General features: G+C 43.1%; 3 protein-coding genes and 1 pseudogene across 3 annotated transcripts; 1 reads left to right on the top strand and 3 right to left on the bottom strand.

Annotated features, from left to right (window-relative positions):
- Window positions 1-14,239: 14,239 nt before the first annotated feature.
- Window positions 14,240-23,388, bottom strand: AKAP4 (A-kinase anchoring protein 4). The gene is made up of 6 exons (XM_008158255.3): window positions 23,267-23,388; window positions 22,384-22,479; window positions 21,325-21,375; window positions 20,691-20,792; window positions 15,170-17,302; window positions 14,240-14,611 (listed from the first exon to the last, which is right to left on the bottom strand). The coding sequence occupies exons 2-6, from the start codon at window positions 22,477-22,479 to the stop codon at window positions 14,456-14,458; spliced, it is 2,538 nt and encodes an 845-aa protein (XP_008156477.1). The 5' UTR covers window positions 23,267-23,388; the 3' UTR covers window positions 14,240-14,455.
- Window positions 23,389-35,189: 11,801 nt separating this feature from the next.
- CCNB3 (cyclin B3) lies at window positions 35,190-106,385 on the top strand. The gene is made up of 12 exons (XM_054720024.1): window positions 35,190-35,285; window positions 36,512-36,598; window positions 70,596-70,723; window positions 78,556-82,006; window positions 82,067-83,053; window positions 84,147-84,242; window positions 85,453-85,545; window positions 100,005-100,142; window positions 101,621-101,776; window positions 102,574-102,723; window positions 105,849-105,982; window positions 106,205-106,385. The coding sequence occupies exons 1-12, from the start codon at window positions 35,196-35,198 to the stop codon at window positions 106,275-106,277; spliced, it is 5,583 nt and encodes a 1,860-aa protein (XP_054575999.1). The 5' UTR covers window positions 35,190-35,195; the 3' UTR covers window positions 106,278-106,385.
- Window positions 106,386-122,740: 16,355 nt separating this feature from the next.
- Window positions 122,741-261,067, bottom strand: DGKK (diacylglycerol kinase kappa). The gene is made up of 29 exons (XM_054718529.1): window positions 260,840-261,067; window positions 260,198-260,650; window positions 210,219-210,329; window positions 208,420-208,500; window positions 206,161-206,265; window positions 191,267-191,402; window positions 190,453-190,559; window positions 190,007-190,132; window positions 168,248-168,350; window positions 164,971-165,154; window positions 164,119-164,227; window positions 162,979-163,118; window positions 161,995-162,076; window positions 159,255-159,346; window positions 146,374-146,473; window positions 144,795-145,014; window positions 143,181-143,285; window positions 142,624-142,720; window positions 140,760-140,867; window positions 136,730-136,826; window positions 136,381-136,488; window positions 135,614-135,727; window positions 135,136-135,270; window positions 133,810-133,970; window positions 133,106-133,247; window positions 131,801-131,887; window positions 127,276-127,386; window positions 124,469-124,592; window positions 122,741-122,875 (listed from the first exon to the last, which is right to left on the bottom strand). The coding sequence occupies exons 1-29, from the start codon at window positions 261,065-261,067 to the stop codon at window positions 122,796-122,798; spliced, it is 3,846 nt and encodes a 1,281-aa protein (XP_054574504.1). The 3' UTR covers window positions 122,741-122,795.
- On the bottom strand, window positions 169,233-170,440 carry LOC103304866 (homeobox protein PKNOX1-like; annotated as a pseudogene).
- Window positions 261,068-279,350: the final 18,283 nt, after the last annotated feature.

Below are 279,350 nucleotides of genomic sequence, written 5' to 3'. Positions count from 1 at the left end.
ATTGTGAGAGGGATATCTGACTGCCTGCCTAAACAGGCAGTCAGATATCCCTCGAGGGGTCCCAGATTGGAGAGGGTACAGGCTGGGCTGAGGGACACTCCGCTCTGTGCACGAATTTCGTGTACCAGGCCTCTAGTGTGTATGTGTGTGTGTGTGTGTGTGTGTGTGTGTGTGTGTGTATCTCCATCCTATCTAATAAAAGAGTAATATGCAAATTAACCATCACTGCACTACACCCACAAGCCACGCCCACAAGGCAATCAGGATCGCATATGCAAATTAACCCAACCAAGATGGCTGTGGCCATAGACAGCAGGGGGGAGGCTTGGTTTTCCCCAGTGATGGAGGAAGCCAAGCTTTCTGCACACCTTGGTGGGCCCAGGCCTCCACTCAATGCTACAAAGTTTCAATTATAGAAGGTAAATAAATCCCAACAGAAATGGCGGCAGCCACAGAGCTAGAAGAGCAGGAGGCTAGGGTTGCCCCGGCGATGGAGGAAGCCAAGTTTCTGTAGCCCTGGCCTGCCTTGGTCTCCACTCAAGGCTACAAAGTTTCAATTATAGAAGATAAATAAATTCCAACAGAAATGGCTGCAGCCATGGAGCGAGCAAGAGGCTTGGCTCCACTCCAGGCTACAAAGTTTCAATTATAGAAGATAAATAAACCCCAGATACCAGGGTCTCCACTTGGGTCGTCTGGCGGGGCATGGCCAGCCTGAAAACCACCACAGGCCCCTTGCTCAGGCCGCCCCACGCCCCAAGGGAACCCCCAGCCTGATCTGGGACACCCAGCTGGGCAAACCAGCTGGCCCCCACCCATGCACCAGGCCTCTATCCTATCTAATAAAAGAGTAATATGCAGATTGACCATCACTCCAACACACAAGATGGCTACCCCCATGTGGTCAAAGATCCTGCCCCCATGTGGGCACAAGATGGCCACCACAAGATGGCCAGCAGGGAAGGGCAGTTGGGAGGGACCAGGCCTGCAAGGGAGGGCAGTTGGGGGCAATCAAGCCTGCAGGGGAGGGCAGTTAGGGGTGACCAGGTCGGCAGAGGAGGGAAGTTGGGGGCAAACAGGCTGGCAGGGGAGCAGTTAGACATCAATCAGGCTGGCAGGGGAGTGGTTAGGGGGTGATCAGGCTGGCAGGCAGAAGCGGTTAGGGGCAATCAGGAAGGCAGGCAGGTGAGCAGTTGGGAGCCAGCAGTCCTGGATTGTGAGAGGGATGTCCGACTCCCTGTTTAGGCCCAATGGGCCTAAATGGGCAGTCGGACATCCCTTGAGGGGTCCCAGATTGGAGAGGGTGCAGGCTGGGCTGAGGGACACCCCCCACCCCTGTGCATGAATTTAGTGCACTGGCCCCTCTAGTATGTGTGTGTGTGTGTGTGTGTGTGTGTGTGTGTGTGTGTGTGTGTAGCAATAAACACTCAGGAAAGAAAACAGTATTTTTTTAAAATATATTTTATTGATTTTTTTACAGAGAGCAAGGGAGAGGGATAGAGAGTTAGAAACATCGATAAGAGAGAAACACTGATCAGCTGCCTCCTGCACACCCCCCACTGGGGATGTGCCTGCAACCAAGGCACATGCCCTTGACCAGAATCGAACCCGGGACCCTTCAGTCCGCAGGTCGACGCTCTATCCACTGAGCCCAACCGGTTTCGGCAGTATTTTTATATATTGTTATAAAGATGTGTTCATCTCATTGATTGGAAGCTAATGTTTTTCTCCTGCAAACTAATGGTGAACAATGAAAACTCAGGCCTCAGATCTAGTAAGTGGTTGTTATGATGAGAATTCCCATCCCTAACAGGGAAGTCTTATGACTCATGTGGGCATAGGGCTGTTTTCTTTCATAATCTAACACAGAAGCCAGAATAACCTTTTTAAACACAAATCAGATTACATCACTTGTCTGATTTTAAACCCTTTGGTGATTTCCCATTATATCTAAAGTAAAATCAAACCTCTTACCCTCGTCTCTGAGGCCTTTAATGAGCTTCATCTGGTGTATCTTACTAACCTTAGGTTATGTGTTCAATTGTGTCCACTTAAAGTTCATATATTAAAATCATAATCGTCAGTACCTCAAAATGTGACCTTATTTGGAAATAGGGTCATTGCAGATGAGATTAGTTAAGTTAGGATGAGGTTGTACTAGAGTAGGGTGGGCCCTAATTCAATATGACTGATGTCCTTATAAGATGGAAAAATTTGGAAACAAGCACATGCACAGGGAGAACACCATGTGAAGATGAAGGTGTAGATCAGTGTAATGCTTCCATAAGCCATAAAATACCAGAGATTGCCAGAACACTATTAGAAGTTAGAAGAGAGGCACAAATAGATTCCCCTTCATAGACCTTAGAATGAGCCAACCATGCTGATATCTTGATCTTGGACTTCTAGCCTTCAGAACTGAGACAATACATTTCTGTTGTTTAAGCCATCTGGTTTGTGGTGCTTTGTTATGGCAGCCCTTGCAAACTAATTAATACATCTTATTTCAGCACTCACTCCCTTCTTTCACATGCTCCCATCACACTTTTTTTTTTCAGTTCCTCACACACCCAGTTTATTCCTGCCTCAGAATCTTAGACTAGATGTTTCATTCTATTTTTCACTTGAATTAACCATTTTATTTTAATTGCGATATTAGAGTCACATCAGGAATTTGAGGAGGGCTTGGTTGGGCAGTCTTCATCTGCAAACTTTGTGTGGTTGCTATTAGATCTCCACTTGAGGTTATTATAATAATCTGAAAATTCCATGAGCTTGGCATCCAATCTGGCTCCCTCACATGGCTGGCAGGTGATGTTGGTTACAGACTGAGAGCTCAGCTCAACCACCAGAGCCTCTGTCATCTTAAACATGGAGGCCTCAGGGTTGTTACATTTCTAACATGGCAGCTGAATTACCCCAGCACTAGCATGCCCAGGGAACCATTGGGAAGTTCCTTGTTTCCTGAACCAGCCTCTAAAGCAGTGATGGCGAACCTATGACATGCGTGTCAGCACTGACACGTGTAGCCATTTTTGATGACATGCGGCCGCTGAGGCGGCCCCATGCCGAGGATGAAACATTTGCGAAATAATGTTTTTTCCTCAAAGTGACACACTACCCAAGTTATGCTCAGTTTTTTGGCGAAGTTTGACACACCAAGCTCAAAAGGTTGCCCATCACTGCTCTAAAGTAATGCAACATCACTTTTGCTACATCTTATTATTAAACACACACACACACACACACACACACACACACACACACACACACAGACACACACACACACAACTCTATTGTTGAGAGTGTTACAAATATTTCTCCCTTTCCCCCCATTGCTGCCTCCACCCAGACCCTGCCTAGGCCTTCACCACCCTGTTCTCTGCATCCAGGGGTTATGCCTATATTCATACAAGTTCTTTGGTTAATTTCTTCCTGCCTCTCCCCCATCTCTGAGATTCATCAGTCTCTTACATGTTTCCATGTCTCTGGTTCTATTTTATTCATCAGTTTATTTTGTTCATTGAATTCATTGTTTATTTATTTTGATGTTTAGATTCAATTGTTTATAGATATGTATTTACTACCATTTTATTGTTCATATTTTAATCTTTTTTTTTCTTATTCTTCTTAAACAAGACCTTTTAACATTTCATATAATACTGGTTTGGCGGTGATGAACTCCTTTAGCTTTTTCGTGTCTGTGAAGCTCTTTCTCTTACCTTCAATTCTAAATGATATCTTTGCTGGGGAGAGTAATCTAGCTTGTAGGTCCTTGCTTTTCATCACTTTGAATATATTTTTTGTTGTTAATTCTCATGAGACAATATTTTTTCCATTGATTTTTTTTTTAGAGAAGGTGGAAGGGAGAGAGAGAGAAACATCAATGTGAGAGAGACACATTAATTGGTTGCCTCTGGCACACACCCCACCAGGAGCTGGGGATTGAGCCTGCAACTGAGGTATGCACCCTTGACTGGAATCCAACCTGCTACCCTTCAGTTCAAGGGCCAATGCTCTAACCATTGAGCAAACCGGCCAGTACCACTTTGAATATTTCTTGCCACTTCCTTCTGGCCTGCAAAGTTTCTGTTGAGAAATCATCTAGTAGTCCTTTTTTTTTTTTTTAATGTCTAGTATTACTACCTTTATTGTTGCTATTATCAGATTCTTAAAATCAGCTAATAGTCTTTTGAGCGCTCTTTTGTAGGTAACTCTCTTTGTAATTTTAATTATAACTAGAGGGGCCCAGTGCACGAAATTCATGCACGGAGGGGGGGTTGTCCCTCAGCCCAGCCTGCACCCTCTCCAATCTGGGACCCCTCAAGGGATGTCCGACTGCCCGGTGGGATTGGGCCTAAACGGGTGATCAGACAACCCTCTCACAATCCAGGACTGCTGGCTCCCGACTGCTCACCTGCCTGCCTTCCTGATTGCCCCTAACCGCTTCTGCCTGCCAGCCTGATCACCCCCTAATCACTCCCATGCCAGCCTGATTGATGTCTAACTGCTCCCCTGCCAGCCTGTTTGCCCCCAACTTCCCTCCTCTGCCGGCCTGGTCATCCCTAACTGCCCTCCTCTGCAGGCTTGATTGCCCCCAACTGCCCTCCCTTGCAAGCCTGGTCCCTCCCAACTGCCCTCCCCTGCTGGCCATATTGTGGTGGCCATCTTTTGTCCACATGGGGGCAGGATCTTTGACCACATGGGGGCAGCCATCTTGTGTGTTGGAGTGATGGTCAATCTGCATATTACTCTTTTATTAGATAGGATAGAGGCCTGGTGCATGGGTGGGGGCCAGCTGGTTTGCCCAGCTGGGTGTCCCAGATCAGGGTGGGGGTTCCCTTGGGGCGTGGGGCGGCCTGAGCAAGGGGCCTGTGGTGGTTTTCAGGCTGGCCATGTCCTCCCCAGATGACCCAAGTGGAGACCCTGGTATCTGGGGTTTATTTATCTTCTATAATTGAAACTTTGTAGCCTGGAGCGGAACCAAGCCTCCTGCTTGCTCCATGGCTGCAGCTATTTCTGTTGGAATTTATTTATCTTCTATAATTGAAACTTTGTAGCCTTGAGTGGAGACCAAGGCAGGCCAGGGCTGCAGAAACTTGGCTTCCTCCATTGCCGGGGGCAACCCTAGCCTCCTGCTCTTCTAGCTCCGTGGCTGCCGCCATTTCTGTTGGGATTTATTTACCTTCTATAATTGAAACTTTGTAGCATTGAGTGAAGGCCTGGGCCAGCCAGGGTGTGCAGAAAGCTTGGCTTCCTCCATCACTGGGGAAACCCAAGCCTCCCTCCTGCTCTCTGTGGCTGTAGCCATCTTGGTTGGGTTAATTTGCATATGCAATCCTCATTGGCTTGTGGGCATGGCTTGTGCATGTAGCGGAGTGATGGTTAATTTGCATATTACTCTTTTATTAGATAGGATGTGTCTTGGTGTGAGCCTCTTGTGGTTCATCTTGTTTGGGACTCTCTGATCTTCCTGGACTTGTATGTCTATTTCTTTCACCAGGTAAGGGAAGTTTTCATTATTTTTTTCAAATAGGTTTTCAGTTTCTTGCTTTCTCTCTTCTCCTTCCAGCACCTCCATGATGCAAACGTTCCCCATCTTCTGGCAGAATTCCCTCTTATTTGGGGAAGGTCAGTCTTTTTGTTCTATTCAGGACTTCAAATGATTGGATGAAATCCACCCACATTATAGAGATCAGTTTGCTTTACTCAAAGTCCATCAATTTAAATGTTAATATCATTCAAAACTACCCTTATAGGAATGTCCATAATAATGTTCTGCCAAATACCTGGGCATTTTGGCCTGGCCAAGTTGACACATAAAATTAACTATTACACTGTTAATTATGGGCCTATCCAATATGACCATTTGCTCTCTTCAAAGCCAGCAAGGAAGCAAGTCCCCTAGCAGGAGATCCCTTGGAAGATTATGTAACATAATCACAGAAGTGCTATCTTGCCACTATTGCCATATTGTTACTTAGTAAAAAGTCACCAGTCCTGTCCATACTCAAGGGGATGAAGATCACACAACAGTATGGATTCTAGGAGTTGGAGATCCTGGGGGCCATGTTAAAGTCTTCCTGCTGCTGTCTACACATTGACTTCTATGATTCACATCCTTCCCACATTCAAAATGTATTTACACTTGATCTTAGCCAAAAGGCCGAGAAGTGATTCAAAATCACTTACTCCCTTCCAACATTCTCAGAAGTTTCATTCCATTACATTATCCGCTCAAAGTCTGGAATCTCATAATTTAAATCAGTTCCATGTGTGGATATAGTCCTTTAGGTATACCTCTCAATCTACTGACCTATAAAACTAAAGCAACAAGTATTCTTTTCCTCATACAACCAACATAAAATAGTGAGGAGGCATAGGAAAGCCAACATAGATATTTCCATTTGAAAAGAGAGTGGGAGAAGACAGTGTGCATGGGAGGTATCAAAGAGTCCATAGCTATTCTGATATCCAGCTGGGCAAATGTTAATACTCCTTGATTAGTTACAAGGATTTTTCAGAAAGCCTTTCTGGTCCCTTGGTTTTGCCCTCTGAATCATTGTTCCTTTTTCATGAAAGGTAGCACATGTTTGCAGCTGAAAACTTTTATCAGCCTGCTTCCTGTTCATTGAATTTGGGGGATCCAAAGCCTTCTTTAGTTTTGTATTCTCTGTCCAGCTAACATTGTTCAGTCCAAGCTGGCATTGTTTCTGCCTAAATAACTTTCTCAAAATTGTAATGAGTCTTCAGTGGATTTAACTGGGGTTCTCTCTATTAGAAAAAAGACACTCAAACATCTCTGTTTTAGATAAGCCCTTCTTTACCTTGAACTCCTGAGTTGGCTAGGTTTGCAACTCTTAAGATTCCTAGAGGCCCTATTATTTGAGAGTTACCATGAGGCACCCCCTTAATCTCTTGAAAGGGCCCTTTGTGTGATTGAATACCACTCTGATCCTTTGATCTTTCTGAGATTTTTACAAAAGGTTGTATAGTCACTCTCTTGGCCTTTTCTGTACACCATGCTTTCTTAACAGTGCTATGAAGCTATTTCTTAATTTTATCATCTTCTGCCATCTGGAAAGGCTGAGAATCATAAAGTACTGATTTCTTTCTGTTTTAATAGTTCCTCCCTTAATTTATCTCTCTACTCTCACATTTTACTATAAGCAGCAAGAAAAAAAAACCCCAAAAACAGGCCATACCTTTAACACTTTGCTTAGAAGTCTTCTTAATTAAATAAGTAAGTTCATTATTTACATGCTCTACTTTCCACTTAACTTCATGTAACAATTTCAATAAGCTTTCTTCCACTACTTAACAAGGACCCCCTGTAGTCTTGTGTCTGCCACATGGTAAATGCTTAATAAATTTTACTATTGAGCCCAACCAGCATGGCTCAGTGGTTGAGCATCAACCTATGAACCAGGAGGTAATGGTTTGATTCCTGGTCCTGGCACATGCCCAGGTTGCGGTCTCGATCCCCAGTGGGGCCATGCAGGAGGCAGCTGATTAATGATTATCTCTCATCATTGATATTTCTATTTCTCTCTCCCTCTCCCTTCCTATCTGAAATCAATAAAAATAGATTAAAAAAAGAAAAAAATACTATTGGTATTACTATATATACAATAGGAAAAATAACACCTATCTTATAAGGTTGTCAGAATTTCATGAGATTATGTGTGAAACTGGCATAAAGAAGATATGTAGATCCTTCCCTTTATTTCTTTTAGGGATGGAATGTTTGTATCCCCCTAAAATTCATATACTGAAGCCCTAACCCCCAGTGTAGCTATAATTGGAGTAAGGAAGTAATTAAGGTTAAATGAGGTTATAAGGGTGGAGCGCTGATCTAATAAGATTAGTGTCTCTTTATGAAGAGACAACAAAAAGCTCATCCTCTCCCTCTGAACAAAACTCACTGAGGAAAGACCATTCATGTTATTGGCATCAACTTTATTGGCACTGCGATCTCATACTTCTAGCCTCCAGAACTGTGAAAAAATAAATTTTGATTCTTTAAGCCACCTGCTCTATGGTATTTTGTTATGATGGCCTGAACAGACTAATATATCTTCCTTAGGCAAAGCAATCAGAATCCAGAGATCAGAACTCCCTCTGAATTCCCAACTACTCAACAGATGACATTGGTACACATGAAAAGCAACAATGGTCTTTTAAAAAACTCTAATGTTAATATTTCTATTATTATGAAATATAGGATCATTGTAAAAAAATAAAATATGGGAAATCATAGTGAAGAAAGTAAAATTACCTATAACTCCTTCACTCAGTCATATTACTAAGGTTTTGATGAATTTAATTTTTAATTTATGTACAGTTGGTATACAATCTTTTATTGATTATACTAGAGGCCCGGTGCACGAAATTCGTGCACAGAGGGGGTTGTCCCTCAGCCCAGCCTGTACCCTCTTCAATCTGGGACCCCTCGAGGGATTGTGAGAGGGCTGTCTGACTGCCCGTTTAGGCCCAATCCCAGTGGGACACTCCCCCCCCCCCCCCCCCGTGCATGAATTTTGTGCACTGGGCCTCTAGTAATAATATAAAGGACATATCAATTAGTGTGATGAAAATAAAACAGGGTGATAAAATAAAGATTAACTATGAGAGATCAGGTGGTGAAGGAAGGCTTTTCTGAGAAGATGGCTTTCATGACAAGAAGATTTGAGCTGGAAACCTTCTCATCTTGGATATGTGGCCGGGATCTGGGAGAGAAGTTATCATAAAGAGAAGCTTCCAAGATCTGATCCACACAGAAAAGTGGAAGGAGTAGGAGGGAGGGCTTCAAGTTAAGGGTGGCTCAGGGCCCAATGTCAGAGTAGAGATTTTCTGGAGAGGCAGAAGAGCAAAGAAACTTGCAAATAAAGGACAGGGATTTTTAAATAGGTATTTATTACGTTTATGTTTAAAAAGGAACTTTATTGAGATATAATTTAGATAGAATAGCTTTAAGATGGACTAACATTCACTAATTTTAAGTGTATAGGTAAGTCTTGTGAAATGTATACATAAACCTGTGTTAAACATACCTCCCCTATTATCAAGGTACATAGTTGATGTTTCCATAATACTAAAATGTTCCCTTGCGACTCTTTGAAGTCATTCTGATCAGGTATTTCGTAGAATGTTGTTTTGTTTTATTTATATTTGAATCTCAAATCTCCCACTTACTGGTCATATAACCTTGAAAAAGGCCTTTAAACTCGAGCCTCTAGTTTCTCATATGTAAAAATAGCTAATAACAAACCATACCATGAGGTTTTTGAAAGAATTAAAGCACTTACTAGTGTCTGGCGCTAAGTGCTCTCTAAATGTCATTTCATGCCTTCCTTAATACTCAAGTGTTTAATATTATTGTCACTATGGTAATTAGACTCTCTTCTTTCTGGCTAGGTGCCTCTAGGATATAGAAACTCAATATATTTTTCGATGATTTTCATGTTCTGACACCACAAGACTTTAGTGTAGGGATACTGCTGAACTTTTGCATGTTTCTGAGACACTGGGGAGAAAGAAACTGGAATTGTTTTAGTTGATGGCAAATTCTTACATCTCACTAGTATCTTCTATACCTTTGCAAAATTCATTTATTACCTCTGGAATTTGGGGATTTGATTTTCATGATGTACAAATATATCATTTGCAAAAGTAGCATTTTTCTTTCTTTTTTCAATATTAGAACTACATAAAGTAGAATTTTAGCAGGGGCAATCTTGTGTTGTTCCTGTTTTTATACAGAATTAATCTAATATGAGCTTTGTTGGAATGATGTACTCTGTTAAACAAGAGAAAAAACACTGCAACAACCCTCTTCTTAGCCATGATATTTGTAAGGTTTAAGTGAAACTGCTGTTTTTCTCCCTTGCTTCAAATTTTATTTCCCCTTTTCTAAACTTGTTTGATTTGTTCCCTAAATTCTTTGAGGGACTTAATTCATTGTTGATTTTTTTGTACTGATATAAACTTTCAAGAAAAGACATTCTCTAAATACTGCCTTGGCAATCTTCCATAAAATGTTACTTGCTACCTAATAAAAGGGTAATATGCAAATAACCATCACTCCTCTATGCCCACGATTGGGCAGGCAGGAGGCTGGGGGGCGGGACTCAGGGTAGCCTATCCGTCTGTTGAGAGGTGCGGAGGGCGGGCCTATCCGGCCGTTGAGAGGTGCCGGAGGCTTTTGGCCTGGTCCATGAGTGGACGTCCAGCTCCCCTGCCATGGAAAGTGAGGAGCTGGGTGTCCGCTCTGGCACCAGGCCAAAAGCCCCCGTGGAGGCTTTTGGCCTGGTGCACCAGCGGACCCCCTGCCATCGATTGCAGGGATCTGGGGGTTTCTTCGGCCTGGTACACCAGCGGACCCCCTGCGATTGATCACCTGGGCAGGGAGCTGGGGGTCTGCTTTCAGCCTGGGCAGGAGCGGACCCCCTGCCATTGATTGTAGGGATCTGGAGGTCCGCTCCTGCCCAAGAGGCTTTTGGTCTTGGCAGGCTTGGGCAGGGGCTGAGCCGGTGATCAGAGGGAGCTGGAGAGGCCTGCCCAGGCCTAAAGCTTCAGCCAAAGGCTTTAGGCCTGGGCAGGGCCCAGCCCTCCATTGGTGTGAACTATAGAGGAAACACCTATTCTGACTGCACATTGGCTAAGCTCCCTGTATGCCACTGGTAATATTCTTAGTAACTTGGGTAATAAGAATCCAAAAAGGTGATCTAGGGTTTTTCCACCACACTTCTGGATAAAAAAAATGAAGGTCCGCAGCTGGAAGGCTAAGAAATGTCATATCCTGCCCTAGCCGGTTTGACTCAGTGGATAATGCCTCAGCCTGCAGACAGCAGGGTCTGGGTTTGATTCTGATCAAAGGCATGTACCTAGGTTGCAGGCTCCTCCCTGGCCGGGGCCCAGATCAGGGCTCATGCAGGAGGCAACCAATCAAAGTGTTTCTCTCTGTCTTTCCCTTTCTCTTCCACATTCTCTAAAAGTCAATGGAAACATACCCTCAGGTGAGGATAAAAAAATAAAAAAATCCATATCCTATGAAAGACACATCTTGAAAATGCCTAAAGAAAGTTGTCATTTTTTCTTGGTGAAGGGACTGGAGATGGTGTCGATGAAAACACCTTGGTGGCTGTGGTGACTGGCAGTGGCTCCAGCAGCGAGGTGATGGGGCTGGTGCCTTCCCCTGACCAGCCTGGTTGCCTCCCACAAAGGGAGGCCAGACTGCGGCTTAGGTACGCTCCCTGTGGGGTGCGGGCCTAAGCCGTCAGTAGGACATCCCCTGAGGGCTCCCAGTATGTGAGAAGGGGCAGGTTGGGCTGAGGGACCCCTGACCTGCAGTGCACAAATTTCGTGCACCGGGCCCCTAGTTTATATATAATGTCTTACCAATCTTTCCTTTTGCCTCAAGTTTCATTATGGTTTTGCAGAGCACTGCTACTGATCCTCTGTATTACAATCATGGAAATTTTTTTGCATTAATTTTTAAAAAATATTTTTTGTTGATTTCAGAGAGGAAGGGAGAGGGAGAGAGAGATAGAAACATCAATGATGGGAGAGAATCATTGATTGGCTGCCTCCTGAATGTCCCCTACTGGGGATTGAGCCCGCAACCCGGGCACGTGCCCTGACCGGGAATTGAACCATGACCTCTTGGTTCATAGGTGAATGCTTAACCACTGAGCCATGCTGGCCAGGCTGTATTAATTTCTAATTGAATTTATTGGGGTGACATTGGTTAATAAAATTATACCAGTTTTAGGTGTACAATTTTATAATACATCAGCTGTATATTGTATTGTATGTTCACCACCTCAAGTCAAGTCTCCTTCCATCACCATTTATTCCCCCTATACTCTCTTCTACCACTGCCTTTCCCTCTGGTAATCACGATGGTGTTGTCTGTGTCTATGAGTGTTTTTTTTTTTATTAATCCCTTCACCTTTTTCACTCAGCCCCCAACACCTGTCAGTCTGTTCTCTATCTATGATTCTGTTTCTATTTTGTTTGTTAGTTTATTTTATTCATTAGATTCCACATATGAGTGAAATCATATGGTACTTGTCTTTTCTTATTGGCATTAATTTTGATTTTTAAAAATAGTGCATGAAAATTTTATCTTGATTAGTAAGTTTTTTTGGTCCCCCCTGAAAATTTGCCCCTGAGGAAAGTGGCTCTGTCATCTCACCTCAGCTTAGTCCTGATCTGGAAGTATCTCCCTAGTTGAGTTCTGCTCACAACTTTTTTTTTATAATGGAGGCCTGATGTTCAGAAGCACTAAAATTTTCAGAGATATCAAACCAATTACACCACCTGCAGGAGGTAATCATGAGTTCCTTCTTCTGCTCCTGTCTTCCCATTTGTATGACAAGTTGGGCTTTCAGTTCAGCAGAAGTTCTTGTCAATTTCCAACTGCTGGCATTGAGCAAGGCCACATTGCTAATAGGGTATATGGGAGCACTTCTCCATTTTAGAGAGGTGAAAGGCCAGGGTCTCACCCTCCAGGGATAAGCCCCAAGGACTGTTGAGTTGTTCCAGACCCTTGTCAGGGCCCTTTGTGGCCCAAAGCATTCCTTTCTCTGCTGGAGTCTGTCAGTTAGCTCTGGAAAAAATCAAGTTTCCTCACCCTGATCTTACCTCACCTACACAGGTTTCTCTGAGAAATTATGAAAATTCTTAGAATCCTGAAATGTCAGAACTGGAAGGGCCCTTAGAGACCATTTTGCCCAACCCCTTTCATTTAACGGTACATGTAACTTCCGGTGCTGTATTTCCATATTCCCAGGAATCCCCAACGCTGCCTCATAATAAAAATCAGGAGCAAGTCAAGAGTTAAGTTAATCAAGGAAGTAAACTACAGTGGGCCCCAGCTGTGCTCATGAAGGATTAAGTCATCAGAAATTCAGCCCTGGTCCTAGGATTTGTTTATTCAGGATTTTCTTCAAGGACAAAGAGAAGGATCTGTGGTGGCTCAACTCCAGAGCTTTTCATGGGGTGGGGTGTGTCTGGAAAAGGTTCGATTAGCTTTAATTCGGGCTGGGGAGTTTTAAAGGTCCTACTTTGAAGGGGCTTGCCTTTCCTCCTGACTGGTCCAGGCGTTGTTGAGAAATTGGCAAAGTTTACCTCTAAAAGCATCAGAGTGCCTCTTTGGGTTATATTGTCAGAGAATCTTGCTTTCCGTTTGAAAATGTCTCAAGAACACTTGCAAATGTGTTAGGATGGGCTTTAAGAGTACAGCTTCTTTTACATTTCTACATCTGTAACAAGATTCACCTTGTGTAAAGCATTACATCAATTTCTCCAGTTTAATCTCTAAACAGTGAGGTTAATTTTGGGCTACAATTCACAGGCAAAGAAACAGGCTCAGAGTCTAGGTGACTGGACAGCCATGCAGCTAGTAAGAGGCAAAAAGCTCTCTTTGGCTTTTGAATCCAGAAGGATGCCACATCCTGTACTTGTTCTACAAAGTCACAAGCACCTCAGAGGTGCCAAGATATGCCACAACAAACTAGCTAACAGAGGACCACAGGGTTGAAACGAGTCTTGATCTGATTTGCAATGAATCCTAGCATTGTGATTGACTTCTGAGAAGCATACAAATCTAATAATTCAGTGCTAGTCTAAAAGGAGACATTGGGATTCACATAGGGTGGCTATGAGGAATTTACCATTCTGTAGCTTTCTTTTCAGAAAAATTTTCTTGCAGAATGATGGAAGACAAAGAAATTTCATCAGGTGAAGGAGATGACTTATATTTATTCACACATGGGGGAGGATCCAATCCCATTGTAGTTCTGGATAGTAAATACTAAATAGCCATGTAAAGTAAACAGTGAGGGAGTGTGTGTGTGGTAAGGTAGGGAGAGGGGGGTGGCACAATGTCCATGAGTAATATACTTACATCAGTTTGCTTTTTGTCTAAGCTAGCCCATTTTAAAACTCTTAACAGAGACCAAGAAAGCCTTATCTTTGGGATTAGAAGGTGGATTATCAAGTTGTATGTGCAATGGTGGCAGAAACAGGGAGTCCACAGATGGAAAACCTCTAGATTTGTGAACAGATTATTTGGACAAACCAGATTACTTAGGGACTTGGACATGAGTTATATCTTTATATCTTGGGTTCTCAGAAAAAAATCAGGGTGAGATTTGGACCCAAGTCTAACACTGTATCACCAATATTTGGAATTGGACCCATTCCCCTCTTGCCTAAGATATACCTGATCAAGAAAATGATCACATATTTTTTTAAATTTTTTATTGATGCTGTTACCTAGCTTATTGAACACTTTATACTTGTACAGTCCAACTGCTCAGATGTATTGGGAAGTACAATCATGAAGTATGTTGTTCAACGGCCTAATGGACGGGGTGCCCAGCTGGCATGGAATGCTGCTGGGCGGAGGGAGGAGAGTAACTAGAGTGATGTTGAAGGCGTTGTTAGCTCACAGGTTAGTGAGCAGCCAGTCCAGCAGTTGTTTTCTAGCCATGTTGCCCACAGCTTCATCCAGTTGTCGTTCCTTGGCAAACTTCATGACTTCTTGAAGGAGATCTCCTACACTATAGCCTTTCTCTGCTGCCTTAGCTGAAACTTCAGGAAGCTGTGGAAAGAGCAGAGATAGCATGAGTCATGATATTTTTGGAGAAGAGACCCAGATGGATAAAGTGAACTAACCCCTTCACCCACCTTTCCACTCACAATTCTAAGATTAGAGTAAAAGCGGCCACAGATCCAAGACTGGCTTTCCTCTCTTTTTCCCTTGACCCTCCTCTAATGGCATACATCAAAATGAAAAAAACAAAACAAAAACCCAACAAACTTTTTCTCTCTGCAGTATTTTGAGGGCCTTCAAATTCAAAACATAAGACTTAAAATTGCTCCTCAATGTTTTACCAAATACTTCGTTTAAAGGATCATTGATAAAACAAAGCTAATCTTACTCTTCTCTTAGCTGAAATGTGCAGACCCTGAGATGTTAGAGCCTCACTTAATGGTTCACACTTTTGTGTCTTTTTATGAAGTGAAAGTAATTCATAAAGCAAATGGTAAAGAGCGGACTTGAAAAAAATTGGACTGCTCTTGAACTCTAAGTACAATGTTGCCTCCATGCCCCTCCCCATTCCAACCCTCTTTCTTCTTGTGCTTTGTCATTGCTTACCTTCTCCAGTTGTCCATCATCATCTCCCATGAAATAGAGCATAGGCACATTAAATTGGGAGGCTGCAATCCACTGCAGGACAGCTTGGAGTTGCTTCTGCAAGCTACTTGTTGAGCACTGATTATTGACGATGACTTCTGGCCCAGGAAAATCGTCATAGTTCATTGGACCATCATGACTACATCTGGGGCCACCAGCCTGGTAATGAGAGTTGTTTGACATGGCTGCTTGTTCTTCCAACTCAGCAAGGGCTTCCCCGTTGTTGCTATACTTAGCCATGATAAGGCACAGCTTCATCACAGATTCTACCAGTTGATCAATGAATTGCCGGTTCATTTGCTTCATCCCAGTGAAGTCAAGATCTGGATTTTCCTGGCATTGTTCTTCCCCTCTTTTGGACATGGAAGTTGCTTTGTTTGCCCTGAGCTCAGTAGGTTTGTTCTCACCTTCAGATAGCTCATCACAGTTGAAGGTGTTCTCACTGAGCAGTTTCTGAATCAGTGATAGAACAATGTTTGACACATCCAACTTCTGGCAGTCTACATGTTGAGCCTCCTTTAGACAGGTAGATGGCCCAGGAGCTCCACGTGACTCTAGATGTTTCATTGAAAGAGCTTTGGCACTTTGGCCAGATGAATTTTTTTCGTATTGGGCACTCTGAGTCATATAGCTCGTTGTTGAAGGACAGTCGTCTTCTACTGAATCTTTGCCCTTGGCCTGCTGGGTTAGGTGGTACTGAATCAGCTTAAGAGCAGAGACAATCAAGTCCTTTGCCAGCGAATCTGTGGAAGAGCTGATCTTTTCTCTTTTTTCTTCCCTACTGGTGCATGCTTTGCTAGTCATTTTGCCTTGGCTTCCTCCTTGTTTTTGGTTCCATATGTTCAGGCTCTCCTTGAGGATGTGTTCACCGACTCTTTCAGCACTGGTCAATGACTTGCATTGATCTGGTTTAATTTTGCCTTTGTCCTTCCCCTTCATCTCAGCTTTCATGGTCGAGAATTCAAGACTTTGGTTCTTACCTTGGTTCTTGTTTTTGAGATCATGGGACCCAGCTTTCAAAGATGCATACAACAGACTCTGCGATTTAGAGTCCTTCTTCTCTCCAAGCAGAGCACTAACCAGGCGCTTCAGCATGGCCTCCATGATATCTGTAGCATTTTGTCTTCCATGGTTGAACAGATTCCTCTTGACAGCTGAGACAAAGTCAGAGTCAGTCATCAGGACTCCAGTGATATTATGCAAGTTCTTCAAGCAGGAGTCAATCAAATCGGACACAATTTCTTTGGTGTGTTTTAACAATACCTTCTTCAGGACAACACAGGCAGGAATTGGCTTCCCAGAGGTATGAACTTTCAAGGTCTTCATAATAGAAAGCATCATGTCAGATGCCACTTGATTTGCATAAACCATGAGCCCTTTACTGATGGAATCTGCAAATTCTTTGCTGTCTTTTTGGCATAGCTGTTTGTCTCCCCCCTTGTTCTTGTTGGATAATTCACTATATAGAAACGTTTTCCGACCACCTTCCCTGCACTCTTCTCCAGTGCCCCGCATTTCTGCAGAGGTCATTTCCACAGCATCATGGACCATTTCAGAAGCAATCTTGCTCACAGCACTGCGAGGGCTGTTTTTCCCTTTGTCCCCAGAGGTTGGATAGATTGAATGATGAAAACATTTGCTTCCATTTTCCAACTTCTCTTTGATTTCCTTATGGGCCATTTGGACTACCAGATTAGATAGTCGGTTGACATAGAAGGAAAGGTCATCCATTGAACATTCTCCCTCAGGAGACATTACTGCCCTCTGAGTGCTAGGAGATTTTGCTGGTGGGGTGGAAGGACTCTGGTTATTGTTGGTATTTTTGGCTGCAGTCATTTCTAGACGTAGGTTTTGAGGTCTGTTGGCCATATAATCGACGTTCACTTGATCGGCATAAACGCTGTAGCAGTTTTCATGGGGGTATCTGTGATAGTCATTCTCTGTGTCTCCTATTTTATGTTTACAGCTAGAAGCTGAGGGACTTAGTGCATGTTGGAAACCCAAGGCATACTTCTGGAGATCATTGAGAAGCCAATTTAGAACACTTATAGGATCAGAGGGAGCTTGTTTGAAAAGGCATATAGATCCCTCCGTCTAAAAAAAGAAGAACACCTAAGAATTTGGGGAGAGTACTTCCCCCACCCCTTATTTTATTTTGAATATATATCTTTCTAAACCACACATATTAGGGATTCGGGAAACAAAATATACAATTATATCCATTAACACACATCCAAGCACAAGTCCTACCAACAAAAGCTCAGAGTGTATACGTTTGTACACTTATCTATATGCAAGTGCTATCAATATGTTTGTCAATTTCACCTGAATATGTTGTGCTTATCTCAATATGTGTAAAAATGTGTCTACGTGTGTGTATGAATAACAATATAGCAATTCATGTGTAAACATCTAAGAAGATGTGAGAATGTCAATCTGTGTTGTTAGTGTGTGGAAATGTATCAGTGTGTGTGTGTTCATGTGTGCATTTTAGTGCACCTGTATGACTGACTATATGAAAGCACGTGTAATAATGTGTTGACATCAATACATATTCTATAGGTCTGCTATAGGGGCCAACATGTGCATATTAGTGTGCATATATTGTAAATGTAAAAATATGTGTGTATTTCAGTGTGTCTCTGAATATGTAAATGAGCAAGTCAATTTGAGTGATCTGCATATATGTTTATGATATAAATCCAATGGCATGTATAATGAAGCTATAAATATATTTTATGTTAAAGCATAAATTCACATATCAACATATATACTCATGAATATATTAATGTGTACATTAATAAATGTGTTAAAATATGCATGTGTTAATAGGTGATTGTATAATGACTGTGTATGTCAATAATTTAGGTACAGTTTATGTTATATTTATATGCTACTAGAGGCCTGGTGCATGAAAATTCATGCACTGGAGGGGAGCTCCCTCAGCCTGGCCTGCCCCCTCTCACAGTCTGGGAGCCCTCAGCAACCCAGTGATCAGGGGAAGGTGATGTGTCATCATACCTCTGCTGCTGCCACTGCTGGCAGCTCAAGCCTCAGCTGGCTCTGGTTACCTGAGCCTCAGGTGACCCTGGGTGCCTGGGGGGCTGAAGGTACTGGGGAATTCCGGAGGCAGGCGCGCGGAATGGCTGGGCCCGCCCCCAGGCCTGCCGCCCCGGCGGGGCTGAGGGGACTGGGTGCCACCATCTTGTGGCTGTGGGCATTGCCATCTTTGAGGGCGTGGCAGTCAATTAGCATATTCCCTTCTTATTGGCTGTGGGCACTGCCATCTTTGTGACTGCATGATGGACAATTAGCATATTCCCTCTTTATTAGATAGAATGCTACTGATTGAGAATGTGTGTCAGTGTTGCACACATCCTGAATATTGGACTATGTGTATAAACACATGAGTAGGGATGTTATTGTTTTGTGTCAATGTGTGTATCAATGCATACAAATGTGTGTTAGTGAATATGTATCACTTTAAGTTGGTATGTATTTGTATCAACATGAGGTATATTTATAGGTGGGGCAAAGTAGGTTTATAGTTGTTCCAATGGAAAATAATATAATAATTAATAATAAATCAAGAATAAACTCTGTTTTGTGTACTTATTGCTGTAAACCTACTTTTGCCCCATCCTGTGTAAGAGTTTATGCTTATACCTGAATCTGTATGGTCACTGTGTTTTGATCAAGGCTGTGTGTGTTAACATTGTGTGCATGGATGTGAATATGGATGTTTATATGTTTGCTGGAGCAATGCTTGTATGTGTTTACCATTATCACATGTGTGTCATTGCTTGTACAAATGATTTTTTGTTGATGTATATAAATATGTGTGTGTACATGTATACACACACATATAGTTGTTGTTGTTGTTGTTGTTAATCCTCACCCAAGGATATTTTTCCATTGATTTTTAGAGAGAGTGGAAGGAAGAGGAGAGACAGAGAGAAACATCAATGTGAGAGAGACACATAGATTAGTTGCCTCCCATATGAACCTTGACCTGAGGCCGGGGATCAAGCCTGCAACCAAGGCATTTGCCCTTGATCAAAATCTAACCCGAGACCCTTCAGTCTGCGGGTCAGCGCTCTAATGGCTGAACCGAACCATCTAGGGCTATAAATGTATATATCGATATGTGTTGCTTTGTGCCACTTTGTGTAAATTTATGTGTACATGTATTGTATACATCTTCTACTCAATGCTAAGTACCATTGCCCTCTTTGCCCCTTCCATTGCTTCATCTCCTTTCTTTTCACTGAATTCCTAGAAATGTGAGGTCATGATAAGTTGAACATTTTGAAAATAGGCTTAGGTTATAATCAAGGAGATCTGTACTTTTAAAAATAAACATTAGATATAATTTATCCCTTTCTTAAGACTCCAAAATAGAGCCTTCCCAACTGAACCCAAAACCCTTTAAAGAATATTTTGTAAATGTTTTTTTTTTCTTCCTTAAGGGCCACTCTTACCACTCCAAATGTGTCTGAGGTCAGAAATGTTGTTTATGGTTATAACATGAGCATAGGGACACAGAACAGGAAATATTTGACTCCTTTGAGCTAAAACCAAATATCTTGTTTCAGTATCAGCTACTCTGGGCTTGCAGGACTGTGAAGGTGACTTGCCATGAGCTCTAATGCCCACCCCAAACCAGGAGTCAAACAGACATAATTTAGGGTAGTTACATAAAAAACAAGAAGATTCTGTATGTGTCAGTGGTGTGCAAGTCTAATTGCTACTAACTTTATGCTACCTAACAGCCTGGGTAATCTCTTAGACAACAGGGTTGGGGACTATTGGCAGGACAATACACATAACAACTACAGTTCTTGGTTGTTATGGAGTCTCTCTGTTTAATATATCCTTGGGTATCCTTGGGAACCAGACAACTACAGTTTTGGTTGTCATGGAGTCTCTCTGTTCCATATATCCTTGGGTATCCCTGGTAACCAGACAACTGCAGTTCTTGGTCGTCATGGAGTCTCTCTGCTCCATATGTCCCTAGGGACCAAGTAACTACAATTCTTGGTTGTTGTGGAGTCTCTCTGCTCCATATATCCTTATTGTTGTTGTTTTGTTGGACACTGGGCAATGTGGGTCACACAAGCCCATTACATGGCAACAAAAAGAGCAAAGGATCTTTCTAATAAACCCATATCTTTGTTAGGATAAGGATAGCGATATGATCTTTCTTATAAACCCATATCTTTGTTAGGATAAGAATAGCAAGATTCTGTTTTGAGTAGTTGCCTGAAATCAGAAAAGGGCATACTGAGCGTGCCATGTTTAGATACCTGGGCATTGAACTTACCGTGACTCTGAACTTAGGCTTGTGTTCTCTAGAATGTCATGGTAGTCAAATTTATGGGCCTGTTTGACAATATTTCTCTTACCATCTCTGAACCAGAGTCCTCAGACTCAGCACTGGGCTCTGAGAATTAGAAAGTGTAGACTCAGAGGCTAAGCATACCTTGGACTGGTCTTTCTTCTCAACATCCTTGATAACAATAATTTCTTTATCTTCCAGCTGCTCCAGGGTTAAGTCACCTCCTGAACTGGAACCACCAGCATCCTATTGAATTAAGGGATGCGATTCTCATGAATAGTTGCCTTTTGAAACTTCTCTAGGCTTCCCTCTCTGCCTACTGCCCTTCAAAACATGAATGACATATCTTTCTAACTTTTGAAGGAGGAGAAGTAGACTTGTAGTGATAACTAGTCTTTGAAGAATGATATACTTTTCTCTCCACAAATTACTACCCTTCCCCAGAGGAATTCACAAAGCAATCAATCTCAGGAACCACATTTCATTAATTACCGACCTTTTGGACATTTTTTCACTGTTTTGACATGATATCTTCCATGCTTTAGTTCTTCCAGCCCTACCAGCAATGTAAGTGCTTTCTAAAATGAGATTTGGTATCAAGAGTGACAGTAAATTCTCAACCAGAGATCCTGTGCTCACAAGAATGATGGCTTCTCACCTGAATCTCCTCCACCTTTTCACCCACAGCCACAGCCTTTCCCTTTTATTATGTCATCACCGACAATCCTTTCCGAAGTTTCCTACCCATTCCAACTTTGAGGGGAGCAGGAATACCTACCTTGGAACCTTTATCTTCCACATTCAGGGTGGCCACATCAACAAAACATATCTGCATCAAATTAAGAGGATGCATTTAGAAAAATTCTAGAGAAAAGACTGTAGTTTCTCTTTGAGATGATAAAGCACCTACCGTATAGGGTTCTTGGGAAGATTGATTGAGATAGTGCATGTAAAGAAAGCTTTTAGCAGAGTACTTGTACATAGTAAATACTCAATAAGTGTTATTAGGCAGACAGAATCTTGTCATTACTATATTTCCTAGATGAGAAAACTTACCTATCAGAGAGGCCCCAAATATCCACATTTATTGAGAAAAGTAAGAAGAGAGGTGGCTTGCCTAACTGACACAAACTCAAAGGTGGAACTTAGATCTCAATTCCCCTAGCTCCCAGCTTAGAGCACTTTCAACTATACTAGTGTTCCCCAAAAGTGGTATTTTTACTATTGAGGCTATAGAAAACTTTAGGTGGTACATGGTTAAACACTTCCGCGTTTAATAAGTGTATTTTTTATTGTTTAGTAGGAAAAGTACATACTAGATCAAACCTGGATACCATTGTTAGGGTGATGGTAATTTTTAAATGTAAGTCAATTTTAAAAACATTGTAGAAACACATATTAAATAAGTAATAGTGTGAGTGGTACTTGAGCATGATAAAAGTGAAATACTACACAAATAACTCAAAGTTTGGGAAATAGCATGAAGTATTTTGCCCTCCTTAGGGAGTCCCACTTTAGTACAACTTATGGTAGCTAGTGATATTATGACTTCAGAGGTTAGGTAATAGAGGCTGGTAACTAAGCAACCACCACTCCTCCCTCTCCTAAGTCTCTCCCTAGCCCTCCCTCCCCAGCTCCTTCACCGCTCTTCATTTTGCCCTTCCCTTGATTTGTCCCTTTGCAATGTATAAGCATATTGGTCCCCCACAGACTTTATTGAGCTTGCTTGCTTGAAAACGACACTATCACCCTTCATTAATCTATCCTGGGTTCCAGTATATCTGTATCCATATGCTAATCCTTTCCACACTTTGGTAGGAGTAATTTTGTATCTCACCACTTTGCGTTCTTGTTCTTTCCGTTCTGTTGGGCTATAGAGATCGACCTTGCACACGCCCCTGGAGCTGTGTAGCCAGTCAATAGGATCACACATCTGAAAAGACAAAGAAAATTAATCTGAAAGGTTTATATATGGTTTTTAGGAACTGGCTCAGTTTAGAAAAGACCCTGAAACCCATCTGCATTTCATATTGCTTTAAACTAGAAACTGGTGGGGTGAGCAGTGGGGGAAAGGACACTCTGAAATCATCAGGATCATTTTAGCATAATTCATAGTTTCTCTCTCTCCCCATCCCCGCTCTCCCTATACTTAGGGTCTCCCCCCCCCCACTTCTCTTTCTCATACACAGCTTCCTCTCTATACCCTCCCTTCTTTTGCTGTCTCTCATACCCAGTTTCTCCCTCTCTGTCTCACATCCAGCTTCTCTCTCTCATACCCAGCTTCTCCCTCACTCCCTCCCCCCTCTCTCTCATACCCATCTTCTCTCTCTCTCCCTCATACTCAGCTTCTCTCTCTCTCTCTCTCTCTCTCTCTCTCTCTCTCTCTCTCTCTCATACCCAATTTCTCCCTCTCTCTCTCATACCCAGCTTCTCTCTCTTGCTCTCACTTTCTCTCTTTCTCTCTCTCTTATACCCAGCTATCATTTCACATAATAACACTACATCCATACCCTTTATCCCGACTCCCACCCCTGCCTCACATGAACATCTTTTAGGGCTCTCCCAAAGATTTAGAAAAAGGCTTCAGACACCCTCAAAAGGGGTAGTTTCTTTTTTCAAGAGCTAGAGATCACTAGCCTAGAAAGAGAGGGAGGCATAGAAGTCCCTCCTGTACAGATTCTAAAGAACTGTTAAAAAAAAGAAATTTATAAGCTCATTACCTTGATAATGAAGTTGGTTTTCTTCTTTTCGCTGAAAACGTGCCACCGAGAAGGGAGATATGCCCCTTTAGATGGATCTGGGCAGTGCCAAGTTCTTGGGCACCCACAGCTGGCTGCCACCCCCGTCAGATGTTGGACAAGACTGATGGGCCAAGGCTTTTCTCTGCTGCTTATGACCCTGGGGTATGACACCATACTTTGTTAGGTCACAATGCCTGAAACTATAGCAACCGTAGTAAAGGTGTAGCAGGCTGGCAAACTCAGTACCCCTTCAAATCAAAACTACCTCAGGCTGTCTGCTGTATGACAACCTTTTTCTATTCTTTCTAGGAAGGTACATATAATTCTTTCACATTTTATCCAGATCACAACACCTTGAAACCTCCTTTCTCTTTCTTCTTCTTGCTGGACTTCCAGAACAATCCAATCCTATTAGTTACCAGTTTGGTCTGTATTTTTCACATACAGAATTACCGCCAGTCTGTATGAACAAAACAGTATTAGTTTTCACATCTTAACTTATTTTTCTATCCTAGTGTTTGTTTAAGTCTCATTATATATGGAGTGGGTGAAATTCTTTGTGCTGAAAGTTGAAATTTTTATAGGCCAAGATTGAGGCCTAGTTGAAAAGAGGTTTCAAGAGGAGCCTGGCTATATCAAATCATCATATTGTAGATCTTAAATACATGTAATGTTTATTAAAACATTAATTTTGGGCCCTAACCGGTTTGGCTCAGTGGATAGAGCATCGGCCTGTGGACTTAAGGGTCCCAGGTTCGATTCCGGTCGAGGGCATGTACCTTGGTTGTGGGCACATCCCCAGCAGGGAGTGTGCAGGAGGCAGCTGATCGATGTTTCTAACTCTCTATCCCTCTCCCTTCCTCTCTGTAAAAACTCAATAAAATATATTAAAAAAAAACAACAAAACATTAATTTTGGTTGAGGAGGGAGTCTTTGTCAATGGTGACGAGCTAAAATCCACAATATAGGACTTGTTTTTCTTTTATCACCCCTTTGTCAAGGGGAACTTTTGATATTTAAGTTGGAGCTCCTGTGTCTGGCTCATGTCTATGGAATGATAAGTAAAGAAAGAAAATGTTTATTTATTCTCCATGTACAATAATATATATTCCTAAGATTAAAAACAAACAAACAAACAAACAAACAAGCAAACAAAAAACACCTCTCTATGTCTCCCAGCCTAGAAGGAAAAAACTGTCATCTGGGCCTGGAAAATGTCATACCAAATCCTCTAAATGACATAGAACTATTATGGATGATTAGAGCCCTAACCCATGGCACCCCAATACTGTCATCCTGGAGGCTAACCAGGAGCAAACAAGAGCAGCATTTGGGTGGGAAACCAATAATGAAAATGTAAGGAGGCTCAGTCATAGGTTACAGTATATTTACTGCCTCTTCTTTTCTCTTAAGCTGCTGAGGCTCTCAGAGTGTTCTGTACTGAACAGAGGTAGGGACAGATGGAGAAGAAGGGATGTTCAAAGTGTCAGAAGAAGGAATATGCTACATTAGAATGTCAATATATGCCACGTATCATACACTTAGGTTAGCCTTTAAGAGCCAAATATAGGGATGTTAAACACAGAAGCTTTGTCATTTTTCCCCTAAACATTATCATCCATTTTCTAACCTAATTTATTATCAAACATCTTCTCTTTCATACAAACTTGTGAGTAATCATACAAATTACATTTTAAATATGCTTTCAGCTTCCATTTAGTTTGAAAGAGCTATTAAGATAATAAAAAATGGAACCTGTGTTTGTAATTATTATGAATAATGGCAAAATGAAATTTAAGTGAACTGAACTATCAGTCTTCATGAAATTACTGTATGCCTGTTAGTTCCACTAAGTACCTTTCAGCCTCAGATTTAGCCTACCTAATTTAGTTTATGTGATGACACTGACTGTTTGGAAAATGGGAAGTGATGCCAATGATTATCAGACATTATTTATTATGGACCAGTGCAAATGGGAACTCCATATCTTTTTCTCCTAAATTGTTTCCCAGCCATGAGAATGCCCAATGTCATTTAAATCAGCTCCCCACAACCATACTAAAGTGAAAAATTAGATAGCCATTATTTTTAAATTTTATTAAATTTATTTGGGTGATGTTGGTTATTAAAATTATATAGGCTTTGAGTGTACAATTCTACAGCACATCATCTATATATTATATTGTACCACTCAAAGTCAAGTCTCCTTCAATCACCATTTATCCCCCCTTTACCCACTCTACCCCCCTATTCCCTTCCCCTCTTGTAATCACCATACTGTTTTCTGTGTCTATGAGTTTTTGTTTGTTTGTCTTTGTTCATTTGTTGCTTTCAGTATAATATCCTACATATGAGTGAAATCATATGGTTCTTGACTTTTTCCATCTGATTTATTTTGCTTAGTATGATATTCTCAGGATCCAACCATGTTGTCATAAATGGCAGTATTTTGTCTTCTCCTATGGATGATTAGTATACCATTGTATATATATATACACCACATTTTCTTTATTCAATCATCTGTACTTCCATCAAGTATTTATGTTATGTCTGCATACCCATCTGTCCTTTCCTATGAGTGGTTGAAACAGTGGAGGGAGAAAATAAAGGACTTTTAAAAACTATAAACGTTCTAATTATTTTTATTTAAGAGGCAGCTGTTAAAGGAAAGCGGGCTCTCAGATATGTTGGGGTTTCCTTTGAGGCAGGGATTTAATTAGGCTGCTAAAGTCTGTTATATTGCCTTGTTGTAGAAATTACAGCTATTTGGTGTGTGTGTGTGAGGGGGGGATAGGGGTGGCTTGGCACTGGTCTTTGTGACCAGGCTCATCCCTCTTATAATTGTAAAATCTCCCTCCTCTGATTTCCTAGAACATTTGCTTATTGTCCGTATAATTCATTTGACATTTACTAGATCTGGCCTTGTAGATTTAATTAACTTTTCCTATTCCTGAATCACCTACACTGAAGCCCCGGGGCAGGTTCTCTGTCTCTTTCTCATTGTATCCACCATGATACTGGCCATACAGTTGGGGTCAAGAAACAAATGATGGTTTTGGAAGTTCAGGCAGAAGTAATGGAATCTGAAATAATGACAAATATCTTGGTTAGCTATTTGAGTGAGCAGCCTTCCTCATTGAGCAACAATTCTTACACATTAGACGTGACTTAGGATCACCTGAAGTGCTTATTAAACTATAGTTGGACCCCATCCCAGAGTATCTAATTCTTCAGGTCTGAATATTTGCCTGGTGTTGTGTTTTACATGCACTCTCTCATTTAATTCTCAAACAGACTTATGATACGGGTACTATTTTATTATTAATGGCTCACGGGAGCCCAGAGAGGGCATTTGATTGAAGGTGCAGCCAGTTCTGGCACTAGCCACTTCCATCATCCTGGAGGAGGGGTGTTATGTGTGTGCGTTCAGAGATTAGCATGCGTTTTCTTTCTTCTAGGGTTCTAAGATGCAGAAAAGAAATTTCTTGAGGGGAAAAAAATGTATAAAGGGTACCTAGTATGATCTTTTGGCCCCATCTAGCGGTTTCAATTCTGACTAAAAAGGGTCAATCCGTTATCTCCCCCTTCTGGCTAGAATGGTACAGTCGGCGCGCCTCCTCTGTGCGCATGCTTGCTGGAGGCTGTTAGCGAGTGGCGGTTGGTAGCCATTAGTCTGAAGCCGTTGGTCTGAGGCGGTTGGTCTGAGGCGGTTGGTCTGAGGCGGTTGGTCTGAGGCGGTTGGTCTGAGGTGGTAATTCTAAGGCGGTAATTCTGTAAGGCGATAATTCTGAGGCCTTTAGTTCCCTCTCCCTCTGCCCCTCATCTATTTTTGTTTTGTTTCTGTTTCTGACTGGCGGGAAACTCCTTTCCCATGCGTAGTTTTAGTTCCAATCCCATTTATAGGTTGTTAAAGGTTCTTTTGTCTGACTATTTTATGTCAGAGCTGGAGATATGACTGAGGAAAATAAGGTGTTAATCGGAATATTTTTTCCTGTCAGACAAATTTGTCTCGAACATCTGACAGAAAAGTACTTAAATATAGTATTAATTGGTGATAGTTTTTCTCCTTTCCTCCAGATAATATCTTTATTTGTGAATAAATGTTTTAAACAAAGACTACAGAGGAGAGGAAGGGGTTCTGAAATTATGAACCTCTTCAGGTTCCCTCATAGCACTTATAGGCATCCTCCCCCTCTATACACACACTTAAGGATCCCCCTAGTTTTAGGGGCATTAAAATGGGATGAAGACTGGCTTAGTCTTCAACTTTGTCAGGTAGTTGCCCTGCGCGGGGATGGGGATGTCAGTTAGGCTTAGCCCTTCTGTGCGGGTTGCTCTCAAAGTTAGATGGTAAATGGGGGTAATGAGTTCATGTGGCCACTAGGAGGTCGCAGCTGCTTAGAAAACGTTTCCAGACAGTGAACGATCACCCCATACAAAAATCCATTTTGCCAAGTATTTCTCAAAAGGGAATTTGGTGATTCCCTCCCCCCTCATATAATCACTCTCCATCCTAAATGCATTTTTATGTTTGTTATATTTATTGACTTAATATATTTATAATACAGATAATATACATATAATATTAATGCAATATTTCCTTAATTGTCTCATCATGAAGGTATGTTAGGTTCAAAGGAAGAAGTGTCTGTCTAACTCTGTATAGACCCTAACAGTGGCACATGTACCTAAGACACTCACTAATCACTATTGGTGATGCTGGTGTATGACATCAGTGACTGGGTTGGCAATAATGATGTGCTGAACAACATGTGTCTTCTGAAATCTTTTCAAAAAAATTTCTTTATTGATTAAGGTGTTACATATGTGTCCTTATTCCCCCATTACCCCCCTACCCCCCCACTCATGCCCTCACCCCCCTGTTGTCTATGTCCATTGGTTAGGCTTATATAAGCCTCTGAAATCTTTAGAAGTTATATTTTCACCTTGTTTTGGCACTTATCGCGCTGAATTAATGTCAGCTACTACTATTAGTAGCTCTGTGCACTTTCAGGACTTACCCATAAAATAGGGGCAATAATTTCTACCCTGCTTCACATCACAAGGCCACTTGTGAAGCCAGCAGGAGTTAATGTTTGATTCTACAAAGAATTCTTAACTGGTCTGAACCTAAATTGTACAGCCGCTCTCCCCTTCCTCCAGCAGGGTTATTTAAAGGAAAATGCCTCTTTAAAGAGACCCAGTACTCCCGCCTGTCAAACCAGCATATTCCTACCAATTGTATGGGACACCAAGCCCCAATGTAGTCAATTTGACCCGGAGTTCAATCAATTCCTCCCCTAGCCCCGCCCCTCCTTGCTGGGCGAGCCCACGTCGCAACTCTGCACGCAGATTGGTCCTTGTTGGCCAATCACCACTGCAGTTTCTTTAGGACTGTAATTTAAAAAATTCACTGCTGGCGGATGGATTGGGGGGAACACAGGCCAGGCTGAGACCCACACCGGTCGCTGCGACTTGGTGCTCCATTAATTTATCGGGGCTACTCCTGGTTTAGGAGTGTGTCCGTGGTCTTTCCTGTTATGCCCCCAATTTCTATGTGAGGTAGGAGCCTTTGGTTTTGTACTGCCCGCTCTAATGTCCGGTATTAGCCATGGAGTGTCCCTTGTTACACGCTGTCTTCTCTTGCCAGGGTGCGCGGCGTCCCTGTCCTGAAACCTTTAATTTGTTCTCCTGCCAGTCAGCAGTCTGTGAAGTGAGCCCCATACGAGGTTGGACAGGGAGTGTGTATTAGAGGTTGAACTGACAAAGTAAATGGGACTAGGTCCCATCATTTAGATGGAGCATCCAGTACACATGCCTGAATCAGAGTACATTTACAAAATTCTTTTCACAAGTGAAAGTATGCAGGATCAATTTCAGCCACAAGATGACGCATTTAAGTCAGAGAATGCTATTTGAGGGATGTGTGTTGAACTACAGGTTAATGGAAATGTGTCCTTTCCCCCTTGTTAAACTTCTAACATCTCCATTCTTCTGTCTCTGCCTCCAACTCTTCAACCCTGGCTTGCCCACTGCTCTCTGCTATGTGATTAGACTCCTGGAAGGCCAGATGTCGAAGGTACCTTAGAACCGTGCTTCTTAAACTTTAAAGTGCCAGAGACAGAGAAGCATCGATCAGAGAAGCATCCATCAGACCGTCAAACCTCAGAGGGAAGGTAGGGGAGGGTGGGGGTAAGGGGGAGAGATCAGCCAAAGGACCTGTATGCATGCATATAAGCCTAACCAATGGACACAGACAACAAGGGGATGAGGGCATGAATGGGAGGTGGGCGGTAATGGGGGAATAAGGACACATATGTAATACCTTAATCAATAAAGAATTTAAAACAAAATAAAGTGCATACAAATCACCTGGGGATATTAACTTGCCTGTACCTATTTAGTAAGGCCTAGCTTGGGGCCTGAGATTTTAAATTGCTAAAAGTTCACACGTGTTGTTAAAGATGCTGGTCCATTTACCACTGCTTGAATAACATGGAGGCTTTGGTCCCGTCGCCTCATTTTATTAGGTAGAGAAATGAAGCCTACAGAGGGAAAAGGGACTTGCCTAGTGTCACCTCGCCAGCTACCTGCAGTGTTAGAACTAGACCCTAGGCATACTTTCCCGCCCAGTGCTGCTTTCATTGACTGACACCATGCCCCTTACTCTCCCCAATGTCTTGTTGTCTGTAACCTGCCTTTATGTATAAAACGAACTTGCTACTGTTTCCTGTATACTGTCTTGATCTACAGTTTTGGAGTCTGAACAATTGGGCTTTTAAAAGAGCCAAATTGCCCTTGTGTGGGTTTCAGTACTGCTCTGGGATACTCAATGAGGTCTTCAACATGTAGGGGGCATGGAGAGTCTGGGAAGTGGAAAGGATTCTAAGTTTCTTGTCCAAGTAAGGCTCAGCATTTTGTAGGTGGTAGGAGTCTAGAGTGTTTGGCAGAGTGTCCTTTTATGAAAGCATGTTTTTAGTGGAGTCATTCCCCTCTCCTAGTAGCAGGAAAATTAGCTACTTGAGTCAGTGTGTGTGTCTCCCAAAGCAAGTGATTATTGTTCAGGATAGTGAAGGTGGTGCATGACCATCATATGAATAACCTTGTTTTCTCTGAGGTTTAATGGTTTAATGGGATCTATGACACTCAGCTGAAAAATTTTTAGACTTTTTTTTCTTTGCTTCAATCTGATATTTTTTCTTTTTCCCTTGAAAGGTAAATGTTTCAGAACATGAGTCTTTGGTCATCCATAAAAAAATTGTATGTGGTGTGAATGATAATAGTGGGGTAAGTAGTTTTCATAGAGTGCAGTTAGGGGTAGGTGCACCCAATTTAGCTTTATTGCTGCTTGGATGAGTTTTGAGGATGAGATGGAAAATAGTTTTCAATTTTGAGGAAGAGGAGAGTAATACCCACCATTTATTCTGAGTGCCTGCCATGCTTAGGCTTTCATGTAAAAAATTACATTTGCACTACAGGATACTTCTGCAAGTGTATCTTTTTGCAAAAGAGGAAGTTGAGGCTCAAAGATGCTAACTTGGCTGGTTAAGAAGTCCAATTGCTTCTTTTTAAAAAATCCTTTGCTAATTCTACCTCCTCTCTCTACTAAACTAGGACCTTTTGTTTTGGACCATGGACTGTTCTGAAGTGTTTTTTTTTTTTTTTTTTTTTTACTGTGATCAAAGAGATTTTATGTTTTGTTAGAAAGAACCCTGGAAAGAGCTGGGTGATGTATACTGTTTAATAGTTTGTCCTGTGTAGTAAGTCATGTAACTCATTTGGGACTATAAAATGGAAACAGTTTTGTTGTGAGAATCAACTGATGTAGTAACTGTGAAGGCACATACTTTTACTGACTTTTCCTCATCAACAAAATGTGTAATATTTCTCCATCCAAAGCAAAACCCAAATCCTCTCCCCTTTCTTAAATCTTCCCCTCAAGCCGCAGACTTCTCCGTTACCAGCCTACCCCCAGTCTACCTTTCAACCACTTTATAACTCCTCCCCAGCCCATTCTTTATACGTACTTTGAACTCAGACAACCTGGATATACCTGGAACCTTCTGTTCTCTGCATGTTCAAGTCTCTGCCTGGGCTCAGGCTTTCTTTGCCTGGAAAGCCCCCCCATTTTACTTGGGAACGTCCAGATCATATATAACCTCCTCTATATTTCCATTATGTTTCTCTAGTACTTTTAAAAATAATTTGTCACTTTTTTTTTTTTTTGCACAAGAAAGATGTACTTTTTAAAGGAATGAAGACGTATTTTGGCAAAACATCTACTCTCCCAGGTCCTGGGTAAAGAGGGACCTCTACATTTTGAAGCTAATTTAAAAATTATTCCCTTCTCAAGGGCAGTATATACAGCAGCAAACCTTCCAAATCTGTTGTCACAGCCCTCTGCACTCCCGAATCTACTTTACAGGTGGGCAAACTTAGACTTAGAAACAGAAGGTGGCCGAAACCGGTTTGGCTCAGTGGATAGAGCGTCGGCCTGCGGACTCAAGGGTCCCAGGTTCGATTCCGGTCAGGGGCATGTACCTTGGTTGCGGGCACATCCCCAGTAGGGGGTGTGCAGGAGGCAGCTGATCGATGTTTCTCTCTCATTGATGTTTCTAACTCTCTATCCCTCTCTCTTCCTCTCTGTAAAAAGTCAATAAAATATTTAAAAAAAAAAAGAAACAGAAGGTGACCCAGAACAAGGGGACACTGGGGCTGGCTCAAGGTGAGGGCAAACAGAAGGTGTCTCTACTCAGCCAAAGTCAGGGCCTCTGCCTATATGGAGGGGGAAAGGAAAAGCTAGGATGACCAAAACTCCCTCCTTCTTCCAGCCTGGGGAAGCAATGGTTCCACATGTCAGGAAAGAAAGGCAGGTTCCTACACTTAGTAGCAAAGGCCAGGGCAGGGCAGAGTTCCTCCTGAGGCCTCTTCAGTGATGCTCTCTGTGTTTGGGTATTGTGGGTTCACTGCTTCCATAACTCTCTTGTCACCTGCATCTGAGCCTAGGCCTCAAGTCCTTAATTATTTCAAAAAGGCAGGGTGAGGAGATGGTTTAAGAGAATATGAGACACAAAACAATCTTTCCACAGCCTCCCTTTAAGTAGACTGGGTCTTTTTAAAGATCCCCTTCACCCTGTCTCCTAGGGATATTTAAAGGCAGCTTTATGAGATTCTATACTGTCTTTTGTGTTTCTTTCTTTTTTTTTTATCACAGTGAGGAAGAGAGAGAGATAGAGAGCTAGAAACATCGATGAGAGAGAAACATCGACCAGCTGCCTCCTGCACACCCCCTACTGGGGATGTGCCCGCAACCAAGGTACATGCCCTTGACCGGAATCGAACCCGGGACCTTTCAGTCCGCAGGCCGACGCTCTATCCACTGAGCCACACTGGTTTCGGCTGTGTTTCTTTTTTAAAAAAATATATCTTATTAATTTTTTTTTTACAGAGAGGAAGGGAGAAGGATAGAGAGTTAGAGACATCGATGAGAGAGAAACATCGATCAGCTGCCTCCTGCACACCTCTTAACTGGGGATGTGCCTGCAACCAAGGTACATGCCCTTGGCCGGAATGGAACCTGGGCAGGCCAACGCTCTGAGCCAAACCAGTTAGGGCTCTTTTGTGTTTCTTGTTTTGAATATATATATATATATATATATATATATATATATATATATATATATTTAAAGCAATAGTTCTTTGGTCCCTAAACTCTAAGGAATGATATGATTTTGAACTAAGTAAATCTGGGCTTCCCTTGCCAGGAAGCCCTTGGCAATCCCAAGGCCCTATCCTGGTTCCCTTCCATAGTCCATCTTCAGCCAGCCCCAGCTGCCTTGCCAGCCTGAGCTTTATGCCACAGGCATAGAACAACCCACTTGATGAAGACAATCCTTAAAGTGGCCTGAACCCCAGGCACTGGCCTTAGGTCCAGTCCATCTCCATCTCCAGCTGCTTCTTCAAGAAGGTCTGCTTAAGCACTTCTTTTCCTCCCCTTTCTTCTCACTCTTCTGAATCTTTCTGTGGATGGTCACTGAGAGCAGATCAGTAAGGCCTGTTGGCATCCTTGGGCCTCTTTAGCTGTTCCTTGAGCCTCTTCATGGCAATTTGAAAGTCATTCATGGCTTGAATAGCTGTCTGGGCACTGGTTGGATTGTCATAGCTAACAAACCCAAAACACTTGCTCTGGTTGGGGCTTGATCCACAAAGACTTTGGCAGAGACTAGAACTCCAAATGACAGGGGTGCCTGTATGAGTTCTGCATCACCAAACTCCTGAGGAATAGATAAGAGGTTGTAGCCTTCAGGCCTTCTTTTTGCTGCTGGGGCAGGGCTGAAGGCTGCTGGGGAAAAGCTATGTTCACTGGGGCATAGGCTGATGGGTAGGCTGCTGCTGCATAGTGGTGCATCCCAGCTTAGGCCTATTGCAGGGGGTCAACCACACAGGGCTCTGTACTAGGTAAGGGGAGAGCTGGTTATTTTAGAGAGTGTGGGGGCTGGCTGCCATTGGTCTGAGGGGGTCAGGGGGCAGAATCCATTGACTATGATGGGTGCCAGGAGACCCAGAAGTGTGCCCTGGCAGCCACAGGGAGGGGAGTTGGCTGCAGGTGGTGGAGGAGGTGGCAGAGTCAGGCCACATCTCCCTCCTAGCCTCTTCCCGCCTCCCCCCCCCCCACCACCACCGCTCTCCCATTTTTTACATTTTTATGTTACTGTTAGAGTTATGCATGGGAATACGTCTAGGATAAGATCTGTGTTTTATTTGTGTTTGTATCTCTATTGCCTGAAGTATCTGGTACATAGTGGGAACTTTGTTATATTCCCTTTAGGGTCTTTCTTAGGGAAGCCTGTTGTTTGTCAAATGCAGTTGAACTTGGAGATTGAATATGAGTGGGGTTGAAAGGTCAGTTGTATCTGAGTGGGAAGAGTCTCTTGTGTATCCAAAAAATAATTCCTCCTAATAATGTATTTGCTTGTAAGACACATAAGTGTATCCTAACTATTGAGGACTCACAAACTACAAGAACCTTAAGAAATATAGAATGGCCTGGGGGGAGGGAGGGGGACGGGAACAGGCTGGAAGAGGTTAATGGAGGGAAAAGGAGGGCCTACGTAATACTTTCAACAATAAAGATTTTAAAAAAAGAAATATAGAATGGGGTTCCATACTGAGATGAGGTGAAGGTAGGATTCTTCTAAGAGTTCTAATGACTTTAAATTGTTATATCAAATGATTTTCCAATACGTTACTTTCTTCTGCTATTAGCTCATTTTTTTTTTAAAAAAAATGTTCCTATCAGGTGTCTAGAACTGTATTACAATTTCTTCTGCTTGAATGCAACCTTTGAGTACTCTCTGGCCTATTGTGCATATGTGTGTGTGCAGTGCATTCTTGTGTTGTCTTTGTAACATAATTTCCGTGGCCAGGATCCCATGCCTTTTAAAGAACCTTATTCTTACTAACTAGCCTCCATACTCTATGACCTGTCACATTTTTTATTGTCTTCAATGTAAATGACATAAGTTGTTCCCAATGTTCCCAGACCTAAACTTGGGGCTATGCCATAATTTCAGTGCCCACAGAGGATGGCAGGCATTATGCTAAGCTTTTTACATAGAGTATCTAATTTAATTTGAACAGTGTCCTACAGAGGTAGGTATATTTATCTCCATTTTATAGATGAGATATCTGGAGCCCAGGGAGTTTCAGTCACTTACCCAAGGTTAACTGTGGTAGAACCAAGATCTGCCTAACTCTAAGTCTGTTTCCTCCGAGGGATGCTATAGAGAGACTGGGTTTTCTCAAAAGTCTCCAGATAATTCTGTGATGTTTCTGGTGAGTAGTATTTTAAAGAGACCCTTTCTGATTGCAGCCCTGCCTTGGATAAACCCTGCTGAATCTGTAAGAGATGACACCACCACTTGGAAGCGACACACATGAGACTAAGAAATCGCAGTCCAACAAAATTGTGCCCAGTGATGATGGCGAATCTGAAAAGGTTAGAGCAAGCTGTCTCTCCTAATAGTGTCTCAAGCAGCCTCTTCCTTTGTTGGCTTAGTCCCTATCCTCACCCCTAAATCTTTCTGATTATGTGTGGTTTCATTTAAGAAGGAGGGCAAGGAATAAGAGCCCCTGTGGTTGGAGAAGATCAGCAAATTAGAACTTGGGGAGAAAATATGAACTTTTCTTTCCCATAAATGCATGGCTGAAATGAAGGCCACCCTCCCCAATCTTCCAAAGCAAACAATATTCACCTCTTATTAATGATCATATCCATACTCCTACTTTGCCTAAGATGCTCAAAGCACCTTTCCAGGAGGTTGCGTGGTAAATCCTGGGTAGATTATGAAGATAATACAACAAATGTATTACCATGCTTTTTATAACTATTTAATTAGAAGAATGGGTCTATTTTGATTCTGCTGTTTTGATCTTGGGGGTAGTTTGACATAGTCATTCCAGTCCTGAGCTGTTTTGTATTCATTTATCATCATACATATTTTAATAAGAATTTTACTAACACTAATGAGTTGTCATTAAGAGAGTATTTCCTAAAACAAACATCATTAGGCCAATTTATTTTCCTTGATTACTTTCCTTTCAGTACAGATATACATTTTCTAATCATTTTCATTTTAATAAAATGATTTTCATTTAGGGGATTAATATGTTTTCCTTTATAAATTGGCAAGAAATATTTGCTACATTTATCAGATTTTTGTCTGTATTGGATTTTCTGATTAGATTCTACCATTGTAAGTTTTCTTTTGTGGTAGTTATTTTTCCAAATGCAACTTGGGCCAGGGATTGAACCTGCAACCCAAGTACATGCCCTTGACCAGGAATTGAACCTGGGACCCTTTGGTGCATGGACTGACACTCTAACCACTGACCAACACTGGCCAGGGCTGAAGTGAGTCTTTTGTAGACAACATATGTGAGGGCCTTGTTTTGTTATCCATTCATCCACCTAACTCGAAGAGTTACACTGATTGTCATCTTGTCTCATCACAGCCTTGTCCCTATCATCAATGATTACCTCTTTCAGTGATTCTCTAAGCAGCAGTGAATGTCAAAATGTCCTTTTATTGTAGTTTATTGGGGTTTATATCATGCATCTGCAGTTGCTTGGAGATTCTGGAGTTTCCTTCTGAGCCCCAGAGATGACTCTGAAAAAGACTGTTCACAGTTGGGTATAATTATTTACCTCTTTTACTTTTTTAGAGTGAGGAAGAGTACCAAGCAGTGATATCTCCATCTTCACCTCAGGGACTGCTCAAAATGAGATCAGCTTTGGACGATCTCACTAATGTGAGTATGCTAGTCCAATCCTCTGCTGTGATGTTGCATAAGGTTTAGACAACCTCTTCCTTGAGGGACCTTTCCAGTTTACCAGACTCTGACCCTTTCTGGAATGTAGAGAGCTGATTTTATTTGGAATCAATGACCCAATTTCAGAAACTGGAGGGGCTCCTCTGCTGGCACATGCATCTGGATTAATTTGTTGGAGTTCTCTTGAAGTAGTAGATAGAGTGATTATTAGATAAGAAATTGTAGATAAATATGAGAACTGTGGGATCTTACATTTATATAAAGCACAGAAGTTGGTCAACAGGTTGCCTCGGCTTTGGAGGTAAGTACTTTGGTGCATTCATTGTAGTCTAGGGCAATGTTTATCAACTCAAGCACTATTGGGACAGGACATTATTGTTGTTGTTGTGTAGGAATTACCTCAGGCAACATCCCTGGACCCCAGGGTTTAAGTTCCAGTAGCATCCCAGTCATAGTGACAATAAAAAATGCACCCTGATGTATAGAACCATTGGGCACCACAGCTCCATGATCTGATCTTCAACTATGGAACTCAATTTTGACTAGAATTCTTGAGTTCACTTCCAAGTTACTCCCTTCTGGTATTATGTAAGTACCAGCAAAACCCAGAATTAATGGAATGTTCCTAATTGAATATATAATTGGGCTAAAGGTAATCTTTGGCCTTAGATAATAGTAACTGATGCCTACTGAGTGCTTACCATCTGCCAGACACTATTCTAAGCACTTTTTCCGTATCAACTTGATCCTCATATAAGCCTTTGAGGTAGATGCTATCATTATCTCCACTTTACAAATGAGGACTTGTCCAATGTTTGTTTTGAAGTCTGTTTCAGCTATGATACAGAGAACCTGGTGAACTATTCCTGCCATCTATAATAAAGTGCCCTTCTGTGGCTACCTGAATACTTGTCTCTACCAGATAATATTTATCCTCTTGGCCAGGATTGGATAAGCATTGATAAAGTTCTCCCCTTTAGATCTCTGCTCTTTAGATGCTATGTGACCATCTTTGTGCTAATATAGTCTCTGCCCCATTGAGATTACAACATATATGATTAGGTTATAGCTTTCTGCCTAATTTCAGATTTACTATAGAAAGGTTGAAAGAGACCCCTTCCATACAGATCTGTTGGGTTAGGTTTGTTTCCTGAGTTATTTAACCATGGATCTAGAAACTTGGCTGAACTAAGTCACACACATCAGGAGTAGGTGCAGCCCATCTTGGTGTAGCTTCCTTTGGCCTGCAGAGTCTGTGATGAGAGTGCGGTGACAGTGTATGCAAAGCAAGGTCTCACAGTATGTGAGAAAATTGCTTGCTATGTCTCAGTCCTTTCTCATTAAGTTTATATGGCTATTTATAAAGAATAAACACAAATAAACTAATAATAAGTACATGCAGATATCCAGGACCCTCCTGATACTCTAACTGAATTCAACGTCTACTAGGCCACATCCTCATTCAGGGTGGGGATGGGGTTAGAAAGGTATCCCTGAGCTGCATCATTGCCTCTAGCTTTCCAAATTCCAGAAGCCCATTTACATTTTGCATTCAAGTTCTGAGGATTCACTTTGGTCACCAGTGCTTTCCAGAGAACCTTACATTATTACAATGTACTTAAGCCATTCTGAGGGTTGGGCACTTGCAGATGTCTGAGCTAATCTATTTGAGGGTTTAGGGCTCCTTTTTCCATTAATTTTGGGGTTCCCTATATGATTATTTTCTGCTTTCTATCAGCATTAATAGGCTCCCTATATCCATATCTGTTTTCTCCTTAATATTCACAATAGTGAGGTCCTAGCCTGCCAAAAGTTTTGACCTGTTTTAATTGGTTAATCCGCTGTAAGTTTTTTCCCCCTCTCCTTTGTCATTCTGGCATGGGAAGGATTCTGATATGTAAGAGCTGATCTTAAGCCAGTAGACAAGGAGATAGGGTCCATATCCACGTTTACCTAAATGATTTTGTGCCAGTAGGATTTTCAACTCTATTTTCCTATGTCTTTTTTTTTTTTTTAAATTTCTTTATTGATTAAGGTTTCACATATTTGTCCTCATCCCCCCATTCCCATCCCACCCCTCTCCCCCCGCATGCCCCAATCCCCTGTTGAACTTAACCGTTGGATAGGCTTATATGCATGCATACAGGTCCTTTGGTTGAACTCTCCCCCTCCCCCCACCCTCCCCCTACCCTCCCCTATCCTCCCTCTGAGGCCCGATAGTCCGATCGATGCCTCCTTGCTTCTGGTTCTGTTCTTGTTCCTCAGTCTATGTTGTTCACCATTTCCCCTAGATGAGCGAGATCATATGTCACTAGATATATACTGATAAGAACTGAATGTGAGACGAGCAATAATAGTTATGCTGACAGGCAAATGAATCAATCTGTAGCGAGCTTCCCCCTGGACCAACAGTTCTTTTGAGACCCAATTTCAATGTCCAGTAGTTCCTTATGTGTACATGTCAGCACTGACCCCTCAGCTCTGGATGGTGGACAAATGGTGGTAATGGAGGTCCGACTCCCTCTGGTTTGGTCTCGGCCGAACCCAGGAGCACGGCGTCACCCAGACTAAGGGGCACGTGGCCTCACCCCTACCCAAGGGGCGCGTGGTCTCACCCGGGCCTGGGACCCAGCCTCACCCGGATGGATCCAGGGGCGCACGGCCTCACCCGGACCCAGGATCTGGCTTCACCCCTACCCAGGGACGCTTGGCCTCTCCCAGACCCAGGGGCACGTGGCCTCACCCGGGCCTAGGTGCACGAGGCCTCATCCGGATCCTGGGACACATGGTCGCACCCGGACCCAGGGACGCTTGGCCTCTCCCAGACCCAGGGCCACTTGGGCTCACCCGGGCCTAGGTGTACGAGGCCTCACCCGGATCCAGGGACACATGGTCTCACCCGGACCCAGGGACACTTGGCCTCTCCCAGACCCAGGGCCACTTGGGCTCACCCGGGCCTAGGTGCACGAGGCCTCATCCGGATCCAGGGACACATGGTCGCACCCGGACCCAGGGACGCTTGGCCTCTCCCAGACCCAGGGCCACTTGGGCTCACCCGGGCCTAGGTGCACGCGGCCTCACCCGGATCCAGGGACACATGGTCTCACCCGGACCCAGGGACGCTTGGCCTCTCCCAGACCCAGGGCCACTTGGGCTCACCCGGGCCTAGGTGCACGAGGCCTCACCCGGATCCAGGGACACATGGTCTCACCCGGACCGAGGGACGCTTGGCCTCTCCCAGACCCAGGGCCACTTGGGCTCACCCGGGCCTAGGTGCACGAGGCCTCATCCGGATCCAGGGACACATGGTCGCACCCGGACCCAGGGACGCTTGGCCTCTCCCAGACCCAGGGCCACTTGGGCTCACCCGGGCCTAGGTGCACGCGGCCTCACCCGGATCCAGGGACACATGGTCTCACCCGGACCCAGGGACGCTTGGCCTCTCCCAGACCCAGGGCCACTTGGGCTCACCCGGGCCTAGGTGCACGATGCCTCACCCGGATCCAGGGACACATGGTCGCACCCGGACCCAGGGACGCTTGGCCTCTCCCAGACCCAGGGCCACATGGGCTCACCCGGGCCTAGGTGCACGAGGCCTCACCCGGATCCAGGGACACATGGTCTCACCCGGACCGAGGGACACTTGGCCTCTCCCAGACCCAGGGCCACTTGGGCTCACCCGGGCCTAGGTGCACGAGGCCTCATCCGGATCCAGGGACACATGGTCGCACCCGGACCCAGTGACGCTTGGCCTCTCCCAGACCCAGGGCCACTTGGGCTCACCCGGGCCTAGGTGCACGCGGCCTCACCCGGATCCAGGGACACATGGTCTCACCCGGACCCAGGGATGCTTGGCCTCTCCCAGAACCAGGGCCACTTGGGCTCACCCGGGCCTAGGTGCACGAGGCCTCACCCGGATCCAGGGACACACGGTCTCACCCGGACCGAGGGACGCTTGGCCTCTCCCAGACCCAGGGCCACTTGGGCTCACCCGGGCCTAGGTGCACGATGCCTCATCCGGATCCAGGGACACATGGTCGCACCCGGACCCAGGGACGCTTGGCCTCTCCCAGACCCAGGGCCACTTGGGCTCACCCGGGCCTAGGTGCACGCGGCCTCACCCGGATCCAGGGACACATGGTCTCACCCGGACCCAGGGACGCTTGGCCTCTCCCAGACCCAGGGCCACTTGGGCTCACCCGGGCCTAGGTGCACGAGGCCTCACCCGGATCCAGGGACACATGGTCTCACCCGGACCCAGGGACGCTTGGCCTCTTCCAGACCCAGGGCCACTTGGGCTCACCCGGGCCTAGGTGCACGAGGCCTCACCCGGATCCAGGGACACATGGTCTCACCCGGACCCAGGGACGCTTGGCCTCTCCCAGACCCAGGGGCACGTGGCCTCACCCGGGTCTAGGTGCACGCGGCCTCACCCGGATCCAGGGACACATGGTCTCACCCGGACCCAGGGACGCTTGGCCTCTCAGACCCCGGGGCACGTGACCTCACCCATGGCTAGGTGCACGAGGTCTCACCCGGATCCAGGGACACACGGTCTCACCCGGACCCAGGGACGCCTGGCCTCCCCCAGACCCAGGGGCACGTGGCCTCACCCGGGCCTAGGCGCACGAGGCCTCACCCGGATCCAGGGACACACGGTCTCACCCGGACCCAGGGACGCCTGGCCTCCCCCAGACCCAGGGGCACGTGGCCTCACCCGGGCCTAGGCGCACGAGGCCTCACCCGGATCCAGGGACACATGGTCTCACCCGGACCCAGGGATGCCTGGCCTCCCTCAGACCCAGGCGCACGCGGCCCCACCCGGGCCTAGGTGCACGAGGCCCCACCCGGATCCAGGGACACCTGGTCTCGCCCGGACCTAGGGGTGCGTGGCTTCTCTCAGACCCAGGGGCACGTGGCCTCACCTGGACCTAGGTGCACGAAGCCACCCGGACCCAGGGGCGCGTTACCTCTCTCAGACCCCTGGTCGCGTGGTCTCACCCGGATCCAGGGGCTCACGGCCTCACCCGTACTCGGGACCCAGCCTTACCCGGATCCAGGGGCCCACGGCCTCACCCGGACCCAGGGTTCAGATTCGCCCGGACCCAGGGGCACATGGCCTCACCCGAACCCGGAATCCAGCTTCACCTGGACCCAGGGGCGCGTGGCCTCACCCAAACCCAGGGGCGTGAGGCCTCACCTAGACCCAGAGGCGTGTGACCACATCTGAGCCCAGAGGCTCGCAGCCTCGCCTGGACTCGGGTCTCAGCGGGGTTTCGTCTTCTTGATCCCAATTCCTGTTGGTCAATTCCCTCTCAGCAATTCCTTCAGTCATTTTCTCAGAGCTCCAGGGCGGCTGCCGCAGAACTCGTTGGGCGGCGGGCTCGGCAATGCTCCGGTGTGCCCGGTGCCCGGCGGTGGGCTGGTCCGGTGTCGCTGCGTCGGCCCTTGGGTCTGCAACGGTGGCCGGTCGCTGAGCGTGCGCACCTGGCCACTTCGGGGCATTGAGATTCTTGAAGGACTCGGAGGTCAGCAAGCACGGAGTCTCCCACCCCATGTCTCCCAGGGGCTCGTCTGTCCGTGCTCGGCAGCGAGTGGAGCCGTCCCCTCAGCCGGAGACCGCCGGGGGAACTGCGCCGAGCACGTTCCTGGCCACCATTGTGTCGCCTGAGCCATAGTTCTTAAAGTGTGGACTTTGGGTCACCGGCATCAGCATCATCCTGCGTACCCCTCTCTTTTATTCTAGTTGTAGAGCATCTGCTCAGCCAGCCCCCCGGTCTTTCTGGCTGGTGTCTGCTCTGCTCTCCCGTCGTAGTCTCAATATTGTTGTGGTAGGCAACGATCAGGCTGCCGCCCTATGTCTCCATCTTGGTCCTCCTTTGTACAGTTAAGTCTTGATTGTTGTTGGTGTCACTGGGAGGAATTGTCCTCAAGGCCAATTGGCCGTGAGGACCCTCTTTGTCCATATAGGAAGAGTTGCTGTGCAGGAGACATGTTTGTGGGCCGGGTCTTGATGCAGCAATGCCTTGGCGCTCACTGAGTCTGCCTCTAGAATGCCTCCCTTATGCAAGTGATTGAAATCTGGTGTCATCTCCCACCAACCACTAGATGCCCTCGTTTCTGGGTCTCCAATGCAGTGTGGGTCAGCCACTACCTGAGGGACTCAGCAGGAAAAAGCTTCTGCTCAGCTTGGCTGGGGCGGAGCTACAGGGTGGAGCCTACAACCTTGGCTTCCTGTCAGCCCCGCCCTATGAGGCTCCTGTGTCTGTGTCCCTCTGTATTCCTTGCAAACACCTCTGAGAGAAACGCGCCCTGGAGTTTCGCCCACTGCCAAACAGTCCAGTCCCTCCCCTAATGAATCTGGACTCCCAGATTCTCGCCTGGAACTGGGTTTCAGTGCAGTTGGAACTGGGTCTCAGCGCAGTCTGGCGTCCCTGTCTCCTTCCCAGCAGGGCCACCCAGTGGCGCAGGCAAAAGTCCGTCCTCTGCGCACCTTCCAGTGCGCGCATCTGGAGCCGCCGCTTCTCTGTGCCTCCGCCACCACAGCCCAAATTCATTCCCCCAGCGTGCGCCTGGCTTCCCAGGGTTTCGCCCGGAACTGGGGTTCAGTGCAGTCGGAACTGGGGTTCAGCACGGTCCTGAGCTTATGTCTCCTTCCCGCTAGGGCAGTTCAGTGGCGCAGGCAACAGTCCGTCCTTTGCGCCCCTTCCCGTGCGCGCCTCTGGAGCTCTGCCTTCCCCCGCTCCTCTGTGCCTGCGCCCCACAGCCCAGATTCATTCCCCCAGCCTGCGCCTGGCTTCCCAGGGTTTCGCCCGGAACTGGGGTTCAGTGCAGTCGGAACTGGGGTTCAGCACGGTCCTGAGCTTATGTCTCCTTCCCGCTAGGGCAGTTCAGTGGCGCAGGCAACAGTCCGTCCTTTGCGCCCCTTCCCGTGCGCGCCTCTGGAGCTCTGCCTTCCCCCGCTCCTCTGTGCCTGCGCCCCACAGCCCAGATTCATTCCCCCAGCCTGCGCCTGGCTTCCCAGGGTTTCGCCCGGAACTGGCGCTCAGTGCAGTCGGAGCCGGCGCTTAGCGCACTCCGGAGCCTTTATCTCCTTCCTGCCAGTGAACGCCGGCCAGGCCTTCAGCCGCCCCTTCCTCTCTGGCTCCATCCTCCCCGCAGGCGCGCGTGCTCGTGTCTCCGCCAGTTTCTCCATACCTCAGGCTTTTACGGCTCCCCCGATTGTCCCCGTGGCCTTCTCCTTCCCCCCAGCTGTGGGCATTTCAGTCCGCCAGCTCTCCTGTGGTTCTGGACGATGTCCGTTCTGACCTCTAGTTGTGCCTTTGAAATTGTTGTGCCCGGCTGCAGGTTAGGTGTTTCACCTATGCCGCCATCTTGGTTTCTCTATTTTCCTATGTCTTGATGAAAGAATTATGGGGAAGTACAGTTAAAGGTCTCCTTGAGCTTAGATCTGAAAATATTTGTGCTTCGAACCTTTACATTTGGCAAGTACAGAGTTTCACCCTGGGAGTTAGGGTCTCCACCTCTTTCCTGCCAAGAATGTACTTTATTTTTCAATTCTGAATATCAATTGCATATATTAGGAGTTAATAAATCTTCAAGTAAAGTTAAAATGAAAACTGTGCTAAGCTCTTTGAAGAGCAGAGGGGGATGACTTGAGTGCCTAAGAAAGAATTCCCTATTGGATTGTAGTTGCTTATTATGATCTCATGATACAAAGGTGTCACTTTTAAAAATAATTTATTTAGAAATAATTTCAAATATACAAATATGCAAAAATAAAAAACAGTACAAAGAATACACATAAAGTCTTTACCTAAAGTCATGTATTATGTTACTCTTTTATCGCATTTGCTTACACCCATCATGGTCCTTTAGTCCCAAGTACTTTAGTGTATATTTTCTTGGAGAAACCACAGTAGAGATAACAACTTTATAAAATTACATCGATACAATATTTTTATGATATATTGTAATCTATTGTCCATATTCTAATTTTCCAGTTAACTTTATAAGATCAACACTATAAACATTTTTCCTCCTCCAGTAAAGGATTCAGTTTAAGGTCATTTGCTTGTCATTTCTCTAGCTTCTTTTAATTTGGAACATTTCCATAGCCTTTCTTTGTTTTATTTTTTATGACAGTACCCTTTTTGAAGAATACAGTCCCACCCAACTTCCCCTTTTAAAAATAGAACATTCCTCATTTTATGTTTATCTGATGTTTCCATGTGATTAGATTGGTGTTATACATTCTTGGCTAGAGTACTGTGTAGGTGATGTTGTGTCCTTCTTAGGCTATCGCATCTGGAGACACACAATGCCCATCTGTCCCTCATTGATAATGTTAAATTTGATCACTGAGTTAAGCTGTTGTCTGGTTTCTCCAATGTATAATTACTGTTTCTTTTTTTCCTCTTGCAACAAATAGGCAATCTGTGGGACACACTCTTAAGAGCCTGCAAATAACATGCTCTTCATCAAAAATGTCCCCTAGATTTAGCATCCATTGATGATTTTTTTTCCCTAAATCAATCCTTATGATGATTTTTCCAACTCTAGCACTCACTCCCCATTTATTAGACTGACCTGGATATTCTACTACAAGCATGAGCCTTCCCTTCTTCCCTGTTTATTTTATTATGGATATGGACTTATGAACACCTATTTTTCAGTGGTTTATTATTCATTATTGTGCTTAAGTATTATTTTTAATATAAAAATGTACTTTTATTTTATATCATATTTCCAGGTTGAAATCAAAGCAAATAAGAGTATAGTATATTAACAGGGGGAAAGTTAGGGAGAGGCGGGGGAGATAAGAGATCAATCAAAGGACTTGTATGCATGCATATAAGCATAACCAATGGATGCAAAACTCTGGGGGGTGAGGGCATATATGGGAGTGGGGTGGGGGTGGCAATGGTAAGATATGTACACATATAATACCTTAATAAAAAAATTGAAAAAAAAAGAGTATAGTATATTATAATTCATTTAAACAAAATTTAACATAAATTTAAATAGAAATGTAAAGTCATCCTGTCACAGGTATCAAGTTTCTTCTGAATGAAACTTTTTTTAAGAGAAATATTTTCCTTTTATTTCTATTTATTTATTTATTTAAAATATATTTCTTTATTGATTTCAGAGAGGAAGGAACGGGGATAGAGAGATAGAATCATCAATGATGAGAGAGAATCATTGATCGGCTGCCTCCTGCATGCCCCCTACTGGGGATCGAGCCCACAATCCGGGCATGTGCCCTTGGTCGGAATCAAACCTGGGACCCTTCAGTCTGCATGCTGACTCTCTATCCACTGAGCAAAACCAACTAGGGCTCTTTTATCGAGCTAATATTGGTTAATAACATTATGTAATTTTCAGGTACAACATTATAATTTGATATCTGTATACACTATAGTATGCTCACCATCAAAAGTATAGTTTCTATTCATCAGCATATTGACCCTCTTTGCCCACTTTATCTTTATTTTTTATTTATTTTTATTTGTTTAAAGTATTACATATGTCTTCTTTTTCTCCCGTTGACCTCTTCCCAGCCACTCCCATCCCCAAGCACATGCCCTCACGCCCCTAGTGTCTGTGTCCATTGGTTATGCTTATATGCATACATATAAGTCCTTTGGTTGATCTCTTGCCCCACCTCATCTCCCTTGCCTTCCCTCTGATGTTTGACTATTTGATGCTTTTCTATCTCTGGATCTATTTTTGTTCATCAGTTTATATTGTTGATTATATTCCACAAATGAGTGAGATCATGTGATATTTATTTTTCTCGGACTGGCTTATTTCGCTTAGCATAATGCTCTTCATGCCCATCTGTGCCATTGTGAATAGTAGGAGTTCTTTCTTTTTTAAAGCAGCATAGTATTCCATTGTATAGATGTACCACAGTTTTTTTTAAATTTTTTCTTTATTGATTAAGGTGTTACATATGTGTCTTTATTCCCCAATTACACCTCCTGTCCCCGCACTCATGCCCTCACCCCCCTGTTGTCTGTGTCCATTGGTTAGGCCAGTTGTCGGCAAACTCATTAGTCAACAGAGCCAAATATCAACAGTACAATGATTGAAATTTCTTTTGAGAGACAATTTTTTAAACGTAAACTTCTTCTAACGCCACTTCTTCAAAATAGACTCGCCCAGGCCATGGTATTTTGTGGAAGAGCCACACTCAAGGGGCCAAAGAGCCGCATGTGGCTCGAGAGCCGCGGTTTGCCGACCACTGGGTTAGGCTTATATGCATGCATACAAGTCCTTTGGTTGATCTCTCTCCCTTACCCCCACCCTCCCCTACCTTCCCTCTGAGGTTTGATGGTCTGATCAATGTTTCTCTGTCTCTGGATCTATTTTTGTTCATCAGTTTATGTTGTTTATTATATTCTACAAATGAGTGATATCGTGTGATATTTATCTTTCTCTGACGGCTTATTTCACTTAGCATAATGCTCTCCAGGTCCATCCATGCTGTTGCAAATAGTAAGAACTCCTTCTTTTTTACCACAGCATAGTATTCCATTGTGTAGATGTACCATAGTTTTTTAATCCGCTCATCTGCTGATGGGCACTTAGGCTGTTTCCAAATCTTAGCTATGGCGAATTGTGCCTCTATGAACATAGGGGTGCATATATCCTTTCTGATTGGTGTTTCTAGTTTCTTGGTACCACAGTTTTTTAATCCACTCCTAATGGGCACTTAGGCTGTTTCAAAATTTTACCTATTGTAAATTATGCTGCTATGAACATAGGGGTGCCTATATCCTTTCTGATTGGTGTTTCTGATTTCTTGGGTATATTCCTAGAAGTGGGATGACTGGGTCAAATGGGAGTTCCATTTTTAATTTTTTGAGGAAACTCCACATGGTTTTCCACATTGGTTGCACCAGTCTGTATTCCCACCAGCAGTGCAAGAGGGTTCCTTTTTTTCCACATCCTCTCCAGCACTTGTCCTTTGTTGATTTGTTGATGACAGCCATTCTGACAGGTGTGAGATATTACCTCATTGTCATTTTGATTTGCATCTCTCAGATGTTTAGTGACTTTGAGCATATTTTTATATGTCTCTTGGCCTTTTGTATGTCCACTTTTGAAAAGCATCTAGGTATTTTGCCCATTTTTTGATTCAATTGTTTATCTTCCTTTTGTTAAGTTGTATGAGTTCCCTGTAAATTTTAGAGATTAAACACTTATCTGAAATATCATTGGCAAATATGTTTTCACATGCAATGGGATTTCTTGTTATTTGGTTGATGGTTTCTTTTGCTGTGCAGAAGCTGTTTATTTTGAAGCAGTCTCATATGTTTATTATCTCCTTAATTTCCATTACCTTGGGAGCTGTATCGGTAAAGATATTGCTACGACATATGTCTGATATTTTGCTACCTATGGGTTCTTCTAAGATTTTTATGGTTGGGGGTGAGCAAGCCAGAAGGGGAGGGCAGTTGGGAGTGAGCAGTGAGCAGGTTGGGAGGGGGCAGTTGGGGGCAATAAGTCCGGAAGGGGGGCAGTTGGGGGTGAGCAGGCCAGGAGGAGGGCAGTTGGGTGTGACCTGGCCAGAAGGGGGGCAGTTGGGGGCAAGCAGGCAGCATGGAGGGGCAGTTGCGGGTGAGCAGGCCAGGAGGGAGGGCAGTTGGGGGTGAGCAGGCCATCAGGGGAGGGCAATTGGGGGCAAGCAGGCTGGCAGGAGGGCAGTTGGGGGCAAGCAGTCTAGAAGTGATCAGTTGGGGGTGACCAGGCCAGCAGGGGGGCAGTTGGGGGTGAGCAGGCCACCAAGGGGGTAGTTGGGGGTGAGCAGGCCAGAAGAGGGGCAGTAGAGGGCGAGCAGGCCAGCAGGGGGGCAGTTGGAGGTGAGCAGGCCAGCAGGGGGGGCAGTTGGGGGTGAGCAGACTGGGAGGGAGGCAGTTGGGGGTTATCAGGCTGGAAGGTGGGGCAGTTGGGGGCGAGTAGGCCAGCAGGGAGGGGCAGTTGGTGATGAGCAGGCCAGGAGGGGGGCAGTTGGGGTGAGAAAGCCAGGAGGGGGCAGTTGGGCATGATCCGGCCAGAAGGAGGGCAGTTGAGGGCGAGCAGGCCAGCATGGAGGGGCAGTTGGGGGTGAGCAGGCCAGCAGGGGGGACAGTTGGGGGCGAGCAGGCTAGCAGGGGAGCAGTTGGGGGTGAGCAGGCTGGGAGGGGGGCAGTTGGGGGCAAGCAGTCTAGAAGTGGTCAGTTGGGGGTGATCAGGCCAGCAGGGGGGACAGTTGGGGGTGAGCAGGCTGGGAGGGGGGCAGTTAGGGGCGAGCAGGCCAGGCGGGGAGGGCAGTTGGGGGCGAGCAGGCCAGCAGGGGAGGGCAATTGGGGGCAAGCAGGCTGGCAGGAGGGCAGTTGGGGGCAAGCAGTCTAGAAGTGATCAGTTGGGGGTGAGCAGGCCAGCAGGGGGGCAGTTGGGGGTGAGCAGGCCACCAAGGGGGTAGTTGGGAGTGAGCAGGCCAGCAGGGGGGCAGTTGGAGGTGAGCAGGCCAGCAGGGGGGGCAGTTGGGGGTGAGCAGACTGGGAGGGAGGCAGTTGGGGGTTATCAGGCTGGAAGGTGGGGCAGTTGGGGGCGAGCAGGCCAGCAGGGAGGGGCAGTTGGTGATGAGCAGGCCAGGAGGGGGGCAGTTGGGGTGAGAAAGCCAGGAGGGGGGCAGTTGGGCGTGATCCGGCCAGAAGGAGGGCAGTTGAGGGCGAGCAGGCCAGCATGGAGGGGCAGTTGGGGGCGAGCAGGCTAGCAGGGGAGCAGTTGGGGGTGAGCAGGCTGGTAGGGGGGAAGTTGGGGGCAAGCAGTCTAGAAGTGGTCAGTTGGGGGTGATCAGGCCAGCAGGGGGGGCAGTTGGGGGTGAGCAGGCTGGGAGGGGGGCAGTTGGGGGCGAGCAGGCCAGGAGGGGAGGGCAGTTGGGGGCGAGCAGGCCAGCAGGGGAGGGCAATTGGGGGCAAGCAGGCTGGCAGGAGGGCAGTTGGGGGCAAGCAGTCTAGAAGTGATCAGTTGGGGGTGACCAGGCCAGCAGGGGGGCAGTTGGGGGTGAGCAGGCCACCAAGGGGGTAGTTGGGGGTGAGCAGGCCAGCAGGGGGGGCAGTTGAGGGTGAGCAGACTGGGAGGGAGGCAGTTGGGGGTTATCAGGCTGGAAGGTGGGGCAGTTGGGGGCGAGCAGGCCAGCAGGGAGGGGCAGTTGGTGAGGAGCAGGCCAGGAGGGGGGCAGTTGGGGTGAGAAAGCCAGGAGGGGGGCAGTTGGGCGTGATCCGGCCAGAAGGAGGGCAGTTGAGGGCGAGCAGGCCAGCATGGAGGGGCAGTTGGGGGCGAGCAGGCTAGCAGGGGAGCAGTTGGGGGTGAGCAGGCTGGGAGGGGGGCAGTTAGGGGCGAGCAGGCCAGGAGGGGAGGGCAGTTGGGGGCGAGCAGGCCAGCAGGGGAGGGCAATTGGGGGCAAGCAGGCTGGCAGGAGGGCAGTTGGGGGCAAGCAGTCTAGAAGTGGTCAGTTGGGGGTGAGCAGGCCAGCAGGGGGTCAGTTGGGGGTGAGCAGGCCAGCAAGGGGGCAGTTGAGGGTGAGCAGGCCAGCAGGGGAGCAGTTGGGGGTGAGCAGGCCAGCAGGGGAGCAGTTGGGGGTGAGCAGGCTGGTAGGGGGGAAGTTGGGGGCAAGCAGTCTAGAAGTGGTCAGTTGGGGGTGAGCAGGCCAGCAGGGAGGGCAATTGGGGGTGAGCAGGCTGGCAGGGGGGCAGTTAGGGGCGAGCAGGCCAGTAGGGGAGGGCAGTTGGGGGCGAGCAGGCCAGCAGGGGAGGGCAATTGGGGGCAAGCAGGCTGGCAGGAGGGCAGTTGGGGGCAAGCAGTCTAGAAGTGGTCAGTTGGGGGTGAGCAGGCCAGCAGGGGGTCAGTTGGGGGTGAGCAGGCCAGCAAGGGGGCAGTTGAGGGTGAGCAGGCCAGCAGGGGAGCAGTTGGGGGTGAGCAGGCTGGTAGGGGGGAAGTTGGGGGCAAGCAGTCTAGAAGTGGTCAGTTGGGGGTGAGCAGGCCAGCAGGGGGGCAGTTGGGGGCAAGCAGGCCAGCAGGGGGGCAGTTGGGGGTGAGCAGGCTGGCAGGGGGGGCAGTTGGGGGCAAGCAGGCCAGCAGGGGGGCAGTTGGGGGTGAGCAGGCTGGTAGGGGGGAAGTTGGGCGTGATCCGGCTGGAAGGTGGGACAGTTGGGGGTGAGCAGTCTAGAAGTGGTCAGTTGGGGGCGATCAGGCCAGCAGTGGGGGGCAGTTGGGGGTAAGCAGGCTGGGAGGGGGGCAGTTGGGGGTGATCAGGCTGGAAGGCAGGGCAGTTGGGGGCAAGCAGGCCAGCAGGGAGGGGCAGTTGGTGATGAGCAGGCCAGGAGGGGGACAGTTGGGCATGATTAGGCAAGAAGGAGGACAGTTGGGGGCGAGCAGGCCAGCATGGAGGGGCAGTTGGGGGTGAGTAGGCCAGCGGGGGGGGGCACTTGGGGGCGAGCAGGCCAGCAGTGGGACAGTTGGGGGTGAGCATGCCAGCAGGGGGGCAGTTGGGGGTGAGCAGACTGGTAGGGGGGAAGTTGGGCATCATCCAGGTGGAAGGCGGGACAGTTGGGGGTGAGCAGTCTAGAAGTGGTCAGTTGGGGGCGATCAGGCCAGCAGGCGGGGCAGTTGGGGGTGAGCAGGCTGGGAGGGGGGCAGTTGGGGGTTATCAGGCTGGAAGGCGGGGCAGTTGGGGGCGAGCAGGCCAGCAGGGAGCGTCAGTTGGTGATGAGCAGGCCAGGAGGGGGGGGCAGTTGGGGTGAGAAGGCCAGGCGGGGGCAGGTGGTCGTGATCTGGCCAGGAGGAGGGCAGTTGGGGGCAAGCAGGCCAGCAGTGGGGAGAGTTGGGGGTGAGCAGGCCAGCAGGGGGGACAGTTGGGGGTGAGCAGGCCAGCAGGGGAGCAGTTGGGGGTGAGCAGGCTGGTAGGGGGCAAGTTGGGGGCAAGCAGTCTAGAAAGGGTGAATTGGGGGGTGATCAAGCCAGCAGGTGGGCAATTGGGGGTGAGCAGGCCAGAAGGGGGGGCAGTTGGTGGTGAGCAGGCCAGCAAGGAAGGGCAATGGGGGCAAGCAGGCTGGCAGGAGGGCAATGGGGGTGAGCAGGCTGGGAGGGGGCAGTTGGGGGTGAGCAGGCTGGGAGGGGGCAGTTGGGGGTGAGCAGGCCAGCAAGGGAGCAGTTGGCAGTGAGCAGGCCAGGAGGGGAGGGCAGCTGGGGGTGAGCAGGCCAGCAGGGGGGCATTTGGGGCAAGCAGGAGAGTAGGGGGGCAGTTGGTGGTGAGCAGGCCAGCAAGGGGGCAGTTGGGGGTGAGCAGGCCAGGAGCGGGGCAGTTGGGTGTGATCTGGCCAGAAGGGGGGCAGTTGGGGGCGAGCAGGCCAGTAGAGGGGTCAGTTTGTGGTGAGCAGGCCAGCATGGATGGGCAGTTGGGTGTGAGCAGGCCAGGAGGGAGGGCAGTTGGGGGTGAGCAGGCCAGGAGGGAGGGCAGTTGGGGGTGAGCAGGCCAGCAGAGGGGGCAGTTCGTGGCGAGCAGGCCAGCAGTGGGGACAGTTGGGGGTGAGCAGGCCAGCAGGGGGGGACAGGTGGGGGCGAGCAGGCCAGCACGGGCGGGCACTGGGGCAAGCAGGCTGGCAGGAGGGCAGTTGGGGGCAAGCAGTTTAGAAGTGGTCAGTTGGGAATGATCCGGCCAGCAGGGGGGCAATTGGGGATGAGCAGGCCAGTAGGGGGGGCAGTTGGGGGTGAGCAGGCCAGCAAGGGAGCAGTTGGGGGTGAGCCGGCCAGGAGGGGAGGGCAGTTGGGTGTGAGCAGGCCAGGAGGGAGGGCAGTTGGGGGTGAGCAGGCCAGCAGCGGGGGCAGTTCGTGGCCAGCAGGCCAGCAGAGGGGGCAGTTCGTGGCGAGCAGGCCAGCAGTGGGGACAGTTGGGGGCGAGCAGGCCAGCAGTGGGGACAGTTGGGGGCGAGCAGGCCAGCACGGGAGGGCAATGGGGGCAAGCAGGCTGGCAGGAGGGCAGTTGGGGGCAAGCAGTCTAGAAATGGTCAGTTGGGGGTGAGCAGGCCAGGAAGGGAGGGCAGTTGGGGGTGAGCAGGCCAGCAGAGGGGGCAGTTCGTGGCGAGCAGGCCAGCAGTGGGGTCAGTTGGGGGTGATCAGGCCAGCAGGGGGGCAGTTGGGGTGAGCAGGCCAGCAGGGTGGGGCAGTTGGGGGTGAGCAGGCCAGCAAGGGAGCAGTTGGGTGTGATCTGGCCGGAAGCGTGGCAGTTGGGGGCGAGCAGGCCAGCATGGAAGGGCAGTTGGGTGTGAGCAGGCCAGGAGGGAGGGCAGTTGGGGTGAATAGGCCAGCAGAGGGGGCAGTTCGTGGCGAGCAGGCCAGCAGTGGGGACAGTTGGGGGTGAGCAGGCCAGCAGGGGCGGCAGTTGGGGGCGAGCAGGCCAGCAGGGGAGGGCAATGGGGGCAAGCAGGCTGGCAGGAGGGCAGTTGGGGGCAAGCAGTTTAGAAGTGGTCAGTTGGGAATGATCCGGCCAGCAGGGGGGCAATTGGGGATGAGCAGGCCAGTAGGGTGGGGCAGTTGGGGGTGAGCAGGTCAGCAAGGGAGCAGTTGAGTGTGATCTGGCCAGAAGGTGGCAGTTGGGGGCAAGCAGGCCAGCATGGAGGGGCAGTTCGGTGTGAGCAGGCCAGGAGGGAGGGCAGTTGGGGTGAGCAGGCCAGCAGAGGGGGCAGTTCGTGGCGAGCAGGCCAGCAGTGGGGACAGTTGGGGGTGAGCAGGCCAGCAGTGGGGACAGTTGGGGGTGAGCAGGCCAGCAGGGGCGGCAGTTGGGGGCGAGCAGGCCAGCATGGGAGGGCAATGGGGGCAAGCAGGCTGGCAGGAGGGCAGTTGGGGGCAAGCAGTTTAGAAGTGGTCAGTTGGGAATGATCCGGCCAGCAGGGGGGCAATTGGGGGTGAGCAGGCCAGCAGGGTGGGGCAGTTGGGGGTGAGCAGGCCAGCAAGGGAGCAGTTGGGTGTGATCTGGCCAGAAGGGTGGCAGTTGGGGGCAAGCAGGCCAGCATGGAGGGGCAGTTGGGTGTGAGCAGGCCAGGAGGGAGGGCAGTTGGGGTGAGCAGGCCAGCAGAGGGGGCAGTTCGTGGCGAGCAGGCCAGCAGTGGGGACAGTTGGGGGTGAGCAGGCCAGCAGGGGCGGCAGTTGGGGGTGAGCAGGCCAGCAGGGGGGGCAGTTGGGGGCGAGCAGGCCAGCACGGGAGGGCAATGGGGGCAAGCAGGCTGGCAGGAGGGCAGTTGGGGGCAAGCAGTTTAGAAGTGGTCAGTTGGGAATGATCCGGCCAGCAGGGGGGCAATTGGGGGTGAGCAGGCCAGCAGGGTGGGGCAGTTGGGGGTGAGCAGGCCAGCAAGGGAGCAGTTGGGTGTGATCTGGCCAGAAGGGTGGCAGTTGGGGGCGAGCAGGCCAGCATGGAGGGGCAGTTGGGTGTGAGCAGGCCAGGAGGGAGGGCAGTTGGGGTGAGCAGGCCAGCAGAGGGGGCAGTTCGTGGCGAGCAGGCCAGCAGTGGGGACAGTTGGGGACAAGCAGGCCAGCAGGGGGCAGTTGGGGGTGAGCAGCCTGGAAGGGGGGCAGTTGGGGGCAAGCAGGCCAGCAGGGAGGGACAGTTGGTGATGAGCAGGTCAGGAGAGGGGCGGTTGGGGTGAGTAGGCCAGCATGGGGGGCATTTGGGGGCGAGCAGGCCAGGATGGGGGTAGTTGGGCGTGATCCGGCTAGAAGGCAGGGCAGTTGGGGGTGAGCAGGCTGGAATGGGGGCAGTTGGGGGCAAGCAGGCCAGCATGGAGGAGTAGTTGGGGGTGATCAGGCCAGCAGGGGGCATTTGGGGCAAGCAGGACAGTAGGGGAGCAGTTGGGGGTGAGCAGGCTGGCAGGGTGGGACGTTGCGGTGAGCAGGCCAGTGGGGCGGGCAGTTTGGGGTGATCAGGTCGACGGGGGAGGGGCAGTTGGAGGTGAGAAGGCCGGCAGGCAGAGTGGTTAGGGGCAATCAGACAGGCAGGCAGGTGAGCGGTTAGGAACCAGCAGTCCCAGATTGTGAGAGGGATGTGCGACTGCTGGTTTAGGCCCGATCCCACAGGGGTCCCATATTGGAGAGGGTGCAGGCTGGCCTGAGAGACACTCCTTCCCCGCCCCCCATGCATGAATTTCATGCACTGGGCCACTAGTTAGTGTATAAAAAAGCCATAGATTTCTGAGTATCAATTTTGTATCTTGCTACATTGCTGAATTCATTTATTTAGTAGTTTCTTGATGGAGTCTTTGGGGTTTTCTATGTATAATATCTTGTGTCTGTGAATAATGATAGTCTTTTCCAATTTGGATGCTTTTTATTTCATTTTCTTGTCTGATTACTATGGATAGAACTTCCAGTACTATGTTGAACAGGAATGGTGAAACTGGGCATCCCTGACTTGTTCTGTTCTTAGGGGAAATGGTTTTATTTTTTGTCTATTGAGTATGATATTGCTGAATGTGTGTCATATATGGCCTTTATCATGTTGAGATATGCTCCCTCTATTCCCACCTTGCTGAGAATTTTTATAAAAAATGGGTTTTGGATTATGTCAAATGCTTTTTTTGTGTCTATTGATGTGATCATGTAATTTTTGTCTTTCAGTTTGTATATGTGATGTATCATGTTTATTGATTTGTGAATATTGTACCAGCCTTGCATCCCTGGAATAAATCCCACTTGATCATGGTGTATGATCTTTTTAATACATTGCTGGATGCCATTTGCTAATATTTTGTTGAGGATTTTAGCATCTATATTCATCAGGAATATTGGCCTTTAACTCTCTTTCTTTGTAGTGTCTTTATCTGGTTTTGGAATTAGGATAATTCTGGCCTCATAAAAAGAGTTTGGAAGTGTTCTTTCCTCTTGGAATTTTTTGAAATAGTTTGAGGAGTATAGGTGTTAGTCTTTGAATGTTTGGTAAAACTCCCCTGTGAAGCTGTCTGGACTTAGGCTTTTGTTTGGTGGGAGTTTTTTTTTTAATTACTGCTTTTATTTCATCAGTTGTTATTGGCCTATTCAGGGTTTCTGATTCCTCCTGATTCAGTTTTGTGAGATTATATTTTTGTAGTCTATTTCATACACATTGTCCAGCAGTTGGCATATAGTTGTGCATAGTATTTTCTTACAGTCCTTTGTATTTCTGTGGTGTCAGTGGTTACTCCACTTTTGTTTCTGTTTTTAAATTTTTATTTGGGTCCTCTCTCTTTGTTTCTTGATGAGTCTGGCTAATGGTTCATCAATTTTGTTTATCCTTTCCAAGAACCAGCTCTTGTTTTTATTTTCATTCATTTTTTTGTATTGTTTTTAGTCTCTACGTTCTTTATTTCTGCTCTAATTTATTATTTACTTCCTTCTACTTACTCTGGGCTTTTCTTGTTCTCTTTCTAGTTCTTTAAGTTGTAAAGTTGTAGGGTTAAATAGTTTATTGCTGATTTTTTTTTTAGGTATGCATATAGTGTTATGAACTTCCTTCTCAGGACTGCTTTTGCTGTGTCCCAGAGATTTTGCATTGTTGTGTATTCATTTTAATTTGTTTCCATGAACTTTTTTTATTTTGTTCTTGATCTCATTGGTAACCCATTCATTGTTTAGTAATATACTATTTAGCCTCCATGTGTTTGAATGACTTTGGGTGTTTTTACTGTAGTTGATTTCTAATTTCATTCCACTGTGATCTGAGAAGATGCTTGATATGATTTAAATATTCTTGAACTTGTAGAAACTTGTTTTGTGTGCTAACATGTAGTCTATCTTTGTGAATGATCCAAGTGCACTTGAGAAGAATGTATATTCTGCTGTATTGGGGTGAAATGTTCTATATATGTCAATTAAATCCATCTGATCCAGTGTGTCCTTTATAGTCTCTGTTTCCTTGTTAAGTTTTTGTCTGGAAGATCTATCCAGTGAAGTCAGAGGGGTATTGAAGTCCCCTACCATGACTGTATTGTTGTCAATCTCTCCATTAAAGTCCTCTGGAATATTTTAAAAATATATTTAGGTGCTCCTATGTTGGAGATTGTATATATATATCCTACCTAATAAAAGAGTAATATGCTAATTGACTGCACCTTTGCTACACCCACAGCCAATCAGGGGTGCTGTGCAAATTAACCCAGCAAAGATGGCGGGGGGAGGGGGCAGCGCCCGTCACAGCTGTTGGGACTCAAGCCCCGATTGCTGACCAGGGCAGGCGGGGAGTGGGTCAGGGCCCACCACTGCCGGCGGGTGCTGACCCAAGCCCCGATCGCAGACCCAAGCCCCGATCGCGGACCGGGGCATGCGGGGCATGGGTCAGGGCCCGCCGCTGCTGCTGGCGGGCGCTGACCAAAGCCCCAATTGCGGACCCAAGCCCCGATCGCAGACCGGGGCAGGCGGGCGTGGGTCAGGGCCCGCCACTGCCAGCGGGCACTGACCCAAGCCCCGATCGCGGACCCAAGCCCCGATCACTGACCCAAGCCCTGATCACAGACCGGGGCAGGCGGGGCGTGGGTCAGGGCCCGCCTCTGCCGCTGGCAGGCACTGACCCAAGCCCCGATCGCGGACCCAACCAGCACAAGGCCCCAACCGCGGGTCCCGGTCCATTGGGGGTCAGGGGAGGCGGGGTGGGAAGCCCCAGGCCCCACACACAAACTCCCATTCCATAAGGGGGCCCAGGGAGGCGGGGTGAGCAGTGCCAGGGCCCGCCCGCAAAGTCCTGTTTCATCGGGGCCTGGGGAGTAGGGGTGGGCAGCGCCAAGCCCCAACCGTGGGGTCCCAGTCCATTGGGGAGCCAGGGGAGGTGGGGTGGGCAGCTCCAGTCCCCGCCCTGCAAAGTCCTGTTTCATCAGGGGCCCGGGGAGTCAGGTCGGGCAGCACCAGGCCCCAACTGAGGGTCCAGGTTCATCGGAGACCCGGGGAGGCGGGGCAAGCAGCTCCAGTCCCCACCTGCAAAGTCCTGTATCATCAGGAGTCGGAGGAGGTGGGGCGAGCAGTGCCAGTCCCTGCTCGAAAAGTCCTGTTTCATAGGGGGCCTGGGGAGGCGGGGCGGGCAGCTTGAGGCCCCAACCGTGGGGTCCAGGCCCATCGGGGGTCGGGGGAGGCGGGGCGGGCAGCACCAGGCCCCATATGAGGGGTCCAGGTCCATAGGGGGCCCGGGTGGCGGGACAGGCAGTGCCAGGCCCTGCAGGAAAAGTCCCGTTCTATTGGGGGCCCGGGGAGTCCAGGTGGGCAGCACAAGGCTTTTTAGGCTGCTGTAGGGCATGAGGGAAGGCCTACATTTCCTGCTGTTTCTAGCAACACAATTGTCTATTTATTGTGCCTGAATTCTTCTGCCCCTTTACAAGGACTCTAAATTCCCTTGGGGGTTGATTTTCAATGATAGCTGTTCATGGGAATTACTTGAAGAGGATGTGTGTGTGTGTGTGTGTGTGTGTGTGTGTGTGTGTGTGTATAAAATATTCCAAACAACAAGTCTATCCCTTCAGAAATTAGTATTCCAATTCTGTTCAATTTCCATAGATTCTGATTTTGCTGATTTGGAGAGTATCCAGCCAACAGTAAATTTTAAGTGTCCCTGAATGATTCTAACCTGTGGGTTAGAAGCCACTGCTTATGTTTATGCAAACACAAGAACCAAATGCCAGGTAAAATACAGAAATCTCAATTGTACAGCTCAATAAATGTTTACCTATGTCTACACCCAAGTAGCCACCATCCAGAATGTTCTGTTGAATCTTTCTCCATTAGCAATAAAGGCAGAACCAACTATTTATCTTGGAGAGAGGAAAAAGAGAAAACAAAGGAGAATGTGTGGGAATATGTAGTAATACCTCAAAACAGTACCTCCCAATAATTTTATTTATCAGATTATAGGCTCTTACTCATCTGTGTTGTACTTACTGGCCATCAGTCAGACATCCCCAAGGGGTCCCAGATTGGAGAAGGTGCAGGCTGGGCTGAGGGACCCCTCCTCCCGCCATGCACAAATTTTGTGCACTGGGCCACTAGTATGTATGTATATATGTGTGTGTGTTGGGGGGGGATGTTCCCGCCCTGCCTCTGGCTGCTTGTGCACATGCTGGCTCAGAGTGCCTGGGTCCTGGGGATGTTCCTGCCTTCCCCCCGGCTGCTTGGCACCTGTGTGCATAGGCCCAGAGTGGCCTGGGGTCATTCTGGGACCCTGGGTGCTCAGGCCTATGGGCCTACAGGCTCAGAGCAACCTGGGTCCCGAGGATGCCCGTCCCTGGGTCCCAGGCTGCTTGATGCTGGTGCACGTGCAAATGGCTGCCCCACCCCCAGCCGCTCTGCACCTGCGTATGCATATTAACCCATCATTTTTGTCAGGCTAATTTGCATACTCACTCCTAATTGGCTGGTGGGCGATGTGAAGTGATGGTCAATTTGAATCTTTCTCTTTTATTAGTGTAGATTGTTATTTTTAAACTAGAGGCCCAATGCATGACAATTTGTGCAAGAATGGGCCTTTCTTCCCCTGGCTGCCAGCACTGCTTTCACGCTGGCTCGGAGCCGCCTTTCTGCATTTCCATGCTGCCTAGAGGCCCAGAGCTATTGGGGTGGTGCAGAACACCTGCGTCATTGCCATGGCGACAATGCAAGTGTCCCGCCCCGCCCCGCCCCCTGGCTGCTCTGCACCTTCGTATGCAAATTAACCCACCATCTTTGTTGGGTTAATTTGCATAATCACTCCTGATTGGCTGGTGGGCATAGCAAAGGTACAGTCAATTTGCATGTTTCTCTTTCATTAGTGTAGATATATTTTATTGATTTTTTTACAGAGAGGAAGGGATAGAGAAAAACATCAATGAGAGAGAAACATCGATCAGCTGTTTCCTACCCACCCCCTACTGGGGATGTGCATGCAACCAAGGTACATGCCCTTGGCCAGAATCAAACCTGTGACCATTCAGTCCGCAGGCCAATGCTCTATCTACTGAGCCAAACTGGTCAGGGGTAGGGTTATTATTATTATTATTATTTTTAAATATATTTTATTGATTTTTTACAGAGAGGAAGAGAGAGGGATAAAAATTTAGAAACATCGATGATAGAGACATCGATCAGCTGCCTCATGCCCAACCCCTACTGGGGATGTGCCCACAACCAGTCTGCAGGCCGATGCTCTATCCACTGAGCCAAACCAGTTTCAGCAGGGTTATTATTGATAGGTACTTATTTATTGCCATTTTAATTCTGTATGGCTAGGTTTCTCTCTCTGTTTCTTCTTCTTATTACAGCAATCCCTTTAGCATTTCTTACAATGCTGGCTTGGTGGTGATGTACTCCTTTAGCCTTTTTTTTTTTTTTAAATCTGGGAAGCTCTTTATTTGACCATCTATTTTGAATGATAGCCTTGTTGGATATAATAATCTTGGTCTCAGATCCTTGCTTTCCATTACCTTGAGTACTTCATGCCATGCCCTTCTGACCTGTAGAGTTTCAGATGAGAAATCTGGTGTCAGCCTTATGGGCACTCCTTTGTAGGAAACAGTTTTATTGTCTACTGCTGCATTTAAGATTCCTTCTTTGTCTTTAATTTTTGGCATTTTAATTATTATGTGTCTGGGCGTGGGCCTGTTTGGATTCTTCTTGTTTGGGGTTCTCTGTGCATCCTGAACTAGTGTAGCTTTTTCCTTTACCAGGTTAGGGAAGTTTTCTGCCATTATTTCTTTTTTTTCTCTTTTTTTATTAAGGTATTATATGTGTACATATCTTACCATTGCCCCCACCCCCACCCCACTCCCATACATGCCCTCAACCCCCAGAGTTTTTTGTCCATTGGTTATGCTTATATGCTTGCATACAAGTCCTTCGGTTGATCTCTTATCTCCCCCACCTCTCCTTAACCTTCCCGCTGTAATTTGATATTCTGTTTGATGCTTTACTGTCTCTGTATCTATCTTTTTGTTCAACAGCTTATAATTTTCTTTATTATCCATAGATGAGTGAGATCATGTGGTATTTTTCTTTCATGGACTGGCTTATTTCACTTAGCATGATGTTCTCCAATTCCATCCAGGTTGCTGCAAATGGTAGGAATTCCTTCTTTTTTATGGCAGCATAGTATTCCATTGTGTAGATACACCATAGTTTTCTGATCCAGTCATCTGCTGATTGGCACCTAGGCTGTTTCCAAATCTTTGTTATTGTAAATTGTGCTGCTATGAACATAGGGGTGCATATATCCTTTATTATTGGTGTTTCCAGTTTCTTGGGATATATTCCTAGGAGTGGGATTACTGAGTCAAATGGGAGTTCCATTTTCAGTTTTTTGAGGAAACTCCATACTGTTCTCCACAGTGCCTGCACCAGTCTACATTCCCACCAGCAGGGCATGAGTGTTCCTTTTTCTCCGCATCCTCGCCAACACTTGTTGTTTGTTGATTTGTTGATGATAGCCATTCTGGCCGGTGTGAGATGGTATCACATTGTCGTTTTGATTTTCATCTCTCCGATAATTAGTGACTTTGAGCATGTTTTCATGTGTCTCTTGGCCTTCCTTCTGTTTTCTTTTGAAAAGATTCTATTTAGGTCCGTTCCCCATGTTTTTATTGGATCATTTATCTTCCTTTTATTAAGTTGTATAAGCTGCCTGTAGATGTTGGAGATTAAACCTTTATCAGTGATACCATTGGCAAATATGTTCTCCCATGCAGTGGGCTTTCTTGTTGTTTTGTTGATAGTTTCTTTTGCTGTAAAAAAGCTTTTTATTTTGATGTAGTCCCATTTATTTATTTTCTCTTTAGCTTCCATTGCCCTAGGGGCAGTATCGGTGAAGATTTTGGCATATGTCTGAGATTTTGCTGCCTGCGGATTCCTCTAGTATTTTTATGGTTTCCCGTCTTATGTTTAAGTCCTGTATCCATTTTGAGTTTATTTTTGTGTATGGTGAAAGTTGGTGATCTAGTTTCATTTTTTTTGCACGTATCTGTCCAATTTTCCCAAAACCATTTGTTGAAGAGAATATCTTGACTCCATTGTATGTTCATGCCTTCTTTGTCAAATATTAATTGAGCATATTAGTTTGGGTTGATATCTGGATTCTCTATTCTATTCCATTGATCTATATGTCTGTTCTTGTGCCAGTACCAGGCTGTTTTAAGAACAGTGGCTTTGTAATACAGCTTGAAATCTGGTATTGAGATCCCACCTACTTTGTTCTTTCTCAGGATTGCTGCGGCTATTCGGGGTCTTTTTTTATTCCAGATGAATTTTTGGAGAGTTCGTTCTAGGTCTGTGAAATATGCCATTGGTATTTTAATGGGAAGTGCATTGAATTTATAGATTGCTTTGGGTAGTATGGACATTTTGATTATGTTGATTCTACCAATCCATGAACATGGTATGTTCTTCCATCAGTTTATGTCTTCCTCTATCTCTTTTTTCAATGTCCTGTAGTTTTCCGCATATAGGTCTTTCACCTCCTTAGTTAAGTTTATTCCTAGGTACCTTAATTTTTTTTTGGTGCGATGGTAAATGGGATTGTTCTTTTTGTCTCTATTTCTGTAAGTTCACTATTGGTGTCTAGAAATGCCATAGATTTCTTGGCATTAATTTTGTATCCTGCTACAGTGCCAAATTCATTTATTAAGTCTAATAATTTTTTGATGGATTCTTTAGGGTTTTCTATATATAGTATCATGTCATCTGGGAATAAGGACAGTTTTACTTCTTCTTTTCCAATTTGGATGCCTTTTATTTCTTCTTGTTGTCTGATTGCAATGGCTAGTACTTCCAGTACTATGTTGAACAGGAGTGGTGAGAGTGGGCATCCCTGTCTTATTCCTGTTCTTAGGGGAAATGGTTTTAGTTTTTGCCCATTGAGTATGATGTTTGCTGTAGGTTTGTCATATATGGATTTTATTATGTTGAGGTATGATCCTTCTATCCCCACCTTGCTGAGAGTTTTTATCAAGAAAGGGTGTTGGATTTTGTCAAATGCTTTTTTTTGCATCAATTGATATGACTATATGATTTTTATCTCTCAATTTGTTTATGTGATGTATCATGTTTATTGATTTACGTATATTGTACCATCCTTGCATCCCTGGGACAAATCCTAATAGGTCATGGTGTATGATCTTTCTGATGTACTGCTGGATCCGATTTGCTAGAATTTTATTGAGGATTTTGGCATCTATGTTCATGAGGGATATTGGCCTGTAATTCTCTTTCATTGTGTTGTCTTTTCTGGTTTTGGTATTAGGGTGATGCTGGCTTCATAGAAGGAGCTTGGAAGTGTTCCTTCCTCTTGAATTTTTTGGAATAGTCTGAGGAGGATAGGTTTTAGTTCTTCCTTGAATGTTTTGTAAAATTCTTCTGTGAAGCCATCTTGCCCTGGGCTTTTGTTTGCTGGAAGCTTTTTGAAGACTGCTTCAGTTTCTTCCATAGTTATCAGCCTATTGAGATTTTCAGAATCTTCCTGAATACGTTTTGGAAGGTTGTATTTTTCTAGGAATGTGTCCATTTCCTCCAGGTTATCTAGTTTTTTGGAATAGTGTTGTTCATAGTATTTTTTAACGATCTTTTGTATTTCAGTGGGGTCTGTTGTTATTTCATCTCTTTCATTTCTGATTTTGTTTATTTGGGTCCTCTCTCTTTGCTTCTTGGTGAGCCTGGCTAGAGGTTCATCAATCTTGTTTATCCTTTCAAAGAACCAGCTCTTGGTTTTGTTGATCTTTTGTATTGTTGTTGTTTTTTTTGGTCTCTATGTCATTAATTTCTGCTCTGATCTTTATTATTTCCTTTCTTCTGCTCACCGTGGGCTTTTCTTGTTGCTCCCTTTCTAATTCTTTGAGTTGTTGAGTTAGATGATTTATTAACATTTTTTCTTGTTTTTTTGAGGTAGGCCTGTAGAGCTATAAACTTCCCTCTCAGGACTGCTTTCATTGTGTCCCATAGGATTTGCAATGTTGTGTTATTATTGTCATTAGTCTCCAGGATGTTTTTAATTTCTTCTTTGATCTCATTGATAACCCAGTCATTGTTTAGTAGCATGCTATTCAGCCTCCAAGTGTTTTGGTTTTTTGGAATGTTTTTATTGTAGTTTATTTCTCTTTTTTTTTCATCTGTGTACTGTTTAGTTTTTGTTTAAATTTCTTTTTTTAATTTCTTTATTGATTAAGGTGTCACATATTTGTCCTCATCCCCCCATTCCTATCCCACACCCCTCCCCACAGATGCCCCAACCCCCTGTTGAACTTAACCATTGGATAGGCTCATATGCATGCACACAAGTCTTTTGGTTGATCTCTCCCCCTCCCCCCACCCTTCCCTATCCTCCCTCTGAGGCCTGATAGTCCGATCGATGCCTCCTTGTTTCTGGTTCTGTACTTGTTCATCAGTCTATGTTGTTCATCATTTCCCCTAGATGAGCGAGATCATGTGTCACTAGAGATATACTTATAAGAACTGAATGTGAGATGAGCAATAATAGTTATGCTGACAGGCAAATGAATCAGTCTGTAGTGAGTTTCTTTCTGGACCAACAGTTCTTTCGAGACCCAATTTCAATGTCACCAGTTCCTTATGTGTACATGTCAGCACTGACCCCTCAGCTCTGGATGGTGAACAAATGGTGGTAACGGAGGTCCGACTCCCTCTGGTTTGGTCTCGGCCGGACCCAGGGGCACGGCCTCACCCAGACTCAGGGGCACGTGGCCTCACCCAGACCCAGGGGGCGCGTGGCCTCCCCCGGGCCCGGGACCCAGCCTCACCCGGATCCAGGGGCACACGGCCTCACCCGGACCCAGGATCTGGCTTCACCCGTACCCAGGGGCGCAAGGCCTCACTCGGACCCAGGGGCACATGGCCTCTCCCAGACCCAGGGGCGCGTGGCCTCACCCGGACCTAGGTGCGCGTGGCCTCACCCGGACCCGGGATCCGGCTTCACCTGGACCCAGAGGTGTGTGGCCTCACCCGGACCCAGGGGCGTGTGGCCTCACCCGGATCCAGGGGCACACGGCCTCAACCGCACCCAGGGGCACGTGGCGTCACCCGGGCCCGGGGCCCAGCCTCACCCGGATCCAGGGGCACACGGCCTCACACAGACCCGGGATCCAGCTTCACCCGGACCCAGGGGTGCGTGGCCTCCCCCGGACCCAGGGGTGCGTGGCCTCTCCCAGACCCAGGGGCACGTGGCCTCACCTGGACCTAGGTGCGCGCGGCCTCACCCGAACCCGGGACCCAGCCTCACCCAGATCCAGGGGCACATGGCCTCACCCGTGCCCGGGACCCAGCCTCACCCGGATCCAGGGGCACACGGCCTCACCCGGACCCGGGATCCAGCTTCACCCAGACCCAGGGGCGCGTGGCCTCACCCGGACCCAGGGGCGTGTAGCCTCGCCCGGGCCCGGGACCCAGCCTCACCCGGATCCAGGGGCACACGGCCTCACCCGGACCCAGGGGCACGTGGCCTCACCTGGGCCCAGGGACCCAGCCTCACCCGGACCCAGGGGCGCGTGGCCTCACCCGGACCCAGGGGCGCATGGCCTCTCCCAGACCCAGGGGCGCGTGGCCTCACCCGGATCCAGGGACACATGGCCTCACCCGGACCCGGGGGCGTGTGGCCTCTCCCAGACCCAGGGGCACGTGGCCTCACCCGGACCTAGGTGCGCGAGGCCTCACCCGGACCCGGGACCCAGCCTCACCTGGATCCAGGGACACATGGCCTCACCTGGACCTGGGGGCGCATGGCCTCAGCCAGTCCTAGGTGCACGAGGCCTCACCCGGATCCAGGGACACATGGCCTCACCCGGACCCAGGGGCACGTGGCCTCACCCGGACCCGGGACCCAGCCTCACCCAGATCCAGGGACACATGGCCTCACCCAGACCCAGGGGCGTGTGGCCTCACCCGGATCCAGGGGCACACGGCCTCACCCGGACCCAGGGGCATGTGGCCTCACCCAGACCCAGGGGCACATGGCCTCACCCGGGCCCGGGACCCAGCCTCACCCAGATCCAGGGGCACACGGCCTCACCCGAACCCGGGATCTAGCTTCACCTAGACCCAGGGGCACGTGGCCTCACCCGGACCCAGGGGCGCATGACCTCTCCCAGACCCCTGGTCACGTGGCCTCACCCGGATCCAGGGGTGCACGGCCTCACCCGGACCCGGGACCCAGCCTTTCCTGGATCCAGGGGCACACGGCCTCACCCGGACCCAGTATTTCTAATATTATGCCATTGTGGTCTGAAAAAATGCTTGATATGATTTCATTCTTTTTGAATTTGAGAAGACTTTGCTTGTGACCCTATATGTGGTCTATTTTTGAAAATGTCCCATGTGCACTTGAGAAGAATGTATATTCCATGGCTTTGGGGTGAAATGCTCTGAAGATGTCAATTAGGTCCAACTGATATATTGTATCATTTAGAATTTCTGTTTCTTTGCTGATTTTTTGTCTAGAGGATTTATCCAGTGATGTCAGTGGTGTATTAAAGTCCCCTACTATGACTGTATTGTTGTCGATCTCTCCCTTTATATCTTCCAGGAGATTTTTTATGTATTTGGGTGCTCCTGCATTGGGTGCATATATGTTTACCAGAGTTATATCTTCTTGTTGAATTGCTCCCTTTAGTATTGTGTTGTGGCCTTTCTTATCTCTTATTATGGTCTTTACTTTGAGGTCTATTTTATCAGCAATAAGTATCGCAACCCCAGCTTTTTTCTCATTTCCATTTGCCTGAAAAATATTTTTCCATCCCTTCACTCTCAGTCTGTGGGAATCCTTTGCTCTGAGGTGGGTCTCTTGTAGACTGCAAATATATGGGTCATGTTTTCTTATCCATTCAGCTGCCCTATGTCTTTTGATTGGTGCATTTAATCCATTTACGTTTACTGTTATTATTGATAAGTATCTGTTTGTTGTCATATTTTTCCTTAGTGTTTGTGTTTCTTCTTGCCTTTCTTTTTCTTCTTTTTACAACAGTCCCTTTAGCATTTCTTGCATTGCTGGCTTGGTAGTGATAAACTCTTTTAGCCCTTTTTTTTGTCTGTGAAGCTCCTGATTCCACCTTCAATTTTGAATGATAGCCTTGCTGGGTATAGTATTCTTGGATTCAGACCCTCGCTTTGCATCACTTTGTATATTTCATTCCATTCCCTTCTGGCCTGGTGTGTTTCTGTTGAGAAATCAGTTGATATTCTAATAGGAGATCCCTTGTAGGTAACTTTCTGTTTCTCTCTGGCAGCCTTTAAGATTCTTGCTTTGTTGTTGGTGTTCGTCAATTTAATTATGATGTGTCTTGGTGTTGGTCTTTTGGGGTTCAACTTGTTTGGGACTCTGTGTACTTCTTGGACTTGGATAGTTTTTTTCTTGCCAATATCAGGGAAGTTTTCTGTCATTATTTCTTTAAACAGGTTTTCTATTCCTTGCTTCTCTTCCTCTCCTTCTGGTATACCTATTAAGCGAATGTTATTTCATTTTGTGTTGTCCCAAAGCTCCCTTAGGCTCTCCTCTTGCTTTTTAAGTCTTCTTTCCAGTTGCTGCTGTGTTTGTGTGTTTTTTTCTATCTTGTCTTCTACTTCGTTTATGCAGTCCTCAGCCTCTTCTAGTCTAGTTTTTAAGCCTTCCATTGTGTTTTTTTTTTTTTATTGCAGCTATGTCATTCTTCATCTCCTCTTGGTTTTTTTTCATGTTGGTGACATTCTCATTCAGCTCCTTATAGGTCTCACTGAGTTGTGTGCATTTGTCCTCCAGCCGTTTAAACATTCTTATAACCATTACTCTGAATTCTATCTCTGATAAGCTGCTAACTTAGGATTCATTTAACTCCCTTTCTAGAGATTCCTCTTTTTCTTTCCTTCGGGGATTGCTTTTTTGTCTTCCCATGTTTTCCTGTAATGTTTTAGTTGTAGATCCGCTTGCTTTGCTACCCAGGTTTTTTTGGGGATGGTGCTACTGGTGTAATCTCTCAGTTCTCCTGGGCTTGGTAATCTAGTGTAGCTCCCTACTTGAGCTATTTGGGTTCTCTTGATGTAGGCCTGCAAGCTTGAGAGGCACAACTGTGGTGTCTAGAAGTCAGCAGCTATGGAGGAGAGTGTTCCAGTTTTTGCTGTCTTGCACCCTTAGTTGAAATCACGTGTGTCCAGTGGGGACTCACAATGGCACCCAGGAACCGTCTGTTGGGGGAGCTCACAGTGGCTCCCACTAGCGCCCTGTGTGTAGATGGGCTCAGGGTGCCTGCCTATTGGAAATGCGCGTCTGTAGAGGTGTGTTTGCCAGCTCAGAGCTCTGATGTGCTCTGAGGGGTCCTTGCACTGAGGTTGAGCAGCTAGGGTGAATGTGGGAAGTTATTCAGGAGAAAGGAGTTCAGAGTTTCTGCTGTGGGGCAGCGTGTCCTTGCCTGTACAGAATCACACCCAGCAGGGGCTCCAAGCAGCTCCCCAGAGGACCCTGTAGATATATTGGTGCAGGGTGCCTTCCCTTGTCTGTGGCCATGAATTTGCTGGCTCTGGAAGTGTGTGCGTGAACTGGTGGTGCGTTTGCCTGTGCAGAGCTCTGACGCACTCTGAGGGGCCCTGGCACTGAAGTTGCACAGCCGGGGTGTCCGTGGGCAGTTATTTTGCAAGAATCAGTTCAGAATTTGTACTGCAGGGCCCCGCACACTTGTCTGTGCAGAATCACACCCTCGGGGGCTCTTAGTGGTTCCCAAGCACTGCCTGGGTAGTGGAGTGCCTAGGTACCTAGGGGGCTCAGAACGTGGTGAATCCTGAGTTCCGGTGCTTGGGAGGGGGAGGTTGTACTTACTGCTTTCAGTGGCGCACTTTTGGAAGTGAAGGTCCCAGGGTCCATGTGTCTGCAGCTGGGGTGGCAGGTCTTCTATCAGAGTGGCTGTAGTGTCCTGGTTTGCTTCCGAGACCAGACTGGGTGGTGGCAAGGCTAGGATTCTAGTCTCAAGCAGTTCTGTTCTTCAAGATGGCATGGTCTCTGTGCCGCTGGTGTCCTCCCCAGAGTGTTTGCAGTGGCTGCGGGGTTTTGTTGTCTAAGACTGCTCGGATTGGAAGCCCCCTGGAAGAACTGCAGGGTCTAAGTGTCCCTATTTCACTCACACACACACCCACACGTGTCCACACACATCTCTGTCACTCCTTCACTCGATCACACACTCTCCCTCCCTACCTTCCTGCTAGTCGCCATCTTTTTTCCTGCAAACTCTTTAGCAGTTTCTTTCCAGCATAACAGGATGTTCCAGATTCATCTTGTACCTATTTTATCTCAGCTCTGGAATGGTACCAGAGATCAAGATCTCAGTGCTAGGTGTGTTAGTGGGATGTCTCATTTTTCTGACTTTTCAATATACAGAACTAGGAAATATCTGCATGTATACACACATCCATGCATATATGTACATAAAAATACATACACATATATCTATACACACAGATACACACATATTCTATACTAGAGGCCCGATGCATGAAATTCGTGCAAGGGGCATGGCCCCCCCTGTGGCAGCAGGTGCCTTGGCCCCACCTACTGTGGTAGGCGCCTCTGCCTTGGCCTCTGCTGCCGCAGCTTTGTCTGAAAGGTCATCCAGAAAGACATCCAGTCTAATTAGCATATTACCCTTTTATTATTATAGATGTTCAGATGTATATATAGATACCCATATTTAAAAATCATGAGTTCACACAGTCCTCATTCCAATAAACAGGATTCCTTCTTTTATTTTCTGATCCATGCTTTTATGTTTCTTATTCTACAATAAGAATCCTGGTTCCCAAGAACATCAACACATTTACTCAATTCTGTAATATTTCTAAAAGAGTTTCAGAATTACTGTATCTATACCATCATAATAAATAAACCTACTAAAAAGAGGTCCATATTTATTGGCAATATTCCCTGACACTCCACAAATCTACCCTGATTGACGGTGTATATATTGAGGGTATACTGTATAGTCTAATAATGTGTTTACTTAAGCTAATTGTTTCTTATATTTTCTTTTTTCTTTAGTACGGTTATGGTATTTATTTGTAATATCATAGGTTAAATTTATTTCATTTTAAAGGTATAACTTATTAATTTAATTTTACTGACATTATTCGTAGATCCAGGATCTCTCCTACTGTTTAATACAATTAGTCATGATTAGAGTATGGGGTGGATTAAATATCCCTTCAATGAAGTGGAATAAATGTATCACAAGTAGTGTTGTGTTAGAGCTTGACCCTGAAAACCTAGTTTACCTTAGTATACCCAGGCAGCAAAGCCAGTTATATTGCCTCCCCCCCACCCCCGCCTCTGAACATCTTCTGGGGTGAAAGTGGAATGTGATATTAGCAAAACATCTTTTGGAGAATTTGCCAACCGGTATGCCTAACATGGAGATAAGAACTACTTACTATATTTCTTCGAATCATTTATTTATTTATTTATTTATTTATTTATTTATTTATTATTATATTTATTGATTTTTTACAGAGAGGAAGAGAGAGGGATAGAGAGTTAGAAACATCGATGAGAGATAAACATCGATCAGTTGCCTCTTGCACACCCCCTACTGGGGATGTGCCCGCAACCAAGGTACATGCCCTTGACCGGAATCGAACCTGGGACCCTTGAGTCTGCAGGCCGATGCTCTATCCACTGAGCCAAACCAGTTTTGTCTATTTCTTAGAATAATTTAAATAAATGAGGCATGTGCCCTGCTGACCTTGAGTTTGACATGCTTGATTTAGGGATGCTATTTAGCTAATAATTACCAGTTATACTGTTCTGCTAGCTTTCCCTGTGATTAGTCCACACCAGTACTATCCTGGTTGTGAGATATTTTGATTATTCCTGGAACACTCAACCAAAGTGTCTAGGTTGGGGATGTGGATCAGGACTTTCCTAGAAGAGCCACCTGTTGGGTAATTTATTGTTTTCTCAATTTCTTTGCTGCCTTCTCTCCCCTATTTTTTGTAGGCTTCTCAGAGTTCATCTGACCAACCCAAGAAGGAAGCCAATAAGGAGGTTGTTAAAGACATTTCCAAGAAGATAAACAGGAACATACCTGCTCTGGAGTTGGCCAAAAACAATGAGATAAATAAAAAGTAAGAGGTGACACAGATGGCATTGTTTTAGATGGTAAAGGACAGTGTGTAACATCCTTTTGACTTCCTTTTTTTCCACATTGAAAACATGTTTAATAAGCCATGTTGGTGATTACTACATTAACTTTGGTTGCTGAGGTGGGCTCAGCTGTGGTTGCTAAAATGTTACAGGCCTCTTTTCTCCCTCTCTTTTTCCACGGGGTGTTTGCATATTGAAAGAGCTGTTGTCATTGGGGAATTTTCCAAAAGATCTCGTGTTCACCTTTTGTATCTTTTAGTAGTTCAGTCCCTGTTTGAACTATCTGTACCTGAGAGTTTGGGGGCAACTTAAATTTTTAGAGAATTCTTAGCAGCTATTTGATAGCTTGCTAGTCTGCTTGTCCATTAGAAGCTTTAGGGGAGGTTTTCCCCTTGTTATTGGATAGAGATTACTGTTTCCCTGGTCCAAAAACATGTGTTTTCCAGATGTTACAGGGAACTGTTCATAAGTTCTGTAAATACGGTAGATAGAAGTATTCCCATCTAGGATTAGAGAAAGGATTTAACCTTAGGAAAAATTTTATTGGAAGTTAGAGAGTGGAGTGAGATGTTTCTATATCTTCTCATCATTCTAGTGAGAATTACTTCTTCAGGGAAGAATATAATAAGTTAGATAGATAACTATAATGGGGCTAAGCAAGGGTTCCAAGTGTTAAGGGGGAAAGTTGGGGAACTTCAAAAAATTAACATGCCAGGTCCACAGGATACTGTGAATTACCTAACTAAAAGCAATCAAACCAGAAGATTAGCAGTTAGCCCTACTTGATTTATTTTTTAAATGTATTTTTATTGATTTCAGAGAGGAAGGGAGAGGGAGAGAGAGATAGAAACATCAATGATGACAGAGAATCATTGATTGGCTGCCTCCTGCACACCCGCTACTGGGGATCCAGCTCAAAACCCAGGTTTGTGCCCTGACTAGGAATTGAACTGTGACCTCCTGGTTCATAGATCTACGCTCAGCCCCCAAAGAAATCCTGTGCCTTAGCTGTCATATCTCAATTCCACCATCCTTCTGAGCTCTAAGCAACAACTAATCTATTTTCCATCTCTATAGATTTGCCTATTCTAGACATTTCATATAAATGGAATTATATAGCCGAAACCGGTTTGGCTCAGTGGATAGAGCGTCGGCCTGCGGACTCAAGGGTCCCAGGTTCGATTCCGGTCAAGGGCATGTACCTTGGTTGCGGGCACATCCCCAGTGGGGAGTGTGCAAGAGGCAGCTGATCGATGTTTCTCTCTCATCGATGTTTCTAACTCTCTATCCCTCTCTCTTCCTCTCTGTAAAAAATCAATAAAATATATTTTAAAAAAATGGAATTATATAATTTGTGGTCTTATGTGTCTAGCTGCTTTCGTGTAGCATAATGTTGTAGCAGGAATGAGTACTTCATTCCTTTTTATTTCCAAATATTCCATCCCATGGATGGTTATACCATATTTTGTTTATCCATTCATCAGTTGGTGGACATTTGGGTTGTTTCCACCTTTTGGTTATTCTGAATAGTGCTCGTATGAATATTCATATACCAGTTTTTTTTTTGAACACTTATTTTCAACTAGAGGCCCGGTGTGGTGGATGGATTTGTGCATGGGGAGGGAGGTCCCTCAGCCTGGCCTGCTCCCTCATGCAATCTGGGACCCCTCAGGGGATGACTGACTGCTGTTTTAGTCCAATCCCCACAGGCCATGCCAGACAGTCAGACATCCCCCAAGGGATGTAGCAGTGTGCCAAGCAGCAGGTGGCCAGGCAGGAGCCTACCCGAGCTGAGCTGGTGTCATGCTGCTTGTGCTCATCCCAGCCTGCTGCACCTGCTGCCACTGCTCAGTAGCATTGCTGCAGTGTCAGGAGAGGCTCCTGCCGTGGCAGCTGTGAGCCCGGCTTCTAGCTTAGCGGTGATCCTCCTGTGAGAGTGCACAGACCACCAGGGGGCAGCTCCTGCATTAAGCATCTGCCCCCTGGTGGTCAGTGTGCATCATAGCAATTGGTCAACCGGTAGTTCCGGATGTTTGTTCATAACGGTTGCTTAGACTTTTATATATACTAGAAGCCTGGTACATGAAAATTCATGCACTGGAGCGGGGGGTCCCTCAGCCAGGCCTGCCCCCTCTCACAGTCCGGGAGCCCTCAGGAGTGGGAGGCAACCTGGTGATCAGGGGAAGGCAACACCCCCATCACACCTCTGCTGCTGCCTCGGGCTAGCCTTGGGTGGCTGGGGGTTTGAGAGGACTGCGTGCTACCATCTTGTGGCTGTGGGTGCTGTCATCTTTGAGGGCATGGAAGTCAATTAGCATATTCCCTCCTTATTGGCTGTGGGTGCTGCCACCTTTGTGAGGGTGTGATGGTCAATTAGCATATTCCCCTCTTTATTAGATAGGATAGACTAGAGGCCCGGTGCACAAATTCATGCACCAGTGGGGTCCCTCAGCCTGGCCTGTGGGATCGGGCCAAAAATGGCTCTCCAACATCCTCCAAGGGGTTCTGGATTGCAAGAGGGCACAGGCCAGGCTCAGAGACCCCACTGGTGGATGATCAGGGCCAGGCAGGGATGCAGGAGGTTGGCCAGTTGGGGAGGGACCACAGGAGGGCTCCAGGGTGTGTCTGGCCCATCTCGCTCAGTCCTGATCAGCTGGACTCCAGCAGCAAGCTAACCTCGTCAGAGCGTCTTCCCCCTGGTGGTCAGTGCACATTAAAGTGAGTGGTTGAGCAGCCTTAGCATATCAATAGCATATTACACTTTGATTGGTTGAACAGATGACCGGATGACCGGACACTTAGCATATTAGGCTTTTATTATACAGGATTCTTTTTTGTATATTCCTAGGAATGTAATTTCTAGGTCAAATGGCAATTCCATGTTGGACTCTTTGAGGAAGTGCCAAACAATATTCTACAATGGTTGCACTATTTTACAGTCTTACAAGCAATATATGAAGGTTTCTAATTTTCCATATCCCTGTCAACCCTTGCTATCTTTTTTCTTAAAAAAAATTATGGCCATCCTAGGGGGTGTGAAGTAATATCTCCTTTAGATTGTATTTCTCTGACATTCAACATCTTTCATAGGCTTAGTGGCCACTTGCATATCTTCTTTGGAAGAATATCTATTTAGATCCTTTGTCCCCATTTTATAATTTAGTCATTGAGCTTTTCATTATTGAATTTGTAAGAGTTCTTTACATACTCTAGATATAAGTTCCTGATAAGATAAATTATTTGGAAATATTTTTATCCATTCTGTGGGTTGTATTTTCACTTTCCTGTTGGTGTCCTTTGAGGCACAAACATTTTTAATTTTGAGGAATTCAATTTATATTTTTCTTTTGTTGCTTATGTTTTTTGGTGTCATCTTCTCTAATAATAGACAAATATGCAAATTGACCATACCTCCGACACACCCACAAGCCACGCCCACAAGCCACCCCACCATCCAATCAGAGCGAGTATGCAAATTAACCCAAACCAAGATGGCTACAGCCACAGAGAGCAAGGTTTCCTAGGTAACAAAGGAAGCCAAGCTTTCGGCCTGCCCTAGCCAGGCCTAAGCCTCCACTCAAGCTACAAAGTTTCAATTATAGAAGGTAAACAAATTCAAACAAATGGCGGCAGAATGGAGCTTGAGAGAGCAGGCCAAGGTTGCCGCCGGCAACAGGGGAAGCAAAACTTTTCGCACACCCTGGCCGGGCCCACCCGCTTAAAGGCAACAAAGTTTCAATTATAACCCCAACACAAATGGCTGCCGGCCGGCTCGGAGGGAGCCCCAGGCTTGGCTTTGCTCCAGGCTACAAAGTTTCAATTGTAGAAGGAAAATAAATTCCAGATACCATGGCCTCTGCTTGGGTCGCTAGGGGGCGTGGCCAGCCTGCAAACCACCACAGGCCCCTCGCTCAGGCCGCCCCACACCCTAAGGGAAACCCCACCTGATCTGGGACGCCCTTCAGGGCAAACCAGATGGCCCCCACCCCTGTACCAGGCCTCTATCCTATATAATAAAAGAGTAATATGCAGATTGATCATCACTGCAACACACAATATAGCTGCCCCCATGTGGTCAAAGATCCTGCCCCCATGTGGACACAATATGGCCACCATAAGATGGCCAGCAGGAGAGGGCAGTTGTGAGGCACCTGGCCTGCAAGGGAGGGCAGTTGAGAGGGACCGAGCCTGCAAGGGAGGGCAGTTGGAGGTGATCAACCCTGCAGGAGAGGGCAATTAGGGGTGACCAGGCCGGCAGAGGAGGGAAGTTGGGGGCAAACAGGCTGGCAGCAGAGTGGTTTAGGGGGTGATCAGGCTAGCAGGCAGAAGTGGTTAGGGGCAATCAGGAAGGCAGGCAGGCAAGCAGTTGGAAGCCAGCAGTCCTGGATTGTGAGAGGGATGTCCGACTGCCCGTTTAGGCCCGATCCCGGTGAGATCGGGCCTAAACGGGCAGTCGGACATCCCTCAAGGGGTCCCATATTGGAGAGGGTACAGGCTGGGCTGAGGGACAACCCCCTTCCGTGCACGAATTCCGTGCACCGGGCCTCTAGTCCTATATAATAAAAAGGTAATATGTAAATTGACTGTCATGGCCTCCCAAGATAGCTGCCTATGACCAGGCCTACAGGGGGGTTAGTGAGGGACGACCAAACGACTGAACAAGCAGGCTGCATGGGGCAACCAGGCCAGCAGGGGTGTTAGTGAGGGACAACCAAACGACTGAACAGTAGGCTGCATGGGGTGACCAGGCCAGTGGGGGGGGCCGTGAGGGGTGACCAGGTTGGCAGGGGGGCAGTTGTGGGTGACCAGGCTATCAGGGGGGGGGGCAGTAGGAGGAGACTGGGCCAGTGGAGGGGAAGTTAGGGGTGACCAGGCTGGCAGGGGGGGCAGTTAGGGGCAATTGGGCTGGCAGGGGGGTTAGTGAGGGGCAACCTAGGCTGGTGGGGGGCAGTTGGCGGCAACCAGGCCAGCAGGGGCGACAGTAAGGGGTGACTAGGCTGGTGGGAGGGTCAGTTAGGAGCAACCAGGCCAGGAGAGAGGGGGCAGTTGGGGGCGATCAGGCTGGCACACATTGTCAGTGAAGGGCGATCAGGCTGGTGGGGGGGGCAGTTAAGGGCGACCAGGCAGGCAGGCAGGTGAATGATTAGGAGCCAGTGGTCCAGGATTGTGAGGGGGATATTCAACTCCTGGTTTAGGCCCATAGGCAGTCAGATATCCCCCGAAGGGTCCAAGATTGGAGAGGGTGCAGGCTGGGCTGAGGGTACCTCTAGTCCTATCTAATAAAAGAGTAGTATGCAAATTGACCATTACTCCAACACACAAGATGGCTGCCCCCATGTGGACACAAGATGGCAGTGACAAGATGGCCAGCAGGGGAGGGCAGTTGAGGGCGATCAAGCCTGCAGGGAGGGCAGTTAGGAGTGACCATGTCAGCAGAGGAGGGAAGTTGGGGGTGACTGGGGCTGCAGGGAAGGGCAGTTGGGGGGGGACCCAGGCCTGCAGGTGAGGGCAGTTAGGGGTGACCAGGCCTCCAGGGGAGGGCAGTTAGGGGTGATCAGGCTGGCAGGGGAGCAGTTAGGCATCAATCAGGCTGGCAGGCAGAGTGGTTAGGGACAATCAGGAAGGCAAGCAGGTGGGAGCCAGCAGTCCGGGATTGTGACTACCAGCACTGCTTTTCTGCTCCGGCCCCCAGAGCCACCTTTTTCTGCTCTGGCCCTGCCTTCCCACACTGCCCAGAGGCCCTGAGTGGCTAGGGTGGTGCGGAATGCCTGTGTCATTGCCATGGCAATGACGCAAGCGTCCCACCCCCAGCCGCTCGGCACCTGCGTATGCAAATTAACCCGGCATCTTTGTTGGGTTAATTTTCATACTCACTCCTGATTGGCTGGTGGGCATAATGAAGGTATGGTCAATTTGAATATTCTTATTTTATTGGTGTAGATTGTATGTTCACTACCCCAAGTAAATTCTCCTTCCATCACTATTTATCCCCCTTTAATCTCTTCTACCTCCCCCACCCCCCTTTTCCTCTGGTAATCACCATACTATGGTCTATATCCATGATGTGTTTTTTTTACATTGCTTCTTTTTAAGATTTTCTTTTAAGAGTTTTAAAGTTTTAGCTCTTAGGTTTTTTTTTTAAGTTAATTTTTGTTGGTGGTGTATATTAGGGGTTTAAATTAATTGTTTTGCATGTACATATCCAGTTGTTCTAGCACTCTTTTCTTAAATAAACTAATCTTTCTCCACTTAATTGTCTTGACAACCATGTCAAAAATGAATAGACTGTTAAAGGTAAGTGTTTATTTCTGAACTTTTAATTTTATTCCATTGATCTACATGTCTGTCATTATATTTGTACCACAACTATCTTGGTTATTGTTGCTCTGTAAGGCATTTTGAAATTGGGAAGTATGACTCTAACTGTGGTCCTTTTTTTCAAGATTGTTTTGGCTATTCTGGGTTACTTGCAATTCCATATAAATTTTAGAATCAGCTTGTAAATTTCTAATAATACAGCTGGTACTTCCCTTTTAAAAATAATTCATTGGTTGTTTTCTTTTTTGTGTTATATTCATAGAGTTAGTTGTATAGCCATCACATCACCACTATCTAATTTTAGAACTTTTCCAATACTCTGTACCCCCAAAAGAAACTCATACCTATTACCAGTCCCTTCCCTTTTCAGTCTTCCTTTCTACCCTTCCCTTCACAGCCCCCGCCCCTTCTCAGCCCCAGGCAACCACCAATCTACTTTCTGTTATGAATATCTTCTATGGATATGTCTATTCTGGGTGTTTCAGATAAGTGGAATCATATGATGTATAGTTTTTTGGAGGTACTTGCTCTTGTTCAGACTGATGATTGTATTTGTTTTTAATCTTCTTTCTTATTCTGATTTCTAGTCATCCATTGATTTAGTTGCACCAATGATTGGACATGAAATCCTATACAAAACAAAGCTTTGCATCTGACACATGTGAACAATGTTTATTTTGTTTTTATTCATGTCCTCCACTGAGAAAATATCTTGTGAATAGTCTAGGGCAGTGGTCGGCAAACCACGGCTCGCGAGCCACATGCAGCTCTTTCGCCCCTTGAGTGTGGCTCTTCCACAAAATACCACGTGCGGGTGCGCATGTACAGTGCGATTGAAACTTCGTGGCCCATGCGCAGAAGTCGGTTTTTGGCCTGGGCGAGTCTATTTTGAAGAAGTGGCGTTAGAATACTCAAGGGGCCAAAGAGCCGCATGTGGCTTACGAGCCACAGTTTGCTGACCACTGGTCTAGGGTAAAGGGACTATGGTTAGATACCACCAATGTTAAGTGCCCAGCTTTCACTTATAAGCCATCATGAGCCTCTTATATACTTCTCTCTTAAAATCCTCTCATAAGCTTTCAAAAATATTAATTTCAACCTGAATTTTACCAGATGCCTGGTTCTGATAGATAATGACAAATAATTGCAGCTGGTGAGGGAGACTGATATGTGAGCAGATAACTCATACAATGTGGTATTACAATGAAAGCCTTTACATATAAATAAAGGTAATAAATCATATATGCTAAAAGTATAGCATGGATTTCAGGAGAAATTTTTCAGAAAATTGAGGGGATGTAGGCCAAAGAAACTATACACTGTGCTATTTAGTTGATTCACTATGTTACACATTGATTTTTACACTCTAATCTGTCTCCTGGAGTTGAAGGCCTTTTCACTTCCATACCTTCATTAAATAGGGCAACAAAATGAGATGGTAGGTGAAGATTCTAGGAATTACATTCTTCTTACCCAGATATTGTTTTCTTTACAGATATGAATTGGAACCCTCATCAGCAGCAGTTACCACCATGATACTAAACTCTGTGGAGAAACCACTCACTGTGAATATATCTACCATTTCTAAAGCACCCACTACTGAAGAGGCATCTCTTTTAAAAAAGCCATTAGTTTTAAAAGAGAAACCCACTACTAGGGACACAATCTACATGAAGAGGTCATTATCTTTAAAGAAGGATATAAATTGGAATAAGACACCTGAATTTGTGGAGCCACTATCCTTGTTGGAGGAGACTGAGAGTGATTTGGAGTTTGTTTCAGAGCCAGTGACTTTTGGGAATAAGTATGAAACTGAGGAGGCAACTTTCCCTAAGAGCACATTACCATCCACGAAGTTGTATATAAGTCAAGGGAAGCAGTTCTGCTGTGTGAAGGAACTGATCTCACTGGACAATAACATTGAAAATGATTCTTTTATGGAGCCAATGAACTTTAGGAAGAAACCTAAAACTGAGGAGTCTACCACCACCGAGAGGATATTAACTTTAAATAAGTGTACCACTCAGGAGAAGATGTCTTATAAGAGGAAGCCACTAATATTGCAGAAGGCCACCTCCAGAGAGAAGTTGCTCAATGAGGAACCATTTTCTTTTGAGAATAAGTCTACCACTAAGGAGTTATGCTGTGTGAAGGAACTGACCTCACTGGACAATAACATTGAAAAGGATTCTTTTATGGAGCCAATGAACTTTAGAAAGAAACCTAAAACTGAGGAGTCAACCACCACCGAGAGGCTATTAACTTTAAATAAGTGTACCACTCAGGAGAAGGTGTCTTATAAGAGGAAGCCACTAATATTGCAGAAGGCCACCTCCAGAGAGGAGTTGCTCAATGAGGAACCATTTTCTTTTGAGAATAAGTCTACCACTAAGGAGTTATGCTGTGTGAAGGAACTGACCTCACTGGACAATAACATTGAAAATGATTCTTTTATGGAGCCAATGAACTTTAGAAAAAAACCTAAAACTGAGGAGTCAACCACTACTGAGAGGCTATTAACTTTAAATAAGTGTACCACTCAGGAGAAGGTGTCTTATAAGAGGAAGCCACTAATATTGCAGAAGGCCACCTCCAGAGAGAAGTTGCTCAATGAGAAACCATTTTCTTTTGAGAATAAGTCTACCGCTAAGGAGTTATGCTGTGTGAAGGAACTGACCTCACTGGACAATAACATTGAAAAGGATTCTTTTATGGAGCCAATGAACTTTAGAAAGAAACCTAAAACTGAGGAGTCAACCACCACCGAGAGGCTATTAACTTTAAATAAGTGTACCACTCAGGAGAAGGTGTCTTATAAGAGGAAGCCACTAATATTGCAGAAGGCCACCTCCAGAGAGGAGTTGCTCAATGAGGAACCATTTTCTTTTGAGAATAAGTCTACCACTAAGGAGTTATGCTGTGTGAAGGAACTGACCCCACTGGACAATAACATTGAAAAGGATTCTTTTATGGAGCCAATGAACTTTAGAAAGAAACCTAAAACTGAGGAGTCAACCACTACTGAGAGGCTATTAACTTTAAATAAGTGTACCACTCAGGAGAAGGTGTCTTATAAGAGGAAGCCACTAATATTGCAGAAGGCCACCTCCAGAGAGAAGTTGCTCAATGAGGAACCATTTTCTTTTGAGAATAAGTCTACCACTAAGGAGTTATGCTGTGTGAAGGAACTGACCTCACTGGACAATAACATTGAAAATGATTCTTTTATGGAGCCAATGACCTTTAGAAAGAAACCTAAAACTGAGGAGTCAACCACTACCGAGAGGCTATTAACTTTAAATAAGTGTACTACTCAGGAGAAGGTGTCTTATAAGAGGAAGCCACTAATATTGCAGAAGGCCACCTCCAGAGAGAAGTTGCTCAATGAGGAACCATTTTCTTTTGAGAATAAGTCTACCACTAAGGAGTTATGCTGTGTGAAGGAACTGACCTCACTGGACAATAACATTGAAAATGATTCTTTTATGGAGCCAATGACCTTTAGAAAGAAACCTAAAACTGAGGAGTCAACCACCACCGAGAGGCTATTAACTTTAAATAAGTGTACCACTCAGGAGAAGGTGTCTTATAAGAGGAAGCCACTAATATTGCAGAAGGCCACCTCCAGAGAGGAGTTGCTCAATGAGGAACCATTTTCTTTTGAGAATAAGTCTACCACTAAGGAGTTATGCTGTGTGAAGGAACTGACCTCACTGGACAATAACATTGAAAATGATTCTTTTATGGAGCCAATGAACTTTAGAAAGAAACCTAAAACTGAGGAGTCAACCACTACCGAGAGGCTATTAACTTTAAATAAGTGTACCACTCAGGAGAAGGTGTCTTATAAGAGGAAGCCACTAATATTGCAGAAGGCCACCTCCAGAGAGGAGTTGCTCAATGAGGAACCATTTTCTTTTGAGAATAAGTCTACCACTAAGGAGTTATGCTGTGTGAAGGAACTGACCTCACTGGACAATAACATTGAAAAGGATTCTTTTATGGAGCCAATGAACTTTAGAAAGAAACCTAAAACTGAGGAGTCAACCACTACCGAGAGGCTATTAACTTTAAATAAGTGTACCACTCAGGAGAAGGTGTCTTATAAGAGGAAGCCACTAATATTGCAGAAGGCCACATCCAGAGAGAAGTTGCTCAATGAGGAACCATTTTCTTTTGAGAATAAGTCTACCACTAAGGAGTTATGCTGTGTGAAGGAACTGACCTCACTGGACAATAACATTGAAAAGGATTCTTTTATGGAGCCAATGAACTTTAGGAAGAAACCTAAAACTGAGGAGTCAACCACCACCGAGAGGCTATTAACTTTAAATAAGTGTACCACTCAGGAGAAGGTGTCTTATAAGAGGAAGCCACTAATATTGCAGAAGGCCACCTCCAGAGAGGAGTTGCTCAATGAGGAACCATTTTCTTTTGAGAATAAGTCTACTACTAAGGAGTTATGCTGTGTGAAGGAACTGACCTCACTGGACAATAACATTGAAAAGGATTCTTTTATGGAGCCAATGAACTTTAGAAAGAAACCTAAAACTGAGAAGTCAACCACTACCGAGAGGCTATTAACTTTAAATAAGTGTACCACTCAGGAGAAGGTGTCTTATAAGAGGAAGCCACTAATATTGCAGAAGGCCACCTCCAGAGAGAAGTTGCTCAGTGAGGAACCATTTTCTTTTGAGAATAAGTCTACCACTAAGGAGTTCCTTTTCCAAGAGCCATTCCAAGAGAAGCACACCACTGAGGGGGACATTTCTGTCATAAAGAAGCCCTTGACCCTGCAAAAGAATCCAACTGAGGAGTCACTTTTAAAGGAGCCTTTGGTTTTTAAGAAGAAGCATACCATTGAAGAGGCAACCCCCAAGGAGGTGCTAGTGTTTGTAAAGAGACGTACCGCTAAAGATAGGCTATCCTGCTTGAAGAAGCCACTAGTATTGCAGACCATTTCTGAAGAGAAGTCACTCATTAAGGAGCCATTGTCCTTTAAAAAGAAGCCTACCATGGAGGAGGAGTTCCTCTTCAAGGAATCATCTGTGTTGCCAGAGAAGCACACCACGCAGGGGGAAGTAGCCCTCTTGAAGAAGCCTTGGGCATTGCAGGAGAATATTCACAGTAAAGATGAATTTCTTATGGAGCCAGTTTACTTTAGGAAGAAACATACCACAAATGAGGCAATCTCCAGCAAGGAGCCATTATCTTTAAAGAAGAAAAAGCACACCACTCAAATAATGACGTCTATCTGCCAAGAAGTGTTGGACTTGCAGAATATGATTGGCAAAGATAAGGATTCCTTTGTTATGAAGCCAGGGCCATTTAGGAAGAAGTCCTCAACTGAGGAGACAATTGATACCAAGACACTGTTATCTTTAAAAAAGAAGCATATCATTGATACCAAAGAGGACTCCTTGAAGAAGCTATTGACTTTGCAGGAGAAAAGCACAACTGAAGAGGATTCCCTTTATAAGAAACCATCGATTCTGAAGAAGAAACTCTCCACTGAGGCAATAATAAGCACAGATAGTCAATTATCTTTAAAGAAGAAGTCCACTGCTCAAGGGGAGGTGTTCCTCTTGAAGAAGCAATTGTCCTTGCAGCAGAAGCCCAGTATTGAGAAGGAATCCCCCATCATTGAAGAATTAACTTTTCAGAGGAAGCTTGCCATCAATGACTCACTCAATTTAAAGACGGTATCCTTGAATGAGAAATCCACCACTGGGAAGAAGGTGTCCTTTAAGGAGCCATTGGTCTTGCAAGATAATCCCACCCAAAAGGAAGACACTAGTCTTAAAGATGTATCAATCCTCCCAGTTAATATCAGCTCACATGTGTTCAACTCTCCCCCTGAATCCAGAACAGCAATGTCCCTCTCTGACATCCTGTCTATTGTGAGCAAGTATCGTACCTCAAGGAAGCACAGTGCTCGTAAACCCAGTACCAAAAAACGTGTCTCCGATTGGCGCCGTATATCAAAGAAGGAGGTATTCTGCTCTCTTTTTACATTAGATTAAAAGATCTTTGTTGTCCTAGAGGTAGCTGCTAGCAAAGAGATTTTTTTTTTCTTAAACAGCAACTGAGCTATATATTTTAAGCTATAGTAAATCAAGTTGGCCTTGTAGAACTCTTGACTTCCTGATTGGCATAGTGATTCACCTAAGCAATTAGAGAGTATTTATTCTAGGAATACCCACAAGAGCCTGTAATACTGTATATAAATGTATATAGGCTTTGCAGTAGTGTTTACTTCTTGGGAAATTGCCTTTCTTAGTAATTGCGATCTAAATTCAAGTAGGCTTCAGTCAAAGATGGGTAAAGTTTATGGAGGAAGTCAAAGATGGATAAAGTTCATCTCCTAAGGAAGATGCTTTTTAAGTTGTAAATTGAAAGGGTAAAGGGATGAGATTTGGCAAGTAGGAAGAGAAATACCCCTTTTGTAGGCAAAAACAACCTGAATAAAAGTGTAGAATGATGCCAAAACCGGTTTGGCTCAGTGGATAGAGCGTCGGCCTGCGGACTCAAGGGTCCCAGGTTTGATTCCGGTCAAGGGCATGTACCTTGGTTGCGGGCACATCCCCAGTAGGGGGTGTGCAAGAAGCAGCTGATCGATGTTTCTCTCTCATCAATGTTTCTAACTCTCTATCCCTCTCTCTTCCTCTCTGTAAAAAATCAATAAAATATATTAAAAAAAAAAGTGTAGAATGATGGAAAAGGCTGCCAAGAAGATGAATTGGGTCAGATCAAAGCTTTGGGACAAGGAACCTAAGAAGATAGGTGACATAAAATGAAATAGTAAAATAATGGTGTTGTTGAAGAATCTTGAGCTTACCTGTAAAAATGGTTCCAGGTTCTAGGGTAGAGCATACATGTACAAGGAATACTAAGCATTTCTTGGTCACTCAGCAGCATGAGGATTTCAGGGTGCAAGCGTGCTCTGTTATGGTCCAGGATGTATGAAGCTTGAGGAACCTCAGCAAAAGATGACAGTGGGAATAAATAAGTCATTCTTTATGTGCATATGCTAAGCTTTCCTTCGAATATTTCTTCTAATATGACTTTTTGGTGATTTCTAACCAGATAACTATACTGGAGATTATTGATCAGACCCATTATGATCCATTTTTCAACTTATCATACACCCAAGATATCTTCAAATACATGAAGGAGAGAGAGGTATGTAAATGGCTGGTGGGGGGTGGGAATGATTTCTAGTTCTCATTTCCTCATCACTTCATCCTTCAAATATGAGTTGAAAGGGGAGCAACAACTGGCATCTTCTGGTATCTTACTATGAGTTATACATTGTGCTAAGGAATTTATAGACATAATCTTGTTTAATTCTCACATTAATTTCATGATGGTATGTATTATTATCTCCTTTTTATAGATGGGGGAAACTGTCCATAGTCACACTACTAGTATGTGGTAGAGTTGGGATATGAAATAAAGTATTATTACCTAGAAGAACATAAGCCTACACCTCTAATTGCCGAGGAGACAGTCTCAGACACAAAAATAGTCAAGCAGTCTCCTCTGAGTAGCTGCTATTAGAAATCTTTTCCCTTTTCTATGTAAGTTTCTGGCATCATATATAAAATCACACCCATGGTTTTACCTCTCCAATCTGGCAAAATTTTCTTCCTCCTTTGAAATCTGCCAGTCTCCTTTACTACTTACTAATAGTCATCAATTCCAAGTTTTTTTTCCTGTCTCTTTTTAATAGAACAGATGGGACCAAGATTATGTGCCAACTAGAATTTTAGCAGGCCATGCATGAGAGGGAGGATGAATAACTCATATTCTCTCTAGAGGCATAGCTTTTGATTAACTGACTCCAGAGCCTACATTTTTTAGAGGAAGTAAGAGAAAACTTTGCTATGCCAAAAGTGTAGGCCTTAGCTCAGCACTATAGGTTTCACTTGGGATTTTGTTAGAAATGCAGAAACCTAGACCCACCCCAGACCTTCTAAATAGAATGTGAATTTTACATATCCTCAAGTGGTATATATGCATGTTAAAGTTTGAGAAGCATTGCTCTACATAGCATGGTATTATGCTTTTAGTTAAATTTCAAAAAGGAATCAGAACCTTTTTGATATTCATCTATAGTCATAGGTATGTTTCTACCTGTTTTTCCGCTGGATTCCTCAGTATCCACTGTGATACTTGAATATCATATGTGTCCATTTCCCAAAGAACTGGGAAAGCATACTTTGATCTGCCTTTATCAGATACCAGCTGAAAATGAGTTAAATCATGAAAAAGTTAATTATGTTAAGTTATTACTTTTTTTCTGAGATATTAATTGCAAATATTTTTTCCTCAGATACAACTTTTGAACTATAAGAATAGTTTATTAACATTTCTTTCTTATTGTCACCAGGAAAAGTTCAGACTTAAAAATTACATGAGCAGTCAGACTGACATAAACAGTGACACGAGGGCCCTTCTTGTGAACTGGTTGGTGAAAATACAGGTGAGCCTGGCAACCCCTGCTTTAAGGAACTGCTATTCTGTTTATCAATTATTTATTCAGCAGTGCCAGGTTTCAGACTTGGTAAAAATTTACTGGGTCTACAAAGCTGAATAAGCCATGGTTCCTGCCTTTGGAAAGCTTATGATATACTAGAGGCCCATTGCACGAAATTCGTGTACTTGGTTCAGCCTGGCCTGCGTCTTCTTGCAGTCCAGGAGCCCTCAAGGGATGTCTCAGGGAGCAGGCTTAAGCTGTCAGTCAGACATCCTTAGTGCTGCCGTGGAGGTGGGAGAGGCTTCCACCACTGCTGCTGAGCTCACCAGCCCTGAGCCTGGCTTCTGGTTGAACGGTGCTCCCCCTGTGGGAGCACACTGACCACCAGGGGGCAGCTCCTGCATTCAGTGGCCCCTCGTGGCCAGTGCACATCAGAGCGACCAGTCGTTCTGCCATTTGGTCAATTTGCATATTATCCTTTTATTATATTGGATAGGTCAAGGTAAGACATGCAAACAAATAAGTACAATACATAGTAGAATACACCAAGTACATAAGAAAGTTATAAATTAGATACTGGAGAAACAAATGAAAGAAGAGATGATTTCTAAAAAAAAAAAGAGAAAGTGATATGGTAGTTTAATTCTTAAAATTTTGTAAAAGTATATCTAGTGATTTTGATAGGGGTCAGTGACAAAGTCTTTCAAGTTTGGGTGGGATAGATAATAGGAAGGACAGTGTAGCACCAAATGTGGCGGGTAGCTGTTTGTCTAGAGTTGGTTATTGAGGGAATACTACAATGAATATTTAATTATCACTTTACACTAAAGAAAGATAGCCTAGAATAGTACCTGGCACATAGAAGGGTGTCAATAAATATTTGTTGTATGAATGGAATTGAATGGATAACAGAGATAAAATATATCTACCAGCTAGAATGATGAACTGAATCTTTTTTATAACAGCTTTTGTTACTTTTATTGTACAAAACTTCACATTTATTACAGCAGGGTAGGAAATTACAATTACCTATGATCCCACAACCACTGTTAATGTGTGTATTTCTCATCCTCCACTTTTAAAGTAGTGGCAATCCATAGGGATGCATTTTCAGTGTGCAGATCACAGAATCACAGGTGCCCAGGTCCCATCCCAGATTTATCAAATCAGAATTGTGGGGGTGTGGCTCAGGTACACTTATTTTTATAAAGCTCTGCAAGTGATGCTAATGTACATCTTTTTGATAGAGAATCACAGTTGAGTATTTTGGTATGTAGTTCTATGAAATTTTAACATTCGAAATAATGGACTTATAATAAATTGCAAAAGTAGTATAGAGAGGTCCTATGTACCCTTTACCTTTTTCTCAATGATAACATTTTGCATAAATGTAATATAGTGTCACAATCAGGGTTTTATAAGCCTTATTTAAATTTCATCAGTTTTACATGTACTTGTGTGTGTGTATTCTATATAATTTCATCATACATGTGAATTTTGTAAGCACTACCATCACCACAGTTAAGATACAGAATTATTTCATCACTATAAGGATCCCCTTTTATAACCATAGCCATCTCCATCCTCTCACCTTCTTGTCTCTAGAAACTCCTAATTTATTCTCCACCTTTATAACTTTTTAACTTCACGAATATTATATGTTTTTAATTTTGATAAAGCCTAGTTTTTAAAAATGTTTTCTTTTTGGATCATGTCTTTTGTGTTATGTCTAAGAACTCTTTGACTAAACCTAGGTCATGAATATTTTCTCCTATATTTTATTTAACAGTTTTATAGTTTTAACATTAAATCTATAATCCCTTCTGAGTTAATTTTTGTATAAGGTATGAAGATTTTTGAAGTCAAAGTACATTTTTTTTGCATATGTTTGTCTAATTATTCTAACACAATTTGTGGGAAAAAAACTTTCTTCACTAAATTATTTTTGTGCTTTTGCCAAAAATCAATTGGCCTTATTTGTGTGGGTCTAATTTTATACTTATTTCTATACTCTCATATTCCATTATCTCTGTATCTATCCCTTTGCCAATATTACACTGTCTTTATTTCTGCAGTTTTATAGTAATTCTTAAAACTAGGTAGCTTGATTCTTTCAACTCTGTTCTGCCTTTTTCCCCAAAATTGTTTTAGCTATTCTAATTCCTTTGCCTTTCTATAAATTTTAGAATCAGTTTGTTTATATATAAAAAAAATCCTGCTGTGTTTGATTGGAATTGTGTTACATTTTGTCCAGAAAAGAGTTAACATAATGGGCCTAGTACTGCTATCCTTAGAAAGGCCTGTTTGCAATGTTGGCCCTTGGCTGGCATCTGGGAACTTGACTGATAAACAGTTCCCTGTACTGCTATAAAACCCTCCCTTAATGATAACTGTGCTTGAACTCTGTGCAAACAATGTGTTTATTCTGAATACCTGCTTTCCTTCTGGGAGACTGGAATTTTGGTACATGCTAAGCACAGAGTGTTTACGTGACCAGCTCCCAATAAAATCTTAGGCACTGAGTCATTAATGAGTTTCCCTGTAGACAATACTTTACACGTGTTGTCACATCTCATTGCCGGAGGAATTAAGTGCATCCTAAACTACTCTACTGGGACAGGACTCTTAGAAACTTGCTTTTGTTTTTTTTTGTCAAACTTTGCCCATGCTTTTTTCCCATTTGCTAATTTTGCTTGTTACCTTTTGCTATAATAAATCATAGCCATGAATATGACTATATACTGAGTCCCGGGAGTCCTCCTAGGAATGTGGTCTTGAGGATCCCCCAACACATATCTATAGGTGGAGTTAAAAATGATTGATATACTTTCTATGTTGAATCTTTCAACCCATGAATGTATTATGTATCTCATTTTTTTTTTTACCATATAGATCCTGTACTTGTCTTGTTAGGTTTGCACCTTATTTATATTTTATTCTCCTGGAGCTAATGTAAATGGTATTTTTCTAAAATTTAGGTTTCCAGATTTATACTGTTGTTATGAAATACTGATATTTGTGTTTGATATTCGTATTCTGCAACCTTGCTAAAACTCACTTATTGATTCTTAGTTTTTAAAAATAGATTTCTTGATGTTATCTACATAGATAATTGTCATTTGTAAATGAAAACAGTTTTATTTTTTCCAATCTGCATGCATTTAATTTCATGTTTTATTGTGCTGTGTAGGACTTCCATTATGATGTTTAATAGGAGCAGTAAGAGTGCACAACATTGCCTTTCTTCCTAATCTGAGGAAGAAAGCAGTCTTTCACCACTTGTATGATCTTAACTCTAGAGTTTTTGTAGATACCTTGTTCAGGTTGAGAAAGTTACTTGCCATTCCTAGTTTGCTGATGTATATTTATCATAGATGAATGCTATATTTTTTCTTGGATTATTGATAATAATTATTAATATGGTAGATTACATTGACTGATTTTCAATATTAAACCAGCCTCATATTCCTAGGGTAAACACCACTTGGTCCTGTTATATTATTCTTTTTATATACTGCTAGGTTTTATTTGCTAGTATTTTGTTGAGAATTTTTGTATCTATATTTCTGATGGATGTTGGCCTGTAGGTTTGTAGTGTTCTTTACAAAAATTTTTTTTATTGTCTTTGTCTGTTTTTTTTTGATATGAGAATGATACTGGCTTCATACAACAATTTGGGAAACTATCTCCACCCCCCCTCTTCTATTTCGGGAAGAGATGTGTAGAGTTGATGTTATTTATTCTTTACATGTTTATAGAATTTGCAAGTGAAACTATCTGAGTCTGACGTATTTTTCTTTTCACCAAACAACTTTAACTAAAAATATAATTTCTTTAATAGTTATAAGATTATTAAAGTTATCTATATCATTTAGATGAATTTTGGTAGTTTGTAGTTTTCAAATAATTGGTCTGTTTCATCTTAAGTTGTTGCATTTATGTGCATAGAGTTGTTTATAGAATTCCCTGTATTACTTACTCTTTCATTCCTGATACTTGGTGATTTGTTTTTCTATATTTTTGTTAATCAGTCTTGCTAGAAGTTTATCAGTTTTATTGATCTCCCCTCCCTAAAGAATCAGCTTTTGATTTCATTCATTTTCTCTATAGTTTTTGTATTTTCAGTTTTATTGATATCTGCTCTAATTTTTATAGTTTCATTTCTTCTTATTTTATTTTTTAAAAATATATTTTTATTTATTTTAGAGAGGAAGATAGAGAAAGAGAGAGAGAGAGAGAGAGAGAGAGAGAGAGAGAGAGAGAGAGAGAGAGAGAAACATCAATGAGAGAGAATCATTGATTGGCTGCCTCCTGCACACCCCACACTGGGAATTGAGCCCGCAACCTGGGTATGTGCCCTGATCAGAATCAGTGACCTCCTGGTTCACATGTCGATGCTCAACCAGTGAGCCACACAGACTGGATTTTTTCTCATGTCTTAAGATAGAAGCTTAGATTATTGATATCAGACTGTTCTTTTTTCTTAATATAAACATTTACTGCTACAAATTTTTCCATAAGCACTGCTTTAGCTGCATGTTACAAATTTGGGGAGACTTCCTTTTTATTTATTCTTACACTATTTAGAAGTCTGTTGTTTAATTTACAAGTGTTTTGAGTCTTCACCATTATTTTTTTTGTTATCTATTTCTAGCTTAATTCCATTATGATAAAATAAAACACTATGTATGATTTTAATTCATTAAAAATTTTAAAAGGTTTATTACCCAGAATATGGTCTGTCTTTGGGAATATTCTATGAGCTGTTGGATGGAGTGTTCTGTGTCAGTTGGATCCATTTGGTTGATGTTGTTATTAATTTATGCATTATTTTTGCTGATTTTCTGTGTACTAATTATGTTACTAAGAGAGGAGTACTGAAGTTTTCAACTATAATTGTGAACTTGTCTATTTCTCTTTTCAGATTTATCATTTTTTGGCTTTGTGTGTTTTGAAAATCTGTTGTTAGGAACATACACATTTAGGATTGTTATGTCCCCTTTATAGTGTTTTGTGACTTGCCTTTTTTTCTCCTATAACAATGTTCATGTAATTGTGAACATCTTCTAGTCAAATTGACATATTTCTGCATTCGTTTTGTTGACTGTATAGTATTCTGTTCTTCAACTGTCATTATTTACCCAACCTCCTATTAGACATTTAGTTTATTTCCAAAATTTTCTCTTAGAAATATCCCTGTAGTGAACATGCATACACTTGCATTGTTCATAACTGCACTGTTATTTTTCTGGAATAAATTACTAGGAATAGAAGCATTAGATCAAAACAATGCACATTACAAATTTTTGTACATAAAGGCAACTGTCCTTTGGAAGAGTCATGCCTATTTGTGCTTTTACCAGTACTCAACGAAAGTGATTGTTTTCTCATAATCTTACCAACATAGGATAGGGTGTTATATTTTTTTGCCATCTACTAAGTGAAACATTTTAATATGTTATTTTAGGTTTATGTATAGGAGCATTGGCATTTAAGTAGTCAGGTGTATTCTTTCCTTCATGGTTTTAAAATTTCTTTCTTGCCTAGAAAAGTCTTCTCTAGTGATAATTTCTCGTATATAAAGATTTCTTTGAATTTTTTTCTAGAACAGTTATAGCTTTATGTTCACATTTACGTCTTTATCTGGAATTTATTTTGGTTTGATATCAGCATCTATACACCTCAATCCAATTATTATCTAGTTATTCCAATACCATGTATTTGTTTTAGTCATCCAGTGGTTTGAAATGACATCTTTAATCACATATAGGTGGGTTTCTTTATGTTTGTCTAGTCTAACATCAGTAGTATGCTGTTTTTATTGTTACAGCTTTGAAAGACATTTATTGCCACTTTATTTACCTTTTACAAAATATTCATGGCTCTTACACATTAAATTCTTCAAGATGAGCTATAGAATAATTTTTTCAATTCTTCAAAAATAGTCCATTGGGATTAATTCAGGGAGATTTTACAATATTGAACTTTCCAAACTAGTTAGGTTGTGTCTGTTTATTTTTTTATTATCCTATACTAGAGGCCCGGTGCACGAAATTCGTGCACGGAGGAGGGTTGTCCCTCAGCCCAGCCTGTACCCTCTCCAATCTCGGACCCCTCAATAAATCTTTCTGATTTATTTATTTATTTATTTATTTTTAGTGTCTAAAGTTTTACATATGTCTCCTTTTCCCCCAATTGACCCTCCCCCAGCCATTCCCACCCCGGGCAAGCCTCCACAGCCCCAGTATCTGTGCCCATTGGTTATGCTAATATGCATGCATACAAGTCCTTTAGTTGCTCTCTAACCCTCTTCCCCTACCATTTGTCTCTAGATTGATTTTTTTCTTGCTCATCAAATTATGTTGATCAAATGATGTATTCCACATATGAGTGAGATCATGTGATATTTATCTTTCTACAACTGGCTTATTTCGCTTAGCATAATGCTCTCCAGTTTCATCCATGCTGTTGCAAATGGTAAAAGTTTCTTCTTTTTTTTTTTATAGCGGCGTAGTATTCCATTGTGTAGATGTACCACAGTTTTTTAATCCACTCATCTGCTGATGGGCACTTAGACTGTTTCCAAATCTTAGCTATTGTAAATTGTGCTGCTATGAGCATATATCCTTTCTGATTGGTGTTTCTGGTTTCTTGGGATATATTTGCTTCTATATTCACAAATGAGATTCCTTTATAAGTGTGGTAGAGGATATAATTTTTTATTAAATTTAGTACAAGGATTGCTATTAACATAATTAGGGAAAATTTTCTATACTACTAAGTTTATTTTTTTTAGAAGAACTTACCCATGAGCCCATTGATACATGATGCTCTTTGTGTGTGTCATTTTTTTGATAACATTTTCTAATAACATTGATGGTTATTAGCCTACTAAGGTTTTATTCCTAATCTTGAGTCATTTTTGTAGTTTATATTTCCCTTTAAAATCATTCATTTAATGGATATTTCACAGTTATTATCATAGATTGTGTATGGTATTCTGTTATTATCCTTTGTAATTATTTTTCTCATTCAAAATGTTGTATGTACACACTCTCTTTCCTCACAAAAGTTTTGTTCAGTCCTGTGGTCAAAGAACCAGTTCATGGATAAATGTGTATATTTTTCTTTAAAATATTTTAGCCCTGAATAGGGTGGTGAAGGCCTGGGACAGGGGACAGGGCAGGCTAGAAAGGGTCAATGGGTAAAAAAAGGGACATATGTAATACTTTCAACAATAAAGATTTAACTTAATTAATTAATTAATTAATTAAGATATAAAATTTGAAAACATAAAAATAAAAATTTCAGCCCTGGCCACATAGCTCAGTTGGTTAGAGTGTCACCCCCATAGGCCAAGGTTTCGGGTTCAGTCCCTATTCAGGGCACATACAAGAATCAACCAGTGAATGCATAAATAAGTGGAATAGCAAATCTATGTATGTCTCTGTCTCCCTTACTATCTCTCTAAAATCAATAAATTAAAAAGGAAATTCATTAACATCTGTTTTCATCTTTATATTTTATTTAGATTTATTTTGTTGTTTTCCTCTAGCTTCTTGAAATGAATGCATAGTCTATTTTAATTATTTCTTACTTCATAATAAAAGCTCCAAAGCTGTACATTTTCTTCTAAGTAACAGTTCTGACTACACCCCATTAGTTTTGACAGACAGTGTTGTAGCTATCTTATTTTTTCTCAATAAACTGTAATTGCAATTTTACTTCCTCTTTGACTCAGATTTTGTTTTTTTCTTAAAGAAATAGTGCTTACTTCCTCCCCCCCCCAAAAAAAAAATAATGCTTTGTTTTTCATTGGCTTGTTTGGTTTATCTTTTTATTACCAAGTTTTAGATTTATTGCCTTGTGTATCAAGAATGTGATCTGAATGATGAATTTTGCTTTTCTTAAGTTAATGAGGTTTATCACTGATGTTTGAAGAAAATATGTATTCTCTATAGGTACAAAGAATCATTATATCAATTACTTTTGGCTTAATTCTTATATAATGTATATGATAATTTATTGTCTTCTGCTTAAGTTATCAAAAAGTCTGAGAGCAATGTGGGGACCACCCACTATCATTGTTGTTTAGTTAATTTTTTCTGGCAATTCTTCACCCCCTCCATCTCACCTTAACTTCTCTGCCCAATATACTTTTTAAAAAAACTACAAAATGAACATGTTTATAGTATGTATGCATGTATTCATATATATTTGTGTGTGTGTGTGTGTATAAAGTCGACAACTCTTTTCTTCTATTCTTATTCCTCAGAAGTAACAACTATAGTTTAGAGTGTATCCTTTCAAATCTCTTTTTGCATGTCTTATCATTTTTATTAATATTTGACTATCCTTTCTTTAAAGTCTTAAATTATATGAGTAATAAAAGGATGCATCCACATACATGCATATATGCACATATAAAATACAGCTCTTTAATGAGTGGGTTTTATGATATTTTTCTTATATGAATAAGTCATGCTGTACATATTGCACTGCAACTTGCTCTTTTTTCTTAAGAATGAATCCTAATAATCGTTGCTTTTAAATATAGATCTACCTCATTCTTTTAAACTGCTGTATAATATTCTATTATGTGGAGACTAGAGGCCTGGTGCACAAATTCATGCAAGGGTGGGTCCCTCTGGGTGGCGTTCCCTCTGGGTGGCCTGCAGGGATTGGCAGTCCAACACTGCCTGCAGCTCATCCCGGCCCCACTGTGCCTGCCGCAGGCTTGGTCCCAATCAGTCCTGCTTGGGAGAGGCTCCTGCTGCCACAGCAGCACTCGCCAGCATGAGCCCTGCATCTGGCACCCTCCCAAGGGGAGTGGCCTGTGGGATAGGACTGAAACTGACTCTCCAACATCCCCTGAGGGGTCCCAGATTGTGAGAGGGTGCAGGCCAGGCTGAGGGACCCCACAGGTGCATGATTAGGTCAGGAAGGGACCTTGGAGGGCTTCAGGGCATGTCCAGCCCATCTCGCTCAGATCAGCCGGACCCCAGCAGCAAGCTAACCTACCGGTGGGAGCATCTGCACCCTGGTGGTCAGTGCATGTCATAGTGAGCGGTTGAGCAGCTTTAGATATCATTAGCATATTACGCTTTGATTGGTTGTTTGGTTGTTCTGCCATATGGTCTATTTGCATATTACCCTTTTATTATATAGGACTAGAGGCTCGGTGCACGAAATTTGTGCACGGAGGGGGGTTGCCCCTTAGCCCAGCCTGTACCCTCTCCAATCTGGGACCCCTCAAAGGATGTCTGACTGCCCATTTAGGCCCGATCCCTGGGATTGGGCCTAAACGGGCAGTCAGACATCCCTCTCACAATCCAGGACTGCTGACTCCCAACTGCTTGCCTGCCTGCCTTCCTGATTGCCCCTAACCGCTTCTGCCTGCCATCCTGATCACCCCCTAACCACTCTGCTGCCAGCCTGTTTGCCCCCAACTTCCCTCCTCTGCCGGCTTGGTTAGCCCTAACTGCCCCCTCCTGCAGGGTTGATCACCTCCAACTGCCCTCCCTTGCAGGCCTGGTCCTTCTCAACTGCCCTCCCTTGCAGGCCGGGTGCCTCCCAACTGCCCTCCCCTGCTGGCCATCTTGTGGTGGCCATCTTGTGTCCACATGGGGGCAGGATCTTTGACCACATGGGGGCAGCTATATTGTGTGTTGCAGTGATGATCAATCTGCATATTAGTCTTTTATTAGATAGGACAGAGGCCTGGTACAGGGGTGGGGGCCAGCTGGTTTGCCCTGAAGGGGTCCCGGATCAGGTGGGGGTTCCCTTGGGGTGTGGGGCGGCCTGAGTGAGGGGCCTGTGGTGGTTTGCAGGCGGGTCACGCCCCCTGGCAATGCAAGCGGAGGCTCTGGTATCTGGAATTTATTTTCCTTCTACGATTGAAACTTTGTAGCCTGGAGCGCAGCCAAGCCTGGGGCTCCCTCCGAGGCTGGTAGCCATTCGTGTTGGGGTTACAATTGAAACTTTGTTGCCTTAAGCAGGTGGGCCCGGCCAGGGTCTGTGGAAAGCTTTGCTTCCCCTGTTGCCAGCGGCAACCCTGGCCTGCTCTCTCAAGCTCCATTCTGCCGCCATTTATTTGAATTTGTTTACCTTCTATAATTGAAACTTTGTAGCTTGAGTGGAGGCTTAGGCCTGGCAAGGGCAGGTGGAAAGCTTGGCTTCCTCTGTTACCTAGGAAACTGTGCTCTCTGTGGCTGTAGCCATCTTGTTTTGGGTTAATTTGCATACTTTCTCTGATTGGATGGTGGGTGTGGCTTGTGGGTGTGTCTGAGTTATGGTCAATTTGCATATTTGTCTATTGTTAGATAGGATAGACATTATTTAGTTATTTACCCCTTTGATGTATCTGATCTATTAATTGCCCCTCATGTAAGATGTCATCATATACTTTTAATTTATTTCTTCTTTTATTGTTAGTAAAATTTTAGGCTTTTAGATCCAGATTCTTGTTTAATACATTATCTTCCCTATAAATAATTATTTTTTAATTTTCTAGATGTAGACCTGTTTTACTTAATTTTGTTGGTTCATTCAATCTAAAGGTTCAGTCTATCTGTGGCTCAGAGACATTATCTATTATGTCTTTATTATTTCTCTTCTGCCTTTTCTTTCATTTTGATGGTTTGTGTGTGTGAGAGTGTGAGTGTCTTCAGAATCTATTCTCTTTGTATCTCAGGTTTTTCTTTGTGTCTCAAGTTTTCACTCATTACCTCTCAGTTCTGGGAGAATTCCTTTGAAATCATTTATCTGTTTGTTGTCATGATTATGAATATACTGTTCACTGCCTTTATCATATTTTAAAATTAAGTAATTGCTTTTTCACCAGAAACTAGACATTCTGGATCCCAGTGATCTCTTTTCATGGATTCAATATCCTCTCAGATCTTGTTGAGAGTATAATTTTTAAAAGTTTATTTCAGTTTTGTGGAATAAAATGGTGTCATAAGTAGACATTTGCTCTAATCAGAACATTTCTCCTTGAAAAATTACTTGTCATTTTTCATATAGCTGGTTGATTTTCTCTGTTTATTCATCACTTTTGATTTTAGAATTTAAGATGATCTTTTAGTTTTAGAATTTAAGATGAATTTTGTCAGATAGAAGCATGGAACAGAGTGTGTAATCTCAGAGGAAAGGTGAGAGAGGGTAGGTGGGTGGCAGGTAACCAACCAAAGACCTTGTATGCATATATGCATAACCCATGGACACAGACAATAGGGTACTGAAGGCCTGGCGGGAAAGGGGGGGGGCAGGCTGGAGGGGGTCAATGGAGAAAGAGGGGGACATATGTAATACTTTTAACAATAAAGAATTATTTTTAGAAAGTTGAATTTTGTCAGATTTGTCTTCTAGTTCAAGACTAAGATTAATTTTTATATTTTCTATAGTTTTATTTATCACTTCCCTTTTCTTTCTTCTTACCCATCTCCAGATAAGAAGAATAGTCTTTATGAAGAATTTAAAGGGTATGCTAGCCAAATGCAGTTACAAGGAAGAGAACCTTGCTATTGTGCTAAAAGGTTTCTTATCTACATTTGTTGTAGCTGCTTGAGAGAGCACTTCCGCTCTTCTCTAACTGGCACAAAGTTAGGCTCTTCATTTGGATCCTGATGCTGAGGGGACAGAAAACCATATGTGAAGTCAAGCTATTTGGTCTAGAATGGAGATTTATATGAGACATAATAACTGTTTTCTTTTTTTAATTTATTTTTTATTGTTGACATTATCACAGATGCCCCCCTAGTTGAAGGGTTGTCACAAGAAGGATTAGCTTATTTCATGTACAGTAGGTCCTCGGGTTACATTGGAGATCCGTTCCTATGGCGCGATGTAATGTGATTTTCACCATAAGTCGGAACTCACCTACATAAGCACTTACGTCACATACATGGAGCACATACACAGCAGTAATGAAGTGAAATAGTAAAAAAAAAAAATAAAAGAAAGATAACAATTCCTGACCTTTACTTGTGGTAAATAAATAATAAAAAAACATAAAGCACATATGTACATACGTTGACATGACGGAACTTTTTTTTTTTTATAAATAAATGGGAGATGGCGATGTAACCACGAAACGACTTAAGTCAAGTCAGATGTAACCCAAGGACTGTCTGTAGTCCCAAGTAGTAGAATTATATTAGAAGAATTATGTTAGAATGTCTTACAGTCAAGGAAGAAGGATTGCTGTAACTGTCACAGCTGCTGAATTAAATATTTATTGACTCCAAATTTCAACCATTCATTCAGGTATTACCCACACTTTTGGATGTTTCCATTTGATAACCTGCTGCATGGGTGGCCAAGTGCCTTTGTTAAGTACTGGCAGGAGGCTACACAAGCACTGACTTTGTCATTTGTTCACAGAGGCATTATCCTCAGAGAATTGCTGATTTCCATTTCTACTTTTTTGTAATTGACCTAAATTTCTTGATATTTAAAGTGGTAGTCATTAACCTTCATCTGCATGAATTCTCCTCTTTCCTTTCTTAATGACATTTCTTTGGAAGATGTAGTAGACAGTTAAAATGTCCACATCCTAATCCCCAAAGCCTGTGAATACAGGATTGGCCAAAAGTAGGTTTACAGTTGTTCATATGGAAAATAATACAATAATTAATAAACAATAATGTAAGAATAAACTTTGTGTTTTGCATACTCACAAAGGGAAATTAAGTAGACTATGGCATTAGGACTGTAATCAGCTGAATTTAAGATGGTGATTCCCCTTGATTATCCAAATGGGCCCAATGTAATTACAAGAGTCCTTAATTGTGGAACAGGAAGTCAGAAAGTGATGTAGTGTGAGTAAGACTCAGTTGGCCATTGCTGGCTTTAAAGATGGAAGGGACCCCAAACCAAGGAGTGCAGGAATCCTTTAGAAGCTAGACAAAGGATTCTTAATTTAGAACCTCTAGAAAAAAAACATAGCTCTGCTAACACCTTGATTTTTTTTTTAACCCAGTGAGTACTATTTTGACCTTCTGAACTCCAGATCTGTAAGATAATGGATTTGTGTTATTTTCAGCCACTAAGTGTGTAATAATTTATTATAGCAGTAATAGGAAAGGAAGGCAATTTCTGAGAATATCCAAGGCCATATCCTAGGAACAATAGGAATAGCTTTTTTGGTATTTCTGTTATTCAAAAACTCAATATTTCTATTGCTGAATCAATGTATCCAACTATCTTCTGATAATCATTCATGTATACTAATATACATCCACTTCTCCAAAGCTTCTTATTGACCTACTTTGTAGTCAACTAGGCTCTAATCAATAAGAGTAGCCTAAATAAAAGGAATCCCAATGAAGTAGGTGAAACTTACAGGGAGGATTTTTTAAATTCAATATAAGGAAGATTTTTCTGTTAAAACTATTCAAGGAGAGATTGGGCTGTATTTGGAGGTTTTATGGCAGGAACTGAACAACTACTTGGTGGAGACATTAAAGAGAGGGTTCAGCATTGGTTGAGCTGTTGGACTAATATAGATCTTATTGTTTTCAAACCCTAAGGCCCCAAGGGATTGTGAGGAAGAAGCATCATTGAGGATTGGGTAGGACCCCTGTGTACAATGCAAATTGTGGCTATACATTGCCTGTAGTCAAGGCAAAAGCAGGCAATGGAATCCAGCTATATACTCTTGTTTGCCAAGCTGTGCATTCTGGCCGTGGGGATGCTATGCTCTGAGGCAGGGGTACCTTTTGCTAATTTCTATAAAGGTATCGTCTACTTGATAAGATGTATGCTTTCAGGGCTGCATTCACCCAAAGAAGTTATCTTTTCCCTAATTTTTACAAAGATGCTATATAGATGCCAACACTAACTCTGGGACTACTTTTATAAGAGATATTGGGTTTTTTTTTGAATTGGTGAGGGCAGGATAAATAAAAGAGGAGAAGGAGGGTTATACTACTAATTCTTTAACCTCATTCTGGCTTCTTCAGCTTCTCAACTCACTTCCAAATAGTACTATTGGTACTTGCTCCCAATCTATACATTTTAATAGGTAGTAATGGATGAATAAACTAATAAATAAAACAAGTCTCTGTGCCTCAGAGCTAAGTAAACATGATCTCTTCTGGGAATTCATTATATAAGGTGATAGCAAATATGGAAAGCAAGAGTATCAATTATGTATTGGAAATCAAGGAGAGAGGGTCTGTTCACTCAGGGTGTTCCTAGAGAAGGCAGAGTCTCTCTCTGACTTATAAGACTGGTTACCTACCCAAATTTAGGGATAGATAATGCCAGAGTTCTCAGAGTCACAGGATATATTGTCAGACATCTACCTGAACTATTTCCCATAATCATAGTTGAATTTCAGCTGGCCAGGTCTGGTAGCTCTACTGTGCTCAATGCCACAGACCAGGTAGTTAGATTTATCTGAATGTGATTTTGGAGCTGGATAATATGCAGATTTTTGCCCTGTTTGTGTATTCCTCCAGATTAACTGTGATCTGATTCATGAGAGCCTCTACTTGGCGGTGAAGCTGGTGGATCGCTACCTTATGAAGAAAATATGCAAGAAAGAGAATATGCAACTCCTTGGTGCCGCTGCTTCTCTGATTGCAGCAAAACTTGAGGTTGAGTTCATAGGACCTGGAGAGAACTAATCAATCAGATTTCTATCCAAGTCATATATATCCACATGTCTATGTATGTGTGTATATGTATATGTGTACATATATTTGTACCTATGTCTGTATGAAAATAGTATTTCCTACTAATTTTTTATCTATTTTCCCCAGCAGGGAAGCTGGTGTTAACTGGCAATGGTGATGTATTTGTTTTCTGGTATCAATAAGATTCTCCCATTTTCTCTAAGATATATGTATGTGGGAGTGTGCCTCTCTAATGGGTTGTTATTTTTAAAGCTTCATTGTGGCCCAATGATTCTTTGCCCCCCCCCCCACTCTTTTCTTCTTCCCACCAACTCCATCTCTTTCAAGTGGAGTCTTGAACTGTATATTAAGAAAGAGTTTCCAAACCTGGGTGCTGGAGACATTTAAGAGAAAATGGCCTGGTAGTGAGTCTAAGTGAAATAGTTAGTTTTGAAGTGATAGTATAAAAGCAAGTAGCTGGGCTTTCCTTTTTAACCATAATCCACCCAATTTCTCTGATTCTTTCCTCTTCTTTAGATTTTAAATGATCTTGTACAATTCCCATTTTTCCTTTAGATAGGCTAGTTGTATGAAACCTTAGGTTTTGGGAGCAGAAAGGTAGTAGCTACTTTTACTGAGTTCAAAGAGGTTTAGAACTAGGTTGCTTTGTGAACTTGAGCAAGTTACTTCTCTCTGGGCTTCAATTTCCTGTCTGAAAAACCAGAAGGTTAATCCAGTTTGTGATCTGAAACTAGAGAGAGAGAGCAAAGTTTGAATTAAAGGCTGGGGTAGGCAGGTGGATGCTTGTAGAGAAAAAATTCAGTGGTCTTTCTGCCTCCCCAAAATCAAGGTTCAGTCTGCAGAGGGTGGGACGTGGGAAGGTGCTCCCAGACAGGGTTCTTCTCACCCTTGGGCTGGCCTGGATCCCCTGTAGTCCTCAGTTTCAGCTTAGGCTCCCTCTGTGCCTGCCTCTCTCTCACTGCTTATTACTCCAGTGGTGCCTCCTCCCAAATATCCTTATTTATTCCTTAGACTAGCACACACAGTGAGGACTTATCTTCCATCTCTAACTCCCCTTTTTGTGGCCTCTTTTCTTTCCTTCCCCCACAGTAGGACTTAGATTTCCCATTCCTGGCTCTCACCCATTAAAAGAGAGACCACTGCTCCCAGCCCTTGTGCCATATTATGTGCTTCCAGTGCTGTAAGAATCCATCTCCAGAGGCACCATCCTTTCTCTAGTGGTGCAGTTTTGTAGCAGATCTCTCTTGTATTTCTGATTTTGTGTTTCAGATGGACCACTCAAATCAACCAGAAGCTGGCTCTCAGAGCTAACCTGAAGGTTTATTCTAGGAAATGTTATTACCTTCTATCCTTTAGCCCCTTCCCCTCTGCTTTTCATCTCCAAGCAGAGGAGTGGGTTGTCTTGGCCTGGTGTGACTGTTTCTTCTCTCCACCTGTAGGAGACCTACCAACCTAAGTTGGAAAAATTCCTGAAATCCCGTAAAGAGGCTTACCAGCGACATGAGATGCTTGCCATGGAAATGAACATCCTGAGAACCCTCGAATATGAAGTCAACATTCCTGTCGCCTATCATTTTCTGCGCATGTATTCTATGGTAAGAGAGAGAAAGCATATCTCCCTTCTTCCTGCTGGGTTTGTCTCCCCCATACCAAGAGTGACTGCTTGAGTGGTAGGTAAAGGGACTGAGACAATTGGGGACAGGAATTTCTTCTTCAATCCAACACTCCTAGATTAGTAACCTTTATGAAGTGTTAGGAGGAAGAAAATTGGAGGTTTGTATAGTATGCCTGTAAAGTTTTGAGGTGAGGGCAGAGTAGGAGAAGGAGAGAAGATTCTTTTATGAGGAAAGGACATATGAGAACTTTGGGGGAGGTGAATATTGGTTACAGGGGAGGTCACTTCATAATTACTCATTGCATTCTACAAGTGGATGTTGTGTACTTTCTCTCTCTCTGTGTTATAGGTTATAATAATAAAAAAAGATACAAATAAGAAAGGGGAGAGAGTTCTTTTGGAGCATGGAATACATCCTAGGGTGGAACCAGGTGCAAAGTTATAGTTGGAAAGCTTTGGCTCTTCAAAGGATGACTTGTACAGAAAGAGTAGATGGGAAGGTACCACAAGTACATTTGATAATTTGGTTACAAAACATAAAGGTAGTGAATTCTAATGCTGATTTCAGAATTGCCTCCCTTCCCCCTGCTTAAGATTCTGTGATTTCAAGGGTAGAGTGCCTTAGTGTGAACCATGATGGTAGGAGAAGTACATTGTTCAGGCAGAGAGCCATTTAGGCCCTAGGTGAGATAACTGGAGAGAGTAGGTGAAAGGGGTCTTCTGCTTAGTGCTGGTTTTCTGAATTGCTTGCTGAAATGTTCTTTTTGCTCCCTTTAGAATATCCATGTCGACATAAAAACAGTGGTCTTATCCCGATTCATCTGTGAGTTGACCCTGCATGAATATGACTTTATCCAGGAAAAGGGTTCCGAGCTAGCTGCTGCTTCCTTTCTCTTGGCGCTCTACATGACGAAGCTTAAAAGCGTGGTAAACACTGACCAGGGGCACGGGGTGGGGATTCAGAAGCACAGGGTTGGCTGAGAAGGAAGGTGTAAATTAAGGCTGTAGGAGATTCAGTGCCCAAACTGCCATATACCCACAGTTTTGAATTCTTTGACACCTCAACATCTTAGGATCCTGGCTGCCTACAGGGTTTCTATAGCAATTGTTTTGAAGTATTTTGTACCATTTTTCTTAGTCACAGTTCCAAGGAAAGCTTATCTGAAAACGCAATATCACAAAACAAATTAATGTGAAATTATTCTGGTTGCAGCAGGGCTGGGGTGAACCCACTTCCTACCTGACCCCATTTCACCTCTGCCCCTTGTAGTCCCTTCAGCAAGGTTACTCTCTGAGGGAGCTTGTTAGAATGGAATTTGAAGCACTGACCCAGAGAACAGAGTAGTGAAAGCAACTGTCCATGTGTAAAAGGGGACTTATAGGTATATTATAGTGTTTTTCTTTTCTAAAGAGGAAGGCCCCAGAGCCTCCTTCCCAAATATAAATAAAACTCATGTTTGATGTTTTCTAAATTTTATGAAAAATTATGAAAAGCAACTTCAGAGAACTATGAATTTTTACTGATATGTAACATACAATCCAAATAGAAAGAGTATGCTGACAAATTTGCATGCTCTTCCCAACCACCCCTGAGCCCCTCTAACTTAGAGGTCCTAGAGCCACAACTGATGGGAAAGCCTCTGTGTGCTGAGAAAGAACTCTATAAACAGTTGTGTTTATAGAAGTTGAGTGCTTGGTGATCTAAGCACTTTGTATGAACTCATTTAATCTTCACAATAACCCCACAAGATCAGTATTATCCCTATTTTATAGATAAGAAATACATTCACACGTTTTGCTAGGGAGAGGCAGAACTAGGAGTGGTGTACAACCAGTACTGCATAATCAGAATGGGTGTGGCCATAGCTCTGGAGCCATGGTCCTGGAGGACCCATTCTGAGCCAGGCTTTGACCCATGGATCCTGGGGAAATTGAATGGCTCAGGGCAACAAATTTCTTGCCAACCAGTATGGAAATATTTCAATGTTTAAACACATGGCATGCTTGTATCAGTGAGTATCAGCTAAATGTCAACCCTGATCTGAATTCTGGTAGTCTAGATTCCACAATCCTCTATGCTATATATCCTGCTTTTATAGGTAAGAAAGGTTTCACAAAGAAGGTGACTTTTGAATTGGCTCTTGAAAGGAACCCATGAGAGGAGGCATTCTAGGTAGAGGGAACAATAATTGAAAAGACATGAAGGCAACAATTAAAGAGTGTAATGTATAGGGGGCAGAATAAGAATTTCCTGTGGATAGAACAAAGGCTACATTAATAGGGAATGGTGAGAGATGAGACCAGAATGGTAGGATGTGTTCAGATTATGAGACCTTTGATGTTATGTTGAGAGACCCATTTTATACTAAGGTACTGGAAGTTTTTGAGGCAGGGGAATGACATGTTCCTGTTTGTATGTTTTGGAAATAGTACTGGGAGAGTAGTATAGGAGGTATACTAGGTGGTAGAGTGTAAAAGTGCAACATTGGCAAGTCAGCTTTTGTAATAGTCAAGGTGAAGCTTTGGGGACTGAACTGGTGCAGTGACAATGGGGCCACTAATCTTATTTAACACACTAAATAGAATAATGTGTTACTGCATGTTACTCCCCTGTTCCGCATGCTAATGACTACCCTTTGCCTGTGGCAGTGGTTTTCAAACAGTATTCAGTAGAGCCCTGAGATTCCTGCAGAAGTGTCTCAGGGGCCATATAAAGATAAGGGGATTCAAATTAGTGAGATTCTTAGCCTTTGCCTCCAATTCCAGGTAAGATATTTGGGTTTCCAGGTAAGATATTTTTAAAAAGGGGAGTTGGGGAAATAATTTAAGATATTTTTATTTTTTAAAAAATATTTTTATTACTTTCAGAGAGGAAGGGAAAGTGAGAGATAGAAACATGAATGATGAGAGAGAATCATTGATAAGCTGCCTCCAGCATGCCCCACACTGGGGATCAAGCCCTCAACCCAGGCATGTGCCCCAAATGGGAATTGAACTGTGAGCTCCCAGTTCACAGGTTGAGGCTCAACCACTGAGACATGCCAGCCGGGCTAATTTAAGATATTTTTAGAAAACCACTGCATTATAGAATAAATCTTCCTTTCTCTACCTGTGGAGCTCCTACTTGACTTTCTGTACTCATTGTAGATGTTCCCTCTCCTATGAAGCTTTCTGTTACTCTCCTAGCCAAAGTTCATGGGTCTCCAGCGCTCTCATAGCACTTCCCACACATTTTGTAATTCTCTCTGTGCATGCCTGTCTCCTCCACTAGACTATAGATTCCTCAAGGACAGGAGCTTTGGTCATCTTTATATTCCCAGCATCCTATACAGGGCTTGACAATATTATTAATCCTAGCTAGCATTATTTAGGCACTTACTATATGCTAGACTGTTACATGTGCTTTGTATATATTACTTCATTTAATCATGCAATATAATTACTGTAACGACCCCCATTGGTAAAATGAGGCACCAAGAGGTTAAATGACCAATTTAAGGCCATACTATTAGTTAAAATAGAATTTGAACCCCAGTAGTTTGCCTCCAGAACATTTGCTCTTAAATACGTTGCTATATTGCTTCTGCCACATAGTAGGCATCCTTAAAGTTGAATGAGAAAATGAATGCATGTAACGATAGCTGGTAGATCCAGAGAGAAGGAACAGCTTTAAGTTTCTGTTGGCTGTTGAGTTGGGACCTCAAGTTTGTTCTGAGGTTTGCCTGACAATTGGCTCTTGACCTGAAAGTGAGTAAATTACAAAGTCAGTCATGTTCCTTGGATTTTTTGATAGTGGATTTCAGCATACCTGAATATCTATGGCCAGGGCTAATATCCAGCTGGTACATATGAATATAGCCACACCACTAGTTTGTGGCTGAAACCTATTCTCCTATAATAATTGGTTAGTGTTTATGACGTATGAGTCTTTGAAATGTTTCACTCTCTTTCCTTTCTGTACCATGGATAGGAAGTTTGGATTTGGGATAGTAGACACAGAGGAAGGGTCTGCTTCCTGTCATAAAAGTCACTGTTTATGTTGCTTCTTTCAGGCTCATTTACTGGATTATCACTTTGGCTACAAGCCCTCTGATCTTTCCCGCTTGGTCAAAAAGCTTAACAAGCTGCTGACTTTGTATCCTTACAATGATAGGTTCAAGGCTGTGCGTTTCAAGTATTCTCACGAGTAAGTACCAAGCTCCTGATGAGGTTGGGTTTGTGCTCAGTCATGGGGAGGCCCAGACTAGCTTTGCCTAAGGAAAAAGAAAGATTGAGGTACGTTTTACCTTGCTTTCTGCTCCAGGGTTAAAGTAAGATAGGGAACCAAGGGTCCTATATCCCACTTATTCCATGAAACCTGCTTGCTTTGGCCTATTTTATACTGAGCAGATGTCTCTTCCTTTTGCAGGAACTTCTATGAAGTCACCAAAATCCCCCTCTTGGACAAGTTGAAGCTGGAGGAACTTTTGAGTTCCCGCTAATTCTGAAATGAGGGCCTAGAACGCTGACATCATATAACTAGGCTATATTTATTCTGTCCTTGAATTTTTTTGATCACTTTTCTTCATTTTTACTCTTTGTTTGTCTTTTCTAAAACTGAATGTTATAAATGTTTAAGTTTTTTTTATGAAAGAAAAAAAAAGTATTGTAGTATTTATTTAGAAATAAAATAAAAATTAATATTTGTTGCTAAAATGGCTCACCTCTCCTTTTTATGTAAAAAAATTAAAAAATTGAATTGAATTTATTTGGGCGACATTGGTTAATAAAATTCTATAGGTTTCAGGTATACAATTCTACAATACATCATCTGTATATTATATTGTGTATTTCCCACAAGTCAAGTCTCCTTCCATCACCAATTATACCCCTCTACCCTTTTCTACCTCCCCCCATCCTTCCATTTGGCAATCACCATACTGTTGTCTGTGTCCATGAGTCTTTATTTCCTTTGCTTAATCCCTTCACCTTTCTTACCCAGTCCCCAACCCCCTTCCCTCTGACAGCTGTCAGTCTGTTCTCTATATATTATTGCATAGGCCAAGGATTTTTGCCCCCTGCCTTGTCAAGGTTGTGCCTCAGAGTGTAGCTTATCCAATTTCTTTCTCTGTTGGAGTCTTTCACTTCAGGGGTGTAGGAATTGAGTTGATTTCGGTGTGAATTGATGGATGAGTCTGTAGAAGGAGGATCATTGGAGTGAGGCTGCGGTTGGGTGGTAGTGCCCAGTCTAAGGAGGGAGAACTTGGCAGACAGGCCTCAGTGTTCAGATCTGGACCAATACCCTTTGATCCATATCTTACATTGCTTGTTTTCTTTCCTTCTTCCTAGATGATGAAAAGGCAGGGATCAGGATTTTGCAACCCAAGGCAGCCCTAGTTTCATAGTTAGGCAGTTTTGTAGAGTCTAAATAAAATAAAATAAAAAGCTGCTTGGAGTGACATGCTGAAATCTTAGGGCCTTTGTCTTCTGTCAAGAGGAGAAATTTCTGTCCTGGCCAGGTGGCTTGGTTGGTTGGAGCGTTGTCCCATATAACAAAATGTTGTGGGTTGAAACCTGATCGGGGCACATACCTTGGTTATGGATTTGATCCCCGGTCAGGGTGCATATGGGAGGCAACGAATTGATGTTTCTCTCTAAAAATCAATAGAAACATATGCTCGGGTGAGGATTTATCTATCTATCTATCTATCTATCTATCTATCTATCTATCTATCTATCTATCTATCTATCTATCTATCTATCTATCATCTATCTATATCTATCTATCTATCTATCTATCTATCTATCTATCTATCTATCATCTAGTCTTTGGGGTGATGTGTACTGGTACAGCGATCTCATTTGTTCACAGAAGATTTGAACATCCTGTTCCAGTTGATAGAGAAACACTGCCTCTAGGACCTCTGGGTCTGCCCCACAATTTAGCCACTGAAACAAGTAATGTCTGTCACAGCAGAAGACCTCTAGGGCTAATCAGAACAGTTATAATCAAAGGAAATGAAGGTTTACTCCCATGCTTTTGTCTAGTAGTTTTATATGTTTAGCTCTTACATTTAGGCCTTAAATCTATTTTGAATTAATTTTTATATATGGTGTAACATAGGGGTCCAACTTCATTTTCTTGCATGTAGATAGACATCCAGTTGCCCCACCATCATTTGTTGAAAAATCTTAGTGCCCTAATTGAAAATTAATTGACTGTAAATTTGAGAGCTCATTTCTGGACTCTCAATTGTATCCCATTTACCCATATATCTATCCTATGCTAGTAACACACCACTTTGATTACTGTGGCTTTGTAATCAATTTTGAAATCAGGAAATGTGTGTTCTCCAGCTTCCTCCTTTTCAAGATTATTTTGGTTATTCTGGGTCCCTCACATTTTTATGTGATTTTTTTTTTTTAGCATCAGCTAGTTAATTTCTGAAAAGAAAGCTATGATTTTGAAAGAGATTGCATTGGATTTATAGATAAATTTGGAGATCATTGCCATCTTAACCATATTAAATATTCTAATCATGTGTTTTGTACTAGTCTCAGCCTATCAGTAACCAATGTTGTGGCTGGACTGGCCTTTGTGTTTCTTTATTATGATTGAGAGACACTCTCAGCAATAACCAGTAGGAAACTTTGAAAGAGACAAGGTTTATTACTTAGAGGTCCTGGAAGTTACACAGCACATCTGGTTCCAGACTAACCGCTTAGTGTCTCTCTCTCACACACACACACACACACACACACACACACACACACACACACCAGACAGATCTAAATAACACTGCAAAGGCTTTAAAAACTGAACTGACATTGAACCTTCAGCCCACAGAAAGATAGTGAGAACCTGTGGCCTGAAAATCAGATTGACGGTTAAAGTAAAAATATAAATGTTTTCTATACAATTTACGTAAGCAATTTCATAATGTCATATTCAAAACGTCTAGGATATCAACTATATTTACATTTTAAAGAAGAAAGATCACTTATTAATTGATGGAGTAAAAGCATTTGACAAAATTCAGCATTCATCCATGACAAAAATGATCAACAAACTGAAAATAGAGACTTCCTCAACCTGATAAAGGCTGTCACCAAAAATTTTCATGTAACATCATATTTAATGGTGAAAGACTGAATACTTTCCCATAAGATTAGGAACAAAGCAAGGATGTCTACTCTCAACAACCCTATGAACATTATACTAGAAGTTATCCAGTGCAATGAGACAAAAAAAAAAAAAAAATAGAATACAGATTGCAAAGGAGGAAATAAAATTGACTTTTTTTTGCAGATGGTATGATTATATGTGTAGAAAATCTCAAAGAATCCACAAAAAAATCCTCCTAGAACTAATATGTTTGTTAAGCAAGGTCACAGAACACAAGGTCAACACACACATACAAAAAGATCAAGCACATTTCTATATCCTGGCAATGCACAAGGAAATTCAGACAGCCACATAGTATTCCATTGTGTAGATGTACCACAGCTTTTTGTATCCACTCATCTACTGATGAGCACTTGGGCTGTTTTGAGATCTTAACTATTATAAATAACACTGCTATGAAATATGGATGCATATATTCTTTCTGATTGGAGTTTCAGGATTCTTAGGATATATTCCCAGAAATGGGATCGTTGGGTCAAATGGCAGTTCCATTTTTGTGGGGTTTTTTTGAGGAAACTCCATACTGTTTTCCATAGTAGCTGCACCAGTCTGCATTCTCACCAGCAGTGTAGTAGGGTTAACTTTTCTCCACATCCTTGCCAGCACTTGTTGTTTGTTGAATTATTGATGGTAGCCATTCTGGTAGGTGTGAGGTGATATCTCATTGTCATTTTAATTTGCATTTCTCTGATGATTAGTGACATTGAGCATTATTTCATATGTCTCTCAGCCATTTGTATGTCCTCTGCCCATTTTAAAAATTGGATTGCTGGTCTTCCTTTTGTTGAGTTTTATGAGTACTTTATATATTTTATTTTATTTTTATATTTTTAATGTCTTTATTGATTAAGGTATCACATATTTGTCCTTATCCCCCCAATTCCCATCCCAAACACCTCCACACACAGGCCCCCACCCCCCTGTTGTCCATGACCACTGGTTAGGCTCATATGCATGCACACAAGTCCTTTGGTTGATCTCTCCCCCTTATCCCCACCCTCCCCTACCTTCCCTCTGAGGTCCGACAGTCTGATCTATGCTTCCTTGTCTCTGGGTCTGTTCTTGTTCATCAGTCTATGTTGTTCATCATTTCCCCTAGATGAGTGAGATCATGTGCTACTAGAAATACACTTATAAGAACCGAAAATGAGACAAGCAATAATGGTAATGCTGAGAGGCAAATGAATCAGTCTGTAGTGAGTTTATTTCTGGGCTAACAGTTCTTTTGAGTTCCAATTTCAATGTCAAACAGTTCCTTATGTGTACATGTCAGCAATGATATTTCAGTTCTGGATGGTGGACAAATGTTGGTAATGTAGGTCCGACCCTCTCTGTTATGGTCCTGGGCAACCTGCAGCAACGCACAGCTGCTGACTGCTAGTATGGCAAGGCATCGTCAGCGTCTTCCATCTCTGGACTGTTTCTCTTCTGTCTTCATGGCTGGAGTAGTCCTGTCAATTCCTCTCTGTTGCAGGAATCCACATGGTCTCGGAGTTGTTTTCTGAAAATATACAAACATATTCTCGACCAAAAGTTAATAAAGGAATCTTTTCTAAAAATTTGACTTGTGATCCTTTTTCATTTTTTGCCCAAATGATTTTCCTTTGGCTTGTTTTGACACCATGTATGTTTTACATGGGTGTCTTGCTGTTAACATCACACATGAAAGTTAATTTTCTAAAGTAAACTTTTTCTAGATGTAATTCACTTACAGGAAATTTTTCTTTACATGATATTCTTCTACTATCCCCCCTTTTTTGATTTAAATATTTGGAGGCTTTTGGAAATTTTATAATGTAATCTTGATAGCTTTTACATTTTAATTTTTTGTACTAAAATATGACTGCTTTAGGTTCATTACATGTTATGCAATTTTACCATGAGATGACCTACCAATAAAAATTTTAGTTAACACTTTAGGAACAGCTTTTTGTCCAGTACAATTAATTTTTCTAGAATATTTGCTTATTTCAATTAGCCAATTTAAATTAACCTGAAAACTTGACTACTATTTTACTGTCAAATTTAATACTCTAACAACAATCTTATTTTACCCTGTAAATATTAGTGGAAATGGTTATTTGCCTTCTTGAGTAGGCCCTGAGCATTCCTGGTACTAGGTTGGATTTAGGTATCAAAAACCCACTTTCCCACACCATGGGTACAAGACAACTCAAACAAGTCTTGTTGCAGTGAGAGGGCAGCTGCTGTTGGCCAAGTCTCTGTCTGTTACCTGGGTCCCGATTTGAGCTGGGCATGGGAAGCTAAGCAGCCATGGGAGTACTTTATATATTTTATAAGTTAACCCCTTATTAGATGTATCACTGGCAAATATGTTCTTCCACACAGTGGGTTCCATTTTCTTTTTTAAAAAAAATATATTTTATTGATGTTTTACAGAGAGGAAAGGAGAGGGATAGAGAGCTAGAAACATCAATGAGAGAGAAACATTGACCAGCTGTCTCCTGCACACCCCCTACCGGGGATGTGCCCACAACCAATGTACATGCCCTTGACCGGAATCGAACCTGGGACCTTTCAGTCCGCAGACCGACGCTCTATCCACTGAGCCAAACCGGTTTCGGCTCCATTTTCATTTTGATGCTATTTTCTTTTGCTGTGTGGAAGCTTATTATTTTGATGTAGTTCCATTTGTTAATTCTTTCCTTTGTTTCTTTCTATTGCCCTAGGTCAGTGGTCGGCAAACTGCGGCTCGCGAGCCACATGCGGCTCTTTGGCCCATTAAATGTGGCTCTTCCACAAAATACCACGGCCTGGGCGAGTCTATTTTGAAGAAGTGGCATTATAAGAAGTTTAAGTTTAAAAAATTTGGCTCTCAAAAGAAATTTCAATTGTTGTACTGTTGATATTTGGCTCTGTTGACTAATGAGTTTGCCGACCACTGCCCTAGGTGATGTATCAGTGAAAATTCTGCTAGTTGGGATGTCTGATATTCATCTGCCTACACTTTCTTCTATGAATCTTATAGAAGCAGTCTTTTTAATACATGGTGTTGGAACAATCTGTATGCCAAAAAATGAACCTTCATTTAAACCTCACTTATGCCCTAGACAGTTTGGCTCAGTGGATAGAGCTTCGGCCTGCAGACCAAAGGGGGTTTGATTCTGGTCAAGGGCATGTACCTTGGTTGCAGGCTCCTCCCTGGCCTGGGCCATGGTCAAGACACATGTAAGAAGCAACCAATTGATGTATTTCTCTCACATTGATGTTTCTCTCTGTCTTTCCCTCTCTTTTCCACTTTCTCTAAAAGATCAATGGAAAAATAGCCTCGGGTGAGGATATAAATAAAATAAACCTCATTTGTTTTACAAAAACTACTTCAAACTGAGTCAGATTTAAAATCTATAATAATAAAAGCATAATATGCTAATAAGACTGGACAGTCAAATGACCTTCCAGACATCATTCCAGACGTCCTTCCAGATGAAGCTGCAGTGGCAGGGACTGAGGCAGAGGTGGTTAAGAGTGATCAGGCAGGCAGGTGAGCAGTTAGGGGCAATCAGGCAGGCAGGTGAGCAGTTAGGGGTGATCAGGCAGGCAGGTGAGCAGTTAGGGGCAATCAGGCAGGCAGATGAGTGGTTAGGAGTGATGAGGCAGGAAGGCAAGTGGTTAGGGGTGTTCAGGCAGGCAGGCAAGCAGTTAGGGCTGATCAGGCAGGCACACAGGATGGTTAGGAGTGAACAGGCAGGCAGAGTGGTTAGAGGCGATCAGGCAGGCAGGCGAGCAGTTAGGGGTGATCAGGCAGGCAGAGGCGGTTAGGGGTAATCAGGCAAGCAAGTGAGCAGTTAGGGGCAATCAGGCAGGCAGGCAGGGTGGTTAGGGTGATCAGGCAGGCAGGCAGGCAGAGTGGTTAGAGGCAATCAGGTAGGCAGGCAGGCGAACAGTTAGGGGTGATCAGGCAGGCATGTGGGTGGTTAGGGGAAATGAGGCAGCCAGGCAGAGTGGTTAGGGGTGATCAGGCAGGCAGGCAGGTAAGCGGTTAGGAGCCAGTGGTCCCGGATTGTGAGAGGGTACAGGCCAGGCTGAGGGACCGTCCCCTCATGCATGAATTTCGTGCACCAGGCCTCTAGTTAAAACAAAGTATAAAACCTGTAGAAGTCAACATAAGAGAAAATCTTTGTGACCTGGGGTTAAATCAGGGTTTCTGAGCAGCAGCACTATTGACATTTTCAGCCAGACAATTCTTTGTTGTGGGAAATGTCCTGTCATTGTAAGATATTTAGTAGCATCCATTATCTTTACCAATTAGATATCTAGAGCCCTCCCCAAGTTGTGACAACCAAAAATGTATCCAGATATTGCTCAGTGTTCCCAGGGGGCAAAGTCACCCATGGTTAAAAACAATTGAGTTAGAGGAAGAGTTCTTAGATAAGGTACAAAAAGCACACTCCATAAAGTAAAATAAAAAAAGATGACTCGTTCTTTACAAAAGTGTAAAAATTTTCCTCTGAAAGATATTAAGAGAATTAAAAGATAAACTACAGACTTTCAGAAGATATTTGTAAACTATGTATCTGTCAAATAACTTGGATCTAGGATATATAAAGGATTCTGAAAACTCAACAATGTGTAAATGAAAAACACAATTACAAAAAGTGGAAGAGAATTTGAACAGATACTTCACCAAAGAGGATTTAAGTATGACAAGCACATAAATAGAAGTTGAACATTATTTGCTGTTAGGGGATTTCCATGATGAGATGCCATTAAACACCTATTAGAATGGCTAAAATAAAAAAATTAATGGGCCTAGCTGGTTTTGCTCAGTGGATAGAGCATTGGCCTATGGACTGAAGGGTCCTGGGTTCAATTCTGGTCAAGGGCACATGCCTGGGCTGCGGGCTTGATCCCCGGTGGGGGGCGTGCAGGAGGCAGCCTATCAATGATTCTTATCATTGATGTTTCTATCTCTCCCTCTCCCTTCCTCTCTGAAATCAATAAAAAATATATTTAAAAAAATTAATGGATTCTAAGAGCTGATGATGTAGAGCATGTGGAACTCTCATATATTGCTAGTTTGAATACGAAATGGTACAACCACTCTGGAAAACAGTTTGGAAGTTTCTTACCATGTTAAACCTGTGTTTATTACATAACCCAGCAATCCCACTCCTGAGTAATTATCCTAGAGAAGTGAATGCAATAATCTATATATGAATGTTTATAGCAGTTCTATTCATGAAGTTTCTTCAATGGATGAATGAATAAATCAACTGGTGGATCCATAGGATAGAATACTGTTCAGCAATACAAAGGAACATATTATTGATTCGCAGGACAACTTGAAAGAATCTGAAAAAGATAGCCGCATACTCAGTTGCCAGCCCTTTCCATGCTCCTGCGCACCTCCGTACCTCTGCATTTTACTTCCGCAGCTCCTCTGAGTTTCAGTGTGCTTTTCTCTTCCCTACTAGTTGTAGAATTTCCACTCAGCCAGCCTTCCTGTGGTTCTGGATGATGTCTGTTTTGCTTTTTAGTTGTAGTTTTGAAGTGGTTTTGCGAGGCAGCAAGTTCAGGTGTTTACCTATGCTGCCATTCTCTTTTTAATTGTTGACAGTATTACAGATGACTCTCATTTTCTCCCTTTTTGACCCCTTTCACTCAACCCCCACCCCACCCCAGCCCTTCCCATACTATTGTCTGTGTTCATAGGTTATATTTATATGCATATAAGTTCTTTGGTTACTCTCTTCTCATCTCCCCCTTCCCCTTCCCTTCGAGATTTGTCAGTCTGTTCCATGCTTTCATGTCTCTGGGTCTATTTTGTATGTTAGTTAATTTTGTTCATTAGATTCTACACTTAAGTGAGATCATATGATATGTATCTTTCTCTGACTAGCTTATTTTGCTTAGCATAGTCATCTCCAGTTCTCTCCATGCAGTCTCAAAGGGCAAGAGATCCTTCTTTTTTAAAGCTGCATAGTATTTCATTGTGTAAATGTACCACTGCTTTTTTTTATCCACTCATCCACTGATGGGCACTTGGGGCTATTTTCATATCTTTATTATAAATAATGCTGCTATGAACATAGGGGTGCATATATTCTTTCTGATTGGTGTTTTGAGTTTCTTAGGATATACTGGTATTCCTAGAAGTGGGATCACTGGGTCAAATGGCAGTTCCATTTTTAATTTTTTAAGGAACCTGCATACTGTTTTCCACAGTGGCTGCACCAGTCTGCATTCCTATCAACAGTGCACTAGGGTTGTTTGTTGATTTATTGATGACTAGAGGCCCGGTGCATGAAAATTCATGCACTGGAGAGGGCGTCCCTCAGCCCAGCCTGCCCCCTCTCACAGTCCAGGAGCCCTCAGGGGCAGGAGGCGACCTGGTGACCAGGGGAAGGATTTATTAGATAGGATTTTTTTTCTTGATTTCAGAGAGGGAGGGGGAGAAAGAGATAGAAACATTAATAGTGAGAGATAGAAACATCATTGATCAGCTGCCTCCTGCACGCCCCCCACTGGGGATGGAGCCTGCATCCCAGGCATGTGCCCCGACTGGGCATCAAACCATGACCTCCGGGTGCACAGGATGATAACCACTGAGCACACCAGCTGGGCTATGTTTCACTTTTTAAGGAATCACCAGGCTGTTTGCACAGTGGCTTCCCCTCTTTAACTTCCCACCGGAGGTGCAGACGCCGGTTTCTCTGCATCCCACCAGCACTGTTGTTTCAGGGGAGGGGCTTCATCACAGCCAGGGAGTGGGTGCGAGTGGCATCTCATCTCTCGTTTGACTGTGTTTCTCTGCAGGTGAGTGTTGAGCATCTGTTCAGCTGCTCATCGGCCATTTGCATCTTTTCTTTAGAGAAATGTCCTTCCGAGGCCCTTGCCCACGTTCTGGCAGGTTGGTGCTGGGGTTGAGTGAGGGGAGCACTCCCAGGTCCCAGGTGTCGGTCCCTTCACAGAAGGGGGACCTGCAGGCACTTCTGGGGCATTTTCACGCCGTGGACAGTGTCCTCTGATGCACAGACGGTTTTCGTTTTGATGAGCCCAGTGTGTCCTCTCCCCACTGTGGCTGTGCCAGTGGGGTCACACCGACACCTTCCTTAAAGGTCTCTTTCTTCTTCCTGCGCAGGTACCCACAGAGCCAGGCCCTGCTTCCCAGTGCAGACGCCCCCACCCCAGTGCAGCCCCAGCCAGCTTCCTGCAGGTATGTCCGGGCCTCTGGCCTCAGGCGGGAGACATGGGCTCAGCACCCTCCCTGCCAGCCTTCAGGTGATTCTAGTCCTGGGGACCCAGTGAACCGCTGGCCGATTTGTATTTGAATCTTTATAGTTTCTAAAGTTCGTAAGTCTCAAAGGTTACAAATGCACGTGGTGTGAGAGTTACATGTACACAGATACACTCTAACGGTGTCAGCTATGTGCCTGGCATGGGCATGTGCTACAGAGGCCCATTTTTAGAAGTAATTTTTATTATGGGGTCTCTGTTTTTAAAGTGAAAATCAGCCCCTGGTGGCTGCTGGATTTCCTAGTGTGTTTACACACAAAGTCTACAAATATAAGTCACATTTAGAGGCTTACGGCTCCCTTGGTGAACATCGGCTCACACATGGCGGGCTTTCCCTTTCTGAGAAAACGCGTCAGGGCTGCTCAGGGCCCTCAGGTAGCCTCAGGCCTCCGGGGAGTGCGGTGTAGCCCTTGGAGGGCAGCATGCTGGACGCAGAGAGAGCATCCTCTCAGGTCTAGAGCCGAACTCTGAAGTTCCTGAACCACCTCTGGTCCACTTTTCAAATCCCCAGGACCGGCACAGTGGGGGCCACTCATGACCCAGCTTTGCACATCTGGCCCCTTTAGGCCACAGACCTGACTTGGGATGTGCTGGAAGCCCTGAGAGCTGGCGCCCCTGGGGGAGAGTTAGAGGCCTCCCAGTGGTCGCACAAAGACGCAGGGCAGGGACCCACAGCTCAGACTCCTGGGGCCTCAGTCTGGGGTGCGGGAAGAGGGCTGGTGTCCACGGCCAGCTTTGATGCTCAGGGTGCTAGTGGAGAGTGGAGGTGAAGGACAATGTCCCGGCAGGAGGAAGGCTGGGTGCAGCAGCTTGGAAACGGGTGGGTGGGCCACATACATGGAGGGGATGCTCTGAGGGCACAATGGGAGGTGAGGCTGCACATTCCGTTCTGGGTTGGGGCTTGGCCCTAGAACGGGGGATGTGGGAGGAGGGAGGGATCGGCCAAGGCCATGGGGGAAGGTTTGCAGGCTGCGTGCCTGTGGGCTCCGCCCTGCAGTGTCTGCATTGGGTCAGCTTCAGCATCCAGAAGGTCCAGCCCCCAGCCTGGCAGCCCAGTGTTGTGTCCCCTGGGCTGGCGGCGTGTTCCCAGCAGCCATAGCGCGGCTGGGGGCATGCCCCCATCCCAGCCCTCTGGGCCAGAGCAATCAGGGCACTTAGCCATGAAGTCAGGCATCCCGCCCCACCCCCCACTGCTGGGCACCTACTCAGAGTCCTGCCCTGCTGGCTGCTTGGTGGCCAGCACCCTGCCAGGGCCATTCAGCACCTGCTTATGCAAATTAACCCACCATCTTTGGTGGGTTAATTTGCATACTCCTGATTGGCTGGTGAGCATCACGGAGATACAGTCATTTTACATGTTTGTCTATTATTAGGTAAGATTATTAGGTAAGATAGGCATTTGGACAAGAATGAGGTATTATCTCACTTGTAGTTTTAATTTGCATTTCTCTGATGATTAATAATGTTGAGCATGTTTTCATAGGTTTATTGGCCATCTGTATGTTTTCTTTGGAGAAGTATCTATTCAGGTCCTTTGCCCATTTTTTAAAGGATTGTTGGTCTTCATGGTATTGAGTTGCATGAATTCTTTGTATATTTTGGAAATTAAACCCTTATTAGATGGATTATGGGCAAATATGCTTTCCCATACAGTAGGTTCCCTTTTAAATCTATGACATTCTTGCCCTAACTGGTTTGGCTTGGTGGATAGAGCGTCGGCCTGCGGACTGAAAGGTCCCAGGTTCAATTCCAGTCAAGAGCATGTACCTTGGTTGCAGGCACATCCCCAGTAGGGGGTGTTCAGGAGGCAGCTGATCGATGTTTCTCTCTCATTGATGTTTCTAACTCTCTGTCCCTCTCCCTTCCTCTCTGTAAAAAATCAATAAAATATATATAAATCTATGACATTCTTGAAAGAAAAAAAACAACTATTGTGATGGAAAATAGGTCAGTGTTAGAGGTAGAGTTAAGATGTGGCTATAAAGGATGATGTGAAGGAGATTTATGGGGCAGTGAAAACTATTCTGTATCCTGGATAGTGGTGGTGGTTACTAGAATATCTACATGTGTTAAAATTAATTGACTTTTACACCAAAAGAAAAAAGGCAATCTTATTGTACCATGATTTAAAAAGCAGACTTAAATTCAATTCAGATGGTACTTCCCTAGCCTACAGGATGTATTACAAATTTCTTAACATGGTGATAGCTCCTCAGAAACAGGGTTCTTTCCATCAGAAAGCCCAAGAATATAGTTTTTATGGGGGTAGACTGAAATATAATCCTTAAGATCACATCTGTTTCATCTCTAAGTAAGAGATAGTTTTAGTATTGGTAAGTCAAGGATTTAGAAGATCCAACTCCTTACCCAGGTGTAGTGTTTTGTGGAATCCTGGTCTAGTATAGCCTAGTTTGCCTACCTATTAAATGTGATTAGGGTCTCTGTTAGTTGGGCATAAATTGAACCATCTTTGATCCCAGGCCTCACCAATTTTGCATCTAAACAGACTACTCTTTCCTACCTCAAACCCTTCTGGAGGGGTTAGGAGTATGTAATGTATGTGTGAGGTGGGCAGATTGTAATGTCAAAAGTTCTATAGTGTGCATTTTGCATTTATGCATCTATTTAGCAGTCAGGACTGTACTTCTCTATATCACTTTCCCTCTACAGTTCATTTCATTGAAATCTCGGTCTTGCAGAGAATTGGCTTTTAGAACAATTACAGTGGCAGGTATTTTTCCACAGAATTGTCCCGAGTTGCAGCTATGTTTTAGAACGTTTTATGGCATCCCTTTCAATGTTATGATCACCCTGATGGAGATTCTTGGCTTGTGTTGCTGCTGTCCTTCCTGACCTGCCATCCCTACATGCATGTGGTTTGTTTAGAGGTTGGATACCACCCAAGCTCATCCACCATTATCACTGCCATTCATCTCCCCCCATCCTGAAGTAAATGATGAACCACTGGTATTATTATGTTTATACATTTATTAAAATATTTTAAGAAGCAAAACTATTAACTTTGAAAACTGGTGTTCCATTATTTGCGGGGGGAGGAACAGGCTCACTTTATGGACCTTTTCTTTCTGCTTTTATCTGTTACCCCACAACTACCCCAGTTTCCTCCCCATCCAGCCCCTGGCCCTGCTGATTTGCAGGGGCCTTTGATAAAAAGAAAAATAATGGAACAGAGAACAGCATGGATTACATATTAGCAGATAAAGATACAAATACAATTCCACAAGCCATATTGCCAATTGAGGTCCTTTACAGGATGGAATGATGCTAATGGGTTTGTTTGCTTTGGTATTCATTTCTGTCTTTTATGAAACCAAAATTATTCTACTTCTGTCCTGAGGGAAGATTACGTTGACCACAACTGTGTCTTCTAATCAATCCTTAACATAATTTATTAGATTGAAAATCTCTTTCTTATTCTTCCCCTGCCCTTTTGGACACAGTGCAGGCCCTTTTTAGAGAGAGGGCTGACCTGAAGTATTGACACCGAAAGCAATTGGTGGCAGTCCAAGTCTCTTGATGTTCTCCTTCCCCACTGTTCTATCCAGGAATTGCCTGCTCAATCCCTCAGAAAGTGCTACCAAAGATGCAAACAAACCCCAGAACATTGGCTCTTAATGGCATTTCTGAACATAATTAAGATGGGTACTTGGTGTCTGGTCCCACCACCCGAGCAATTGTATTACTGAAAATAGTTAATACTGAAGTCCTGAAAGGAACTTATGCATCCAGAGGATAAACAGCTCCCTGGAGAAAGAGATTACCATTCCTTTCTTTGTTTGCAAGCTAGTACGTGCAAGAACAGGTGCTTAGCAAGCTGTCTTCCTTTTGAGGAAGCAACTGGTAACTAAACAATTTAGGAGATAACTAAGCGATTTAGCAAACCACACCTGCTCCTGGGCCTAATCACCTACCAGTTATTCTCCATGAGTTGACTCCAGCCTCAAATCCAAGTGGTTTTGTTCAATATCATTCTGGCTCAGAGTGGGTAAAAGGGAATCCAGATGGTACAACAAAGCAACAATAGCACTACAGTATACAAAGACATATTGTAAGTCAGCAAAGTAAGTACAAGAGATGGAGTCTTATTATAGTTTACTATTATCAGCGATAAAAATAATTAGAAGACAGAGCCATGCTTAGGCACTGCCAAGATAAGGCTACCCTCTTCTAGGACTTCTTCTTCTTCCTTAAATTTGCTCATTTGGAAAATTTCCATTTTGGAAAAGGTCCTTCTGAGAAAAATGCAACTTGATTCCCAACTCTGTAAGTAAGTGTGCAGGTGTCAATGTGTGCAGCCATAGAGAACTCAAGTCAGGCTGCAATGGTGACCTTCCTGATTTGATTTAATACATGTCTATGACCATACCACCCTAAACACGCTCAATCTTGTCTGATTTGATCTAATACCTCCTCCTGGGAAGAAAGAATGATGCAGAGAAAGCCAAAGATACAGCAACAGCACACACCCCCACTGAAATATGTACAGTAAGTTAACATATGCTGATGCTTAGATAAGTTTTCCGTGTTTAAATAAGTTTCCATTAATGTTCTAAAGTTGTAGAGCTAGAACTTCTTAATTTGTTTGGCACAGTAATCAGACATTTGGGGACTATCCCCTTGTTAGTATTTTTCTCCTCACCCCTGCAGAGGTAAAACACAGGCGGCTGGTTTAAGTGGGCTAGGCTGGTGGAATTCCAGAGCTGAGAACCAGTGGTTGGAGTCTGGATTGTGCACCTCGATGAACCAGCCTGGATGGAGTCAGGTGATTGAGCACGCTAAGTTTGTTTGAGAAGTAGGGAGAGGCCAGTTTTCTGGCTTTCTTTTGATCAGTGGGAAGGGACACTTACCTAAAGTTGTGAGTTGAGGGTGGGATGTGGAATACAAGGCCAAACAGAGGGAACCTCTCTGGACACTGGAGTTTGATTAGGTTTGCCTGACTGGGAGTGGGCATTGAAAAAAAAATGCTAATTGGGATTGGGAGCAATTTTGGCACACTTTGTTTCCATGAGAAATTTGGAAGAACCATTAGAGAAGCAGAGACTAGTAGCCTCCATTTCCCAAGGACCATGTTCTTTTTGGTTACTCTGAATGCCCCTCTGTACTCAAGAGAAAGAGCAAGATGGGAAATTCAAAGGTGATTTGGGGACTCACCCAACAGCTTGACCAGCAGATGCAGGCCCAGATGGAGCTTGTGAGGAAGGGCCTAGGCTCTTACTGGATTGTCAGGCAGTCCCTAACTCAGGCATCTAAGTCACAGAGCTTAGGCCTGGTTTCTCTAAAAAGGTCATTTTATTGGGGAAGGGGAGAGAACAGGTTGGGGCAGTTGCTGATGTAGAGTCCAGGACAAACGGAGAAAAAAGGCAGCATGCCAGCTTAGCCCCCTTCTCTAGGGCATTGGTGTTTTGTTCTCCTGTTCCTGGCCTGGCTCAGAATTTTAAAGAAGCGTCTGAATTAGCTGGGCTATAAGTAGGTCCCCGCCACTTCAAAGACGCTTGAAAATGCACCAAAAGATTGGAAGTTCCACCAAGAAGTCGGGCAGTTGGTAGAGGTATGTGTGTGTGCGTGTGCGTGTGCATTTGTGTAGGGTAATGGGGGTGGGTGATGGGATCAGGGTGGGGAGGGATTCCTGGGTTAGCACAATAAATTATAGGGTCACTTAGAGGTCGAGTTGTATTCTCAGCTCTTAAAAATATATATATAATATATAATATATACATCTATATGTCTCTCTATATAATCTATACTGCAGCACAGCGGCAAAATATTGAGTTAAAAAATCCAGCAAGAATGCAGGCAAACACTCCATGGAAGCATGCAGGCTAGGATCAAGGCAGTAGGAAGAGAGTCTATATGGTTGCCATAGGGATGAATTCCAGCCAATGGGCCCACACAGCCACCAGAGCACCACCTGTACATGTGCAAAGACATACATGCGCACATGGAAAAAACAAAAAAATATTTGCGGAGAGCAGTCACCACTTTTACAAGAAAAGATTTCACATGATCATTGTAATAGGCAAATGGACAAGCTCCCAGGACCTCGCTGTCATCTTAATAAACAAACTAGAACAGACCTCCTGAAGTTGCAACAGGGAGGACTGGGGGAGAAACACAACCAGGCCTGGCTACCCTGACCCCTCTCCTCATCTCCCTGAGCGTATTTCTTTCATTTATTCCCAGCATCAATAGTTTCTCTGCTAGTCAGAGAAAACTATTCCCAAACTCCCTGAAGAGGTGAACTACCTTGAATCCTTTGTAGATCCCAGGCCATTCATAAAGAACTTATCCCAATTAAATACTGTAGTTGCTCAATGTGCACAAAGAGGAGAACTGAATAAGACAACTCGAATAGGAATCTTTGGCCAATGAAATGATGTAAACCTCTAAGGAGACCTGATTGAGTCCAGGAAAAGTGTATTAGTATAAAGAATTGGAGGATCTTTCTTGGTGGTGCTCATGTTTGTTCTGAAATAATTTAGTCTCGCCTGTATTGAGGTTTTGAGAGCTTTTTAGTAAAATTCTAAATGTTGTGAGTTCTCCTTCCAGCTTTTAAAGGCTACAGTTGAGATCTTGATGATGTTGGGGGGTCATCATTTTTTGCTTCATCTTCACGATTTCTGCGATGCCACAAATTTCCTTCAGAAAAAACACACAAATATAGAAATAATGAGGTTCGCACATTGCCAGATGTGCAAATGTATGGATCACAAAGAGAGCAAACAAAGAAGAGAGACTGGTTTGTTTCTATTGTACCCACCATCTCTGAACCATCACACACACACACACACACACACACACACACACACACACACACACACACACACAAAATCCAGCTGACACTATGTAAGCCAAACACAAGTGGGATGAGTTCTCAGAACGTGAAAATCCATGGAACTTCAGACTCTTAAATACCATTATCTCCCAACAGGCAGATTCTTAGGAAATCAAACACCTTGGACCAAACTTTAGAAAATACAGCTTGGTCCAGGAGATTCTCTCTTGGCATTTGTGCAAACTCTCATTTCCTAAAAATGAAACAAACAGATACCCTCCATCCCTTTTCCCCTATGTCCACTATTGCTTTATCTCTCAAGCATCTAGGTTGTCTAGGGCCAAAATTTAGGTGAGAACATTGACATCAGAGTTAGCATAACTGACAACTTTAAGAGGACCTCTTTTGAGCCTCACTGACATATCAATAATGTATAAGTTCAATTTTGAAGATGGGATGGAACCAAAATTCAAATAATGCAACATAGAAATGTTGTATTTACAGGGACTTACTATAAGAGATAGTGAATAAAAATATTTATATACTAGAGGCCCAGTGCATGATTGAATCATGCACGTGTAGGGTCCCCTACACGCTTTTGCTTTTCGCGGTGGAGCTGGGTGCCTGTCCGCTGGTGCACCAGGCCTTTCAGAAGCCTCTGGCAGACAGGCACCCAGCTCCCCCACTTTTGATGGTCCGCGGCCGCTGAGGGGGACTGCCGCGGACACCTGGCTACCCTGCCGTTGAGAGGCGCAGCTGGGTGTCCACGGCAGGCCCCCTCAGAGGCCGTGGATCTGGCCGTTGAGAGGCACAGGGGGTGGGAGTCCCGCCCCCTGCGCTTCTCAACAGCAGGGTAGCCCCCCTCAGTGGCAGCAGATCCGTGCCTCTCAATGGCCGGATAGGCCACCCCGAGTCCCGCCCCCCAGCCTCCCACCGCCCAATTGTGGGCATAGCGGAGTGATGGTAATTTACATGTTACTCTATTATTAGATAGGATGTCATGAAACCTGTTCCTGACCCTGTGGATGCCTAGCACTGATACCCCCGACCCATTTCAAATAATACTGTTTTCTGGAACAGGACTAAAATCTTATAGTTGTAGCTGACTAGGAGAGAGATCTAAGTATGGTTATTTTGCCATACTTATCAACCCAGAGCAGGAACAGGGCAAGCAGAAAAGTAACTGCCTCTTAGCATTTTTCTCATCAGCTGTCTACATCACAGAGATCACATCACAAGGTTCCTTCTCAGGTTCTTCCCCTGCCAATGTCCATGTCACTTTCTAACTCATACCTTTCCCAATAGATCGCTTAGTGTTGCCTAAGGTTGGCTCTCAGGCAGCCTCCTCCATCACCATCATAACCGTGAACATTTCTAATTGGAGCTTCAGCTCCCTGGGAGGTACAAGGACTGTTGTGGAGGTCTTTGTGGCCCCTATCCCTATGCGAGAGACTTACCAATAAAACCCTGGACTCCTTGGCCTGATTTAGGCTTGTCTTCCTCTTCCAGCTTCTTCTTTCTCGATTTGGAGAACTTAACTTTCAATCCGAGGTTTCTACTGTCAGTGTCCGAAGATTTTTCCTGGGAAACCACAGCAAGATGAAGGTCAAAATATTAGTTGCCTAACATTCAGAAATAATTCTTGGAGGCCTGGCAAGATGATGAACAAGGATGGTGGCAGAAAGCAGGCAGATCTGCTATTTATCCAGGTGTGGGAGACACCTCTAGTCCTATGCCCTAGGAAGGCAACTTTTCTTTATCAAGAACTTATTTTCTGCCAGGTGCCTTGCTAGATACTTTAATAAATGCTCTCATATAAGCCCCAAAACAATCTCATAAAGTAGCTACTATTACCCTTATAGAAGTGAGGAAGCAGAGGCTCAAAGAGGTATAGTATGTCACCTGAAGTCATGCATCTAACTATTAGTAGGGTGAGATTGCTAGGGCCACTGCTGGCGCACATGGCATCTCTGCATGAATTAGAAAAACTCACTCCTTCCTTTAGACATATGGTTTGGTAAGCCCCAACTCATTCCCTTGGGTAAATACCTTGCTATAAGGAAGAACCTGCCTCGTAGGCCACCTACTTCCATGTCTGGAATGCAAAGAAGGTTCTCTACACATAGCTGTTAATTATGAGTGTGGGTTATTTGCTGTATAGATTATTCAGGCTATTTAATTCCAGTGTAGCTTTCCAGTCCTCTCACTCCTTCTAACCTGTGTTTGTTTTACTACTGGTCTCAGCAAAACATATCCTGAAGTTAACCTTGTTGCCAGAAAGTCCAGCCAAACACAATCCAAGAAACTTGGAGATTTTCTTCTCTTCAATATTATGTATGCCTCGGATCCCTTACATTAAAAGAAGAGTATATCCCTGACCTCATCCTCTTCCTGCTCTGGCTCCTACTTACCCTTTCTCCTCTAAAGCTCTATACAGGGCCTTCAGAATTGTCTTTGAGAAGTAACCTAAAGGACGGGCACAAGACCTTTCCTCTCAGCCAAAGCCTTGGAAAGCCCAATGAATAACTGAATGTCATCCTGCTTTTTTCACCAAAACGGATCTGAATCTTCTGTGGTCTGAAGGTGAGCAAGATTAGTGTCACATGAATGAGCAACATCTTCCTGGCTTTCTTTCAAACCACTCTGCCCTTTTTTAGAGCCTTACTTCTTCATCTTTATGGTAATATTGAAATCCAGAAAAGAGATTATGCCCTAGGGCAGTGGTCGGCAAACTCATTAGTCAACAGAGCCAAATATCAACAGTACAACGATTGAAATTTCTTTTGAGAGCCAAATTTTTTAAACTTAAACTTTTTCTAACGCCACTTCTTCAAAATAGACTCGTCCAGGCCGTGGTATTTTGTGGAAGAGCCACACTCAAAAGGCCAAAAAGCTGCATGTGGTTCGCAAGCCGTAGTTTGCTGACCATGACCCTAGGCCACACCAACTCACATACTGAGACCTTAGACCAGGGTAGGGAACCTATTTTCTGCTAAGGGCCATTTGGATATTTATGACATCCTTCACAGGCCATACAAAATTGACAGCTTAAAAATTGACCTGCTATATTTGGTCAAACATTTAATTAACTCACCCCTAATGCCTTGGCAGTGCAAGACCAAATGATTTCTCTGGCCTTATACAGCTCACAGGCCAGATGTTCCCCACCCCTGCTTTAGACCATGGACAATCTTTCTCATTTCTCTCAGTATCCAGTCCAGTTGCTTAGTTTGGGAGCTTGGTCAGATATAGCTGCACTGAGTAATAAGAGAAATAAGATTCTCCAATAGTTTGCTTCCTTTTCTGCATAACAACATGTTTTCCCCTCCCAAAGCAGCAAAATCATCAGCAAAGGCATATGAGAAAGTTATTAAATCCTTTAAGACCTAAAGTTTTATGTGGCTTTTTCTCTTAAACAATAACCTGATTGTTGCACAAGTCCAAACATGCATGTGTGGCTTGCTCACAACATACATATAATTGGTGTATGAAGCCAGAAACAGGTATAATGAGTAGGGGAACCAGGGATTTCTACAGTTTGAAATGAGCCATTCTATGGTGCAGAAATTTTAAAAAAAAAACTATATCAGACCATAAAGAGAATAATTTACCTAGTAATAGGTGAGCATTTTGGGGTCATTTGATTTATTAAATGGGACTATTTTTCATTCTCAGGAAAGTACTCAGAGTTGTCAAAAAATGACAGTGTTCCTTTATGTTGTAGCCATTAGTGGCATGCTTGATTTACTTTTAAGCAACTCACCTACAGAGGAAAGCACTGGAAAGCCTACTATTCTTCCAGATGGGGAGGAACTGGTGATAATTGGAAGAGTTAACTACCAGTAAGATCTGGGAACCAACCATTTAGAACAGAGGTTGCCTGTAAACTACTGGTATGGTCAAAATGGTATGTACCAGATGAAATTCAGTCCTGGCAGCACGTACTCAGCAGGAAAGGGGAATTGTGGCCAGGAGAACAGCACAGAGAAAAACAAACTTGCTTATTCTTTCCCAATCATCTCCTTCCACAGAATAGTTCTTTCTGGTTACTTTCCCATGGCCATATGATTTTTCAATGTGCTTTCTGTCTTGTCCTGTATATTTATGATGAAGGGATGGGAAGACGAGGCTCATTAAGCTAAAGCCAAAATCTACTATTAGATTCCCTCTGCTGTATCAGTCATTGTCTTGGCCCATACTGGAAGGTAGAGCACCAAGGAATAATCCTTCTTCCCATTTATTTCCCAATCCTCAGGTCACGCACCTCTGGAAAAAGGACTGAATTCATCCAGTTGATCTCAGATAGCTTTTCAAACTCCTCATTCATGGCATCCAGGGTGATTTGCAGTGTGGCCTCATCCTCAGCATTTCTCAACTGGTGAAGACAGGAAAAAGAGTGAGTGTCCAAAGCCTACCACCCTGCGTCATAGACTCTTTCCTTTCCCCCTGCCCCCCTCCCCCCGCCCCACTCCTATTCTCTGCTAGTGGCCATGAGACAACAGGGTGCCAACTTGCATCTTTTTTTCAGCTGTGGAGTAATGGAAAAGTGTAGTGAGCTCTTTTCTTTCTCAATAGGGAGACCCTGAAAAATGATGGGGCTCTCCTTGGGGCTGGAGATGTTCAGTTTGGCAAGCAGAAAGGCCCTTTGACCAGGATCAATTAATATTGAATTATACCTCTACAGTTTAGGGTCCAGGACAAGGGTCTCTATAAATAACAGCTACCAACTTTTGAGCACATATTATATGCCAGGAACTGTGCATTCAGAATTTCATTTCATCTTTTCAATAGTTTGCAAAGTACTACTGCTCTAATTTTCTAAGTGAGAAAACAGACTCAAAGAAGTTTAGTGTTCAAAATCACATGGCTAGCTTCCAAAACGACAGCAGAGTAAGTAGAGGCTATGCTGACACTTTCCCAGGACCAAACTGGAAATACAACTAAAATACAGAAAAGAAAAACATCCTGAAAAATAAACTGAAGACTAGCTGGAGAGAACCCTGATAACCAAGGATGGAAAGTGAAGATTGCATAGAGAGTGGTAGGAAGTGCAGAAGTGCAAAAGGGCTGGCCAGGCTCCCACAAACAGCAGCTGAAGTTCCAGAGGGATATCACAGCTGTGTGTGTGTGTGTGGGGGAGGGTTTCCCGCTGAGAATTCTGGGCTTTAAACCCTAAGCTGGGCTCTCCAACCCAGAGCACCAGAACAGAGAAAGGTGCCCCGTGACATCTGGCTGTGAAAAGCAGTAGAGTTGCTGCCTGCCAGGGAGAGATAGCTGGAAATGCAGGCACCCTCTTAAAAGGGTTAGAGGGGGTAGGGGCGGGCTAGAAGAGGTCAATGGGGGAAGAAAAGGGACATATGTAATACTTTCAACAATAAAGATTAAAAAAGAAAAGAAAAAAAGAATATGGCTAGACTTACCCAGATCAGTTTAACACTATAGCCTATCCTCTATACCACACTTTATCCTTCATAAAAGATATGTGGGGTGACTTGGATGCTAGGAGGAATCTTTATTACATAGTTACTGTAATTTAAATGCTTCTTTGTGAAGTAAGGAGAGACCTAGAGAGAGATTGGCTCAATTTCCCCTCCTGGCAAAGAGGGCCTGCCTCTTCAGGCTGTGCTTTAGCCCCTATATATTCACTCTTAGTAAGAAATGAGTTTCAGAATGCTTGTCCCACAGGTTCAGGAAACACAGCTTAAGTATTTCTTAGCGACTCCCAGCACCCATAGAATGAACTCTACTCAGTCCATGGGAGACTTAAAATGGACTCTTCTGGGACAATCTCCAACTCAGACAAACCAAGTTCTAGACCAGCAACATAGGTGAAATTGTTCATATTCCAGTAAATAGTGAGCTGGGAATATAGATACATGCTGATATTTTCACCCTGGACACGATTGGCCTCATCTTTGCCCCCTGACATACACTCAACTTTTCTAACTTGGCCTCATCTTTCCCCTCTGACATACACTCAACTTTTCTAAGTTGGCCTCATCTTTCCCCCCTGACATACACTCAACTTTCAACCTGGCCCTTATGTGGCTTCTTGTAGTGGGCACTTGATGTACCAGCCATAGTGGAACCTTGCCAACTGTCACAAATAATTGGCAGGTGGAATGAGTGAGGGATGAGGCTGGAGGTTATGACCACTCAGAATGGGATATGAGAGAAACAAATACCTCTTGATTTTGTTTTACAGCTAATGATTTAGGACAATACAAAGTAGCCCAGATGCATAGGACATTTGTGTACACATGACAGTGGGATGGGAGAGAATGGGTGTCAGATAGAAATTGCCATCACTTCAAGGTAAAGAGGGAAGGGGCAGGGAGTCCTTAGGGGCATACCTACTAACAACACTTTGGTAGTCAAACCCAAAGGTATAGAAAAAAAAGGAATTTCAGGCCTTGGAAAATTATTCCTAATCATAATAGTAAAGCAATAAAATGGTTTCCTAATGACTTCATATTTGGCATCTGGAGACTCAGGCTCTGAAAAATAGTAGGTGGGTGGGCCTGAGTCTTATACTCTATTTTCCTGTCCTTCTGGCTCCAGTGGAAAACTTGTCCAGGACTCTTCTCTGAGGTAGATGTGCAAACTGACTTAGAGGACTTAGGTGCTTATTTCTTGGTTCCTGTCCCAACACAAATGAGGTTGCCAAATAAGGAAAGTGGGAGTTCCTGGGTGGTATTTACTTTATCATAAATCTATATCCAGCTGCCAACAGTGAGCTCTGTAGTATCCTCCTTCAAGGGGAGAAATAACAACACCCAAATGAAATAAGTCTTTTTTTGTTAATCCTTGCCCGAGGACATTTTCTCATTGATTTTTGGAGAGAATGGAAGAGAGAGGAAAAGACAGAGAGAAACATTGATGTGAGAGGAACACATTGATTGGTTGCCTCCTGCACGAACCCTGACCAGAGCCCGGACTGGGGAGGAGCCTGCAACCAAGGTATGTGCCCTTGACCAGAATAGAATTTGGGACCCTTTGGTCCACAGGCCAATGCTCTGTCCACTGAGCCAAACCAGCTAGGGATAAATGAAATAAGTCTTATCTCCATGCTCCTTCTATGAAACAGCCTTTCTGAAGATACTTGGTCATTCTTAGTTAGCTTCTGCCTGACCCCTGGTCTCATTTGGATGTGTGTATGTATGTGGGGGTCCTTATCAGGCCTTATGTTAAATATGCTGTGTGCTCAATTTGGGTTGTTGGCTAGCAGGAACCAATATTCATGCCATGAGACTCAAGAAAGTTTGAGTGGCAATGAAAGTCCAAGTTCCCATATTTCCTGCTGCCCAAACTGGCAAGGCCATTGAATTCTGCGAATATATAGAAGGTATTTCTGTTGCTATTGTCTAAGGCTGAAAGACTCTAGCTTGGGGTTCAGATTCTGGGTCAACCTGACCTGATTGCCTTAGGCACTCCACTGCCTGTGCAGTGTGCCAATTAGATGTGCAAGTGGAAAAGGGGAAGTGGATGCACTTCTTGGAATATCAACTCAGAAGCCCCTCTTCAAATAAACCATAATTAGATAATAAGCAAGAACAGCACCTGCCACATTGCCCTAACAGCCAACCCAAAAGTGAGGTAATCATGATCAGTTGACTCATCAGAGCACACTCACCATGTGTGCCTATGGGCTTTGCCTTCTGTGAAACATGCAATTATTTTTGTAGCTCAAAAATTTAGCCTCAGTCCATTTTCCCTAAGGCTAATAAAATTTACCATCTATCAAACTGATGTTTTACAATAATTGGCTTAATCCTCACAACAACCTGGAAAGGTAGAGATTACCATTTCTATTTTGTAGATAGGGAAACTGAGATCCAGAGAGGTGAAATTATTTCACACAGCTAGTGTTATGGATTCAATTGTGTTCTCCCCCCTCCTCCCCTCCCCTCCCCTGCCAAAACAAAGAGTTATATTGAAATTCTAACTCCAGTATCTCAGAATGTGACTTTGTTTAGAAATACGGTAATTGATGATGTAATTCATTTTTTAAGATGAGGTCATACTGCAATATGATAGGCCCCCGATCCAGTATGACTGCTATCCTTATAAGAAGATGGCCATTTGAAGACAGAGAGACACAGGGAGAACACTACATGAAGATGGAGGATTGGATTAATGCATCTATAAGACAAGGAACAACAAAGATTGCTAGCAAGTCACTAGAAGGTAGGAAGAGGCAAGGAAGGATTCCAGTACAGGTTTCAGAGGGAATATGACCCTGTTGATACCTTGATTTCAGGCTTCTAGCCTACGGAACTGTGAGACAATAAGTTTCTCTTGTTTTATGTCACCCAGAGTTTAGTACTTTGTTTCATCAACCTTAGGAAACTAATATAGTTAGTAAGGAGCAGATTTGGAGTTTGAACCTAGAGTCTCCCAACTTTTCCCACTATTCCATACTGTTGTCATTGTGAGAGAGGTATGTGGGAGATACAGAGCAGCTTGAAAGAGCTCACCTTTTCCTACTAAAGCTGTTTTAGGTATGATGGGAGCAACCTACTTTTTATTGGCCTAGATCCAGGAGACATTTGCCAAAGGAGAAGGGGAGACTTTTATTCAAGGATATGGCAGTCCAGTGGATTAGCATAACCTATGAAGTGACACAGTTAATGACAACCTTGGGTGAGTATAACGCAGCAGGGATTGCCAGCTAAGCACCTGGCTAAAATGCTCCTCCAGGTCTTCCAATTCCCTAGAACCAAGTATAGATCATGATCATCTTCAGATGGGATACTTTGCCCTCCCTTGTTCCAACCCCCTCCACTCACCAAGTTTTTTTCCAGGAAAGCTTTGGTGTCATCGTAGAGCCCTTTAAGACTAAATGTAACATCGACTGCATCATTTCTGCTTAGAGCCTGAGAGGAGAAAAATGGAAAAGAAAGTAAGGGAAAGGACAAAGACAGAGGAGTTGTTGGTTAGTAAGTATGCAGCAGCTGACTTCTCTGTGGGAAGGGAGGAACAGGCTAGTGGGATGTGGCTGTAGGTAAAAAAGTAATATTCAAAATATAATACAACTAGTACAGCATACGCACTGGAACCAAATTAGAACTGATGCCAGCTGTCAACTACTGTAGTTGTATTGGCATATCCTATGAAGTGGGACAGCACAATTTGGCATTTGACATCATTGATTAAGTGCTATGGGCATAGGAAAATAGGAATTATGAAAACCAAAGAGTAACCTTGAGGCTACTTGCTGCCACTGGAATAAAACTACCAGTACCTTTCCCATGGTAGGTAAAGTTAGGCCCAACCTTCTCTCTTCTTGAAACTCAAGGCCTCCTCTAACTAGGAACTGGCCCCAAATATATAGGTAACCAACATTTTAGGAAGCCCTGTCTCTATATGTGGCCCTTTGGTATCATTTGCCTAGCACTAAAATTACTTTTTAAAAGTATCACATAGGCCAGCCGGTATGGCTCAGTCGTTATGCATTGACCTATGAACCAGGAGGTCACAGTTCGATTCCCAGTCAGGGCACATGCCTGGGTTGTAAGCTCATGTGGGGCATGCAGGAGGCAGCCAATCAATGATTCTCTATCATCATTGATATTTTTACTGCTCTCTCCCTCTCCCTTCCTTTCTGAAATCAATAAAAAATATTTTAAAAATAAAAGCATCCCATAAATCTTCTGGCAATGGGTAAAGTCATGAGATGGCACATTTAACATCAAGCATTAAAGCATTCTCATCTGGATATTTCCCTTTAAGAGGGAAACGGAGGCAGCCTGGAGCTCAGGTTTCAATGACAGGTGTTGCTTTAACAGGTTACCTGGATTTAAGAAGGGCCAAGGCCAAGTTTCTCTCCATTTAATTGCCCTTTTCCCCCTAAGGTCAGTGTGGTAGGTGGCTATCAGAGAAGAGGGCTAGGTCTCAGATGATGAAATCTGCTATAGGATTCCCTTAGTAGCCACTCTGGACTTGTAACAGTCAAGGAATACCTGCCTTCCCTTCCACTCCATTCATCAATTTCCTGACATATCATTTGCCCAATTTCTCCATGCCACCTAGGAAGTATCCCCTTCCTTCCTTTTCATCACCTTTTCTATTTGGTTTTCCCTTTGCCCCCGTACCTCAATCAGAGTACAGGAAGCTGCACCTGCCTCATTGCTGCCGTCTTGGCCATAAAACGTGTCATCCAGGATTTTGGCACTGGCATTCACAGAATCCATGAGAACAGATACATGCTGGTGGACCTTGCTCAGGTTAGTAAGTCTGTAATAAAACAAGGACAGATAGATAAGTCTGTAGTTCTGAAGGATTTCTGTCCTGGGGTGCTGGTGAGGGCTTGGCTAAGAATAGAAAGCCCTGGGTACCCAAATTGGCACCTCCTATTATTTCTATTTTTCTTTAGGTAGCCATCTATGCCAAAAACCTGTCTCTACTCTAGGTATTCATCTTTGTCTATCTTGTCTCAGTTGTAGGTGCTTCAGAACAGTGGGAGGCCATAGTATAGGAGGGCAGATGACTCCAGAAACTCCAAGGCCCTGCTGATATTTAAGGGAAAGGATAAACATTCTTAGTCCTATTGGGTCTGGGAAAACAGGAGGAAATAAAAGTTCATATCTGGGTCTAATGGGACAGGTCCAAGTTGGCTTATTGCTGAGCACAAAGACCATTTCCTATTTGGATTGTCTGGGTCTCTGTCAAACTTCAGAGCTCTGGGTAAAACTTCTTTCTGAGAACAAGCTCCCCAGTAGCCAATAGATACAAACCGGCTTCTTCCTATATCCCGTTTTAGGATTTTCAGCCCTGTGTCTAGGCTAGTTTCACTTACCTGCTGATGAGGTTTTCAGCAAGCTGAGCTAAGTGCTGCATCTGGGCATACTCCTCATCAGAGAGGCTATCTTGAGATTCCTGGGAGTCCAACTGGGGTTGAGAGGCAGCTTGAATTTCAGTATGCTTGCACTCCCACATTTTCATTGAGTTCTCAAAGTCCTGGAGATGAAGAAAGTGGCAGATCCTAATGATTTCTGTAGCTAAGAGGGCATGTGACAGATCTGTATGTGAGTCTGAAGTTTGTGGGTATCATGGGTAAAGGTAAAAGAAGGCCTTCACCCCCCATACACCCAACTACACACCTATACAAATATCCATCATTTTATTCAATGTCTCTTCTGTACTAGGCACTTTTAGTTTTTGCTGTTGTTGTTACTATTGTGAGTCTTGGGACAATATGTTTCAATCAGATAGATGTCTGCCTTCCAGATACTCTTATATATTTGCACCATTATCAATAAGATAGTGGAGCATCTTTCATGTTCCCTTCTTTGCCAAATCTAAGCAATATGTTGTGATAGACTTTAGAACCAGAAATATCTGATTTAATTTTGAATCATCCTTCTATCATTTACTGGTTATAAGACCTTTAGCAAGTTATTTAACCTCTTTGGTCCTCATTTTCTTCACCTATAAAATGGGAATAAGTGTATCTATGTTATCAAATTGTTGGGAGGACCTATTTGAGATAATATATTTAAACTGTCCACCACAATGTAGGCAGTTTATAAACTAGACTTGCCCTCTCCTCTTTGTTGCTGCTTCTATGGACTGTCTTCAGGTCAGAATGGAAGAAAGCGTCCAAGCACTGAACATATGATCAATAATGACTCCTCTCTAGATTTAGATGGCTTAGCAGAAGTGGGTGACACTTATGAATGCAGCACTTTAAGGAACCTTAGAGGAGCCTAAAGACCATAGTCAATGAAGAATCTCTTGTTGAAAGAACAGATTTCTCTTTACCCAAAGTCTTAGCTCTATGTGCAGTGGAGAGAGGACAGCTTTGTCTAAAACCATAGGAGGGAAGCTCCTTGTCTCACTCTCTTAGACAGAGGTTTGAAAATGTCAGTATATATCAGAATGTCTTGGGGAGGGGGTTGTTTAAAAATGCAAGTTCCCAGAAACTACCCATCCCCATTCTGATTCATTAGGTCTGGTGTGTGGCCCGGGGTGTACATTTCTAGCAAGAAACCGAGGTGACTTATATAGAAGTAGCAAACACGCATCCCTTTGAGGAATTCTGCTTGACTGGAAGTATTCAGTACTCAGCAAGAGTTGTACATGAGACAATGCAGGAGCCCGAGACAAGCCTTTCCTTTCTTACCCGATCTCTTGTCAGCATCTGGGCAGCGTTCTTGTATCTAATTTTGATAAGGCCTGGCCTCTGAACCCAGGCCTCCCCATCCACCTGCACTGGGATACCTTCTTCACCATCAATGGTTATCATCACCTCACGACACTGCCAGGGAAGAGGAGGGAGAATAGAGCAGAAAAATGAGGCAACTACTGTAGACCAATCTGATAATACCACAGTCATGGCCATAATGTGTATCTGAAGCAAGACTGGCAAGGATGTAAATCAGATTATTTCAGGGATGAAATACCTGCTATCTATGGGCTTTTTGCTCCTTCAGCCCCTACCACCTTTGTCTCCAACCTTCGCCAGTACCTTGCTGTCCACCAGATAACCTCAACACTCCACCCTGACAGTTATTGCCAATTAATTTCTGGTCCAACTCCATATCCTGCATTGTAGCTACAGAGCTCAGTCCCTTTCTGGTGCCAACCCAGCCCCTGCCTACCTGGGCAATGCGATGATGATGCAGATTGATGATACGGGACATTGCCATCTGTACAGAACCAAAGATTGCCACTACCTCCAGCTTTCCATCATCTATTGCAGGTACCTCATATTCCTGAGGAGGAAGAACTGTGTCACATATCCACTTGAGAAACCATACATTGTCTATCACAGAACAGGTATGCTTTGAAGGCTCCTAGTGAGAATTTTTCTAGCTCATGAAGAGTGGTGTAACTATATTAAAAGGGGAAAGATGAGGTCAGGAGCCCACCTGGGAAAAGGGCACTGAGATAATAACTCTTAGTTCCTTTTGAGATCACTGCTCTGCGCTGGTTCCCTCTCTGTCTAATCTAGCATAATAAATGCCCAAGGCCAGTCCCATTAGCCTCATGGCCTTCTTGAGTGAGCTTAGAGGAAATGGTCATTTCCGGTTTCTCAGGAGATTTTATTGACAGACCTCTTTGGAGAAAAGAGCATGGCTTAGGTAACCTTATTAGGATCTGTCAGGCCTGAGGAATGAAAAATTCAAAGTCCAGGTGACACCTAAGAATTGATCTGATCCTGGAGTCTTTGGTTGATTCTTTTTTAGTATTCTGAAATGCTAATAAAAATACTGCTTATACAGCTGCTACCAATAAAGGTTCCCAGCCCACCTCCTCTCCCCTCATTGTCCACTTTCTTTCTACCCCAGTGAGTCCAACTCTCCTTTCTGAGATATCTTAGAGGGGCCAAACATTTCTCCCTCCCTGTCCCTTATTTCATACTTACAGTGGTTTCTGTGCTGCTTCCCCAGAAGTTGATGCCTCCAGCATAGCTGGGAATGTTGAGCACTACAATGCCTTGCAGGTTTGGCAAAGAGATAGCTTCTCCATCACACTGAAAGATAGAAATGTGAAGGAACATTATAGAGATAGGGGAAGGGCTCTGTCTTCTTTCATGCTATCATTTTCTAACCATAAAATGGAAATCTATCTTCATGCCTTCCTCCCATGAGCTGTGAGGATCAAAGGTAAAGCTCAGAGAGAAGCAAGAATATAGGGGAAAGCTGATTCCCAAAGTCATGAGATTTCTTTTTTTCCCCCCATGTTCAGGAAAGAGTACCCTCTTTTCTACTAACCTCCAGGTGCACTCGTTCTTCCAGGTTCCTGTAAGAGCGCTGCAAAAGTTCTTTGCTTCCCAAAAGACCATACCACATCTTGTTCTTAAGGCGGCTACTACAGGGAGATAAAGTAGAGAAAGGTAGCCACAGGGTGAATAATATAAAGGTAAATGGATGAGGAAAAGCAAGAGGGGACACCATTTTATTCCTCAAGTGCCTTCATATAGAGAGGAGTCATATTGAATGGTAACTAAACACAAGAGGATATGCTAGGATGGTGTAACTGGTGTCTCCATTCAAACATCTGCTGAAATGGGTTCCTGGCCCCCTTGAATGCTTTAGCATCCTATCGGTACATAAGTTTGCCATTTTCCTTGCTTCTGATATTGGTTCAGACTTGGAAGAGACAGCCAATATTCAGCAAGTAATGCTTATAAAAAGCTTTGAGTGTAGCTGGCTGGTAGACACTAGCTACCTTGTCAAGTACCATTCTAGGAGCTCAAGATTTCAGCTTCTTGGAATCAATTTCATTTGAAACATATGACCTTTTCTTTGAAGCACATTTTTTTTTCTGGCAAAGAGGAGGGATTTTTATGAGATCTGTATATTAGTAATTTAATTTAGTGCTATAGAATTAGACTTAAGTTTTCTAGATAGATTATAGAGGAGGATCCAGTGGAGAGAAGATGGGGCAGGCAAATATATCAGGAGACTTGGGGTGGAGGTAGAAAGGACAGGATCCTGCTGATTGTAGGATCTCTGATCAAAACAAGCAGAGGGCTTTACAATCACTAGAAAGGTTGGCTAGAGTTTACTATGAGTTTTTATTTATCCTTTTCTTTGATTTATTTAAAAATATTTATTGAGAGTATTACAGATGTCTCCCTTCCCCAACCCTTCATTACCCTCCTCCACCTAGTTCCCACCCCACTAACTACCCTATTGTCTGTGTCCACTATTCACTAACTACCCTATTGTCTGTGTCCATAGGTACGCATATATGCATATGTTCTTTGGTTAATCTCTTCCCGCGCCCCATCCCTCTGAGATTCGTCAGTCTGTTCCATGTTTTTATGCCTCTGGTTCTATTTTATTAATTGGTTCATTTTGTTCATTAGATTCTTTGTTCATTTTGATTTTTAGATTCACTTGTTGATAGCTTGTATTTATTGCCATTTTATTGTTCATATTTTTATCTCTTCTTATATTATTATTATTATTATTATTATTATTATTATTATTATTATTTCTAGTGGTCTGGTGCATGAAATTCATGCACGGGAGTGGGAGGGGGAGTTCCCTCAGCCCAGCCTGCACCCTCTCCAATTGGGGATTGCTGGCTCCTAACTGCTCACCTGCCTGCCTGCCTGATTGCCCCTAACTACCTCTGCCTGCCTACCTAATTGCCCCTAACCCCTCTGCCTGCCAGCCTGATCGCCCCTAACCTCTCTGCCTGCCTGCCTGATTGCCCCTAACTGCCCTGCCCTGCCAGCCTGGTTGCCCCCAACGGCCCTCCCCTACAGGCCTGATTGCCCCTAACTGCCTCTGCCTGCCTGCTGATCGCCCCTAACTGCCCTCCCCTGCCAGCCTAATCTTGCCCCCAACTGCCCTTCCCTGCCAGCCTGATCTCACCCATAACTTCCCTCCCCTGCCAGCCTGGTTGCCCCCAACAGCCCTCCCCTGCTGGCCTGATCTCACCCCTAACTGCTCTCCCCTGCAGGCCTGATCACCCCTAACTGCCTCTGCCTGCCTGATCACCCCTAACGGCCATCCCCTGCCGTCCTGATCTTGCTCTCAACTGCCCTCCCCTGCCAGCTTGATCTTGCCCCCAACTGCCCTACCCTGCTGGCATGGTTGCCCCAACTGCCCTCCCCTGCAGGCCTGATCGCCCCTAATGGCCTCTGCCTCAGCCCCCACCACCATGGCTTTGTCTGGAAGGAAGTCAGACATCCGAAAGACGGCCGGTCGACCCAGTCTAATTAGCATATGACCCTTTTAGTAGTACAGATAGATTATATAGGATAGGATTGCTTAATTGGGGGGGGGGGGGAGCCTTTTTCAGCAAGAGGAGATGCTCTTGGCAGACAAAAACACATAATCCCTATATCTGGACTGATAGCCAGCCATATGCACTATACTGCCAAACCGGTCATTAAAAAATTGAACCACTTTCTTACACCTTACACCAAACAGCTGTTGCCCTTAAAACCCCTCCTCAGCCCCCACCTTAGGTTCTGCCTTTGCACTTCACCCAGATTTGGTTCTGATTAGTCGGTTTCTATGCCAGTCCGCATCTCTGGGCCTATCAACGGGCCTGATCAGAGAGGTGGGGCTGATCAGCAGCCCAGCAGAGGCCTGAGAGAAAGAGAGGCACAGCTTCTGGCCAGGCCCCGTGCGAAAGAGGGAGGAAAGTGCTGATCAGCAGCTGCCACGAAGGCTACGGATCAGACCCTGCTTCTCTGTCCAGGCCTCTCTTCACACCTGATCCAGAGCCTCCTTGACAGTCAGTGCTGGGTCAGGGTGCCCGAAGTGGTCACAGTCAGTGCTGGGTTGCCACAGCAACCCAGCACTGACTTTGGTCAGTCGAGCCATTGGTCGTTTTGGATGTTATGGACACTGGGTTTTTATATATGAGAATTACTAGAGGCCCAGTGCATGAAATTCATGCACTCGTGGGGTCCCTCAGCCCGGCTTGTGCCCTCTCCCAGTCTGGGAGCCCTTGGGGGATGTCCGTCAGTCAGACATCCTTACCTCCGTGGAGGTGGGAGAGGTTCCCACCACTGCCACTGCACTTGTCAGCCATGAGCCCAGCTTCTGGCTGAGCTGCACTCCCCCTGTGGGAGTGCACTGACCACCAGGGGGCAGCTCCTGTGTTTAGCCTCTGTCCCCGGTGGTCAGTGTGCATCATAACTACCAGTCGTTCTGTCGTTTGGTCGATTTGCATATTAGCCTTTTATTATATAGGATTATTCAAGAATACCCTTCAATAGTTCACGTAATACTGGTTTGGTGGTGATGAACTCCTTTATCTTTTTCTTGTCTGTGAAGCTCTTTATCTGACCTTCAATTCTTTTTAAATTAAATGTATTGGAGTGATATTGGTTAATAAGATTATATGCAAGTGTACAATTCTATGATACATCATCTGCATATTGCATTGTGTGCCCACCACTCAAAATCAAATCTTCCTTCACCATATATTTGACCCCCTTTACCCTTTAATGCCCCCACCACACTCCTGTCACTCTACTAACTATCATACTATTGTCTGTGTTGATGAGTTTTTGTTTTTAAAGTAAAGCCACAGAAATAAGCCACCACAGGGCATGAGCTTTGAAATGTAAGAAGGCTAGTATAAAATTACTTGTTTTCTGTTTTAAACCACAAGTACTTTGGGCACTTTAGTTGCTTTATCTATAAAAATGGTTTCATTATATATAAAGCTAAATACCTAGAACAACTAGGACAATTCTGAAAAAGAACAAAGTTGGAGGACTTTCATCTCTCAATTTCAAAACTAACTATAAAGCTACAGTTAGCAAGATAGTGTGGTATTTGTATAGAATAAACACATAAGTCAGTGGAACAGAAATGATAATCTAAAATCAGTAGGTCCAAGGGAACCAGGTTGGTAACACAAATAACTGGTCAGTTGATACTTTGCATCCTTGTTAATAAAAAACAGACCTGAAGCCCCTACTAGGATCTGGTCAAGTTTTCACAGAACAAAGGTAAGCAATTTGCTGAATCAAGTCAATGTAATCTGTTTAAAATAACAGTAACACAGTTAGTTGTGTCTACACAATAACTTACATGTCTAGACTAAGAAGGCAGCCAAAGTTCAGGATGCCAAATGCAGAGTCATCACAGACCAAGTTAACATTCGGGGCAAGCAGTACCATTAGGATAATCTTGGGACTAATATGTTTTACTTCCAAAGGACCTCTTATTTCTGTTGCTTGTCTGAGAGGTAGGGTATGTAGCAATATACTATGTATATATGGTTATTGTCTGTCTTCATGTAGGAAGAAGAGTTTCTTTTCCTTACTTGTATTGTGCTGGGTGTTCATCTCTTCTGGTGTTGAACTCCAGAGAAATTTTAGCATCCAGTCCAATTCCAAAATAGTTGTTCATGACGCACTTTTCTTTGAAACGTCTGAAATTAGGCAAAGGGAAGAGGAGGACAGACATTGGTGTACAAAAGAAGTGCCATTATTAATTGGCAGCAGACTTCATATGCATGATAAAAAAGCACTGAAGGAAGGCCTCCTATACATTGGACATAAGCCTTAATGTTCTTGAGAAGCACAGGTAGATTTCCTATTGTGTTAACAACTAGCATTGTTAGCTGGAAAAGAGGGCACCCACCTAGTTGGGAGGATTCAGTGGATTTGGGGCTCATAATAAAGAAATAATCTTTGGAAGTCCTCAGATATGAGTGGCCAATATTTTTCCACATATAATAAAGGGGAATAGAGTCATTGGCTTATTCCCACAAAGAACTTTTGAGTATCTCAGATAAAAATGTATGAGAGTAGCCCTGGCTGGTGTGGCTCAGTTGGTTGTGTCGTCCCTTGTGCCAAAGGGTTGCTGGTTTGATTCCGGGTCAGGACACATACCCAGGTTGTGGGGTTGGTTCCTAGTTGGGGTGCATATGGGAGGCAACCAATCAATGTTTCTCTCTCATATTAATTTTTCTCTCTCTCCTTCTCCCTTCTTTTCTCTCTAAAATAAAAACATATTTAAAAACAATAAAAAATGTATGAGAGTAAAGCCTGCATTATTTTTTTAAGATATGTCTGAACTCCTTTGTGGTGTGTTCACACCAAAGATCAAAGTGACCACACATTTGGGAGAAAAGACTGATAAAAGAGGATATATGTCAGGCAGTTTTTTTAGTTTTCTGCATTCTTCTCAGGTGTTGACATCAAAACCAGTGGTGTGCTGAAGCCTGTTTGTACCAGTTCATGTCAGCTGATTATTCCTATCACTTCTCAACTCTAAATTTAATGGAATTATATCAGTAGATTGAAATGGATTATGGTGGGAGGGTTTATACCAGGAAATAAATCAGGGTTTCCCTCTCCCCAATCCAGAGAGCTGGTTTTAAACATTTGCTAGCACACCATTGATCAAAACTCATTAGGTAAGTCTATGAACTTAAGCCAACGGTGAAGGAGAAGGGAGTGGGGGCTGGAGATAGGAATAAATGGAAAGCTGCAAAAAACTTCAGTAATTGTTACTGTGTTCTTCGTTTGGGAAACTGAAAATGGGTACAGTGTAGCCATTTAAAATTACAAATAATTTTAAAAATTCATTACTTAACTGACCCTACATCTCTCACATGAGATTTGCTTCCCTCAACCAAAGTCCAGAAATTGAGATCTTTCTAACTGATGTTCAACTGATCTTTTTAATGTAACTCAAAATGAGTGAATAGGACAGAACTTGGCTGCTGGGAATATTCTAAACTAGTAGGGCTAGTGAGACAAACATCTTTAGATTTACTGACTACTCCCCTAAATGCCCATTTATTCTTTTAGTCCCTTCAATCGTTACTATTAAAGGCAACAGTGGAAAAACAAGTCATTTGAAAGAACAACAGCTAACATTTATTGTTTATAATAATAACAACAATAATAAATATTAACACATATAGCACTTAGCTATGGCTGCCAAGCATTGCTCAGTGAAAGTACTTTGCATATATAAACTCAATAAATACAACAAACCTATGTGACAAGTTCTACAATTACCTCTATTTTACATGTAAGGAAACTGAGGCTCATATTGGTTGCATAAGGTTGGACAACTAGTAAAGTACAGTAAAGATTTGACTCTGGGCATTCTTAGGCTATGCTCTTAACCAGAGAAAAGAAAGCCATAAAAAGGTCATAAGGCTAAATACTTACATAGTTTCAGGTGTAAAATGTAAGTGCTCCAAATTAAGGTTATCTAGGTCTTCACTTTTGAGAGAAGGTATAGAAGACAAAATGCCACAACGAGAACCTAGACACAAATGACATCACCTTGGTGTCAGATGCAAACAAGAAATCCCTGTCTTCACTTGTGTTTCACACTATTTTGTCTGTGGAAGTAGGGTCAAGCTCAATGACTTTCTCTGAGATAACATTCAGGGTTTGCATTCCAAAGAGGGATCATCTTGGATAGACAGGCGCTTCCACTGAGAGGCCAGTGAAGCTGAGTTACTTCCTTTCTAGCAGTGAAAACAGCTTCACAGGCTGTATTTCATCAGGCCAGCCTTTTCAAAGGACCTAATAGCGTCATTACTTGTGGACATTGGCATGGGGTCTTAATAGTGTGAGTTTTCTGAGAAAGAGGAAGGGGAATATACTGCAGAGTAGGATTATGCCTAAATGAAAATGCATGAAAACACATCTTTATTTTCTGCCACTAGAATACAGTGATAAAGGGTAGAATAAGAGAAGAAGAATAGAAATATCCTTACGGTGTCTTGGGCTCGTCTGGCTAATATCTTCTGAGTCATCTTCCGGGAAGAAAGTTGAAGTAAAGTTCTTAACCGATATCGTCCGTCGGCTTTGTTCATCCAGAACTAGAGAAAAAGTGGAAGTAAGGAGGGAAGGGAAGGAAAGGGAAGGGAAGGGAAGGGAAGGGAAGGGAAGTAAAAAAGGGTGGTGTGTGGAGGTGGGGGGAGGATTGGTCACATTTATCAGGCATTTCTCCAGAATTTCCTTTATTTAGTTAATGCCAGTGTGTGGTTAGACAACAGAGACTTTCATTTGGACCATCACCTCTCCTCCATGATACTTTTGTAGTCTCAGGTTTCTTACAGTATTGCCCCCATATCTCTTCATATCCATGCTCGAGCTTTCTCTGTTTTACTGGTCACTCTTTTTCTGTCACCCAGTAAATGTGATTGTGAGTAGAAGCTCAGGGCCAGCTGTGGGAAGGGGGTGGGGCACTATGGGAAACCCTCTGCTCTTCTACCTCTATTATTAGCTCTGTTAATTCATTTACTCACATGACTTTTTCTGCAAATGTGAGCCTCTAGGAACATGCCATTCTTTCACTCAAATGTCTGACCCATACACAAAATATTTGAGAAGTCTCCTTCATTTCTATATAGTGTATAGCTCAGGTGCTCAGCCTATGCCAAAGCACATAGGTTTAATCTCTATCCTAACAGGGGTGGCTTTCTCTATCCCATAGCCACAAACTGCACTTCTAAAATCTGACTTATGTGTTGATGGAGCAGGCTGAGGGTTGGTTGTAATCCAAGCATCACTACTTAGAAACTACTACAGAAATAGAGGCAAACTGACTGTTCAATTCTTTCACAATGCAGAAGGGATATTTCCTTTCTTTCTTGGAAATTTGGCTGAGGTTGTGTTTAAAGGTACCAAGGCAGAAGAAGGTACCATGGCTAAAAGTCAAAGGACTTTTACATGGACATCTGCTCAATTTCAATAGCTCAGGTAGAACACACTTGGTCTTATACCATCTTCTGATCTGTTTTTCAAAGAAGCATTGTGGGAAGAAGTGGGAACCAAAATGTTAAATTAAGAAGTTGAAGGAGTTGAAAGAGTTTTCATACTGAGTTGAAAGTTTGCAACTTCTCATGAGTTTGGGAAATGGCAATCAATTTCAGAGCTGCCAGGACCACTCTCAGGGCCCTTGTGCTTAATTGATACTGTGCAAGACATGAAGAGATAAGTACTATTTTCCTTCTAAAATAGTCACAGGCTTGGTGGTTGGATGGAAACAGGAATGGGTGGAAAAATTCATGGCTGGGGGTGGAAGCTGACAGAGCTTTGAACAGCTGTAATTTTTTAGAATGAGCATTAGTTCCAAAAATAAATGAGTAGCAAGAGTTGAGTGCCTGGGAGATAGGAGGAGCCAAAGTGGCAGCTTATCATAAGGACTGACACTTTTCAAATCAGCAGAGTCTGAGGACTGATTTTGGATGCTATGTGAATGCAGAATCTAGTCAAGTTTTGGTAGTGGAGTCAAGTTGAAAACTTACAGAGAGAGAGACCAGTAAACCATTCACCAGAACTTTCTTTTTTTCCTACCTCAATCTCCACAACCCTGGGACCCTTACCTTGTTCAACTTGGAATACAATGAGTTTCAAGGATTTCTGGAGATTCTTGGCCTTTGTGGCCAGCTCCAACTTGCACTTGGCTATGTGGTCTATTTGAGGGATGAAGGGCTTTCCATCTGCCTTGCTACTATCTGCACATACTGTTGCACTCTTCTCAACTGCTGCCTCCTCAGCCAGGACATCAATCAGGACACTGAGCTTGTCATATATCAAGTCGCTCTGTAGAGGGAGGAAAGGAGACAGGACATTGTTATAAGGGACCAGTGCTTGAGAGGACAGAATGAGGTGCTGGGGTGATATGGGAAGAGGTGGGAAGGGGTAGTAGCTGGCCAGGAACATTGAGCATAGAAAGTTATCTGTGGGGAGATGAAAGTTTGGGAAAAGAAATACTTGGGTAGATGTGATGAAATAACTGAAAAGTGTTTGGGGATCGAACAGATTTCATTTGTTTCTGAACAGCTGCAGGAACCAGTGCCTGTTGCCAAGTTTTTCTCATGTCATATCTATACTAATAAAAGGGTGCTATGCTAATTAGACCAGATAGACTGGATGTCTTCCAGATGTCCTTCTGGACAAAGCCACGGTGGCAGGGTAGGGAGGTTAGTGGTGATCAGGCCAGCAGGGGAGAGTGGTTAGGGGCATCAGGCAGGCAGGCAGAGGTGCTTGGGAGTGATCAGGCAGAGGGGTTAGGTGCTATCAGGCAGGCAGGCAGAGGTGGGTAGAGGTGATCAGGCAGGCAGGCAGAGGTGGTTAGGGATAATCAGGCAGGCAGGCAGAGTGGTTAGGGGCGATCAGGTAGGCAGGCAGGTGAGCAGTTAAGGAGCCAGTGGTCCTGGATTGTGAGAGGGATGTCCAACTGGACCAGGCCTAAACTGGCAGTCAGACATTCCCCGAAGGGTCCTGGATTGGAGAGGGTGCAGGCCTCTAGTTGGGCTATAAAATGATATGGACAACTTGAGGAAAGTTATATATTTCTGAACTGGTATTTTCATGGGCATGATCCTATGGATGTGGACATGTCCCTGCATGTATGCCTGGTGTGTCTGCCTTTGTATATGTGTATGTTTGGGAATGTGCTGAGTAATTATGGCTTGATTCCCAGCTATATCACTTAATAGTTTGTGACTTGAGGCAAGTTACTTAACCTTGTGCTTTTGTATTCCAAGACAATTGTGAGGATTAAATAAGTTAATAAATTAAAAGTGCTTAACAGTTCCTGGCACAGAGTAAGTACTGTTATAATTGTTATCTATTGTTGCTGTTGTAAAAGTGGCAAATGTGAGTATATTTCTAGTATGTATTTTTTGTACATGTTTTCAAGCATGTTCTGGTATACAACCATGTGCATACATGCTTGGTGTACACTTGTGCCTGATGTGGGCAGATGCTTGGCATATAGTTAGGTACATGATACATATATAAGCATGAATAGTGCCACTCTTCATTTGGTAAAATATGGAATTTGATGAGGTGGACTTTTCCCCATCAGGGAGTTGCTCCTCCCTGCTTTTCTTTTACAATTTCTAGTGAGAAGCACCTGGCTCCACAGAGGGCAAGACAAAAGGAATGGAAACTTACTTTCAAAATCACAGACGCTATTGTTGCATTGTTCTGTTTTATCTGACTCCAGGTCTTTACAATATCAACCACAAAATCTTCCACTGCTGAGCACAGGAATCTGGAAAGATGAGATAGATAGCACAATGTGACATGCACCATGAGATCTAGAACCCTTCTTTCTTATAATATCACTAGAGGCTCAGTGCATGAATTCATGCACAGGTGGAGTCTGGCCGGCCCTCCCCGATCGGGGTTGATCAGGGCTGGGCCAACTGGGGGAAGAGGCCATGGGAGGTTGTCCAGCCTACCCTGCCCCTGATCAGGGATGGGGGAGGGACTGATTGGGGGCCTGGCTGGCCAGGGGGAGGGGCTGCATGAGGTTTGCTGGCCAGCCCTGCCCCTGATCATGTCAGTTGGTCAGCAGCAGTGCACATCATAGCGACTGGTCATTCCAGTCATTCTGGTTGTTTCAGTCACTTGGCTTTTATATAGTATGTAGATTAGTCTCCATATTCCTCATCATTCTCTCTGTCTCTCTTTCCAGGTCTCTCCTCCCTCCATCTGCTTTTGCCTCTCCTCCATAATACCTTCTCCCTTCTCTATTTGTTTTTTTTCCATGCTTCTTCATGTATTTATAGTAAAATATACAAGTACCTAAGAGAGTTTAATTAGCATTTCATAGTCCTAATTCCAAATTTTCAGAAAGCAGAATTCAAGAATTTCAGCCTGGGTCAAATCAGCTATTGCTCAAGGGCCCAGCTAATCTATACATATAAAGAGGTAATATGCTAATTTGTCCATTACAGTGTCCCAGTCACAACCAGTCTGTGGGTGGGGACGGGGGCAGGGACTTCCACCCCCAGCGCTAACATCACGCTGCCTGAGTGCATCCCCAACCTGCACTGAGGTTAAGCTGCCTGCCTGCATCCCCAGCTAGGGATGTGACACTGCCTGCGTGCATCCCTGTTGAGTGCTGACATGACGGTGGGGGGAGGTGGGGGGCTGGGCTTGACGGGGGAACTCAGGCCATGCCCCCCACCCCAGCTCTGGGCTGGGAGACCTCAGGCTGCACCCCCACCCCAGTGCCAGGCCGAGAGACCTCAGGCTGTACCACCTGCCCCAGCGCCGGGCCGGGGGACCTCAGGCTGCAACCCCTGTCCTGGTGCTGGGCTGGGGGACCTGAGGCTGTGTCCCTGACCCAGCGCTGGGCCTGGGGACCTGAAGCTGCGCCCTCAGCCTGAGGGGCTTGATGAGGGTGGGGCCAGCTGGGTCTGGGTCTCACCCAATGGGGGTGGGGCCAGCTAGATTTGGGTCCCCTGCATTTTCGAAGTGTGTGCGGGTGGTGGGTGGGGACTTGACTCTAGATCCCATGGCGTGACCCAGATTCTGACAGGAGGGAGATTTAATATACATTTTACTAATTTTCTTTCATCTCTGACACTTCTATTATAGAGAAAGGGCAAATAGCAATATTAAAATATTTCTTCTAATTAACTCCCTTTTAATGTGCATGGATTTTGGGCACCAGGCCACTAGTTTAGTATAAACATGATATTGGGGGAACTCTCCCTGTGGCATGTGTTTCTCAAAGGAGAGTGTTGTAGGCTTGGCAGTAACCCTCCAAAGAGTCCTGGAGGAATGAATGATCCATATATTTAGAAGGGGAGAATGTGTTGTTCAGGCTAGAAAAAAGAGCTATCGTAGATACCACAGAGACCTTTCCTAGTGTCAGAGTAAAAGCAAGGTGTCCCTACTATAGTGAGCTATAATATGCTCTTGAATGGTATGAAATACTGTGTTTCCCTTCTGTAACCCTTTTAAAAATATTTTTAAAAGTTTTTATTTATTATTTTTATTTCTTACATCACCATTTAGCTCCTCTATGCCCTCCTAAAACTCCCCCTCTGCAATCATCACACTGTTGTCAATGTCCATGAGTTCCCTCTCTCTTTATTTTCTTTTTTGCTCAATCCTTCTACCCTCCACTGCCCCCACTCCCGATTAAAACTGTCTGCCTGCTCTCTCTCTATGAGTCTGTCTATATTTTTCTTGATAGTTCAGTTTGTTCATTAAATTCCACATATGAGTGAAATCATGTGGTACTTGTCTTTCTCTGACTGGCTTATTACCTTTTTAAAATAATTTAAAATTTTTTCAATTGAAGTTGGTATACAATATTATAATAGTTTCAGGTGTACAACATTGTGATTAGACATTTATATAACATACAAAATGATCACCCCAATAAGTGAAGTACCCATTTGACACCATACATAATCTATCATAATCTATATATATAAAAGCCTAAGCGACCATCACAACCAAATGGATGACTGAGCAGCAGGCTGTGTAGGGTGACCAGGTCAGCAGAGGGGGTCAGTGAGGGGAAATCAAATGACTGAGCAACAGGCTGCATGGGGTGACCAGGCCGGCAGGGGGGGGGGTCAGTGAGGGGCTACCAAATGACCAAGCAGCAGGCTGCATGGGGCGATCAGGCCCACAGGGTGGGGGAACATGGGGGCGACCAGGCCGGCATGGGGGCAGTAAGGGGTGACCAGGCCAGCGGGGGGGGGGCAGTTAGGGGTGACCAGGCTGGCAGGGGGGGGCAGTAAGGGACAACCAGGCTGGCGGGGGGGGCAGTTAGGGGCAATCAGGCAGGCAGGCAGGTGAGCAGTTAGGAGCTAGTAGTCCCAATCCTGGGCCTAAACCAGCTGTTGGACATCACCCAAGGGGTCCCGGATTGGAGAGGGTGCAGGCTGGGCTGAGGGGATCCCCCCAGTGCACAAATTTTGTGCACCAGGCCTCTAGTTATTATGATATTATCTATTATATTTCCCATGCTGTACTTTATATCCCCATTACTGTTTTTATAATTGGCAATTTGTACATCTTAATCCTTTTTTTTTTTTTTTTACCCAGCCTCAACCTCCTCTTTCCTGGCACCCATCAATTTGTTCTCCGAATCTATAAATTTGCTTCTGTTTTGTTTATTCATTTATTTTACTTCTTAGATTCCACATATAAGTGAAATCGTATGATATTTTTCTTTTTCTGTCTAACTTATTTCACTTAGCATAATACTCTCTAGGTCCACCCATGTTGTTTTAAATGACAGACTTCATTCTTTTTCATGGTTGAATATTATTCTATTGTATATATGTACCACATCTTTATCTATTTATCAATGGACACTTAGGTTGCTTCCTTATCTTGGCCATTGGAAGTAATGCTGCAATGAACATAGGGGTGCATATGTCTTTTCAAATAAGTGTTTGGCTTTTCTTCAGGTAAATTCCCAGAAGTGGAATTGCTCAGTCATATAATAGTTCTATTTTTAATATTTTTAGGAACTTCCATACTGTTTTCCATAGTGGATGCACAAATTTGCAATCCAAACAACAGTGCATGAGGGTTTCCTTTTCTCCACATCCTTGCTAAGACTTGCTGTTTGTTGATTTATTGATGATAGCCACTCTGACAGGTGTGAGGTGACATCACATTGTGGTTTTAATTTGCATTTCCCTGATGATTAGAGATGCTGATCTTTTCATATGTCTCTTGGCCATCCTCTTTGGAGAAATGTCTATTCAGGTCCTCTTCCATTTTTTAATTAAATTGGGTTTTTGTTTGTTTTATTTTGTTGTTATTTTTGTGTGTGTGTGTTAAGTTGTATGACTTCCTTATATACAGGGTGTCCCCAAATCATGTATACACACACATTAATAGCTGATAGCTCAATTGATGTTTGTTTTTTTTTCAGCCAGACTGAGTTTGAACAAAGGAAATTCATCCAAAAATGCTACTGGAAGTTTGAAAATGCAGTTGAAGTACAAACACTGCCTTTATAATTATTCAAATGTATACACACTTTAATAGCTGAAAACTCAATTTTCACCCCTTTTCAGGTGTAACTGATTTGAAATAATGGGTGAAGCCAGATTAAGCTTTAAACAAAGAAAATTTATCCACTAAACTTTTTTTTTATCCTCACATGAAGATATTTTCTCATTGATTTTTAGAGAGAGTAGGGGAGAGAGGGAAAGACAGAAACACTGATGTGAGAGAAACACATCTATTGGTTGCCTCCTGCACATGCCCTGACCAGGTCCCAGGCAAGCAAGGAGCCTGCAACTGAGGTATGTGCCCTTGACTGGAATCAAACCTGGGACCCTTCGGTCTGCAGGCCAATGCTCTATCCACTGAGTCACACCAGCTAGGGCCATTAGAATTTTTTCATGGGGATACATAAAAGATAAAGTTTACGGTATGAAACTGGCAATAGTTGACAAATTGAGAATGCTCTAATACTTAATGAAATGATTCTTGATGTTTGCGATTCCATCGCTTCACATTATCAGCAGTGCCTGGATGAGAACGGTCATCAGTTTGAAAACAGGCATTGACAAAAAAATCATTTCTGTAGATTCTTTTAAATGTTGAAAATGAACTCTATGTTAATAAACACTGACTTTATAATCATTCAAAGTGTGTATACATTTTTTGGGACACCCTATACTTTAGATATTAACCCCTTAATGGATATATCATTGGAAAATATCTTCTTCCATTCAGTAGGTTGTCTTTTTGTTTTGTTGATGGTTTCCTTCACTGTGCAAAAAACTCTTTAGTTTGATGTAAGTCCCATTTGTATTTATTTTTTCTTTTGTTTCCCTTGCCCAAGGACACACACACACACACACACACACACACAGCTAAGAGTGATGTCAAAGACTTTACTGCCTATATTTTCTCCTAGAAATTTTATGGTTTTGGGTCTTATATTTAAGTCTTTAACCCATTTTGAATTTATTCTTGCATATGATGTAACAAAGTGATTAAGTTTCATTTTTTGCATGTACCTATCCAATTTTCCCAATATTATTTATTGAAGAGACTTTCAGTAACCCATTGTATATTCTTGTCTCCTTTGTCATAGCTTAATTGATCATATAAACATGAGTTTATTTCTGGGTTCTCTATTTTCTTCCATTAATCTGGGTCTATTTTTATGTCAGTACCATGATGTTTTGATTACTATAGCTTTGTAGTATAGCCTTTAGATCAGTTAGCATGATATCTCCAACTTTGTTCTGTATTCTCAAAATTGCTTTGGCTATTCAGGGTCTTTTGTAGTTCCATAAAAGTTTTAGGATAATTTGTTTTAGTTCTGTGAAAAATGCCATTGGTATTTTAATAGGGATTGCACTGAATCTGTAGATTGCTTTGGGTAGTATGGACATTTTAATGATATTAATTCTTGATTCGTGACCATGGTACTAGTATATCCTTTATTTTATTTGTATCTTCTTCAATTTCTTTTTTCAATGTCTTGTAGTTTTCAAAATACAGGTATTTTACCACCTTGGTTAAAGTTATTCCTAGGTATTTTATTCTGTTTGATGTTTGGGACAGTTTGAAAAGAATAGTAGTAATTATTCTTTAAATATTTGGTAAAATTCACTTGTGAAACCATCTGTTTGATGGGAGTTATCTATCTATATCTATCATCTATCTATCTATCTATCTATCTATCTATCTATCTATCTATTTTTCTATCTCTATCTATATCTATCATCTATCTACCTATTTTTATTATTGCTTCAATTTCACTAGTTGTAATCTGTCTATTAAGATTCTCTGATTATTCCTTATTCAGTTTTAGAAGATTGTATGTTTCTGGGAATTTTTGTCTATTTCTTCCAGGCCAGCCAATTTGTTGACATGTAATTGTTTATAATATCCTATCTAATAAAAGAGCAATATGCAAATTAACCATCACTCTGCTACACCCACAAGCCACACCCACCAGCCAATCAGGAGGGAGTATTCAAATTAACCCAACCAAGATGGCTGTGGCCATGGAGTGAGCAGGAGGCTTGGGTTTCCCCCGCAATGGAGGAAGCCAAGCTTTCTGCACTCCCTGGCAGGCTCAAGCCTCCACTCAAGGCTACAAAATTTCTATTATGGAAGATGAATAAATCCCAGATACCAGGGCCTCCACTTGGGTCGCTGGAGGGTGTGGCCGGCCTGAAAACCCCCACAGGCCCTTTGCCCAGGCTGCCCCATGCCCCAAGGGAACCCCCACCCTGATCCAGGACACCCTACAGTGCAAACCAGCTGGCTCCCACCCGTGCACCAGGCCTCTATCCTATCTAATAAAAGAGTAATATGCAAATTGACCATCACTCCAACATACAAGATGGCTGCCCCCATGTGGTCAAAGATCCTGCCCCCATGTGGACACAAGATGGCTGCCACAAGATGGCCAGCAGGGAGGGCAGTTGGGAGGGAACAGGCCTGCAAGGGAGGGCAGTTGGGGGTGATCAAGCCTGCAGGGGAGGGCAGTTAGGGGTGACCAGGCTGGCAGAGGAGGGATGTTGGGGGTGACCAGGCCTGCAGGGAAGGGAAGTTGGGGGGGACTCCAGCCTGCAGGGGAGAGCAGTTGGGGGGGACTGGGCTTGCAGGGGAGGGCAGTTAGGGGTGACCAGGCCTCCAGGGAAGGGCAGTTAGGGGCAAACAGGCTGGGAGAGGAGTGTTTAGAGGTGATCAGGCTGGCAGGCAGAAGCAGTTCAGGCAGAAGCGGTTAGGGGCAATCAGGAAGGCAGGCAGGAGACCAGTTGGGAGCCAGCAGTCCTGGATTGTGATAGGGATGTCCGACTGCCCGTTTATGCCCGATCCTACTACGATCAGGCCTAAACGGGCAGTCGGACATCCCTTGAGGGGTCCCAGATTAGAGAGGGTGCAGGCTGGGCTGAGGGATACACACCCCTGTGCACGAATTTCGTGCACCAGGCCTCTAGTTTCTTTATAATCATTTGTATTTTTGTAGTGTTGGTTCATCACTTCTCCTTTTTCATTTCTGATTTTATTTATTTGGGCCTCCTCTATTTTTTTCTTGATGAAACTGGCTGAAGGTTTACTAATTTTTTAAAAATCTTTTCAATGAATCAGCTCTTGGTTTAGGTGTGTTTTTAGACTCTATTTATTTACCCTTGGATCTTTATTGTTTCCTTCCATGTACTCACTTTGGGCTTTATTTGTTCTTTTGTTTCTATTTCCTTTAAACGTAAGGTTAGATTGTTTATTTGTCTTGTTTCTTGAGGCAGGCCTGTATTGCTATATAGTAAAATTTCCTTTTAGAATTGCCTTGGCTGTGTGCCATAGATTTGGGGTTGCTGTATTTTCATTTGACTCAAGGCATCTTTTGATTTCTTCCTTGATCTCCTTGTGAACCCATTCATTGTTTAGTAACATGTTATTTAGCCTCCATATGTTTGTGTGTTTTTCAGTTTTTTTTCCCATAATTGATTTCTACGTTTATACCATTGTGATTAGAGAAGATGTTTTATATGATTTCAATGTTCTTAAACTTATTGAGACTTGTTTTGTGGCCCAGCATGTAGTTTATCTTGGAACATGTTCCATGTGCACTTGAGGAAAATGTATATTCTGCTGAAGTGTCCTAAAAATATTCATTACATTTATATAGTCTAATGTGTAATTTAAGGCCACTGTTGTCTTGTTGATATTCTGTATGAATGATATATTCATTGATGTTAATGAGTGTATTACTGAGATACATGCCTTTATGTCTGACAAATTTGCTTTATATATTCAGATTCTCCTATATTGCGTACATAGGTGGTTATGAGAGTTATTTTCTTTTAAAAAATATATTTTATTGATTTTTTACAGAGAGGAAGAGAGGGGGATAGAGAGTTAGAAACATCAATGAGAGAGAAACATCGGTCAGCTGCCTCCTGCACACCCCTCACTGGGGATGTGCCCACAACCAAGGTACATGCTCTTGACTGGAATCAAACCTGGGACTCTTCAGTCCACAGGCTGATGCTCTATCCACCGAGCCATACTGGCTAGGGCAAGAGTTATTATTTTTTTTTGCTGGACTGGTCCCTTTATCATTATGAAATGCTCTTTTTGTCTCTTATTGCAGTCCTTGTTTTAAAGTCTATTTTGTCTGATATAAGTATTGCTATGCAAGCTTTTTTTTGTTTCCTTTCACATGAAATATCTTTTTCCATCCCTTTATGTTTAGTCTGTGTGTGTCTGTGTCTTTTGATCTGAAGGGGTCTCCTGTAGGAAGCCTATGTATGGGTCTTGATATTTTAGCCATTCAGCCACCCTTTTTCTTTTTAATGGAGCATTTACTCCATTTACATTTAAAGTGGTTATTGAAGGTATTTAGCTATTGACATTTTATAATTTATTTTTCTGAGTGTTTTTGTAGTTCTTTTCTGTTCTTTCTGCAGTTTCTGTTTGTTGGGAGGTATCTATATCTATCTATATCTATCTATATATCTATCTATTCTCTTGTTTTCTTTATGTGTTAATGACTTTCTATAGTGTTGTGTTTGGATTCCTTTCTCTTTTTTTCTTGTAGATTTTTTTATTTGTGGTTACCATGTGCTTCCTATATACCAAGTTATATTTATAGCAATCTATTTTAATTTGATGGTCTCTTAACTTTGAACACATTCTAAAATAAGTACATTTTTAAATTACTCTCTCCACATTTATGTTTTTGTCATTATTTTTCACCTCTTGTGTGTGTTTGTATGTATCCCTCAATTTATTGTTGTAAAATTATATACAATCTTCTTACTTTTTAACCTTTGTACTAGCTTTGTATTTTAGTTGATTCACTGCTTTTATTACATGTGTACCTCTGTCAGTGAGAATTGTTTTCTTTCCAATATTTTCCTATTCATATTTTTAATCTTTTCTTTTCTTCTTAAAGAAGTCCTTTTAACATTATTTGTGTTCTGGTTTAGTGGGAACAAACTCCTTTAGTTTTTTTCTTGACTGGGAAATTCTTTATCTCTCAGTTCTAAACAATAACCTCGCTGGGTAGGGTAATCTTGGTTGTATGTCCTTGATTTTCATCACTTTGAATATTTTGTGCTAATCCTTTCAGGCCTCCAAAGTTTGTGCTGAGAAATAAGCTGACAATCTTATGGGAGTTTCTTTGTATATAAGTAGCTGCTTTTCTCTTGCTAGTTTTAAGATTCTCTCTTTGCTTTTAATCTTGGCATTTTAATTATGAGGTGTCTTGGTGTGGGCCTCTTTGGGTTTATCTTGTTTGTGACCCTCTGTGCTTCCTGGACTTGTCTATTTCCTTCACCTGATTAGGGAAGTTTTCAGTCATTATTCCTTAAAATAGATTCTCAATCCCTTGCTCTCTCTCTCTTCTTCTTCTGGTACCCTTATGATGCAAATGTTGGTGTGCTTGAAATTGTCTGAGAGTTAAACTATCCTCGTTTTTTAAAATTCTTTTTTTTCCTATTATAATTGAGTGTTTTTTGCTACCTTGTCTACCAGATTGCTGATTTGATCCTCTGCTTCATCTAATCTATTGTTGATTCCTTCTAATATATTCTTCATTTCAGTTATTATATTCTTCATTTCTGACTGGTTCTTTTTTATGTTTTCTATCTCTTTTTAAATGTTTCCTATAAGTTCTCATTGAGTGTGTCTATTCTTCCCCTAAGTTAATTGAACATCCATGTAATTAGCGGTTTGAACGCTGCATCTGGTAGATTGCTCATCTCCATTTCATTTAGTTCTTTTTCTGAAGTTTTGTCCTGTTCTTTCATTTGGGACATGCTTCCTTGTCTCCTAATTTTGGCTGACTTCCTTTGTTTCTATATATTTGGTATATTGGCTATGTCTCCCAGTCTTGGCAGTGTGGCCTTATGTAATAGGTGTCATGTGGTTCACAGTCTCTCTGGTCACTTGAGCCTGGTATTTCAGGGGTGTCCCTTTTATTGGTCATGTGTGCTCTCCTATTGTAGTTGAGCCCTGATTGCTGTTGGCATGTCATGTATGTGATTGATTATCTGATTGACTATCAATAAGGATTGGCCATAACTATAGTGGACAAGCTGTTGTGAGGGGGGCTGAACCCACTGAGTGGGATTTGCTGTACTGGTGCTTGTTGAATCTGGTGTGTCATACGTGAAGCTGTTTGGGTGGTGTCTGGTGTGGTCTGAAGCTGACTACTAGGTTTATTGGTTCTGGGGCCTCTTATGAGGGGCTCTGGTGCAGGCCAAGTCAGCCACTGCCTCCGTCCAGCCCAAGACCACCTAGTAGGAGTTACAAAGGGATCTGTGGTTTGTTTCAATCTGTGCTGGGCTTGGAGGCCCCTGAGAGCTGTTATACTGTGAAGAGAGGACAGTTGCCACTAGTGTTGGGCTTCAGGCTGCTTAGCAAGAGATTTTGGGCATGCCAAAGCCAGCTACTGCTTGCTTGGTGTTTATGAACCTTTGAGAAATTTTAAGGAAATCCACAACATTAGCAGTGGAAGGCAACTTGTATGGAAAAGCTTCTGCAAGAGGTTTAGTCTGGGCATGTGTGAATTGGGTGGGGCAAGGTCTCAGCAAATCACCAGGGTGGGTGAATGGTCTTAACCAAGTTAATGGAGAGCTCATATTTGGCATCCAACTGCATCTGCTGCCTGAGTGAAGGGAGGTTTTCAGCAAAGGAACAGTGGCTTCTGCCAGCACTTCTATCCCAAGGAGAGCTGCCCTGTCTCCTGCCCATTTAGCCCTTGCCTTGGAGCTAGTCAATTCAGCTCCTTCTTGTATGTCATTGGTGCTTTTTTAGCTGATGCTCCAATGCTGGAGCTCGGAGTGAGTGAATTTGTGAGCATCTATACTAATAAAAGAGTAATATGCTAATTAGACTGGGAGACCTTCGAAGAGACGTCCTTCCAGACAAAGCCATGGTGGTGGGGTCAAGGCAGAGGTGGTTAGGGGCGGTCAGGCCGGCAGGGGGTCACTGTTGGGGGAGAGCAGGGTGGCAGGGAGGCAGTTGGGGGCAAGCAGGCTGGCAGGGGAGGGCAGTTGGGAGCAAGTAGCTGGCGGGGGGGGGCAGTTGGAGGCAAGCTGGCTGTCAGGGGGTCAGTTGGGGGCAATCAGGCCAGCAGGGGGTCACTGTTGGGGGAGAGCAGTCCGGCACGGGGGCAGTTGGGGGCGAGCAGGTTAGCAGGGGAGGGCAGTTGGGGGCGAGCAGCCAGAAGGAGGGGCAGTTGGGAGCAAGCAGGCTGGTGGGGGGGGGGGCAGTTGGAAGTGATGAGGCCAGCAGGGGAGCCAGTTAGGGGTGATAAGGCCGGAAGGGGGTGGCAGTTGGGGGGCAATCAGGCTGGCAGGCAGAGTGGTTAGGGGCAATCAGGCAGGCAGGCAGGTGAGCAGTTAGGAGTCAGCAGTCCAGGATTGCGAGAGGGATGTCTGACTGCCAGTTTAGGGTCAGACATCCCCCAAGGGGTCCCAGGTTGGAGAGGGTGCAGGCCAGGCTGCGGGACACCCCCTCCCCGTGAACAAATTTTATGCACTGAGCCACTAGTATGAGTATGTGTGCAGTCCCTTTAAGACCTGCAGTGCCTGGGACTCCAGTAGCCATCCATATCACTCAGCCACAATCCTCACTAGTTTTCATAGCCTGATGTTATAGGGACTTCCTTTCTGGCACTGGATACCTGGGCTGGTGAGTTTGGTGTGAGGCTGGGAATCCCCGATTTTCAGGCAGAACCAACAATTTTCCCTTCTGTTGAAAATTGCCACACCACCCTAGGTCAGTGGTCGGCAAACTGTGGTTCGCGAGCTACATGTGGCTCTTTGGCCCCTTGAGTGTGGCTCTTCCACAAAATACCATGGCCTAAGCGAGTCTTTTGAAGAAGTTGTGTTAGAAGAGTTTAAGTTTAAAAAATTTGGCTCTCAAAAGAAATTTCAATCGTTGTACTGTTGATATTTGGCTCTGTTGACTAGTGAGTTTGCTGACCACTGCCCTAGGTGGTTTGGCTCAGTGAATAGAGTGTTGGTTTATGGACTGAAGGGTCCCAGGTTCAATTTCAGTCAAGAGCACATGCCCAGGTTGCAGGCCCAATCCCCAGTAGGGGGCATGCAGGAGGCAGCTGATTAATGATTCTCTCTTATCATTAATGTTTCTATCTCTCCTTCTCCCTTCCTCTCTGAAATCAATAAAAATATATTTAAAAAAAAAGAAAACTGCCACATCATGAGTGAGGGACCTACCTGTTCCGTGTAGCCATCCCTTCTACCAGTCTCAATATGACTTCCTCTTTGCATCCTTAGTAATAGTAATTCTGTTCAGCTAGCCTTTAGGTGGTTCTCAATAGTGGTTATTTTGCAATTAAATTTTTTTATTGATTTTTACAGAGAGAGGAAGAGAGAGAGAAACATCGACATGAGAATGAAACATCAATCAGCTGTCTCCTGAATGACCTTTACCAGGGATCGAGTCTACAATCTGGACATGTGCCCTGACCGGGAATTGAACTGGCAAACTTTCAGTGCCTTAGATGATACCCAACCAAATGAGCTACAATGGCCAAGGTGGTTGTTTTGTAATTTAGTTGTAATTTTGATGTGGTCATGAGAGGAGGTCAACCTAGTGTTTATCTATTCTGCCATCTTGACAACAATTCCTCCCCTTTTTTCAAATCTTTGGTTTGCTATTTTGTCTTTTAGGAGTAGCAGGACCCCTCACCCCAATCTCATCTTTTTATCCTGATATTTTTATTCAGTAGGTTTGAGTAGGGAGAAATTTGATTTGGAAAGATAAACATATACAGCAGACCCTCAAATAATATAATATTGTTTAATATCACTTTATTATAATGTTCATGAGATGCCGTAGGAACTTAACTATTTTTTATATCAATTAGCCCATGGTAAAACTGATTTCACTATATGTTGTTTTGCCATAGTTCCAAGAACCTATTGATGATGTCAAGTGAGGATTTACTGTACTTTCCTTGGCCTCAACACCCCAAACTGTTAAAATGAATCCTACCTCTGACTGAAGACAGCCCATGAGGGGCAAGAAAAACCCCAAAGTTTGAGAGCCAAAGGAAGACTGACCTGGTTGGGATGATCATCTCTGTAGGATACTTGGCCTTCAGGATTTTGTTCAACTCAGTGGTTGCAGATTCTAAGTGTTGGATGGCAGCAGCCTAGGGAGAAAAGGAGTGTTCAGACTTGGAACCTTAGCAATGTGACATAGTATGCTGCCCATCCTCATTCCCTCATTATTTCTTACTGACTCTTTACCATCAACGCAACTGCCTCTCTGGAAATAATCATAATTAAGGAATTTTTTTTGAAGATCCTCATAGATAATCTTAGCTTTGTGGTCATTCTAAAAATAAAAGATCTATATTGTTTCCTCTCATTTAAATTAATATTTAACCCTTTGCACTCACTTGCTTTTTTCTCAAGCTGCTACCGATGCTAACCATGTTGAGTCACACTCAACATCCGAGTGCAAAAGGTTAAAACTCACATAAAGGTGATAATATTTGTTCCTTGTTTCAAATGAACAATCTCGTATTACATAGATAGTAAATAATAGATCTGGGATTTGAACCCACATTTTCCCAGTGCCAGATTATATCCTCTTATATAATAATACTAGTAACTAGAGGCCCAATGCAAAAATTAGTGGAAGGACTTGGCCCCTGCTGCCATGGCGGCGCCTCTGCCTCAGCCTCTGCCCACCATGGCTTTGTATGGAAGGAAGGATGTCTGGAAGGACATCCAGTCTAATTAGCATATTATACTTTTATTACTATCTACACTAATAAAAGAGAAATATGCAAATTGACCGTATCTCTACGACACCCACCAGCCAATCAGGCATGAGTATGCAAATTAACCCAACAAAGATGGTCAGTTAACTTGCATATGTAGGTGCCAAGCGGCCAGGGGTGGGGTGATGCCAAGCGGCCTGGGTCCCAGGGATGGGCACCAAGCCCACAGCCTCCTGGGACCATCGCCAGCCCTAGGAGGCGAGGGCGGCCATATAGCTTGACAGCAGATAGCAGGGCCTGCTTGGCCATATCTGCAGTGACCCGTGAGCAAGCTAGCGAGCCCACAGGAAGCACCCAGCAGGACCTTCTTGCCCATCGCTATGGTGTGGAGCAGGCAGGCCCCACAGAGAGCAGAGAACCATGGGGAGTGCGCCTAAGCTGCCGTCAGTAGGACATTCCTGGAGGGCTCCTGGATTGGAGAGGGTGCAGGTCGGGCTGAGGGCCCCCCTATGCATGAATTTTGTGCACCAGGCCTCTAGTAGATAATAACAGCATCTACTTATATAGCACTTACTATGTGCCAGGATCTGTTCTACGCTATATATATATTTTCATTTAGTCCTTACAATAAGGATTATTATTATCCCAGTTTCACAGAACAGAAAACTGAGGCATAGGAAAAGGGGTAGCCGATAAGTAGCAGAGTCAGGATTCAATTCCAGACAGTTTGGCTCTTGAGTCTATAATTTTAACTACAACTTGTGTCTACCAAGTCCTGATGAGCCTATCTCTTTAATATATCTTAAATGAGTCCACTTCTCCTTATCTCTGTTACCACCTCACCAGTACAAATCATCACTATCTTTTATCTAGACCAGTGGTCGGCAAACTCATTAGTCAACAGAGCCAAATATCAATAGTACAACGATGGAAATTTCTTTTGAGAGCCAAATTTTTTAAACTTAAACTTCTTCTAATGCCACTTCTTCAAAATAGACTCACCCAGGCTGTGGTATTTTGTGGAAGAGCCACACTCAAGGGGCCAAAGAGCTGCATGTGGCTCAAGAGCTGCAGTTTGCTGACCACGGATCTAGACAATTACAACATCTGTCTTTCTCCTTTCTTCTAATCTTTATTCCTTCAATTGTTTCTCTACCTACCATGGAACTCCTCTGCTTAAAACCTTTCTATTATATAGCAGAATGGATAGATGGATAGATTGTGATAAAGTATATTAAAATATTAATGGTAGAATCTACCATTTAACATTTCCTATGTGTTTGAAAAATTTCCTAATAAGGTAAAAAAAAATCTTCTATAATTCTCATTGTTCTTAGGATAAAAGTTCAAACTTCCTACCATTGTTTATCATGTTCTTCCTGGCCTGCTCCTGATTACTTCTCCAGTTTCATCTTTAGTAGAACTTCCTGTATATGCCCTGGCCTCTATGCCTCAGCCATTATGAATGCATTTCAGTTGTGTGAATATTCTATGCTCTCTCTTGCCGTTGGAACAACACACACTGTTCCATCAGTTTGGAAGAGGCCTCCTCTTTCCCACTATCCTGGTTAACTCTGATCCTTAAAATATCTTCTGAAATGGTAGTTATTTTGAGAAGCTTTCCCTTATTTCCCCCAGACTGGCTTAGGTATACCTGCTGGGTGTTACCACCCTTGCTACTTCTTTATATACTAACACTCATACTACTTAATAAATTTTTTCTACCACTGCAACTATTAGCTCTATGACAGGATGGACTGTCATTCTTCTTTAACAACTATCATATACAAACAGCTGCTAGAACAGTATCTCACACTTAGTAGTTAATTCATAAATATTTTCCATACCTATTTTGAGTAGATGAATAAGTACTATTAAATGGCTGAATGAATTATGCCCACAGTACCTATCACCATTTTTGGTAAATAGTTGCTGATTGACATGTCCCCAATTTTCAATGATCTCATTCTCATCAAGCTCATAGAAAATACAATAGCTTCTCTCTGGGTTTTGCCTATTATTCCACTGTGCAATAAAGATATTGGCCTGAAATACAGCTGGGTAGCAATTACCTCAAATCGGGGTATATCCATTTCAACTTGCCCTCTTAGCAATGGGGTTTGTCTGGGAGTCTCACGAATCATCACACTCCATCTGAAATGAAGTTCAAAGACAGACAGACAGACATTTAGGACTCTGTTTCATCACAGGCTGGTATCAGTGTTTCACATGTGAAAAAGAGATAAAAATGTTTATGTGTTGGGGAGAGATGTAGGGATGCCCAAGCTATCTCAGGTCACCTGACCTCAAGATATACTACAAGGTAGGGGGGTCCCCATGGCTTCTCTAGGACAATGTGATGGAAGGAATTCCATCATAGCGTTCTCAGAAAGCAGTGCTTCTTAATCAGAGGTAAATATCAAGATCACTTGAAGTGCTTTTATAAAATACACATATCAGGCCCTATCCAAGACCCACTGAACAAGAATCTTTCTGATAGGTCCTAGCTTGGTATCTTGAGAAAGCACCCAGGATATCCTCATGGGAAATCATATATCAAATACTATGCCCCAGCACAGAAAGCCTTTCTTATCAGAAGATAAGATGGCAATACTCTATCCTCTGTAAAGCATAGACAGTTTAGGCTAGTTGTGTATGAACTCTCATTTTTTAAGTTTCTTTGATAACTTAATGAAGGGGTATAATAGTTTCTATACTATTCTAGAATAGAATAGAGAGATGGACATTTCCCCAAGGAAAAAATGTGCTTACATAGCTATGCGATTTAAAGAAGGTTCACAGAACCCTTGAAATTTACCCATGGGGATGTTTATTTAGGATACTTTGAGTTGATGAGGGGCTTCAGTGATGTTTGAAGGATACATAGTAGGCCCTGGTTTCCTAATAGCCAAGTCCCCTACCTCCCAAACTCCCTCAAACTGAAGACATAAAGGCTCTAGAGGGAGATGAAAGCATTCCTGATTGAAATGATATAACTGGAAATAACTAGTGTACAAGTGGAAAAGGCAAAATAGCCTGATCTTTAAGCCACTCACCTGTCTAGAATTCTCACACTGGCCTGTTCCACTCTGTTGAGGATGTTCAGAGGTGACTTGTTTTTGTTCCAGAACGCACCCCAGCCTAGGACACGGGCCAGATCATTGCCGGTTCCAAGCGGGATGACTGCCAGCTGACACTGCAAGAACAAAACCAGGTACCCTTTTCAGACAGAACTATGAAGAGTCACCCATAAAAGAACACAGAAGGCATTCTTTGGGAAAGATTGTGGTCTCAAAGCCAGTGGCAGTAAGGGATTTATGGTTCTGGGAATTATGTTAGGAAGATGTTTCAAATTGAGTGAAATTTTCCCAAAGGGGTTGAGCCCCACTCTTGGCCATACAGAGCCTACCCAGTAAAGGGAAAAGTTGATGGAATATGCTAATATGTATAGCTATGTTTATAGAAGAAAAATATAGTCACAGATTTCTATTTAGGCTGGGCCAAAGACGTAAGGTGTCTTAAGAGACAAAGCTACTGGATTCAGAAGAGCAGAGTGTTGCTTAGGGAAAAGGGGGGAGAGGTAGAGGAAAGTTTCTACTACTCTTGAGACTCAAGGAAGGAAATCAATTGCCTCAGCAGGTGGAGGAAATTAGGGGCTGAGCATTGCCTGAGGCCACTTCTTTTTTGTTTGTTCTCCTCCCCTTCAAATCTTCACTTTGGGTCTTGGAAAATAGAGCACTGCTCATTTTTTTTTCCTGTTAACTCCCTCATTTCTCTATCCACAGGTAGACAACCAGAAAATGGTCTAGATCCGTGGTCGGCAAACTGCGGCTCGCGAGCCACATGCGGCTCTTTGGCCCCTTGAGTGTGGCTCTTCCACAAAATACCACAGCCTGGGTGAGTCTATTTTGAAGAAGTGGCATTAGAAGAAGTTTAAGTTTAAAAAATTTGGTTCTCAAAAGAAATTTCCATCGTTGTACTGATGATATTTGGCTCGGTTGACTAATGAGTTTGCCGACCACTGGTCTAGGTGAGCAGGCTTAGATTGGAAATCTACCAGTCAGGTTAAGTATGAAACCAATGGGAAACATGTATTTTACAGACAGGGAGAGTGAAGACTAGGGACTTTTTGGGATGAGAAGCTTCACACCCCAGTCTTCCTAGCAATGGGTAAACTGAGTCAGCTAGGGACTCACCCTTTCATGCAATCCTAAGGCATCAATCAGAGATAAGACCCAGCTGACACTGCCATCTCCGCCACAAACCACAATGCGAAAGCGAACAAAGTTCTTGAACATGGACAGCCTGGAAGAAAAAGGAGAAAAGGGAAACATTTAATGGACTGCTGGGTTTTACAACTCTTTCCTACAATGTTTCCTACAAAGGGCCCAAGGACTGTTCCTTCTTTACCCTGCTAACAAGCTACATCTTTCTTTCCCTTAGTCACTATCTCTCTGCTTTCCTAAAATTATAGGCAATGCTCCCATAGGCAGTCCTAGAAATCAGGCCTTGCCTTAGCCCATACTAATCCTATGCCAAACCTTGCTCTGGAAGCTACCAGTAACCTAGCTAAATCTACCTGCTGAGGTCCAGGAAGAGTGTCTCACATGGTGGCCAATGGGCTCACAGAAGCCAGGGCTGAACAGCCAGATAGTCCTCAAATAAAAGAGGCCTGTAGTAGAAATATAACTATTTGGCCCCATTGGGGACGGGGGGGGGGGGGGGATGAATGACAGGAAAGATTGACAGCAATATCTATTTGCCTCCTTTGAGGTAAGGAGACAGTTTTACTTCTTTTAACCAGAAAAGGTGGAGCAAATCTGAGAGCAGGATATGGGCTTGAAAGGATTTCTGGGAGAGGGCTAAAAGTCCTCCAAAATACCAGTCAACCCCAAATACTCTGGAATTATGTGTCTGTGTCCTGACTTCAGAAAATAGGTATTTCCTGCCCAGATACTAGAACTAATTCCAGGAAGCCTATCCTAGTCTAGAATGTATAAAAGGCAAAGCCTTCTATATACCCATTGTATCCCTTATGCCATGCTTACCCGGCTTCAGGTCCACCCTTCGACAGGTCAAACACTTGAGATGGGTTAAGGTATTGCTTAAATTTTCTGAGGAAGATGACTCCTTGATGATCGCCGCTTTTAGAGTTGATGAAGATGAGAAGGGGACATGAACAGGCTGATGACCAATCAAGATTCCAGAAGTCTGAAGATACTGCTAATTGGCCTGATACAAAGAGAAAAAGAAGGAAAAAAAGAACAAGGTCATTGAGATGGAAACAAGATATAACTTAATATTAAATTTTGCAAACACTTTTTAAAAAAAGTTTTCTTGAGGTACAATGAATATACAAAGAACTGAACATATTTAATGTATACAATTTAATGAGTTTAGACATAAACAAACACCCATGATACCATCATCATAATCAAGCTAATAGACATTTCTAATATCTCCCAGAGTTTCCTTCTGTCCTAGATTCTGAGATAGAGGAACAGAGGGGAAATCGATACAAAACCCAAGGGGCTTTTCCAACTGTTGCCCTGCAGCCGACATTTTGTGAGCAACTACTACATTCTAATAAGCATGCTGGATATTGCTGGAGTATAGCCCCTGCTCTTAAGCTGAGGAGACAGGTTCATACCCAAGAGTATGTTGGAATATAAGGAATAAAAAATTGGTGCCACAACCAAGAATTAATAAAATGCTGAGGAGAAGCTGAGAAGGAAAAGGTTGGGAGCTGAGAAGGAGGATCAGCACATCAACTAGTCCACTCTCTGCCTGGGGTCTGCCTTGCTTCTCATAGTGAGAAGATACCAGGTCAGGAAAGAGAGGAGGAAAGGCTGCCTTTTATCCACAAACAAATGATTGAACATTTCAATGTGGGGTGAAGCAGGGAGCTTTAGTGACTCCCCTTGGGCTCGGATAGAGCACTCCAAGCTGTCACACCAACTTTTAGGGGGGAAAAAACTATAGGGAAATTATCTGAACAAGAGAGAAGCTTCCAACACTGAAGTTCTCCATAGAGAAGTATCATTATAGCACTCCAAACTGCCAAAGCCTGCCAGCTCCTTATGAGTCTTAGAGCCTATTGGCAGGGGAATAGGCACTGAGCAATGCCCCCCACCACCACCACCCAGGAGATGGTAGACAAATAGTAAGCCTCCAAACCTCTGAGCTTGTGGCTTTCTAGGGATACCTCAGCAAAAATAAATGCAAAGGGAAAAAAGCATGTGGCTCGGTCCTGATTGGTTTGGGCCGGGGGGTGGGTTGAGATGTCCCATTTATTGTAATCTGTGTGAAAGGGAGCTTGAAGAAAAAGTGCTGACTTGAGAAGATTGCATGGCTGTTTTGCCTGGAAAAATCTAAAGCAGTCTTCCTCTGTGGGCCAATGTCTAAGCCAGCTAGCCAGTCATGCACCAAATTTTCAGGGCTTTCCAGGATTCAGCTAAGGGGCATCTGCCATATCTTTTCAGAAGTATAGCTTTAAAGTAGTTACTCTCCCTGAACATGTTATCCAAAAGTAGTACCCTTTTCAACATTTTTTAAACAAAAGCTAATATGTTAACACAATAGTAGTTAAAACATTAATTCATTTATTTAAAAAATATGTATTGTGGGCATTCTCTGCGCTCGTCCTTGTTATATTCTGAGAATACAGTGGTAGACAAGATAGCAACAGTCTCTGATCTAGTCCAACTTGTATTTTAATGGAGGTAGACAGAGCATAACACAGAAATATAAAAAATAATGTGATATGAAGAAAACTAAGTAGGAAAAGAGAATGGAGACTGGAGGGGGTGTTATTTTAGACAGGTGGTCAGGGACAGCTTTCCTGTGGAGGTGACATATGAGATGGGACTTGCATAAAGTGAAGAAGTGAGCAATGCAGATATCTGGAGGAAGATTTTTTTTTGGTGGGTGGGGATGAAAAATAAGTGCTAAGACCCAGAAAAGAGAGACTGTGTGAAATCATAAAAATCTTAGAAGAATCCACAGGCAGCAAAACATCAGACATATGTCGTAGCAATATCTTTACCGATATAGCTCCTAGGGCAATGGAGACTAAGGAGAAAATAAACAAATGGGACTACATAAAAATAAAAAGCTTCTGCACAGCAAAAGAAACCATCAACAAAACAACAGGAAAGCCCACTGCATAGGAGAACATATTTGCCAATGTTATATCTGAGAAGGGCCTAATCTCCAACATTTACAGGGAACTCATACAACTTAACAAAAGGAAGATAAACAACCCAATCAAAAAATGGGCACTTATTGAAAGTGGACATACAGAAAGCCAAGAGACATATGAAAACATGCTCAAAGTCACTAATTATCTGAGAGATGCAAATCAAAACAACAATGCGGTACCATCTCACACCTGTCAGAATGGCTATCATCAACAAATCAACAAACACAAAGTGCTGGCGAGGATGTGGAGAAAAAGGAACCCTCGTGAACTACTGGTAGGAATGCAGACTGGTGCAGCCACTGTGGAAAACAGTATGGCGTTTCCTCAAAAAATTAAAACTAGAACTTCACCCAGTAATCCCACTTCTAGGAACATATCCCAAGAAAACAGAAACACTGGCAACCCCATTTAGCATTTACCTCAGAGTTAGGAACATCTGCATTTGAGCAAGGCCAAGTTTGTCCAGAGAATCTTGTGAACAATTTGATTAAAATTGGGTGGCAATGTAGATTGAAATGTAGCAATGTCAGGCAGATTCATAACCAGGTAAATGCTTATGTCCACAAGATTGCTTTTGTATAGGCTGATGTTAATTTTAAGGGAATGTCCTGTATTATTCAACAATTTTAATCAATTCAAATGAAAACATAGAAGGCTAGCTTGTCAACTTTGAAGTACCCAGATGGGCAGATGCATCAACAAGACAAAAAAAGGGTAAATTTTAAGCTTGACCTTTAGGCTTGAAGACATACACTGAAGCAGAACAAGACAATAGAAATTTAGCTTAGCAGCATCAAGTGTGAAGAGGGATTAAGGGACTTAGTTGACTTTAAGCTCCAGATGAGCCAACAGTCTGAAAGAGCCTTTCCAATTCTGATCATTCAGAAACAATTGTGACAGAGACTACAGAGAATATGCCCACATACATATACACCATAAATATCAACATTCACCATCCCAAAGTTCTAAAGAGAAATGAATTGTCCCTACACATATGCACATTCCTACTCCTCAGAAATATTTAACTGGCTAAGGAGAATAATTTAATTGCAGTCCTTTTCTCCAATCTTTTCACCTTCCCTTCCTCCCCAGTGTATTTCAGAGATTAAAGTTTAGCTACTCACCATCTCCTTTAGGGTCGCTTAAGGCGGTTGGAGGAATGATTGATTTTCGGTAACGTCCAAACCAACATTCCTTGGAAAACCGCCTTCTACAGTCATCATGCACCTGAAATGACAAGAAAGAAAATAACATTGATCAGTCTTGAGTTCCAATTCTAAGATTTGAGCATACAGTTTTCAAATCTCCCTTTCTGAGATTAAGTGCCATACACATACCCCTGACTCAACCTGGACACCCTCGCTCTACCTGGAGCCTGAACTATCCCTGACTGTGGCCTCTGAACTCAGTTTCTTTCAAAGGTGGTTTTCAGCAGATACCCATCATAGGCACCAAGAGGACACCAGTCTTAAGGTACAAACTTAGTGGCCTACAAAATGGGGAATTTACCTGCAGCATGAGAGTGTTAATCCTAATAATATCTTATTACATTTTAATCCTTACAACAACTGTGTGTGGTAGAGAAGACATTAAGTTCATTTTAGAAATGAAGATACCAAAGCTGATGGCAGTAAAGGATTTTGCTTAAGGTCAAACAGCTTGGAAGTGACAGAGCTGAGACTCTGATGTCTTCCACACTAGTGGCCATTTTTCTGAAATTTATGACATCTTCAAGCACCACTTCCTGGACAATTATACCATTTTTAGAGGACATGAACCTTGACTAATTATGCAAAAACAATGAAAAGACAACCAGAGGATACCAGAATCTTCTTTTTTTATTTGAGATTATAATTGACATACAACATTATATTAGTTTCAGGTATACAACATAATGATTTTATATTTTTATATATTGCAAAGTGATCACCACAATAAGTCTAGTTAACATCTGTCATGTTACATAGTCACAAATTTTTTTTCTTGTGATGATAATTTTTAAGATTTACTCTTTTGGCAACTTTCAAATGTACAATACAGTATTATTAATTATAGTCACCATGGTGTACATTAATTACATTAATTAATTACATTATTTATTTACATTATTTACTCGTCCTCACTCTGCTCTGCCATCATGACCTGCTGCATGGCCAGGGTGGCGCTGTCTGAGGACAGAGACTGGAGGCTGCCCACGTCCATGCTCACGGGCATGGTGATTGTCACAACAGCTCCTTCTGACATGGCGAGCCCATTGGGTGGTGGCTGTGTGGCTCCGAATGCAATGGAGTCTGGCCAAAACCTCTGAACTGGTCTGTTCTGAGCAGTTTTCTTCTTTGTTTTTGGAATTTCTGAACAACTAAAATCAAACATTGGCTGAAGAATTCATCTCCTAGCATTGATGAACCAGTTGTTAACTTGAAGTAGTGTCAAATTTGTCTGATCAGCAATCTGTTTTTTCTCATCTTCTGTTGGGTAGGGATGCCCTATGTGCTGAAAGAGCCAGGACCGCATCACACTGGTGACATGCTTTGGCAGAACTCCCCTCTTGTTATTGGATGAGCCATTGTCTTGATGCAAGATGCTCAAATCTTGGTTTAACTGTAACTGAAGCTGGGAGTTCTGGATTCTGATTGTCCCAGGTTGACAACACCTGTGTCACTACTTGACCTTGAGGAGTGACGACTGTAACAGGCTGATAAACTGTACCACCTGCCATTGTTTCCATAGTTACATTCCCCTGTTGCAGCGCGGATGCAGGCACCACAATTCCTTGGGGGCTGAGAGTGCCTGTGATGGCACTTTGAATCTGCTGGGACTGGACAGGAGAGTACCGGCTTCCAGGTTCTCCACTTAAGAGAGTTTCACTGTTCATTTTCGTTTTTAGACAAGCAATATATCGACTGCAGAAATTTTTTCAGAGTTCATTAACCTTTTCCAGCTCAAGAAGACGAATACGTAAAACCTGGATTGCTTTGACCATTAAATTGTCAGTTTCTGGATCTTCACAAAAGAAGGGTTTTCCTTCCTTCTCTTGCTTCCTTACAAAATTTTCAATGTCCACATCAAAACTGGCAGAAGTTATACCTTCTGAGCCCTGCGTGGATTGCTCGCATTTTTCAAACAACGAAGCTAATAATGGAAACAGTGGATGCCTATAAATGGCCTGCTTGTCTGCATCCATCGGTGTCTGGGACCCCACAGGGGGAGGGCTCACTCCTTCCACATCAGGTTCAAAGCAGTTGGGATCTTGCTCCATTTTTAACTCTGTTACTACTTGTATTTGTTGCCCATCTTGATAACTGTCTATGCTTAATGTCTGTAGCCATCATGGTTAATAAGTTTATTATAAGACATCAAATGATCTTGAGTCAAAAGCAAATGGTATCTGAGCAACTAGCAGAGTAGAGCTGCATGTCCCAGTAAAGAGCAGATGGTGAGGAACAGGTTCTATGGCCTGGGTGCCAATCTTCATCACACTGACAAGAAGCTGCAGCAATCAGGACCCGCAGTACCGCGCCCCTGTCCAACCGTCACACCAACATTAGGCCACGCGACACAGCTTCGCTCAATGGGGAGGGTTCCCTTTTCAACACATACTGGCTAATCCTTGTTTTTACTTGTCTTTTTGATAATAGACATTCTAACAGGATGAGGTGATATCTCAATGTGATTTTTATTTGCATTTCACTGATATTTATGAGGTTGAGAATCTTTATATGTGTCTGTTGGCCATCTGTATGTTTTCTTTGGTGAAAAAAATGTTTATTCAGATCCTTAGCCCATTTTTTTTCTTTTAAAATATATTTTTATTGATTTCAGAGAGGAAGGGAGAGGGAGAGAGAGATAGAAACATCAATGATGAGAGAAAATAATTGATTGGCTGCCTCCTGCATGCCCCCTCTGGGAATCGAGCCCACAACCCGGGCATGTGCCCACGACTGGAATGGAACTCTTCAGTCCACAGCAAATGCTCTAACCATTGAGCCAAACTGGCTAGGGCATCTGAGCCCATTTTTAATAGGATGTATTGAGTTGTATGAGTTTTTTTTAATATATTTTGGATTTTAACTCCTTATTAAGTATATAATTTTCAAATATTCTTCCATTCAGTAGGTTGCCTTTTCATTTTGTAGATGGTTTCTTTGCAGTGTAGAAGCTTTTTAGTTTGATGTAGCCCCATTTGTTTATTTTTGCTTTATTTACCTTTGCTTTTATTGTCAAATCCAAAAAATCATCACCAAAACCGATGTCAAGGAGCTTACTGCTTATGTTTTCTTCTAGGAGTTGCTTATATTTTCTTCTAGGAGTTTCATGTCTTATATTCATGTCTTTAATCCATTTTTTTAAAAAAGCTTTATTGTTGAAAGTATTACATAGGTCCTTCTTCCCCCCACCCTTAACCTCTTCCAGCCCACTCCCATCCTCCCCCTCTCCCCCAGACCCTCACCATCCCATTCTCCATGTCCACGGGTTATGCATAGATACATACAAGTTCATTGGTTGATTTCTTCCCACCCACTCTCCCCTGCCTTCCCTCTGAGGTTCAATAGTCCGTTCATACTACTATGACTTTGGGTCTCTTTTTGGTCATAAGTTTATTTGGTTCATTAGATTACACATATGAGTGAGATAATGTGATACTTATCTTTCTCTGACTGGCTTATTTCGCTCAACATAATACTCTTTAGGTCCCTCCATGCTGTTGCAAATGGTAAGAGTTCTTTCTGTTTTACAGCTTGGGTAGTATTCCATGTGTAGATGTACCACAGTTTCCTAGTCCACTCATCTGCTGATGGGCACTTAGGCTGTTTCCAAGTCTTAGCTGTTGTAAATGGTGCTGCTATGAACATAGGGGTGCATATATCCTTTCTGATTGGTATTTCTGATTTCTTGGGATATAGTCCTAGAAGTGGGATTACTGGGTCAAATGGGAGTTCCATTTTTAGTTTTTTGAGGAAACTCCATACTGTTCTCCACAGTGGCTGCACCAGTCTGCATTCCTACCAGCAGTGCAAGAGGGTTCCTTTTTCTCCACATCCTCGCCAGCACTTGTCCTTTGTTGATCTGTTGATGATAGCCATTCTGACAGGTGTGAGGTGATATCTTATTGTCGTTTTGATTTGCATCTCTTGGATGATTAGTGACTTTGAGCATGTTTTCATATGTCTCTTGGCCTTCCTTAAATCTTTTTACAAAAAGTATCTATTTAGGTCCATTGCCCATTTTTTGATTGGCTTGTTTATCTTCCTTTTGTTAAGTTGTATGAGTTCCCTGTAGGAGATAACATTGGCAAATATGTTCTCCCATGCAGCAGGCTTTCCTGTTGTTTTGTTTATGGTTTCTTTTGCTGTGCAGAGGCTTTTTATTTTTATGTAGTCCCATTTGTTTATTTTCTCCTTAGTCTCCATTGCCCTAGGAGCTGTGTTGGTAAAGATATTGCTATGACATATGTCTGTTATTTTGCTGCCTATTGCTTCTTCTAAGATTTTTATGGTTTCCCATCTTATGTTTAAGTCCTTTATCCATTTGGAGTTTATTTTTGTGTATGGTGTAGGTTGGTGGTCTAGTTTCATTTTTTTGCATGTATATGTCCAATTTTTCCAACACCATTTATTGAAAAAACTGTCTTGACTCCATTGTATGCTTTTCCTTCGTTGTCAAATATTAATTGAGCATAATGGCTTGGGTCAATTTCTGGGTTCTCTGTTCTGTTTCATTGGTCTATATATCTGTTCTTGTGCCAGTACCAGGGAGTTTTGAGAACAGTGGCTTTATAGTATAGCTTGATATCTATCTGGTATTGTGATCCCTCCAACTTAGTTCTTCTTTCTCAGGATTGCTGCAGATATTTGGGGCCTTTTTTTATTCCATATGATTTTTTGGAGAGTTTGTTCTAAGCCTGTGAAATATGCCATTGGTATTTTAATGGGGATTGCATTGACTCTATAGATTGCTTTGGGTAGTATGGACATTTTAATGATGTTGATTCTACCAATCCATGAACATGGTATACACTTCCATTTGTTTGTCTTCCTCTAGCTCTTTTGTCAGCATCCTGTAATTTTCTGAGTACAGGTCCTTTATCTTCTTGGTTAAATTTTTTCCTAGGTATCTTAATTTTTTTTCTTGCAATGGTAAATGGGATTGCTTTTTAAATTTCTCTTTCTGAGAGTTCATTATTGGTGTATAAAAATGCCATAGATTTCTGGGTGTTAATTTCGTATCCTGCTATATTGCCAAATTTATTTATTAATTCTAGTATTTTTTAAAGGAGTCTTTAGGGTTTTCTATGTACAATATTATGTCATATGCAAATAATGACAATTTTACTTCTTCTTTTCCAATTTGGATGCCTTTTATTTCTTTTTCTTGTCTGATTGTTATGGCTAGCACTTCCAGTACTATGTCAGACAAGAGTGGTGAAATTGGGCATCTCTGTCTTGTTCCTGTTCCTAGAGAAAATGGATTTATTTTTTGCCCATTGAGTATGATGTTGGCTGTAGGTTTGCATATAAGGCTTTTATTATGTTGAGGTATGATCCCTCTATTCCCACTTTGCTGAGAGTTTTTATCACGAAATGGTGTTGAATTTTTGTCAAATGCCTTTTCTGCATCAGTTGATAAGATTATGTGATTTTTGTCTCTCATTTTTTATGTGATGTATCACGTTTGTTGATTTGTGGATATTGTACCAGCCTTGCATCCCTGGAATAAATCCCACTTGGTCATGGTGTATGATCTTTGTAATGTAATGTATTACTGGATCCTATTTGCTAGAATTATGTTGAGGATTTTACTATCTATGTTCATCTGGGATATTGGCCTGTATTTCTCTTTTTTTTGTAGTGTCTTTTTAAAAAATATATTTTTATTGATTTCAGAGAGGAAGGGAGAAGGTGAGAGAGAGAGAGAAAAACATCAGTGTAAGATAAAATCACTGATTGGTTGCCTCTGCACACCCCCTAATGGGGATCGAGCCTGTAACCGGGCATGTGCCCTTGACTGGAATCAAACCTGGGACCCTTCAGTCCGCAGGCCGATGCTCTATCCACTGAGCCAAACCGACTAGGGCTCTTTGTAGTGTGTATATCTGGTTTTGGAATTAGGATAATGCTGGCCTTATAAAAACAGCTTAGAAGTGTTCCTTCCACTTTGATTTTTTCTAATAGTTTGAGGAGGATAACTGTTAGTTTCTCATTGAAGGTTTGGTGAAACTCCCCTGTGAAGCTGTTCAGACCAGGCCTTTTGTTTGCTGGGAGTTTTTTTCTTACTGCTTCTATTTCATCAGTTGTTATTGGCCTATCCAGGTTTTCTGATTTTCCTGATTCAGTTTTGGAAATTTTTATTTTTTTTCTAGGAATTTTTCCATTTCATCCACATTGTCCAGTTTATTGGCATATAGTTGTTCATAGTGTTTTCTTAAAATTTTTAAATTTATTTCAGAGAGAAAGGGAAAGGGAGAGAGAGAGATAGAAACATCAATGATGAGAGACAATCATTGATCAGCTGCCTCCTGCATGCCCTCTCAATGGGGACTGAGCTGTAACCATGCATGTGCCCTTGACTGGAATCAAACCTGGGCCCTTCAGTCCATAGGCTGACACTCTATCCACTGAGCCAAACCAGCTAGAGCTATCATATTTTTTTACAATCCTTTGTATTTCTGTGGCGTCAGTGGTTTCTTCTCTTTCATTTCTGATTTTATTTATTTGGGTCCTCTCTCTTTGTTTCTTGATGAGTCTGACTAATGGTTCATCAAATTTGTTTAACCTTTAAAAGAACTAGTTCTTGGTTTCATTGACTTTTTGTATCATATTTTAGGCTCTAAGTCATTTATTTCTGCTCTAATCTTTATTATTTCCTTCCTTCTACTTACTCTGGGCTTTTCGTGTTATCTATCTAATTCTTTTATTTGTAGGATTAAATAGTTCGGGATTATTTTTTCTTTTTTTTTTTTTTTTAGGTCAGCCAGTAGTGCAATGAATTTCCCTCTCAGGATTGCTTTTGCTATATCCCAGAAATTTGGGGCTGTTGTTTGTTAATTTTCATGAACTTTTAAAATTTATTTCTTGACCTCATTGGTAACCCATTCATTGCTTAATAACATGCTATTTAGCCTCCATGTGTTTGAATGATTTTTAGTGTGTTTACTGTAGTTGATTTATAATTTCATTTCATTGTTATCTGATTTCAATATTGATATGATTTCAATCTTCTTAAACTTGTATAGACTTTTTTTGTGCTCTAACATGTTGTCTATCTTTGAAAATGTCCCATGTGTTCTTGAGAAGAATGTACATTCTGCAGCTTTGAGGTGAAATGTTCTATAAATGACAACTAAATCCATCTGATCCAGTGTGTCATTTATAGTTTCCTTGTTATACTTTTTTTTTTATTTCAGATTTTCAGTTTTGTTACTGGGTAGCTTTTTAAAAAACTTTATTGTTGAGATTATTACAGATCCCTCTTTTTATCCTCCACAGCCCCAATCCACCAGGGTCCTGCTTCACCCCAGGCCTTTACCACCCTATTGTCTGTGTCAATAGGTAATGCATATATACATATAAGATCTTTGTTTAATGTCTTCCCTCCTCCCCATTCCCCCTTCCCTCTGAGAATTGTCATTCTGTTCCATTTCCATGCCTTTGATTCAATTTTATTCATCAGTTTATTTTCATTAGATTTCTTATTCCTTTATTTAGATTTTTAGATTCAATTGTTGATAGGTATGTATATGTTGCTATTTTGTTGTTCATATTTTTTATCTTTTTCTTCTTCCTCTTCTTAAAGAATACCCTTCAACATTTCATATTAGAATATTAAAAGAAAGATGTATTTGGTAATTATGTTACTGCAAAAAAAAATTACATGTCAAAATACTATATATAATAGCTTATCTAATAAAGAGGGGATATGCAAATTGACCGTCACTCCACCACAAAGATGGCGGCGCTCACAGTGGAGGCGATGGTTTCTGTAACACAAGACGGCAGTGCCCACAGCGGAGGTGGGGTTTCCGTAACACAAGATGGCTGCACCCACAGCAGAGGCCAAGTTCCCCTAACAAGCCTTAACGAGCAATCAGTAGGGACCTGAGGCTGCGCGCCCCCCCCGCCCCCATGGGGCTTGACAGGGGACCTCGGGCTGTGCCCTACACCTTGGCGCCAGGCTGGGGGACATTAGGCCATGTCCCCCACCCAGAAGGGCTTGACGGAGGACCTCAGGCCATGCCCTCCACCCAATGGGGCTTGACAGGGAACCTCAGGCCGCACCCCCCACCCTGGTGCCAGGCCGGGGGACCTCAGGCCATGCCCCCCACCCAGCAAGGCTTGACGGGGGACCGCAGGCCATGCCCCCACCCAATGGGGCTTGATGGGGAACCTCAAGCTGCTCCCCCTGCCCTGGGGCCAGGCCTGGGGACCTCAGGCTGTACCCCCACCCAGCGGGACTTGATGGGGGACCTCAAGGTGTTATCCCCCACCCCAGTGCCGGGCCGGGGGACCTCAGGCTTCTCATCTTGCCCCAGACCAGGAGACTTCAGGCTGTGCCCCCGCTGCCCAGTGGGTCTTGACAGGGGACCTGAGGCTGCACTCCCCTCCTGGTAGGACTTGATGGGGTACCTGAGGCTGCACTCCCCCTTCCAGGAGCCAGGCTGGGGTACCTGCGGCTGGACCCTCCACCCGGCAGGGCTTGACAGGGGACCTCAAGGCACACCCCATGCCCTGGCTGGGGCTGGGGGACTTCAGGCCATGACTCCCCACCCCAGTGCTGGGTGAGGGGACCTGAGGCTGCACTCCCCGCCTGGTGGGGCTTGTAAAGGGTGGGATCGGCCAGGTATAGATCTAGTCCAATGGTGGGGGTGGCTGGGTCTGGGTCTTGCACAATTTTGAGGTGCACATGGGTAGGCGGGGACTTGACTCTGGGTCCCATGGTGCACCCCAGACTCTGACAGGAAGAAGATTTTCATATACATTTTACTAATTTTCTTTCATCTCTGACACTTTATTATCAAGAAAGGGCAAATAGCAATATTAAAATATTTCCTCTAATTAATCCCCTTTTAATGTGTATGGGCCACTAATAGTATTATAAAATTATTTGATATGTATATATTTAAAACAAATCAAAATTATTAAAATATAATACTACTGCTACTACTATTATTAATATTAAAAGATAATAAAATAACAATAAAAGATAAAGTAAAGAATTGTGTCCACTATTGAAAACTGATGAATAAATAGCGATGTGGTTTATGTTGAATGTCAACAAAAACAACCAAATCCAAGATTAACAATGACAAATTGAAACACATGCGTGTGATTGGCACCAGCGAGAGCTTTATATGTATTGCACATGCGTAAGTAAACATTTATTTTTAAATTGCCAATGTGTGTCATATGTGCCGCACATACATAAATATTCATTTTTTAATTTAATGACTTTTATAAATATTTTAAAAATATAGAAAATTAAACATTATATAATTTATCCTATCTAATAAAAGAGTAATATGCAAATTGACCATCACTCCAACACACAAGATGGCTTCCCTCATGTGGTCAAAGATGGCTGCCCCCATGTGGACACAAGATGGCTGGCAGGGGAGGGCAGTTGGGGGGGACCAGGCCTGCAAGGGAGGGCAGTTGGGAGGGATCAGGCCTGCAGGAGAGGGAAGTTGGGGGTGACCAGGCCTGCAGGGGAGGGCAGTTGGGGTGGACCAGGCCTGCAGGGGAAGGCAGTTGGGAGGGGACCAGAACAGCAGGGGAGAGCAGTTAGGGGTGATGAGGCTGGCAGGGGAGCAGTTAGGCATCAATCAGGCTGGCAGGGGAGTGGTTAGGGGTTGATCAGGCTGGCAGGCAGAAGTGCTTAGGGGCAATCAGGAAGGCAGGCAGGCGAGCAGTTGGGAGCCAGCAGTCCTGGATTGTGAAAGGGATGTCCCAGATTGTAGAGGGTGCAGGCTGGGCTGAGGGACACCCCGCCCCATGTATGAATTTCGTGCACCAGTCCTCTAGTTTAGAAATATTATCAAATATTAATGTTGACTGTTTAGATTGAATTGTAAATGTGTTTGGCTATGTTTTGTGCTGTTAAGATGCTTGTCATTCATCAATTCCATACACTTTTCATTTGTTTTATTTGAAGCATCACAATTTGATGTTTATTTAATAATGTGACAATGTCACCCTGTACCATTAATGAGCATATTGCTATCAAATAGTATCGATCTTTTCGATCAGATTGCCAAAAATTGTAAGCGAAAACATCTGATGCATTGACAGACAGGTGATGTTTCTATAGTAACCTAACAAATATTTCTGTGACTTCACACTTATATTCTCCTCTCTTTCACATCTATAACATAAAGCATCCATCCTTTATGCCGGTTGGTTGGATGGACACATGGTCAGTCACTTAGCCTTTTATATCCTATACTAGTGGCCCTGTGCATGAAATTCGTGCACATTAAAAGGGGATTAATTAGAGGAAATATTTTAATATTGATATTTTCCCTTTCTCTATAATAGTGTCAAAGATGAAAGAAAATTAGTAAAATGTATATGAAAATCTTCCTCCTGTCAGAGTCTGGGGTATGCCACAGGACCCAGAGTCAAGTCCCCACCCACCCACATGTGTCTCAAAATCGCATGAGACTCAGACCCAGCCAGCCCCCCGCATTGGGCTAGATCCAGACCCAGCTAGTCCCACCCTTGTTAAGCCCTGCCAGGCAGGGGGGTGCAGCCTCAGGTCCCCCGTCAAGGAATGCTGAGTGGGGGGGCGCAGCCTGAGGTCCCCCATCAAGGCCTGCTGGGTGGGGGGGCACAGCCTGAGATCCTCTGGCCTAGCACTGGGGTAGGGGGCGCACCTCAAGCCCTAATGGGCAGGGGGTGCGGTGTGAAGTCCCCCATCCTGGCACCAGGGCATGGGGCATGGCCTGAGGTCCCCCCAGCCTGGCGCCAGGGTGGGGGCTGCAATCTGATGTCCCTGACCTGGCGCTGGAGCAGGGGGAGCAGCCTGAGGTCCGCCGGCTCAGCACTGGGACGGGGGTCGTACCTTGAGCCCTCCTGTCAAGCCCTGCCAGGTGGGGGGCGTGGCATCAGGTTCTCCAACCTGGTGCCAGGATGGGGGCACAGCCTCAGGTCCCCTGTCAAGCCCTGCCAGGCAGGGGGCATGGCCTGAGGTCCCCTGTCAAGCACCACAGGGGCAGGGGGAAGGGCGCAGCCTCAGGTCCGTGCTGATTGTTCATTAAGGCTCCTTATGGGAACTTGGCCTACGCTGTGGGCGCAGCCATCTTGTGTTATGGAAACCCCTGCTTCCACTGTGGGTGCTGCCACCTTTGTGGTGGAGTGATGGTTTATTTGCATATTCCCTCTTTATTATATAGGATAATAAAAGGCTAATATGCAAATAGACTAAACAGCGGAACAACCTGAACAACCAAACAACCGGTCACTATGATATGCACTGACCACCAGGAGGTGTGTGTGGAACATGGTGGGCATTGGCTGTGGCGGGATGGTGAAGCAGATGAATGGGGGCACAAGACCAAGGCATGGCACCGGTCGCTGTCATCAGGGTGAGCCTATGGTGGTTACTGAAAATTCTTTGCCCCGCATGTTGTGGTCCCATCCAGCGCTCGCACCTGCTGCCCGCGCTGGCCCCACTCACACCCACTGCCAGCGCTGGCTCCACTTGCACCGCAGCCAATGCCAGAGCCACTGCTCACACCCGCTTCCAGTGCCTGACACTAGTCCTGATCACTCTGCACCATCAGCAGGTATGAGCGGTGGCTGCTGGCCCTGATCGCCCCTGAGGGCTTCTTCACCTGCCCCTGCTCCTGAGGGGCAATCGGGGCAGCAGCCACTGCTTGCTCCCACTCACACCCACTGCTGGCGCTGGTCCCAATTGCTCCGTGCTGTCAGTGGGTGCAAGTGGGGTCGGCACCGTCAGCACATGGGAGTAGCAGCAGAGGGAGTGGGGCTTCCAGCAGACAGGGGACCAGGGGCCACAGTGGGAGGGGCAAGGTAGGGGCGCAGAGGATGGGCTGAGACCTGCCTCTGTGCCTACCTCAGCCTCATGGCCCACAGTTCCTTTCAAAGTGCACAAGTTCTTGCACTGGGCCCCTAGTATATAGATAATACTGGTTTGCGGAGAATGAACTCCTTTAGCTTTTTTTTTTGTCTGTGAAGCTTTTTATCTGACCTTCAACTCTAAATGATAGCTTTGCTGGGTAGAGTAACCTTGGTTGTGGGTCCTTGCTATTCATCACTTTGAATGTTTCTTGTCACTCCCTTCTGGCCTGCATAGTTTCTCTTAAGAAATCAGCTGACAGTTGTATGGGTACTCCCCTGTAGGTAACTAATTGTTTTTCTCTTGCTGCTTTTAATATTCTCTCTTTGTATTTTGCCCTTGGCATTTTAATTATGATGTGTCTTGGTGTGGTCTATTTTAGGCTCCTCTTGTTTGGGGCTCTCTGTGCTTCGTGGACTTGTAAGCCTATTCCTTTCACCAGGTAGGGGAATTTTTCTTTCATTATTTCTTCAAATAGGTTTTCAGTATCTTGCTTTCTCTCTTCTTCTGGCACCCCCATAATTCGGATGCTGGTACACTTGAAATTGTCCCAGAGGCTCCTTATACGAACTTCATATTTTTGTATTCTTTTTTCTTTTTGCTTTTCCAGTTGAGTGTTTTTTGCTTCTTTGTGTTTCAAATCTTTGACTTGATTCTTGTGATCCTCTAGTCTGCTGTTGGATCTCTGTATATTATTTTTTATTTCAGTCAGTGTATGTTTAATTTCTAGTTGGTCCTTTTTTTTTTTTTTTTTTTTTTTTTTTGCATTCTCACTACGATCCTTGAAAGTCTCACTAACTCCCTTGGAGGTTTCTAGAAGGTTCTTGAGTAAGCTTATAATAGTGATTTTGAACTCTATATCCAGTATTTTGCTTTCTTCCATTTGTGACATGTTTCTTTGTCTCCACATTTTAGGTACTCCCCTGTGTATCTATGTATTGAAAATGAGCTACTATGTCTCCTTGAGTTGGCAGAGTGGCCTTGTGTGCTAGGTGTCCTATAAGGTCCAGTGGCTGAGCCTCCCCAATCACCTGAGGTGGACACTCTTGATGCACCCCTTTGTGAGCTGTGTGCAAAGTCTTGTTGTAGTTGAACCTTTATTGCTGTTGGTGTCACTGGGAGGAATTGACCTCCAGGCCAATTGGCTATGAGGACCAGCTGGGACTACAGTGGGAGAACTGCTGTGCAGGAGAAACCCCTTATAGAGCAGGACTTGCTTCAGTGGGGCTTTGGTGCTCACTGAGTCTGCCCCTTGAGTATGTCACTTATGGATGTGTAGAGTTGTAATCTGGTATGGTCTCATTCTGACCACTGGGTACACTGGCTCTTGGATATCCAGGGAGGTTCAAAGTCATCCATTGCCTGGGGCCACCCAGCAGGAGCTACAGAGAGATCTGAAGATTCCTCCTCTTTGTATCAGGTTTGGAAGTGCCCAGACAAGAACCAGCTGTGAAGCAAGGCAGGCTGCTGCTGATGCCAGGTCTTGGGCCTTTTATTGATAAGTTTGTGGCTCCCTGACCCAGCTACAGCTTGTTTGACAGATATTATCCTGAGCAAGGACAGGTCATTCATATGCAAAATCTGCTGCCCAGAGGTTGGGTGGGGCTGCAAATTGGATGGGGCGGGGTCTCAGGGAATAACCAGGGCAGAGCAAACAGAAATGGCTGCCAGTTAGCCCTGCAACCCAGAAGGTCTCAGCATTGGAACAATGACCCCTGCAAGCACCTCCATCTGGAAGAAAGCTGCTTCCAAGTTCCTGCCCCAATGCCAGACAATCCAGTTCCTCCTTGGATGTGTTTGTGTCCTTCAGATCCTTGCCTTGGCACTGGAGCTTAGAGGAAGCAGACCTTGTAAGTTCAGTTTGTATGCTGGCCTTTTAAGTAGAGCAGCTGGGTCTCTAGTAGCCTCTATCCTCACTGGTTTTTACAACTTGTAGTTACAGTGACTTCTTTTCCCAGCCATGGGGTCCTGGGCTTGGTGTCTGGTGTGGGGCTGGGGCCCCTTGCCCCTCTGGGCAGCCTCCACAGAGATGATCTCCCTCAGGATTAAAAAAGTGGCACATGTGGGTGCCAGAACAGCCCATTCCACACCTCTACACCTCGTACTAGTCTCTGTGTACTTTCTCCTTTACTTCTCTAGTTGTCGGACTTCCATTCAGCCAGCTTTCTAGCAGTTAGGAATTACAGTTATTCTGTATTTTAGCTGTAATTTTTATGTGGTTGTGGGAGGCAGCATGGGGCTTGCCTGTTCTGCCATCTTGTTCTCCTCCTTGTTAAGTTTTTGTCTAGAAGATATATCCAGTGAAGTCAGCAGGATTTTAAAGTCCCTTACTATGATTGTATTGCTGTCAATTTCTCCCTTAAAGTCCTCTAGAAGTGTTTTTTAAATATATTTAGGTGCTACTATATTGGATGCATATGTTTCTCAGGTTTACAAGCTCTTGCTGGATCTATCCCACTATTGTTATGTAGTGACCTTTATTGTCTCTTGTGATGGCCTTCATTTTGAAGTCTATTTTGTCAAGTATGAGTATTGCTACTCCAATTTTTTTTCATTTCATTTGCATAGACAATTTTTTCCCTCCCTTCACTCTCATCCTATGTGAGTTGCTTATGGATGTTTAGAGTTGTAATCCGGTATGGTCTGATACTGATCATTGGGTATACTGGCTCTTGGGTATCCAGGGAGTGCAGAGTCAGCCACTGCCTGGGGCCACCCAGAAGGAGCTACAGAGAGATATTCAGATTCCTCCTCTTTGTATCCAGTTTGGAAGTGCCCAGACGAGGCCCAGCTGTGAAGCAAGTCAGGCTGGTGCTGGTGCCAGGTGTTGGGCCTTTTATTGATGGGTTTGGGGCTCCCTAACCCAGCTGCAGTTCATTTGAGAGATTTTACCCTGAGCAAGGAAAGACCATTCATATGTAAAAGCTGCTGCATGAAGCTTGGGTGGGGTTGTAAATGGGATGAGGTGGGATCTTAGGGAATCACCAGGGTGGAGCAAACAGAAATGACTGCCAGTCAGCACTGTGACCAGGGAGGTCTCTTGTAGACAGCATATAATTGCATCATGTTTTTTACCCATTCAGCTACCCTATGTTTTTTGATTGGAGCATTTAACCCATTTACATTAAAGGTTATTATTTATAGGTACTTATTTATTGCCATTTTAATTCTGTGAGCCTATTTCTCTCTCTCTATTTCTTCTTCTCATTGCAGCAGTCCCTTCAGCATTTCTTGCAGTGTTGGCTTGGTGATGATGTACTCCTTTAGTCTTTTTCTTTTTCTTTGTCTGATAAGCTCTTTATTTCACCATGTATTTTGAATCATAGCCTTGCTGGGTATAATAATATCGGTTTCAGATCCTGATGAGAAACAATCTGAAAGCCTTATGGTAACTCCTTCATAGGTAACAAATTTCTTTTCTCTTGCTGCCTTTAAGATTCTTTGTCTTTAAATTTTGGCATTTTAATTATGTTGTGTCTGAGTGTGGGTTTGTTTGGGTTCTTCTTGCTTGGGAATCTCTGTGCCTCCTGACCTAGTGTGACTTTTCCTTCACCAGGTTAGGGAAGTTTTCTGCCATTATTTCTTCAAACACGTTCTCTACCCTTGCTCACTTTCTTCCCCTTCTGGCACTCCTATTATACAAATAATGTTATGTTTCATGTTGTCCCACAAGCTTCCTTAACCTCTTCTTCAATTATTATTTTTAATTGTTTTTCTTTTTGGATTTGATTGAGTGATTTTCTCTACCCTGTCTTGTAATTCAATGAACCAATCCTCAGCTTCAACCTAATCTGCTGTGTATTTTTTTCACTGTGTTCTTTATTAGTGCTATGTCATTGTTTATTTCTGACTGGTCTTTTTTTCATAGTTACTATATCTTTACTCATGCTGTTGAGCATCTTTGCTATCATTATTTTGAACTCTATAGATTAGAAATTTATTATCTTCAGTTAGTTTAGCTCTTCTAAAGAATTCTCTTGTTCTTTCATTTAGGTTTTTTTTTCTCCATTTTGGCTGCCTGTTTTGGTTTGTGTCTATGCATTAGGTAGATCTGCTACTGTTCCAAATCTCTAGTATAGGATAATGTCCAAATGCTGTTTGTGACTGGCCCTGAGTACCATGTTTGGAGCTATCAGCAATGCACAACTTGTGGCTCCCTCTGCTTGGGCTGGGTGCCTTTGGAAAGGAAAAATATGTGCACCAGGGTCTGTTTTTCCTACCCCTGTGTCCAGAACAAGATCAGGCAAAGACTCATTGCATCCAGAAATCCACCTCTGCCTGCAGTCTGATTGTTATTCTCAGCCTCTTAATGAACCTCAGGCTATAGACCACAGCAAAGTGTAGACTGAACAGGGTGGGGCAGGAGGTTTTCCAACAGGGAAGGGAAATTGCTTCACCCCTGGGAAAAAGGTGCCTTGATAGTAAAGGTCTGCCTGAGAAATATTTCCTCTGCAGTATTGATGAATGACTCAGCACATGAAATGGGGGTGGCTGCCTTCCAAACTCTAACCCAGAGTCCTCAACCATGAATTCTCCTCGCACAGCTCTAGTCCACTCTGCCCTCCCTATGCCAGAGGCCAAGGTGAGTGGCTGCACATGAAATTTTATGGTTTTTGCCCTTTAAGAGGGTGCCTGCACTTCCAGCCATCTCTCCCTGGCAAACAGCAACCCCACTGATTTTCACAACCACATGTTATGTGGGCACCATTCTCAGTTCTGGTGCTCTGGGCTGAGGAGTCCAGCTTGGGATTTAGACCCCATATTTGTCAGTGGGAACCCCCCACAGCTGAGATATCCTTCCAGAACTTCAGCTGCTGTCTATGGGAACCCAGCCTGCCCTCTTTTGCCTCTGCATTTCTACCAGTCTATGTGGTCTCCACTTTCCATCTTTGGTTATAAGGGTTCTCTCCAGCAAGTATTCCGTTGATTATTCAGGGTGAATTTTCTATATTTTATTTATAATTCCAGTTTGGTCCTGGGAGAGCATCAGTGTAACTTCCAGTTAACCCACTGCCATTGTGGAACTCTTCACACCACATTTTGTTTTGAATTCCACAATCTTTATCTCATGTATCTTTTTATCTCCTGTATCTCTTTTCGTTATATTTTTATTATTTACTAGAAGCCTGGTGCACGAATTTGTGCACCAGTGGGGTCCCTTAGCCAGGCCTGTGGGATTGGACCGAAACCTACTCTCCAACATCCCCCGAGGAGTCCCAGATTGCAAGAGGGTTCAGCCCAGGCTGAGGGACCCCACCAGTGCATATCGAGGCCAGGGAGGGATACAGGAGGTTGGCCATCCAGGGAGGGAGTGCAGGAGGGTTCCAGGGTGTATCCGACCCATCTCGCTCAGTCCTGATTTGCCGGACACCAGCAGCAAGCTAACCTACCAGTTGGAGCGTCTGCCCCCTGGTAGTCAGTGCACATCATAGCAAGCAGTTGAGTGGCCTTAGCATATCATTAGCATATTACACTTTGATTGGTTGAATGGATGACTGGACACTTAGCATATTAGGCTTTTATTATATAGGATATTTGTTTTTTTCTTTTAAAAAATCTTTACTTTTGAGATTAGTAAAGATGTCCTTCTTTTCCCCCCCATTACCTCCTCCACCTGGTTCCCACCCCACCCCAGACCTTTGCCACCCTATTGTTTGTGTCAATAGCTAATGCATATATGCATATAAGATAATTGTTTAATCCCTTCTGCCCACCCCCACTCCCCTTCCCTCTGAGAATCCTCATTCTGTTCTATTTCCATGCCTCTTATTCTATTTTATTCACCAGTTTATTCTGTTCATTAGATTTATTATTCCTTTATTTTGATTTTTAGATTCAATTGTTGATAGGTATATATTTGTTGCCATTTTGTTGTTAATATTTTTTATCTTTTTCTTCTTCCTCTTCTTAAAGAATACCCATCAACATTTCATATAATACTGGTTTGGTGGTGATGAACTCCTTTAGCTTTTCCTTGTCTGTGAAGCTTTTTATCTGACCTTAAATTCTAAATGATAGCTTTGCTGGGTAGAGTAACCTTGGTTGTAGGTCCTTGCTATTCATCAATTTGAATATTTCTTGCCACTCTCTTCTGGCCTGCATAGTATCTGTTGAGAAATCAGCTGATAATTGTAATTGTATGGGTGCTCCCTTGTAGGTAACTAACTGTTTTTCTCTTGCTGCTTTTAAGATTCTCTCTTTGTCTTTTGCCCTTGGCATTTTAATTATGATGTGTCTTTGTGTGGTCTTCTTTAGGTTCCTCTTGTTTGGGGTTCTCTGCGCTTCCTGGACTTGTAAGTCTATTTCTTTCCCCAGGTAGGGGAAGTTTTCTGTCATTATTTCTTCAAATAAGTTTTAAATATCTTGCTCTCTCTCTTCTTCTGGCACCCTCATAATGTGGATGTTGGTACGCTTGAAGTTGTCCCAGAGGCTCCTTACACTATTTTCACATTTTTGGATTCTATTTTCTTTTTGTTCTTCTGGTTGGGTGTTTTTTGTTTTTGTTTTTGTTGTTTGTTTGTGGGCTTTTTTTTGTGTGTGTGTGTGTGTTTTCTTTTTTTGCTTCCTCATATTTCAAATCATTGATTTGATTCTCAGAATCCTCTACTCTACCCTTGCATCCCTGTCTATTATTCTTTATTTCAGTCAGTGTATGCTTAATTTCTGACTGGTTCTTTTCCTTTTTTTTTTTTTTTTTTGCGGGGGGGGGGGGAGGTTTCTAGAAGATTGTTGAGTAACCTTATAACCATGGTTTTGAACTCTATATGCAGTAGTTTGCTTTCTTCCATTTCTTTCATTTGTGACATGTTTCTTTGTCTCTGCATTTTGACTACTTCCCTGTGTTTGTTTCTATGTATTGAGTAGAGCTGCTATGTCTCCTTGAGTTGGTAGAGTGGCCTTGTGTAGTACATGTTCTATAGGGCCCAGTGGCTCAGCCTCCCCAGTCACTTGAGCTGGGAGCTCTAGGTGCACCCCTTTGTGAGCTGTGTGCACAGTCTTGTTGTAGTTGAGTCTTGATTGCTGTTGCTGTCACTGGGAGGAATTGACCTCCAGGCCAATTGGCCATGAGGACCAGCTGGGACTACAGTGGAGAGCTGCTGTGCAGGAGACATCCTATGGAGCAGGACTTGCTTCAGTGGGGCTTTGGTGCTCACTGAGTCTATGCTTTGAGTGTGTTGCTTATGGATGTGAAGAGTTGTAATCTGGTATGGTCTGATACTGGCCACTTGGAACACTGGCTCTTGGGTCTCCAAGGAGGAGCAAAGTCAGCCACTGCCTGGGGACACATAGCAGGAGCTACAGAAAGTTCTGCAGATTCCTCCTCTTTGCATCAGGTTTGGAAGTGCCCAGATGAGGCTCAGCTATAAAGCAAGGCAGGCTGCTGCTGGTGTCAGGTCTTGGACCTTTTATTGATAGGTTTGTCGCTCCCTGACACAGCTGCAGCTTGTTTGACAGATTTTAGCCTGAGCAAGGACAGACCATTCATATGCAAAATCCACTGCCCACAGGTTGGGTGGGCCTGCAAATTGGATGATGCATTGTCTTAGGGAATCACCAGGGTGGAGCAAAAAGAAATGGCTGCCAGTCAGCCCTGGGACCAGGGAGGTCCCAGCATAGGAACAATGATCTCTGCAAGCACCTCATCTGGGAGGAAGCCACCCCCGTGTTACTGCCTTGTTGCCAGACAATCCATTTCCTCCTTGGATGTGTCTGTGTCCCCCAGACCATTGCTCTGGTGCTGAAGCTCAGAGGAAGTCGTAGCTTTTAAGTTCAGTTTGTGTGCTGGCCCTTTAAGAGGAGCAGCTGGGTCTCCAGCAGCCTCTGTGTCACTGAGCCCCAATCCGCACTGGTTTTTACAGCTCATAGTTCTTACTGCCCATATCAACTTCTTTTCCCATCCCTGGGACCCTGGGCTCAGGGTCTGGTGTGGAAATGGGACCCCTTGTTCCTCTGGGTGGCCTCCACAGAGACATATCCCTCCGATTAAAAACGCAGCACACATGGGTGCAGGACCAGTCCATTCTGCTCTTCTGCATCTCCTATAAGTCTCAGTGTGCTTTCTTTTTTACTTCTCTAGTTGTAGGACTTCCATTTGGCCAGCTTTCCAGTGGTTCTGGATCATGGTTCTTCTATATTTTAGTTGTAATTTTGATGTGGTTGTGGGAGGTGGCAAGTACAGTCATTTATCTATGCTGCCATCTTTCAAATCTATTTTTTTTATTTTTTAAAGTTGTTGACAGTATTACAGATGTATCCTATTTTCTTCCTTTTTGCCCCCTCCATCCAACTCCCACCCCACCCCATATCTTCCCCATCCTGTCTCAAAGAGAATATATATATATATATATATATATATATATATATATATATATAATATATTTTATTGATTTTACAGAGAGGAAGAGAGAGGGATAGAGAGTTAGAAACATCGATCAGCTGCCTCTTGCACACACCCTACTGGGGATGTGCCCGCAACCAAGGTACATGCCCTTGACCGGAATCGAACCCGGGACCCCTGAGTCTGCAGGCCGACGCTCTATCCACTGAGCCAAACCGGTTTCGGCATATTTTTTCTTTTTACAGAAAGACTGAACTTCTCACACTGTTCCCTCTTGCTATGCCCTGAGGGTGATAACTGGTTTATAACTCTTTCTGCATTGGTTACAGTTCTGTGTAACCTATGAGCAATAGGCCCCACTGGTCATCATATCCAGGTGATCTAGAGGTGTCTCCTGGTGGCAGCCACAAAAATCAGGGCTCCCAATGCAGGTACAAGTCCCTTCCAGGTGGTGCTTTTGAGCTGGATCAAAGCAGAGGGAGAGCACAAAGATGGTACCCATCTGCTGGACCTAGGCAGAGGAAACTAGAATCTTCTAAGAACATGCTTATAGTTTGGTTTCTTCTTGTCTAGGATAATCAGTTTGAAAGTAGCCTCTAAAAGACTAGAAAGTCTAGATCAGGCTTTCTCAGTGCTGGCACTATTGATACTTTGGGCCAGACAGTACTTTGTGCTGCCCTGTGCTTTGGAGGTTTAGCAGAATTCCAGGCTTCTGCTCATTAGAAGCCTGAAGCACACCCTCTTTCCCTGTTTGTAACAATCAAAAATCTCTCCAAGACATTGTTTTATGTCTTGTGGGCGAGGGGGCGCATAATCACACCCAGTTTAGAATCTCTAACTTAGAGATATGTTAGTGTTGTAGTTAAGAGCATGGTTTTTACAGAATTATGTATCAATCAAGAATATTTTGCTTATTGGCTGCATGACCTTAAGCAAATCACTTCACTTTTCTGAACCTCATTTTCTTCATCTGTAAATGAGGACAATGAGGCCTTGTTTAGGGTTGTTGTAAGGATTAAATGAGATCATGTGTATAAAAATCTCAATACATAGTAGAAATAAGAATGTGTTATTATTAACCTTTACTAATTAACAAAGATCACAAGTTTCTAGGAAATGTTGATTGAGGAATGGAGAAGGTTTTTTTAACAGTAGATTCAGAACTTAATTTTCAATTGCCCAGACTGTCAAAAGAGAATTAAGCTTTTCCCTAGTAGCTTTTCCCTTTTGCTAGTGGGCCTCACCAATTAAGAACCATAAAACATGAGAGTCTTAAATATTTTTCTTAGAGACTCTATAGCCAGGTCTGGAAAGGCAGGATACTGAGCTCGATACTCTGGAACCTGCATAATCTATTTAGATGTAACAGTCTCTGAGAGGTCTATCTATGTGTAGGCACAGTCAACTCTCAATCCACCCCTTCTCTACAAGTCAAGTTCTCTAAGTATCAAGGAGATGGGAAGAGTCTTACCGTAGAATTACACCAGAGACATCGGAAATCTTGAAGTCTTTGATTACTGCCACAGTTCTCATGACATACTGCACATTGAGAACTAACAGATATATTTCCTTCTACCCATTGATGGGGCATAGTTTCCTGAAGGGTAAAAAGAGACAAGACGTAGAATTTAGAGATATAAGGAGAGAAAGAGTGAGCTGGAATAACTATACTATCCCATGGAGGATATTAGGTAATTGCAAGGAAGTTCCTCCTAGTCCTGCCCTCCCCACTCCAATGCTAGTGAGCAAGGACATGTAGTTGTGGGAGGCCTTAATCATTCTAGAATGTTTGGATCATGAGCCTGGGGAAGAAGCTTACTTGGATTGTCTGAAGACAGGAAGAAATCTTCCTTCCCCTATGTGTTCTGACTGAAGGGGAGGTAGAAAAGAGTGCCTGAGAGAATGGCTGGTACTCACTATTTCATCTGCAGGTATGAGGAGGTCATCAGTGATGGACAAAGTATTCCATTTACAATCTTTGCTTGCTCTCAAAGCACATAATATGTGAGACTTCACTTTGCATACTGTGAAAAGGAGGAAGAAAAAAGATGGATGTAAATCTGGTAATAATGAAGAGTCTAATTCCCTTCCCTAAGCTTCTCTGAAAGTTAGAACCTATATGCATCTAAATAGTCCTGATGTACTTTCATAGGCCAATTTTCCATATGATTCAGTTCCTTTTTATTCTTACTGAATTGCAATTCTCTGCTGTCTGTTTTGAATGGAAATCAATAAGAATGAGGTGATTTATGTTTTTCCAACCCTTTTGACCATATTGTTTGATCCTCCCAGACCCAGCCCTCCATTTTGATTCATAAGAATTCCCTCTCATGCAAGATTCTTCCCATCTCCTTTCCTCATTCTGTTAAGTGTCAGAGTTAACCTTACACTAGAGCAGTGATGGCGAACCTATGACACGCGTGTCAGCACTGACACGCATAGCCATTTCTGATGACACGCGGCCACTGAGGTGGCCGCATGCCGAGGATGAAACATTTGCTGCTCCTGAGGATGAAACATTTGTGAAATAATGATTTTTCCTCAAAGTGACACACTACCCGAGTTATGCTCAGTTTTTTGGCGAAGTTTGACACACCAAGCTCAAAAGGATGCCCATCACTGCACTAGAGTCAGTGACATAGTGTGAGTCAGTGATACTAAAGTCACATGAGCTCTTTCACCTCTATCTCTATCTACTTAACTCCATTTTAAAAAGAAATCAGAAATGCACCTTCACAGGTGATAACATTTCTTGATAAGGCAGGAATGCTCTCCCGGCAAACATTGCAGTGTTGGGTCCGAGGGCTGTAGCTAGAATACCAATAGTGCATTCCAATAAGGTAAGGGTTGTTTTCTGCTGACGGTATCTAAAATAAATCAGAGATAATGGAGAATTAATCACAGAGACAAATTAGGTAAGGCTAGAAAATCTGCTGCTAAGGCTTCAGAGCATGTGAAGAGGAAGAATGAATGTTAAAGTCATTACCTAACAAATCTCTCACCCCTGTTCCCCTCTAAACACACACACACACACACATACACACACACACACACACACACACACACACACACACACTGATTTTTAAAAGGGAAAAGAATAGGGGGGTAAATCCTGGAATAGAAGTTAAAGGTAGAAGTAATGATCTTTATGGTGCTTGGCCAAATGATCTTTATGGTGCATTGGTTTAGTTTAAGCAAAAGTAGTTCTTTTAGCCTTGGCCTTGACTCTCTTTGAGTAGTCAATAAAAGGAGGTGGTTAGTTGGAAATTCAGTGATATCCAGGTCCTCTGGCCAAGCAAAAAAAAGGAAGGAGGCAAGGTTCTGACTCTGTGCTTGTCAGGCTTTACCTACATCCTGGAAATATATATTCCCCTTCCTAGCCCCACTGCTGCCACAGTTTCATCTCAAGGGCCTTTTGCCCAAGCATTTTTTTCTGAATGCCATGCTCTGACTGCCTATAGTAGTTTCCTGGTTAATCAATTTAATCCATTCAAACTTAATTCAACAAATATTTACTGAGTGATTACTATGTGCTTAGCATGTTTCAAAGCATTGGGGAATATAGTGATAAATAAGATAAAGTCTTTGCCCTCATGGAATGACACCATATTTGGTGTCCTCTTTCATGGTATTGAATTTGACATTTACTGTTAACCTGCCTATAAATTCTGCATTTATCACAGCCTGACTCTCATGACTGTGGGACAGGCACAGGGTATACCAGCAACTAGTTTTGGAATTTAAAGGATAAGGGAAGAGGTAGGCATAAAAAAACTCCCGTTTGTTCTAGGTGTGCATTCTATAGGACTCTTCTTATTCTCTAATTCTTACGAATGTCCGACTTTTCCTTCTCTGACTTCCTCTGGAATGTAGACATAGGCTTACACGTTCAGATTTTTATTCTTGACACTAGAGGCCTGGTGCATGAAATTCGTGCACTGGGGGAGGATGTTCCTCAGCCCAGCCTGTATCCTCTCCAATCTGGGACCCCTCGGGGGATGTGGGATTGGGCCTAAACCGGCAGTCAGACATCCCTCTCACAATCTGGGACTGCTGGCTCCTAAATGCTTGCCTGCCTGCCTGCCTGATTGCCCCTAACCACTTCTACCTGCCAGCCTGATCACCCCCCCTAACCTTTCCCCTGCCAGCCTGATTAACACCTAACTGCTCCCCTGCCCTCCCCTGCCAGCCTGATCTCACCCCCAATTGCCCTCCCCTGCCAGCCAATTTGGTTCTGATTGGTTTGTTTCTATGCCAGTTAGTGTCAAAAGCTCTGCCTCCTAGGTAGCCATTGGCTCCTGGCACTTCACCCAGATTTGGTTCTGATTGGTTGGTTTCTATACCAGTCAGTGTCAAAAGCTCCACCGCCTAGGCAGCCATTGGCTTCTCACACTTCACCCAGATTTGGTTCTGATTGGTCAGTTTCTATGCCAGTTAGCATCTCTGGGCCTATCAATGGGGGCTGATCAGAAAGGAGGGGCTAATCAGCAGCCCTGGTGGAGGCCTGGAGAGAAATGGAGGTGAGGCTGCTGGCCAGGCCCAGAAAGAAAGAGAGAGGCAAGTGCTGATCAACAGCTGCCACAGAGGCTATGGATCAGACTCTGCTTCTCTCTTCAGGCCTCTCCCCAGGCTTGATTCACAGCCCCATCAGCAGTCAGTGTTGGGTCGCCACAGCAACCCAGTGCTGACTGCAGGACTGACTTCCGGTTGGTCAAGCCTCCAGTTGTTGTGGATGTGATGGACCCAGGGTTTTTATATATTAGGATTATAATGGGTTGGGTGTGTAAAGGCATGACAAGACTTTAAAAAAAACTATACACTGAGTGGCCAAATTATTATGATCTCTGAATGCATAATAATCTGGCCACTCAGTGTATATCCTATATAATAAAAGGCTAATATGCAAATTGTCCCCTCGACCAGGAGTTTGACTAGCAGGTAGACTGGCCAACTGCCCATGTCCCCTCTCCCTGGCCAGGAATTCATGCACCAAACCTCTAATTAATATATAGGAATGGATATATATATATATATATATATATATATATATATATACACACACTGAGTGGCCAGATTATTATGTGTTCAGAGATCATAATAATCTGGCCACTCAGTGTATATTCTCCTTGATGCCAGCTGATAGTAGTTTGTTCATTAGAGAGATAGCTCATGCTATTGAGGGCTCCCATGCATTAAGTGTTTACATTTGATCAGTTTAGCCATCTAAAACATAGCCTGTACAGGGTACTCTAATCCCTCCTTCTTCCTTCTGGCATGCTGGTTATATACTAAACTGTTGCTTGGTTGATCAGAAAGCTTATGCTGATATCCTGACAGTGTTTCAAAATAATCATAGAGTGGAGAGTCATGAGGAGGTGACATAGTCTTGGATTTGGCACTCTGAGCTCCCAGCAACTTTCTATTTCCTAAACTACTAGATTATAACTCTATTAAGTACCTTCCTTTTTTCCTATCTCCTTACCTCCCCCAATAATTAATAAGGGCCTACTTTGCATCATTAAAGTTACAGAGATGAATGAGCCACAAGGAGCTCATAGTCTATTGGAGGAGACAGCTTCCTAAACAGATCATTCAAGCAGAGTCAAAAGTGAGTTCTCCTAGAATGTGCAAGGTTTTACAGGACAAATGGAAGAAATGCAGAGCTCTGCCTGGGTAGAATATTGAAATTCATTGTCTCATTAGTTATAGAATATAAAAGAATATGTAAAATGGACATTGTTTCAGTTTAGCAGTTGAAGAGATGGGACTTATATTCCTTCTGTGCATCCTATTCCATAAGGAAACTTGGTTGCATCCAACTTTGGATGAGTTTGTGTTGTATGTAAGGTGTCTTTACAGATGTAATTAACTAAAGAAGAGGTCATAATGGATTTTATTGGGCCCTAATCCAATAACTGGAGTTCTTATAAGAAGAGGGAAATTTGGACACAGACACAGGGGGGAACATCATCTTACCTAATAATAGACAAACATGTAAATTGACTGTACCTCCACTACGCCACCAGCCAATCAGGAGTGGTATGCAAATTAACCCAACAAAGATGGTGGTTAATTTGCATACACAGGCACCTGAGTAATGGGGGGCAGGTGGGATGCTCGCGTCGTCACCATGGCGATGACACAGGCTTTCTGCCCCGCCCCCCTGGTCACTCAGAACCTCTGGGCAGCGTGGGAAGGCAGGGCTGGAGCGGAAAGAAGCGGCTCCAGGGCCTGAGCAGAAAGGGGCTGGGCGGAGTGGAAAGGCGGTGCTGGCAGCCAGGGAAAGGAAAGCCCATTCTAGCACAAATCTTCGTGCATTGGGCTTCTAGTGTAATAATAGAGGCAGAGATTGGATGTATCTACAAGTCAAGGAATACCAAGGACTGCCTATAATCACGAGAAGCTAAGAAGAGGCAAAGAAAGATCATCCCTTAGATCTTTCAGAGAGACTTTGGTCCTGCCAACACCTTGACTTTGGACTTCTAGACTCCAAAACTATGAAAGAATAAGTTTCTGTTGTTTTAATTCACCCACTTTGTGGTCATTGTTATGGCAGTCATAACAATGACAGTATGTTATGACAGTATGTCATTACAGGCATTTCTGATAGTTGACACAGATTAAAAATGCATTTGAATGCAGATGATAAACTGTGTCATGTATACAGAATATTTGGCCTTTAATAGGGTGGCCATATAATCTAAATTAGGACACTTTAATAGTAAAATGGGGAGCTAAAAGTAATTATGCTGGGACAACCAGCATGAACTGTGTTCATCCTGAGGAAACCACTAGTCATGGAGACACTATGCATGAGCTAGAGAGTCATTTAGCCAATTTGAATCTATTTGTTTATCTATACAATCAAGTTGTCTGGCTTGTACCACTTAGTTGCCCATCAGACTACCCTGTAATCACAAGAAGTGGGGATTAGAAAAGAAAAGGAAGATAATTAATTAGGAAGAATTTAAGATGTCTTTCCAAGAGCATGGATTAAGAGTTAGGAGATCTAAGAACTCAATTCTGCTATATAAACTGTGATTTCAGGCAAGGCAACTGAACTCTGAGGTTCCGTTTTCTCATCTACTTAATGAAATCATAGAATAATAAGCTTTTCAAGTTTACTTATTTTAAAAATATATTTTAATGATTTCAGACAGGAAGGGAGAGAGAGAAAGATAGAAACATTAATGATGAGAGAATCACTGATCGTCTGCCTCCTGCATGCCCCCCTACTGGGGATTGAGCTGAAAACCCAGGCATGTGCCCTGATTGGGAATTGAACTATGATCTCCTGGTTCATAGGTTGATGCTCAACCACTGAGCCTTGCCAGCTAGGCTTTTTTTTTTAAAGAGTAGTTTTATTAAAGCCATGGACAGCACTTAGAGTAGAAGTAGCAACAGGAGAGCCTCGGTGGGGCTGCTTTGGCTTTCTAGAAATGTTATGGGAAAGAAGTGAACCAAGTTAGGGTTGCTGTCAGCCCTCTGGAAAGTCAGAGAAAAGGTGGCCTTGAAGATAAGTTTAGAGGTTAGCCCGGGAGAAGCTGCTGCTGACCATTGCTCCCCTGGTTGCTAGTCTGACGGGGTCACTTAGAAGGGCAGCTTTTCAAGTTTAAAGGAATATTGGAATTCATCTAGTCTTCTTTTTTAAGTGACTTTTTAAAAAATTGAGGCATATTTGACAGTTAAAAAGTGTGTAGCCCTAGCTGGTTTGGTTCAGTGGATAGAGTGTTGGCCTATGGACTTAAGGGTACCAGGTTTGATTCCAGTCAAGGGCACATGCCCGGGTTGCAGGTTCGATCCCCAGTAGGGGGCATGCAGGAGGCAGCCAAACAATTATTCTCTCTCATTGTTGATGTTTCTATCTCTATTTCCCTCTCCCTTTCTCTCTGAAATCAATAAAAATATATATTTAAAAAAATGTATATATTTAATTTAATTTGATGATATGGTATACATATATATTGTGAAATAATCACCACAATCAATCTAATTAACATATTCATTACTTCTGATAGTTACCAAATTTTTCCTTCTTTTTTTGTGTTGAAAGTACTTAAAATCTTTCTTAGCACATTTTAGTGTTTAGTAAATTATTGTTACCTATAGTAACATTGCTGTATGATAAGTCTCCAGAATTTATTCATCCTGCATAAAAAACTTTTTATCCATTACCTATGTCTTCTTATTCTCTCTTTCCTCAGCACTTGGTAACTATCATTCTACTCTCTGCTTCTATGCTAGTGCAATATTGTTTTGATTACGATAGCTTTGCAATACATTTTGTTATCAGGAAGTATGGTGCCTCTAACTTTATTCTTCTCTCTCAAGATTGCTTTGGCTATTTGGAGTCTTTTGAGGTTCCATATGAATTTTAGATTTTTAAAAAAATTTCTGTAGGAATGCCATTGGGATTTTGATTGGGATTACAACGAATCTGTAGGTCACTTTGGGTAGTACGGACATTTTAACAATAATAATTGTTACAATTCATAAACATTTGATATCTATTTATCTATGTCTTTTTTAATTTTCTTCATCAATGATTTGTCATTTTTAGTGTACAAGTCTTTCACCTCTTTTGTTAAATTTATTTCTATGTTTTTCATACTTTTTGTTATTATGGAGCTGTTTTCTTAATTTCCCTTTTGAATAGTTATTTGTGTATAGAAACCCGATTTATTTTTGTATGTTAATTTTTTTAAATGAATTAGTTTGTTCTAACCACTATTTTATTGAGTCTTCAGGTTTTCCTATGTATATGATCATGTCATTTGCAAATGGAAAGAATCTAACTTCTTCCTTTCTAATTTGGGTGCCTTTATTCTTTTTCTTGCTATTTTCTCAGGCTAAGATTTCTAGTTACTAGGTTGAAAAGAAGTGGTTAGAGTAGGAATCCTTGACTTGTACCAGATCTTAGAGGGCAAGCTTTCAGTTTCCCCCCATCTATATATATAAAAGGCTAAGCAACCGTCTGACTGTCTGACCAGTAGCTATGATGCACACTGACCACGAGGGGGCAGATGCTCAACGCAGGAGCTGCCAAGCTGTGGTGACTTGGCAGTGGCATTTCTCGGGTGACACACCCTGGAACCAGAGAGGGGGGAGCCCAATTCTGGGGTGTGTCACCCAAGAACCACCCTCTCCCAATCTGGGACCCCTAGGGGCAAAGAGCTGGTTTTGGCCCGATCCCTACAGGCCAGGCAGAGGGACCCAACATGCTGGAGGGACCCCACTCACTCCACAGATGTCCGTCGAGCCCCAGTGCTGCCCCAGGTGCAGCAGGCCAGGGAGGGACCACAGGAGGTTTGCTCCAAGGCGTGTCCATCCCGTCTCACCCAGCCCCACTCCGCTGGCCACCTTCTAATTAATTTCCTTTCAATGTGCATGAATCTGTGCACTGGGGCACTAGTTGATTATAATGCTAGCTATGGGATTTTTAAAAATATAAGATTTTATTGATTTTTATAGAGAGGAAGGGGGAGGGATAGAAACAGAAACATTGATGAGAGAGAAACATCACTGATTGATCAGCTGCCTCCTGCACACCCCCTACTGGGGATTGAGCCCGCAACCTGTGCCCCAACCCAGAATCCAACTGGTGACCTCTTGGTTCCTGGGTTGAAACTCAATCACTGAACCACACTGCCCAGGCAGCTATGGGCTTTTTATATATGGCCTTTGTTGTATTGAAATAAGATTCTTTTATACCTATTTTGTTGAGGTTTAAATGATGGTTAGGTGTTGAACTTTGACAAATGCTTTTTCTGCATCTATTGAGTTGATCCTGTGGTTTTTCTTTCATTTTGTTTTCATATTGATTTATATATATTAAATCACTTTTGCATCACTGCCATAAGTCCCTCTTGGTCATGGTGTGTGATCCTTTTAATGTGCTATTGAATTCAATTTGTTAGGATTTTATTAAGGATTTTTGCATTGTGTTCATCAGGGTTACTCTCTTGTGGTTTTCTTTTCTTGTAGTGTCTTTGCCTGTTTTTTTTTTTTTTTCTTAAGTAGGATTTGTTGAACTGGATGGTCCCTAATACTGACATAATGTAACAAATCAAGCAAGCTTGAGTGTACAAAATCTATATATACTTTTTTTTCTAAAAAAATATAGATATTTTTTCTCTTTAATTGTAGCCAAACTAAAATGCTATTTTGATACAATAAAGTTCAAGGAAAATCCTGGGGAAAACCCAGAAAGAATTAATTTGTGATTTGCTGTACTCTTTAACTAGAAAGTTAAATGTTATAGAAACATAAATACTTCACAAATGATGTTTTTAAAAGTATCTGCCATGGCAAAAGGCACATTCACAAAATATTTTAATAGGGTCATTTTCTGTTAGGAATTCTCAGAAATGTAACACATTTTGAGTCATAATAGGAGACTTTACCACATTCATATTTTTAGCATGTTTTCTGATATTTAGTACACAGAGAGTGTGAAGTATAAAGAATTCCTTGCTCAGCTGACTACATGTTGAGCTTTGACCTACTGATCAGGAAGTCATGAATTTTGAGCTCAATCCCCAGTATGGGGGTGTGCAGGAGGCAACCGATCAATGATAATCTCTCGCCATTGATGTTTCTATCTCTCTCTCCCTCTCCCTTCCTCTCTGAAATCAATAAAAATTATATTTAAAAAAGAAGTATTTGTGCTAATTCTTCAAATGAACTGTTTCTTTCAATAAATTGAGTAGAATTCACCCATGAAGCTACCAGGTTCTGGACTTTTCTTTGTTGGGAGTTTTTTTTTTAATATTATTTCTGATCCAATTTTTTAATTTGCTACTGGTCTGTTCAGGCTTTATATTTTTTCCTGATTCAGTTTTAGTAGTTTGTATGTTTCTAGGAACTTATCCATTTCTTCTTAGTTATATAGTTTGTTCATAATAGTTCCTTATGATCCTTTTTGTTTCTGAGGCATATGTTGTAATATTTCCTATTTCTGAGGCATCTGTTATAATATTTCATCTTTCATTTCTGATTTTATTTATTTGAATTGTCTCTTTTATTCATAGTCTAGCTAACAGTTTTTCAATTTTATTTTTTAAAAAAATCACCTCTTCATCTTTTTTACTTAATTTTTTTTCTGTTGATTTATTCTGCTCTAATTTTAATTATTTTCTTCCTTCTTCTGACTTTGGGTTGTTTGTTGTTTTTCTAGTTACTTGAGATGTAAGGTTAGGTTGTTTATTTGAGATCTTTCTATTTTAATGGTATTGTTTATTGTTATAAACTTCCATTTTATAACTGCTTTTACTGCATCCGTAGGTTTTGGTATGTTGTGTTTTCATTTTTGTTTTTCTCAATATACTTTTAAAATTTCCTTTGGATTTCCTCTTTTACCTAAATGGTTGTTCAAGACTGAATTGTTTAGTTTCTATGTATTTGTGAATTTTTCTTTTCTTTTCTTTTCTTTTCTTTTCTTTTCTGTTATTGATTTCTATTTCATTACCTTATGGTCAGAAGAGATACTTGGAATGATATCCATGCTTTTAAAATCTGCTAAGGCTTATTTTGTCACCTAACATATTAGTTATACTGGAGGATATTCTGTGTGCCCTTGAGAAGAATCTCGAGAAGAATATATCTTCTGCTATTGTTGGGTATAAATTTCTGTATATTTCAGTTAGGTCCATTTGGTCAATAGTGTTATTCAAGTCAGGTGTTTCTTTATTGATTTTCTGTCTGCAGAAAATGTATCCACCATTGTAAATGGGGTAGCGAAGTCCCCTACTATTATTGTATTGCTGTCAAGTTCTGCCTTCAGATCTTTCATGATTTGTTTTATATATTTAGGTAGGTACTCTGATGTTACATGCATATATACTTATGATTGTATTGAATTGATTATTTTATCATTATACTAGGGGCCCGGTGCATGGAATTTGTGCATGGGGGGTGTTCCCTCAGCCCAGCCTGCACCCTCTCCAATTGGGGACCCCTTGGGAGATGTCCGACCACCAGTTTAGGCCTGATACCTATGGACATCCCTCTATCTGGGACTGCTGGCTTCTAACTACTCACCTGCCTGCCTGCCTGATCACCCCTAACTGCCCTCCCCTGCCAGCCTGATATTGCCCCCAACTGCCCTCCCCTGCCAGCCTGATCTCGCCACCAACTGCCCTCCCCTGCCAGCCAATCTTGCCCCCAATGGCCTTCCCCTGCCGGCCTGATCTCGCCCCCAACTGCCCTCTTCTGCCAGCCTGATCTCACCCCCAACTGCCCTCCCCTGCTGGCCTGGTTGCCCCCAACTGCCCTGCAGGCCTGATCTCGCCCCCAACTGTCCTCCCCTGCCAGCCTTATTGCCCCTAAACCCTGCTGGCCTGATCGTGCCCTCAACTGCCCTCCCCTGCTGGCCTGGTTGCCCCCAACTGCCCTTCTGGCCTGATCTCACCCCCAACTGCCCTCCCCTGCCAGCCTGATTGCCCCTAACCCCTGCTGGCCTGATCTTGCCCCCAACTGCCCTCCCCTGCCAGCCTTATTGCCCCTAACCCCCTGCTGGCCTGATCTTGCCCTCAACTGCCCTCCCCTGCTGGCCTGGTTGCCTCCAACTGCCCTGCCGGCCTCATCTCACCCCCAACTACCCTCCCCTGCCAGCCTGATTGTCCCTAACCCCCTGCTGGCCTGATCTATCTCCCAACTGCCCTCCTCTGCCAGTCTGATCACCCCTAACTGCCTCTGCCTCAGCCCCCACCACCATGGCTTTATTTGTAAGGAAGTCAGACATCTGAAAGATGGCTGGTCGATCCAGTCTAATTAGTTTATTACCCTTTTATTAGTATAGATATATTATATAGGATAGGATTGCTTAAATGGTGGGGAGCCTTTTTCAGCAAGAGGCTGAAAAAGGCTCTTGGCAGACAAAAACACATAATTTCTATATCTGGACTGATAGCCAGCCATATGCACTATACTACCAAACTGGTCATGAAAAAATTGAACTGCTTTCTTACACCTTACACCAAACAGCTGTTGCCCTTAAAACCCCTCTGCAGCCCTCATCTTAGGTTCTGCCTTCGCAGTTCACCCAGGTTAGGTTGTGATTGGTTGGTTTCTATGCTAGTCAGCGTCTCCAGGCCTATCTCTGGGCCTGATCAAAGAGGTGGGGCTGATCAGCAGCCCCGGAGGAGGCCCAGAGAGAAACAGAGGCACAGCTGCTGGCGAAGCTGGGAGAGAAAGAGAGAGGCAACACCTGATCAACAGCTGCTACGGAGGCTGCGGATAGGACCATGCCTCTCTCTCTCTGCAGGCCTCTCTCTGGGCCTGATCTGCAGCCCCCTAGGCAGTCAGTGCTGGGTCACCACGGCAACCCAGCACTGACTTCTGGTGTTCAGTGGAGCCTTGGTCATTACAGACCCTGGCTCTTTATATATATAAACTAGAGGCCTGGTGCACGAAATTCATGCACTTGGGGGTTGGAGGGTCCCTCAGCCCGGCCTGTGCCCTCTTGCAGTCCGGGAGCCCTCGGGGGATGTCCGACTGATGCGGGGAACCGGCCTATGCCATCAGTCGGACATCCTTAGTGCTGCCGCGGAAGCAGGAGAGGCTCCCGCCACTGCCACTGTGCTTGCCAGCTGTGAGCCCAGCTTCTGGTTGAGTGGTACTCCCCCTGTGGGAGCACACTGACCACCAGGGGGAAGCTCCTGTGTTGAGCATCTTCCCCCTGATGGTCATAGCGACCGGTTGTTCCACTGTTTGGTCAATTTGCATATTAGCCTTTTATTACATAAGATAATGTCCTCCTTTGTCTCTAAAGACAGTTTTAGATATACTGTCTATTTTTTCTGATATAAGTATAGCCACCCATGCTTTCATTTGGTTACCACTTACATGAAATATATTTTCCATCCTTTACTTTCAGCCTATGCTATTTAATTTTAAAGTGAGTCTCTTGTAGACACCATATTTCTAGATTTTGTTTTTCACTTAGTCAGCTTCTCAAGAGTTGCTGAAATTCTGCTCTCCTTTTCCCTTGTAAAAAGAGATCAGGCCAAGGGAATTACTGTTGGCCTCAAGCTCTGCCAAACTAGAGGATGGGGCTATGTAGGTAAATGGCTTACTATGATTTTCTATGTGGCGAGTCTGTCTCTATGCTCCATAGAGTTTCTGCAGCTTCTTTATAGTATTCTGAAACTCTCAGAAGCATTCTAGTTGGCACATGGTAGTTTATTTGTTGTTTTTGTAGGGGAGAGGATAAGCTTTGAGATTTCCTAGTCTGCCATCTTGCTGATGTCACTATAAAAATTAATTTTCTATACAGTATTTTAAAAAGTTGTTTAGTTTGCTTTAAATACTGCCAATGAGCTCTGCCAGTGGTGGCTCAGTTGGTTGGAATGTCATCCTATACACCAAATATGGCGGGTTGTATTCTTAGTTAAGGCATATATCTAGGTTGCAGGTTCCATCCTCTTTGGGGCACATGTAGGAGGCTACTGATCAATATTTCTCACTCTCTCTCTCTCTCTATCTATCTATCTATCTCTCTATCTCTCTAAACAATTTGAAAATTTCTAAAAATAAATAAATAAATAAATAAATGCTTCCAATGACATGGAGCTTTCTACCTCAAATGGCAGCTGATACCATTCTTTCAGCTCACACTGAATGTTAGAAAGTTATTCTACTAGGCCAAAGGTGAAGAAAAAATTTTCTAAAATTTAGAACTTTAGGAACATTGAAAGGAGTCTTTTGCAAGAGTCTTAGTTCCCCATCTTTGGGGTAATTCAAGTAAAGGCTACATGACTTGATCTAAAGATGCTTTAGAGTCTAAAATCTGTAGTCTACTTCTAAGGTTCATTCTTGTTCCCATAGTTAATGGTTTCATGACAATTAATTGTTAGAAAGAGCTAAACTTTTAATCTAGTTTTCCATGTAGCTCTATTTCCATTCTCCTCTTTTATTCTTTAAGTCTCCCAGGCTCAAACCTTTAATTTGCCTGTGACTTATTTCTCTCATTTACCTCTCATATGTTTCGGTTCTCCCCACCCCAACTTGGTATCTACCATTTGTCTTCCCTTTCTATCCTCATCCTGAGGCTTAACTTTGTCTTTCCTGCATTAATTTATAGTCTCCTCTATGATCTTTTGGTCTCCAGTTTATCCCTTGTCTAATCCAGCTTATATTTGTAAAGTATTCCTTTGATAAACTATCTCCCCTTTGTAATCCATCCTTAAACTGAACTTTGCTCATGTTGCAATTCTTCCCTTCTCTTTATCCTGACATTGATAATCTTTCAGAATAAAGCTCAATTTACCTCTTCATACACATTTCTTAAACTCACTTTCCCAAACTCTTCTGGTCAAATAGAGTCTCCTTTCACTCTATTCCAAAAAGTTTCTGTTTTTCTATTACTCAGATTTTGCTTATGTCAATTCCTCTGCTCAGGACTTCCGCCTGTCCCTAATCCCCTGTCACCAATAAAATCCTATTCATCTTTCAAGTCCAGTCACAAATTTTTCTTCTATAAACTCTTCCCAGAGTACTCCAGCCCATATTTATGTTTTCCTGCCTTGAACTCCCATACTACTTTAATGTCTGTTTTATTAATCTGGCAATCAGTCATTCACTGCCTTGTAACATCTCTGAAAATTGTTATTTCTCTTGAGTACTGTCACTTAACTATTTCTTTGTGTATATTTTGTTTCCCCCAACTACCTAAAAATATTTCTGTGGTAAGGAGCAGCAACACATTTTTTTCCAACTCTCTATAGAACAGAACTGGGCATCTAGTAGGAACTCACTCCTTAATGTGTACTGACTAGTTTCCAATAAGTTATCCAATTGCTTTGTAGTGACTTAATAAACCACTTAGTTAATTATTAATCTTTCTTCAACCCATATCAGGCATTGGTTGTGACAGAAGATAGAACATATCATTGGAGTTGAGCTTTATATGAGAGAAAGTATATTTGACTCTCTAAGCCTTAAGCAAGATGAATTGCTAAGATGTTGGTGGTGAGACATTTTACTTTCAGCTAAAAGTATTCCTTAATAGATTTAGGTCCCTAGAGCAGTTCTACAGAGGTTGTGATTACAACCTGAAACTCAACTTTCAAAAGTGTAAACAGGCAGATTTTTTTTTTTTTCCCTTTGTAGTTTGTGCAGTGTAGTCAACAACAAGGTGTTTAATTAATTGAGCCAGAAATTACAGATAAGTGCTCTTATGGATTATTTTAGAAGTTTTTGCATTATCAGAATAATAATTAAAATTCAAAATATCCTATGTGGCCTTTTTCACCAAATTGAAAATATGTGATTCATTAGAAGTGCTCCAGTTTGGATAGAGATAAGCTGGGGGAAGGAAAGGGATTGCTCTACAGGAGGGAAGATGGGAGCATAGAAGTCATAATTTCTTTTTGTGGATATCTCTAGTGCTGTGCCATAGTGGCCTCATTGTGGGTGGGCAGGAGGGACAGGATGTGATTCTCCATCAGGAAAGGAAAAAGATAACAAAAGAGTGAAATGTTGAGTCCTAAGTCACACAAAGACCATCTTCAGTTTCTAAGCAAAGACTTTCTCAATTAATCATATTCAATATGTCCTAGGAGAGGCCTTAATGATATGCGGAGAGGTATGTAGGCCCCAGTTCAATGAACTTGTGATGTCTCATAGCCATGATTAGCAGAATGTATAATTATGAAACCAAGTGGTCAAAAGCCTAAGAAATCTAGGGGAGTGAGGACAGATAGCTTTTCTCCATGGCATTGATTTTACTTCTAAAACCCATTATTACCAAGTCTGCACTGCTTTTTCCCAAATGCCTATAACAATATTCTACCCTTTGCTAGTTATGTAAGACATCAGGGTTTTTTAAAGGGTATATTTGTTTTCCCCTTTATCTCCAAGAGCTTCATAATAGATTACCCTCATTTATTCATTCAGCAAATATTTGTTGAGCTTCTGCTATGTGCCAAACACTGTTCTAAGTAAACAAATGACAAAAATCCTTCCCCCTTTACAACTTATGTGACTTCTAACTGTGGTAGGTCTGCAGAATAGTGGGCTGAAGGCATAGCCCAGAGTTTGAATGGTGGCACCATTTATGGCAGGGAGCAGTGGGGTTTGGTATTGCTACAGAGAAAAAGAACCCTGCTAAGCTTTGAGTAGGACCACTCCTTGCTCTTCCCTCAACATTTCTTTTCTGGTAGATAATAAACATAAAGGCAGAATTATGTAGTGGTTAATGATATAAGCTTTGCCACTGAGTGGTTGCTTCATTTTGGTCTGCTTTTCCTTTTTGAGTCTGTTTCCTTAGCTGTTACTGTAGTTACTCAGCAGACCCAAGTCAAGACTACTGATTTCTAACATAACATCTAAATTAGATGCTCACATACATCTGAGTGCCTTATCCACTGACATATAATGACATCTACATATCAAATGGATGTGTACACAGGTATCTAAACCACATACTTTTCAAGGTCTGAGTTCAAGTGAATCACTGCTATTTATAAATAGTTTTAAATAGGTTTCCTAATGATGTTCCTCTATAATTCCTGACCAGATGGTCTCTGCTTCCATCTTGTTATTTCCCTGTTTGAAAGATGGCTTAACTCAGTCAATTATGAGTTTATACTTCAGTGTTGCGTGGATTCTCTACTATTTCCTTACCTTACGAATTTCTCCTTGTTGAACAGTTTTTATGACATTAATCCATTCTTCCATGTCTTTCCGGTTGGGCGCAGCCAGGGTAAGTTTTCGTTGTGGTGTGATTACCTAAACAAAAAGTCACATTATTAGCTGGTTCACACTCCACAAATTTGCCCCCAAACAGAGCCTGTGAATTCTCAAGGACCTAGACAGGTCTACCAAGCATGACCCAAGCGACTTTTTAAACACAAGTCAGGTGTTCCCAGAACCACTTGCAGCTCCCTAAATCCCCACCCAAAATAATAGTAATGATAATAGTAACAAATAACACTTTAATGGCATTTACTATGTTCCTTGTATTGTTCTATTGCCATGTATGTATATTAATTATTTCAATCTTCATTACACCCCCATGATATAGGGATTTTTTTCCCACTTCATAGTCAGGAAAACCAAGGCTAAGGGACTTAAATGACTTGCCCAGGGTCCCCTAACAGGTAAAAAGCTAAGCCAGCATTGAAATCCAGATTATTTGGCTCTGGAGCACATGCTTTTAAACTTCAAGTGAGGTTGTTTGAACATCCTACTCACTACTGCTTTGTCTACTTAAAAATGGCAAAAGGGGCCTTAGCTGGTTTGGCTCAGTGGGTAGAGTGTACGCCTATGGATTGAAGGGTTCTGGGTTCCATTGCAGTCAAGGGCACATGCCCAGGTTGTGGGCTGGATCCCAAGTTGGGGACATGTAGGAGGCAGCCAATCAATGAATTTCTCTCAACATTGATGTTTCTATCTCTCTCCCTCTCCCTTCCTCTCTGAAATCAATAACAAAATTAAAAAGATGATTTAAGGGTATATGGTTCATAAAGGTGTGCCTCTCTGTTTGGGAAGAGAGTGAGAAATCTAAAAATCTAGTTTATTTTTTCTTACAGTCAGGGACAACCTGAAGAGAACTTTACCTTTGTATCCCTTAATCCTGCTTATTGCAAGAACCAAGGCAAGTATGAAAAAATCCATGCTGAGGGTCTAACATGGATTAGTTAGACCCTCAGCATGGATTAGTCTGCCCTAACATAGGTAGACTATGGCCATGAATTGGTCTTTTCCCAGAGGGAATGAGGGAACATGGATAGCAATAGCATCAGTCATTGCTTCAATGACCCTACTTGCCATTACTACCAACCCCAAACATCTTAGAACTAGCAATTTATTTTTACTTCTGTGATAAATGGGAATAAGAACTAGTGGGAATTGTTATAATAACCACTCTTTTGGTCGAAGTCCATTTTTGTATGGGGCTGATGGACAGTGTCTCTGTGTTTCAATTCGGCTAAGGGGCAACCTAGCCCTTGGGATTTCTTTGTAAAGTGGAGACCAAAAACATTAGCCTGTATGCTTACCAGCCAAAAATTAAGCTTTTGGGTATAGGTCAACAAAATCATTAGCTTTACCCTGGGTAAATGTGATATAATGAGAGAAATAAGAGTAGGTTCTCTCTTATATCTAGACCCTACTCTCCTTTCAAAAGCGAATAGAATGCGGACCACCCACAGAAGCAGGATATTGGGCCTGTAGCTTTTTAGTCTGCTAAGTATAACCTTCCACCTGCCTGAAGAGGAAACCCAGTCTCCATGATCCAACACTGAGGCTGGGAGGAGACAGTTCTGGGAGGAGATGGGTAGGAGAATACCTGAATCAATGGACTTGCTATTTTTCAGTGAGCTTTCTGATCTGGACTCACTTCAGTGCCCAAAGCCTTACGAAATTTCAGCAGTGCCAAATCCTTGAAAAGCAGAAAATCCTCTGCTTTCTTTGAGGTACTCTTATTAGTAACCTGAGGATAGGGTAGTTTTCACTTTGGATTTAGGCTCTTATCTGCTTCATCAAAGGAGAGTATGTCACATAGCTTGATTATCCTGATATTTTCGGTAACATATTAGCAGTCTCTTGAAAGCCTCCCAGTGATATTCTAAATCACCTTCATTAGGATTGATTTTGTAATAGTCATTCCCCTACTCCCAAATCATCTCAGTTTTATCGCAGATTGGTAATAGGGAATAGGGCCATCACTTTTTTCCTCCTATGGTGGAATGGTCAAAGTGTTTACATGAATAAGCTTTAGCACTTGATTGCAATGCTACTTTAAGTGAATTTCTATATACATTTGGGATCAAAGAAGACTTGGGAGACCTGAACTCCAAAAAGGAAACAAGTAGGTGTGGTAAACTTTCTTCCCATCTAGCTCCCACCCTGGGCCATTCACTCATTCTCAACCTTACTTACACAAAAACTGTGGCAAAGGTTTCTACAGCTAGTTTCTGCCAAGGCGACATGAGACAGATCAACAGTTTCAAAGTGTGCAAACTGGAAAGATAAGAGGGAGAAGGAAAAATAACCATCTGGTTAATGAGGAAAAGATACACTAAAAAGTAAACACACACACACACACACACACACACACACACATTAATAAGCATTTTTGGCAGTCATGATGTAATCGTTGCTCTGGCTTGAGTGTTGGGATTTATTTAGCATCATGCTTTTTGTTGATAAAACATGTGACAAATAAAAAACAAACCATATTAAACCAAAACACAAGTCTTTCCAAAACTTTGATGTGGATTTATAGGAAGGCCTGGGTAATTCAGAATTATTCAAAACTAAAGGTTTATGTTGGAAAAGATAATTTGATGAGGTCTAGCTAGGGGCCTAGTGGAGCAGATAGGAATTAGTAGCTCCAATTTTATCAGCCAACAGCCTTTGTTGCTAGTCCCTTCTAGTTTTAAAGCTGTGTCTTGTTATACATTGGCTATATAGTAGGTAACACCTAGCCAGCAGCAGGAAATCAGTACTATGTATACAGAGGGGACTGGCTTCAATGGTATGCAACCTGTGCAGTCATAAAAGACCTCATGTTCAGAAGGGCCTCACACTTGGTTTAATGCTCTGCTGTTGCAGTCTTGAAATTCTTAATATGTTTATCATTTAACTTGTGTTTTATAAGTGAAATCCAGTGGGACAATGGGTCATGAACATGAGCAGAGGAGATATGCACAATATGCATGTCCACCCCATATCTTGTCACTTATTTGAATTCAGGATACCCATGATCATAGAATTCCAGTGGACTCAAGATGTGTGAGAGTTCATTGAGATTCAAAACAAGTATAAAATAAGCATGTTACATCTATGACTGAGTAAGGGATCTGACAGCCCTCAGAGACCACATATTTGGTTGGAACTAGAACTTGTTTCAAACATAGCAATGGTGTTCTAAGAAACATGAACAACCAAGTAACCCTCTTATATTATTTCTTGAATATGTTACTTCCCTGAGTTAGCCAATCATTTATGTTGAAAGTTATAATATTGAAGGAAAGGAAAAGATAGGGAAATCCATAATTCATTTTCCTTTTAGAAAGTGTTGGTAGAATGTATAAGTGTCAAGATGTGAAATAAAAACAGTTGAGTTACTTTTGTGTAGTTTTGTGTACTGGTAAGAACAAATATATGTGTGTGTATGAACCACCATGTGCAAACTGTATAATTTTGATTGTTCTTCATGAGTTAAATGCTTTCTTGTTTGCTTTTAAAACTGGCATTGCACAATATACAAAGATGGCAAAATTGCTAATAATTTAAATTTTTCTTTTTTCTTTACTTACAATGACATCTAATGACAAATAAAAGATGCCCCGACAAGTCATTGCTTTATATTTTTGTATCTTTATTAGCATTTCTCTTTACATTTTAAATAAGAGGCCCATATTTTTATTTTATATTGGGCTCCACAAATTATGTAGTTGGTTCTGAGTGCAGAAGAGCTAACTGAGGAACTTATGAAAGGAGAGGGAAATGGGAAGGGGAGGGGAGAGAAAAGTTATTCTCTTGCCCCAAAAGTCCAAGTTAAAGGAATACTAACTTCTGCCTCAGTGTTTGCCAAGTGTCCTCATAACACATTTTCTGGCACCCACACACTAACCCAATGGACAGGATTTTATATATACTAACACACACACACACACACACACACACACACACACACACACACACACACACACGTATGCTATGTATTCTCTTACCGCAGGATGGTGTGCAAAGCAGAGCCTTTGTCCTCGAACCAGAAAATATCTAAGCTTCCATCTCTTGAAGGAGTTACAGCTCTTCAGCAGAGGTCCTTCCTTCAGTATTTTCTGAAAGATAGAAGCATAGCGTTGAGTAATTAGATCAATTTGCAAGACTATATCACTTGTCCTCTAAGTTGAAAAGATCAGATAGTTGGAAGGCTCCATATCTTTTACACATCTGAGAAATGGCCTGAGGGCCAGGAAAGAACTCAAGGAAGTTAGTTAAATCAGAAAATGCATTGGTTACCTTTGGATAACACATTCAGTATGATATAGGCTATACATTTCTTAGGATAGTGGCCTAAGAGCCATGGAGAACATCTCCATTGGTGGGAGGAGATGTGGAGAAGAGACATTAACACATGACTATGAGAACAACATGCCTAATAAAAAAGTGGTAGGGAAACATATTGCACTAAGTAAAGGCAGACTTTCTTGATGTCTACAGGTTGTAGCTCCAGACAGGGTCTTCCTATCAGGTCTTTTAGTGTGTTCCTTTTAGAATATTAAGTTAGATCATACCCTTTCCCTGCTCACAAACTTCCAATAGCTTCCACATATTTTTAGAACCAAATCGAAAGTCTTTACCATAGCTTTCAAAGGATTCATGGTCTGATGAGAGAACAAAAAGTTACTGCCTTCTGATTACTTTCTTTACATAATTCAGAGTCTGACCACTGATTTCTCAGTTACTTGTTGAATAGACTGACTCGAACCAAACATAGAATCTACTTACCATTTTTATCATTGTGCAAGTTTTCAGTTATATTTATAGATACAAACCAACACGCAAGACTGCTATTTGGGAAAAGTACTCACACCAACCAAGCTGGAACCAAACCTATGCTGAATGGACAGAGCCAGGCTTAGTTTAAGTAACTAAATCAAGGCTGTGTCATGAATTCCATCTATCACTTAAATTAGAATCACCATTAAGTGGTTGTGGAATTATTTTGTTTGGCCCACCTAATATATTTCAGAGTTTTAAATTAGTTGATACTATTTAAAAGGCAGAATATTTCACATTAAAATTTAAGTTTCCTGCTTCTTTAGAATATTCAGAATGTTTGGTAACCTTGGAGCTATGTTCTCACATGGCAACAATCTGTTGGAATGGAATAGCAGCTGTGCCTTTCAGATGGGACACCTGACTCCAGCAGGCATTTGAGTTTGGGACCCCCACCTAAACAATCCTTTGCTACTCCTGTTCTCCCACATATACATACATCTATTACACTTTATTTTCAATTCTCTAACCAATAGGGTAGTATGTACTAATGGACAGAACCTCTGTATGTCAATTGAAAAGTCAGTTTATGAGCAATCTGTGTTTACCTGAGTCCTCTTGAGAATTTATGGAAGTTTCAAGATATTGTACTATTCTTGAGATGCTTATAAAAGAACTAGTGGCCCAGTGCATGAAATTCATGCACATTAAAAGGATTAATTAGAGGAAATATTTTAATATTGCTATTTGCCCTTTCTCTATAATAAAAGTGTTAGAGATCAAAGAAAATTAGTAAAATGTATATGAAAATCTTCCTCCTGTCAGAGTCTGGGGCATGCTGCAGGACCCAGAGTCAAGTCCCCACCCATCCACAGAACCTCAAAATTGGGCAAGATTCAGACCTAGCCAGCCCCACCCTTGTCAAGTCCCGCCGGGTGGGATGGGGAGTGCAGCCTCAGGCCCCCCATGAAGCCTCACTGGGTGGGGGGGTGCGGCCTCAGGTCCCCTGCCCCAGCCCAGCACCACGCAGCCTCAGGTCCCTGCTGATTGCTCGTTAAGGTTTGTTACGGGAACTTGGCCTCCACTGTGGGTGCAGCCATCTTGTGTTATGGAAACCCTGCCTCTGCTGTGGGCGACACCATATTTGTGATGGTGTGATGGTCAATTTGCATATTCACTCTTTATTAGATAGGATGGCACCAAGGAATCAAGACAGAAAACAATAAGATCTTGTGGGAAGGGAAACGATGGCAAGGAGAGTGAGAAATTACATTTAAATTGTTGAAACTAAGTCTTCAATGAGAAAAGTCTTGTCTAAGCATTGTGATTACATCATTCTCCTTTCTCTGGTCAGGTAGCCTATGGTATATACTCTCAATGATGGTATTTGATTTTCTCACCTCAACACCATTTATTATTCTATACTAAGTCTTTATAAAATCTAGGCAGTCATAAATATCCCTTTCTGTTAAACACTTAAGTTCAAAATTTTAACTGCTCCAACTTTGTACAACTAGAGCCACATCCATTATTCCTGTCTTTTCCCCAAGTTATTCTACTCTGTTAATTACTAAATGCTTCTCCTACTGTTCTTATTCTATCAGATATAGTATCCAATGTAATAGCTCATTTTTACAACTTTTGGCTGGATATTTTCCCCTTCCCTCAGTTTTCAGTTTAAAGCCTTTGTCACCTTTAACGGCTTTCTTTTACCCTTGCTGCCATATCCAGCACTCTCTTCTCTTCAGGGGTAGGATGGTGTAGTGAGGTGGTAATGAGAAAACATGGAGGGAGATTTGTTCCTCAAGAAATTCTTAGAACCCTGGACCTTCTGGTCCCTTGAGAAAATTCCAAGCCACTGGTGATTTGAAATAGTGAAATAAGTATAAATTAGCCTCTTCTCCTAAGTTACTTCCTTCTATCAACCCTTACTAATGATCATTATTTAATTCCCCTTCTTGCTACTTAAGAAATATTATTTTTTTCTTCCCTTACTTGTTCCATGATAATTAATGATGTCCTGCTATTCATTCAAGGATACAGAAAAAATAATTATTAGTTAATCTGTTAATTTGAGGACACAGAAAATCATCAAAACCTTAAATTCTCATTCCATAAATCCAGTATTTGTCAAGTCAAGAAAAGAAAAGAAGGACTTTGTGATGCAATTATCATTGGATAGAGTGCCTCATTAATATTTTCTGAGCTTCAACTATGGACTCCACCTTTTGCTAGGCCCTTTGGGGCAGCTAAATAAGTTGCAGGCACGTTTCCTGTCTCAAAGGTATGAATAGAGGGAGTGGAGGAAGAGGGAACAGCAATCCATGTAGACAAACACAACGTTAAGCTCAGAACCATTTGAAAGAGCCTTGGGGCTTCATGTACATTGCCCTAAATGTTTACCTTCAGGTTCAGATGAGGGATTCCACCAGGACGGTGGCTATCCACTCATATACCCTGTCATTGGGTACACTAACCAAATAACAGTAATCTCCTCTCTCTGCTATGATATTAAATTGGTCACTTTGAATGAACTAGCTTTAAGTGCAGGGCTGTCTGTTCCATCCTGGTTGATAACAGAATAGTCAACAAGACCTAGTAGGGGAACTGAAGAGCCCAAGCAAAGTGGCTACCAAGTTTTAGGTGATTGTTATGGAATCCTAACAAGTGTTACTAGCTCATTCCTTTATTAAGGGGAAGCTAGCAATCCAGGCTAAAATTTGTGTGAAATTTTATCAAATTGAAATGTTAGCAACTAATTGAATTAAAAACAATTGTGAGACCCCCCCCCAAAAAAAAACACACACTCATATTCATACCAAAGTGAGCCCACAGGCAACCATTTTGCAATTTCTAAATTATAACTACTATCACTTTCTCTAGAGGACAAAGTGAGTGAGTGGTGGGTATTCCTGGCATCAGAGGAGGTTGCAGTGTAAGGGTTCAGAGTTTGTGTGTGAAGAGCCTATACATTTGAGATATACACTGAGTGACCAGATTATTATTATGATCTCTGAACACACAATAATCTGGCCACTCAGTATATATATGTGTGTGTGTATTTATATACTAGAGGCCCGGTGCACGAAATTCGTGCACTGAGGGGAGTTGTCCCTCAGCCCAGCCTGTACCCTCTCCAATCTTGGACCCCTCAAAGGATGTCCGACTGCCCGTTTAGGCCCGATCCCGGTGGGCAGTCGGATCCCTAAACGGACAGTCGGACATCCCTCTCATAATCCAGGACTGCTGGCTCCCAACTGCTTGCCTGCCTGCCTTCCTGAATGCCCCTAACTGCTTCTGCCTGCCAGCCTGATCACCCCCTAATCACTCCCATGCCAGCCTGTTTGCCCCCAACTTCCCTCCTCTGCTGGCCTGGTCACCCCTAACTGCCCTCTCCTGCAGGGTTGATCACCTCCAACTGCCCTTCCTTGCAGGCCTGATCCCTCTTAACTGCCCTCCCTTGCAAGCCTGGTCCCTCTCAACTGCCCTCCCTTGCAGGCAGGGTGCCTCCCAACTGCCCTCCCTTGCATGCCGGGTGCCTCCCAACTGCCCTCTCCTGCTGGCCATCTTGTGGAGGCCATCTTGTGTCCACATGGGGGAAGGATCTTTGACCACATGGGGGCAGCTATATTGTGTGTTGCAGTGATGATCAATCTGCATAGTTCTCTTTTATTAGATAGGATAGAGGCCTGGTACAGGGGTGGGGGCCAGCTGGTTTGCCCTGAAGGGTGTCCCTGATCAGGGTGGGGTTCCCTTGGGGCGTGGGGCGGCCTGAGCGAGGGGCCTGTGGTGGTTTGCAGGTGGGCCACGCCCCCTGGGATGCAAGCGGAGACCCTGGTATCTGGAATTTATTTTCCTTCTACAACTGAAACTTTGTAGCCTGGAGCAGAGCCAAGCCTGGGGCTCCCTCCGAGGCCCGGCAGCCATTTGTGTTGGGTTTATAATTGAAACTTTGTTGCCTTAAGTGGGTGGGCCCGGCCAGGGTGTGCGGAAAGCTTTGCTTCCCCTGTTGCTGGCAGCAACCCTGGCCTGCTCTCTCAAGCTCCATTCTGCTGCCATTTGTTTGAATTTGTTTACCTTCTATAATTGAAACTTTGTAGCTTGAGTGGAGGCTTAGGCCTGCAACGGCTGGCAGAAAGCTTGGCTTCCTCTGTTACCTAGGGAACCTTGCTCTCTGTGGCTGTAGCCATCTTGGTTTGGGTTAATTTGCATACTCGCTCTGATGGGATGGTGGGTGTGGCTTGTGGGCGTGGCTTCTGGGTGTGTCGGAGGTATGGTCAATTTGCATATTTGTCTATTATTAGATTTTATATATATATATATATATATATATATATATATATATATATATATATATATATTAGAGGCCCAGGGCATGAATTCGTGCATGGGTGGGGTCTGGCCAGCCTGGCCAGGGGGGAGGGGACATGGGAGATTGGTCGGCCTGCTGGTCGAACTCCTGCTCAAGAGGACAATTTGCATATTAGCCTTTTATTATACAGGATATACAGTGAGTGGCCAGATTATTATGCATTCAGAGATCATAATAATCTGGCTACTCTGTATATTACTAAGTTGGGAGCATATAAATGTTGATATAATTTATGTATAGTAGGGAGAAAGGTTAGAAGGCCATACAATTCTTTTAAAGAAGTTTTTAAAATTCTAAACACAGGCTCTATATCATACACTCAGAACTTCAACAATTATCCAAACCTGGATTGGGAGAAGGTAAAGTTCCTTACCTTTTAAACTATGTTTCCCCTTCAGGAGAAATGTACTAATCCAATCACTGTTTCTAAAGAAACCATTGTGTAAGCAGAAACTAAAAATCAATTAATGGTCAATAAAATATGTGCATGCAAATCAACCTTTACCTGTCTGGGGCCGGTAAACTTAATAGGCTGTAAGACAAAAACTGGGAGACACAAACAAACAAGCACATCCTGTAAAGGCAGGCATTGGAAGGAGAGCCCTTTGCCTGTTCCCTAAGAGGATTTGCACAGTGTTTCCCAGTTCCGGGCCTCTTGCAGATAACATCATCTCATTGCCCCCTCGCCACAACCATGTAGAGTGTTACCTCGAACTTCCAGATGGTAAATCTGAGGCTTGGGCATTTTCTATTGTTTTGCTTGAAGATTCACAATTACAGAATGCTGGTGGGCTCTGTGCTCTTTCCACTATTCTACCCATGACAAGAAAACTGGGAGTGCCTGATTAATATGTATACCACAGAGTGAAAACACTATCCCCCCAAACTTTGTTTTGAAAGAGAAATCAGTAGCTTGCTAAGAATTAAAAGGTATTCTGTGAATAGCTCTGAATACAGATCCATGCCCTGCTATCTGAAAGTAGAGCATTTCCATGAAATCTGTGGGAAGTGGAAATGGCATAAAGTGAAGAAGCAATTATCATTAATTTATATGGAAAATTTTTTTAACATTCCCAGACCCAAAAAATAAACTACAAAATTATACTAAACTAGAGGATTGGTGCACATATTGGTGCACTGGTGAGGTCCCTCAGCCTGGCCTGTGCCCTCTCGCAATCTGGTACCTCTTGGGGGATGTCAGACTGCCAGTTTTGGCCCAATCCCCACCTGAAACTGGTAGTCCGACATCCCCCAAGGGATGTAGTAGTGTGTAAAGTGGCAGGTGGCTAGGGAGGAGCCTGAGCTCGGGCCAGGCGATGCTCCACTCATCCTGGCCCTGCTGCTCCTGCCGCTGCTGCTCCATAGTGCTACCACAGAGGTGGGAGAGGCTTGCACCCACAGCTGCACATGCCAGCCGTGAGCCCAGTGTCTGGTGCCTGTTGGTCAGCTGAGCAGCGCTCCCGCTGTGGGAGTGCACTGACCACCAGGGGGCAGTTCCTGCATTGAGCATCTGCCCCCTGGTGGTCAGTGTGCATCATAGTGACCAGTTGACTGGTAGTTCGGTCATTTGGTGGCTTAGGCTTTTATATATATATATAGATAACACATAAGACATAAAATAACTTTATTACCTCCAGTTTTACACTAAGTGTAATACCCAAGCTCTCTTAGGCTATTCTGATACCCAAGACCACATTTTGCTAATAGATGCACAAAACAAATGAAGATAAAGTACAGATGCTTAAAGACACAGTTCAAAGCTATGAGGGCTTGATGCTGAGATGCTGACTTCCCAGGGGAAGGAACTAGGAGGGACCACTCCAGCTGCTCAGGGTGCACACTGCCTCTGTAACAGCTGCTGCAAAACAAATGCTGAACATTATTTTCACTTTTTGCCTTTTTTTATAAGAGCAAAACTCCTCTTCTGATTTCTTTTGTTAGCAAAATCAGGTACTGATATAGATCTTTCATAAAAGTGAAGTGACATAAAGTGAACTTTCAAAAAGCAGGGGATACCTGAACTCAGTATTAAACTGTTAAGGACTTTCCCTCCAAGAGGCAAATGGTAATCCATGGTGGGTAAGAGATAAGTTCTTTTGATTTTTAAAGTGACTAAGATTGAATAGAAGAATAATGAGAATTCACATGTATACAACACTTTGCAATTGATCAAATGCTTTTACTTTAGTTATTGAATCCTCTCAGGCACCCTCTGAAAGGCAGCTAACTCAATTCTGCTCTATAAAAGACACTTTGAACTTCAATTTCCTTAAGTGGCTTGCCTGTGCATTTTTATTTCTAAGACATTATCAAGCCAATTGAAGTTTTTCCTCTAAAAAAAAGATCACCAATGTTTGTTTTCCATTTTTGAGATTTTACAGCATCTTGGGGCTAAAATATTTGTCAGAAAAATGCATGTCATGCTATGTAAAGCAATGAGAAACAGCATTCTATATGGGAAATTTTTCTTGGTGACCATCTTTACAGGTATATAGATACTTCATATAATGGGACACCCATTCTTGGTCCAAGCTGCCACATTCCCGTGGCAATCAGTATTTGTGATACTACAGATAGGAAGAAGTTATGAAGGATAATAGGGTCCTCATACATACTGCAATGCCATGTGACCCACCTGCTGCTTCTTAAACCAGAACATACTACAGGCAGGCTTCCTAGTCTTTCCTGCCAATTCTACCTCACATTTAAATACGAATAGCACTGCAGTCTCTCCTCTTAAACGCTCAAGACTGGCTATTTTGTGGACTGAGTGTCATGCTGAGTTAAATTACTGTAGGTCATTTGGTTTCATTTAAATCCAAGAATACAGGACTTATTAAGGCATAGGTAATTCAGGTCCCAAGTATAGGCAAAAAGTCTTTGCCTAAACTGTGGCATCCCTTACAGAGAAAGCTAGAACTTTGAAAATCTCTGCTTAACTTCCTTTTGGGTTCTCTGATAATCCAATCTCCAAATACATTATTCCCTGAAATATATATTTTTTATTGATTTCAGAGAGGAAGGGAGAGGGACAGAGAGATAGAAACATCAATGATGACAGAGAATCACTGATTGGCTGCCTCCTGCAAGTCCCCTACTGGGGATAGAGCCCACAACCTGGGCATGTGCCCTGACAGGGAATCAAACCCTGATCTCCTAATTCATAGGTCGACACTCAACCACTGAGCCATGCCGGTCAGGCAGAAATTCTTTTAAAAAAATCAATATTGTATTGTATATTTGAAAGTTGCTAAGAGAGTAAATTTTATTTTATTTTATCATTAAAATATTTTCCCCAACACCATTTATCCCTTCTATACCCTCTTCCACCTCCCCCCTACCATCACCACACTGTTGTCCAATATTCCATGAAATTTTTGCTCCCTGGCACAGGTGCTCTCTCCCTTGATGCTCTACAACTCAGCATGTATAAATGAATTATCAACAGTGAAAGTAAGCACTTCCCTTGCTCCATATTTATGAAATATCTTCTATAAAATATCTCAACAGGGCCTGTAAAGCAGCCCAATTTCCTCTATATAATTAACACCTGCCTGATGCTTAATTGGAAAAGGGCAAGTACAGCTGCTGCCGTGACCTTTTCCTATGTTCCTCCCCAGTCCCCAAAGCTTCTACTATAAATGCTACGTCTGTTTTTCTGTGGCTCAGTGGATTTTTGATGGATGAGGTTTTGAGGGATGCTTTTGCCTTTTGCTAGCAAAAGGAACCCTATTAGATAGCCAAATTGAATTCCACCATCACTCAATCAAACAGTAGGCAAGCATCATGTCACGTACCACTACCTGTTATTCTCATGCTGTTCTTGGGAGGGAGGCTGAATCAAGTTGGGGATGAATAGTTTATTACTTCTCAAGTGAAAACCAGACTCCCAGTGTGTATACAACCAGGGAAAGCAGCTTTTTGCCCATAACTCCTTCAGTTAAAAAACCTGGAACATCTATTGTCTTTGCTTTGGGGCCAAGGGTGATGGGAAGAAAGCCATTTCCTAACTCCGGCCTGCCAAAGTTGATTCAGAGCAACAATGTTTGATTTAGTTAAAAAGTAACTCCGGGTGCCTTAGGCTTTAAGAAAGGCCAGGCTTGCTGCTTTGCTGAAAAGCTTTATATTCCCCAGGGTCCTATTGACTTGGCAGGAGTCAGACAGACTGGCTCCAGCACTTACTAGCTGTGTGACCTTGGGCAAATCACTTAACCTCTCTGAGACTCAATTTACTTGTCTGTTAGATGAGGATACCTCACAGAGCATGTGCCTGCCACTCTATAAATATTGGTTGCTTGTGGATTGTGAAGACAGGGACTTGTGATACTGCTCCATTCATCTGGCTACTGGAAGCTTCCCTCCCCAGCACTAGCAAGCCTGGCTAGCTAAGGGCAGCAGCAAAAGGATGAGGATTGGGTTGGCTAACTATCCCAGTTTTTCCAGGACGTTCATTGCTAAAACAAGGAAAGTCATAGGTAAACCAAGACCTATTGGGCACCCTAGCACTGAGGAAGGAGATCTTCTTATTGCTCATGTCTGTAAGGACTGTAGCTACAAATGCCTCCCACAGCCTCCTGTGCTAAGGAAGAACTATAGAGGATTCTCCATGTCCCTGCTCTCTATTAGTGAAATAAAATAAAATTTAAAATGATGCTACTTTTTTTCTGTATAGGCAAAAACTTTAATGAGCTTTTTGAATGTTTTCCAAAAGATAGTTTATACACATGCGCAAACATATAAATACATGTATTATTTCTTCTTCATGTAAATCAGCATTCTATGCACAATGTTTGTTTCTTGCTTTCAACACATAATATATAATGAAGCTCTTTCAATATTGGTACATACTGAGCTGCCTTATTTCTTTTTATAATTACACTAGAGGTCTGATGCATGAAATTCGTGCACTGCGGGGGGGGGGGGCAGTGTCCCTCAGCCCAGCTTGCACCCTCTCCAATCTAGGACTCCTTGGGGGATGTCCAACTGCTGGTTTAGGCCTGATCCCGCAGGCCTGGTCATCCCTCTCACAATCCAGGACTACTGGCTCCTAGCCACTAGCCTGCCTGGCTGCTTGATTGCCCCTCACCACTCTGCCTGTCAGCCTGATAGCCCCCTAACTGCTCCCCTGCTGGCCTGATTGACATCTAACTGCTCCCCTGCCAGCCCGATCTCCCCCAACTGCCCTCCCCTGCAGGCTAGGTTGCCCCCAACTGCCCTCCCCTGCAGGCCTGATTCCCCCCAACTGCCCTCCCCTGCAGGCCTGGTCGCCCCCAACTGCCATCCCTGCTGGCCCAATCACCCCCAACTGCCCTCCCCTGCCAGCCATCTTGTGATGATGTAGGGGCAGCCATCTTGTGGTGGCCAGCTTATGATGACATGGGGGCAGCCATCTTGTGATGATGTGGGGCGGCCATCTTGTGGTGGCCATCTTGTGATGACATGGGGAAGCCATCTTGTGATGATGTGGGGGCAACCATCTTGTGATGACTTGGGGCAGCCATATTGTGACAACATGGGGTCAGCCATCTTGTGATGTGAGGGTGTGAGGGTCAATTTGCATATTACATCTTTATTATATAGGATAACATTCCTTTGTATGAATGTAATGTGATTTATTTTAAACAGTCTCCTATTGATGGACAGTGGTTTAAAATCATATTCTAGTACGAACAACATTCCAATGACTATATATATATGTCATTTTGCCTTGGTGAGAGTACATGATTAGATAAATATCAAGGGTTGGTGACTTTAAAACGAGTCCACTGGGACCATTAAAAACATATGTCTTTGCAAATCTCTCTGCTCTCTCTCCCTTTCCTTTTTCTATTATTGTAGTTTTCTAGGGAGGGTAAGAATCACTAATTGGGGCTTAGGGAGGAGGTGAGCAATTTGGACCCATGCTGACAAAGTACAGAAAACAATAACCTGGATCTTGGTAATTGCCCTGGGACTAGTAGCCACCAGGAAGAAGGAAGTTTGGCTGAGTCTTCCCAGACCTTCACACAGGTTTGAATGCTGGTTTTGTTGCATTGAACTATGAGTCCTTGAAAAAGCCATTTAGCATCTACAAGATGATGATCATTCTGATCTAGGTTGAGTGTCTGATCCAACTTGGGAATCACTTCAATTTACTTATTTCTTTCTCCGAGGGGCCATTATTTCACCCAGCAGGAAAAGCATGGATGAATAATGTGTACAGATTTCCCATTAATTTAGCTAACGGAGACCATATACTGCAAATGATTTCCTAAATGGGGAGGAAGAAAAACCATAGTTCTTTGAAGAGGTGTCTGAAATGTCATAATCCCACATTTTGCATATGTTAATACTTTGTAACAACATGCTGAACCATGTCCTGGAGCTCCTAAATCTGGGGACTTCAACCTTTAGAGCTATTTTTAAATGCTTTCAACCTAATGCCAAGAGGAACTTTCCAAGTATGAAAAGTTGTTGCTCATTTGGCTACAACTCAGAGAGTGATGAAGACTCAGCATTGCTTTCTATTCACTGGGCTTTAAAAATATATGTCTCATTCAAATCATGGCATCACTTGTCTCTAATAATGTGGGTGTAGTAAGCCCACATCACCTAATAATTGGGGAGTTGGATAGATTGCCTTATTGCCAAACTGGCCCCATGCAGACAGCCATCTGAAGGCGTGCATAGGACCTAAGAATACATTCACTAACAGGTCTTCTGGGGATGAAGTGGTTAGATAATAAAGAGGGAATGTTGAATTTTTGTTTTTACTTTTTCTCAGCCTTATGAAGTCATGTTGATAAGAATCATGAGATTTGTAGTCAGAAAAGAATGCTAGAAGTGTTGATTCTGCTTTCTTCTGCAGCAATAGTGGGAAGATGAAATTCACCAATTCACATGTGTGTGCATGTATATGCGTGTGTGTGTGTGTTTGCCTGCTTATTTGTCTTATTCCACCAGTGGTAGTCAAGAGCAGGAACAAGTTCTCAGGTAAGGGCACCTCAGGGGTGAGATTGGCTTGTGGATTGGGTGAGGGAGTTTCTACTCAAGCTCTAAAGCTGTGGATAGCTTAGTAGCCTCTGAGAAGAGGACTGTCCCTGGCTGAGCAAAAATGCCTCATATGGAGGCAGGAGGCATGGTAGTTTGACAACCCACCAAACTGGAGGGAAGGGAACAGCTATGATTGCAGAATACACTAATCTGTCAAGGAAGACACTATGTTGTGAGCCTTGGTTCCAGAGAAATTACTGGCCAGGTAACAAAATTGAAAAGCTTTGACAATTGGTAAAAGGGGCTCAACAGGAACAAGCTTCCTGGAGTAATAATACTAACAATTGCTAACAGTTGGTGAGTCTTTACTATGTGGGAAACACATATCTATACTAATAAAAGCCTAGGTGGCCTTTGTGCCCTCACATCATCACAAGATGGCCACCCCCACATTGTCCCAAAATGGCTGCCCCCATATAGTCACAAGATGGCCACCACAAGATGGCCACCACAAGATGGTCGGCAAAGGAGGGCAGTTGGGGGCAATCGGGTGGGCAGGGGAGCAGTTAGGAGTTAATCAGGCCGGCAGGGGAGCGGTTAGGGGGCAATCAGGCTGGCAGGCAGAAGCAGTTAGGGGCAATCAGGCAGGCAGGTAAGTGAGTGGTTAGGAGCCAGCAGTCCTGGATTGCAAGAGGGATGTCCGACTGTGAGATTTGGCTTAAACCAGCAGTTGGACATCCCCCGAGGGGTCCAAGATTGGAGAGGGTACAGTATGGGCTGAGGGACACCCCCCAGTGCACAAATTTTGTGCACTGGGCCTCTAGTTAAATCATATTTTATGGAGAATTGAGGCTTGAGGAGATTAGTTAACTTCCCCAGTAGGTTAATAATTGGAAGAGCCAAAAATCTCTCAGAGTTTTACAGGACATGGAAGACCAGTTACTCCTCAGTGAAAGAAAAAAAAAGTGAGGTTTAAATAATTGGTCTTATTGCTAATTATACCTTTTTGTCAATTAACAGAAGGAGGTAGGATTGGGGGGAAGATGGGTGGTGTGAATCTCGGCTATTGTTTTTGTTTTTAATATTAAATGCTTAAGTAAGGTAATAATTGTTTAATTTATACAGCAGTTTGTCAGCTATAAAGACTTTGAAGATTCTCATTTGACTCTGAAAACAACCCTGAGGAGCAGGGAAGGTATTTAATGCCATTGGCTTTTTTCCAGATAAGAAGACTGTGACTTAAGTAAGGACCCAAGGTCACTATGTGTAAACTAGTTTTGGTCTTCTGACTTCCAGTATAAGACTCTTTTCACTGTATCTCTAAGTTGTATGTTTCCTGTGTTATTTGATATCATTTTAATTAGTAGTCTCTTTTTCAAAGCCTTGTTTCTCCCTCTTATCCCTTTTCTGCCATCCTGCAATATAACTCTCCACCATTGTTGCTGGTAAAGAAGTATGGTGTAATCAGTGTGCAATTGGCAGGCATCCTTGTAGTAAAAGAGGGTAATACCATGCTGAGCCCAAAGGGAAAGTCTTTTCTGACCTGGATGGCTCCTAGTAGCAATAATGAAAAATTAATTGGGCTTTGCAACTACTGCATAAAGGCATTCTGCAAGGATATTACTAGGAAAGACTGAAAGTGGTACTGTTACTATTGCCTCCCCCTCCCAGTGGCCACTTCCCAGAGCTTATTCATATGCTTTACCCTAAGACCTACTGCTATCCTCTTGTAGTTTTGGCCCTTCATTTATGTCCATCTAGGCTTACAGCCCTTTCCAACTTTTCCTTGCAGGCAAACACCTGGTAGAACTACACCCCCTCTCTAGCCAAGCTATGTTTAAGGGATTAAGACTGCTCAACTCCTAAATGGCTACTAACCACAGTAATTAAATTCTAACAGTCACTGGACAGGGCTAAGATCAAGGCTGATTATTGCCATTTGGATTTTGTGCAGTTTAACTCTTGAGAGCCTATTCAGAAGGGGCCACAAGAAAAGTACAAATGCACTAAGGGAGAGGGAAAGAAAGAGAGAGGAAGGAAGATATCAGTGATATTATAACTCAAGCTGATAGACCTTGAACAGGTGAAGGGGAGTAGAAAATAAATCAAAATAGGATAAGTATATTGCATTGGAGAGGAGGCTGGGGGTGGCATCAAGTATTAACAACCTTGTAGATGACAAAAGATTCTCATCTTTCCACCAGTAGCACATAGGATTACCACTGACACTAGAACCATCTCTCAGGCACCATTTCATTGGCTCTGAGATTGTGCTCTAATCACTGTGTGTGCATCTCTCTGTTCAAAGTTGCTGGGGAGAAGGCAGCACTGACTGAAATGGGTAGAGAAGGATTATCAGCTGAGATCTGGGGTCAGCTACACTTGAATCACACAAGAAAATACACAGTAGACAAAATTGTCCTCTGGGAGGGGTAGGTGGCTGCCCTTTAATTGGAAACAGGGCTTAAAAAACGAGGATTAAGAGAGGGGAGGAGGGAAGATAGCAAGGGGAAATCCAGTGTGAAACAGACTCACTTCTAGCACTACACACACACTAAAAATGATGCACAAAGAAATATGGAAACTCAGCTAACTCTTCTTGCCCTCTTCACCCCTCCATACATATGATAAAGAGTAATGTACTTATAAACATGTGTCTGATATCCACACCTTTTCTGAAATGCCCACTATGACTAGGCATCCTGCTAGGCATATTGTATATATTACTACTGATACCTACAACAGCACTGCAAGGTAAGTATTATTAACATCATATTATAGATCAGGTTTTGAATGTCAGAATGGCCAAATGACTTCTTTAAGGTCACACACAGATACAAAGAGGGACGATTTTGAACCCAAGTCTGTCTGATTATAAAGCCTAGACATATTTTTTTCTAATTGTACAATACATGTTGCCTCTCCTGGAAAGTGAGGGTTGATTTGAAGTGTGTGTGTGTGTGTGTGTGTGTGTGTGTGTGTGTGTGTGTGTGTGTAAGAGAAAAGAGAGAGAGAGAGAGAGAGAGAGAGAGAGAGAGAGAGAGAGAGAGAGAGAGAGAGAGAAGATAGTTTGCAAAACCACAAGAGATCTCAGTGATCCAGTTTGTGTTTTTCACAGAAACATTTGTACACAGTGCAGTATGGGCAGCGATATAGCATTGGGAGAGAGTGCGCTTAATAGGCACTGAATTCCATGAAGTTTGGACTCCAGCAATAACTTGATTGTGAGCAAGTCATACCAGTTCTCCAAGACACCATCTCCTTACTAGAACTTCAGATAAAGATACTAAAATTTGGCACTTGCTTCAACAAGGGAAGACCAAGACATCACAGGCAAAACTATTAATATCGCTCAAGTCTTTTGCCATACAGTAACCTTCCATAAAATTAAAAATGGCAGGGATAAGCCTGAGACCAGGAATAGAAATTATTCCAAAAACTGAGCAGGTCAGAAAGGAAAACCTCAGCATAAAACTCTCATGGTAAATCACAAATACTTGTCATAACCAAGTTATGTCTGATGGGCACAGTGCCCAGAGTGCCACAACTTACCCATTCTAAGTATTTGATGAATGTTTATAAAGTTAAATTAAGTGGGGCAAAATACACTTGGGGAAGACAGTGAGAAAGGGTGTTCTTGAATGCTCCTATAAATTGGCTCCTAAAAGCCAGTTGCTGTTGTAGGAAACACATGAAGATTCTGACATTTCCAAAGCCATATATTCAGGCAAAAGCCAATTTAGTACAGAAAAAGTGTAGATTTTGAAGTTAGATAAACCTGGATTTGAAAATCCACTCATCACGTATTAGGTGTATGTTTTGGGGCAAAAACCTCAGAATTTTTAGCTACAAAAGCACATATGACACTTAACTCTTAATAAAGATCAAGAGAATGCATGGAAGTTCGTAGAGCTAATTAGAAAGTCAATACATATTTCTTCTTTCCTTCCGTGGTTATGGTGATAATATTTTTTAACCCTAAATTGGAACACAAGGCTTATTAAGTGTGAGTATGTATGTGGTTGAAACAGCATATTGGGGGCTCAATTTGAAATCAGTGTTTTGCCCCAAATATTGGAGCATAGTTTACATACTAATAGTCCAAGCCTAGTGAGTCTTTACTACCAGAGGTTAGAGTATGTTTGATTTTTGTGGATTAGTACATGCAAGCACAGACTCTCTCCTTCCCATGAGTAGCAGAGCAGGGATTACTGGGAAAGGAAATAAAGACTATAAATAGAAAATTAAACTTAAGTCTGTAGAAGAATTTGTGCCTTCTGTCCCCACAAAGATACTCATAGTGCTGGGGCTTTTGAACTCCTTCCCCAGAAAACAAAATCTGGAGCATTTAGAAGGGTTCATGATTATATAGGTAGGAAGTTTTAAGGTAAGTTAAATGTTCTATTCAAGCCTGGAGTGATTAGAACAGTTAGGATCAGTGAACCCAAGTGTTTGTATCTCTTTAAGTTAGCAGATAGACATTTCAAATCTAATCTTCTCTAATGTTTATATTAAAACTGAGGTAATTTTTGAAGGACCAAAAAATTCTGAAGGTCTGAGTTGAAAACATCCTCTTCTGTTGTATTCCATTAACCACAACTATGGGAAACTATTTCAAATGCTGCTAAAATCTGCCATAACTAAGGCAGCAACCACCACTTACCTAGTGGCAATGTATTCTGATAGTATATCCTAATTCAAGGCAATTACCTTGAAGGATATGACTAGCTTTTACAGGTATAACCTAGCAAACTCAAAGCTAGTTAAATAAAATAAAGTAAATATCACAAGGCCATTTTCCTGCATAACAAACAACTAAGGCAGGGTGTTATCATACCAACTAGTAAGACCTATGACTTTATTGGACAGAGCCCAGTGATCTACAACTATCTACTTAACTTCTGCCAACCCAATGCAAAAATTACAATCCCTTCTTATATTACTTTGTCATTTATGTGCCTTGGGCTTTCAAGGGAAGTCTAAATGTGTAGTTATACAATAAAATCTAGCAAATAGGTCTTCTCATTTTATCTGTATACCTTTGAAGAGTTTAAGATTATTAGAGTGGATTTCATAGTCAATAAGTCCATCTCCTTGTCCATGGCTATATGGGATGACTATATACTTAAGCTATCCCCTCCAAATGGCTGTTCTTACTTTTCTTAAAAGTTCCTTCTTCTTAATGCTGAGAAAGTTCCTTTAACCCTTGATGCAGAGAAAGGAAATCTTAATTCTACTCAGCTCTCAATTCTGCAGGAGCAGCTGAAGATTTGCTCTACTAACATGACACCAGTGTAACAGCAAGAGCACTTTTAATGCAGAGAAGTGAGTGTAGAGAAGGTAGAGATTGCCCAAGCCAATGAACTCCCTTTGGGTATTACAGAGAAATAAGCTATATGTAAATTCCCTGTCTGCCTATGATCTCTGTGGTTTTCCAGTGGGCAGTTCACCTTGGTATTCCCAACTGATGGACCTTTTTATTTTTCCAGTTCTTTCTCAACTAGAGACAAGGTAAGACTCTTTTTCTGGCTCATGATTCACTGAACTATTTTTAGCCAGGAGTAGCATCTTACATAATGAAAAGTAAAGGAAATGTGAACCAAAAACCTCATAAACCTTGACTAAGTATGAAAGGGGACAATCTTTCTGACCCCCAAATGAATAAAGTATATGTACCTACCATCTCCTAATTTAAGAACTCAGAGGTGCCTTGAGATGCTCTTTGGTCTACCTCAGTTTCCTAATTGAGTCTTGCATAAAAAAAAAAAGCATGTTCAGAGGACATGTGGATTAAAGGTTTGAAACTAAGGTGGATATATGGATATTTGGATAAAAGAAGGTGGTTCTGTAGTCAGCAGATGAGAAAATTAAAGGAGAAATGATGGAGGAATAGATGTCAGTGATGGGATATCAGGAAGGTAGAATTCAGTGTGTAAAACCTTTTATTGTATGGAAAAAGTATCAAGCATACAATTACCATGAAGCTTACAATATTTTGTACATTCTGCCTGATTTATCCTTTTGACATCCCACAAAGGCAATGAGGAGGTAGGTTATCATCTTCATAACTCATTACCTTAAAAGCTACACTTAGAGAGTACTTTTCCTTCTCCAAGTTTAAAGTGCAGTAAAATGCCATATTTTCTCAATAGCATCTATTTCTAAGAATGTCAAAATGCCTTACAGGTCAGGTTCATTTTATATTATTGCCACATATTTTTCCCCAGAATATATATGTTGCCTAGGTAGAAACCTTTCAGTAGATTGATAATTAAGAGGACATGATATTATTTTCCTGGGTCAAACTGCTTTCAATCTTATTGATACAATTCAACAAATGGAGAAAGTCCATTGATAACGTAATTTTCTTTTTGAGTTCTAAATTTTAATGCAACCTACAACTCTAAAAGAAACTTCTTGAATAAAAATGCTTAATTTCCTCAAGGGGAATGTCAGAAGGCCATCTCTCAACATAATAAATAACTTAGAACAACTAAGAGCTAAGAAACATGTGAGAAATATGCTTTTCAAATCTCAAAACAGGCATTTTGCTTTAGCTGGGTACTTTGCTTTAATGTTAGATATAATACCATCTATTTTCTGAATGGAATATGAAGTAACTCAGCCTTTCATGAACATATTTAAATGGAAGCATAAAATACATTCTAAAAGCTAAATATAAATGTATTTTTAGTCATTGTGCCACAACTAGGACTGACAAAATCCTAAACAAACAACCCTATTTGATTTATTGATTATCTATACATATAAAAGCCTAATATGCAAATAGACTGAATGGTGGAACAACCAGTTGCTATGACATGTGCTGACCACCAGGAGGCATGTTTGGAAATGGAAGGCGTTGACAGCAGGCAGAAGAGCCCAGAATATGGTGGGCATTGGCTGTGGCAGGATGGTGGAGCAGGTGAGCGGGGGCACCAGACCAAGGTGGAGTGCTGGTCGCTGTCATTGGGGCAAGCCTCTGGCGGTTACTTAAAAGTCTTTGTTCCCACGCACCGCAGTCCCACCAGGAGCTTGTACCTGCTGCTAGCGCTGGCCCCACTCACACCCACTGCCGGTGCCACAACTTGCACCTGTGACCGGCATCTGGTGCCAGCCCTGATCGCTCAGCGCCATCAGTGGGTGCAAGCAGTGGCTGCCATCCCCAATCGCCCCTCAGGGCTTCTCCACCTCCCCCTGCTCCTGAGGGGTGATCAGGGCCAGCAGGTCCCACTTGCACCTGCTGCCTGCAATGGCCTTGCTTGCACCCACTGCTGGTGACAGCCCCACTAGGACCCACTGCCGGTTCCCAGCACCTGTCTCAATTGCTCAGCACCATCAGCAGATGCAAGTAGCAGCTGCTGGCCTCAATCACCCCTCAGGGTTTCTCCACCTCCCCCTGCTCCTGAGGGGCAATCGGGGCAGCAGCCACTACTTGCAGCCGCTGACGGTGCCAGCCCTGCTTGCACCTGTTGCTGGTGCTGGCCCCAGTCACTCCACACTGTCAGCAGGTGCAAGCAGGGCTGGCACTGTCAGCCCATGGGAGTGGGGGCAGCAGGAGCGGGGCTGCCAGCAGACAGAGGACCAGGGGCTGTGGTGGGAGGGCCTGGGTGGGGGCATGGAGGTTGGGCTGAGACCTGCCCCTGTGCCCACCACAGCCTCGCAGCCCGCAGTTCCTTTCAAAGTGCACGAATTTATGCACTGGGCTCCTAGTACTTTAATAATGGGCTGTAAGTCTCTAGGTTCAGTTGTGTTCAGGTACCTCCCATTTCCACTATCACATCCCTACACCAGAAAATTAACATCTTTTCACATTAAACGCTGTACTTTGAAAAATATTGTGGAAAATGAAGGCACAAAAAGACAGAAAATGATTTTTAATGCTCAGAAATTATTTTTCATACAAAAATAAATTAATTATGCCTTACATATAAAGCAAGTATAGTAACAGTATTCAAAAATGTTACTCTTTTTAATATTTAAAATTTTTGGAAAAAAATTATAGATTAATGGAAAAAGTGCAAAGAAATGTATAGAGGTCCTATGCAATCTTCACCCAGCCTCTCCCAATGACTATATTACAGAAACAAAAGCAGGAGACTGACATTGGTACAATTCATAGAGCTTATTTAGATTTCACCAGTTATCCATGAACTCGTTGTATGTGTGTGGTGTGTGTGTCACTCTATGCAATTTTATTACATGTGTAGCTTTGGGTAATCACGACAATCAAGATATAGAACTGTATACCATCAGCACAATATTCCCTTATGGTACTCTTTTATAGCCATATCCACTCCCTCTGCCCCCTCCCATCCCTAACCCCTGGCATCCACAAACCTGTTCTTCATCTCTATAATTTGTTATTTTACTATTGTTACATAAATGGAATTATTCTGTGTGTATCCTTTTGAGATTGGCTTTTTACACTCAGTATAATTTCCTTGAGGTTCATCAAAGTTGTATTGCTAAGTAATATTCCATGTAATGCCCGTACCACAATGTGTTTAACCATTCATCCATTGAAGGACATCTGGGTAGTTTCCAGTACTTGGCTATTATGAATAAAGCTGCTATGAACATATGGGTACACATTTCTGTGTGAAAATAAGTTTTCATTTTTCTGGAATATATGCTCATGAGTGCAATTGATGGCCCATATGGTAATTCTACTTTTAGTTTGAAAAGTAACTGCTAAACTACTTTCCAGAGTGCCTGTGCCATTTGCATTCTTACCGGCAATGTATGAGTGATCTAGTTTCTCTACATCCTCTGTAGCATTTGGTGGTGTCACTCGTTTTCCATTTTAGCCATTCTAATAGACGTATAGTGACATCTTATTTTGGTCTTAATTTGCATTTCTCTAATGGCTAATGATACTGAATATCTTCTCATGTATTTATTTGCCATCTGTATATGCTCTTGGATGAAATGTCTGTGTATATCTTTTGCTTATTTTATTTTTTTAAATATATTTTTTATCAATTTCAGAGAGGAAGGAAGACGGAGAGAGAGATAGAAACATCAATGATGAGAGAGAATCATTGATCGGCTGCCTCCTGCATGGCCCCCACTGGGGATTAAGCCCGCAACCTGGACATGTGCCCTGACCTCTTGATTCCTAGGTCGACGCTCAACCACTGAGCCATGCCAGCAAGGCTCTTTTTGGATTATTTTTTTAAAACTTACTTTTCAGTTATAGTTGACATAAAAGATTCTATTAATTTCAGGTGTGCAACATATTGATTATATATTTATATACCTTACGAAGTGATAATTCCAATAGGTCTAATACCCATATGGCACTATATGTAGTTATTACAATATTATTGACTACATTTACTTACCATGCCTGATGTGAACAAGGGGGGGAATAGCTCATAAAATTGTAATTCTCCTTTAAATTGTACTGTCATCCATTTAGAAAAAAATAGAAAAAACACGACTAGTATATATACAATATTACATTAATCTGTAAAATTTTTGCCCTGAAAATTTCCAAATTTTGCCTTACATAGGCAAAAAATCTGAAATTCTTTAGCTTTTAGAAGAAGCAGTATATCTTTTTACAGAAGTTGAGACCGAAGACCACTGTACAAATAATCCTTGACATGCCTACTTTAAGTAAGATTCAAAATTCAGTGAAACAGAACTCATAGCAAGACCCTGGTTTTAGGTGTTTTGTATGAGGACAATCAGATTCCATGAGTTTACATTGCCAAGCACTGACTAGTTGTCATTATCAGTTGAGTTGAAACTCAACTTGCCTTAAGGTAGGGCTAGGTATTTGGTACTTAGCTTTTGTTTGTATCACTATTTAACCAGTTCCAGTTATCTGCACAATAACTCTTTGAGATCAGGGCAAACAGAGAGTTCAAGTGCCTTGCTCAGATTCCCAGTGGGAAATTCAGAGTCAGGAATGAGGGGGCTGTAACCCAGCCTTTCTGTATTCTTTTTGGAAATCCTTCAGGGCATAAATGCTGCTTTTTTCTAAAGAAGTGACTTAAAGGTGATCTAAAAATAACTTAAGGACTGAATAAAATACCTTTACCCCAGTCCACCCCCAGATAAACATGGTGGAAAGTTTATTTGGAACCCTTAAGCAAAAACATCAACAAAGATCCTTTGACCCTTGGTTAAATGCAAAATAAATAGATCTCTTGCTACCTGGACAACTCAATGCAATTGCTATTTGTGTGGTATTTCCAAACATTGAAAGAGAAATTAGGCATCTGTCAGGGACTATGTCTGTTGTTATTATTATTGTTTTTAACCTTTTACCAAATCTTCTTTCTCTCCTTATCTTTTTTCATCCCATCTCCAGTACCTCCAGCTTGCAGGCTTTAGCCCAGTACTCTTTCTTAGATCCCAAATGGCTGATATGAAATCAGGCTATTTGATTTTCTGAGAACTTCCCAAAGAGTTCTGATTTGAACTGATCCTTTTTGTAATCAGACCAGTCTTCTCAGGGACATCTGTGGGTGAAAAGTGCTTTTTAAACAAATTGCTCTATTAATTCTCCTGAGAATGCAACTCACCGGACTTGACTTAAAAATATAATGCTAGACTTCTACACAGAAACACTAACTTACACTGGAAGGAAGAGAAACACACATACTAGTATATCAGCAAGGGCAAATGAATATGAATGTGCATAAGTATACAGCAAGCCACAAATGCACTCAATAATGCACAGAGTGGGAAAGTAGGTGAGCTTCAAAATAGATTCTCCTATTCTCTTTAGAGTCTGTAATGCCTGCATGGTTATTCAGGGCTCAGAATGAGCCCTGGATGACCAGTATCCCTTATTAGTGGTGTCTCAGAAGATCAGGTATCTACTATGAGTCACTGTGTAAGGTACCCCAACAGTATGAATCAACCTGCATTCCACAAAGGTTAAGGGCTCCATCCTGCTCCCTGACCTGAAACTTCCCTTGCAGAATTCCCTAAGAATAATGGTCTTCGCTATCCAAGAGTTACAGCAGGGATCTGTGAAGTTGTGAGGTATGGGGAGGTGCCTCTGTATTCAACCTGACAAAATAATTGTCAGGATATTAGAATGAAATGAATGGTATTTTTATCTATAATTAGTCTTTGGGCCTTTTATCCTAGAGTAAAGGCAGGATAAGGCAGAAGTCATTGTTGTCAGTCTACAGCTTCAACAGCCTGCCCACACTAGCTTGGTTTCTCACAAATAATATCAATTTCCTTCTTTGTCGAGTCACCACTGCTCTGCTACTGCTGGCAAGAAATCCCAGCTCTGGAATGTGAGTGACACACTCACACCAAAATCCAAGTACCATATAAATGCCCCTTAGAATGGCAGCCCAGGGAGTGTCAGAAAGGAGATAGAGGAAGTAACAGCATCTGAGATATTACCCATTTCAAGCTTCGTCTCCTACCTCACTTGTCCCACTTTTCCCCTCCTCAAACAGAAGCTGGGAAAAACCTGTCCAAAGGTGATGAAATATCCAAATGCCCCACCAATAGTCACTCTATAAAGGAAGTGGCTGCTGTGTTCTTGAAAGTCTTGATTGAAACTGCTACTACAGAGTTCATCACCAATAGGACTAGAAGACACTTGGGAAAGAGAAAAGGCTGACTACCACTTTGATTGTTTATTTTCCCTCCCTTTACCCAAGATAGCAGATATCTTATGCTGCCCCTGAGCAAAGAATGCAATGGCTCATGCACATACCCTAGTTACCAAGCTCCCTAGAGGGAAAAACCAATAAATAATAAAGCACTCTGGCTTTAAGAGCTGAGCTGTCTCACAACTACCCCAGTGCTACCATTTTGCTATCAGTATTATGCCCACCCTTGCTCAGATACACAGAATATATAGTGACCCAACAGCTTCTAAAACAAGTTGAAGCTTTCATGCCTGATGTCTCCAGATACACTAACTTTTCCCATGAAGCTGCCCCTGGCAACAAAGAGTCAATTCCTAGTAGTAAGCCAAGAAAGTATAATGAAGTTTGTGTGCTTTTCTTTTCTTTTCTCTTCTTTCCTTTTCTTTTCTCTTCTTTTCTTTTCCTTCTTTTCTTTTTCTTCCCTCCTCACTGCATCCCAAATCATAGATAATGTGTATGTCAGCTTTCTGAAATATGGACTTGAAAAATAAGGTGCATATTGTTGTCCTTCATGCCAGAACATAGTATAGGTGAGAATAATGAGTAGCCATGCATACCCATGGCTCTAAATACTTAGTGTGGGGGCAATCTCTTCCATGCTTTATATAAACCTTGAGGCCAGTGTTATCCACTTCTTGTGCCAGGCGGGTTTTTTTCCCCATACATTTGAAACAAAGATAGAGCTTTGACTCAATATGTAAAAATATATTCTATTTTTGAGAGTTCCTGGCTAGAATGGCTTGAACACACACTCATTTGCTAGAGGTCCAAGGCCAAGTCATGCTATGTTTCAGTGTGTCTTGGAAACTTCTCTTTATTCTCTAGGCTTCTGATGACATCACCTCATCATATACTGGTTGTTGAATGTCCAGCTTTCATTTATAATCCACACAGTAACAACTCAGCTGAGTGCAGGTATGATGGTAACTCGGATGTTGGTACCCTGACATTTTGATACTTCCCACCTTGTTCTATTGGTGGACTTTAAGTGGCAGCTTTCCACTAAGTGCCAGCTGTGGACAGAACTTGATCCTGTTACAGGATGATATATCGGTTTAATTTGCTTCACACTTCCCAGAAGTGCAGTGCTGCCTATCTTCTGAGGTGTGTGCTTAGCAAACGCAACCATTTAAGCAGTATCTAAATTACCATAGCTGGAATTTAAATGTTCTGTTTAAACTACTGAGTCTAAGAATTTCCCAGAGGATAAGAGACATGGCCTGCCATGAGTTCCTTCATGAAATTTCAAGGCTACTTGGCACCATGGATTAAATACCTAAATCTGTCTTATTTTCACTTAGTAATGGAGAGTTGGTTATACATGATATTGTCCACTACAAAGAGTAATAGGACCTTGGAGACCTTGTCAAAGCAGCCAAATCTCATTTTAAAGTTCAGGTATTTTTATAGTAGAAAATGTTGTTGTAATATTAATGCATAAACAGAATGTCTTTGTTCTATCTACTTATTCTCATGGATATAAATCCATGCATCAAAAATTGTGTCTGCCATGCTATACTGCAACCTCAAATTACAAGGGAATAGTAGGAAAATATAGTTGTCAGTATTCTTTGGTAGCAGCTTCAAAACAAAAGGGGTGGAAGGAAAGGCAACACAAAATAATTTTCTTCTTCTAAGTGAAATAATGATAAAGTGAGCTTTAAAATCTAATGGCATTTATCTACTTCTACATCTAAAGGGAAAATTCCTATATATATTGACTTAGTACTTCTCCTATCTGATTGAAAAATCTCTCTAGAACATCTGTGAAAAGAGCCTCTTCTTTTCATTTTTTTAAATTAAATTTACTGGGGTGACATTGGTTAATATGGTGTATAGGTTTCAGGTGTGGGTTTATATGTTATAGATCTATATATTGCACCGTGTGCCCACCACCCAAAGTCAAATTTTTTGTCACCTTATATGAGGACCCCCTTCCCTCTGGCTAACACCACACTGCTGTTTGTGTTCGTAAGTTTCACTTTTTATATCCCACTATTCAACTATTCGAGTATATGTACTTGGGTATGTTCCTGGGAGTGAATGTACTAGTATGTACCCATGGATGTGTCTGCACCCTTAGAAATTTTGTTTCAAATCCTTGTTACAGGTTTCTGTTTTAATCTGATGCTCAGGTTAAATGTAATATGTAATAAAATAAGTACTTTTGGATATCAGATCTTAGCACATGATTTATAGGATTCTATGGAGTTCCTAAGGGAACCATTGCATTTAAATGTAAGAAATTAGTAGCAGGATGAGCCCATAAGACACCTTTGGACACATCAGGAAAAGGCACTATTTGCTAAAGGTATTTTACTTTCATTTGTCAGAAAGTTTTTATAATTACCAATTTTGTTGGCACTATAGGCACTTGACTGCCACCTGCAGGAATATTGCTAGAAATCTCTATCATCTATCTCTATCTATATCTATCTATCTATCTATCTATCTATCTATCTATCATCTGTCTATCATCTATCTATCTATCTATTATCTATCTATCTATCTATCTATCTATCTATCTATCTATCTATCTATCTATCTACTTGTGAAAGATGTCCCACCCTTAGACATGGCAGCCTCATATAGTGTACAAACACAACTTTATATGGCGATCCTGCCTAATAGTTATTCTAGAAAAGGTAGAAGTCTATCTCATTTAAGAGAAAAGTTGGCCTGGCTGGTGTGCCTGAGTTGTTGAGCATCGAACCATGGACCAGGAGGTCACCTTTCAATTCCTGGTTGGGCACATGCCCTGGTTGTGGGCTCAATCCTCGGTGGGGGGCTTGCTGGAGGCAACTGTGCAGGAGGCGACCAGTTGATAATTCTCTCTCATCACTGATGTTTCTCCCTCTCTCCCTCTCCTTTTCCCTCTCTAAAATTAAATTGTTTTTTCAAAAAAAGAGAGAAGTTGTTGCTTCTGATTGTAGTTTCCTGCTGTTTATGTTGAGACTTCATATTCTCTTTCCTGATCAGACCATTTTCAAGTTCAGGGCAAGGCTTTCTTATAATTAGTAGGAAGCTACTTTGGATAAAACTTGAATTGCCTAAGGGATATCAAAGTCTAGTTGTTGCTTCTTAGTCCTCACAAGAAAGGGAAAGCCTCAGAATAGTCATACTGACATCTAGCTCCAAATACAAGTGCCAGCTACAGGAGAAATTTCTCATCGAGGTAATGAGTTAAGAGCTTTTCAATTAAGGTGAAAATGATACCATAAATAGATTAAATTACGATGATCGTTAAGATTAATGAAACTGGTACTGAGTTATGTGTTTAATCCTGCTCTCTATATACTTAAGTATAAAATTTAGGGTTGCTATGCTTGAGTGTTTTAATAAATTTTTATTTTGTTTTCTTAAATGAACTGATAACTCATTGTTTTTATTTTTATCAAAATTAACTATGCTTTATGACCAAAGACCAGTAATTCAAGATCACATGATCAATACAAGGCTGCTATTACGTATAGTGTTCCATTGTGCAAGCTAGAAAACACAACACCCCTCTGGCTATGAGGCAGCCCTGTCTACCATCACCTACAGATAATGCATCTTAATTGCTAAGTCCATTTTTGGGGGTAAATATATTGAAACTTATCTATATACCTAAAGTGTTAACACTGAGTATCATGGCACATATATAAATGATACTGAGATGAGCTAGCATTTGCATATTTCTTTTGTTTGAGATCGAATATTTCTTATTTTTAGAATACATGTTTTAAATCTAATTTCTCACTCTGCCTTTATAATCTACTAGTGGCCTGGTGCACGAATTCATGCACATTAAAAGGAAATTAATTAGAAGAAATATTTTAATATCACTATTCACAATCGACAATGACAGATTGAAACATATGCGTGGGATTGGCACCAGCGAGAGCTTTATATGTATTGCATATGCGCGAGTCAACTCGGCCTTTTATATATATAGAATAAACTTGCTTAATTAGACCTGATTTCTGATTTCACTCAACTTTTCCCAGCCCAGTGAAGCACCCCAACTTCTCTTTCAGGTAATTGTCAGCAACTCACAGTAAATAGCAACACGAAGCAGATTATTATTGTCGATCATGCAGGGAGAACAAAGGGTAAAATATTTAACTGCAGCAGTGTTCGACTATATTCTGTGCACTAAGAAAACCTGAAGTCATTTTCAAGGTCCACCATTTCTTATTTCTTTTCAGTCAGGTCAAGTTTCTAAGCTTTCTAAATATCCATTTTCCAGCTAATGAAAAGAAAGTAGGATTCCACCGAGTCTCCTATCTACTTACTCCAGGACTTCTGTGAGGATCAAATGAAATGAGGCACGGGAAAATGCTTCACAGACATTTGGTTAAAGTGTAAAATGTTTCTACCTGGCTATAAAGCAAGTCGTGTTCCTGGGCTGAAGAAACTCCAAGGAGGCTAGTCGCTAGGAAGAGGAAGCCAGGCGTTGCTACATCATATCATTACCTGGCACCCACAGCCATCGTTTTCTGGCTGGGCCGTGGGCTGCATTTTGTGCCATGGGGTCTCGGCAGCTTCAGCGGCGATTTGGTGGGCTGTCACTCTGGGGTGGTGGTGGGGCCTGTGTCCCACTTGGGGGATGCCAAATGCTCTGTGGGCACCAGGTCCGTGGTGCCCTTTCTCTGTAAATGGCCAGTGAGCATCACAGCAGCTCCTGTGTTGAGCGTCTGCCTCCTGGTGGTCAGTGTGCATCATAGCGACTGGTAGGACGGTTGGACACTTGGCATATTAGCCTTTTATGTATACAGATTCTATATACTAGTATATAAAAACCTAAGTGACAGGCTGACTGCTGACCAGCCGACAGGCCAGGAGCTCTGATGCGCACTGACCACCAGGGGGCAGACGCTTAATGCAGGAGCAAAAACCACAGGCATGGAAACATGGAACAGACTGATGAATCTCAGAGGAAAGGAGGGAGGGGGGAGGGGGGGAAGAGATTGACCAAAAATCTGATATACATACTAGAGGCCCAGTTCACGATGGTGGAGTCCCTCAGCCTGGCTTGTGAGGATCAGACCAAATGACGGAGTGTGCAGGCCAGACCGAGGGACCCTACTGGTCCGTGAATCCATGCACCAGGCCTCTAGTATTTTTATAAAGTAGGTCAGCCACCATTTATTGAGTGACAGACAGATGTTAGACTCTAAGGGCCTTGTCCTTATAGCCCTAACAAGATATGCAAGCTAATAATTTCAGGATATATGACAAATAAGAAGCAGAGGTTTGTCAGCAAAGTGGAAACAGAGGGACCATAACTCAACAAAATAAAGGCCATATATGACAAACCCACAGCCAGCATCATACTCAATGGGGAAAAACTACCAGTGTTCCTCTTAAGATTGGGAACAAGATAGGGATGTCCACTTTTACCACTCTTATTCAGCATTGTTCTGGAAGTCCTGCTACAGCAATCAAACAAGAGGAAGAAATAAAAGACATCCAAATTGAAAAGCAAGAAATAATACTGTATTTAGAGAACACTAAAAATTTTACCAAAATACTAGTAGACTTGATAAATGAATTCAGTTAAGTAGCAGAATACAAAATAAATACCCAGAAATCAGTTGCATTTTTATACACCAATAATCAATTACCAAAAAGGGAAACTAAAAAACAATCCCATTCATAATTGCTTCAAAAACAATAAAATAGAGAGAGGAAGATGGCTGTCAATGGGAAGGCAGGCTGCAAGATAGTGAGTGAGAGAATGAAAGGAGAGTGTGCAGATGTACAGGGAGTGTCTATTTGTGAGTGAGGGACAGCTATATTCCAAGGGACCGTCTGGGACTGCCCGACTTGGCTCCCCTGACTGAGCAGCCTCCACTGCTGCTGAAATCTCTCCTGGAGCGACCAGCTCTGCCACAGAGACTGTGCCATCTTGAAGGGGAGAGTGGCTGTGATCGAAAGCCTAGGCTTACCTTCAATTGGGAAGAATCAGATACCTCCTGGGACCCTACAACCAGAACACCCAGGGACCAGCTGCGAACCCACAAACACTGAGTCTCAAGCAGCACAAATATGTGGACTCAGATGAGCTCTGCACCTTTTCACGGAAAGGGCAGATTTCGCCCAGGGAAAGGTGAGGTCTTCGATCCAGGTTGAAGGGAGAAACGCACACAGCAGGATCTAGAGGTTCAGAGGAAGTCTGTGCCCCACAAAATCCACGGATGTTGGGGCCAGCACAGTCCGAGAATGTGGAAGGGGGTCCACAGGGCTGCTAACAGAAGGGAACTCTAGAAATCAACCCATAGCTGGGCTAGGCACAAAAAGGCAGCCTGAAGCTTTACCAGTAAACCAGCTGCACTGTGCCATGGGAAGAAGTCGTGTGCAGAGACATGTGCAGAGTCGTGTGCAGTGTTGGGGCGAAAAAGTCTCGAGTTCACATGCTTACTCTGGCTCTTTTTTCTCATTAAATCCTTGCTTTTGATTACTAAGCCCAGTACATAGGATCACCCAATTAAAAACACTCTCAGAGACTGCAGGGGAAAGTTGTTTTTGTGGAACCTGGGGATCAGAGCAGGGAGAAATGATCAGAAAACCAGCTCTGGGGCAGTCCATACCCCTAAACCAGTATTAAGTGCAGCAGGGAAAACAAATTTTAAATACTGGGTAGAGAGGACTTATAGCCCCAGATGTCAATACAGAAACATTGCCCCCAGGGGTTGAATCACAAAATGACTCTTGTGTAAATACAAACACAGGCAGGCTGAGTAACAGAGAAATACTGCCTGTTTGAAAACAAGATTGTGGCTTACGACACAGAGGAGCTGTGGAACACAGGGAACGTCAATACTGTCCTGACTACCTGACAGGAAACAGGCATGCCAAACAGAACAGTAGAGGAAGTGAATGACCTTCATTACTGCACATTTTTATTTTTTATCCTTTACTTAAAAAACTATTTTTCTTTTTTTCTCACTTGATTTTACCTTTTTAATTATTATATTTTTATTTTTAATCAGTATTATTACTACTATTATTTTACCTTTTTTAAAGTTTCCATTTTATTTTCTTTATTTTATTTATTTTATTTTATTTTATTTTATTTTGGGATCAGTGTTCTACAGTCTATTTCATTTTTCTTTAGCATCATTTTACTCTATCTCAATTTTACCTTTATGCCAACACTCTCTTCCTCATTTTTCCCCTTTTGTTGTCCTGTTTCTCTTACCCTATTCCTGCTTTAGATTTTCCTTATTACTTCTTTTTACTCCCAGTTAAAAATTCATCCTACTTATATATCTAATTTCCGATCCCCTGCCCCAAGCCCATACACACTTCTCTCTTCTCTTTCTTCACTATCCAAATTTTTTTCTCTCTTCCCTTTTTGTTTGTTATTTATGTTTTTTGTTTTATTTTGCCCTTCTTTCTCTCTGTCCTATTGTTGTTGTTAGTTTGATTGTTGATTAGATTGGTTATTTTGTTTGTTTGTCTGTGTGATTGTTTCTCTCTTTTTGCTTCTGTTTTTCCTCTCCTCACTTGTTATTAGTTGTTTATAGTTTTAATTCATATCTGGGTGTTAGTTGTTTGCATTTTTTTATTAGTTTTTGTTCTATTGGAGTTTTCTCCCCATATAAATAGTTTTTTTCCCCTTCTTTTTTATTCTCTTTCTTTTCTCTCTTACTTTTTTCCTTTTCTCAATATCATTTTTGCACTCCTGTGTTTTTTTTATGCCCTAATACTCTTTTCTCTGGTAATCACCTTTATTTGGGGTTATTAGTATCATGAATACATTTGTGTTCAGTGCCTTGTGTGTTGTGCCTTGTGTTGTATTTTTGTGCCTTTAAGTCAACACAGGAGAGAGAGAGCTACATAACCAGACACCCGAGAGGAGACATCACGGGGAGACAAAGAAACAGCCCACACATGAAAGAAAAGGAGGCAGCACCAGAAAAGGAAGTAAACAAAATGGAGGCAAGCAATATGTCAGAGAAATAATTCAGAGAAATAGTCATAAGGTTGCTGAAAAGGTTGGAGGAGAAATTCAACAATATGTGTAAGAACCAAGAGGAAATGAAGAAGAAACAAGAAGAAATGAAAAATGACATCACTGCAACAAAGAACTCAGTAGAAAGCATCAAAAGTAGAATAGAAGAAGTGGAGGACCACATCAGTGAGCTACACTGAGTGGCCAGATTATTATGCGTTCAGAGATCATAATAAACTGGCCACTCAGTGTAGAACAAGGTAGGAAAAAATACCCAAGCAGAGCAACATCTAGAAAAAAGCTTAAAAAACAAGAGGAGAGCCTAAGGGAACTTTGGGACAACATGAAATGAAACAACATCTGCATAATAGGGATGCCAGAAGGAAAGGAAACTGAGCAAGCGATAGAAGAAATAATGACAGAAAACTTCCCTGATATAGGGAAGAAAATACTCAGACAAGTCCAAGAAGCTCACAGAGTCCCAAAGAAAATGAACCAAAAAAGACCGACGCCAAGGCACATTATAATTAAATTGGCAAACACCAACGACAAAGTAAGAATCTTAAAAGTGGCCAGAGAGAGACAGAAAGTTACCTACAAAGGATCCCCCATCAGACTAGTGACTGACTTCTCAACAGAAACACATCAGACCAGAAGGGAATGGATTGAAATATACAAAGTCATGCAAATGAATGGTCTGAATCCAAGAATACTGTACCAGCAAGGCTATCAATCAAAATTGAGGGTGAACTCAGGAGCTTCACAGACAAAAAAGGACTAAGGGAGTTTATCACCACCAAACCTGCAATGCAAGAAATGCTAAAGGGCCCTAACCGGTTTGGCTCAGTGGATAGAGCATCAGCCTATGGACTGAAGGGTCCCAGGTTCGATTCTGGTCAAGGGCATGTACCTTGGTTGTGGGCACAGCCCCAGTAGGGGGTGTGCAAGAGGCAGCTGATCAATGTTTCTCTCTCATCAAGGTTTCTAACTCTCTATCCCTCTCCCTTCCTCTCTGTAAAAAATCAATAGGATATATTTTTTTAAAAAAGAAATGCTAAAGGGTCTGGTGTAAAGAGAAGAAATAGGAAGCAAAGAATGAATGAAGGCATAAAGAATAAAAATGGCAACAAACAAGTAACTATCAAGAATAACTTAAAATGTAATTGAATTAAATGCCCCAATCAAAAGACATAGGGTAGCTGAGTAGATAAGAAAACATGACCCATGTATCTGCTGTCTACAGGAAACCCACCTCGAAAAAAGGACTCACACAGACTGATGGTGAAGTAATGGAAAAAGGTATTTCAGGTGAATGGAAATGAAAAAAATAAAAAGCTGGGTAGCAATACTTATGTCTGACAAATTAGATCTCAAGGTGAAGGACATAAAAAGAGATAAGGAAGGCCACTTCATAATACTAAAGGGAGCAATCCAACAAGGAGATATAACTCTGGTAAACATATACACACCCAAAACAGGAGCACCCAAATACATAAAAATCTTCTGGAGGATATCAATCGAGAGATTGACAGCAATACAGTCATAGTAGGTGACGTTAATACCCCACTAACACCACTGGACAAATCCTCTAAACAAAAAAATCAGCGAAAAAAATATCAATCCTAAATGACACAATAGATCAGATGGAATTAATTGACATCTTCAAAACATTACACCCCAAAGCCACAGAATATACATTCTTCTCAAGTGCACATGGGACATTTTCAAAGATAGACCATATGTTGGGACACAGGCAAAGTCTCTTCAAATTCAAGAAGATAGAAATCATATCAAGCATCTTCTCAGATCACAATGGCATAAAACCAGAAATCAACTACAATAAAAATAATAAAAAAATCAAACATCTGCAGGCTAAATAGCATGCTATAAAACAATGACTGGGTTACCAGAAAGATCAAAGAAGAAATAAAAAACATCATGACAACAAACGACAATGAAAACACAACAATCCAAAATCCATGGGATACAGTGATAGCAGTCTTGAGAGGGAAGTTCATAGCTCTACAGGCCTACCTCAAAAAACAAGAAACAATGGTAATAAATTATCTAACCCTACAACTCAAAGAGTTAGAAAGAGAGCAACAAGAAAAGCCCAGCATAAGCAGAAGGAAGGAAATAATAAAGATCAGAGCAGAGATAAACGACATAGAGACCAAAAATACAAAACAAAACAAAACAAAACAAAAAATAATACAAAAGATCAACAAAACCAAGAGCTGGTTCTTTGAAAGATAAACAAGATTGATGAACCTCTAGCCAGGTTCACCAAGAAGCAAAGAGAGAGGACCCAAATAAAAAAAATCAGAAATGAAAGATGTGAAGTAACAACCGATCCCACAGAAATACAAAGGATTATTAAAAAATACTATGAACAACTCTATTCCAACAAAATGGACAACGTAAATAAAATGGACATGTTCTTAGAAAAATACAAGCTTTTAAAACTCAACCAAGAAGAATAAAAAAACCTGAATAGGCCAATAAGTACCGAAGAAATTGAAGCAGCGATCAAAAATCTTCCAGCAAACAAAAGCCCTGGTCTGGATGGCTTTACAGGGGAGTTCTACCAAGCATTCAAAGAAGAACTAAAACTTACTCTCCTTAGACTATTCCAAAAAATTCAAGAGGAAGGCACACTTCCAAGCTCTTTCTATGAAGCCAGCATTACCCTAATCCCAAAACCAGATAAAGTCACCACAAAAAAAGAGAACTACAGGCCAATATTCTTGATGAAAATAGATGCTAAAATCCTCAACAAAATTCTAGCTAATCAGATTCACCAATACATTAGAAAGATCATACACCATGACCAAGTGGGATTTATTCTGGGGATGCAAGGATGGTACAATATCCGCAAATCAATAAATGTGATACATCACATAAACAAACTGAGAGACAAAAATCACATAATCATATAAATTGATGCAGAAAAAGCATTTGACAAAATCCAACACCCTTTCTTGATAAAAACTCTCAGCAAAGGGGGAATAGAAGGATCACACCTCAACATAATAAAAGCCTTATATGACAAACCTACAGCCAACATCATACTCAATGTGCAAAAACTAAACTCATTTACCCTAAGAATAGGAACAAGACAAGGATGCCCACTTTCAACACTCCTGGTCAACATAGTACTAAAAGTACTAGCCATAGCCATCAGACAAGAAGAAGAAATAAAAGGCATCCAAATTGGAAAAGAAGAAGTAAAACTGTCCTTATTTGCAGATGACATGATACTATACATAGAAAACCCCAAATACTCCATCAAAAAACTACTAGACCTAATAAATGAATTTGGCAATGTAGCAGGATACAAAATTAACACCCAGAAATCTATGGCCATTTTATACACCAACTAGAGGCCTGGTGCACGAAATTCATGCACGAAGGGGGGTTTGTCCCTCAGCCCAGCCTGTACCCTCTCCAATCTGGGACCCCTCGAGGGATGTCCGACTGCCCGTTTAGGCCCGATCCCGGTGGGCAGTCGGATCCCTAAACGGACAGTCGGACATCCCTCTCACAATCCAGGACTGCTGTCTCCCAACTGCTTGCCTGCCTGCCTTCCTGATTGCCCCTAACCGCTTCTGCCTGCCAGCCTGATCACCTCCTAACCACTCTGCTGCCAGCCTGTTTGCCCCCAACTTCCCTCCTCTGGCAGCCTGGTCACCCCTAACTGCTCTCTCCTGCACAATTTTTAAAATGGGCATAGGACATGAATAGACACTTCTCCAAAGAGTACATACAGATGGCCAATAGCCATATGAAAAGATGCTCACTGTCACTAATAATCAGAGAGATGCAAATTAAAACCACAGTGAGCTATCACCTCACACCTGTCAGAATGGCTATCATCAACAAATCAGCAAACAACAAGTGTTGGAGAGGATGTGGAGAAAGGAAACCCTTGTGCACTGTTGGTGGGAATACAGATTGGTGCAGCCACTGTGGAAAGCAGTATGGAATTATCTCAAAAAACTAACAATGGAACTGCTTTATGACCTAGCAATTCCACTTCTGGGAATTTATCTGAAGAAACCTGAAATACTCCTTTGAAAGGATATATGCACCCCCATGTTCATTTCAGTGTTATTTATAATATCCAAGATCCAGAAGCAGCCCAAGTGTCCATCAGTAGATGAGTGAATAAAATAGCTATGGTACATTTACATAATGGAATACTACTTGGCCATAAAAAGGGAAGAAAATTTTACCCTTTTCAATAGCATGGATGGACCTTGAGAAATATGCTAAGTGAAATAAGCCAGTCAGAAAAAGACAAGTACCATATGATTTCACTCATATGTGGAATTTAATGAACAAACCAGACTAACAAGCAAAATAGAGACACTCATAGAAAGCAGGCAACAGCTCTGGGTGGGGGGTTGGGGTGATGGAGGGATTGAGCAAAAAATTTTTTAAAAGAGTATGAATTTATGGACATGGACAGCAGTGTGGTGATTGTGGGGGGAGGGATAGGGGGAGTTGGAAGAGGGTATATGGGGGATAAATGGTGACAGAAAAAAATAAAATAGAGAAAGAAAAGAAAAGATAATTTATGTAAAACTGCCTCTTAATCTCAAAAATATCAAACAAGCAAGTTTAAAAAAAAAGAAGCAGAGGGTTTTATAGGGTACTATGGTAGCCCAGAGGGAGGGCACCTAGCCCAGATGGGAAACCAGTTAAGACTCACTGAAGGAGACTGATGAGCTGAGCTGGGTCAGTGGCACATTATTGGCTTCATTCAAGGGACACAAAGGCAAAACCACAAAGAGATTTAGCAATTTACTGTATATTGCACAGCTATGTAAGTGGAATTATGATTAGAACCAACATGAAGTAACTTTCAATCTAGAGAGTCCAAACTATTGAACTCCTGGGCAATAAGATACCATTTGGATTTATTTGAAAAATAAAATTTATTTGCAATAGTATTTTATTTGAGAAAGTTCCATATTTATATGCCTCACAGAAACATACATGAGAATGTTAGAAAAATGAAAGCACACCAAAATAACCTGCGCCTGCAGCCTTCTAGGACAGCTAATTAACACCTATGCCACAATACTGGCAAACTTTAGTTCTTCATTTTATGGCTGCTGCAACTTAATGCAAGAATATGTATTGCATAAAAATGAGGCTCAAACTTTCTCATATACCAACTTATAGAGGCCTGAGTCATTTCAGATTATTCCCCAAGTTCTTCAACCACCAAAGGCAGCAAACAAAAGTGCTGCTCATTGAATGTGTAATTAGGATTTATTATAACTAGTATATATTAAAGTCCAATTGCCCCCTAACTGCTTTGAATTGTTTTTGTCCTGTTTTTATTTATGCCTAATTGTCCTGCTTTATATGCATTTAATTTTGTAGAATACTTCATATCCTTTCTGGATGCAGACAGAGTACAGATTCTAAATAAATAATAACAATACATTTAATTTACGTAAAATTGGTTCTTTTATGTGCTGTGTGTACACTTTATAGTACTCTGGGGAATCTTACAAAATCAATGTGTATGGTACATTTATGCCCATTTTATAGGACTTGGAACAATTTTGCTGTTTTAAATTATTACAGAGGCTTACAGTTATAGACGGGGTTTTACCACATATTTTTAGATACTTCTACAATTTACTTGGTATGCTGTCCTTGGTCAGAAACACAATCCCCAATAATAAAAATGTTCCTACAAGCAAAGACAGTGCATGTTATGACAAACCACTTTATTAGATAGTTGTAACATTCCTAAGGTGGGGGGAGAGAGGAAATCTCAAGAATGGACATGTTTCCTGGAGAGTATAATCTACTTTCTGGAATATTTTAGGCCAAATTTTAAACTCGGACTTACTTCTCTTTACTATTTAATGTGTTCCTACATCACCAGCATCCTTGCTAAGAAACCAGTAATAAAGCCAACTTGCAGGGAATGCAAACTTACTTTCCTATTAAGTTAAAAAAACAATTGGGAAGGTACATCAGAAGCCCATTTTAGCATAGAAGAGAACTAATGAAATACTTCTTGTATTTATGTTAAATATTGGGCTCTCATTGAGATTTTTCTCAATGCAAAGATTCTGCTAAAAAGGTTTTAAAAATGCTGGACTAGTTGAATCCCAAAGGCCCTTTTCAGGACATTATATGGATGTACAATATTGAAGAGAAAAGGTTTCACTGGATTCCCATCATGGTTTTTCTTACTTTTGATGTAGAAATAGAGAAAACAGACCAGACTCTTATAAAAGTGGAATGTGGGTCAAAAAAGTCCCAAAACAGTAGAAAAAAGGACACTAGATAATGTAATTATTTTTCCAAATTTTAGTTTTCATAATTTAGTTTGGAATTCAGCATACAAAAAAATTAAAATTTAGATAGTTTTTAATTATATGCCCCATCAGTAAACCTTCCACTTTAGCCATGTTATTTTACTAATTAATAGCCCTCCAATGTGCTTGCACCTCCTCAGTCAGATGATATACACAATTTTGTCAGTTGCCTTCAAGGTTTCAATAGGACTTTTCCCTACCTACTTTACTTTCCACAATATTTCAGTCTGTACTCTGTAATTCTATCAAACTGGCTTTCCCCCCTAACTCTATATATTAAGGCCTCACTGCTGTCTTTAGGCTCTGGCCTCACCTGCACAATTCAAGCATAACCTTGCTTCTACCTGGTATCTTTCACTGTCACTGCTTAATTTAATTCCTGTTTTCTCTAGGTTTGAGGACATATCCCTCCCATTTATCTCAAACAACTCCTTTGTTTCCCCCCCTAAATTTCTTATGTCAAAGTGAATTTGCTATCAGGCAGTCCCTCATAGCTGAATCTAATCCATCCCTGTTGGACAGTGAATTTTGAATAGTGGGAAACTTTATTCTACTATTCTAAACTGGAAAAGTAATAATGAATTCCTGTACCATGCTAAAAACCCCAACAATTTCCTCAAACATCATGAAAACTCTCTAAAATATTCATGTAACAATCCTCCAAACATGTATCATATTGTAAAATTTAAAAAAATCAATTGCTTTGTTATTGAACACTTAGTGGACTAATTAGTAGATATGTTTATGTGTACTTTACAGTGATGTCATACAAACTGGACACAAACACTCCACCCCTCAAATAAAAGCAAGCTTTGAAGCTGCCTATAAATGTCTAGCTTTGTTTTCCACCACTAGAAGAGAGGTCAAGGAACTCTTTAAAAAGTTTAGTGCTGATGAGGGATGATGGAAAGGCAAAGTAAGACGTTGCCAGGAATTTCTAGAAGGAAGATTCACTAATGAAAAGCAATATATGTATTAGGAAAACCATGAAGAGAGCCACTACAATTATGTGCTTTGATTTTTATGTAAAACCAGTGAAGCCCCCAACCCCAAAATGTCCTGGAGATCTTGTCAACAAGATGAGTAAATTAAAACAAAGGAGACCATGAAAATGCCAGAATTATTATTTTAATTAGTCTTAACAGTCTCTTACCAAAATTCTGAGTAAGAAAAAACTTATCTTTTTACTCAAGTATGGCAGGAGGGAAATGGTTACAGTAAACATTAATTGAAGTTAGTGAGAAGGGCACTAACTAGTTAATTTTCTGAAATCAATAATCTTGTTCTGTATCCTCATTTATTTTTCTCTTTGCTATTTATGCCTAGCTGTTTCATAAAGTGACATCACAATGTTCCTTTTATACTGCAAGGTACATGTACAGTGATGTAAACAAATCACGAAATAATGTTAAAGGTACATAATAAATGTAATGACACTTATTAAGGGAAATTGAACAATCAAGGTAATTCTAAAATGGGACTAAGAGACTACTGTTAGAGGTTAGAGTTGGGGTTCAGAGGATAGTGCTGTGATGTCGGAGCCAGCTTCAAGCAGAGTGAGGATTCAATTGACAGAACCCGGGATTAATGAAAACTTTCCTGATTTTAAGTGCCTACTCACAGTGAAGGAGATTAACAATTTCACTTTAAATGAAAGCAGATACCTTTCATTGCCTGCCTCAAGTTGCATACTCGCAGAAGAGAACAGGTAGAAACAATAAATTTCCTAATGTGCTTCCTCAGTCCCCATGACCATTGCCTCTTGTTTCAGAACTCTGTAAAGCTCTTGGTGGGAGCATCACACTTATCTCTCAGAATCCCACAGTATCAGGTGAATCACCCTGTGCTATCAGGGAGAAAATGGGGTGGGAATCCTGTCCTCAGAAGCCAATTTCTCTTCTACAGGTTCTTTAAAGCAAAGGCTTAAACAGCTAACTAACACCTGCAATGCTTTGGAAGATGAAATCCAACAACGCTGAAGATTCTGATCTATGCAATACCACATTACACTTGCCTTTTAAATTACTGATTCAACCTTGGTTGGATTGTATAGTTTATTAGCTCTCAATTTTCTACCACATTTGGTTAATGAAAGCTGGATGAATTGAATATTCTGTCTCCTTACAATTTTTGATAATGTCCTCACACATACGTATTTTTTTCTAAATAGTAGGTACCAAGATGAGCATGATTCAGGGTAACTTTGTATTAAAGAGATAAAGCCAACGGTACATTTTTGCATACGGTTAAAAGTGACCTAGTAGAACCTTAGCACATTATATTAATCAAAATGTCAGGCAGAGAAAGACAAGTACTATATGATATCATGTATATGTGAAATATAAAAAAAAGTTAAACCTGTAAAAAATAGAGTAAAATGGTGTTTACCAGGGGTGGGGGAGGGGATAAGAGTGATGGTGTTTAAGGGTGCAAACTTGTAATGAGTAGTAAATAAGCCATAGCCCTGGCCGGTGTGGCTCAGTGGATAGAGCGTCGGCCTGGGGACTGAAGAGTCCCGGGTTCGATCCCAGTCAAGGGCATGTACCTTGGTTTCGGGCACATCCCCAGTAGGGGGTGTGCAAGAGGCAGCTGATCGATGTTTCTCTCTCATCGATGTTTCTAACTCTCTATCCCTCTCCCTTCCTCTCTGTAAAAAATTAATAAAAAAAAAAAAAAAAAAAAATAAGCCATAGAGAGCTAATGCACAGTATAATGGATATAGATAATAATATTATACTATAGTTATATGATAAATATAACTATATCAGCAATAATATTATAATATATCAAGGTACCATGCTGTACACCTTAAACTTACACAGTGTCATGTGTTAAATTCATTCAATAAATAAAAAGGATCCAATAAAGTCTCAGAAACTTAGATTTTTCCTCTTGTGAATTTAACAGTAGAAAGAAGGTGGATTTTGTCCCAGGTCACCTACTTCAAACCCAAGTCACAAAAGCTAGCTAGACAAATGAAATCTGGATGTCCAAAAAAGCGCAGTTAGTAAATGTGGGCTCAAACTGCCATTTGTATATGGGGTATTTGTTTGTGTAGACACAACTAATGTGTCTACATAAAATGTATACTCTCATTGCTTTATACTGCAAAGCGATCCCTGAACAGTTATGTTTCAAGTATGTTAATCAATCATATTATTCAGGCATCTGATTGGATTGCAGTGGTCGGCAAACTGCGGCTCACGAGCCACACGCAGCTCGAGAGCCGCGGTTTGCCGCTCTGTTGACTCATGAGTTTGCCGACCACTGGATTAACGTAAAGCTAAATTTAACAAGTCTTTTCTAAAAACTATGTAGAACAATACACACATTCTGATTTAAATTAGGGAAGTGATTGGGGTAGGGGGAAGCCTGAGATACAACTGCACATTCCCTAACATGTTCATATTGTGGACTATGAGCATACATAGATATATTCAGAGAAATTAAATAACAAATACATAAAAATATATCAACCAAAGGACTTGTATGCATGCATATAAGCATAACCAATGGACAGAGACACCAAGGGGGTGCAAGCATGAATAGGAATGGGGTGGGGAGGCAATGGGGGATAAGGACATATATAATACCTTAATCAATAAAAAATCAAAAATTAAAAAATATTTACAGCAATTATCTCTTGAGAGGTGGGGTGCTACAAAATTTTACTTACTTTTAAAAAGTTTTGATTTTTCCACATTATCTGAAATCAGCATTTATTTCTTTATTTTATTACATTAAATTTTTGTAAAAGAAGATGCATGCTGAGAGAATCTAGTAAAGCATCTGGTAAAACAAATAATCACTTCATGGATATCTGTTTGGGTATCTCATTTTCCAGAGTCGCTTAAAGGAAGACTCATCTATGTGATTTTGCACAATGTGGAATCCTCAGTGCTAAACAGATAGGACATACAGTGGGCACTCAATTTAATTTTTAAATAAGTAAATGAAGCTTTAAAATTGAAAAACATTTCATTGTATTCGTTGCTTGTAAATAAGACTTTCAAATTTTATGTACTTGTAAAAATTGAGCCCTTTATCACTCTACGGAACAGTGAGCACATGATTAGACAACCACTGTAAAAACCTCATTATTGAACTGGCTAAGGGTCCTTCTCTGCTAGGTAGGGGTGTGCATCTGGTTTGGAAGTTAATAGTAAGAGTGTCATTACTTTAGAGTTTATCCTCAACTCTTGAGCTTCTATAGTATTAGAGGAGAACAGCAATGCAGCTAATCCCCAAATCATTTCTGTTTGGTTTGGAAAAGATGTATGATTTTTCCCTAGAAGGTTAGCCATCATAGTTTTGTTTTCCATGGATAGGATTTGCCTTTCCTGAGTGCACAGACTGACTGATGGGAAGGTAACCAGAAATGGTCTGGGGGACAGAAGAAAGCCAGGCTGGGATTAAAGTTTTACTACCATTCAGCCTCAGGTGCTGAATTTAAGGTTCACTGGCACCATTCTAGAATAATATTACCTTTCCTTTGTATAATACTTTCTAGTCTTTCAAGTGGGGTGGGTGGAGGGCACTTTTTCTTAAAAGACAAATATTCTCTCTCTTTTTTTCTCTTTCTTTAAAAATCTCTTTAGGGGAATAAAGTTCAGCGGTGTTGGTGAGATTATAGCCAACTTGCCTTCCATTAGGATTTCTCTTCTTTCCTCTTAAAATTACTTTTTTTCCTTTTGAATGTGGAGAAGAATAAGGTCTATTGATTTTAGTGAAGTTGATGGTATCTCTTCTTATGATGGGACAATTTTTTAAAAAAATCGCTGGATAAAAAGATTCCTTGCTTTTGGTGAGATTGAGGAAGCACCTTTTTAAGTTGGATAATTTGCATTTTTAAAAACTAAGTTTTGTGGAGAAGCTATAAGGGCCATTGGCGTTAATGAGGTTAGGGAGCCCTCCTTAGGAGGATTTTTTTTCTTTTTTAAAAAATAATAATTTATTTGGAATAAATAAGATCAGGAGTATCTTCCCTTGAAGAAACTTTAGAAGGGAACGTGATTTTTTTTTCTTCTTTTGGGGGGCAGGGGTGGAGTGGGTTGATCATCGGGAATAATATACATTATCTTCTATAAGACATTGCTGCACCTTCTTTGAGGAGAATTTCTCCCTTTTAGTCTTTTACAAATTATCCCCTATTTTACTTCTTTTCCCCCTTCCTTTCTCTCCCTCTCTTTCCCCCTCTCTTTCTCTTTCTTTTTTTAAAATATGTTTTTTCATTATTGACTTTTTTTTTTAGAGAGAGAGGAAGGAAGAGGGAGAAAGGGATAAAAACATCAATGATGAGAGATCATCATTGATCAGCTGCCTCCTGTACACCCCCTACTGGAATCAAGTCCACCACCTAAGCATGTGCCCTGACCAGAAGTCCAACTGGGTGGGGATCTCTTGGTTCATGGGTGGACACTCAACCACTGAGCAACACCAGCTGGGCTCCCTGTTTCTTTTTGTTTGGAGAAAAATGTTCAGGGACTTTGGTGGAATCTTATTCCCTAAACACGAGGTTTCTCTTTTAAAACAGCACATTCATTTTCTTCCTTGGCTCACTCCCAAATAAAAATGTGTTCACTTGTTTTGAGAGAAAAGGGGCTAGGGACATCTCTCCTTAAGACTTTCTTGGTTTTGTTTCCCTACCTTTTCTACTTATCCTTCCAATTTTAAAATTTCCTGTATTGAGAATAAAGCTTTTGGGTTTGGATGAATTTGGGTTAGCTCCCATTAGAAGGATTTCCTTTTATTATTTTTAAAAATTGCATTTGTTTTTGTTGCATTTTGACACAAAAAAAGTCCTTGGGTCTTTGTGAGGATGGAGCATTTCTCCTCTTTTTAAGAGGATTTTGTTTTTATTTCATTGATAATATCCGCTTCCATGCATGCCTTTTTATTATTAATTCCCTTTGACATCTTAAGAAAAGTATATTTTCATAATAAGGTTCATGTGCTTTGGTGAGAATGGGGCATCTCCCCTTGGGGGTGATTTATTTCTATTTTTCCCCTTTTCTGTAAATTAAAAATGCAGGAGATTTAAGATCAGGGAGCCGTCCTTTCATATTTCTTTGTTTTTATTAAATTAAAACATTTGTGTACATCTAGGGTGGAGGGTTTAGTAAATTTCATTGACTGATAATTTTGAAAGAATCTTCCTGGTGGAGGGGGGCAAAGGAGGGTGGGAAATGGGGGGCATCTGTAATATTGTCAACAACAACAAAGTATTTCCTGTTTTGTTTGTTTGTTCTCAAAAGAAAAAATAAGAGGTGTGTGTGTGTGAGTGAAAGTTATTTCCTTTGTTGAGAATGGAGGCCCTAATCTTAAGAGGATTTCTCTCCCTTTTAGGTCCTTTAAAAAAACTTTGCTCTTATTTATTCATTTGTTCATTTATTTGTGGGAAGGTAGTAGGTTCATTATCTTGAAGGTGGAGAAATGATCTCTTTCTTTTACCTATTTTAAAAATTGAGACATAACTCACACACCATAAAATTCACTATTTAAAGGTGTACACATCAGTGGTTTTTAGTATATTCACAAGGTTGTGCAACCATCACAACTATCTAATCTCAGGACATTTTAATCACCCCCAAATGAAGCCTTGTATCCTTTAGCTATCACCCCAACTTCCTCCCCTTTTCCCCCTCCCTAACTCCCTGTCCCAGCCCCTGACAACCACTAATCTACTTTCTGTCTCTAAGGATTTGCCTATCCTGGAAATTTCATATAATTGAAAAAAATAACATTAGGGAGCTTTGGTGAGATTGGTTCCCCCCCTCCCATGAAGATTTATATTTGCCTCCATAATTTTTGTGAGGGATTGGACATGGGCTGTGAGGCACAAATAAAGTGTGTAAGTTTCATGATTTTTTTAAGGTTAGAAATACTATTTACCTTGAAAGGATTTATTTTTCTTTTCATTTTTAATTTTTCTCTGAAGGATATAACTTTCATGGGCTTTGGTGAGGACCTGCTCCCTTTAGAAATTCTTTCTTTCTTTTTTTTTTTCTTAAAATATTTCAGGGGAGGAATGAGTTCTATTATCTGGGGTCACTGTCCTTTCTCTCAATTTTTAATTCATAAATTTGTTTTTCTATTTTGAGAATAAGGTTTATTTGTTTTGCTGAGGGTGGGGGCATCTCTCTTTAGGAATGGATGCTTTCTTTTTTTAATACCTAATTTATTTTTTTCCACTGAGGAAATTACAGTCAGCAGGCTTTGAAAAGGTTAGACACCCTATCCCTAACAGAATTTCTATTTATTTTCTTTCCAAAATAAAGGTCTTTGGGGGGAAGTAATATGTTCAGGGTCTTGTGCAGCGTCTCCTTCCTTCTCAGGCTCCTGTTCTATGATGGTCCCCTCTGGGAGCATCAGACAGGGAACAGAAGTCATTGCTTTGGAAAAAAAGCAAGACTGATAGAATGTCAGCTTAAAGATTGTCTTTAGACAAATGAAGATTTTTATGTGTCACAGAAAGCCATATATTAAATAGTTTTTAAAATTCATACATGACAAATTGTTATTTAGGTGTCAAATTTTATTTTTGCCCTCTTCCACCCTGCTGCCTTCTTCAGGGGAATACAAGAGTTAATAATGCAGAAGAAAGCAAACTGTAAATTGCCATACTAGCAGAAGGAATTATATCATCCTTATTATAATGCCCCTGAATGGTTTCCTGGCCTCTATGGATTTCCCCTCTCCTTGTAAGCAGTTGGGGTAGTGGCTCAGCTTTTCTTTTGGGGCAACAGATCTGCAGAAGCCCTATTCATAAACACTAAGAATTGTACTCCCAGGAAAGAAAGACCACTGACCAAATACCTCATTATCTTTTCCGGAACAACCTGCTGCAAATGTTCAGGAGCTCCAGAATATACCAAATAAGTCAGATGGTATGATCAAAACCTAGTGAGGAAGGGGGAAGGAACCTAAGAGGAATGAAGGCAATTTCATCTTGACCTTCAACAGGTTGAACATTTAAATCTACAATCACTGCAGGTATTCTGTTTATTGAAGATAAAAATTTATTACCCCTGAAACAAACAACAACATCTTTGGTATGTTGCTGTCAGGACTGCAGAGGATAAGGACAATTTCCAAAACATTTTTCTGAAATTGTTAGTACTTTTCTTCTTAATTATGGTTGTAACATCCATTCTGAAAATGGAAAGATTGACTGCATTCCCTCGAGGTGTATGAATTCCAGGCTATTTAAGAAAGCATTTACTTCTTACTCTGAAATCATTGAGAATGCATTTTTATTCATTCACAGCAGCCATCTCTGCATCATTGCTGGAAATGGATTTGATAGGTTTCAAGCTTCAGCAAGTGTTTATTAAGCAAAAATATGGAGGGTTGAATTGTACTAGGTGGTGGGAGGGAGACACAATATCTACTTTGGGAAGCTCAGAAATAGGCAAGATTGTGTATTCAGATAAAAATTACCAGATATCATATAAACAAATGCTTGCTACTTTGCAAGAAAATGTGTGCAAAAAATACCAGGATACAGTTCTGTTATGGTTTGGGGTATAATGGCAATTGCTGTGTAATCATTAGGAGTGGCACACAGATACCCTCCCCACCCCAGAAATATATGCCACAAAAAATGTATTCTCAGATTTTCATCAATCACCTGTATGATGTGATTATAATTTCCTAGATGAACAAAATCCAATGAATTAAAATATAAACTGTCTTCAACTATAGTTGAATGGAGAAAAACAAACATGGTCCATGTCTTGTAAGTCCCACTCCCCCCTAGAGAGTTATAGCATTGTTAAAGAACCAATTCACACATCCTTACTTACACTTACTGCCACCAGGTGGGAGACAACGGCTCATTTCCTGGAAATCAAAATATTTTAGAAAGGAAGGAAATAGACAGGTTTAATTCACCGACTGTTATCCTGGTAGCTATTCTGAAAGAAAGAAAACATGAACCTCCTTTTATCAGTTTCTACCCTGACTCTTGGCATAGATTTGCAATTAGTATGTTCTCAAACCCCAAAAGCAGACTACACTCTAGAAGATGCTGTGTATTTTTTGTTTTTACTGCAATACCAGTCAGCAAAATTATCTGGGAGAAACCTGCAGTCACATTCAAACACTTGGTTTTGTTCATTTCATTCTTTGACTTACCAGGATAGTTGGATGCTGACTGGTCGTTAAGGCCCCTGGTAATTAAGACCCCAGGTGTTAGTTTCTCGGCCACTGGTCCTGACTCTACTTGCCATGTAGAATTTTTTTGTAAGTTGAAAACTGCATTTTGTTTTGATTTCTGAATGTGTGTGTGTGTGTGTGTGTGTGTGTGTGTGTACATGCACACACGCACATGTGTGTGGCCTGTGTGTTTATTTCCACCGCAAGTTTGCCTCAAGGAGGCAGTGTCTGAGTACAATGCCATCCCAGGTAAAATGGAAACCTGTTTACTTTGAATGTTAAGATGCAAGTCAGCTGGTTGTGGGGTGTTATTTGCCTGAGGAAGATACAGCAGACAATGGTCCTATCACTGAAGAGATGGTCCCATCTATAGCAAGCAATTGCATAGCAACAACTAGGGTGTTGGAGAAGGGTTCAGGCAGAAATAATCGGCATCTTTCAAAATCCTTTAGAGTCACTGATGAGTTCATCTACATGGCCCCCTTAGTGGATAGTCAAGATTCTTTTTTTCCAAATATATTTTTATTGATTTCAGAGAGGGAGGGAGAGGGATAGAGAGATAGAAACATCAATGATGAGAGGGAATCCTTGATTGGCTGCCTCCTGCACACCCCCTGCTGGGGACTGAGCCCACAACCCAGGCATGTGCCCTTGACTGGCATCGAACCTGGAACCCTTGAGTCCTCAGGCTGACGCTCTATACACTGAGCCAAACCGGCTAGGGCAAGATTCTTAACCTTATTTTGCAAGATAAGGGACTGAATAAATGACCAGCTCTATCAAGGGCAAAGTCAAACCCCGGGGGGGCGGGGGGGGGCGGGGTCCTCTGCCAGGGCAGTAAGTGCCTCTGAGCTAATCACCTTAATGGGTACTATGTAGAAGAAGCTAACCTGATTACCTTTACCTTGATTCTCCTTATCTATCTGACAACAGACATTTTCCAGTCAAGCTGGTGAGAGACGCTTTCCCACTGCCACAGGGCTCATCCCGTAGTTCTGGCCTCCAGTCAGACTTCTGGAGACCAGAGAGACCACACATTCGCTGGTCAGTCTGGTAATTAAGACCCCAGGTGTTAGTTTCTTGGCCACATTCTCAAAATGTCACTTAAGAAGGCCACAGGCCAGGTGGACACTACTGGTCTCCCTCTCACCAGCTTTATGAAAATTCTTTTTAAAAAGACAAGAGCAAGCACCTGGTTAGAGTGTCCTCCCAGGTCTAGCTGCCCTGCCCTTTCCCTTCTGGAGATCACTGCAGGAAGGGCCACTGTAAGAAGGGGAGAGACCCACCTCCTGGTGAGAGCAGGGTTGTTAGATTTTTAAAATTGTCTTAGTCTCCTACGATCCTGTTTTATTTATTTTTAAACATCTGTATTTTTCCCCTTTGAAACTTTTCCCTTTAGGTTTTCTCTTTTTTCAGTCGTTTAATTTTGCAATTATTTTGCAAAGTCAATCCTCCCCGCTCACAACTCAGAAAGCAACCAAGGCTGCTTTCATTTCTATTTTGCACGATGCCAACCTGTGCCCCCTCCCCCTACATTCTACAAGTGTGCGGTCCACAGCAGAAGAATTCCAGAGCCTTGTCCCTCCGCCCTGCTACGCAGCAGGAAGAATGGGCATTGTTGGTGTGGTATGTTATTTGTTTGTTTCTGTGTTTTGTTTTTCCTGCAGGGGAAGCTAAATGAAGGTGTATGTATGCATTACCATGATTTTCACAGTCTGGTGGAGCGAAGTTTAGGGGAAGAGTAGGGGAAGTACAGAGAAAGCAAGAAAGACAGACAGACTCCGGCTGAAAAGCAGGCACTCGTTTCTGGGGTTCAAGGCAAACAGTGATAACCTTCTTCATCTCCCCCCCCGCCCCCCCCCACCGGGCCAGTGACGAGGACTCTTCACTCTTCTTTTCCCGGCTAAGTGAATCATTTATGAAGGCATCTCTAAAGAGTGGGAGAGATGAGGATTCCCATTTACATGCTCTCAAATAGCAACTCTTATTTTCACGCCGCTAAACCGGGGCTCCTGTACCATTTGAAGTGCTCCTGGTGCAGGATGCCAGTCACCTTGCTTGTGAAGGGACCCATTACTGTATCAGTGTGTTTGCACCTACCTGCTGGGAAATCCTGCAGACAGATGAACGGTGGCTTCAACATACGCATGCTCTCCCCCTCCTCCCAGGCGAACCCTTCCCTTCCCCTGCAGTGTGCGTGGGCACCGCCCATCCCCTCATCCCCACCCGGAGTACCAGCGTCCAGCAGCAGACAGAAGCGCAGGGCACTTCCCTGGAGAACCACCAGTTATGCCCCAGCTGAGGACCCCCTCCCCAGTGATAGGGAGGGTGCCAAGCAGATAAGGGAGTGTGCTCCGCAGCTTGGGCCTCTGCGGCAGTGAGGCAGTGACCACCGCTAAGAGGTGTGTTCCACTGTCCCCACTCAATCCCATCCTGTGTATCCCGGGCCAGCTCCAAACACCTCTTTAGGTCTCTTGCGCTCCCTGGGAGCATCTTCCGTCTCTTTTTCAAGATATAGGTGCTCGCCACACTGTCACTTCTCCCCTTGGGAAAAAACTGTCCCAATTACCACCCCATGCTGTCACCCCGTTTCTAGCCCCAAATAGCTCACTTTCGCTTCCACATGTTGCTTCCCGCTTCCCAACCATTTCCCACTCTGCCATCCCCGCATCTTTCTGAGCATCTTTTCTGGTTGTTGGCAGCCAAATGGGATGCTAAGGGTACCCAGAGTCCTGAGAGCCCGAAAGCCATTGGCCTCGCCTGCCTCAGGGGGTCTTTTTCTTACCTTTATATTAGACAGGGGCACTGGCGTTCGGGGCGATGCCGAGGTCTTTAGACCCGTCTTTGGAGTGATCACTGGACACTGCAGTAGATGAGGTGCTGGACCCAGCTCCGGACAGGACTCTGGAGCCGGCTCAGGGCAGGACTCTGTGGCTGGTTCTGGGGCCGGCTCTGGGGCCGGTTCTGTGGCTGGTTCTGGGACCGGCTCTGGGGCCGGTTCTGTGGCTGATTCTGGGACCGGCTCTGGGGCCGGTTCTGTGGCTGAGTCTGGGACCGGCTCTGGGGCCGGTTCTGTGGCTGATTCTGGGACCGGCTCTGGGGCCGGTTCTGTGGCTGATTCTGGGACCGGCTCTGGGGCCGGTTCTGTGGCTGGTTCTGGGACCGGCTCTGGGGCCGGTTCTGTGGCTGGTTCTGGGACCGGCTCTGGGGCCGGTTCTGTGGCTGATTCTGGGACCGGCTCTGGGGCCGGTTCTGTGGCTGGTTCTGGGACCGGCTCTGGGGCCGGTTCTGTGGCTGATTCTGGGACCGGCTCTGGGGCCGGTTCTGTGGCTGGTTCTGGGACCGGCTCTGGGGCCGGTTCTGAGATTGGCTGTGTGTCTAGTTCTGTAGCTGGTTCTGGAGTCGGCTCGGGCGCCGGTTCTGGGACTGGTTCTGGGTCTGGTCCTGAGGTCGTCTCCGGACAGGGTTCTGGAGCAAGCTCTGGACAGAACTGTGGTGCCGGCTCTGGCGAAGGCGCGTGGAGCGGTGGAAGAGCCGGCTGCAGCAGCGTTTGCGGCGGCGGCGGCCACGGCGGCGGCGGTTCTGAAGATTCCGAGGGCTGCTCTCCATCCTGAGTCGGGGCAGTGCCCCGGGCCGCGGCTGCCCCGCGGTCCATGGCTTCACACCGCCTCAGGTCTGGTCAGCCTGTGCCCCTGAGCTTGGAGGGCTAAAGTACCCTTGGGCGCCCCGCCCCCTCTAGTTCGACAACCCCTTGCAGGGTGCCAAACTTTACCCCGCCCCACTCCATGGCTGGCTCTGCTCTGAGCTCTGAGTTCTAACCCGGGGCTCTCAGCGTCTCCCAGAGCTGAAACACGCCCCTCGGTGTGCGCACACCTCTTCGTAAGCAGCCACGGGCCAGATGGGCGGGAATCAGAGGGGCTTGCGAAAGCCGACTGGACAGAGGCTTGATGACCTCCTAGCGACGAATGGGAGGGGAGGGGGGAGACAATAGGGGAGGGGGAGTAGAGAGGGGGAGTTGGAGCCCAGCCGCGCTTAACCCTTTAGTGACTTGAATGCAAAAAAAAAAAAAAAAAAAAGCCAGAAGCGAACTTGAGGGTCTTTGCCATCCCCTTATTCACTCTGCTGTGAGCTGCTGCTCAGAACAGCTTCCTTCCTGTGTCTGCTCTCTCACCTCAGCAGCAGGTGAACCTAGCCTCGGACCAACCTCTTACCCCCCATCTCCAAACCTCTGTGGGCAAGTAATTCTTTTTGCTAACCCTGGGGAAAAAAATTAACCAGCACAGGGTTCTTTGTGTGTGTGTGTGTGTGTGTGTGTGTGTGTGTGTGTGTGTGCGCAATCCTTTCATCCTTTCCATTGAAGTAAAATTTGCCTCCCCACCTTCATTTTTTGCATTTCTGAGCTTTGCCAGATCAGAGCGGTTTGCCTTTAGGTACAGGGTTTGAAGTGCTTTGGGAAAGGTATGTGACGAGGGAGGGCTTGAGCACTGATTTTCCACAGCCTGCAGATATAGCTCTGAGAGCTAGGCAAGAGTGCCCAGGAAGTGGCTGCGGGACTGCACGCTCTGGCTGTCCAGGTCTCCGCAGTGATCGGGTGTCTGTATGGCGCGCCTTGACCATGGGATCCTGCCGTTTGCTTTTAGCTGGACTTCCCAGGCATCAGCAGGACTTTTTACTGAACTTGTTACTGTGTATGTGTGTGTTTGCTTGTGTGTGTATCTTCGACTGGGGGAAATTCACTGCAACACCACATCTTTTTCACCTCCTGATTCCTAGGAAGCACTCTGACATTAGGGACCAGAAGATAATCTGGCGAAGAGAACAGCGGTCCCTGCCGCAGCACCCTTCCCACTACATCGAGAGACTTCAGAAGCTCTCTCTATTTTTATGGGCACATACATACAAAGCATCACCTCAGTCAGACCTAGACTTTAGGCACCAATATACTGCAAGATTGCAATTAAAAACTGATAAGACCACCCATTAAGCCGTAGCTGTGTGGGAGTTGGGGGGAGGAGTACCTATAAACCTAATTTGAAAGATGACAAGTGAATTTATCTCTGACACATAATGCTGCAGTTGTGGATAGCAACCCTCCTTCTGCAGCCCCTCCTCTCACCCTCTCCTCCCAGACTATATCCTGCACTAATTCCTCTTCTTTTTCCTACTGACACTGACCCACCCAGAATTTTCTAAAATCTGCAGCATTTTTCTGTTCCCTACACTACATCCCAGCAGTAAATAATACCAGAGAAGACAGTCTCATCTCGCCTCCTCCCAAGACTAGAATCTCTGATGAGATCTATATTTCCCAGATCTTCACTGCAGCAACACAGCTTAAGCCCACCCTTTTGCAGAAAGGTTACATTGCTTGGTAGCTACTAAACTAGTGTGGGGACCATGCCTAACCTTTGGAGTAGGGGAAGCCCTGGGGAGGTGAGCCCTATCAAGTTCCCTCACTGATGACAGGCCTCCCTTCAGTAAATCCACACAAAGAGCTCCTCCTTTTTACCCTCCTTGGGCTTTTTCTCTTCTCTCCTATCCTACACTCAAGCAGCCAAGCTGCTTTTAACCCTAAAAATTCAGGACTGAGACATACAGATGCCAGATCTGGCCAGCCAGTAAGCCTACACTGGTAATTCACTTCTCACACTTTCAGACTTTGGTGAAATCTTTGTCTTATAAGGGGCCAATATCTCACATTTAAATCTTGTTTTCACTAAAACCTGGCAGCATATAGTCAGAAGGGCTGAAGGCGGAGGAGTCACTGAATAGGATGGCCTCGGGTTAGAATGATGGGGTGGGGTTTGGGCATAGATAACATGTCTTCAAGCAGGACACCAGCAGGGGACGACTTGGAGCTATTGCTTCATATATGTTCATTGGTACTTTTCTCTATAAATCTATGCTTAATCACAGAGTCCAAAATTTATGATGTAAACTCTTGCTGTAAGGTCAGTTTGAGGCTGAATACTCAAATGGTTGTTTGCACATAGCCTTTGTTCCATTAGGGTCGGTTGCTAGAGATATACTGCCTGGATTGTATTATGATTAATTTAATGAAAAATTATTGTCACATCACAAGCTACCTTATTGCCTTACGTTATAACAAGGTTTATTTTTGCTTTTTAGTCTCTCCTCAACCCAGCATTGAATACACTGCTTTATGTAAATATGGCTGGTGGGAATAGTTAGAATGGGTTAATTGATGCCTGACTTCCAGGCATCTTTGCTGTATCTTATTTATACCTTCTTCTCCCCCATAGTCCATGGGTCTCAGAGAAAGCTTTATTTAGATGCTTGTGTATTTTCCTCAAAACCTAACCTGGGGCTGAGACCCTAGTAAAGATTCAGAAAATGTCTGTTAAATATATGATTCATTGCAGGTTACTGGTTAGGATGTCTTTTTTTTTTCTTTTCTTTTTACAGTATTTTATATTTCAGCTGACTGTTGATCTCCTAACAGGCTCTTTTCTAAATGAACAACACTGACCAAGAGCTACATGTGAACACGAATGATGACCATCTCCACAGAAGCTTGAGTGGACATGGTTGTCCCAGGGCAGACATGGTCACTAACCTGGGGCATTTGGACATGCTATATAAGTTATCTAATTGGGCTAGATGAAGGATAGATCAGTACAGTGGGGTCATATCTTTGAGTATGCAATGTGTTACCTCACCTCCACCCCCAGCACAGAGATCCTTTGATTTCAGGCATGCTAGGAGTGCTGGAAAGGAAAAGGAGAGAAAACCTGAAACATGTGCAAAATTAAAGCTTTCCTCCCTGTTTTTTTTAAATTTTCTTTTCACTATTAAATGAGAGAATGACACTATAGAACTAGAGTGGAAGCCCCCTTTCCCCTGACCAATATCTTCAATTTCCCTACACCCTCCCTTTTAGAGAAATTTATGGAAGAAATAGGTGCTTTTCCTGAGTCTTAGCAGCTGTCAAACTCCCCCGCCCTCTACCTCCTGCCACAGTATTTATGGAGAAAGTAGATGATTTAAACAATTAATTTAGATGTAATTAACATGCAAACCTGTTATCCTTCACTTGCTCTAATCTCCTAGGATTAGACTAAAACAGAAATGGGATTTTAGAAGTTAATAACTTGCATTTATAAATGCTTTTTGATTTTAAAGTACTTTCACATATATCATCTTGAGCTTCACAACAAATGTGTGAGGCAAAGTAAGTCTGGACTTCCATCCTCCACTCCACTCCCTAACCTTTTACAGTTGAGAAAACACAAGCCCAGTGAGATTACGTGATGTTGTCTTAGGTCATGGAGATAATTAGTGGCGGAACAGACATTTAGAACTTGTATCACTCAATGTCCAGCTGAGGAAGACCAGAACGTAGTGCCGAGTTGGGGGTTGTGAGACAAAGACTGTGTAAATCCTCTGGATTGCAAAGTGGAAAGTCTGTTTTAATACCCTTCTATTATTTCTTGAGCCTTTAAGAGGAGCCATTATTCTTACCTTGAGATTTCTCAGCTCTCTCTCTCACTCTCTCTCTCTCTCTGGATAATAGTTAATGATCTGTAACCAAGCTCACTATAGGAAGTCCTGTTTAGAGGAACCTTTTTGAATATGTATGTAATAAAATAATCCACCCAGAGTGTACTTGTTATATTTGTTCTGTTTTTATATTTTCTTGAAGTTAAGCATTCCACAGTTAAGATACATTTGCTGCCAGTCTGAGGTATATACAGTTCTATAAGATGCCATGGGGAAGGAGATGAGGGTGCAGAAATATTAGACATGATTTGTTCCCTCAATAATTATTAGAACTTGGTGGTTGACATTAAGCCAAATACAGGTGAAAACCAACCCAAATACAGATGCCAGTTTATGATCATGATATCACCCTTTCTTTATACTTGTTTGTGGGGTGGGGCAGTGGGGACAAAGTGTGAGGGTATGGAAAGGAAATTGCAAACGAAGTCAGGAAATCTGTCCTCAGATTAAGTTTCTACCAGTAAACTCACAGCATTATCTTATACAAATCATTTAATTGCTTTGGGACTCAAGTTTTTTCATCTGAAAAATGGAGGTGGGGTAAAGTTGAACTTGATCAATTAGCTATAAAGTCTGTTCTAGCACAAAATATTAGTGATACTGTGAGTGAATCATGGAAGGCTTCTTGAAAGGGGCAAATCTTGAAGTGGGTCTTAAATGATGTAATTAATATAGATCAGCAAGAAGGAAGTGGATGGGCATTATAGGCAAAGAGAGAGGAAATATGGTGGTGAGAATACGCCAGGCTGGTTGAGGTAAAAGGACCGTACCATGGATTGATGAGAAGTGAGGTTAGTAGAGAGTAAGTGGTAGGAAGAAGGGGAGATGTAAAAGGCTTTGAATGCCAGACTAAAGAGTTTAAACATTTCATTTAAAGGTAATTTGGAGCCAATGAAGATGGTTTTAGTATTGGTGTGACATGGTAAAAACAACCAGTGAGAAAAATTATCCTTGGCAGTGTACATGGCACTGGAAGCATCTACAGATCTATTTTGTTCCTCTTGAGCAGGTATAGTTAATTTGAGGTCATTTGTGAAAACGTAATTCTTGATTTTTGCTGCTACCGCTAGTTTCAGGCCTGCATTACCAAGGCTTATGCCAAGGCTGTTGGCTGGACCTGCTTAACCACCTGCCTATATATTTGGATTCAGTCCATAATGGGTCATTTGGCTTTCATGGACTCAACATGCTAATGGAATTCCTAATTTAAAATTCTAACTGATGATGAATGACCAGGGGAATGAAGAAGATGACAGAAAGTTCTTCTTAGACAGGCAAGAGTGAGATGTTTGTGGGCCTGAAAGCAGACTAAGTGATTGATGGCAATTTGAAGGAGGATTACAAAAAGGGGGGATCATCTTTTTGGAATATTTGACTTACTATGGCTTAGATACAGGGGATAGCTGATGAGAAACAGCCATTCGGTCCTGAACTGCCAAGATTCTAAACTGAGCTCGGATTAATGAGAGAAAACAGATCACTCTAATGCCATAAAGAAAGATATCGGCAAAATTTGGTGTGACCTGTCACTGGCATTGATAGGGGTAGGGTAGGGGTTTGGGAGAGTAGAACTGATAGTACTTCTGAGATGATGGTGTTTAGAAAGAGTATAAAATAATCTTAGAAACTTCATGGTGTGGTGTTAATACTGGAGACAGCTGCAATAATCATTATCAATATTTGAAAGTGTGTGTGTGTGTGTGTGTGTGTGTGTGTGTGTGTGTTCTTATCTGAAAAAGGAAAAGGTATTATTTTAGTAAAAATGGTTCCCACCCAAAATTACTTTACTACCCTTCCACTCTCAACAAATATTTTCTGGCACCAGCCAGGGGTAGGGGATAGTGATAAAGGAGGGGAAAACAGATAGGGAAAAGAAATTAAGAAAAAGAGAGGTTGACAGGTAGAATTGCTGTGATAAAGATAGTTGGGGGAAAAGATAGTTTTCTTTTCCCCTGAAGAATCACCTGTTGTGTTTTTAGATGCCCCTTTACCTCTTTCCCTGTAATTTTCCTCTGTTACTGAGAATTTGCTCAAAATGCACAATTCATTGGTTCTCTGGTAAAAGGGAATTTCAGGGAAGAGTCTATACACAATTGAAGTGACTTGCAAGGACAAGGTGACTCATAACTCAGTTGAAAATTAAAGCATTAAGGAGCAATTTTCAGGACCTCTCTGTCATCATTTACCGTGTAGTTTTAAGGCCCTTTTCTCTGGTTGAAAGAAACCTCTAGGACTACTGCCATTTCTGGTAGGTCTTAATCCCTTTAGCCACAATCCATATGCCAAAAGGAGGCTAAATCCCCCCTCTTTTTTTCTCTCTCAGCTTCACAGACCTCTGCATTAACAAGGCCCTTTCCAAACTGGGTCTCAAAGCCTTAACTTGGCTCTAGGGGGAAAATTGCACTTGCCTGAACATTGATTTTATCCAAGATTTCTTGGAATTGCTTTATTCATTCATTCCACAAGTAATTATTGAACATCTATTATGTGGTAGGTACTTGTTTGAATGCTGAGGATGCACCAGTAAATAAGGCAAACACCATCTCTGCTCAATTAGCACTATGAGACAGGACCTAGGGAAATACCGACATTAAAAAGACAAGCAAATACATAAATTAAAAATGTTTATTCATCCGTAGATGAATGGTACATTTACAGAATGGAATATTATGTAGCTGTGAAAGACGAATCTCTTACCCTTTGAGACAGTATGGAGGGACCTAGAGAGTATTATGCTAAGTGAAATACGACTGTCAGAAAAAGACAAGTATCACATGATTTCAGTTATATGTGGAATGTATGAACAAAATAAACTGACAAACAAAAAAGATCCAGAGACATTGAAGTAGGCAACAAAACAGACTGACGTATTTCAGAGGGAAGGGTCGGGGGGAAAGGCAGAGATTAACCAAGAACTTATATGCATATATGCATATCCCATGGACACAGACAATAGTGTGGTGAAGGGGCAGGAATGGGGTAGAGGAGGTCAATGGGTAAAAGGGGGACATCTGTAATACTTTCAACAATAAATATAAATTTAAAAAATGTTTTAGAGAATGATAAATACAATGAAGAAAACAAAACAGGATAATATGACAGAAAGTGCTTAAAATGGTACTTTGGTCAATGTATTTACTCATTCACTTAATCTTATATTCAAAAGTTTGGAATTACTTCACCAATATTGCTATCATTAAACCCAAATAAAGTTCAAGATGTTTTTTCCATCAACATTTGATTTGGAAAGTTTTCAACCCTATAGAAAAGTTATAAGAATAATATAGTGGAGAAACCAAGATGGCGGCATAGGTGAAACACCTAACCTGCAGCCGAGCACAACAATTTCAAAGGCACAACTAGAGGTCAGAACGGACATCGTCCAGAACCACAGGAGAACTGGCGGACTGAAATGCCCACAGCTGGGGGGAAGGAGAGGGCCACGGGGACAATCGGGGGAGCCGTAAAAGCCTGAGGTATGGAGAAACTGGCGGAGACACGAGCACGCGCGCCTGCGGGGAGGATGGAGCCGGAGAGGAAGGGGCGGCTGACGGCCTGGCCGGCGTTCACTGGCAGGAAGGAGATAAAGGCTCTGGAGTGCGCTAAGCGCCAGCTCCGACTGCACTGAGCGCCAGTTCCGGGCGAAACCCTGGGAAGCCAGGCGCAGGCTGGGGGAATGAATCTGGGCTGTGGGGCGCAGGCACAGAGGAGCGGGGGAAGGCAGAGCTCCAGAGGCGCGCACGGGAAGGGGCGCAAAGGACGGACTGTTGCCTGCGCCACTGAACTGCCCTAGCGGGAAGGAGACATAAGCTCAGGACCGTGCTGAACCCCAGTTCCGACTGCACTGAACCCCAGTTCCGGGCGAAACCCTGGGAAGCCAGGCGCACGCTGGGGGAATGAATTTGGGCTGTGGTGGCGGAGGCACAGAGAAGCGGCGGCTCCAGACGCGCGCACTGGAAGGTGCGCAGAGGACGGACTTTTGCCTGCGCCACTGGGTGGTCCTGCTGGGAAGGAGACAGGGACGCCAGACTGCGCTGAGACCCAGTTCCAACTGCACTGAAACCCAGTTCCAGGCGAGAATCTGGGAGTCCAGATTCATTAGGGGAGGGACTGGACTGTTTGGCAGTGGGCGAAACTCCAGGGCGCGTTTCTCTCAGAGGTGTTTGCAAGGAATACAGAGGGACACAGACACAGGAGCCTCATAGGGCGGGGCTGACAGGAAGCCAAGGTTGTAGGCTCCACCCTGTAGCTCCGCCCCAGCCAAGCTGAGCAGAAGCTTTTTCCTGCTGAGTGCCTCAGGTAGTGGCTGACCCACACTGCATTGGAGACCCAGAAACGAGGGCATCTAGTGGTTGGTGGGAGATGACACCAGATTTCAATCACTTGCATAAGGGAGGCATTCTAGAGGCAGACTCAGTGAGCGCCAAGGCATTGCTGCATCAAGACCCGGCCCACAAACATGTCTCCTGCACAGCAACTCTTCCTATATGGACAAAGAGGGTCCTCACGGCCAATTGGCCTGGAGGACAATTCCTCCCAGTGACACCAACAACAATCAAGACTTAACTGTACAATGGAGGACCAAGATGGAGACATAGGGCGGCAGCCTGATCGTTGCCTACCACAACAATATTGAGACTACGACGGGAGAGCAGAGCAGTCACCAGCCAGAAAGACCGGGGGCTGGCTGAGCAGATGCTCTACAACTAGAATAAAAGAGAGGGGTACGCAGGATGATGCTGATGCCGGTGACCCAAAGTCCACACTTTAAGAACTATGGCTCAGGCGACACAATGGTGGCCAGGAACGTGCTCGGCGCAGTTCCCCCGGCGGTCTCCGGCTGAGGGGACGGCTCCACTCGCTGCCGAACACGGACAGATGAGCCCCTGGGAGACATGGGGTGGGAGACTCCGTGCTTGCTGACCTCCGAGTCCTTCAAGAATCTCAATGCCCCGAAGTGGCCAGGTGCGCACGCTCAGCGACTGGCCACCGTTGCAGACCCAAGGGCCGACGCAGCGACACCGGACCAGCCCACCGCCGGGCACCAGGCACACCAGAGCCTTGCCGAGCCCGCCGCCCAACGAGTTCTGCGGCAGCCGCCCTGGAGCTCTGAGAAAATGACCGAAGGAATTGCTGAGAGGGAATTGACCAACAAGAATTGGGATCAAGAAGACGAAACCCCGCTGAGACCCGTGTCCAGGCGAGCCTGCGAGCCTCTGGGCTCAGATGTGGGCACACGCCTCTGGGTCTAGGTGAGGCCTCACGCCCCTGGGTTTGGGTGAGGCCACGCGCCCCTGGGTCCAGGTGAAGCTGGATTCCGGGTTCGGGTGAGGCCATGTGCCCCTGGGTCCGGGCGAATCTGAACCCTGGGTCCGGGTGAGGCCGTGGGCCCCTGGATCCGGGTAAGGCTGGGTCCCGAGTACAGGTGAGGCCGTGAGCCCCTGGATCCGGGTGAGACCACGCGACCAGGGGTCTGAGAGAGGTAATGCGCCCCTGGGTCCGGGTGGCTTCGTGCACCTAGGTCCAGGTGAGGCCACGTGCCCCTGGGTCTGAGAGAAGCCACGCACCCCTAGGTCCGGGCGAGACCATGTGTCCCTGGATCCGGGTGGGGCCTCGTGCACCTAGGCCCGGGTGGGGCCGCGTGCCCCTGGGTCTGGGGGAGGCCAGGCGTCCCTGGGTCCGGGTGAGACCGTGTGTCCCTGGATCCGGGTGAGGCCGCGTGCACCTAGACCCGGGTGAGCCCAAATGGCCCTGGGTCTGGGAGAGGCCAAGCGTCCCTGGGTCCGGGTGAGACCATGTGTCCCTGGATCCGGGTGAGGCCTCGTGCACCTAGGCCCGGGTGAGCCCAAGAGGCCCTGGGTCTGGGAGAGGCCAAGCGTCCCTGGGTCCGGGTGAGACCATGTGTCCCTGGATCCGGGTGAGGCCTCGTGCACCTAGGCCCGGGTGAGCCCAATTGGCCCTGGGTCTGGGAGAGGCCAAGCGTCCCTGGGTCCGGGTGAGACCATGTGTCCCTGGATCCGGGTGAGGCCTCGTGCACCTAGGCCCGGGTGAGCCCAAGTGGCCCTGGGTCCGGGAGAGGCCAAGCGTCCCTGGGTCCGGGTGCGACCATGTGTCCCTGGATCCGGGTGAGGCCGCGTGCACCTAGGCCCGGGTGAGCCCAAGTGGCCCTGGGTCTGGGAGAGGCCAAGCATCCCTGGGTCCGGGTGAGACCATGTGTCCCTGGATCCGGGTAAGGCCGCGTGCACCTAGGCCCGGGTGAGCCCAAGTGGCCCTGGGTCTGGGAGAGGCCAAGCGTCCATGGGTCCGGGTGCGACCATGTGTCCCTGGATACGGATGAGGCCTCGTGCACCTAGGCCCGGGTGAGCCCAAGTGGCCCTGGGTCTGAGAGAAGCCACGCACCCCTAGGTCCGGGCGAGACCATGTGTCCCTGGATCCGGGTGGGGCCTCGTGCACCTAGGCCCGGGTGGGGCCGCGTGCCCCTGGGTCTGGGGGAGGCCAGGCGTCCCTGGGTCCGGGTGAGACCGTGTGTCCCTGGATCCGGGTGAGGCCGCGTGCACCTAGACCCGGGTGAGCCCAAATGGCCCTGGGTCTGGGAGAGGCCAAGCGTCCCTGGGTCCGGGTGCGACCATGTGTCCCTGGAGCCGGATGAGGCCTCGTGCACCTAGACCCGGGTGAGGCCACGTGCCCCTGGGTCTGGGAGAGGCCAAGCATCCCTGGGTCCGGGTGAGACCATGTGTCCCTGGATCCGGGTGAGGCCTCGTGCACCTAGGCCCGGGTGAGCCCAAGAGGCCCTGGGTCTGGGAGAGGCCAAGCGTCCCTGGGTCCGGGTGAGACCATGTGTCCCTGGATCCGGGTGAGGCCTCGTGCACCTAGGCCCGGGTGAGCCCAAGTGGCCCTGGGTCTGGGAGAGGCCAAGCGTCCCTGGGTCCGGGTGAGACCATGTGTCCCTGGATCCGGGTGAGGCCTTGTGCACCTAGGCCCGGGTGAGCCCAAGTGGCCCTGGGTCCGGGAGAGGCCAAGCGTCCCTGGGTCCGGGTGCGACCATGTGTCCCTGGATCCGGGTGAGGCCGCGTGCACCTAGGCCCGGGTGAGCCCAAGTGGCCCTGGGTCTGGGAGAGGCCAAGCATCCCTGGGTCCGGGTGAGACCATGTGTCCCTGGATCCGGGTAAGGCCGCGTGCACCTAGGCCCGGGTGAGCCCAAGTGGCCCTGGGTCTGGGAGAGGCCAAGCGTCCCTGGGTCCGGGTGCGACCATGTGTCCCTGGATCCGGATGAGGCCTCGTGCACCTAGGCCCGGGTGAGCCCAAGTGGCCCTGGGTCTGGGAGAGGCCAAGCGTCCCTCGGTCCGGGTGAGACCATGTGTCCCTGGATCCGGGTGAGGCCTCGTGCACCTAGGCCCGGGTGAGCCCAAGTGGCCCTGGGTCTGGGAGAGTCCAAGCGTCCCTGGGTCCGGGTGTGACCATGTGTCCCTGGATCCGGGTGAGGCCTCGTGCACCTAGGCCCGGGAGAGCCCAAGTGGCCCTGGGTCTGGGAGAGGCCAAGCATCCCTGGGTCCGGGTGAGACCATGTGTCCCTGGATCCGGGTGAGGCCGCGTGCACCTAGGCCCGGGTGAGCCCAAGTGGCCCTGGGTCTGGGAGAGGCCAAGCATCCCTGGGTCCGGGTGAGACCATGTGTCCCTGGATCCGGATGAGGCCTCGTGCACCTAGGCCCGGGTGAGCCCAAGTGGCCCTGGGTCTGGGAGAGGCCAAGCGTCCCTCGGTCCGGGTGAGACCATGTGTCCCTGGATCCGGGTGAGGCCTCGTGCACCTAGGCCCGGGTGAGCCCAAGTGGCCCTGGGTCTGGGAGAGGCCAAGCATCCCTGGGTCCGGGTGAGACCATGTGTCCCTGGATCCGGGTGAGGCCTCGTGCACCTAGGCCCGGGTGAGCCCAAGTGGCCCTGGGTCTGGGAGAGGCCAAGCGTCCCTGGGTCCGGGTGCGACCATGTGTCCCTGGATCCGGGTGAGGCCTCGTGCACCTAGGCCCGGGTGAGCCCAAGTGGCCCTGGGTCTGGGAGAGGCCAAGCGTCCCTGGGTCCGGGTGAGACCATGTGTCCCTGGATCCGGGTGAGGCCTCGTGCACCTAGGCCCGGGTGAGCCCAAGTGGCCCTGGGTCTGGGAGAGGCCAAGCGTCCCTGGGTCCGGGTGCGACCATGTGTCCCTGGATCCGGGTGAGGCCTCGTGCACCTAGGCCCGGGTGAGCCCAAGTGGCCCTGGGTCTGGGAGAGGCCAAGCGTCCCTGGGTCCGGGTGCGACCATGTGTCCCTGGATCCGGGTGAGGCCGCGTGCACCTAGGCCCGGGTGAGCCCAAGTGGCCCTGGGTCTGGGAGAGGTCAAGCATCCCTGGGTCCGGGTGAGACCATGTGTCCCTGGATCCGGGTGAGGCCGCGTGCACCTAGGCCCGGGTGAGCCCAAGTGGCCCTGGGTCTGGGAGAGGCCAAGCGTCACTGGGTCCGGGTGCGACCATGTGTCCCTGGAGCCGGATGAGGCCTCGTGCACCTAGGCCCGGGTGAGGCCACGTGCCCCTGGGTCTGGGAGAGGCCAAGCGTCCCTGGGTACGGGTGAAGCCAGATCCTGGGTCCGGGTGAGGCCGTGCGCCCCTGGATCTATCCGGGTGAGGCTGGGTCCCAGGCCCGGGTGAGACCACGCGCCCCTTGGGTAGGGGTGAGGCCATGTGCCCCTTAGTCTGGGTGACGCCGTGCCCCTGGGTTCGGCCAAGACCAAACCAGAGGGAGTCGGACCTCCATTACCACCATTTGTCCACCATCCAGAGCTGAGGGGTCAGTGCTGACATGTACACATAAGGAACTACTGGACATTGAAATTGGGTCTCAAAAGAACTGTTGGTCCAGGGGGAAGCTCGCTACAGATTGATTCATTTGCCTGTCAGCATAACTATTATTGCTCGTCTCACATTCAGTTCTTATTAGTATATATCTAGTGACATATGATCTCGCTCATCTAGGGGAAATGATGAACAACATAGACTGAGGAACAAGAACAGAACCAGAAGCAAGGAGGCATCGATCGGACTATCGGGCCTCAGAGGGAGGATAGGGGAGGGTAGGGGTAGGGTGGGGGGAGGGGGAGAGTTCAACCAAAGGACCTGTATGCATGCATATAAGCCTATCCAACGGTTAAGTTCAACAGGGGATTGGGGCATGCGTGGGGAGAGGGGTGGGATGGGAATGGGGGGATGAGGACAAATATGTGACACCTTAATCAATAAAGAAATTAAAAAAAAAAAAAAAAAAAAAAAAAAAAAAAAAGAATAATATAGTGAATACATATGTAAGTATCTGTTAATATTCACCATTTTTTAAACATTTTGTGACATTTACTTGATATCTATAACTCTTTCTTCTCTCTCTCTCTCTCAATGAATCATTTGAAAGTTACTTTAAGCATTTAAGCATGTATCTCATAAGAACAAGGACATTCTTATATATACACAATATAATTCTCATATTTAGGAAGTTTAACAATGATATATTCATTATCATCATATACACAATGCATAGTAAAGTTCTACAATCATCCCAATAATGCTTCATAAAGCTTTAAAAATATATATAGTCAAATCATAGATTACATTCAGTTGTTACTGTCTCTTTAGTCTCCTTTAATCTAGAATATTTCCCATCTTTTATATGTCTTTCATGACATTGACATTTTTGAAGAGTACAGATCATTTGACTTTTAAACCATCCCTTGATTTGGATGTGCCTTGTGGAAGGCACCTTTAAAGAGGCAATTTTTTTGTTGAATTTTGAATGAAAAGAAGGATCCAGCCACAAAAAGCATTGAAGAGAGTGATTCTAGGCAGAGGGAACAGCAAGCACAAAATCTCTGAGATGGGAACAAGAGAAAGAAGACCAGAGTGGCTGGACACTAGAGATGGGGAGGGAACAGTGGTATGAGATGAAGTAAGGTAGGTAGGATTTAGATCATGATGAGCCATGTAAGTGATGAGAGAGTTAGGATCTTATTCTAATTGTAATGGCAAACCACTAGGAGTTTAAAGCAATTTGGTGATATATTCTAATTTACATTTTCTTTTTTTCCATTTTTTAAGAAATAAATTTATTGGAGTGACATTGGTCAACATGAATTTATTGGTTTCAGGTGTGGGTTTTTATGTTACAAGATCTGTATATTATACCATGTGCCCACCACCCAAATTCAAATCTTCTTCTGTCACCATATATTAGGGCCCCCTTCCCCCACATCCCCTTCCCTCTTGCAACCACCACACTGCTGTTTGTGTCCATGAGTTTCAGTTTTATATCCCACATATGAGTGAAATCATATGGTTCTTAGCTTTATCTGACGACCTCTTTCACTTAGCATAATGTTCTCAAGATTCATCCAGGCTGTTGCAAATGACAATATTTCATCCTTTTTTATGGTTGAGTAGTATTCCATCATGTATATGTACCACATCTTTATCCAGTCCTCTATCGCAGAACATTTTGGTTGTTTCCATGTTTTGGCCACCATGAATAATGCTGCAATGAACATAGGGTGCATAAATCTTTGCGAATATATGATTTTGAGGTTTTCAGGTATATACCCAGCAGAGGAATTGCTGGGTCACATGGTAGCTCTATTCTCAGTTTTTTGAGGAATCACCAGACTGCTTTCCATAGTGGTTGTACTAGTCTACCTTCTCACCAGCAGTGGATAAGGGTTCCCTTTTCTCCACAACCTCTCCAACACTTATTATTGCTTGTCTTGTTGATAATGGCCACTCTAACAGGTGTGAGATGGTATCTCATTGTAGTTTTGATTTCCTATAAATTTTCTTTTTAAAGTGGTTTTATTTTCTAAAATTTTTACTTTATAAACAAAACAAATACTTGTCATAGCTGGCACACCCCCTCCCATTAACTACTCCCCAGACTCAATTTCTTTAGTTAAATGATATGTTTATAAAGCCAATTAATAATTTTCAGATTAAAGCATTCTATGGAAGAGGAGAGTTTAGCTCATTATCACCATCAGCCCCCGTGCATACACAAACACAAACTTTCCATGCTACCACTCTCACAATACAGTTGTGTTATAGTTTTGCTTGTATCAATATTTAGTGTTTATACTATTCTGACTATGGAAATTCTATCCACAATTGAATTATGTAGCATACTATAATTACTTTTTCGTTTTGCACATTGGTTTATTTTGAATGGTGCTGATAATTATCTAGTTTATTCAGTTTTTTCATTTTCTATATACTTAGTATTGCTTCACCTATAAACTGTTCTCCAATTGTATAATCTTCTCCCAATATGTGAAGATGTATTGGTTTTTCTATCAACTTCATCTTCTGGGAGACATACTTTTGAATTGCTCCAAAATGGCCTAATTGTTGTCTAGATTTGTGGCATTGCTCTTATCCTGTGATATCACTAATAATTTTGGAGGCATTGCTTTATTATCTTCTAGATCCTAACTTTTGAGAAGTCTAAAGCCATCTGATTCCTGATCCCTTGTCAGTTACCTTTAATTTTTTTTCTTCTAGAAGTTGTTAGGTTTTTTGTTTTGCCCTTAGTATGCAGTGTCACGTTGATATACCCTGGTGCATATCTATTTTCTTCCATTGTGGGCATTCTGTGGGCCCTTTCAATCTTAAAACTGTCTTTTAATTGTAAGAAATTTTCTTGAGTTATTTATTTGATGTTTTTCTCTCCAATATTCCTGACCTCTTTTTCTGAAATGCATTGTTATCTTATACTCCCTACACTGATCCTATAATTTGTTTATATTTTATCTTCTATTTCTCTTCTTTTATCTGTTTGCTCTACTTCTGGGTGATCTCCTCAGTTTTATCTTCTAACTCTTCTGCAATACTGCAATGCAATTCTGACACTGCACAGAGCTAGTGCATCCTTTACTGGTTAAGTGCACAATTCCCAACATGATAGCCCTCTTTCAGGGGTCCCCAGGCCACTCACACTTCTGACCAACTAGCTACAAATTCGGGGGTTCCCATGACCCCCTAAAGTTTGATAATTCCTTAGGATAGCTCACAAAACTCAGGAAAACACTGTGTTTACAATGACAGTTTTATATTAAGGATGCAAATGAGGACTAGCCAAATGAAGAGACCCATAGAGTGAGGTCTGGGAGGATCCCCAAAGTGAAGTTTCCATTCCCCTGCCCTGCAATGGGATCAAGATTCATCATTATCCTAGAAGAGTTTTTATTGTGGTTTAATTATGTAGACATGACTTACTGGATCATTGACCATGTGATTTAACTCAATCTCTAATCCCCCTTCTTCCCCAGAGGTTAAATTGGGTTTGATATCATCTGGTTCAAAGCCCTAACCCTCTAATAACACGGATGATCTTTCCAGCATGGTCAACTCCCATCCTGAAACTATCTAGGGGCCCACCATGAGTCACCTCATTAACATTAATTCGGAGATTATTCCAGAGACCCACCATGAATAACAAAGATACTCCTATCACTCAAGAAATTCCAAGGGTTTAGAAGCTCCATTCCAGGAATCTGGGACAAAGACCAGACAAATTCCTTATTATACAACACTTACTAATACGTGTTCAAGAGCAGGAATTTGTAAGAGTAATTCTTGTTTTCTGAGTATCCTTTTAGAAAAAAAAATCACTCTGTTCTTGTTTGATGAATGCTATATCTTCTCCAATCTCTTTGAGAATAATAATGGTTATTTTTCATTTCTTTGTTTTTTTTTTTTTAATCCCAGTTCTTGGTTTTTTGTTGGTTTAGATCTCTATCTTTGATATCAGGAGCTCTCCTCAGATATTGAATCATCCTTGGCTATGTGCTCAAATTTATGAATATGTTCCTAGAAAGCTTATTAAAAAGTCAGAATATTGAGTGAGACTTGTAGACTATGAGTGCACTAGTCTTCAATTGCTGGGTAACAAATTACCACAAAATTTGTGGCTTCAAATGACACACATTGATTATCTCATACTTTCTATGCATCAGGAGTTAAAGCCTGGTATAGCTGGGTTCTCTACTCAGGGTCTCAGGGGTTGCAATGAAGGATGCATTCTCATTTAGAGAACTGACTGGGAAAGAATTGCTTCCAAGCTCATTAAGTTTTTTTGGTAGAATTTATTTCCTTGTAGCCATAAGAATGAGGACCCTAGTTTTTGCTAGCTATTGACTGAGGCCACCCTTAGATCCTAGAGGCCACATACAGTTTCTTAAGGCCACTGGAAGTTTCTCGCCATGTGGGCTTCTCCAGCATAGCCTCTTATTTCATCAAGCTCACAAGAAGAGGCCCTGGCTCCAGTCTGCTAAGGCAGAACCTTATATTACATAACCTAATCATAAGAATGAATCACATCATCTTTGCCATATTCGACTGGTTAGGAATAAGTCATAGGTCCCAACAGCATTTAAGGGGAGAGAATTACACAAAGACATGAACACCAGGATGTGGGACTCACTGGGGATCAACTTAGGTCCTTAGAGACAATCACTAAACTATGTGAAGTTGTGGATGGGATCTTGGGCTCTAACTGCTTAATAAAAATTCAATCAATACTCTACTTTCAGCCTCACTTTCACCCCAAATTCTGAAAGTGTTGGTACTACCAATTGCTGAGCCTTTGGAGATTCTTGCTGTGAATTGTGCTGCTTATCAACTTACCTCCACTGTCAGTTTTGGATTCAATTTCCTCAGGAAATTACCCTTGTATTTCTATTTTCTAGCTACAAAAACTATATTGCTATAATCATTTTCTCCCCAAATTACTGTCATTTTAGAGAGATTTGGCAAAGCGATGGAGGTAAAGGCATGTGTTCAAATTGTTATGGTCAATGGTATGTCTTGATTTACATGTTAAGATTACACTGACCTTTTCTTTTTGAATAGACTATGAGGGAGGAATAGAGAAGTTGGGAGAACAGTTAGGCAGTTAAGAGGAGAAATAAGAGATTGGCAATAGATTGAGACTTGGGAGAGGGAGGGAGGGAGAGAAGGAGAGGGAGGAGAGAGAGAGAGAGAGAGAGAGAGAGATCACTAATGACTCCTAAGCTCATATAGCAGGATGGATGGTGCATTTCACCTATTTCGTGATTCACTGCTTCTCAAGTTATTTTCCAGAGCTGCTATCAACCAACTTCCGTCACTACCACAATTGATGTCACCACAACACTGACTCAGAGCAAACCTAACATTGTCAGGAACACAGTTACTTTGATAAGGAAACTATAATTTTTTAAAAAAATGTTTTTATTGATTTCAGAGAGAGAAAGGGAGAGGAGAGAGAGATAGAAACATCAACGCTGAGAGGGAATCATTGATTAGCTGCCACCTGCATGCCCCCTACTGGGGATCGAGCCTGCAACCTGGGCATGTGCCCTGACTAGGAATTGAACCATGACT

Source organism: Eptesicus fuscus, chromosome 1, assembly GCF_027574615.1.
Source record: "Eptesicus fuscus isolate TK198812 chromosome 1, DD_ASM_mEF_20220401, whole genome shotgun sequence".
NCBI lineage: Eukaryota > Metazoa > Chordata > Mammalia > Chiroptera > Vespertilionidae > Eptesicus > Eptesicus fuscus.
This window is presented reverse-complemented; position numbering and strand designations above follow the sequence as displayed.

Coding starts and splice junctions, on each gene's coding strand:
- DGKK (XM_054718529.1), bottom strand. CDS start 261,067: ATGGACCGCGGGGCAGCCGCGGCCCGGGGCACTGCCCCGACTCAGGAT. Junction 162,077..162,978: donor AGTGTGAGAATTCTAGACAG/GTGAGTGGCTTA, acceptor ACTTCATTTCAG/ATGGAGTGTGATGATTCGTG. Junction 143,286..144,794: donor TGTATTCCAAGTTGAACAAG/GTAAGGGTCCCA, acceptor CTTTTTCTCTAG/TTCTGGATGAACAAAGCCGA.
- CCNB3 (XM_054720024.1), top strand. CDS start 35,196: ATGACACCACCACTTGGAAGCGACACACATGAGACTAAGAAATCGCAG. Junction 36,599..70,595: donor CTTTGGACGATCTCACTAAT/GTGAGTATGCTA, acceptor TATTTTTTGTAG/GCTTCTCAGAGTTCATCTGA. Junction 82,007..82,066: donor CCTGCTTGAAGAAGCCACTA/GTATTGCAGACC, acceptor TCCTTTAAAAAG/AAGCCTACCATGGAGGAGGA.
- AKAP4 (XM_008158255.3), bottom strand. CDS start 22,479: ATGTGTGATCCTATTGACTGGCTACACAGCTCCAGGGGCGTGTGCAAG. Junction 20,793..21,324: donor TGGAAGATAAAGGTTCCAAG/GTAGGTATTCCT, acceptor TTAATTCAATAG/GATGCTGGTGGTTCCAGTTC. Junction 17,303..20,690: donor AGAAGAAAGACCAGTCCAAG/GTATGCTTAGCC, acceptor TTCTTTTTTTAG/ACGGAGGGATCTATATGCCT.